The sequence below is a fragment of the Meleagris gallopavo genome, chromosome Z (genome assembly GCF_905368555.1).
Source record: "Meleagris gallopavo chromosome Z, MGAL_WU_HG_1.1, whole genome shotgun sequence".
NCBI classification, from domain to species: Eukaryota; Metazoa; Chordata; class Aves; order Galliformes; family Phasianidae; genus Meleagris; species Meleagris gallopavo.
The window spans coordinates 72,512,860-72,737,280 of NC_139435.1; the positions used below are offsets into that span (position 1 = coordinate 72,512,860).

The window sequence follows — 224,421 nt, forward strand, 5'->3', positions numbered from 1 at the left end:
TCTTTCAAAAAGAATCTGAGGGTACTAGTGGATGGGAAGCCAGACATGAGCCCTCACAGCCCAGAAAGCCAGCCATATCTTGGGCTGCATCAAAAGAAGCGTGGACAGCAGGGTGCCCCTCTGCTTGTGCTGGTGAGAGCTCACCTGGAGCACTGTATCCAGATATGGAGGCCTCAGTACAGGAGAGACATGGAGCTGTTGGTGTCCATCCAGAGGAGGGCCACAGAAATGATCCCAGGAATGGAACACCTCTCCTACAAGGACAGGCTGAGAGCTGGGGATGTGCAGCATGGAGAAGGTTCTGGGGACACCCGAGAGCAGCTCGTCAGTATCTAGAGGGGGGTTATAAGTAAGAAGGGAACAGACTCTTTAGCAGGATGTGTGGTGATGGATGAGAGCAGGATGAGTGGAAATGGTTTCAAAGAGGGGAGATTTAGGTTGGATATAAGGAAATAGTCTTTTAGAGCGATGGTGGTGAGGCATTGGTGCAGGTTGCTCAGAGATGTGGTAGTGGATGCCCCATCTGTAGAGACTTTTGAGGCCAAGCTGGATGGGGCACTGAGCATATGACTGAGCTGTGGCTGTCACTGTTCATTGCAGGGGAGTTGGACTAGATGACCTTTAAAGGTCTCTCCCAATTCTATGGATTTTATGGTTCTATGATTCTCTTTTCAACTTCCTTTACCAAAACAGAAAGCACAGCTGCGTACCCTTCGCTGCTCGGAGAGCTGTGTTCAGGCAGAGTATCAAGATGCAGGCAGTGATGTGCCATCGCTTGAGTCAGCACTGCACAGCACTGCCCTCCCCGTGCCCTGCGTTCAGTCGACGCAGCGTTAATGGCGCCCCGACTGCGGTTATTGCTGAGCGATGGGTGCGTGCCCAGGGCCGCTCTTCCATTGCCTTTAAATCATGGGGAGGGGGTGGGCTGCATTGCGAGCTGTGGTGGGCTGCATGCAGACAGTAGGCCGCGGGTTGAACATGGTGGAATCAGTAGTTGAAAGGATGTGAATAAGAACTTGAAGAAAATGTGTCATCTCAGCCTTTGATCCTCAGATTAACTATCTGCAGGGAAGTGTGTGTATTTGCACATAATTGCATGTTCAGAGCATCACTGCAAAGCATCTTTGTTCCCTGATGACTCACCAGTGATTTGATCTCATTCTTACAAGCCCTTTCAAAGGAAAAAAATTGACAAAATAATAAAAATAATAATTAACTCCCCCAAATAATCTGTTGTTTTCAGTAAATTTTTCTGCAAAGGACCTTTACTTGTCTTTACTACTGTCACCATTTTGGCACCATTAGCACATGAAGAAGAAAATTATTACTTGTTTTTGAGTAAGGCTAGAAAGATTAAGGCTCTGTAGTGGAGATGAGAAGAAATAAAGCTGTAGGAGATAGAAGCAGAAAGGCTACCAATGTTTATTAACAGTATGCTGTATTCTATCATGAAATTTTATTTTCTGTGACCATGCTCAGACATTCTAGTTAATTTCCAACACTCTGGGTTGAGCACAGTCTCTTTGAGACTAGGTAAAATTTGGAAACTTTCTGGGATGACACCTTAACTGAGCAGGGAAGAAAGTGTGCATGCATGTTGCCCTCCTACTCCTCATGCTCCTAATAAAGGAGCATCATCCCTTTCTTTTGCTGGCAATTGGCCATAATCTGAAAGTAAGGACTGAAGCTTGTTCCTTTCCCCCAGGGAAGAACTAGGCATCCCAGGCACCAGAAGTCTCAGAGTGTAGAGAGTCGCATATTGAATGAGGCATTTAAGCCCAAAAGAAAAGCAAGACTTTAGGCGCTTTTTCCCCACTAGTTAAACCTAGGGATCTCTTAACTTATGGGTGTGATGCTGCATCTCTCAACATTTGAGAGTAGATTGCCTCTTGAAGTGCCTACCCCATCATGCAAGGTCTTAGCCAACTACCTAGGTCAAGCACAGAATCTTTTGAGACCAAAACACAAGATCTGTTCCTCTTTGGTCCTGGCTTCAGGTTATGATGAGCACCCAAGAAAAACCCATGGAGAAGCAAGAAGCCTTAGGAACAAAGCAGGGTTTTGGCACTGTGAACAGCAGGCATGACTTGAGGCCAGCCCAACAGCAAAGAGCAGTATATGGAATAGCAGCTCATCATATGAGTGATTCATGCATGAGACAGTCACCAAGTAGGAAGCACAGGAAGACCATACAATTAACAAATTTATCATGCTAGCTTCACAGGAGAGAGGCTGGCAGCTGGTTTTGTTTGTTGACTCTCCACCAATGAGTTTTCTCTTACTGTAGTTTTGTTAAGTTTTTCCATACCCAGATGTTGCATAAGCAGACGCTACTCACCTTTGAAATGATATGGGAGAAAAGTAGTATTTAGTGAAACAGAGAAACTGAAGCGTGTACAGGCCATGTTTCCCTCACCCTAGGGCATTCAGCGTATTACAGGCTGTAAATACTGCAGTGGTAGCAGGTTCATAAAGACACATGCAGGCACCAACTTTTTTCTTCACGGACCTCTGTAGCCTCTGGTTACATTTCTGACCCAAATCTTTTAATATACATTTGTACTCTAGACTTAATCTAAGGCATCTGAAGGCATTACTATTTCACATGTTGCTTCAATAATCTGCAGTCAGACTGTAGCTGATTTCTGGAAGGGAGATTTGGAAAACAACCTACTTTCGTGCTGCGTTTGTTTCTTTCTATTAATATCGTGGCCCAGTTTGGCTATATTTCTAAATAAGAATAAAATATTAATCTGCAGATTAAATACTAAGACCTACTTTTAGCTCAGTTGTGCTACAATAAATCAGGTAAGCCGAAGAATTGCTCTGTATCTCTGCCATGTACTGTAGATCCAAATCTGTCCAGCTCTGATACTCTTCTGTCAGAACTAAAGCTACTGTGTGTTCTATGATAGGATAACAATGGTATTCATGATAAGCTGTCATGTGCAATACCAAAAACATTTTTAAAGCATTTGTTCTTCTCACAAATGAAATGAGAATAAAGACCAGACTTTGCTGTTCTTACAACATGTCTTTTAAAAAAATAGCAAAAAAGCTCTCTAAGGAAAAACAAAATTCTCAGTATGAGAGGGCCCAGGGACTGATTTAATTCATATTCTTTTTTTTTTTTTTGTCTGTCAGATAGACATGCTATGGGAGTGCATGAAACTCTTCCCTTGCTGACTCACACATGGCTGCATGGCACAGTATCTTGGCTGCAATAGTGTGGCTGCAGGAGACTGCAAATATGAAGCAATTGTTTCTGTGCAGAGTTAAAGCACACAGCAGAAACTCAGTGGTTCCCCCTTATTTAATTATTAATTACTGTTTAACTATTAGATACAGCACAGATGTAAGGAACAGATCTCAACGTAAATGGAAACAGAAGTGAACTATTGAACCCTTTGCACCTGTTAAGTTCTTGAGGTCAGGAGCTGCTTTTATATCTCACACATATGCAGTGTTTGGTGCAAAAGTCACTGACTGGAGCCTCCAGGCATAACAGCAACATGAATAATAAATTGTAGCAACAATCAAGAAGCGCAAGAGTTAATTCCCAGCTCCAACTACTGGGGCCAAGTTGCAAAGTAAAATCAGGAAGTTCCATAGCTGTTAGTGAAGGAAGATTATTTTCTGTCGTAATTGTTGTGTTAATCTCTATTTTTTCTGCTCCTTCAGCTTTTTAATGGGAAATCCTAAAAGCCAATTATTTGAAGCTGGAGAGTTGGCAGAAAGACAGCAGAAAATGTTGCCCCATTTCCATCCAAGTGGTTTCTCAGGAAACAGCCATAGGAGTCCTTTGTGCTCCAGAAATGGCTGGTCTTAGCAAATTAAATTAGAAAATAAAAATCTTGGAAGGAAATAAATACAAGTCCCTTGTCATTGGAGTGCTGGGAACACACCTGTGTGCTAATGATCACGAATGTATGCTGCCCTCCTAAAGAGGAGGGGTGAAAACATGGTCGACAGAGAAGTGATATGAGAACCACCTTTCCACTGCCAGGAAGACATCTTTGGTTAATTCTGAGAGAGAAACCATAAGAAATGTTTAGAAACTACTCTCTCTTCTTTGTCCTGAAGGGAGACTTGCTGTAATCAAACAGCAACATATATCTGCTCAGTGGAAAGCTGGCAGTGGTGCAGCTGAAGAAGCGCTTGAAGGTATTTGCTGATAGGTGTGCTCAGGTTTCCGGATCTCAGTTCTTACTCCAACATTAATTACCACAATGTTCTCTTTAATAAGCCCAATAAAGAATGAGAAGCATATGGCAGATAAAACACACTGTGTTTGCATTTGGAAAACGATTATCATCATCATTAGGAAAAAAAATAATAATAATAAAAAAAGAAAGAAACTAGTCGGGTAAGTTAGAAATATATATATATATATCAAATAAAGCAAAAAAAAAAAACTTACTAACAAGCCTAAGAATGTAGCTGACAAGGTCTGCAAAATGAATGTTTTACACTGAAGTCATATGGTCAGTGTGGTTTGTCTCTTTTGCCCAGAGCAAGTGCAAATCACTGATGCAGAATCGTAAGTACGTTTGAAGCCAGCATAATGTGCCATGTGTGGGTGAGTAAAACACTACACCTACCACTGCATCTGTGATCTGGCTCAGCTCCTGACTGTCCCCAGATCAGTTCAACTCTTCTGGTCACCATCTTGTTTCTCCTTTCCCTTTATATCAAAGAGACAGCACCTGTTCTTCCCACCAGAAAACATTTCCCAATGCCTAAGTCAGGGTTGTGAGCCACAGGAACAGTCCCACCTTCACCTGTGTTCCCATACCTGCTCTTCAATACTGCTAGAAGATTTCCAAAGACTTAGAGGGACCTGATCAGCCTGAACATGATTCGTGTTTTGTTCCTTACTCCGATGGTCCAAACTGATAGTGAGCTAAAGATCTGATAAGCTCATCAGGATTTTGAAAAGGAAGAATGTAATCAGGCATTAGTGTTTCCAAGTGAAGAAGTTAAATGACTGATGATTGATGTCCAGACCTCCCACCACAGACATATATGTATGTAGCACACCTACTTGTATTTGATTATGAAATTGCATTTGTTTAGACTCAGCTTCAGAGATTTTATATAGAACCGGGGAGTGCAAATTTACTTTAAAAAGTAATTTTTGGATATTTATTGAAGGCTTTGTGCAACATTTTCTGAAGATTTAATAGGCTGTAAGAAAATAAAGTTGACATTTATATACACATTAAAAAAATATTTCCCATTATGCCATAGCACTTCCCCTAAGATTATAATGCTGTCTTGCCTATTAACATCAGTTATGGAAACTCTGACCTGAGATATTTTAAGGGCCAACTAAAATTGATGTACGCTTGTAGAACAAAACCCAAGTTTATTTTCCTTTCATTTATTTAAAAAAAAAAAAAAAAAACTTTTTCTTTTTTGCACTGGCATGTCATTTAACAAGTACTTGTTATGAGCCAAAATCTTTGCTCCCATTAAAACATTTTGGACATGAGAAGGGGGACCAGAGAAACCATTGGCCTAGAATACAATTTACGTATTTAACAGCCTCAATATAGATTCAAAAATCCAGAACTCTTCTCATTTGCAGAGAGTCCTAGTGAGAAGACCTGAATGATGCTGCGAGATTATGTGAAGACTCACTGACTGTCTTCTTTGTTTTTGTAGATGCCTCACACAACCTTACATCACAAATGAAGATATGCCACTGAAAGGAAACACTGAATATGGTACCACAGGTGAATACTCTAATTGGAGAGAAAAGACAGAACCCAAATTCATGGATGCTGTTACTGAAACATACCCTTTGTGACCTTTTCCAACTGTAAGGATTCTATGATTCTGTGAAAATGAGGCATCTCTGTGATAGCATCTTAAATAATGAGCTAGGAAAAAGATAAATAACAACTCCAATGGGCAGCTTAGTCTTTTTTACACGTTTCCTTCCCTATGAACTTCATCTATTCCAGTATCTGAGTTGTGGTACCATGATCTCCTCACAAAGCAACTGACTTTGAAAGCCCAAGCAGCCAGCTCACTGTGCTCCTTGCTGCCTCTCCTGCATCAAAGCCCAAAGAGCGGGATCATTGGAGACAATACCCTCACAGCCACTTGCACGGCTCCACAAAGGCTGACAGAGTTAACAGAAAAAGTAGAAACCACATGAGCAAGCAGCTCTGTGTTGCTTAGTTCCAGAAACTGTAAATAAGGAGAGAGACAGAGAGGAAGAAAGTAAGTCAGTCAGTGAATCGTAGAATCCTTAGAGCTGAAAGAGACCTTTAAAGGTCATCTACTCTGCCTCTTCTGCAATGAATACGGATATCCACAGCTTGAACAGGTGCTCAGACCCCCATCCAGCCTGGCCTTGAATGTCTTCCAGAAACTGGGTGGAAAGCTTCCACCTAGTCCACCTTTCAAATCTACATCTTTCCAACTAGGAAAGGCGAACGTTGTTGGGTACCATGTCAAAGGCCTTACTGAAATTCATAGAGATTACATCATTTGCACTTCTCTTGTCCATTGATGCAGTGACAGGAAAATAGAAGGCTACTAGGTTGGTTAGACATCATTTGCACTCAGTGAAGTCATGCTGGTTCTTCCATATCACCTCCCTGCCTTCGTGCCTTAGTGTTGCTTCCAGAAGGATCTGATCCATGATCTTTCCCTGAACAGAGATGAGACTGAAAGTTTGGTAGTTCCAGGGATCATCCTTTTCCCCCTTCTTAAAAATGGGTATAATGTTACCTTTTCCAATCAGCAGTGTCTTCACCTGACTGCCATGGCTTTTCAAGTATCATTGAGAGTGACTTGGCAACTACATCAGCCAATTCCCTCAAGACTCTGGGATTCATCTCACTGGGACCCATTGACTTGTGGATGTTCAGGTCATCACTAACCTGATCTTTGTTTATAGCAGGAGGTCTCTGTAACAAGAAGTTATCTGAGAAGATTGAGGCAAAAATGTTGTTGAGTATCTCAGCCTTCTCATTGTGTGTTGCTACCAGCCTGCCTGTGTCACTCCTTAGGGGGTTACGCCCTCCTGAACTTTCATTTTCTGGTTGAGATACCCCATAGAAGCCTTTTTTGTTCTTCTTGGCACCTGTTGCCAAGTTTAGTTCAAGGGTTTTGACTTTCCTCATTTCATCCTTATACAGCCTAGACACATCATTTTACTCTTCCCACAGTACCTGTCCCTCTTTCCACTGCCTGTGCATTTTCTTCTTGCTCTTCAGTTTGACCAGTAGGTCCCAGTTCAGACTCTCCAGTCTCTTACTTTCCTTTCTTGGCTTGCTGCACCTGGGGATGGAGGATTCTGTACAATAAGGAATACTTCCTTAAAGACCTGCCAGCTTTGCTCAGCAGTTTCACAGGGTGTTTTGTTGACTAACACCCTAAAGAGACGGAAGTTAGCTTTTCTGAAATTTAGCATCCTGATTTTACTCCAGGACTATCTCATATCTATCCGGAGCATGAACTTACCCATAGCATGATCACTACAGCCCAGGCAGCCTCCAGTCCTGATGTCACCAATCAGTTCATTTGCACTGGTGAGCAGCACATGCAATATTGCAATCCTCTTGGTGGGACCATCTATTACTTGACTCAGGACATTCTCCTCAATGCATTCCTGGTTTACCTACAGCTCGCTGTGCTACTTTTCCAGATGTCTGGATGGTTGGAGTCCTCCACCAGCAATCATAATGCCTCCTGTAGCTGGAGGAAGAAGGCCTCATCAACAGACTCCACTTGATCGTGTGGCCTATAGTAAGTAGACAGCAATCACAAGGCTCCCTTTGCTGCTTTAGATTTTAACTGTGACATATAGGTTTTCAATTTGTTCATGACTGTTGTTTAGGACAGCTCTTCACATTCTATTCGGTTCCTGATGTAGATGGCAATGCCCCCACCCCTTCCTTCCTCACCTATCCCTTCTGAACAGCTTGTAGCCATTGATAGCCATATTCCAGTCATGGGAATCATCCGGCCAGGTTTCAGTGATAACAACTATGTTGTGGTCTTGTAACACAGTAGCTTCCAGCTCCTCCTGTTTCCCAAGCTATGTGCACTGGTGTAGAGGCACTTCAGCTGGATGGATGGTCTTGTCACTCTCTTAGAGGATAACTCCTTCATTCCTTTCAAGTATTTCCCTTGGGTTTCCCCATTGCCTTCTGCTATTGCCCTGGAAGTCACTTCCTCATCATCATAGGGTTTTGTATGTGCTGCAGTGTTGACAGCACCTCTCAGGGCAGCAGGCTGAGGGCCCCTGCTAGCACACTGTCTCTCTAGCATAGTTATCCCATCCCACACTTTATGATGGAAAGGCTCACTATCCCCCCCCACTCCCTTTCAGATCTAATTTATGGGCCCCTTATCTTCAGGCTCCATAGAAGTTTAAAGCAATTTTGAAAATGTAGTTCTAAACCATTTTTGATCCACATTTGACATAGTAGAAATGTTTTTTAAATCTTCCAAAAGCATGCATTTAGTAATCAATGATCACGGAATCACAGAATTATAGGGGTTGGAAGGGACCTCTAGAGATCATTGAGTCCAACCCCCAACGATGAATAATTTAAGACTTTAATTATTTAGTTATCTTGTATTGCTTATTTCCTTTACATGTGTCATCTGGAAGGAATAATTTTCTAGAAAGAGGGGAAAGGTAGTTGTTGATGCGTTCCATTAACCATCCTTTAATCTACCATCCATTCAGCAATTGTCCACTGCAAGTGTTTAGAAACAGATATGTGCCAGTACATGATGCTAATTTCTGGGCTGAGTGGGTGACTTGGATTACTAACCAGCAACAGCAAGATCTTCAAATCGCAAACAGAGAATAAGATAGGTAATTAAGAATTACAAATGCAATTAGAAATTCACAATGATGGGCCTGCGTGTGCACACATGCGTGCCTTCAGAACCAGATCTTTGGCTGCTGTAAATCAGAGTATTTCTGTTGAGAGATGAGCATCTGGCCCACGTGTTTAAACCCACGTTTCAGACTAGTGCAAATCCACTCAGAATGTGATTGCATCTTCCTCAAAGTGCACTGAAGAGTGTATTGCTGTTTCTATGGCTGGTGGGCAGAATGAAGCATAGAAAGCAGCTGCGTTTACATAATCTTTCCAATTAAGAATTAAACTGAAAATTGAAGCTACTCCAAGATATCTTAGATCTAGGTCTTAGCCCTAGCTTTTGTAGAAAGGAGGCTGTGTGGGCACCCACACCAAGAGCACCTCGCTGCTTCTTGACTAGCCTAGAGGAGACTGGTGCAGCTGCAGTCTCCACACATTATTATGAACTTGCTTGTGCTAAAGCAGAGGTGGCTTAAGAATGTATACGACTTTCAGAAATTAAAAGGAGGTGTAAATTAAGATCACAATCTCATGTTTGGAAAGTTAATAGAGTTAGCATGTGCTCTGCCAAGGTGAAAATGATGAAAATGTAGCTATATTCAGCAGCACTTCTTCCAGTAGTTTGTGGGTAGGCAGTGTGATATCATAGGTCATACAAGATAGTGTAAACTGAACCACTGGTTATCTTTCCATAGTTTTCAGACAACTATTATGCTATCTAGGGATGTCACCTCATGTTTTAGTGTTTATTTATCAGTAAAATGTATACATTAATATTTATCTCCTTTAAATTTCCCATATGACTTAGTCTTCTCAAACTCTCACAGATCCATAAAAACTTGCAAAAAAAAAAAAAAAAATCCAATATCACTGCTGTTGTTTCAATATGTTTAAGTTTATATATAGGAAAAAAGTTGCCAGACTGGCAGGCTGATGAAAAGGGCACAGCAATTCAACTGCCTGAATAGATGGCAAAACAGCGCATGTTTATGTTACCTGTAAAGTAGGTTTAAAAAAAAAAAAAAACAAATGTAATTACAATCCTGAATTAGGAAGCTGAGAACACACATCTTAAAAACACCTCTTGGTAGGAGAAACTTTGAAACAGTGATGTGTGGTGGTGAATATTTAGACAAAAGCTCCCATGCATTTCCATGCTTAGCTGGCTTCGTGTGCTGTGTGCTGAGCTGTATCACTGGGAGACTTACTGGAAACAAAAATGCTTTCAACCAAAGAACAAACACAACAGCTTGTCTTAAATTTCCAGAGATGGAAGCTTTTTGATTGTGAGAGTAAAACCTGCATATCAAGTAATCTAGGCAGGTCTAATCCAAGCCGTAGATCACTTCCAAAATTCAGCAATAGAAAAAATTTTCACCTGCAAATTAAATAGAAGAATAAATCAGAAGAATTGCTCTTCTGCTTTTAATTGCAGGGACAATTAAAATAATTAGAGGTGCTCAGGGAGCTGTTCACAACTCAGTTTTCATCCCTCAAAGCCTTTTGAAAAATCTAGACCCCAACAGGACTTCCTAAAAAATGAAATATTGCTCCTTAAGATAAAATGAGCTGTACCACCCAGCATTCAGCATGTAAGGAAAAGGCAGATTTGAGCGCAGATCTTTTAAGACAGTAGCTGTGAAATACGTGGTAATGTGTGTGTGTCATTTGATGACAGCCAGTTTTGTGCATCAGAAGAAAACAACCCCCTGGGAAAAGTCCACTCTGGCAGGAACCATTTAGTTGTAACCACAGGAGGCAAAGCCTGAGAGAGTGGGGGAAGGACCACAGGGAAAGTCCAGACTTCTTTGATGGTAAATTTCTAACAAAGGTCTCCAAGTCCTGAGAGATTTCTTCCCAGCACATCTTCATTTGAGAGCTGTGGGGTTAGTCACGGGATTGAATGTCTCTGAAAGAAGCTGCAAATAATTAACAATGGAAATCTTGATATGGAGGCTTGATCAGCTGTCTCTGGGGACGATGACTTTTAGAAATGATAAGAGGATAAATTCCTTTCTGAAGGTCTATTGCTAGGCTCATTTGCTCTGTTAGCTTTGTTTACTTCTTCAGTTCTTTAGTTTATGCTTCTGTCGGCGAGGTTACACCAACATAAAACTTCAGTTAGGTGTGAATTGCCCCTCATGATTCCACAGTGCTTTCAACACCGCTGTGGATGCTAAATCTTGCTGTGGATGACTTAGCATTGATTTTGCAGAAGCATTTATTTTTAATTGATTCAATATACATATCTGTGCGTTTAAAACAATTAGAGAAATAAGAATTGAGTATCCACCAGTACCACACAGTCTTTGGATCTTCAATAATTAGGATGACAGCTTATGTGGTGCATTTCTTTTTCTTTATTTTACTAGCATATGTAAATTAATAGCCCCTGCAGATCTGCTTTTACTCTGATGGATATAAGAAACCATAATGATCTAATAATTCTCCTGCTCCAGAGCAGCCAGGTATGACTGCTGTGGATTCAACTGAAATTATACAAACAAGACCTGAAAGTTAGTGATGCTGAGCACCCATGGCTCCTGCTAAAATCCATAGAAGCTCAGGATGCTTATAATTTCTGAAAGTAGGCTAGAAATGTATTTGTGACAGGTTTTGTATATACAAGCCACTCTGTAAGCCGCAGCACTAATTAGGCCCTGGTCTCCAGAGGACTGTGTTCCTACTAGCCTGCACTGCAATAGCTTCCAGTCCTTCCACTGTGGTCCTCTCTCACCCCCACAGTCTCGGTTTACCAGCTCACAATGTTCCTAGAGTCCCTTCAGCCCATGCTTCCTCCTCCTCCTCCATGTATCCTCAGACTTATTTCCCCCTTAATTATTGCTGCTTCTTCCACACCTCCCCTCAGGCACCATGCACCTACTTCTTCACTCCTTTCCACCAAGTGAAAATTCCCCCCTCTTCTACATCAAGTGAAAATAAGACTGATTCATTATTCCCCGATGGGCTTGAAGTTGTTTGGCCATGTTGGCTGGCCAGCTGGCAGGCAAAACAGAGCAGGTAATTGTTTAATTCACACCGGAACCCTCCCCTCGTTGGGAAGACTAATTTAGCTGTGTTTTCCCTGTGTAGCTGCCAGTTTTCATGAAACCTGGAGGAAAATAATATATCCGAGGCTGATACTTCTGTTAGATTCAGATGAAGTAAGCCAACAGTATCAAAAGTTATTTGAGGGCAGGACAGTAGTGCTGTTATGCAAGACTTATTTCCTTAGGAAGTCAGGCTAATAAAACCTGCAGGCAGATATTCGCTTTATTTTTCTTCTCATGACCTTTCTAGTCTGCTTGTATCCCAGTTCCACAACCTCACGGATATTAGAGGACCAGTGTGTACTCATTCAGCATCCCGTTTACATCAGAACAGCTGCATACAGGCTTGCCCTTATAGGGCATAGATAGCTTCAATTTCAAGCTCTTCAGACTGGTTCTTTTCCATGACAATGGCCATATACCTGATCCAGCTCAGCACTGTTAACAACTGAGAGACCAAATACTCACGTAGTAAAAATGTCCATGATCTTCTTCCTCAACACTGTGAAAATTGCTGTGGATCTAACTCGTTAACAATAACATTACCATTTGTTCAGTCTTCTGGGGTCATTCCCTGATGGTATATTTGTAGTTCCAAAGGGTGTATGGAGCTTGCTGTTTTTCTTCTTAGAAAGTTGTTTCTTTCTTCTATTATAAATAGTTGATCTTTGTTTTCTCCTTGGCTCCTTCCATGGCCTTTTGGAGGTATCCATAGGGATATGACATACAGATGTAAACTGAGCTGTGACTTTTCCTCCTCTTATGGGAACAGTGGATGTGATATGCTGATACTTAGAATTGCCAAAGCAATACATAAGCCTGTGGGAGAAGGCTGGCCAGTTGTAAACATGGATGTGCTTATTTGCCTAGGGCAGCTGTACTACTATGGTTGGCACAGCAGTGCTAGATTTTTTGATGAGTGGTAAAATAGAGTTCATTGGTGGTCCTGTAGCTTTTTCCACAAAAGGAAAGGCTTTTGTCCTACTACTGTAGAACTGTATTCCTTATTAAGCAATTTGTGGAAAATTAATGCAATATGGTGTTCTTCACTTCTTGCCTACAGAGATTGGAAGTTTCTTTCAGGCTGATCCAAAACCACTGGAGTTAACTGGGTTTAAACCAGACCTTCCATGGAAAAAGCATGTTGTTTGTGGGACCAGCTATAATTCAGTACAAAAGTCACAGTGATTCCATCAGCATAGTACAAACATGGCACAAGTGTATAACAAGAGGTTTTTAATTACCACAAGTAGTTGTAATCACAATTTTATGTCAAACTTGAAAATGATCCCAGTTATCCCAACTCTAAGCAGTCACTGTTCAGCACAAATGTACTGACCATAAGCATAAGAGCACTAGGATATCACTACATCCACCATATATTGTCCTTTGTGGTAAAAAGTGTACAACACAGAAGAGGTTGTGGGACATAACAAAGTGTGGGAAATTTTGCTGCTGGAGCACCACAGCTTTCCAGCATCCTCTGCCTGACCTTCCAGCACTGAGCCTGTTGCCCAGAAGGCAAATGAGGAAAGAGCAGAAGCAATTATGGCTACTGGTTCAAGGAGCAGCCATGATCACTTCTATGACTTCTGCCCTCCAGATGAGTCTCAAATTCAAGATGAATGGCTGGGATTTAGTCCGCAGTCTGCATTTCTCTTGACCCACATGCAATCAACAGTATTTGGCTAATTAAGTTTTGCCAGCACATGGATGAGAAGAAAATCACATACCTGGGCAGATCTTCAGCTTGCTTAGATGTAAGGGATCTCATACTCCTCCAAAGGAACTCAGCAAAGCTTTCTATCAGACTGGATGGATGGACTTTGCCTTCACTTGAGCTGTGAACTTTTGAAGGGTTCAGGTGGAGATGCCATGGGCCCTCTTTGTAAAGAGTGAGCTGCTGCTTGGCTCCACTCAGCTCTAACAGTATATTCCCTCTATTGTGAAGACCACTTCCCCTGGTGGCCCTGGGAGGGAAGAAAAGAATGTTCAGAGGTAGTGAGCATTTGTCACACAGGTTTCTGGTCCATTGTTAGTAATCAGAGTGGCAGTCAATGTCCAGAGATATCTCCAGGGGTCTGTCACCTCTGCCACACTTGCATGGTTTGCCCAGGGCCATGGTCAGCCTCAGGGCAGACCATTTAACTGGAGCCAGGCTCAGATACCTTCAAGGCAGAGCTGGGGCAGTGAGTAAAAAGTGCTAATATGGAAGGATACCTCTTTCCAACATAAGTCTGCCTTTTCTTAGTTGCTGAGTTAATGCAACTGCTTCTGTTCTGAGCGGGCAAACATCCCCACTGTTTCTGACCATCCTGTTCAGCCACATTCCACCCAGGTGTGAACAGAAGCCTCTGGCAGACACAGATGAGTGTTTGTGGAGCATGGATGGACCTGAACAGCCTTGCTCCTTACATTTCTGCTCGTGACATTTTCCCGTGTCAAGTCAAACATCCCCTCTTGTCAGACTGCAAAGGCTGAATCTCTTGGTACTGTTGTTACTTTGCACATTCAGCAAAGGAGTCTGAAGTTTTTTATCCGAAATGTGTATTGTCTCAGTGCCCAAAACCTCTGGTTGTGTTAGATATGAAAAAGAAACCCAAGAACAAAGGCTAAGCAAGTTGCAGCAAACTCAGCCAGCCAAAAATCTCAAAGGTAAGGGGTACCAGCAGGCAGTTTAAAGCCACGCCAAGAGGTTTTCTTTATTTAATTGTCTAAACTACTGTGGATCTCACAAGTTGATACAGAACTTGCAAAAGGCTTATGACAATCTATGTCCATAAAATCTGGCCCCACATATTTTTTTTCATGTTTTTATTTTCATTTATTTATTTTCAGTTAAAAGAGATTTATATGCTTCAGTTACTATTTCTCTTGAAAACCTGATAGTGAGGAGCTCATCCACACAACTCTCCTGAAGGGCAAGAATGGTGCAGAAAGCAGTGTGGGCATTGGGCATCATGTCTTCTGAACAGCAGTGGGTATTAAAAGTATCAGATAAAGGAACCACAAAACATGCAGTAGTTAAGGTAGGTTAATGACCTACAGTTGATTCTGTTACCTCCTAGTTATTACTTCAGCAGTTTTACAGATTAAAACAAAATAGTATCGTTTTCTTACATGTTTTTACGTCGTGTTATCACTGAATTGTAGAGAAGCTTTCTGCAATTTTGTGAATGTTGCTACAGCTCTTTTGATTTCTCATAGCTGAGAGGGTTAATTGAAGAGAAAGGTATAGGGATTTGCTTCCCAGAGCTTCATGTGCCAACCAGCACTATGTGGCATTGGTGACTGAGCACAAGGAGGAACTCTGGGAGAGATGATAGCTCCATAGTTGGGACAGGTCCCCAATGCAGGGCAGCTTTTGAAGTCCTCTATCAAGTATGCAAGAAAATACAAGGCAGTTTCGCTCTCTGCCTATATTTCTATGAATGATTGTCAGAGTTTCACTTGGGATAGAATTGTTTTGTTAGAATGTCTGACATGATGTTATGCTTTGGTTCTAGCAGAAAAACAATGATGTTTACAGTTGCTGCTGAGCAGTGCTGTACAGAGCCAAGGCTGTTCGCAGCCAAGGGCCTAAGGAGCTGGGAGGGAACAGAGTAGGGACAACTGACTTATACTACTCAAAGGGATATTCCATACCATATGACAGCATGCAGACAATGATTTGAAGGGGGCAGAGAGCACCTTGCACTGTTCCACTGCTCAGGGGCAAGCTGGGCATCAGTCGAGGGGTGGTGAGCAGTTCCCTGTGCATCACTTGTTACATAAATTCATACATACATTTATATATTTATATATAATTACAGTCTTATCATTTTTCTTTCCTCTGCCTTAGTAAATAGTTTTATCTCAACCCATGATTTCTGTTTTCTTTTTCCAGTTCTCTCCCCCTCCCACTGGGAAGGGGGATAGTGAGCAATTGACTGTGTGATGCTCAGCACCTGTTCAGTTAAACCACAACAATAATGCAGATGGTGGTTTGTCATATTTCTATTTTCTTTTGCCCACCTACTACCTCAGCATGCCTACAATTAGCTGGAGTGTCCTGCACTAAAGAGATTATCTGGGGGCCTTTGAAGTAGCAAAAATAGATTTCTTCTCCTCTGCCCCTGAGAGAGAAGGACTGATAATGTTTTTTGTGCAATGGGACAGAGACTCTCCAAACATGGACTTCTGCATTGCTGCATGCTGACCACAGTCCAAAATCTTTTTATCTCAGATTTTTCATGCTGCAACTGCTTTGATAATGATTCCTGACTAAATGCTGTGGGGTTAGGCCTTCGGGCTTGGAAAATTTGAAAAAATCTTATAGTCCCCTTGCCTTGAGATCATATACTTATTCTTTAATGTGCACCATAATAGGACAAAAGCATCCCTCCAATTAGCACAAACACAGTCCAAGTATACCAATGCTATAAAGATCGAATGGGGAGGATGCTGGCTTTGCAAAAGTCTTTAGAGGAGATTTAATCACCAAACGCACTGAAACACCAGCTGAGTAAAAATAATAACACAGTGGATACAGACAAGGAAAAGAAAAAAATTAGCAGCCCATTTAACTAATAGTAACACAAACAATAAATTCTGTGTGGGACTGGAAAGCTTTCATTGTATGACACAAAAATGTATCTTATTCTTTCTGCTTGTACTGGGTGCTTGCTAAAACAAGTTGTCTGTCCCTTCTCCTCTCCTTTGCACAGAATGGGCCATTTTTATCTCACTTCTAATAATTCACTTTGTTTCTGGAAGAAGAGACAGCTCTGTCAGTTGTAGTGTCTCTTCAATACCCAAGAACAGGCAGAGAGCCTGGAAAATATACATTATGCAATGAGTTAACCATTTATAATATTTAGAAAGTTACTTCCTTTCCCAGTTCTATAAACAAATATGAAAAGCTGCTAAGCCAGAAAGAAATCAGACCCTACCACTGAAAACAGCAATGAAAAAATGCTTGTAGTAAACTTCAACTCTCAGCTGCTATAAACACCAGTGTGTAGAGATGAGTCTTTTGTATGGCAAAAAAGAAAGGATTTTTTTTTAACCTTTCAGCACAAGCATACAAAGAATGCTGCTCTTTGTAGCAACCCTGAAAATTTATCCTTCGATGTGACTTTTAAATACAGCTATGTGAAATGCTAGGCTTCTAGTTTGTGGAAGTTCATATGCATTTGTCTTTACGCTTAAGAGTTTAAAATAAATCCCCAAATCTCATGGATAAGAACTGGTAAAGCATCTACTCTCCAACTAGTTCTAGCATTAGATTTATGTAGCAATACAAGTCAAGTATGGCATCAAAGTGAAAATAAAACTGGTGTCAGATACACCCCAAACCTGCTTTGCTTCAAGGAACAGCCAGAGCAGACTGAAGCCTTCTGTCAGCCCTGGAGAGCACTTGGCTGGTGGACAGCAGAGCCTAGCCTCCTCCTCCTCCTCTCTCCCAGCCAAAGCATCAGGATTGGATGCAGATGCACCACAGCACGTTCCAAGTGCCTGCACTAGTTTAAGAGTCAGCAAGAGAAAATCAAAAGTCAGCACAACGCAGACCTGAAGTAGGGTTGCTCTTTCCTGGGGCTGTTGGGATGGCTGCGATGCAGAGGGAAAAGAGGGGATGAAGCCAAATTGTGCTTGTTGAGCTGCACCATGCAATGGCAGGGAGGCTCATTGACGAGTTTTTCAGCGAATTCCAGTTTTGTAATACTAGGAAATTTACATATAATCAAACACTGGACCAAATTCTGATCTCAGCACATCTCTGGAGTAAATTTTTAAGCCAGTTGGGCTACTGTTGCTTAATGTCAGGTTCAGTCTGATCTGATATAATTTAGCTAAATTTTCTGAAATGATAGCAAAATATGTAAATGAGGTACGTCTTCAGTCTCCTAACACTCCTTTTCTGGAGTTTGCAATTTCCCTTTTGGCTCCCACTCCCCATTTAATTATGCCAGGCTCCAAAATGCATTCTCAATTTGCAAGCCAAGATTTTGAGTAATTGCAACAAATGGAGGATTTCTAGTTTCGACACACGCATTCGCTAATTTCCTTGGGTTCTGATGCTAACTATCAAATTCCACCATCCCCCTGTCTCTAGGCTGCTTTTCTGGGTTTTTGTTTTTGTTTTTGTTTTTTTTCCCTCCATTTTGTTTTCTTTTTTAACTTGTTTTCCAATTGCAAAGCAGACATCTGGCAGCTCTCTGGTGGCAATAGCTGATACACACACTGCTCATTGCGCTTTACCCATTTCTCTGTGGGAGGTAGGAAAAGAGGCAAAAGAATCCATGGTTTCAGATTCAAGCCTTTATTCTTATCCTGCGCAATTCCATAAGGGGATGATTTCCTCCTCCTCCCAGCCTCAGGCTTGTGCTTTCTATTATTGCCAAAAGACTCGACTAGCAGGAAAGGCTTCCCTTGCCTTTAAAATCAGGGAAATTATTTCTGGCTTCTCCTCTTGCATGTACCATTGTTGATTTCTCCTCCCATGTCTTGAGCTCCTCCTTCCCTCACATCCCCAGAAGCAAGGGGCATCCATGCTGGTGTGGGGACACCTGGTTCAGTTCTGCCACCTGGCTTGCCTGATGCTTGCTGCTGCAGGGATCACAGCAGGTGCTCTGTGGGGAGCACCTGACAGGCTGTTTTTCTGTGGGAAGAGTCCTCAAGGAGAACACTGGGATGCAGGAAGGCGAGGAGAGAAGGGAGTCCATGTGCGACTTTATCTGCCATGATTTGTCCTGTTTGTCCCTTGACTTCTAGAAGTAGAACACAACAGAGCTGTCTGTGACCTCAAGCTCTCAGCTTAATATTTAATTATGATTTGGATCACTGTGATGTTGATTAAGACTAAGTAAATATATACTACACATAAATGATTTCATTCTAAATCAACAAATTTTCCCTAGTAATGATCATCATTAGCCCAGAATGTTTCTCATGCCGACAGTGTCTTAATAGATAGAAATTATTTTTGTTTTAAAATAACCCCCACACGCCCCAGTGTAATTTTGAATATTAATTCATTCTTATTCCCATATCCATGACAATCTTGCTTGAAGTTGTTTAGGCTTATATGAGAATGATCACATTTTGTTCTTACGCAAACTACAGAGTCTTCTTTTGGTAGTGATGCATTTCAGCTTTCACATCAATGCTGACACAAATTAATTGTCAAGATATTTCACATAGTCAGTAGAGGGGCCTAACCTCATATGACACTTGCTTTGTTCTCTATCACAGAATACACGCCTGGTAGCCTCAAAATGATTTTGATAGCTGGCTCCAACTGTGCAGGCTTGTACATAGCATCAGTAGATATCTCTATCATTTTTTTCTTCCTACCACATTTACCCTACTGTCTTTGCTCCAACTCACTTACATTGCAAGAAATTGACCTTTAAAAAAAAATCAAAGCACTGAATTATGATATTAAGCAGACTTATATCTGTGTAAGAGTAACAACTCTGCAGTGCCAGCCTCAGATAACATCTTCAAGTAATTTTCTGAATAACACTGATCATTCAGTCTTAAAACTGCATTTCTCAAATTCTAAACTAGCCATCACCATGTTTGGAGTTATCACATGAATATGTATTATAATGCTTTAGAATGTCTGAATGTATAAATATAAAAAAAGAGCATTGAAGAAAAGTTAAAGCATTTAACAATAGGCTCGACTGAAAACTCAGGCTAGAAATTTCTGCACTGAATGCTGAGAATGCACAATAGCAGCAAGCCCAGCATGGTAAAGATGCGCCATTACTTTTTACTTCATATCAGTTTGAGGCTGTCAGCAGCTCTTAATGTGCCTTATTAAAGGATTCTGCTAGAATATGTAGAACAGCTTTGTTGAGTAGGAAAAAAGAAAAAAAAAAAAAAAGAGTAAAATAAAACCTCAAAACCTGCAGTCCACAATTTTGGTTTCACTGCAGTGATAGTAATAATCTGCAATTTTTCTTTCAAGCTTGATCACAGGGTGGGAGAGTAAGAGCTAGAGAAGACTTTAAGCAGAAAATTGAACGTGAATCAGAAGGAAACAGAATTGGAATGATTTTGTGGCTCTGTCTGTTTTTTTGCTGAGAACATTTATGGTTCAGTTTGCAAGTGGCTAACACAGTATTTGTGCTAACCAGAGGGACACCCATGTTCTGCAGCAGAAGAATTGGTTTGGTACCAGTGTTAGGGATACCACCACCACAGTGATTTATTTATCCAAACTACTAAGACACTAGGGCCATTCTAACTATTAGAGACAATTAATGTTTCAACTGCTGCTATATTTTCCTGCTCTGAATCACTATATGTGGGGTCTTCTTTAATGTGTTGCATGTGTGCAGACTATCCCTTCTGTCTGCAGAATGTAGATGTCTGTGTGATAGGTTACTCCCAGGACACAGATACAGTTTAACCAAAGCCATCATCACAGACTGATGGCAATGATCTGATCACATATTCATTATCCGTAAGGTCTGTATTGCTTTACCTTTTGGTTTCACATTATGCTGCCTAGACTCTGACCTGTGTAAAGTGCTACCACCAGAGTCTTAAATCAGCATAAGGAGTTTCATCATGTCACACTAATCTTGAAGGAATAGCTGTGGCTCATTTACACAATTAGAATTGAGCTGTTGGGGTTGGTCCAAACGTGGGCCATGAAGATGTTAAGTGCTGGAGCACCCCTCTTACGAAGAAAGAGAGGGAGCTGGGTTTGTTCAGCTTTACTCATTCTTTACTCACTCTTTACTCAAAGAGCGGTGATGTGCTGGCACAGGCTGCACAGAAAAGCTGTGGGTGATGACACATCCCTGGAGGTGTTTAAGGCCAGACTGGTTATCAGCACTTTGTGGCAAAGCGGTTGAAACTGGGTGGGCTTTAAGGTCCCCTTCTACCCGAGGCACTCTGTGACAGTCAGAGGGAAAAACTCAGTAAACTCACTTTAAAAGCAATTTTGATACTAGCTGCTTTCCTCCATCACTTTTCAAGTGGATCAGCTGGGTGCCATGTCTGTACTGTCTCTGAGCTTTCTGAAAAGTGAAAAGTGACCAAGTTTATGCTATACAGTCTGTCTGTCCAATTTCTTTCTTGTTTATAAGTAAGTCATAGTTTCAGTACCAGTTAAATAAGAGAAAAAGAGCAATTAAAATGTGGGATTTAAGCTCTTATATTTTACCTCACACCTGTGACTGACAAAATCTTTGTGCATGACTGGGTACTGTGGCTCTGATGATATGCTGCAACTTGTTGAGCTGTAGTAACTTCAGTGTCTGTCTGAGCCCTCAGGGACTGTCTACACACAAAAGTTTTAGTGTTTAACTCCACCTTATTGGTACAATAATACATTTAACCATATTAAAGTGCAGCGTTGCCCTCAAAGACAGATGCAGTGTAAAAGTAAGTAAAACCATATAATTTAGTCTTGTAAGGAAATTGGAGTAAATTATGCCACTATGAAGTACTTTTATACCTAATTATAATCTTAGCTGTAGGACGAAATGCCAACAAATCACCTCTCTCTGTCTATACCAATGCAAATATTGTGTGGAAACCTTAGGTGAAATAACACAGTACTTTCACATTGTCAAAATTATAACAGAACACATACTTTAAATCCTTATGGCTCTGATATGTGCACCATTCACCAGGGGAAGAATTATTACATTCAGATTTTGTAAAGGAAAATATTTGGGGTGGGAGGAAAATACACAAATTGTAGAATGTGGGGACAGTCTTGGATGAGAGAGGTTAAAGTTTTTTGTTCAAGCAAGAAATAGGGTATTAAAAATTCAGGGGCTGGACCAAGGGTCACATTGAATTGTTAAGATTCCTACATTACATATTCATTTGGTCATTCATGACAACTAGGTGACTTCAGAAAAGTGGAATTTAGGATAGTAACAGGACAGTCAGCAAACAAGTTTTGCTGTATTTCTTGGAAGAGACAGATTTGAAACTTGGGATCTGTCTGTAATGTACTCACTTCTTACAGAGGAGAAAGAAAGCATGAATCTCACAGATATATTAGATAGACTGAACTAAAAGCTACCACAAATATGCTGCACATATGCAGAAAATTCTATGTATCAGGAAATTTTGATGGAGGTTCAGCATGTCTCCTGGAATGGATAATAGATTACAGCCCATTTCTTGTCACTTGATTTGGAAGTATTGCAATAGCTGCCATAACATCCTCTGCTTGGCAAAATGAATTGATGAAATGAGTAGGGCACACTCTTTTTGTCTTCTGAGGAAAGCGAGGTGAGGTGAGGGCTGATCTTCAGTCCAGAAATGGTTCCTGATGGGAAGGAGTCATTACTGTCCAGAGTAAAAGGACAGCTATTGCCATCCCTCATTTGTAGTGCATGACTGTATCTTCCACTTTTGATAGTAACGTACCAGAAACAGTGGAGGGTGGCCCAACACAATTAGCTCTGAGAAGAAGCATCTTCTTCCACCATCTTATGGTATCTTTTTTTTTTTTTTTTTTTTAAGCACTTGCTTTTTTTAATGCAGCTGAATTAAGGCATGGCATTGTCAAGACACATTTTAGGAAAGCATCCCTTGATGCAGTGTGTGCACAATTGCTCTGTGCTAATTGTGGGGCTGCACACATTAATTGGATAATTTGAGCACAGAGTATCCAGAAAAAGGTAGAAACCCTAGAAACAGTTTATTTGCTGGATGTGTCACAAAGATGAAAACAGCTGCAGCAGAAACCAAAATCTGACTGTTTCACCACTTCAGGCTTTTCATTACTTTAATTAAGAAATACTGGGAAGCGTGTTAAGTTACTAGGCTTTACATCATACACTAATATACATCACAACTCATCAATTAAGAAGAATCTAATATTTAAAAATTTTTATCTGCAGAGTTTTAGATTTCTCCAATTCCAGTGCACTTTATGTGTATCAAAGGCTATTTATTAACTAGATATAGCTTCTAAATCTCTGCTTAGCCCAAGGAAGGTAGCCTAGCATTTGCTCTTCCCTGTATCATGGGACAGTGTCTAGAGTCACAGCTATTCAGGATACAGAGCTAAGCTCAGCTAGTGAGGATGGCTTTCAAGCCACCTTTAGTTACCTTTCCCTGACTTTACTATGCCCCTATATAGCTTTCAGTATTTCCCCTGCAAGAAGAGCTGCAGAGAAGGATGTGCAGGTAATGGCTATGTTGGACATCATTCTTGCACCACCTAAGTGCAAAGAAGAGAAGGTGCTCTGAGGTTTCGTAAAACTGAGAACAACTTCCCTCCAAGCTGTCCCAGCACATGATGAATACGAGTTCCCAGGCAGCCCAAGTGTTACCCTCACTTACAAATGGAACTTAAGGATCATGAACTCCATCATTTCATGGTGCATGCCTGTTCATTGACACTGACATCTTCATCTCCCTTGCCTGCCCTTCTGTTACAACTCTCTAGTCATGGGAGCCATCCCACAGTTTTTCAATGATGTTCTGCAGAAGTGTGCACAGCTCTTAACTCATCTCTTAACTCCTCTTGATTGAGGAGTCATTTAAGTCAGGTCTCTGATGAGACAGTTTTACTGGCTAGAGTGGCTGGGTCCCCTTTGTGCTTCTTCTAAGATGCTCTCCTGCTGACCTCTGATCTTTTATCTTACTCTGGGTATCTATTGCTGCTGCTGGCATGTAAACAGTAAGAGTCCAGTGGATCCCCTGTCCCAGCAGCATTACTTTAAAATTTACTTTAAAGCTTTCTTCTTCAATGTTAGTTGTGCCAGCAGTGTTAGTTGAGCTAACAATGTTAATTCTAGCTAACTTAAACAAATAAGAGTCAACTCCAGAGATATGAATAGCCTACAGACTCTAAAGGTGCAGCTTAATCTTACACACTTGGCATAAAGAATTCCTTTGGAGGAATAGACACACACTTGATGTATGTAGGTCACTCTGAAAGTAATTCCTCCTGTTTCTTTCCATGGAAACTACAACAGGAACAATGAGCACAACACTGTTTAACAGAGCACATTCTCTCTACAAAATACTATTTTTCAATATAATCATCACCACTAGCTGTGCATTTTAGATGGTGATAAACAAAAGCCTTCATGCCATGTTCTAACTTCTGCACCAGCGGAGGTGATCCACTGTTACTGTCATCATTGCTGAAACGCAGCACCCACCACCTAACATTCACTGTTTGGTCTCCATAAATGTACAGCAAGTGTCAATGGATGTCAATGGGTGCCAATTTTTTTCCATATGGAGGAATTCAATTCCACACCTTTGCTTCATATTCACTTCCATGTCAGATGTCATTCTGTCAGGCTGCCCCTCTGCTGCCATTTGTCACACAGCAACAACATGGAACAGAATATTGTCTGGAAGGTTTAGTCTCTGCTGCCATTCCTCCAATATCTGCATGTGACATTCTGGGCATTACTTTCAGAGCAGTATATATATACAGTATTATACAAGGATATCTAATACCTACTAGTAGTCTATCATTTTTAAATTTTTATTTATTTTTAGTTCAAATTACAAGGACTACTCGGAAGCAGATGTGAGTTACTGAATTCCTTGGTATAGAAAACATAGCACCACTGATATTTATCAATGTTTGCTGAATGTTTGCAGAGGTCAAACAGTGGATGTGAGCACAGTGAGGTGGTGCGTTTCAGCAGCACCAACAGTGACTGTGGTCACCTCTGCTGGTGCAGATTTTCATGAGCAAGGTATGCAGGTTCCTGTTTATCCTTGGTGAAAATGCAACATTGGTGATGGTGACAGTGGGTCACCTTTGTTGGTGCCGATTTGGAGGAGCACAGCACACATGGTCTTGTTCATTGCCGGAGAAAATGCAAAACTAATGGTAATGACTATGCTGAAAAATAGTATTTTGTCGCTAAAAATGTGTTCTATCAAACAGTGTTATTGTGCTCTTTGTATCTGTTGTAGTTTCCATGGAATTAAATTGGAGGCATTACTTCCAGAGCAACCTACATAGAAAGGATAACAGAAGCTACAAAAATAATTAGTAGTAGTAGACAAAAAATAACTTCTCCATGAATTTACAGTTAAAAAAAAAAAAAAAAAATGGAGCAAGCAATCACTGAAGTTGTATTTGTTAGTACTTCCTGGCCAGGCATCAAAGAACACTTGGCAACAAATAGAAAGAAAACCAAAGCAGCTAACGTGCACAAGCCTAAGACAACGAAATTAACGCAGCCTTGAGTTCATTTTAAGTGTGCATATTTAATAAGTAAGTGTTCCTTTCATATGTATTCTTTCTTCATCTCATACATTTTTTTCCTCAAGCAAAACAAGCATCTGACAAATCCTTGTTGATTCAATCTTACAAAAATCTTAATATATTTGAAGAGAAAATTTTAGATTCCATAGAATATCCACAGTACTACATTAGAACTGCAGTATTTGGTCTGTTGGAGATGGTTTTTCACATGCTTAGAAGCCTTTAGGTATTTACCTTGCAGAACCTTGCTCAGTTTTATTTTGAACCTGTATGAAGTGTATGAAATGTTAATTTCCACCACTGAATTATCTACTGTGTATTTGAGATCCACCTTCTCTGATTGTCCTCTTTTGCCCTTCTCTAAAAATTTTCTAGATCTAAAACAACCTCGGGACATACAGGAGCCATCACGAATTTATATAGTGATAAGATGCTAATAAGACACTGATTTTTTTCACTATTTCTTTCCTAAAAAATTTCAAAATTTTTTTTTGACGACTAAGCTGACAATGTCAAAAAACCACCTGTTATAAATTCGGGAATCTTATTCCTGAATCATTAGCGTCAGCTTACAGAGCATCATTTATAAAAGAAATCACGAGGAAATAGCAAGGTCTTGTGTGCATCACTTCATATTTATGTCATTAAATTTCATCTGCCACTTTAACACTTGAGTATAAAGTCTCATGCAGTTCTACAGTTCTGCACAGGTAGCTTCATCATTATTACCCTCAGTATCTTGGGTTTGTCATCAAACCCTGTCACCTCTCTATTCACACCATCAACTATGGTGGAAAATAAAGCTTTCTTGGCCCACGCTATTCAGTTGTCAGGCACGTATGCACACTCATGCAGTAAAGGGAAAGAAGCTACAGAGATATCAGAACTATGGAGGAGAACAGCAAAGCAGCCACAGGTTTGAATTCTTTGCTCATGCCTTGATTTGAATCTTGATTGCAGGCTGTTGATGAGCAAAAAAAAATGAGGCAGAATCAATCTTCTGGAAAAATTCATCTCTAATGCATAATCCTATAGTTAAAGCAAAACTCCTGCAAAGCAAGTCAGTTGATTACGTTTTAAGGCAGTGTAGAATTTTATCCAGTTTAATGGAGTCACATTCAATTCAGAACTTCTCCAGCAGGCTAAGGGCAAAGGGGAAGAGATAGATCACAAGGTAACCTTTTCGTTATTGCTCCATAGCACAACTACTACAGAATATTACAGGTGTTGCTGCCATGCACACCTGTTCAGAGAGCACTAGAAATGTGAGAACTTGACACACTGCATTGTTACCAGGAACTAAAAATTGACCTACAGCAGTCTTCCAGCAGGCTTTGCTGTGAGAAACGTCAGGAATGTTCTCCCAGTTCCCAGTCCATTTATTTGCATGTTAATTTATTAAGAGAGAGGTACTTTTCAAAAATGATGTTGTATTTATCACAGTCAAGCCCAACCTCTTGCAAACTTGAAGTAGTTCATGATCCTTGTGTCATGGGTCAATACATTCTGACTCCCGTGGACAGATGGAAACCAGAAGAATCGATATCAGACACAACTGCCACTTCCTGCTAACTCACAGCTCCTTGACCTTCCCAAGACCAGAACACGTGGACAGAAATAGATAAATGGCATAGAGCTAAGCAATTCCCAAGCTAAACAGGAGGAAATTTAACTCAGAAATAGCACTTTGGAATCAGTAAGGTAGTAGACAACCTGGAGTGAACAGAGCATGTAGATAGCTCTGGAGGGACATGAGCAGGAGTAGCTGTGGTCCCGATCAATCCCTATGCACTACAGCTGCACCACACTGAAGGGTGGGAGTCCAAGGAATAACACAGGGTTGGGGCCTCCAGGGCAGCCTGAACTCTTGAGAAACTGATCTTGGACAGTGCTGGTTTCTGCACAGTGACACAACCGTTTGCTAGCTCCCTGCTGTCCTTATACACTCTGCACTGCCTCTGCATGCCTGCTGATTCTGTTCTCATGCTTTTGGATCATACCTGAGATTTGGCCTGCCAAAGGCATTTGAAAGATTAATCTGGCCGTCAGCCATGGAAATATCCGCATATTAATTACTTCTCCCCCTTTCTCCATCCTCACCTTGGTTTTTGCACGGAAATAACAATATAATTGATGAGGAAAACTAATAAGGAAGAGATTAGTGAAATACTTGTCTTCTTTTAATTCTTTGAATTTCCATGTTAACGCAGAGGCACTCTGTAATTCAGAGAATAGCCAGTGACTTTGGGACAATGTGTGCAATGATAATGTGTGTCCAGTGAGAAACACAAAGCCATTTCCTGAGGCTACCACACTCTGCTGCTGTCTAGCTGTTTCTGAGTCAACAGCACACTTGTGCACGCTGCATCAAGTGCAGTCTATATCAGCCAAGCTATGTTGGTAGACAAAAGTGTTAACTGAGATATATATGCTCATCAAAACCTATTCCTAAAATGCCAGAGCTTTTGTTAACCCGTTCTGAATTTTCTGCCGGAAAGCTGCAGGTTGTCAGGAGATGCTCAGTGGTGTAAAATCTGAGGGAGCTCAGGGATGGCAAACAGTGGGAGGTGATTTTATGAAATGCCTGAGAGGAATGCTGCCCTGTCTGTTCCCTCCTATAGTACGCCCTTTGTTGATGAAGGCTGTCTTCCTTTTGTTGGTGTTCATTGTGGAGAGAAATGCACTAGTTATTTAGTGGTGAAAATGAGATGGCAGTAACAAGCAATGGAAGACAGTGTTGTTTTTCATTTTGCACTGATGCCCCTCTACAGAGGCATCCATTTCTCACATTAATCTTCTGAAAGCCTTTATTGTCCTGGCTTCCTGTTACAAATCGAGCTGGTGATGGCAGCCCCATGAAATCCCATTAGCATACTGAGAGCAGTGTATTACAGTACCAGGCAATAGAGTAAATGCAGAACAATGAGTACAATAGGGAATGTATTACCCCAAAATTAAACAGCAGCTCTGTTACTGCATAGCAGTTCTACAAAGGTGTCTCCTCCTCTTCTTGGAGACAAGCAAACTGCATTTTAGGGGCTTGGCTTCACTGCCAAGTGAAATCTGCCTCCTACGATCTAAGGAAAACAGAGACACCAAAGCATTTCCAAGCACCGTTGTCGTCTGTCTCCTTGTTTGTGGACCCAAATCTTTTTGAAAGTCTGACTTCGGGTATAAAAATACATCTATTTTTGATCTATGTATGTAACAGTACCTTGCAAACTCCTGAACTTGTTTTAGAGACTTACTCTTTCTTTCACTGGCATCAGTGGCAGCACATGACCATAGCATCCAGAAGAGGGTTGATTTTGACATTGTTTCCTGCGAAGAGAAGTTGGCAATTTGTAGCCGTGCAAGCAACACCCTACTATGAATGAGCTGGATCATCAAAGTATGCTAATACATCCCTAAAAATGGACAGTTCTCAGGGCAGACCCTGCGTGCTCTCTCTCTAGGAGGTCTTAATGGACTGGAAGTAAAGGCGCATACAATAGGCAAATGCAAGCCAGCTTGAGCAACTCAGATAAGGAGTAATCCTTAAAAGGAATTAGCACTTACCTTTGCTTTAGTAACGGGTTGTAAATGCCTCTTCAAAAATGTGGATTCCCATCGTCTGTCAAATATGGGTGTGTTCAGAGGTGGGAAAGCAGCTGTGCTTTCTCAAAATGAAAAGGATAGTAAATTTGAAAGGCTTTTCCTTTTGAAGTAAAGCTGTCAATCATTTTAAAAGCAAATCAGACTAGATATTGGCATGTTGCTTTTGATGAGAGATCACTTTCTGACTTTAATTCTAAAAATGGAAACAGTAAGTCTGTAATTTCTTTTCACATGCCAGATGTCAGGTTTCTGTGTTAGTAACTTAAGATGATTTAATGACATATATCTGCCTGTAGTAGTTCATTTCTCCATGAGGCATGCTGGTCTGAGGGGTCTCATAGACCAAAGGGTCTTCAGGGAACATTGACTTCTGTCTTTGCAGATAAGCTTGCAAATTGGAATGAAGTCTGAAATGAGAACATCTCTCCAAATACTTGTATTAGGACAAGCATTTACAAGTTCTTCAGCTGAATGTAGTTGAAATGAACTATTAACTTACTAATGGGAATTAACATTAGATAATGTTCTTTGGTATAATAATCTGTCATATTATCTGGAAAATTAAAATAATAAATAGAAAAAAATAGCTGAACATATGAAAAACACAACACAGTGTGAATCCCATGCATCCCATCTTTCCTGCTTTAAGATAAGAAAATCAAGAAAGTATTCATGAGTTAGTCTAACGCTGGGGATGGGCAAGGGGCACAAAATCTGGCCATATTACGATGTTAAAAGAAATGTTCCACTGAGGTGTTCAGACTGAGGTTGGTTTGCATGTGAGAACTGACACACACAAAGACAGGCATCTAGTTTGTGCTAGTTTCATACAAGTTTTCAGGAGTTTCATCAAGTTTTCATCTTGTCCCAGAGGAATCATGGTTGTGCATATAATAAGCATCTCAAATGGTGCATATGGACCTTGCTGTAAGAGTAGGAAGGGACTTGCTAGGATTTTCTATCTTAACATATCAAAGAAAATGACCAAATGGATTTTAGATAGGAACACAGAACCTGTTTTGGACATCAAGAACAGAAAATCATGCAAGAGATGTTTACATTCACATGATCTGAACCTCATCTGCCCCCATATCACACGCCAAAGAAAAAATTCCAACACTTTAAAACAAATGAAATACCTTTAGCACAACAGATAACAAATGTTTACTAAAGGAATTATGCTAACCATATCATTGCTCAAGGGCAATCACCAGCACAGCTATAGGTAGATTTTTAGATTACCATTAGCAACTACTTCTTTTTCTCCCATGCATGCCTTACCTCTTGTGAAGAGCTATGGAACAGAACTATAGCACTTCCTGTTTACCTACCTTCTTCAAACCAACCCTCTTAGAAGATTCCCCTTAGATAACCTTTAAGTAGCTTCTGAATCATCGCAGGAAGCGGTTATTCATTGCTAGCTGCTGTGTGAAATTATTCAGCTGTCAACAGTTTGGAAGTTCCCCTTTGTCACAGTGTGCTCATGCTTTCTAGGAGGTTAGCTATAGTCACTGTGAGATGTGTTCTCCAAACATCACAAGTGAGTCTGGGGAGATAAGAAATATTCACACAAATCTCAGAGTACTCAGTTGCAGGGAGCAGCACACAGAGCTCCTGAGAGTTCCATTTCAGTTTAACCCGACCTGTGAGGCTGAGCATTCCTCAATGTCCACATTAGTCCTTATAACATTTTAAAAATATGAATGCAATGTAAAAGCAAAATTACCAATATGAAACACAGCTTCCAGTGTGGGAAAACAATTAACTAATATTTTAATAATGCACATGTATTTCTAAACCTCTTCAAGAAGACCTTTTTACAGTGGTAATCCACTCTGTAATACATGATCATGTAGTAATAATGAAGTAATAGTCAATGGAGTTAAATCCAGTTGGCAGCCATCACAAGCAGTGTCCCCCAGGGCTTGGTACTGAGATTGCTTCTATTTGACATCTTTATTAATGATGAGTGCACCCTCAGCAAGTTTGCAGATGACACCAGGTTGGGAGGGAGTGTTGATCTGCCTGAGGGGAGAAGAACATTACAGAGGAACCTGGCTAGACTGGATTGATGGGCCACGGTTAACTGTATGAGTTTCAATAGGACCAAGTGTCAGGTCCTGCATTTTGGTCACAACAACCATCCCTACAGGCATCCCTACAGGCTTGGGGAGGAGTGGCTGGAAAGCTGCCTGATGGAAAGAGACCTTGGTGTTCTGATGGACAGTCAGCTGAATATGAGCCAGCAGTGAGCCCAGGTGGCCAAGAACGCCAATGGCACCCTGGCTTGTCTCAGGAATGGTGTGGTGACAGGACTGGGGAACTCATCCTGCCCCTCTAGTTGGCACTGGTGAGGTCTCATCTCGTGTACTGCGTTCAGTTTTGGGCACCTCAGTACAGAAGGGACATGGAGGTGCTGGAGCAGGTCCAAAGAAGGGCAACAAGGCTTGTGAAGGGCTTGGAGAATGTGCTCTATGAAGAGAGCCTGAAGGAACTGGGGCTGTTTAGTCTGGGGAAAAGGAGGCTGAGGGGAGACCTTATTGCTCTCTTCCACTACCTGAAAGGTCCTTACAGCAGAGCAGGGTTGGTCTCTTCTCTGGTGACAAGTGACAAGACGAGGGGAAATGGCCTCAAGTTGTGAGTATGTTTAGGTTGGATATCAGGAAACACTTTTTTACAGAAAGGGTTGTTAAGCCCTGGAATAGGCTCCCCAGGGAGGGAGTTGAGTCACCATCCTTGGATGTGTTTAAGAACTGTTTGGATGTGGTGCTCAGGGACATGATTTAGTGGAGGATTGTTAGGGTAGTATAATTAGGTTGTTGTTGAATTTGATGATCTTTAAGGTCTTATCCAATGTTAGCAATTCTATGATTCTATGATTCTATACCTTCCTCTGGTGCCAACAGCAAACCAGATGAAAATTATCCCAGCAGCGTGTTTGGGAGCAACTTGCTTTGAGCATGAGCATAATACATTTTATGACAGGTTTGTCTTCCTTTATAGCTAGGCTAGAGAAGATCTCCAACAGTTAAGGTATTACTGCTCAGAAAACAGATGTGATGCACCGAAGCGTCACTTGTTAAATGTTCCCAGTAGTCTTCTTTCTGCTTCAGTTCTAATAACAGTATGATATTATCTATTCTTCTTTAAAAAAAATTAAAAAAATAGTCTGCAAGCAGCACTACTAGCTGCAGTCACTGAGGAAATTCTGTGTATTTGCCTCAGTGCCTTCTACTATCCAGGCTGGATTAGGATTCTGCTGTGTAAAGCCATATTGTAGGAAATGATTCCTATTCCACATACCATAAGCCAAAATCTAGAAAACCATTTAGGGATCTAAGACAGGCTTTAGCTGCATAAATACAAATTGCAGTCATCAGAAATGTCATTCAGGTGTTGCCTAAATCTGAAAGTACTCAGGAGTTGAGCACTGCACTGACACAAACTTTAATTTATTGTCTTTTCCAAATTGTCTGGGAAGTCCAGACAGTATCAGCAGTTTCTTCCATGTCCAAGCCCTTCTGAGTTCAGCAGCCCAGATTTGTGATCTGCTTAGTGGCTCAACACAATGTAATGTGAGGGCCCGTTGTCCAGACAGAGTCTTGCAGGAGGCTTAACCATTGTATTTGCCCTGAAATGGTGAGGGACAGAGCACACCACAGCTGTTGCTACACCTGGAAGATCCATTTTGGTTTCCTTTTCTGCCTGAGAAGATCACAAACTATCTATCTGCTCAGGTCCTCCACTCCTCTCCTAATATCTACCATATGAGAAAGTAGTCTTTAACATCAGTTTTCCATGTTGCTATTCCACTTATGCTTAAATATGTCAAAGTAAAGTAGGGATAGCAAGAATGTCCATCTATCATACTAAGACTCTAATCTCTGCTTCACTGACATCAGATATTTTATCAGATAAGTATTAGATGACCATTTAATATAAAATACAGCTAAGTAGAGTATGGCCCATTCAGTAAGTTGGCTGACAAGAGTCCCTAGGGTGGCAAAGGAGTCCAGGAAAGATAGACAGTCTTCAGAAATTAAATTTGGATGGAAGGCACAGGAACAGGCCAAAATACATGTCAGCAGGAAGAAGAGCCAGGAAGTAAGAAAGAAGAAAATATTTACGAGCTTTGGAAGAAGTAACAGGTAACTCTGTAGGATTACAAAGAGATTTTGAGGTTATTCAGGGAGAAAATTAGAAGGGCCAAAGCTCAGCTGTAAGTTAACTTGGCTACTGAAAGAAAAGGTAATAAAAATGTTTTTATCATTGAATAATCTACAAAAGGAAGACCAAGGAGAATCTCCATCCTTTATTGAATGCTGGGGAAGAAGTTATGATAAGAGATGAGAAAAAGACTGATGTACCTAATGTTTTTTTGTTGTTGTTGTTTTGTTTTGTTTTTTTTACTCAGTCTTTGTTAGTAAAATTAATGGTTCTCAGAGCACCCAGCCTATGGAGTTCAAAGACAGCCAGGGAGCAGAACAAAACCCTTTATAATCCAACAGGAAATTGTTAGCAAACTACTACACTACTTTGCCCCACAAATATGTGGAATTGGACAGGATCCACACTGAAGGATCTGGTCTAAGTTCTTGTCAAGCCACTTTCAATACTTTACCACAAGTCCTGGCAAACCAGGGAGGTCTCGTTGACTGGACACCATCTACAAATAGGGGAGAAAGGAGGATCCAGGGAATTACAAGCCTACATATGTGACGTTGGTGCCAGAGAAGGTCATGTGCAGACTATCCTGAGTGCCATCAGATGATATGTACAGGACAACCAGTATGTATGGGTTTATGAAATACAGGTCCTGCCTGACTAACTTGATCTCCTTCTGCAAAACATGACCCACTTAGAGGATGATTGAAAGGCCGTGGATGTTGTTTACTTGGACTTCAGAAAGGCATTTGATATTGTTTCTCATAGCCTTCTCTGAGAGAGACTGGCTGCTCATGGCATGGTGTTAAAAAACTGCTTGAATTGCCAGGCTCACACAGTTATTCTGAATGGAGTTAAATCAGGTTGGTGGCTGGTCACAAGTGATGTTCTCCAGGGCTCAGTACTGGGGCCAATTTTCTTTAACATTTTTGTCAATGATCTTGATCAAGAGATTGTGTGCACCCTCAGTTAATTTGCAGATGACACCAAATTGAGCAGGAATGCTGATCTGCCTGAGGGTAGGGATCTGGATTAGCTGCATTGATGGGTTGAGTCCAAGCACATGACGTCAACAAGGTTAAATGACAGATGCTGCATTTAAGTCATAACAACTCGTTGTAGCAGTACAGGTTTGGAAAAAAGTATCAGGAAAGTTATCCAGCAGCAAATGACCTGGGGATACTGGTCAACAGCCAGCAGTATGCCCAGCTGGCCAAGAAAGCCAGAAGTATCTAGGCAAGGGACATAAAAAGTGTGGCCACAGGACTGAGGAAGTGGTAGTCCTCTTGGATGAGGTGATGATGAGTCTGCATTCAAAATACTGTGTTCATATGGGGGCACTTCAGAAAAGAAATTGAATTGCAGGAATGCATTTGGAGGAGAGCAATGAAGCTGCTGAAGGAACTGGAAAACAAGAGGGAACTAGACTATTTAGTCTGGAGAAGAGGAGGCTGAGGGAAGACCTCGTCACTCTCTGTAACCACCTGAGTGAAGCTGTAGCAAGAAGGGTGTCTTCTTTTCTCAGGTGAGATTTTGATTAGATGTCAGGAAGTTTCATCACAGCAAGTTTGATTAGGTTTTGGAACAGTCTGTCCAAGGAAGTGGTGGAGTCATTATTCCTGGAGATATTTTAGGAGACTTGTGGATGTAGTGCTTGGGAACATGGTTTAGTGATGGACTTGGTAGCGTTAAGTAATAGCTGGACTTAAAGATTTTAAGGGTCTTCTCCAATCTAAATGATTCTAAAATTCTATGATAAGTAGGAAAATCTTGTAAAGACATGAAAAAATCATCTTAAAAGACCTCTAAAGTAAAGTACAACCAGTAAGAAAGAATTTGCTTAAATGCATGATGAGTGAGGCAGACCGTAGTGCCTAAATTCTTGCTGGTACATTTGCAAAGTATGAATAACTTTAAGGAATTTAATTACAATGACCTATATTCAGAAAGTTCATTCAGTTACATTGTCACAAGACTACAGGACTTAACTGGTATCGTGTTGCCTTCTCTGCAACAGTCTGCATACTTTTCTAAGTTGTTCCTTCTTGGGATTTTCTTAGTTCAAAAGTGAAACACAAAACACAAACAAATAAATACATATATAATTTCCTCTTGTTTTTTAATAGTGCTCATCACCACAGAGTTCTGCCTCTGAAAATATCACTTAGATCTCAATTACACTCTCAGAGCATTGCTATGATATTAGAAAGTCTACCAGACTTACTGCTGTATTTGTAGCATAGGTATTTCGTATCCATGCACTGGCTTCCCTGAGGATTTTCACATTTTAATGGCTCTGAATGCACATTTAGAAACTGATTCTCATTTAGAAACTAGCTTTCATGGCTGATAATTCCTATCTTTCATTAGCAGACCACTCATTGAGAAGGGTAAAGTGTGCTTGGTTTTGCTGCACTCAGTTCACTCTCCCTACCTATACAAAAGTGTGGGGGTTTTTTTGTTTGTTTTTTTGGGTTTTTTTTTTTTTGCTTTTTTTTTTTTTTTTGAGGTTTCCCTGTTTTGGTTAAATTTTCTTTTCCTTTGCTTAAATGCCCTTTTGTTTCTAGTTTCAACCAAAGCAAACAGAAAAACACTGCAGACAATAAAAATCTTAAGTGGTGTTTCTGGTCCAGAAATATACGAGCCTGTCTCTCATCCAAAAACATTTAGGCAAGTTTGATTATGCTTTGAACCAAAATGTAAACCTGTACCCAAATCAGTGCCAAGACATTACTACTTTCAGCATTATAACTATTGCACCAATGTGCTGGAGAAATTCCCTGATTGTACTCAAGCTCACTGTTGGCCTGCCTTCAACAAGGCTTCCATAGAACATAATTTCCCTAAATCTGCCTGGATATCTCTCTGTCAATTATTGCTCCTGTTTACTGATTTCTGATGTGATAGGCCCTTTATCACAAAGAAGGTATGTATCCCCAGGAATATATCAAGTCTACATGATCATTTGTGAGGAACGTCCCCAATCCAAAAGCACTCTAGAAGAAACATTGCCATTCTTATTTATTGCCTTGTCCTGTCTCCTAATTATATTCTCTCTCTCCAGCTGATTTGAAGAGAGATTTAGAACAGAGAAAAGGGGAAGATGGCTACAGATCCGTTTCCCTAACGTAAAAAAAAAAAAAAAGAAATAATGCAATATGAAACGTCAATCAATTTCAAGTTTCTTGGGGTAACAATTCAGACCCTCATTTGTAAATGAATTATGGTTTCTAAAATACTTCACTGTTTTTGATGGTGATTCCAAGTAATTAAAAGGAATACACAGGATGTAACTAAAGCTAATAATTATATCAGATGCTTGGTCAATAATTGTATCAGGTCCTAAAGCTTTAGTAAAAGGAAAAGCACATGAAAAATTATTGCATTTTTTCTTTGTTTTATTTTAATTTTTATTTTACTTGAGTCCCATTCAAGTTTCTTCTGAATGAACAAAGAAAGCCACAGAGATCCAAGCAAATCTAATCTTATCAAGATATTTTGCTTTAGAGTGCAAGGTGATGATGCTAAAATGTTTTTTAAAGATAGAAAGTCTCATTTACCAATCGGTTCTTAGCATTTTTAGTTAAGACTGCATTTACTGAAATTTGTTACCTTCCTCATTCAGTTATCAGCAGTCTTCATTGTGATTTAACCTCTCCACAAATTTCTGCTATGGTTTGTAGGAAATCAAAAGTCAAAGCATTGTAAGAAAACAAAACATATTCATATTTTTCTTTATGGAGAGGTAGATATATCATGTCCCTTTATTTCTAGAACTGTTCTTAGTTTTCCTACATCTTTTCAGTTGAGAAAGGCATTATCAATAAGCCCCAGAGACAGCATAGCTATGAAGTTTAATTTTTTATAAATTCACATCTTCTGCCAATGTGAAATCAAGTGATCTGTCTTACTTTCAACTCAGCAGATTAAAATAATCTTGTAGGGTTCTACTGAGAAAGCATTTTACGAATATTTCATTAAGCATATTTATATAAAGCTTCACAACCAGAACCTCTGCAACTATAAAGCAGCACCTCACTGCAGCTTACTTTAGGGATTTTTCTTTCCCTTTATCCAGAAATGGCATCCACAATAATAATGAATGCTTCAGTCAGAACTCCCACAGTTCCTTAAGAATACCACAAGGGCTTTACTGCTAATTGAAGAAATAGATAATATGTGTCTTCAGTTCAGCACCCTTTATATATTTCATGGGATTTTTTCATCAACATTCAGACATTTTCTGTTTGAAATTCTAAATAATTTAATGTTCCCCATATGGATCAACTTGTCTCAGCTTAAATAAAAGGAATCAAAAAGGAGGGGGGGGGGGGGGGGCAAAAAGTAAAACTTCTTTGACTCCTGTGTCAGTAGTACCGATCAGCTACATGCATTTTCCATCTGCTTCCACTAAAGAAGAGGTGAACAGCTGCATCCTGCAGGAAGACAACCCAAATCAGCCAAAAAAAACATTGAGCACCTGGTCATTTCCTGTTCCTAGCTCCACCGCTGCTGCAAGCAGCAGATCAGGTTGTACAGGCTATGTCTGCTAACTTTGAATGAATACTTCTAAAGAAAAATGCTTTTGTGCTCTTATTCTGCTTTCTCTTAGTAAAATCTCTTTGCCTATTGATTTGAGCGTTTAGGGGTTATATTTTCCTTTGTGTGCACTGGATTGAACTGCATAATGCCAGATCTGTGAAAATTTATGGGCTCATAGCCTCCTAAACAATAAGCACACCAGACTAGTGCTGCAAATTAAAGAGAAACCAATTATTTTCTTTGGCACGGTCTAACTCTGCAGATAATTGGTAATATATATTGTCTTGGGTGGTTGCATCTCATCTATTTATTTGCTTAAAGCATTATCTACCACTTTGCCCTTATTCTTCAGATTATACCATACAAACCTTCCCATTCCTCGTATTTGGAAGAACATTTTGTTGTTGTTGTTTTTGTGGTTTTTTTTTTTTTTTAAGTTAATAATACATAGAAATTTAAAATACCTGGTTAGCTGACTCGTGCACCTGAGGATACTGATGTTTTCAGATACTTTGCATGAAGCACAAAGTTTCTTGAAAGATATCTGGCCCTTTTGCTGATGTCTCCTCCTGAAAATGTTGGCAGAATACTTTTCCTCTTGCACACTGTTGAAGCAATTTGCTTACTCACATGGTACTGTTTGGCTTTCTGACTGAACTGTGGAAGGCTTACAAATAGATAATAGACCACCTGTAGCGTTAGGCAGAGTGAGAATGTTTTCTGGAATTGACAGAAGAATTAAGAAATTTCTAATCTTTTTAAATCTAGGAACCCTAAATGTTGGCCTTTTTTGGGAAATGAATGATTTTAAATGCAGTAGATCATTTTGAAAGTAACAGTAGGTGTCAGAATTTAAACTCATGTTCAACATCTTCAGAAACAGCAACATGAATATCTTAAATTCCTATATAGTTTGGGGCATTATACATGTCTAGTTAAGTAATTTCAGTGCTGCATTTCATCAAGAGTTTGTGCCTGAGTGAAAAATTGGCCTTCTAGACTATTAAATTTGTTGATAACATGGCTGTGGTCTTGCAGATTTGTGAGTGCAAGACTGTCTTCTTCATACTATTCTATTTTTCAAGATCTACATTTCTTTTGGTTCCAAATGGTCCCAAACATTGGGTTTGTTTTTTTTTTTTTTCCCCCCAGTTTCCACAGTAATCATCATTAAAAACATCTGCTGCAGCACATGGCTCATATTGTGCATCCTGTGTGCACTGCGAGAATGCAATCTGAGTTTTGTGGTGGGTCCATGCCTAGAAATAGGGAGAATGTTTGAGTAAGCCTTCTTTTGCATTCTGTGAAGGTCTCTGATGCAAAGGCTTGTTCTGTGTTGTCTTGCCTGGCACTTATGGGATGAAACTCATGAAGAGAGCACCTAGCAGAGAAGCTGGCTTCTGCATGAGACTGCAGGGAACAGCCTTACAGAAGCAGTGCTTGTGCAGCCATATCTTTGTGACCTGGTATTTCTGCTCATGCTGGGATGCATAGAACAGCAACAGCCACTTCATGTTGTTTCACCAAGATAGACAAGTTTTGTGCCAGGACTGCACTGTTGTACCTTCTTTCTACACAAAAGTCTATGAATCACTCACACTGTTAGCAGGGTTAATAGAAATGCAGGGGTCAGGACTAAAAGTGCTGACTGCTTTGGCTAATTGCTGATGTTTATCCTGTGAAACCCACTCTTTGTATGCAATGTTTCATGGTATCATGTAAGTTTGAGGTGAACAGCTTAATCTCACTCTAGTTTCTATACCTGTCCCCAAGTCTACTTCTCACTTTTTCCTTTCACAGTTGAATGCCAAACCATTTTTTAGCCTCAGCTTAAGGAGGAAAAAAAAAACAATCATCACTGCAACCCTCTGATTTATGAGGTTGTAAGTAAAACTGAATAAGGATATTGGGATGGGAGAAGTACATAATAGTGGCATTATTCAGCAAACTTAAATTCTGATGATGATTAAAACTCACAGCTCACAAAACTTCTTCAAGATTAATAAAAAAAAGAAGAAAAAAAAAGAGAATTATGTTATGAGTTCCTGGATGGTAAGTTTTTCCAGCCTTCAGAATTCCCATACATTTATATGTACGAAAAAGCTATGCCTTTTTAACATAAAGATTTCCCTTTAAAGGGGAAAGATCATATTAAACTCTGAGACTGGTTCTCTTCATATTTATCTAGGTCCCCTAGATAATGATTATCTGTAAATAAGATATGCAAGTGCTGCTTTTTAGATCCTGAATCATGAGATGAATTCTATTACAAGATTTTTTTGAAGCACAATGTAGAAATACATGGTCTACAAGTACCTTCCTTCCTTGTAATCCATTCTATTTTGCACGTATCTCCTTTCTGTTTTTCTCTTCTAGGCAATTACCCCTGAGAATAAGTATATCCTGACAAAGTTACTCTTTCAATATGAGAACTGAAGAACAGAATAGGAGACTCTATAATTAATATTCAGAGAGAATATAAAATATCCATAAATGAAGGGCTAAGATGCAACATATATTCTTCTCCATTATTAGAGCTATTTGTGCAAGGTTTATTCTTGACTCTCATTCAATATCTTCCAAGCTAGCTTTAGCTATATATAGGTTCCTGTTTCAAAAGATTTATAATAGGTTTGCCATCTTCTATAAAATAGGATCCAGAGACTCTACTTTTGAAAATCTGCACATATTCAACAAGCTCCCAGGTCTCTCATACCTGCCTTAAACACTTCCCAAACATTATTAGTCTCCTATAATAGTGTAACTCTTTCAATAAGAATATTTTATGACAAAACCTCTAATAAGACCTACCAGTACTTCAAGCTTTGTCACTATCACCATTGCTATAACTGTACCTCTCTACAACACACAAACAAATTGGCTTTTGAAAACTGTTTTACACTCCTCATACTTGGACATTATGTCATATATCTACATTGGATAACAAAAAAGGATAACAAAAAAAAAAAAATCCTTTTTTTTTTTTGTCTGAAGGTCTGTTTTACAGAATCATTTGTGTTTTACTGACTGACAAAGATCAAAACAAATGTCATACAAAATTGATGAATAATAATTCATGTTAAAAAACTGAAATAAAAGGAGGAATACTTTCCTATGTTGCTTTTTAATAAAGCAGAAGGATTGAGACCCTGTTGAGGTACACTTAATTTTGTTTCTTTCAATTCACAAATCCAAACATTTTGCAGTATTTAAACCTTGAATATTTAATCAGGTAGCAAAGGTTCATAATCTGAATCATCAAACAATGTGTGTATACATTGTACACAGTGTTGCCTTGATACTTCTTATAGTTTTGTAATAGCCACTAAATAAACAAACACACAGATATACAGCCACCGATTATTTTGACATTTCTGATTAAGTGTAAAGCTTTGCCAAGCTAGATGCTGTACTAATAGAGCAATATTTAATGCCTTTCCTATCAACTAGAATTCCTTTCATGTAATCCCCATGGTTATTGCCAGGTTTAATGTTGGAAGCAGCAGTAACAGCCCATCAGAGAAAGGTGGGTAGGCGATGCCACAATGGAAGACTGAGAAGCCAAGGATGTACCATACACTGTCTGCTGCTACAGCCATGCAACCTTTGTCCCCTAGGTAGTGGGGAGCGCTGGAGAGAAAAGGTGAGCATGAAGAAGAGACAGTAAAGGAGTAATAAGTAATAAGAACAAGAAGAGGGAGAAAAGAAGGAGATAATGGTTGTTCAAAGAGCAGCAGTGAGGGAGAGAAAAGCAGCTATTAGCAGCAGTCAGCTATGAAGAGCCATGTAGGGAAGGCAGAAAGAGCAGCTTGAAGGCATTGGTTTAAGAACCATAGGCTCTGGTGTCGGTTTTGAAGTGGTTTTGCCTCTTGCTGCCACTGTGGCTGCTCTTGCTACTCACATCTATCACTCCCAAAACCCTGAAGGAGAAGGCAGGTTTTACAGTACCACTGGGAAAGCATTAAAAAAAATAGTCAGACAGCCAGTTCTTGCCTGTGAGGATGTGCTGAGCCTGGCCCACTAGCAACCCTGTCACTGAAATCACCAGAGCAACAGCCAGAGCTCCTCCAATCATCCCAGCAGCAGCATGCTGCGAAGTGCTGTGCAGGGAGCTGTGGTCTCTTGGACAGGAGGGTCTGTGCCAGATATCATTCAGTGTCAGTGGGAGTGAGTGATGGTGGATGGAGGACTGTGGTAGCTCTGTGAGTAATGCTTTGTACTGGAGAGTTCACAGCTTTGTCATAAAGGTTTCTTAAGGGTGAAGCTGACAAGATGGTGCTCAGTGACTGGTTTCAGGCCTTGCAAAAGCAGGAGATGCAGGACGTATTTGTGTGAGTCAACCAGCAATATCTTGTTTGTTCTGCATGAATTATTTTCCTTGTTTCTTAAGTCTTCCTAGATTTGTTTTCCTGTTCTAGCGATACTATATAGGCAGAATCACTGCTATAAAAGAATTCCTGGTTCTAATTATCAAAGCAGTGGAACCCAAGCTATATCTTACCAGCAGTGTGTAAGTGACAAAGAAAAATAAGTCAAATTAATTAAAAAAAGATGAGAATGTGAATCGATTGTTTCCCATGTTTCCCTTTATGCACTTGCTTGGTGCACTCATGTGAGAAATAATGTATCTCCTTGAATTGGTTTTCCAAATTCTTTTCAAGCCTACTGTGCACTCCAACCTTTAACGACAAGCACTTAAACAAAATGCACTGTTCCACTGGATTTACTGTGAGCTCTTAAGAGATTCTTTTGGTCAGCAAACTCACTGGAGAGCTTGACAATCTGGCCTTTTTTTAAGTTGAAGAGGAGCTAATTTAAAATCACCGGAGAAATAAAATGTAGGAAATTAAAGCCACAAATCAACAGAGCACAGGTGAACAGAATGAAATGGCCACAGATTTAGCTCATATTGCCTCCTCTCATTATGGGTCTGTCACTTTCCTTCTTGCCTGTACATCTTTAAGATTACAGGGGGGATGCAACAGATAGTTAGTATGCATAGTTTACATAAAAATAATCTTAAAATATTTTTCCATAAATGCCTGCACCTTACTTCATATCACCATAGGGAAAATAAATCAGCACAAGCTGTATGCCTACACTAGCTTCCATGCAGCATGATTTCTGATGAGGTCACCCAACAGGAATTAGATAGTAATAGAACTATGTCTGGATATATTTTTTCTTTTGAAACTTGTTACGGGCCCATCTTTTTAGGCCATAACCCTCCTATAGTGGTCCTGAAACTAGTTATATACTTGCTAAATCACTTTAGATTATTTTTTTTTTAAAGCAATCTTCAAAGTAGGTTCAGCAAACTGAGGAAGAGATATGGATGCTATCTATGCCTGTTTCATCTTATAACTCAGTGCTACGTGGACTCGACTGATATCAGCTCCTTCTTTCCCCTAGTGAAGACTTGCAGCCTACATCTCTCACAGCACCCACTCTACCAACACACCAGAGCTTATTGCTGTTCCAAGGTGATACATCTCCCTGCTTCTGTCTTGTCAGCCTTGTGCTTGCCTCGTTGGATCAACTATGTGAAGGGCAGCAGTGGCATAGGAGAGCAGTGGAGATGCAGGGACAGCTATGCTCTCCTGGGGCCTGTAAGCTCAGGGCCTTCTGTTGTGTACACATCAGCTGAACCCACATCCCAAAGCAGGGGACCAAGTTGCCTGTAACTACCAACATGTTGATTCTGAAAGCTTTCCAAAGGAAAGGAGAGAGCGTTACTCTAGCTTGTACCAAGCACAACTCTTCATTTGTGAAATCTTCCTCTCCTTCCTCCTCAGTTTCCTGGACCTGTTTATCCAGGCTTTAACCCAAACCATGTTAACCTCCAGATGCATAGTCTCTTCTGACTGTTCTTAATTGGTTGTTTACAAACTCCACCACCCACTGCCCACCCCAGCTTTCTTGGGCCAGCCTTCCTCAGCTTGCCTGCATTATCACCCTTTTTGATCTGCAAGGGGACCTGTTGATGCCATTCTCTCTCAAACACATTTTGATGTAGATGTGTCAGGCTAGCAAAACCTTGCCACACCAATTGTTTAACTCAGATAAAACACTGTTTAAAGAAGTGCACAAGGACTTTTCACACCTATTTTCCCTGAAAATATTCCAGACTTCGCAATAAGCAAGAGAAATGTGGAACTGTTGTGACTTTGTGACTAAAAATAGCACACAATGGGAGTTGTTCTTTTCCTCATGTCTAGTAAAATGAGAGGAAAGAGATCATAAATTTGTTGTCCTGTTTTACAACTGATACAGATGGATGATATCCAGCCCTGAGACCCAGTTCACAGCCTGTCAAAACCACACACAAAGGCTTTCATAAAATACAGAACAAAAACTCTAAGCCATGTTTTAGGCCTTTTGGTTTCTCTATGCTTTCTTTTGTGGTTGTTTTTTTTTTTCTGTATTGCATATCAACTCCTCTGTGAAGAGTAACCTTGTATTTTATCTTCTTTACACAGAAGATTGAATTTTCAAATCATTTTACAGGGAAAGAGATTCCAAACGGTAATCGTTCCTGGCTATTGAAGCTCCTCAGCCCTGAGAGATGCACATGCAAAGCCCTAGTGGTGCTACCTTGAACCGTTCTGTGAGACCTTGTCCCTCTGAACTCAAAGGCACTGTAAGGTAGACTGCTGCAGCACTGAGCTCCCTCCCTATTTCCAGGAGAAACCTAGAGAAATCCTGCTGAAACATATGCTTCCCTTTGAATATAATGGATGAGAAGGGGTCGAGGGCAGACTTGCTTGCATGTCTAGCGTGCCTGGCTGCTGCTGCAGTTCTATTTATTAATTCTGGGTTCAGTATTTTATAGGCACCATACAATGCCAGCTGAAGGTTACCACAGTAAAGTAGTAAAAAAGGATGAGGACTACAAAGCCATTGACAGTTTATTTTAATTCAGCTAGAAAGAGCAACTTGTGCTTTTATCATCCTTTGTATTTGGCAAAGGTTAGAGTTTATCTTAGTTTCACAAGCTGCCAAAATGCTGAGTAGATCCTGCCATTGTCTCAGTGAGCCCTGAATTGCATATTAATTGAAGATCTAAGGTTCTACATCAAACAGCAGAAGTATAACCAAACACTGCAGACCTGAGACATGAATGTCTCTGGAGCTAGGTGGGAATGTTTAACAACAGTACGGTTCTGCCCCTTTAAATGTTTCCTACAGTAATGTTACTAAACCCTTTGAAAGTTTGACCATGTTTTGCTACTAGCTGCATGTAGAGATGTTTTTCTGGAGGTCAGTCCAGCTTGCTGACCTTCTGGTCACATCCAAATGACCTGTGCCAGACACAGCTCCAGCATCCCAACTTCCAGGGCTGTTGGACATCACATACGTCATGGAAATTAAACACACCTCCTCCTGCAGGGCCTATTGATCACACACACAGCCATGCTCTTACTCTTTCCCAATAAAAGGAGAAATAAGATGAGAGCCTACAGAGGAACTGACTATCTCATCTTTTCAGGATGTCTATGTATGCTGTAAGAGCAGAAAAAAGCTCAGAGAGGAGGAGGAGGCTTAAACCAGCAAAGCAACAGTGACCTTGAATAAACAGGTGAATTCAAAACACCTGTTGTGAACACATTAAGACAACATAATGCACGAAGAATTTATAGCTACAGATGAGAACACATCTCACAGGCGTTACTTTATGTGTGTTCATAAAATGGAGGAAGAGAGAAGTGAGCATTTATCCCATCTGAGATACTAATGGTATATTACAGAGTTGGAAATCAAGAATCATGCCAAGGAATGTAAGGGATTCAAATCCACGTAATAAACAGATATGGTAAAGATTACAATATATCTGAGTTGCAGAAATTGTTCTAAGCTGTTTGTCTGGGTAGGGTTACTCTTTGATAAAAACTCACATTGGATCTGGGTCCAGCTTTATTGCTCAGTTTGGCTCTGAAACACAAAATTCCAGCATTTATAAGTTTAGATCTCGATCTAGATCTATAAGTTCAGGTCTAGACTTCGTGCATGGTTTCTTTGTACGGGAAACTGTACTGTACATTAAATCCCATCTGCAGCAATAAAGAGGTAACCAGCATCATTCAGCATCACACTGGCTGTTATGTTATTAGCCTTGGATACAGAGTCACAAACAAAGTCATAGCACCTCAATTGCATACTAGATATAAACATCTTTCTCTGGATCTAACTCCACCTGGCTGCCATACATATTTTATGCATCATTTTCATACAATATTTTGCTGAATTAATCTCTGTACAGCATTTTTCTCTTTATATCTGCGGTGCAGAACTTAGTGCACAAAAGTAGATTTGCAAGTGTAACTAATTAATGTAAAGTAAGTAAGATGTAGTTTCACCAGGCATTCTTTTAACAGAGAATGCCATTTAATTTTTAGCAGGCAATGGTGCCATCTTAGATGTGGCCCAAAATGAGAGGAGTCATTTCAAGCCATTTGCCTTGAAAGGAGCTTACAGTATGACCTTAATGTACTAAGTAGCAGCCATCATTTTAGACTCTGAATCGTGCAAACTGCAGCTAGAAAAAAAAAAAAAAAAAATGCATCCCAAGGTTGGATATCATCCAGAGAAGATCTTAAGGCTCTTAAACTTCCTACAGACTCACCATAGCAACTTCTGTCTCTGATTCACCCACAGAGCTGCCTTCTCATACTTTGGGGGTGTACTCATTGATACCTTTGAGCAAACACATAGGGCAACTGACTCTTAGGACTGCAAAGAAAGGATTAGTGAACAAAAAGAGACATAAAGGCTCTATTTCCCTATTCCATACACATACTTTAAGTAACAGAGGTTTCTTGAGTTTCTTTCACTTTTTTTCTTGTGGGCATATTACTGATTCACTGTAAAAATTTTGTCCTCCAGCTACCAGAGTTTGAACAAAGAGGTCATGGTTTTGAATAGTCATTTATTACCTGTGAGAGGTGAAAGAAAAGAAGCAAAACAAAAGCAGATAAGACAGAAAAGTTCTACCTTCACATAGAAATCTATCTGTTTCTCTTATCAGTTTTGATTGTTTTCGCATTTCACTTAATTCTTCCAAATGTTGATTTATTTGATATTCACTATTTATACACACTAGCATTTGACATTCTATATGCCATAAACAAATCATATTTAGCACTGTTGTTGGAATGTAAGCTCCAGAAACAAGAAAATATGTGTGAAAGCATCGTCTCTCAAGGAGAAAGTTATAATGTGAAATTGAGTCCTTGAGGTAAAAGATACTCTTTGTGATTTATCTCCATGCACAGAGGTGACCCACGCTCCACTCTCTTTCTAGGGCTAACACGAAAAGAGAGCTTCCTAGGTAGGTTTCCAAGACAAATTACAACTCCAAAGGAAAGAGCAGCTTTATTCACAAAATGGGTCACCAACAATAGCTGTCAGGTGGAAGGAAGTGTATCAAACTGGAAATATGGAATAAAGGCAAGTAAATTTACTGAGATCTCCTTCACGATACACAAAGGAGAATCTCTACATTCACTCATTATCTTTGAAGTAATGTGTAGCCTTGCTTTTCTAACATCAGCTATTGGTGTTCCTCAGTGTACAAAATCAACTCAAAGAAATCATGAAATCTTTCAGAAAACTTCACCAGCATGTCACCAAACATACTAGAAACAAGAACAGAATACTTAACCTCTATTTTTTTTTTTTAACTTCCTCATTTGCCATTGAATTAATTCAGTCCTGATCGTCCAGTCATATAACTTGAAGATCATTAAGTGTGTGCTGGAACCCTCCATTCAACTTGTTAAAAAACAGTGAAATGCTTAGCCTGTTTGCAGAGAACAGTTAGGTGGGAGCTCCACTTGCACAAAAATATGCATCAAGCGTAGACCTGTTCTACAAAAGTGCTCTCTTCTATCAGCCATTAAGTTTGCAAGTGTGTCAAATGCCTGGGAGCAGCCTAACAGCATCGGTGGGGTTTTTCAAGGAGAAGGCCAGTTTTACTTAATTACCTGTGCAGCTATACAGGCCAAGCTACTAAGACTAATGGAGTTTCCTGTGTCACACCGTAAACCCATCCATAGGAGGCATCAGTCTGCTGATCCAAACAGCTGGTGCATTTTGCCTATCATCCAACAACTGGCGGACAGAGAAAATGCGACAGTGGCAGACAGTCCTCATTCACTGCCCACTGCCACACAGCTCTGTTTCTAATGCTTCCCCACCAAACCTAGAGGGAAGCAGGGCATTTGGCTGTAATGTGGCAGTGGCTGTGGTGTTTCAGCTTTTTAACACTAGCTGTTTGTCTGGCAGAACAGCACACGCTGTTTTCTCATCCCAGATCTGGAAGTTCAGCCTAACAGTTCAAAGTTAAATGTGGATCTGTAGGACTCCCCTGGTTGTTTTTTTGCTTTTTTTTTTTTGTTGTGTTTTTTTTGTTGTTGTTGTTGTTGTTTTTGCAGCCACATATGCAGCACTGGAATATCCAGCTTGCTTCTTCTAATGCATTTCTTTCCAAAGAAGATCTCTACAGGGATGTTTATCTGGCTGCCAAATGCCCTGTATTTTCTGTCCTTACTAATCATGCATACTGTGCAATGTAGAATTTGAGCTACTAAGAACACTGCGATTCACTTTCTTATGTAAAAAAAAAAAAAAAAAAAAAAAAAAAAAAAAAAAAAAAAGGAAGGACTGTTGCACTTCACATAAAAATCAGTTAGTTTGTGACTGCTGGGACTTCTAATGATTGATGAGAGCTTTGGCATGGTTTCTGTTTGGAAAAGAGGACTTTGAACTGGTGGATGAAATACTGAGAGGAGAGACTTACATAATGGGCCTATCTCCCCTAATCTCCTCACCAAAGAATACACCAGGAAGAAAAACAAGAAGTCCCTTGTAACCCTTGCAGCGACAAGCACTCTGTTTAATGTATTCAGTTAATTATTAGACCCGAGCAGACCAATATAAATCTAGCACAACAGTGTGCAAAGTCAGCAGGGGGTCTGAATCCTGATGTTATTTTTCCCACTGCTAAATAAATGATTCTAACCACCAGCTTCAGAAGCCTACCCTCATTAGCATGTATGAAATGAGTGGAAGAAGCACTGGGAGATTTAGATTCAATTTAATTAATAAGAAATGGCACCAATTTCTGGAAGAGAAAGGCAGTATCTATAGATTCCTGTGCATCTTTCATTGTTATTAGTGATATAAATCTATCACAGTATAGAGACCTTAAAAAGTGCCTTCATCATTTTCTAATCCTACAGACATTAATTAACTAGACATTTTAGCAACCTGGATATTATCATTTGCCACTATCATTAAGGTCACTGTAGAGTTTTCATTATAAGCCCCCTACTTACAGAGGTCTATAACTCTGCTGGAGAATTTAAGGATAACCACGAACTGCCAAGAAATGCTCTTTGCAGTAATGCAACTATATATTAAATTCTGAGTAGCACCATAAATAAATAAATAATCCACCTATTGGCGTCTGACACCATACAAACAATCCAGCTAGAGCCACTGTGAGAACACTTCCCCACAAAGGCAGGAATGGGATATTCATTTCATTAGTGGGAAAAGGTTAAGTAGTATGTGTCTTCTTGTCTAGTCCGTGGTACATGACACCACACGGAGCAAGGTCAGCTGCAGTTCTGCCACTGATACTGATAAGGCTGAGAGCTGAACCGGTTAGGAGGCACGGTCGTAAACTGGTTAGTGCGAAGGATTCTGCATCCTGGCTGATAGACTAGTCCTATTAAAGTACCAAAGTGACAAAACGCCCGAACATTTCTGTAGGGTTCTTTACCCCACGTGCGTTAGACCTCATCATATACAGCTTATTTATAAATCAACTTTGATTTTAACTCAGCTGAACATCCAAATTACAGATTTCAGTAAAATAAAGGCCTGGGCAAAAGCTTAATACTCTGAAACCAACAACTATGTGTGTGCTATTTATGTCTTCGACATAGGATATAAGTAGATACTAAAATATACATATGTCTTTTGCTGATTTTCTATGAACACAGCTGCATACTCCACACAGGGTCAAACGTAAAATCCAAGAAAAACACACAGGAAGTCCCTTCCAAGCATGAGGAATAATGCTGTCTTCAGGACATCCTGAACAAAGAGTTAGTTACCAAGAATAAATTATGCCCTTGGCAATAAGTCCTGAATTATTTTTCAGCTAATGGGAGTTTCATCACTGATAGTGCATGAATTAAAATAGCTGTGGTTTATGTCATGCAAGTAGACGTTTTCCTCCACATTTCTTCTTCAATATATATGATCTTATCACTTCTGCAACTATGAGGTATCCCTTTTTATCTACTAAACTGCCAAACATGCAATGATAAGTACAACCCAATACACTACGTTTGGTGCTAAGGCTTAGAGGAAGGATGCTTTAATTCAGAAATCGAATATGTGTCTCCTGGCAATGGAAACCCCCTACATGGTGAGTCAGGCAGGCTTCTCCAAGCAGTTTCTGCACGGTCTCTTGCCCTTCATTTTGGACTAGCTACAAATCTTCCAAATGGCTTTTACTCACTTCCTCTCCATTCTGCTGCATTAGTATCAGGCACAGGGGAGTGACTGAAACTTACTTGAGCAGAGCTGGAATTTCTAGGCTGTGATTTACCTGGGACTGTCACACCCAGGAGAGGCTGAGCAGCTAATGATTGCCAAGAACAAGCAAACACAGGAAGTCTCCACTCTCCTTTCTTCATTCCCTGGTAATACTGCAGGCTTCATTAGGCAATGCTTTTTAGCTCCAATAATCACAAGGAAACTCCAGACTGCAATCAGCCCAGAGGGAGGGAGGGGTTGCTGCCATTACATAGCAGTAATGTTGTTGTCACTGTCATCCTAAAATGAGCCAGGAGCTATCACCTTTGCATACAGCAGGAAGCATCTAACTCTGCAGCTATCCATACCATCTGCAGAGCAACTTTTTGTGGAAGAAAGCCCTGCCAGACACAAGTACCATTATCAGATACAAGTAGTTATCTGGAAAAATCCAGACCACTGAATTTGAGACCCTAGCACTCTTATTATTTCCTTTCCTAGCACAATGCAATACAAAGAAAAGAGAAAGAGAGCCCTCTCTGTGCCATTTAGGTGAACTATTGCTAGAACTATCATCATCTCAGCTTTAGTCTTATAAAAAGGACTACGGAGAAGCAGATAAAGGAAAATGGCTCTGGGTCTCCCCACTACCTTTTCAGGCCAATCCACTCCCCAACCTGCGTCCTGGAGACTTCTATTTTTTGACTACCCCACTTTTTCCAGTAAAAATTAGGACCAAATAGCACACTGGGCTGTGTGAACAGGTGACCAACACTGGTGAAAATTGCTGTTGAAAAGGCTCAGCATGCTCTTTTCTTCCCAAATGCTTTGTCTGTCTTTCAACAGATTCTTCAGATACTTTTCTGTGTCTTAGCAGGTCATAATGTTATTAAATTTTCCTTTAAAATGTAATAATATTCATATACTTTGATTTAAAAGCAAGTGTAAACAGAGTAATTCAACCCCTCATTTATTGCTGGTTTGGTTCATTGATCTCACAAAGCGTAAAGCCTGACTAAAGGATCATTTTCCATCAGTTGCTCATCGTCAATGTTTAACCAACCCCATTTTTTATGAATTCCTTTAAGGCATCTCGCTAACCTTATATTTTCCTTCTTCTTCATTCCCTTTTTTTCCTTTCTCCTTCCCTTCACTACTCCTCTCTGATTTCCCTCCCTCTCCCCTGACTCACCAATGTTCTCAGCCAGAGCCTTTTCCTCATCTCTTCCATTTTGTCTTGGCTGCTACATTCCTCCTTGTCCTCTTCCTTCCTCCATCAGCTGCAGACCCTTTCTTCTTCCCACTGCCATCAATCTTAATAAAGGGTTAAAAAAAAAAAAAAAGAATAAAAAAAAGTAAGAACACAGGCAAAGCTGAAGTAAATCTCTTTTCTCACCATTTTCCTTAAGTTCTTGAACAAAAGCCTGATTCTATGGAGTCCTGATGAGAACAGATGATTTACCCCAGGAAAACGGTATGAATTTGGCTTAACTTTCCAATCAATACTCATTTTGCATGTTTTCAGGGAGTCCCTCTACACCTCTTTCCTTGCCCTGAAGACAGCTCAAGAGTTAGATTCCAACCTTAATCTTAATGAAGAGAAACAGCAGCTGAGAAATGTAGTTTACTCTGTTTGGTTCCTCACTGTACTAAGAACGGATGCAATGTACAAAGGTGGAAAAGCTGGAGTATTAGAAAGCATTTATGGAAAAGGGAATTAAATAAAGAGAGCACCAAACTTTGAACTAAACCACCATGAAGAAAGTGAGGATCATGCTACTTTCTCCTATAACAAAACTCATGGGAAAGGTACTCTGGAAAGTCTTTTAATATGCTCCCTTGACAGTTTGTGATTAATTAACTTTCCTCTCAGAAATTCTATCTAGAAGAGACTGATGTGAGATAATAGAATCATAGAATGAATGGCTTGGGTTAGAATGGGCCTTAAAGCCCATTCTCTAATTCCCTGAGCAGAGTTGCCACCCACCAGACGAGGCTGTCTGGGGCCCCATCCAACCTCACCTTGAGCACCTCCAGGGATGGAACACTCACAACTTCTCTGGGCAATGTATGCAAGAAAAGAATTTTGTCCTAACATCTAACTCAAAATTTACCCTCTTTTAGTTTAAAGCCATTCCCCTCCATCCTATCACTGTTAGACTGGGGGCCCCAGGCCTGGAAGCAGTACTCCAGATGGGGCCTCAGAAGGGCAGAGAAGAGGGGAACAATCCCCTCCCACCCTTCTGTTGATGCAGCCCAGGGCACTGGTGACCTTATGAGCTGCTAGAGCACACTGCTGGCTCACGTCCAGCTTTCCATCTATCAAGTCCCCCAATCATCCACCAGGACTCCCAGATCATCCACAGATCACCCACATCCATTGCATGAAGAAAGTAAGCTTCCCATTATGGAAAAGTCTGACAAAGTTCAATAGCAAATAATTTTCCTACCTATGGAATTCAACTTATCAGTTATATTCCATTATGAAGCACTATAGGGTAGTTAAAAATCATCCTACAATCCTTTTCCAGTGAGATTTGACAAAACAGATTGTAAGCAGGTGGAATGGATACGGATGCACTGTCATTAATAGGATTATGTTAATTTACACCACAGGAGGATCTGACCTATATGTGTTAGAAGTAATTTGATAACAAATCTATGTAAGTTTCCGTTAGTTTTAACAGTGTTAAATTCTTCACCACTTTCCCATACTGATCTTCCAGGCAGTTGTTTTGGTTTTTAGTAAGGAATCGCTCCATTATATAGGCCACTACCCATGGTGTTCTATTCTTATTTCATGGTCATCTAACAGTCTCTTCTGGGAACTAGATGACACAGCAAAATGTGAAAGTTGCTTAAGGTAAAAAATGAATTTCTGCTGACTTTTCTGGCACAATGCAGCAGAGACTGACCAGTGCAGCCACAACCTGGTTCACTTCCCAAAATTCTCCATAGTTGTAAGCATCACCCTGCACAGAACTGGCACAGAAAGACTCTTTTCAGTAGACTTCTGGTGAATATTCCAGATTACTTTTATGAATTTCACATAGTTTGTGTGCCTCTACTGAGTATTTCCTCAGTCAGCTGATGGTCATCTGGTATGTACGTTTTATTGGGAAAATGTGTGAACAGGTTAAGAAAAGTAAATCCGTGCATCCTATTCTACAGTACAAAATCAGTTATTTTTATAAGGAGCTTGGATACAGAAAAATTTTTGCAGAAATTCACAAGCCTTTAAAAATCATATCCACAGAATAAACTCATGGCCTACCTGGTCTTAATCTAATCTTGTTTTATTTGTCAACAGTGGTCTGGAAAACATTATAATCCTGAACTATGTCCCTGACCCTGCAGGAGCTGCTTGGGAAAAAGAGCCATTGTTCTCTTATGCTAAGAGACCAAGGAATGGGCCCATGCTGTTTTTCTTTAACTGCATGCCCAAGAACAGCTATGTGCAGACTAAAATACTGCCCACTTCCAACCACATTTTCAGAGTACAGCTGAGCTTGGTGAATTCCTCTGAAGCGATTAAAATAAAGATCTTTTCTCTGCGTAGGAGAAATTACTTTGCCAGGCTTTCTATAATGTTGCCTCTACAAAAATCATATTTACAGTTTGATGAGCCTTCGTTGTCGCTGTGAGACTAAAGAAGTCTGCGCTTCTGTATATTAAGATATATCTGCCCTTAGCATTTTTATTTTTATTTCTGGTAAAATATAACCCCTCCTGTAAAGGCATTTCCTGCATTGATGGGAGAGGGAAAAAGGAGTTCTTCCTAGCATTACATGCTTTCGGTGCTTCCTGGACATCAGAGCCATCTCCTACCTTCTTTGGGGCCTCTCATGTTACACAGACTATGTCAAAATCCTCTGCTTCACCACTCTTGTGGGTTGTTTCTTGTCAATGCAAAACTGCTGTACTTCGAACCTCTGAAATAGGGGCAAGAAGGAAATAAATTGAATCTAATCACAACAACTAATGCAGAAAGTGAAGAATGTGACATGGGAAGTCAATGAATGTGGATGTGTTCAACAACTGCGACGCATCACTGCATCACTGTGACACACCAGCTCCTCAGAACTTACACAGAATTGGTAGAGCAGAAAATGAGTGCATATTCAGTATGGGGCTCACACACTGCTTGGAATCAAACTTCACACAAGCCAGCTAGATGAGATAGCTACCTGCAGCCAAAGAGACACAAGTGCCCTTCCCCAGCACGGTACAGGCATCCCACCATCAAGTCAACAAATTCATAGAATATGGGTTGAAAAGGACAACAATGCTCACTTAGTTCCAACCCCCTGCTATGTGCAGGGTTGCCAGCCACCAGACCAGGCTGCCCAGAGCCACATCCAGCCTGGCCTTGAATGCCTCCAGGGATGGGGCATCCACAGCCTCCTTGGGCAACCTGTTCCAATGCCTCACCACTCTCTGAGTGAAAAACTTCCTCCTAATATCTACCGTAAATCTCCCCTGTCTCAGTTTAAAACCATTCCCCCTTGTCCTATCACTATCCATCCTCGTAAACAGCCATTCCCCCTCCTGTTTATCCGCTCCCTTCAAGTACTGGAAGGCCACAATGAGGTCTCCCCTCAGCCTTCTCTTCTCCAAGCTAAAGAAGCCCAGTTCCCTCAGCCTTTCCTTACAGGAGAGGTGCTCCAGCCCTCTGATCATCTCAGTGCCCTCCTCTGGACCCGCTCCAAGAGCTCCACGTCCTTCCTGTGAGGCTGCAGATGGGGCCTCACAAGAGTAGAGGGGGACAATAACCTTTCTCAGCCCTTTTTTAATGCAGCCCAGAACTTTGTATTGTATGTGATTAGGTTGGAGCTTGATGATCCTTGAGGTCCCTTCCAACCCAAGCCATTCTATAATTCTACGATTAGAAGCAAAAGCAGAGGTAATATTTTCATGTCAACTCAAGTTAACGCTTTGGTAGAGATCCTGTCCAAAGAGGAGCTGAAGTGGATGGAAGAACTCTGTAGCTTGCACAAATTTTTCAGATAATGCACAGCTCCACGGAGACCTCACCAAGAATCCCTTACCAGACGGAGACTGGAAAATCCACCGATGCAGCTGCCAAAGAGCAGCCACTGAAAAAATATGCTCCCATCAATAAGAGTAATAATTCCCTTCCTCCGGTTAGTGTGAGTAGCCCACAGTTGTTAAGTAGTCTAGGCAAAATCAGATAAGGCTGTGTTCTGTTTTCAGAAAATCTGACAGCATGGAGAATTGAGATTGTTCCATAAAAACAGCCCAATATAATTTGGTGGGGGAAAAAACATGAGAAGAATAGTTTACCAGACTGGGTACAGAGAGAGAAAGAGGACGAAGAGTCAGGTAAAAGATAAGAGGGTTGTTTCTTTAAACCATAATACTTGTCTGATTTTACAGAGTTATTTGAATAAGTTAAGAGCAGAAGGAGCAGGAATAAAGGACAGGAGAGCTGACTAAAGTTCTGGCAGAAGGATAAGTGAAAACGGTTGCAGCGTGTGTTTTAAATGATGAAATAAATCAGTGCAGGCTTGGAAATTAAATACGGGGAAAGAAAGTAGATGAATGAAAGGAACTTTTGTAAAGGAACCTCATCAGAAACTTCTCACAACTGGTGCCACAGCTCATACCGATGCATGGAACACGGGATTTTTCAGTGATTTCTGCTTGTTCCATAAACTAAAAATCTGATATGTATTTTTCAAAACCATAAATATAGGGAAAAAATGTTCTCTGTTGGAGAGCCTTTCTGATTAATGAGGAAATCCAAGTGTAAAACAAACTGCTCTCTACTGCAGAAATGCTGCAGTACGTACATGAAGCACACAGCTAGGGCTCAACTGAGATTTGCTTGCAATTCAAACCACAACAAAGTCAGTGGAAGTCCTGAGCACCTCAGAATGTATGTAGCAATTGAGTCTAACATAACGATGGAAACTTCCCACAAATCCAGACCATATTATCACTGTTCTCAATTCCTGACACAGGGAGATGCAGTATGAGATGATCCAGAGCCTTCTTTGGGAAGATAAAGGGCTGGGTTCTTGGCAAATCAAGGTCCATTCAGTCTGGTTTATCCTCCTGACACATGGTTGGGTACCCAGAAATTATTTATACTAGTCCAATTTCTCTAATTGCTTTCAGATCTAGCGTAAGTTTGCTAAACTAAAATTTATCTGTTCCCAGCAATTATTCTCTTCAGTGCAGAACCTTCTTCTGTTTCAGATTTTCAGGGCAAGGAAGAAAATATACATGAAATCTTAGTTCCTTTGGTTAGAAAATCATCCTAAGTATACACTCAGTATAAACTGTCTGAAAGAAGAAACTTTTCCTCAACACAGATGGATGTTTTCCCTTGTAATCTAACAACTAGAAATTGAATGAACATGCGTAATTTTAGACCCCAAATCAAATACTGAACCGAAACCAAATTCTCAGAGTCCTTTCATTATCTGAAAATAAAAGGCGAGGGAAACAGCTGCCACAAACAAAGAATTATTTTAATTTTAATGACACACTTTGTGGCCTGACAGTAAATCCCTTTGCTCTATCCATCGTTTCACTTATCTGGTTTGGAAAAAAAAATAGATAGATAGATAGATAGATAGATAGATAGATAGATAGATAATCACGTACAAGCAATTGCACTTGTAAGCGACTCGTGTGGGGAGCAGATACCTCCACGCCGAACACCGGAGGCTCTCCTTTCAGCCTCACTCCAGAGAGACCTACAGGATACAAAACGCTGTTAATCCCATGCCACGGCCAAGGAACGGTTCTGTCCCCACGCCCCGAGCCCGCAGAGGTCAGCGATAGGGGACGGAGGGTCGGATTCACACCCGAGCGTGGCAGCCAGGTGCGTCCCGGCCGGAGCGCTGGGATGACCACAGCCGGCTGCGGATGCACGGCCGCGGGGCCAGGGTGGGGGATTAACATACTACAGCCGCTCGCTCCTGCCTCTCGCTGGATCGGCTCCGAGACGGGGATTAACTCAGCGAGCGGCCGCTGGGGCGGGATTTGGGTGGAAAGGAAGAGATGAAGACGGCCGAGATCGGTGCCAGCGGCAGCTGCAGCCGCGGTCCCCGCGGGGACCAGGGGGGATGTGCCGCCGGCCGCCGCCACCGGGCGCTGCCGAGCTTTCTGCCGGACAGCACCGGACGGCGCCGGACAGCACCGGACGGCTCCGAACCGCTCCTGCCGCCGCTCGCGGAGCCCGCCGCGGAGCCACAAAGTCCCCGGCCGGGCCGCCCGGAACGGAGCCCACGCCGCCAGGCCGAGATGTTCCGGTCGCTCGCGGGCATCCCTCGGCGGCGGGCAGCGTTGGCGTGGACGCCAAGCGAGCGAGCGAGCGAGCGAGCGATCGGCGGCGGCGGCGGCGGCTGCGACCGACGGTGCCGGCGGGGACATCGCTCCCGCGATCCGCAGCACCGCAGCCGCCCCTTCGGCGGCACCGCCCGCGGCACGGCGGGGCGGGAGGGCTGGGCACGTGCCAGCGGGGCGGGGCGGGGCGGGGCGCGGCCGCCCGGTGCGATCCAGTCCGGGCTTTGTCTCCGCCTCCGGAGCCGCGTCCCAGGGGCTGGGAGTGGGAGCCGGGCGGAGGCAGGGTAGCGGCGGCGGGGGGCGAGCGGCTTCCAGTCCAATGCCCGGCAGCCTGGGGGCGAGCAGCGACTGCGCCTTCTTGCCGCGGCACGGCGAGCGCCGCCAGCCTCGGAGTTTTCCTGGAGCAGCTTTCGCACCGGGAGCACTTTTGGTAGAAGGGGAGCAGGACGAGACCCCGAAATGACTTACCTCCCGAGGCACGGCTGAAGGGGACTTACTGGAGTGGAGTCGTAGTGGAATTTGGGTTTGGAGAGGAGTTGTGAACGCTTTTTTTCTTTTTCTTTTTTTTCTTTTTCTTTTTCTTTTTTTTCACTCCTGTTCCCTCTTTTCGCCCGTCATTGGAAATGAACAAACTGCACTTGCAATTCAGAAAGTAGAAATATTAAATATTCCATCCCCTGGGAAGCACATATGTAGTAATGACAAAGGATTGCAAAGGAGAGAGTGGTTCCAGTTTCCCAGAGAGATCCCCTTAAATGGATTACTAAATGGGACACACCATCAGCTAGTTCTGTCCTCTAGCTGCCCAGATAGATGCACCGAAAAGGTACAGTACTCCCCGTCCGTATCCGATGTTTTGGGTTGCGTGGAAGGAAGGCTCCCGCCTCGGCCGGTCGGTCGAGTGCGGCGGGGAAGGCGGGCGGCGGCTGCGACTGCCTCGGCAGCGCCGATGGCATTAGGCGAGGAGCCGCCCGCAAGTGCAGTTTTCAGGCATCTCGTGGTTTCGTCTTTCTTTTCCTTTTTTCCTCTTTTTCTTTCCCCCACCCCTAGGCTGCTGGACGCGCCGGTGCTCCCCGGCCCACGGGCACCGTTTGCATGCACTGTGTTCGGGCTCCTGTTCGCTTTCTCCGGCTCCCAGCCCCGCTCCCTGCCCTCAGCTGCGGGAGGTTTCGTGCGGGGCCGGATCAGCGCTGCCTGCGGTCACCGCGCGGGGCTGTGAGCTGCCGGGGTCTTTGTTACAGGCACAGTGCGGGAGCTTCGTGCAGAGGCGTAACCCACGGTTTCCGCTCTCCAGTGCGGGATTGTGGTGGTGCCTTCTGGTTTTGTGGGCTTGGCGGTGTGTTTCGGGGTTGGGATTTTTGTTAGTTGACATTGCTATTATTATTTTAAATTTTCAAGGCTGAAAGAAGAGGTCGGCAACCGAGAAAACTTCGGTTTCCCCGGGTGCTACAGCGGCTTTGTTCGCGAGGGTGGGCTGAGGCCGCGAGCTCCCTTCCCCGCCGCACCGACCTCCGTCCCCTCAGAGGGGCTGCGGGCTGCCCGGATGCCGCGGCGGGGAGAAGAGAGGGTCCCAGGCAGGGCCCTTCCCCGCCCACTTCTCGGCAGGGCGAGGGCTCTGTCCGCCGCTCCTTCGTTCGCTCTCCTCCTCGGGGAGCCGAGAAACGGCGGATAAAGTTTTTCCAAGGGGAAGAGCAGGGCAAGCCGGCTCTAAGCAGCTGCCGCAGCCTCCCTCGGAGCTGGCCCGGCGTGAGTCCGGGGAGCCCCGGGCAGGCGGCTCCGAGCGGCCGGTAGCGGGCAGCTTCGTACCGCTGTTGAAGAGAAGACGGTTTAGCTCCCCCCACTCCAGCCCGTGTAGGAGCTGCGGGCGAAGCGTGCTAGGAACCCGCCGCTCCCCTGTCCGGGGCGAGGCAGGGGGTCAGGACTGCCCCGGACCCTGCCGCTGTTCCCGAGGAGGGTGGCAGAAAGTTTGGCTTTGCTTCGAGCCGGAGAAAGTACCTGCGAGAGCTCGGTCGTCCCTCCGCCCCTCCTGCCCGAGGGAGGCGCTTCCTGGGGTGGCTGCAGGCGGGGGAGCGTTGCGAGCGCGGACCGCCGAGGCGGCGATGTCGTTCTGTCCGCTGGCACTGCGATGTCCTGACAGCCCCGAGCCGGGTGAGTGCCGGGCTGAGCTCCGCGGACAGCCGGCTGTGTCTTTGCTAACCGTGACCGCTTGATCGGAGGGAAATTTGCTTTCTTCACCCACTCCTGAGCAAATTGCTGCTTTGGAAGTTTGTAAACCTGCGCTCGTGTACCGAGGTCTGTGCAGCACGCATCTTTGGTTGTTGTGGAGGGGAAATTGTTTGGCTAAAGCAAAGGCTTTAAGTGGTCCGTGGTAAAGCATGCGAATTCCAGGATTCGCAAGATGAGCACTTGGTCCTCCGAAGGGGTGGACACATGGGCTATAGGTGTAGTAAATAGTAAAGAGCTGAATCTCCACGACCATTTTCTGCCACAGGGCTCCGTGCAGAGGTTTACTAATTGTCGTAGATTGAGCTAACTTTTGTTCAGTATAATCTGGCACTCGTATTAATTATTAAGCTAACCTCGAAGACAGTGGGGAAATCATGCCTCTTGCTACTCTATTTTTGCAAACATTGTCTATGTGCAGTTCAGTGTTCTCATGTCAGCAAGCTTTACTGGCCAGGTAAATCTACGTGAGGAGGTCCAGCAGAGTGAGAATCTATCACAGAACTTGTAGAGATTTTGACAAGTCTGTGGCAGCTCTCTGACAATAGGATTTATGCAGCTGCTGTAATGTTTAGGGCTTCCTTTGCCATTTGTTATCAGACTGCAAAATGATCGTGTCTGGTTAACTTCTGTGGGTTTTCTGTTTGTTTGTTTGTTTTTAATGAGACTGATTGAGTGTGTTGTAAGGAAAATTGGGTTTCCTACAGCAAACCTTTTTCTTCGCGGAGTTGCTTCATATGTGTTTGAAAGGAAATGCTATGGAGTCAGTAAGATTGAGAGGTTTGCCACTTAAAAAAAAAAAAAAAAGTGCAGTTGCTTGAACGTTTCAATGTCTAGGGCATAATTTTGTCTGAAAGGATCCTGTTTTTCATGTGGTGTCTTATCTGAAGATATAATGCAAAGAGAAAACACACTAACTCTCTTTAAAGCCCAACAATTTCCTATGCATAAAAATGTTGATCTTGGTTCCCTTCCACTCTTCACTGAATAAAATCTCTGGCTTTCGAGTAAGTTTATCTCAGGAGCGGAATGCCCAGATGAAGCTTCCATCTGAATGCAAAATGAATTTTAAAATAGCAATTAATATCATAAAGTATAATTGCAGTGTTTGCTTTTCCTGTAGTGGGAATCAAGTGCTTGAAGCATCGATGAATACTTAAAAGGAAAACGAATCATATGGTCACAGATGTTCTGTGTATTCTGAATTAGCCTACATCAAAACTGTTACTCTGACTTCCAGTGGCAAAACCAACCTTATAAGATAAACTTGTCGTTCTTGAACAAAAAAAATACTTGGATGCCAGTGTCTGCAAGAAATATGTTATCTAACATCTCCAGCTGCATGAAGATGGAAGTACCAACCATAGTCCTTTTGTAATGTTTGCAAATTAAGGCATTTAGTTATTGCCACTCAAAGTGAGGAGGGAGGTAGGTCGGATTTGGGAGAAGGAGTTGTCCTTGCTCATTTTTTTTAAGGGGAGAAAAAAAAAAAGAGAGAAAAAGAAAAGCAGAAAGATCAGATTAATGACCTGTGTTAAATCCAGAATAGAACTGTTTGCATTAAAAAGGAAGTAGGTTATTGTGAACTTGCTTGTGAGTGTTTTGTGAAGGGAAGGGGAAGCTTGTCATCTTGTTTTGAAGAGCCATACATAAATACGCATGAAAAGAGTTCACATGGTTTGCAGCAGGAGAGACATAAAATGTTTTTGGATTAAATTGACCTGAGCTAATATACGTCTTGCATCTAGCTTGTTTGCAAGGACGCATTGTTGCACTTCCCAGTCAAATGCTTTGTATCTGATTCGCATGCACTATACCAGAGTGCTAAAAAGAAACAACGGGGTAAATTCTGCTAAAGCAAATTCTATTCTGTTAGGCACAGCATACGCTAAGTGAAGTTGAACTGTACTAGATCAGAAGTTTTCACTATCTTCATTTGATACAGATGCTACAGTATTTTACTTACTTTTAATTTATTAAGGAGGTGAATCTTTAGCCCTTGTCTTTTCCAGTCTTGCTTGCCCAGCTCTGCTCTGCTTGTTGGAATAATTGGATGAAATTAAAGGCAGTTGCTGAAATATTATTCAAATAGGGCACTCTTACCTCATGTGCTTCCCCCTGCTTTCTGAAGGGATCTATGGTTGGTGAGGACCTGAATCCCTTTGTTGTGGATCAACCTTCAGCATTCAGGCAGACTTTGGTCCACATCTTCTGGAGCAAGCAGCATCCAACACAGACCCACAGCATACTGTGGCAAGCCTTGCCTGGGCAGGGAAACAGGGGAAAAAAAATGAGAGGAGTAAGCAATGCTTTCTTCTGCACCATTAATTGTGTGCATCAGACCACCCTGAGGTGGGTGAGGAGTAGGGTGGTAGGTAATAAGAGACAGCCAGCAGCTGTGTCAGTTCCTGCAACACGAAGCAACCAGAATCAGGGTTTAGTGGCAAAAATAAGCAGCTGGAAGAAAACTCAAGCCTGAATATAAAATCTCTACATATGAATGTGTTCATTTTGAACCTGATGCATCTGTCTGTTGAACAAGGAACAGCTTGGACAGGGTCTGCATAGGCAGAAGTGCACATCCCGGTTTAAGTGCAAACCGAGCAGCCCAGGGTATTTATTTCCTCTGTGTGCCGTCTTCTGAGAGAATGAAGCCATGGAAATAGCTGAATGTTGATGTTTATACAGCGTTAAGGGTTATTTAACTGGTCTCAGGAAATGAGTCTTTGAGTTTGGGTCATGACAAGTATGGCAGCACGGCTCAGTCACTGCTTTAGGATTTAAAGGGAAGAGTGCCACCTACTGTGTTGTAATTATATATATTGCATGTCCTGCATGTCCTCAGGAGTTCCCAAGGTGTCCACCTGCCACTCTTATTTTAGCAACTGGATAGGAAAAGATTCAAAATTCATACTGATAAGGGAACTGGAAAAAAGAAATAAATAGAATATCCTAAAACATCGAGATATTCAGAAAGTCTTGGAAGTGGTTTATTAAAAGACATACATAGCTGCATTTGCTATTTTTGTCACTTCAGACTCATTAAAGCTACGAGTTTAATGGTGGGGGCACAGGAAATAAAAAAGGGGATTGGAGTTCTATGCCACACTTCATAAATTTATCATATTCTCAGCTTTCATGAGCCAGAAGAACATAAATGAAGCTGCACGATTTATGTCCTGGAGAATCTAAAGTTTAGGTCCACTGTAGTTAAAAAAGAAAAAAAGCAGATGTCGCCTTTTACAAAATAGCTTCTAAAAATAAAGAAGAAAATCAGTAAAAAAAAGCACCATGAATTATCTCATAATTCACTGCCAAAATACTCCTGATAGTTAACTGTTAGGCAGTATGGAACTGTAGTTATTTACCAGGAAGAAGATGGGGTGTGTTATACTCTGCAAATACAGAGCCATTTCTGTCTGGAAAGATTCTTCCCCCAGTCCCCAAAGTGTTTCTGCATTGGCTGAAATGGAGATGTAAGATGAAGAAGATAAACCAGCTATTAGCAGAACTGCCAGTTGCTGTGTCTCTGGAGTGAAGACATATGGTAATCTGCTGCATTCCGCAATGACCTTTTCTTTAAAAGTATTGTTAATAATAGGCATTTCTGTATTACAGTATTTATAACAGATACTTGAAATTCGTATATTGTGGACTATCCTGGCTTTTTTTTTTTTTTTTTTTTTTTTTTTTTTTTCTTAAAACCACTGCGAACTGCTAATGAGGAACTTCACACAGAAGCACACTTTTACACCATTCCTGGTATACTGAAGGGAAGCACCTCCAGGGCAGGTGCCCAGCATTCTGTGTGTGCACTGTCTTCCCATTAGGAAGCCTTTTGCTCCTTGTCTCCCTCACTCCCCGGGTGAAGCCATGCCTTGGCTGCATGGTTGTACATGTTGTACCCTTAGTGATAAGGGCAAAAAACATATTCCTCTACTTCTCTGTAGCCTTTTGTGGAAACTTAATGTTGATGCAATTGGAAATGAGGAATGTTCTTATTACATCATTTCGCCTCAATCTGAGACCATCTAGTAGATGGGGAGTGTAATAGTGATATTTTTTTTCTGGAGATAATAGTGGGAGTTTGATTATCTGCTTCTAAAAAAGGTATTCCTAACCTCTCATCAATTTTGCCGTGACCCTGACAGACTCATGGGGCCTTCTAGTAATGAAAATGCGTAGATAACATAATAGATGTATTAGGGGGTTCTGGTTCAGCAGATGGAAAAAGTATGCTCTTATGTGAATCCTCAACACAATGAGAAAAACTGCGTCCAAATATATTCCCGACTGCAGCAAACGTTATTTCTACTTGATCTCCTTCTGCTCACCTTCACTCAAGTGTTCTGTATGTTCTATATGTTGAGCATTTTTATGTACAGCTTCGATAGACTGACTGGAAATGTGCTGCGTTGGTTCCTTCACTGTTGCTGGTGGACATTTATCCATTGCTTGCACTTGGGGCAGCATTTCATTGAGATGTTAATGAGAATTTGAACAGTTTGTAGTTCCATCGAATATTTTCTCTTAGAAGAAAAATAATGTGGTTTTGTTGATGCCTTTTGAAATCTACTTTTTATTGGTAGAATGTGATGGATTTTATGCTAATTCCTTTTGCATTCCTGAAATATGGCCTAGCGAGGCACTGTCGCTGGGATCTTCATCTATTAATCATGGAAGCTGCTTTCTTATTCGGTTGCCATAGTTTCAGTGCCTCAGATAGTGTTGGGGTGCCTTGGGAAAGGCTTGAGATATACTTGGACTTGCAAGCTTTGCAGTTATTTTGGCTGTGGTAGAGCTCTGAAGGAACAGAGAACAGCATCCAGCATTATTCAGAGTTGGATTAAAAGAGGAAACTTCTGGATATGTCTCCCTGGACCTTGTTATGTGAACATCCAGCTGATACTTACTCCCAAGATTTGCTTTCTGTTTTGTCTTGCTGGTAAAATCGTGCACTTCAGAGACTTAATGGCTACCTTTATGCCCTGTGAGAGCAAGAAAGGCTTTTGATTAGTTGTGCTGATAAATGGTTGGGTAAATTAAGGGATTTAGGGTTTCCTAAGCAATCAAGGTAATTTGTTCTACATTTTCTTTTAACCTATCTTCATAAAACATGACATCATGTTTGAGACTGAGTTAATGTGTATTGTTCCCATTGTTAACCTTAAATTTAATAAAATGACAATGAGCCCGCTTTTGTTAGCGGGAGAAAAGCTTAAATTACAAAGTAGCAAAGGGGAAATAATCTGTCAGAGCTGGTGTTCTTTCAGCTCCGTGTTGACATTGGCTGTATTTTTTTTAATTACATTTCGGTATCTGTCTACAAATGTTTCAGCACTGAAACATTTTGAGAAATGCAGGGCTGTTAGTAGTTGAGAATCGCTTTTTTGACAAATGAGAAAAGTGGTAAAGTAGTAAATAGTAAGAATTAATCTAGCAAGAAAGTAGCTGGAAGACCCTGACTTTTCATCCTGTGCTAATCGTTAGCAGTTGTGGTTGGCTGCAGATAGTATGAAAACGCAAACATTGTTCACAAGGAAATCAGAGACTTTTTTTTCTTTCCCACTGAGGAAAGAAAAAAAAAAAAAAAGAAAAGAAAAAAGAAAATCATCACCTCCACAAGGCACATGTGTGAGTAGATATCTCAAATCCATTTCTATTGCATTTTACATAATAATGTCTCCAGCACTAAGTGACTTCCTTCTAGTTTTAATGAAACTATTTGGTTCTTGCACAGATAAGCTTGATAGATATTTTCTGTTCACAAGAAAAGCCTTAAAATTTCTCATCAAAGAATCATCTTAAAATTAGCTCTGCAGTCTAACTTAAAGAATACAGTATAATTTGAACTAATCTTGAAAATTAGCCGCTTTTAAAACTTTCCAATGGTTAGTTTGCCTTCAAAGACAAGTTTTAAAGCTTCATTCTGGGACTTTACTACCCAGTCTTGTCAATTTTTCAAGTGAGATCGACAAGCAGATTGGGAACATGTGCCTATTATTTGTAATCCACCCTCAGGACTCCTACCAGCTGAACAACTTTGAAGTCCAAAACTTGTGCATGAATTTTAATGATGATAAAGTTTGTGTGGTGGTGGATGTACAGAAAATCTGTATTTCCAGCTTTGAACTCTCACGTAGTTTCTCTTTTGCAGTCTGACTTTTGCATACTGTGTTGCGTATGCATATTTTACACAAAATGAATCCCACATTTTTTCCTGTTAAACCCGAAATGGATATGTATCTAGCAGACTGACAGTCTGATAGGGCGAAATAATATGCCCTGGGCGTTTTGTAGTTGCATTTAGAAGGGAGCTTGCGATTGCCTAGAAAATTCTGAGTACTGGAAAACATTGAGGTCAAAAGCTGTAGAGGTACAAATGCAGTTGTTGGGATTTTTTAATTTATTTATTTATTTGTCCTTTTTTCCTCAGAGTTTATTACACATCAGCTAGTTTCAGATTAGGCATAGGATCAATCTGTATGGAAATGAATTTAAGCGGATCCGTAATGTACCACTGTATGCTTATTAACATTAAAGATTTTTCATAGAATCAAAGAGTAGCCTGGATTGAAAAGGACCACAATGCTCATCCAATTCCAACCCCCTGCTATGTGCAGGGTCACCAACCAGCAGACCAGGCTGCCCAGAGCCACATCCAGCCTGGTCTTGAATGCCTCCAGGGATGGGGCATCCACAACCTCCTTGAGCGACCTGTTCCAGTGCCTCACCACCCTCTGAGTATATTGATTGTTTATTTTTTTGCCCCTGAAATATTGAGATGTGAATGGTAAGTAATTGTGTTCTCAATGTAGAGGCTCAGTCTTATGCCTGTAAGAGAGTAAGGAAGAAATTCTATTGAATGCCTTACTCTACTCACAGTCCAGCTTAGCCCTGTCAGTTTTATTTATGGTTAGCCTTAAATATTTAACATCTTCAAGCATCAGTATACTGACCCCATCAAAGAAATAAGATGATTATTATTGGACAAGTGTTACATTTGTGTCCTTTTTTAGCAATTTTTTTTGGAGTCTGTTTTGGAAATCTTGCATGTATTGAGTCGTATCTCAGTGCTTGAGTATTTCTGGAAGGGTAAGGCTTGATTTGGGTGGGATAGTAGTGCAGGGAGGGAAGGTCCTCCCCAGCACAGCCACTGAGCTGCCCAGTGCCCATCGTCTGAAGGCAGCACACAGGTTGAGTCCCACACAGTCATGTGTCTTTAGCAGTACTTAATTCCAGGAGCATGGCTAAATGCCTGGTGTTTGATTCAAAATGCCTTTTTTTTATTATACAGAGAGAAACAAGGGCTGTGTAACTGCTATCTTGGACGTTGGGTCATCGTCTTTATAGTAATGGCTTTTCATCATAGCTCTCTAATAAAAGAAGGTCATAATGTGTCAAAATCAACTTTTGAGTTTTTTTTTATACGAACAGGATTTGATGCTATGTGTACAAACTTCCAGTAGGGTTCAACTCATTCTACTTCTGAATAATTTGTGCTTGTTAATTACAAGCACTCAGCTTTTGCAGTTGCAACTTATTGATATGGGCACCTGGTCTGGAGGCTGGTGACCCTGCACATGGCAGGGGGGTTGAAACTAAATGATCATTGTGTCCTTTTCAACTCAGGCCATTCTGTGATTTTTATGATCTCAGCAAACAGTGAGAAATGCCCCAAGTTAAAACACGATTTTTAAAATTCACTGTCATCTGTTATAGGGAGGTTATTATATAATATGATTTTAAGAACTGTGTCCAAGCAGTGAAGTATTCTTTTATAGAAACACTTCAGGCATAAAATTTTCTACTTGAAGGAGAGTAGTTTCCAAAGACGGAAGAGGACAAACATTTTTCTAATGCTTCTTTGGGGTGCTTTTTGTCTCATCTGGTAAAATTACTGTTGAATTTAAATAGTAATATGTCTTTCTTTACAAAGAACTCAAGAACTGACTTCTTAAAGAGCAGTCGTGGGAAGAGGAAAGATTTTTGCATGCACCACTACACTTTTTTCATTTTTATCTGCAAGGTGTTTCCTTTTAATTTTGTTGTAGGGAAGTTCAGCATGTTCAGATAGGCTGATTAATTCCGTCACGAGACGTGTGTATTGTAGGGTGGTGTCGTCTTTTTTGCTTTATCCTGTTCTAAGCCTAAAACCTAGAGATACTGCCAGAACGCTTCCTTTCCCAAGATTAAAAATAAATAAAATAAATCCTGTTCCTGTTCAACAGTATGAGTAGTCCAAAAGGCATATATAGCCAACCTGGAGCTAATAGCCTGAAGGTGTGAGGTGAAGGCTGGTGACTGTTAGAATAATGCAGTTTTGATTTGTCAGGATGTTTTTCTGAGTGTGTTATACGACAGTATTAAAGCATCTATAGAGGAAAAATAAAAACTCTACAATTAAAAAGTATTGTCTAATGGAGTCAGTTCCCTAACACACAAGTTTATTTCCTTTTCATAGAATCATAGAATGAATCATAGAATGGCCTGGGTTGAAAAGGACCTCGATGACCATCGAGTTCCAACCCCCCTGCTGTATCCAGGGTTGCCAACCACCAGACCAGGCTGCCCAGAGCCACATCCAGCCTGGCCTTGAATGCCTGCAGGGATGGGGCATCCACAGCCTCCCAGGGCAACCTGTTCCAGTGCCTCACCACCCTCTGGGTGAAAAACGTCCTCCTAATATCTAATCTAAACCTCCCCTTGTCTTAATTTAAAACCACTCCCCCTTGCCCTATCACTATCCACCCTTGTAAACAGCCATCCCCCCTCCTGTTTATACGCTCCCTTCAAGTACTGGAAGGCCACAATGAGGTCTCCTTGGAGCCTTCTCTTCTCCAAGCTAAACAAGCCCAGTTCCCTCAACCTTTCCTCACAGGAGAGGTGCTCCAGCCCTCTGATCATCTCAGTGGCTCTCCTCTGGACCTGCTCCAAAAGTTCCATGTCTGTCTTGTACAGAGAGCCCCACTTTTTGTGTGGGTTATTTTTTTTTTTGGATGTTGAAACTGACTGTTTTCATTAGTTGCATATCTGTGTTGATATCTTAAGTTCTCTCCTGTAGCCAATATCCTGGAGGTGACATCATCTGCCAAAATCACCATTCACTCCCACCTCCAGTGCTCCGTGTGAGAGAAGCAGCTCAGCCTGGCCCTTCTGGTAACACATTGCTGCAATAAGTGCTGGTGGAGCGCAGAAGGATGGAAGATGTGGGCTGTTTAATGTCAGAGTGAGAGGTAATGAGGTCTGTAAGAATGCTTGCATTCATTTACCTTCAATAGCAAATCAGTTCTTTAGATCCTTTTCTCCCATAGAAGTTCAGCAATCAAGCTTCATTTAAAACAGATGAATGTATCCACTGTTGTCACAGTGAAAGATCTTGAAAAACTTTTTTAGAATCTACGTTCTAAAAAAACACCTCTGTGGTTTTGTTGGGAGGACTAATCCTGATTTCCTCCTTTGTGCCATGCTCCTAAAGCCTGAATATTTAGATTCCTGCTGTAAGCTTTACGTTTGTCATCAGAACCAATTGCACTACTTATGTAAGAAAGCGTAGAGAGGTTGGGCCGAGGCACAAAAATATGTTTTAGCAGGACAAAACTTTTGACCTGTCTGCATCACACAGGAGAACGAGGGTACAGTTTTGCTTCAGACACTGTCTGTATTTATTTCACTAGGCACGGAGCTTGTCTAGAAAGGCTGTGCTCTAACTCATCCTAATAGTGGCACAACTCCTGCTGACTTCAGCAGCTGCTGTTAATTTCTGAAGTTTAAAATCTTGGGTGGGGGAGAAGTGGACTCATGTTCATGTTAATATCAAAATATCAATAAGGTGTTGTTCTGCTGTGTAATGGCACCTATGTTGTAGCTTTATAGAATCTGCTGCTGGAGTTTTTTTCAGAAGCAGAGAGCCTCGCGGTCGCCAGGCTGTCCTGCTGCTCCACAGCTGTGCTTCCCAGACAACTGCTTGTGTTAGCCTGCTGTAACAACTGTCTGCATGTAAAATAATATGGTCTTGTGTAAGATCGAACAAAAATCCATTTACGCAAAGAGGGATGGGTCTTAAGGATTGCAGCATGTGGCATTTACTTAGCCGTGTTTTCCTTAGATTATATGCTTGAAATATTGAAAAACTGTCCTTGCTGTTGCGCAGCGGCCTTAGAAATTGCTCCAGTTTTCGAGAGAAAAAGGCCTTTCAACTTTTAACACTGTTTCTAAATCCAGGGGCAAAGACTAATTGCATGCAGTCTGAAGAAACAGAACCTGGGGCTTGGTCGCATGCTTTTATGCTGAAAGAGGGCAATGCTTGTCTTTTAAAGCTTTCTTGCAGCTTGTTCAGCTGGGCTGTTTCATTGTGAAAACGAATAGGAGGCTACACTGTGCTTTTTCCTTTGCATGTACCCTGCAAAGACACTTGTCTTGTGTTTTAAAAGCTCTCTTGTGTTTTAAAATCTCAGTGCAGACACTTCAGGCATCCAGATGATGAGTGGCGTAGTGAAAAACATTGAGCAATAACAGGAAATGATGGACACAAGCCACACTCTTCAAAGGCACTGTTTTTTTTGTGCGTATGCTGTCTTGCTGTTTACATAAGAAGCTGTATAGCTTTCAGCTTTCTTATGCAGACACAGAGGTGTTTGAAAGTGGGTTACTCAAACTGGTGCAGAGGAAAGCCCTAGGAGTCATTTCACATCAGTGGGTAAGAGCCACGATGCATTTGATTAAAGAAAGGCACGCTGCCTACACAAAGAGTTGCTAACAAGGTTCTGTCATGTTTTTCATGCCTTAGCCCTGCTTTTACAGAACATAAATTCATATTTAGTTTCAGTGGTTGCACAGTTCTGGTCAGATCTACAGGACTGCTAAGAGAATCAAACTCTACAAGTGCAACCAGTTGAATGTAAAATAATACAATTTGTGCTGAGCAGAAACCGTGACTGAGAATATTAGCAAAACATTGTCCCAGCTTAACATTCACCTGGTCTACCTTGTCCTCCTCCTGCTTGGCTTTTTAACAGCCACAGATCGTGCTAAGACAGACTAGCTATATTTTTTAGAGAAAGAAAGATAGAAAGATATTTCCTCTCCTTCAAGCTGTATTTTTTCTTTCTCCTGCTCAAACAAGAGGATAGAATTTGCTCCAAGCTGTTAAATAGTTTCTGGCAGTAGTCCTTGCACTTCCCCTTACTCGTGTGAAGTATATTTTATGCTGTTTAAAAGTGTCTTTATAAACTCTCATGTTTAAAGAGCCTCCAGAACTTAGAAATATATAAAAAGTCTTTGCAAGATGAAGAGCAAACTGCAGCAACTTCATGCTGTGCCAGTGTTCAGAAGAAGCAGTAATTCATGTAATTCTTTATTTTTAGGAATCAGATAGAAATATGTGGACCAAACTTACCTAAGGCTATTTAAACTTTCCAATCAATTTTTTTACTTCTTGAGAGAAGATGTACATTTGGAATTTAGCTCAGGTGAGTCCAATGTGAGTGCAGTGCCTGCTTCAAGCCCTTTCATTTATGTATTGCTGAGATGCTGCATCTTTCAGCCTTCATCTTCTTAAAAAACTGTCATATTGTGGATCCAGAGCAGGTAGAATGCACACTGCAGAAGGGATTTCTAGCCATCTTGCACTGACTTCTGTCATTTTGGACTCAATCCCAAGCGCTCAAGTCTTAACAATCAGAACTTGGAGGGAATGAGATTTTTTTTGTTTTGCTTTGCTTTGTTTTGTTCGACTTCGAAGCAGAACATCCACAGAGGGAGTCCTGCGTGTTTTGAAGTAATTCTGCTCCCACTCCTGCTGGTCTCTGGAGATCTACACGTACATAGAAATCAGCAGAAGGGTGCAGCTGACTGTCGAGTTGCCTACGCTCATGCCGATTTGGGGGCTGTTGACTTGCCTTCTGTCTTTATCCTCGTGCCTCTACTGAATCTGCTTTGCCTGATACAGTCTCCTGGGCACTGCTCCAGCAATTGCAGAATTGGGTTGCCCATGGTGGAAGATCAGCTAGGAAAGGTGTTGTATTAGCATCTACATGTTACAATTGCTCCATGGACAGATGATTTAGAGAAAACTTCTTGCTTCTGAGCCATGTTCACACCTCTTCTTGTCTTCAATCTGTGTTTCAGTAATAGATCTGGAAACCTGCAATCATTTCAGACAAAACTTTGGGTCGAAAGCTGTTGTCAAGCAACTGGCGTTGTGTATAGGAAAAAAAGGGAATGTGTGCATAAAGAAGGCTCCCGGCTATTTGGTCTCATCTGACTAGGTCTCACTTCTTTAAGAAGACTGAAAGCAACAAGTTTTTTTTCCCCACTATGCACCATGGACTTTGTTGGCATCTGTCCTAAGCTCATCTCAATAGACACTGGATAGCTTGGGAAATAGGGAGAATGGAAGGGACACTGGGTTTTCCATGGGACCAGGACAAGGTGAGAAGGGCGCACAAATTCAGAGAATAAGAAAAGGTGGTTTCTGTAACTGTGGTGTTCAGAAGAAACAGAGGAGCCACTGAGTGACAAGGGGATTAATTCTAACTAGGCATTACTTTTTAAGAAAGAGATGGGACACTCCACAAAATGTAGCACACTTGTGCTAGAACCTGTGATTTCCTGGGAGCATATGCAGTACTTCCACTGATATCAGTGGATGTGAAACACAGACACTGAGTTTGGCTGTGGCTTAAAAAGCAATAGGGCATCTTAAAGGCACTACTATCATTCTCTACTTTGACCTCTTCATACCTTTGTATTATAGTTTAAGATACAAAAATATTAAACATTTTTTTGATCAAGTAAGACTAAATGGAAAACTAAGGACAAGATGTTTCCCTGACCTGTAGGAAAATCCTTACATTTTATCACTTTAAATTAAATCTGCTAGAACTCACTGCTATTCTCTGCATTAACTCAGCAGGTTAAAGGATGGGAAGCTGTGTTATCCTGCTGAAGGATATGTTGGAGGAGAATAAATAATACAGAATTTATCCGCATCAATATTTGTGGTGTCTTTGAAGTGTTAATAATGCTTGGAAAAGTTTGTATGTCAGGTTAATGCCTGCTCTGAAAGCTTGTGGGAAAAAAAACTGCAAGAAAGCTATGAATAATTTCCAGAAAATGGATTTCTTTCTTTCTTCCATAGCAAAACAGCAAAGGTGGTCGAGGTATTGCTATCTTGACCATATTTTTTGGGCTCAAGCTTCACTCAAAATATTTTAATGAAGGAAGAGGTTTCTGGAAACTGAGAGTCCAAGGGAACAGTTGCAGGATAGGGGTGGCGAAGTAAAGGAGAAGGGTGGAAATGCTTTCCTTCATGACAGACCAGCAGTTTGCAGTGGAGTGATTCCTTTGTGATAAGAGTACATACAAAGCTAAGACTGAAGAAAAGTGGATGGCACAGCAGAGATGAAAGGGACATTGTTTGTCTCTCTGCCCAATTTCTTGTTCTTTCATGTAAAGTTTGGTAGGCAATGGGGATAAAGCCAAGAGGGGACTCTCCTGTGTCCCCATGCTCATTCCTTGCACTGGAAAATCTTTTGATTCCTTTGACTTCTCTCTCAGACTGGTGGTAGAGAAAAGAAAAAGGGTTTGCATCATTGCCAAGCCTCTCTAGTGATGGGCACCTCTGTGAGGCACAGACTGGTACACAGCAATTATAATTAGTAAAGAGGTAGAAGGAGGCTTTGTAATATGTATGTTTTGAGGAGAGTATCTGAAGGGCTGTGTGGTTTTCTTGCTGCTGGGCCAGTGTTGAGGTTAGGCAGCAGCAGCCTTGTGGGAAGGGCATTGGCATCACCCTGTGCAGCTGGCTGGTCAGCTGTGTGAAACAAGTTTATGGCTTCCATCCAGTTTCCACTGAACTAATAAAACTTCTTTAAAAAAAAAGTGCTGCACCTGGCACTGTTAGGGAAAACAGTCAGCAGCCTCAGTGGGGAGGCAGAAGCCTAGGTCAGCACAAAGGTTAAACTCCGTAAAAGTGACGTTTTGATGTGTTATGCCTTTTTTAAAAACATATCCTATGTTTTGAAGCTGCAGGCAGCAGGTTCCAAGCACTGTTTGCTATCTCTGGTGGACCTGAGCCTCTTGCTGCAGTGAGCAGGGCTTGTCTTATGGCAGATGACAAGCATGGGGTTGTGCTTGGTGGTGAGGTAAGGGCATCGTGGCCAGCATCATGACTTCAAGGCACAACACTGCAATCCCTGACATGCCCAGATGAGTGTAGAGCCCAAAGCCTGTTCTCCAGCCCAGGTCCTGGAAGACTGCAGCAGTAACGCCTCTGGAGCCAGCCAGGAGTGCTGTGTGCCAGCAGTAGCAGGGCAGTCTGTATGGCTGCCTGCCTACCTTGTGGTGGACGTGAGCGATCTGGTATTTGTCACAGGTCTTAAAACTAAAACCGAGCATAAATAATGCACCCTGGTGCAAGTGAGCAGAATTTTTTTATAGCTGTTTCTAGGAATGAAACCAAACCTCAACCATGAGGGAGAATACTCTCTGCCATATCCAGAGTTTGTGTACAGAACTTCTTCAAATAAATGCTTTGTAAAAATGATTTAATTCTGCTGTGATTGTGAACTTTCACAAACATGCTGTTTCAGATTATCTTTAAAATAAATTTGATTTGCAACAGCTGTGCCTCCTCAAGACCCTCCCCCCTAAAGTTTGTTTTGTTGTTTTTTTTTTTCCTAGAAGAGCTGAAAGAGTCCTCAAATTATTTTAACTAAGATTTTGTTCTTTTTTTAAGCTAAAAGTTGCCCAAGTGTCCTGTTATTAATCAGATAGATGTGCTTGTACTTGGATAGGATGCAAAAAGCTGTCTTTAGTTCACATAGTTTCTATGCTTCAGGGAACATTGGGAGAGCATTGCTTGCTGCGTGTTGCAAACATGCTATGATCTAGCTTACTTGTTAATGATGTTGCTGGGTGTCAGACTGCTTGAACCAAATTGCCTTTGCTGCATTGTAAGTTAAACCACATCTCATGCTTCACATGTATTTTCTGTTGGTGGTGGGGTTTGGCTCACAGCTCAGCTGGCTTACTCACAGCACGGTGCCCTGTGCAAGAAGGCAACTTTTGGGTACTGAGGCTTGCCGGAGGCAGCCCTAGTTCAAGGAGTGGGGATGTCCTCTGTGCTGTGGTTTCTGCAGCTTGGTTTTCCCCCAGAGGTGCCAAATCTCACTTGCTGGGGCAGCGCACTGCAGCGTTCCAGCTGGGTTAGGAGGACAGGTCTCCCCACTCCCAGTTCCCCCACGCAGCTTTTGGCACGTGTGACTGTGGCCTAATTCAGTGCAATTCCTGACATGAGCAAGGGCTGCAGGCATGGTATGCTGCCCTGCAGCTCTGCTAATGAGCTTGACTTCTAATTAAATAAAATACAAAGTTGGCAGTGCCTTTGATATTTGGTTTTCAGTGTGGCCCATTTGACTTGTTTAGATTTTCAGGGTGGTCCTGAGGGAAGAGGTTTGGTAAGCAATTGCTGAGTTTGTGTTATACATTATCAACACTGAAATAAAGTTTTTAAAATGCTCTTTTGTTCCATCAAAGCCAAATAATGCAATATAAGTTTAAAAAGTAAAGCTGAGTGAAGACCAAATTTACTATTTAGAAAGGAAAAAAAAAAAAAATGTGAGGAAGTCCTTCTGTGGCATTTGTTAATGCTTTTGTGTATGCCACATGTGTTTGGAGACATCCATGATGACTGGCAATCACAAGTTAAATAGCCACCTTACTTACACTTTGTTTCTGAATTCTCCCTTGAGGTTACTTTAACCATTTCGGTCTTCCTCAACAGCTGCAAGCAGCTGCCATTTTCTCATAGGGGGGAGAAAAAAAAAAAAAAGAAAAAAAAAGAAAAAAAAAAGCAACAGAACTCAAAATCTAAGCAGCTAAGCTAGGGAGGTGGCCTTTTTGACCAGCAAATTAAGAACTTCCTATTCAGATGCACGTTTACCAGGGGAAAACTTCTTTGTTTGTTGTTTGTTTTTCCTAAGGTAGGGAACAAGTTTAAAAGAGATTCTGTCACCTGGTAGAGTTAAGGGCTGATGGCCAGGTGATTTGTGTGTGCGTGCTGCTCTTTTATCAAGCATCTGTACTTTGCAGTGATTTTAATGCCTCTGAATGGAAGCAGACTGCTTCTCTCCTTGTTATATGACTCAGAGGTATCAGAATGGACAGCATTAACACACCTACAAAATCTAGGCTGAGCCATGTTGAGACTCAGAATTTTTAGGTAATTACTGTTTTTTCCTTTCTTCCCCTTTCTATCCATCTCTGTCGACAGATGCTATCTTGCTCAAGTATTGTAGATATTCACGAAAGCATGTAAAAATTTGTACAAATTAAACCTGAAATGCCACCAGCATTCAGCAGTGCTTCTGTTCATGACTCTTGTCTGGATGGTTGTTGATGTGGATAGCCCAGCAGGTGGACTTCTGTTCTCAATGGCTGGAATGGTCATGCCAATACTGTGGTGGTCTGAACAGTTTAGGATGCGGGCCTTGATCTGCTGGTGGGCGAAAGTGTTTTATGCAGAGTGAATGAAAAAAAAAAAAAAAATCACTGTTGCTACTCTGGCTCTTCAACAGGATCAAGTCAACAAAATAGCAAAGGAAAAGTCGAGGTAACTATGTGGCACTTTGGCAACACAGCAGTTCCCAGGGACTTTTCGTGATGTCACCTTTAGTGGCTTCACCCAGTTAGTTCACAGTGCTAATTTCAGGCCCAGAAACTAAAGGACTGCTTAATTTTTGGTATCATTTAACACTTGAGAGAGTAGATCCCTGTATAATCTTTAGACAATCCTTGCAAGTGTTGAATGTGGGATGGCTATCAGGCTGGAGGTTCATTTCAGTTGCGTGTTTATGTCCAGGTCTTCTAAATGAGAAAATTATGGGTTTAGAAATTGGCATTAGGAGCAGATTGTATTAGAGATAATGAAAATCTACAAATGTGAAAACTTGTGTTGGGGAAAGGTGTTGAGGGATAGATTCATTGTGCAGGATGAGCTTTCTGGTTGTTTCTTGGTAGTTCATTACCAGTCAGCATGTATGAGAATTAATAAATAAAATGGAGATAGAACAAAATAATTTTTCTTTGTAGGTTTGTGTAGAAGAGGAATCTGAGTTAATTATCAGAGACCTGTTTACATGTTGTATGTGGGAGATTTGGACTGGCAGGTAAAGCACTGTAGGTTGTTTTCATTCTGCTTTCTTCAGTTACAGACTTGGCTTGGGGTTAGTGACTAAATATACTGTCTTAGTCCCATGAAGTTGTCTCTCCCTCCGCAGTCAACCCCCCCCCAAAAAAATACCTTTTCTTGTAGGAATTTGAAGAGGTATAATATTAGTTGCCCATTCTCTATCTGTAGTAGAAATGGTTCAAATGTATCAGTTTTGTGATTTTGTTTAATAATCAAGTTTAAGAATGTTTTGTTAGAGATGCATGATAACTTTTGTGCTATTACAAATGGAGGCATTTTTATGTTTTGCTTTCACCAGGGGTTTGCTCCTACAGTTTAGCTTTGTCTGTGTATGTGAAGGTTTAAAGGAAGTATCATCAGAACTATTGAATTTTCAAGACTTCTTGGTGAAATCTGGCAACTGTGCAGAAAGTTTCTGAAAGGTAGAGCACTGATCTCTGCTTTTGTTTGCAAGGGTAGGCAGCACAAGCCTGCCCTTTAACAAGATCTTGCAGCTCTTGTTTATCCAGAATCCCTGTAGACCTCTGGAACTGGGGAGAAAGGCTGTGGGATTGTCTGTCTTTGGATTGGGAGGAATATTAAAATAATAAAGGAGTAATCTGAGCCATAATCCTCTTTCTGATGTTCCATAAAGACTCTGTCAAGTACGATCTTTCCTAACATCTGGACATGAAAGCAGGCAAGTGCTGTTTTCTTAGTGTCCCTAGTATTATAAGATCAACGCTGCCAAATTCCACTGTCCAGATTGAAACCAGGAAACCTATAAGGTGTTCAGAGGAACCACCAAGTTCCCCTACTGCTGGAAGTTCACTTAATAACACAATTACAGGAGCCAGAGCATCAAGGAAAGCATCGTCATCAGCCTTGAGATAAAAATTGCAGGAGCTACCAGTACTGGCACGTATGAAAACATTACTGTAAAAACATATATGTGTCTTATAGGAACTGGCAAGTGATCTTCTGGAGATTCTGAAGTTACCTTGGAAAAGATGTCAGTTTTTGTCAGCTGACAACACAAAGGATGATGCAATGAGCAGAGAAATAAAGACTTTTGAAACTTTGGTTTAACTGTTCACTCATTGTCAGCTATCTCAGAATAAACAAGGAGATATTCCCTGTGAGCAAACAGAGCACGGAGCTAACTATATGACTTTGGAGCCAGGCTTGTTTTGTGAGGGTTTTCTTGCAAATCAGCTACAGGATCTAAGTTATGTTTTAAACAGCTTTATTCATAGGCTGAGGAGCTTGAAAACAAGGTCACTGCAGAATCTGTCCTGTGGCTTTCCAAGCAGAAGTTGGAAAACGCAAACAAACATTTGGTACTTTATTTAAAAGCAAAATGTAAGAAGAAAGAAAGCATCTGCATTTCTGTGTTTTACCTTGAGTGTGTCCATGTGAGAGGGGTCAGAGAACAACTTTAAAAATTTGGGAGTGTTAGGGCAGTGTGAGAGGGAATTTGGGAAGAGCTCAACTGTTGGGAAATATATTTTTTACAACTTGTGGAGCATTTGAAGGGCAGTAATTTAGGCTGTCATCAGCAATCAGACTCTCTCTGGGAAGTATCATCTGCAGTGAACTCTTTTCTTTCTTTTAAAAGACAGCTCAATCTTGAGAACTAATGTCTAAACATCAGTCCAGTTATGTTTGAAAGTAGGAACCAAAGCTGCTAAATCAGAGCTGACCAAGACCAAAAAATAGGAGAAGGGAAGGTCATTCCGAGTAGGCTGTGCAGTCACCACTACATCTAGCAGTGGCCCTATTAAAAAGAATCTGCTGAAGAACCAGGGATTTCTCCAGCAGATTCACTGCCAATACATTCACTGTCTGTTAAATGGATTTGCAGCAGCTCTGTGCCCACAGCAAATAGGTACTCTTGTAGAGCAAACTGACAAGGCACAGCGCCTTTAGCTCTGTGTGTGCAGGCTCTGGAGTGCAGGCAGGAGGAGTTGTCATGGCTCAGCATGCCGAAGTTCATCAATTTGCTCCCAGTGATTTGTACAAGAGCCCTACTGCTCTGTTAGCACAGAGCTCTGCCGGAGTTCGTAAACACTCCTTTGTTTGGTGTAGACTCGCTGATTTTTTACCTTATCAATCAACGTATATAAAGTTTTCACGTATTTCACTACCAGGAATAGTCAGTAGTAGTAATGCTCCTATGGAACACTGTAGGAAATTATCTCGTTTATATTATCATTTACGTGAGCTCTTCTGGATCAGCCTGAAAAGGAGTGTAAAAACTGCAAACAGAAATATTATTCTGGCGATGATCACAAATGAATCAGACAGGATTGTGGATGTTAGGGATAATTAACATTTTGTTCCCACTTTCAAAAACAGTATATAGCCTTTGGATAAAGTAGATATATTAAATCAGTGCTAAGTGGAATCTCTCTTCTTTATAGAACACAGTATGTGATAATTACTTGTTATTTTAAAGTCCTACTTCTTCACATTATATAGAAACCACTGGCAGCCTGCCATTCTTGTGTATGGACACTTCTGAAATAAAGTCAGTTAGCTGGAATGAATTTCTTAGCAGAAATCACAATGGTTAGTAGCTATTATTGATATATTCTCACACAGCTAATTTGCAGCTCTTTAAGGCTCTTTGTTTTAGCAAAGTAACGATATTGTAATTTTCATGATCTGAAAGGAAAGGGGGGAAAAAAGCAACAGGCTGACTGTAGACTCCATACAAGATAGTTTCAGTTGCCTTCAGTAGTTTGTAGTGTCTCCAGTACTGACAGAATCCTGTGGGAGTCTTGCATGTGGCATTCAGAGCAACCCCAGAAGCCTAGCTTGGGATGTGCTAGGAAGAAGTGTGTGAGATCCATGTTGCAGCCAAGGGCTGGTTGTGCTATGCCTGGATATCAGTAGGGTTCAGAGATGTGCTGCTCACTGCTTCTTCCCTTTCTTTATTTCCCATACCGTGGTGGTTTGGGAAGCAATAGTCAAGGACAAAGCCTGGCAGTCCTGCACACAGATCAGAAGATTCCTCTTCAGAGAATGTCCTTTTGCAGCTCAGCTGTACAGGTCTGTGTCTGGTATGCCATTGAAAGGTGGATAAGAGCACTGAAAGGATCTGAACCAAAAAACTATGTGCTGTGAACTGGTTGAGAACATGCTAGCTGTGCTTATAGTTTAAATGCAGGAATAGTTTTCTAGTGTGAAACAAGAAAGGGTAAGGTATTTTTTTGTGTGCCTTTTTTTTCAACTTCTTTTAATTTTAGAATACAGTTTTTATTTTTGTTACTCATTGCACTCAAAATGCAAAACTGCTAGACTTCATCTGAAAACCAATTGCTGTAGACCTCAGCGTTTTTAAATGCCTGCACTCCCAAGGACTGGGTTCTTCATTGATGTGACCAGAGGCATAACATGGTAAACAGAGGCTCCAAACTTTGCTGAGTGGAAGCAGTGGGAAGAGTTACTCCAGATCAGGCTGCTGTTTGTACTAGATTTACCCGTACCAGTGTCATCAACAGCAGTTATTTGAGAGAAATTAGTTCTGTTTTATTTGTTCAGGGACCGCTTGTGATTATAGGGCTGAAAAAGATCTCGGGAAGCTTTTGAGATTTCCCTTGATCTGGAGGGAGCAAGGGGAGCAAACAGCTTGTGTGTGGGGATGTCAAATGGTAGCTGGAGAGGAAACAGCGGAACTCGCAAATGGCTGCTGCCAGGATTGGGGTGGGAGGTAGGTTTGTAAGTGAAGGAACAGCCCAGTGTGTGTCCTGCAATCTTACCACCTCAGCTAAACTGTTAAATAACAGGAACAAGGAAGGTGGAATATCCTGTGCCCTTCCTTGAAATACTTTTGTTGCTTTCGTTGTTTCCTGTAGTAGCACACAGGATATTGAGCTGATTAGACATGGCAGACCTCATCATCTCTTCACAGGAACCTTGTAGGACGCGATCTCTTGCTGAAACTGCAGCGGAAACTTTTTACTATTTGCCAGCAGTGCCAAATGTTATTCCTACCAGTGAATATTTTGGAGAAACTAAGTACAGATGAGGATGTCAAAGATCTGGATTTTGTTCTTCCCAAACCACACTATCTCAGGTCTCTACTTTTCACTGTATCTTTCATCTTCTCGTATCTTCGTTTCTCTGTACCTGCTTGTTCTTCAGGACATAGACAGGACTCAACAATCACAGTTTAATTAGAATCCATTGAACCCTATATGTATGATCTTAGTCTGAAGTGGCCTTACCTCAGTTTATCTCTGCATGCTTTGGAGGATTAGTATATTTGAAGAATAAACTTCATATTCACATCTTTCTTCAAGTATCTTTGCTTTCTCATGGATCCTAGTGTTGACAAGCTTCTAATCTTTATTGCATTTCAACAAAATCTCTTCTTCCTCTGAAGAATTCTCACTGAAAGCCTTTATTCTTTCTTCTCTGTAATAGCAGCTGTCTTCCTTTCTACATCTTGACTGCAGTGGTGCCTGCTCCTTTGTATTGCTCCTTCTTTTGCTTAGTTTCTGTCTCTTTACCTCTTGTTATGTTGTCTGCATGCCTTTGTCTTCCACTTGGAGGTCTGATATACAGGCTCCTTGATGTGTTGCACAATCAGTCTTTGAGTTAATAAAGATACTTTCTTCATAAACAATGAACCTGGCATAGAGGTGAGGCATTATTTTTGCAAATGGTAGAAAAACATGGATGAGGTCCAGGATGTGATCTGGAATCCCAATTCCAGCTGTTTCTCATTTTTTTCCAAGACAAATGCAACTACCACTAATCCAACCAAAAAGTTTTTGCACTGAAGGAAGAGACTTGAGCTCATTTTTCTGTATCTTTGAAAATACTTTGGCCAGAATGTGCTAATATCAAAACCAGAGCAGAGTCATTTTGGCAGTTTCATCCTATGTGGTTCCTGCCTTTGCAGCTACATCTAGTGTTAGTTATGATGTATGTCTGAGAAGAAGCACACTAAGGAACCAGTTACTTACAGGTCTTAGCCAGAAGACATGTACCTTTCCTTTCTTTCAGGTTGTTAAGTGTTGGCCTGTGTATAAAATAGGCAGAAATACCACCAAGAGCACTTTTATCTTAAAAGAAGGCATGCTTTCCTGTTCTTTACCTTTAAAATTGGATGCTTTCCTGTTGGTGTCAGAGTAAGCATCAGTCTTAAATCAACAGAGAAATAATTGCACATGTGAGGTCAGTGACAAAACTCTCCCTGACTGTTACTTTGTCCCAGGATCTTGCTCACACACTCAGCAGTATTGATTGTCAGAGGATGAAACATTTTGGGTCTCCATCATTGCTCCCTGTCAAGCAGCGTTTGTGCTCACGGCCCTCTGAACTGGTAGCAGACAGAGCTGCCTCTGATGCAGACCCACTGCTGCTTACTGATCTACATCAAGGCTACTTTCTCTCCTCTTCTGTAACCTGGAAGTCAGAAAAAGTGCTGGTGCAGAGATGGGGTGTGTGTCTAAGAGCAGCACGCACTGCTTCTCCATCTGGAAAGCTGTAGTGGTTTAAGCATTTTTCTATTAACTCCGATGCTTCAATAACTCCCAGTTTCTTTTGTTGATTTTAACGATGAACAAAGGGGAAAGTGAATATGGAGTTAATCCTTTGACTGAAGATAAATTCTCAAAAGGGAAAATGAAATGCAGAATGAGAAAAACTGGAAGAGTTGGATCACCTTTCATGCTCTGGATTCAGTTGGCAAGTGGTTCTCCAAGGCAGTCTGGTTGGAATCCCTGGTGACAGGGCTGTTTCAGTACTCTAACAGGGAGTGTATCCAAGATACAGTTGCTCAGGTCTGGCCAGAAAAAAAAATAATAATAATAACGAGCACACTCTCTTGCATTCTTTAAAGTTGTGCCAGTTGCAGCTGGCACTTAGTCAAACCTGTCATCACCTTCACTGCCTTTGAAAGAACATTTTGCTAAAAGGTGATGGCGTATGCCTTTCCTCTTGTTTATTTTGCACAGCTTTTTATAAGCTTCAAGCAAATAAAAGGCTTCTTAGGCTCAAAGAGGTCTGTAGTCACAATACTGTGATTTCTCAGATACTATAGAATGGCTTATGTTGGAAGGGACCTTAGCGGTCATCCAGTTCAAAGCCCACTTGCCATAGGCAGGGCTGCCCTCACCAGCTCAGGCTGCCCAGGGCACAATCCAATCTTGCCTTGAACGCCTGCAGGGATGGGGCATCCACAGCTCCTCTTGCCTCACTGCCCTCTAAGTAAAGAATTTCTTCTTAACATCTAAACCTACCCTCTTTTAGTTTAAAGCCATTCCTCTTTGTCCTGTCACTATCAGAGCGTGTAAAAGTCGCTCCCATTCCTGCTTATAAGCTCCTTTCAAGTACTGGAAGGCCATGGTTCCATCCCACAGGCTTCTCTTTTCCAAGCCACACAAGCCCAACTTCCTCAGCCTTTCCTCATAGGAGAGGTGCTCCAGCCCTCTGATCATCTCAGTGCCCTCCTCTGGACCCGCTCCAAGAGCTCCACGTCCTTCTTATGCTGGGGGCCCCAGGCCTGGATGCAGCACTGCAGAAGGGTCCTCACAAGAGCACAGCAGAGGGGGACAATCCCTTCCCAGTCCCTGCTGGGCATCCCTATTTTGACGCAGCCTTTTGTTGGCCTTCCAGGCTGCAATAGCATACTGCTGGCCCATCAACATTCCTCAGTCTGAGAAGGATCATAACTTCTGTGTGTGTGCTTCTGGAAAAGAAAAAAAATTCTTTCCACTTGATTTTTGCACTTTAGTCATTTGTAAACTATGCTGCCCCAGTCATTAGACCAAGAAAAAAATAGCAAATAAAATAAAAACATAAAGGGCTACAGATATCTACATTGTATTCATTATTTATTATTTCTGGAGAAAAGGCCTCCAAAACACTTCAGAGGCTAAAAACTTGTGCTCTGTAATGAGAACCTTAGAGGTTAGCTGTCCATTGACTTCCAGTAAGAAGAAGGCTGTATCTTGTTTTGTTCTCACAGTGGAGGAGATAGGGAATTGCACTGCTGAAACCAACACTGTTGTTCAGTATGAATTGAGCTGCTGGCAGGTGGGTAAGTATCCTTTGTTTCAGTGGGAGCTAAGGATAGAATTGTCCTGCAGAGCAAAATTTAAACAGCAGGAGCTCACATCATATCTTTGCTAACTACTGCATAGTGTTCTTCACTGCAACTCCCAGGATGTACATTTGTCAGAAACTAGAAGCTTGAAGCTTCACCAAAAGTCACTCCGTGGTGGTGAGCAGATGTCAGCCAGGATCACTTTCTGCAGCACACCAGTCTCAGGTCTGCTGTGCATCTTTGGATGCTGCAGTTCTTTAGGTTAAAGAGGTTTTATGAAATCCGGCAGAGTAAAGCAGCTCACTGAAATAAGAAAATGCTAATTTAGTAATGGAGGTTATGCAAAACAAAAAGCATGCTAACAAGGGCATACAGTTACACTTGAGAATTCCTGCATGGATAAATCAATCTTCTTTAAGGCTTACAGAACTTAGAGATTGTCATGTCACAGATATACAGCCATGTGTAAGATACCATTAGTGTGCTATATCTGCTGTGTTTGAACCTGTAATGACAACACCACGTTAAGTACTTTCAGACAAAAGCGATGTGGATGGACTATCACCTCAACACATAATTATTTACCCTTTGCTGCATCCACAGTAATCTCTTTTTTAGCAGTTATTTTAACTGTGCTTTTATTACCCCATCTATTCATCCAAAGCATCACCGCTTTCAGATGAAATCTCTGCAGTTGTTCTTTTCCTTATCTGTTTTTACAGGAGTGATAGATGGAAGGGCTGCACTGTTTGATTTTGCTTCCAACACGTGTGGAATTTTTAGTCTAAGCTAATTCTTATTAATTAACAGTTTGCTCTAGCAAGGCCAGCATGTAATTCAAGCTTTCCTCAACTTCTGGACCTTCTCTCACTAGATCCTGCACCTGCCCCTCCCCCTGCTAATCTGTGCAAGTGTTCATAGGGATATTCAGCTTTAAGTACATATGGCACAAAACCAATTGCTGACCTTCAAACACTTAGTCTTCTTTTAGAGAGCTCTATAAAAAGCTTTTGCAACAGGGATGAGAGAACTGGATTTTTATATTACTTGCAGGATAACTTGTTTTAATTCCCATAATTTACACTAAAAACTCAAACACTGACTCAACTGTGCTAGTGGAGATTTATTTGCAAAGAGGTTTTGCCTAAGTTTAGAAACAGAGCAATAAACTGTATCTCAAGGGCTAAAAGAGATTAAAATTAAGCAGGAAGAGGGATAATTGTGCCAACTAGGAAAAGGAGGAATTTCCAGGGAACAATAACAATAACATAGGTTTGCCTGGTGTCCTTCATTTGATTATCTTGAAGTGCATTACGAGAACCAGTGGAGCCTCCCTTGTAACTTCTTTGCGAGCAGGTACTGTACACCAATGCTGATTTGCAGGTGAATTAGTAAAAGCCTTATGCAGTCCTGGGATTCTCAGCAAACTCATCAATATTCTCGAGGGAAGATGAAGACAAACACAAGGTAGCATGCTCTGGAGTGGGATCTAGCAGCATAGCATCCATGCGGTATCTTAATTCAGTATGGTGGTTGACATCCACCTCCTGGAGAAAACTTGAGCACAAAGAAGATGACATTAGAGCTCCTAAGAAGAATAAACTTGGTTATCAGGTCTTTCCATTGGCTTCTGGCTTGCCACTCCAGCCCTGCTCTACCATGGTGCCATAGTCTCCTGAAACTTTTGTTTTTCCACCTTACTGTTACTACAGCATGAATGAAACCAGCAGAAGTAGCCTGCCTTTGCTCACATAAGGTTTGACTCATTGTCCTAGTTGGGATTTCCCACTCTCATTTATATGACTATTATTTGTTCTATGGAGAAAAAAGATTGGGACCTGAAGAAGAAAACAAGCGTTTTCCAACCTCTAGACAGTAAGCTGTAAGATTGCCATTTGGTGACTGTATTTCCCATGTTTCCTCCTCCTGGGGAGCACACCTAGTGAGGGGACAATGTTCTGCTTCTGTCTCATCATGTAGATGAGGGTTGAGATATACTGTGACTAAAGATTTGATCACTGTGCCAAAATACTTATGTTCCAGTTGACATGAAAACTGCTTCTGGCTTGGTATTGAAGCTGTAACACAGCTCCTAGTGCAGGCTTGGCTTCCAGTATATTCTTTTTTCCCCTGCATGTTAATGCATCGTCCTTCTTCCTTCTCCTAATAGCCCCTGAGATTTAAACTCCAAGTCAGCAAAGTAGAGGCTTTATGAAACACAAAAGAACACCAGCTTTTTATCACACCATGCCTTTATAAAGAGCTGTTCAACCATTCAGTTGCTGCTTGTATTGTGCAGCTGTTACTCAGATGCTGAGAACATCTTGCTGTCTACACTGTCGTAGTACCTGAAGGAAGCACTGGCACACTAAGCTTTTCAGGAGGAGCTCGCCAAGTCTGGGATTTTGCCAGATTCCTCTGTGTAGAGTTGAGGTATTTTCTCCCACTGCGCCTTTCCCATTTTAAAATCCCTGTAAATAAGTAACAAATTTTTGTCCACCCGCCAGCATCTGTTGCAGGATTTTTCTACGATAATATCTTCCTGACATTGACAGCCAGCTCTTGCTGTGTGCTCAGCCCACCTCCCTGCACCAAGCAGGGCTGCAGTGGCAATGGGTGTTGCGCTGCTGGGCTCCTGGGCTGTGCTCTGGCACAACGGCCCTTTCTTTGCCAAGTGGCAGCCACTATCTGGTCAGCTCCATCTATTTAAAGGCAGACAAGCAGGGACCCCAGAGCTCATGGAGAGGGCTCTTTGCTTACAAGTTAACAGGAAACTCAACTGTTTCTCATTAAATGCAAACAACTGTGTGAGGACAGCATGAAGAAAGTGTCTAAAGCCCACAGAACTGAGGCGATTCAGAGAGAAGCTGAGCCTCATTCAGTCTCCAGGGCTAAATTTGGCTCTGAGCAGCGAGGGGTACAATTCCCACTGTAGTTCAGGGCTGAAATTCTTCTGTGCAATTAATGCAAATAGCTGTATTTTTAGCATCCTAAGGAAAAAGGCTTCTGTGATCACTTTGTCTGCGCACGTGTGGCTATCAGCTCTCCCACAGCAACTTTTGAGGGCTTGGGTTGACTTAGCCCACAGTGCCAGCAAGATGGTGGTTTTCCAACGTGCTGTGAGTTTCATGGGGTCAGGAAGACAGGTAGAGGAGTGCGGCTTCCCCGGTGCCTCCAGAGAGGAGAAGGGAACATGGGGAGCTCTGCCCTTTTAAAGACATCAGTGTCAAGACACAAATTCCTAGCACACCAGCCTTCACTGGTTCCAGTGCTTGTTTAGTAGTAACGTTTCCATATAAATAAACAGAGCATTCCTGCTGTAGGGTTGTACGAGGCTGAATTTGGTACGTTGCGTTTTGCAGTGCCCTACACATCCTATAATATAAACTAGCAGACTAGCTAGTGCAGAAATTAATTTCCTAAGGTCTGACTTGCTGGCTACACTCCCACTGAGTTTATTAAATTAAATGGCAGTTACGTCTGCCTACATTTTTCAGGATCCAGACCCAGGGTTTGTGTATTTGTAACAGTTTGAGTGCATAGCTCCTGATCTTTGCTGTATGAAATATCAACCCTGTGAAGGAGATGTTGCCCCGTTAAACTGAAGCAGTATTAGGAAAAAAAAAAAAAAAAAAAAAAGCATGTAAAAATGTGTGGAAATCAATGAATGACTGCATGCAAGCTACAGCAGTGTGGTGTGTAACTGTGTGCCAGGTTGGTAAGCAATATACCAATGTCTAATATCCATTGTACGTGTTTTGGAGTTAGATACCCAAATCATAAATATTTGTGCATCATTTTTATTCACTTGATTGCTTTTTAAAAGAGCAATTTCTAACGCAATTTCTAATGCCTGTATTTTTGATTGAGTCTTTTAAATCTGGTGGAAATCTTTCCATTGGCTGTACTGAGAACTGAAATGATCGCTAGCTTTAAAAGTTATCCTACTCTTTCTTTCACTGTGGAGTAGTGTAGAAAGCATCTAAAACCCTTGAAAGTGCAATTTCAGGCTATAAAATGGAGTATTGTTGGTCCCCTTCTCATGTGGAATTGATTTAATGTCTGGGACTGCCAAATTCCAGTCTGATACAAATTGCAACAGCTGAGTTACAATTTTTAAATCAACCCTGAGGATTAGGGATTTATAATGGTTTCATGGGAAGGATGTTTATCTTTGCAGCTGCATGAATATGGAGGTCTATTATCTTTAGATTTATCTTCCTACCTCTCGAGAGACGAGTTAGGTACATGATGTGTTGGGCTTTCTATTCTCATCCCCCTGATTTGTCCCAGGTTCCCTTCCCATTGTCTGTGCTTTTCCCCCATCTCTGTCTTTCCATTCCACCTGGAGGCTTAGCAGTCTGTTCCCCTCCTCATGGGCTGTTTGTCAATCCTCTCCTATGCAACCTTGGTTGTGGGTGGATAATAGTACTCTTTGGGAAGACATTTTCCCGTGCTTTTATAACAAGACCATGTGTTGCAGGCAGCAGACACAATTACTGTATGAACAAGCCACACATGGATACACACAAGGATGTAGGCCCAGACTCCAAATTCTTCATCTCTAAAACATGAGGGCAATTCTCATCACAGGTGAAATTAAGTCAGCTCAGTAAGCCTCCAGCTTTTTTAAGTCTCACAAAGGTGATAGACTTATTAGGTGGACGACCTGCCTTCCCAGTCATTACCTGAAAGCTGCTGTTCCTTTTGTGTACTATCAAAATACAACTGCAGTGATTGCTGATACAGAGAAGCACATCTAAGGAACTGTTTAATGTGCTTTCATGTATTTCTGTAGTTCAGAAGCTGATAAAAAGGAGTGGCACTGACATGTGACTAGAGAGAAGCTGACAGAAACAATAAGAAAGTGCTTTTTGGTCCAGGCTGTGAACCTGTGTTTGTATGCAGCAGTGGTGCTGGGACCTGCAGTCTGCCTGTGAACCAGTTGCAGGACTGCAGTGTCTGCCTAGTTAATTGATGGCATCAGTCAACATGCAGAAGAATGCACTGTGTCCGTCCTTCTCCTTTAATTATTTCTGTAAGATTAAAAAGTTGATGAGTTAGTAAGAGAACAAAACAGCTCATGTCCATGACATCCAATTTCAAAGCCAAGATTCCAAATGAAAATGAGTACAACATACAACAGTAGCGCTAATGATTTTCTTTAATTTCTGCCCACCCAGCTGATGTCCTTCTCTTACTCCTCTTTTCTCATTAATTTCCTCCAAATCCTTTCCCTTTCTTCTCCCTTTGCCTGTAATTGCCTTCCTTCACTTCTAAAGATTCCTTTATACATATCTAAAGATTCCTTTATACATATCTGCATCCATCCATCTGCCTCTCAGCCTTTTGGCAGCTATGTTCATTTAAAAATGTCCTTCTCATTTTTATATTTTTCTTCCCATCTCCCATTCGTACCACCAGTCATTTTTCTCCCTCCACTCTCAGGTGACATGTAAACCTCCCTCTAAAGCCTGCTCAGCTATTTGAACCTGCAGCTTAGCTTTGTTTTTCTCTTCATGTACCCAGGCCTACACACTTTGTTTCACTTCAGCTTTACTCTTCTCCATTTCTTTTCCATATTCTTCTGTTCACTGTGTGCAAGTAGAACTATACCTTCAGACACTTCTGTTCTTCACTGTAGGAATCTGAGGGTAGGATTTCATCTCAAGTATAAAATGCATCTTGGAAGTCATGGTGGTGATTCGTGTCACCATCCCACATTAGACCAGCTCCTAGTGTTTACCTAAGAGTCTTAATAACTCCCTGGCTCTGGAGAGCATTGGACATCAGTTCTTCTGTTGACGTACATTGCTGGATCAGTACTGCCTTGAAAACATTACAGTATGAGGACAGATTAAGGCAGCACAAGCGGTGAGATGTGGAGAGAAGCAGCTGTCACCAGCACAAAGGAGTGCTGGAACTTGTAGTACTGCATCTACTTTCTGCATCTTCACACGTGCTCAGGTATATTCATAGCTCTTCTCTGTTAATCTTCACAGTAGTTTCCACAAAGCCTGATAGCCCACAGACCCATGCAGGAGCAGTCCATCTCTCACTTCACCTACCACTAGGTACTGTACTGGCTTACATGAATTCCTTACTGCCAGGTTCTGCAACTGCGCCCCATCGTGAAGTTAATAGGTTGCCTGCATGCAGAACGACTGCCAAATTCCACTACTTTAGAGTGTAAAAGCTTCCCAGATGTAGAGAGTGCATCCCTCTGTGTATGTACAGTGCTGAGCACACAGCTGGTGCTCAATAAATAATGTACGTATAGGCCTGGTACGATGTAGCTGTTAATCTAATACTGCTGAGGTGAGCCATCTTTTTGTAGTAAGAGGCAGCACTGGTCTGTTTTATAGTTGAGGCTTTAAATAATGAAAGTATATTAGCTAGGAAGTTCAGGGGGTGCTCATTTGTACCGCCTTCACACAACATGTCCCATGTTTCACATGACAGGGAGGATAGCTAGTTCTCTACAACTGAATGCATAGTGATTAAATTGTCTGGGCATGAGCAGTAGGCAACCATCTAACAGATCATTATTAAGATAGCTACAATTACAGAGTCAGAGCAGCCTCTTGCAGTGCACTGGTGTGCTGCCTTCAAAACTGGAAGCACAAAAGCCTATCTCCTTTGTACGTTGAGGTCCAAACTGTGTAAAGTAGCAGCAAATTTTTGTGTTGCTTCAGTCATGACTTAAGCAGTTAACTGCCTCTGTCTGCTGTTTGGAAGCCGGCCTGCTTTCCTGGCCAGGGGGATCTGAGATAGACCTAAGTGCTGAGTAGAGGGCTATTCAGAAAGACAAGTATAGCTGTGACTCTTCTACATGATCTCTCATGGTATTGCTTTAGTCATTACCTGAGTGGATACTTGAGCTTAATTGGTATCAAGGGTACATACACAAAGTCACCTATTTCATTAGGCTAATTTGCATGACTCAGCTTACCAAGAATCAAATTTTCATGTATTGTCCATCTTGCTGTCAGCAAAATAAGGGGAGGGGGAAGGGTAAATGGCAAGCAGCGTAAGACTGAGATCAGGTGTTGTTTATTCCTTGCCTCTGAGATATGTCTTTCAGAAGCTTTCACTGCCTTTGGATATCAAAAACACAGATTAATATGCTCCATAAAGTATATTTTTAGCATCATTTTGAATTTAGGAAAATACTTAGAGGTGGAAATTACAGTGCTGTATTAACTGCAAGTCAAAGCAGTGAGTAGCTGGGCTGTTAGCTGCTGCTATGGTTAAAGAAGAAGCTAAGTGCTGATTATGGAGAAAGTGACTGGAGGATTAGAATAGTTAGATAAAATAGACCTTCATCCTCCTTTGGTTCCTCAGAGACATCAATGAAGTGTTTTGTGTGTTACACTGCAATCTCAAGGGAACTCTTGCTGCTGTTTATATCATACAAGATCTGGCTGACTTTAACTGGAAGCTCTGATGTGCAGGATTGTATTTTTTCTTTTCTTTTGGGCTCTGGTGTTTTTTTAAAACAACAAAGTATTGTTTAATATTGTCTCATTGCTGCTAGAATTGAAACTGAAAAATTAATGGCTGCTGATTGAAACCTTATTCTTTTAGTTCTGTCACCAGGTAACTGCGTGTTCAACCTTAAATTTGTCCTAGAATTGTGACAGAGTTTTTCTTTTAAGTGTGAATTTGTTATGATGTTTGGAGTATTGAGCTGTTGGAATCTAATAATGAAATGCAATTTAACATGATTGCTTAGGCAGAACAAAGGAAAACTTCAATAGGACAACTGAAAAAATGTGGGGCATCATTTCTCTTGTTATTGAGCCCAGAGTGGTGAATTGTGCAATCCCAATCCCAGGCCCTGCCCAGGTTTTCTGAGCATCAATGATTCTGCAGTCTGCTTTGCAGGAAACAAAAAGGAGATTTAACAAGTCTTTTGCTACTTAGATAACTTCAGTAGCTACAGCTAGAAAAAAATGGCAGCTAACTGATCTGTTGATAATGATGGAAGCACTAGAACAAATATATGATTATGAGTTGAATATTGCCAGTGAGATGAATTGTGTTTGTGCTTTCTGAATTGGAAAACAGTGTTCCAAAGCCTTGTCCCTGCCGAAATAGAAACTGCAAACAGTAGCTCATCTATCTTGAGGAACTCATCCATGCGTGTGCGTGAGTGGGTGGTTGAATTTTGAAGGATTTCTTATTGGAGAGGAGGCCAGCAACTTACTGCATTTGTTCAGTCCTAAAACTATGTTGATCTGAGCAGCAGCTTAGGATACTGAAGTCAATTATTACGGAGGATGTTATGCTAAAGAAACTCTCATCAATATTTTTATATTTTTTTACAGTCTGGTAATTAGAATGTTTAGAAAAGGAATGATGTCAAAAAAGACTTATGTTTGCATGTAACCTTTTTCTTGTAAAAACTGAGGGGGGAAAAAAAAAACAAAAAACCTCTGTTCTTTGTCTATATGGATTGTAAACATTTTCAAGGCAAGGCCTTTTTTTTTTTTTTTTCCCCCTTAAATTTTGCACAGCATATGGCATTCCTGTGGTAAAACACACTGCCCAGAGAGGCTGTGGATGCCCCATCCGTGGAGGTGTTCAGTGTCAGGTTGGATGGGACCCTGGGCAGACTGGTCTAGTATTAAATGGGGAGGTTGGTGGCCCTGCCTGAGGTGGAAGGGTTGGAGATTCATGATCCTTGAGGTCCCTTGAGGACCCTGGCCATTCTGTGATTCTGTGATTCTGAGGAATCATCAATTCATCAATTGTATAGATTTGCAGAATCAAAGAGGAAAGGGTGTAAGAAGGAGAAAGGTGGAAGACTGCTTGCTCCTGAAGAGCTGAAAGGAGGGGTTTCTTATTCTAGCATTCAAAACTGTGTTACTTCTGAAGTCAAATCTGTTCTTGCTAATTAGAGTACCTTTGTTTCAGGCCTGCCATAAAACAGAGCATACTTTTATGTCTGCGTTTACATTAGAGATAAATTGAAAGCAGCATATTGGAAAAGAAAATTTTTAAGAGAAGTTGCGTCTGTTGGTTCATGCGGCACAATGAATCCTGTTTGAGAGAAATCTAGGCAGGAAAAGCCTATTGAGCATGTGTTGGCTTAGCGTTTTTGTTCTAAGATGTTTGACCTTGTGTATTTCTAAGCACGCACAGCAAGAGATGAGAGAGCAGTGGAAGTTGTTATGAAAAGATTTTTATGACTATTTGCATTTCTAGTCAGGCAGAGTTCTTCTGGATCACTGTGTCCTGCCCTCGGAGAGTACACAGCAGGGTCTATGTGCTTGGTTCCTGGCAGAGGGAAATGATTATGTTTGTTGGATGGGTCAAGGGAAAGCATGGTCCTAACAGGGTGTTTGAGAAAGAGCAAGACAGTTGGTCTGTCTCCCATGATGGAAAAACAGGGAGCTTGCTGGAAGGAAGCAGCTTCCTCTTCTTTACCCAACTGCATCTCTTCATCCCAATTCTTCCCTTTAACACCTTGCTTCAGAGCTGAACAACTTTTTTTCAGAAAAGAGAACGTCATAAGGCAGCTTTATCAAAATCTATGTTTAAAATTGTTTTCCAAGTTTAATCATCCTTTGATCATCAAGCGCTGGATAGTTGTGTTTTTTTTTTAATATTTATATTAATGATCTTCTTACACTTCTCCCAAAATAAGGAGGGAAGATACCATCTGGCCTCATGAGCTTGCAGCAGAAATAACGTTCTCAGTTTTTTGGGGAACGTAAGGGTGTGTGTGAGTAAGGGCAGTAATCTGTTTTGTGTAAGGAAAGCCAAATCTGTTCTTGTGTGAGGAAAGCCAATTTTTTTTTACAAGAGAAAGTCCCTGGAAATAACTGTGGTGAAGAAGGAGATTGTGGAGAGCTCCGTAAAAGTAAGAAAGGAAGTGTGCAGTCATTTCTTGCAGCTTCAACCAGTGAGGCATCAGAGCTTTCACTCTCACAAATAAATTTTGTTCTTTATGAAAACACTTTATTTAGCATTTTCAGTTGTAAAATTAGTCTTGTTAGCCATGTGCACCTGCTGCCTCTCACAAATGTATGATCTTCCAGGCAGATCCTGTGCAGGTTATTTCTTCAGGTTGAAGAGGGACAAAGAATCCTTTAAACACAAGCAGAGAAAAAAAAATGTACAGCTATTTGCTGAGGAAAAAGCAAACAAATTTCTGACTTCAAATTAAGGAGGGAAGTTTTGGTGAGCCCCAGTATTGAAGGAGATGGTTTAGTAATTGACAGCCTGCTTTTTTTTTAGCCTACTTTTGAAATAGTAAGAACACAGCCAAAATTCAAATTTTTCACTGTTGCTGTTCAAAATTATTGATCATCATGTTTAGAGAGTTCCACTGGTTCTGTATCTTGGATGTTTTTCTGAGTCCAAGAGTAAGAAGCTTACTGGTAAGTACACTAAATGCGGAGCTTCCTTTCTTGAAGTTTTTGAGAATGTGGGAAGTTCTCCCTCTGTTGTGCTCCTGTGACAGTTATTTAGGAAAAGCTATTGCTGAGAACCCTGAGGTGACAAAGATGTCAGGTAATAGAACATCTCTGAGCTGCCATAAAGATTTTGTAGGTTAAGTGCTTTCTTTAAAACCATTTTTTTTCCATCAGAAGAGGGCAAATGCCTGAAGGAGGTCCTTCATGTGGCTTGGATGCCAAGTCACTGAGAGATCTTCCAAAAAGCTGCTTCAGGAAACTCCTGCCCAGGTTGTCATTTTTTTTAATTTCACACTCATCTTTTTGTTGTTTTCCTGTGTCAGTGTTAAACTTTTCTGTAGATGTGTGGTATGTACTGTATTTGGATCAGAAAGCTTTTTTTCCTGAGCCATCACATACCATTTCATAGGTGGTCTTGTTGCTCAGAATACCAGAAATTGTCAGAAGACAACATCTGTCAACAGCCATATATGCTGTGAAATTGAGTTTCTCACAACCACAGGTTTAACTATAGGTGCATGCATGTGCAAATAGTCCTTTACTTGAAACTGATGTGATGGTGTTTACACAGAAAAATAATCCCATGACATTCTATTTTGAATTGCTCAAAGGCAAATTTTAATGAGATACAGTGTGCAATAGAACCAAAAGCATCTTATTTGGTTACTCCAAGAAAGCAATTACTCTTCTGACAGATTAAGGATAACCTCAAATTCCACGGGAAACTTGGATGTAGTATTTCCATTTCCTCATTTTAGAGGAAAGGCATAGCCCAAAATCCATGATGTTAGCAGTATGTAACTGAGTCTTTATGTAAGGCTGTGTACTTTCATAAGATTGCAAGTGTCAGTAAATTCCGTTCTTTGTAGATGTAAGGCTTATAAATGGTAAAGTAACATCACTCATGAGCTGATGTGAATGGCATGGGCTGAGCAGCAGCCACAGTTTTCTCTGAAATCCAGTGGGAATCCAATTGCAATTTCCAATTGCTGCCCTCAATCCAGCAGACATCAAGGTCAGCATTACTAGTAGTATAAATAAAAACAAATCAAAGCCCTTTAATTGTAACTGCTAACTGTGTGTTTCTGCTGCAAGCTGGAGAATTGCTGCTCTGTGGTACGAGGAAGCATAATCTCAGATGTAGGCAAGTCTTGATGTAGGGTTTACAGATTGGAGTCTACACCTCAACGGCAAACTTGATCTCTGCAGGCACAGTGTGTGCATTCAGTCTTCAGTCTCATTAGAAAATAATTTGATTTTCTGGTCTAATGTCTTTCTGTACTTTTTTTCTCTTCTCTCTACTGGCAGGAATTTGTGTCTTGGCTCCAGATCAGCTCCTGGCAGCTAATCAGCGGAATGTCCATGTTATTGAGGCCAACTCAAAGTTAGAGGAAACTCTCACTGCAGCATTTGATATAAATCACACAAGCAGCAGAACTGCAGAGTAAGAAATAACAACAGCAGCTTGCCAGCTATGCTGTCTTCTTCCCCACGCTACACAGGAATTTTTGTTCTGTCAGGCAAAATATGAAGTATTCATCTGGGTTCAAAAACACCTGGCAGACTTGCAGAAAACCCGTAACTGTGTTGTGCCTCCTCATCAAGCAGTCTTGCTGAATTCACATCTGTGCACTCAGCTAATGAACCATTGCTTTTCCTGTGTTCCCCTTCTTTTAAGAGGGAGGTTTGGGGGTGAGGGAGAAAAGAGCAGGAAGTTTGGGAATAGGTCTTGAGTTGGCCAAGCAAGCAGTGATACTGTAGGTAGAGACAGACTTTCTTCAGTGAATCCCAGGACAAGACACCTGTCCTGGGGACACGGTTGTGGCTTTATCATGAGGATGATGCCTACATTCTGTTTGTTGCACATGGTGGGTTTCTTCTTCAGCTCTCCAAAATTGGCTGGAGTATCAATAATGATGTTTCCAGCAACAATTATCAACTGAATGCTGGTGCTGTGAAAGTGGCTTATCTTCCCATGTATCTCTTTATTTGCTGTTGGAATCTGAATGCAGCCAATCATTCCTAAAATAGCTGTAGGAATCACAAGCAGTATAGAAATGTCTTTGTCTCAGTGCTGTGTCACTGAGCCTGCCCTAGCACAGGCTCTGGAAACAGGCTGCTGCCTCATGCGAGTGACAGTCTGGATTGTTCTTTGCAAAAAACTCTGCACGTGGTTTTGAAAAGACAGAGAATATTTCCTGGAGAAGAAGAGAATGGCTTCGCCATGCTCCACCAATGAGCCAGGGAACAGATTAGAGGCTTTTCCTATCTGTGAGGAAGCTCATCCATCACACCCTATTCAGGCACTCATACTCGGTGGGCTTGTTCTCTCTTGCTACACTGAACCTCTTTCTCCACAGCTTTTCCAGAGAAGCAAAGCACATAATAACAGAGCTATTGCTCTTGTAACATGTAGTACAGGCATTTGTCAATGCTGCTTTGAACTCTCTTTTCTGTGCTGCTCTAATTCCCTCACGATGTGCCAAGAAGCAGGTGTGACTGAACATGTAAGGATGCTTGTATTCTTCAGTATGTGAGTGAATGTGTGCTGGAAGAAGAGAGCAGTGTATTTGTGTGTGCAGGGCCTCATCTGTGTCTAACTGTAATCTTTTTTTTACTTTTTCTGACCCACAAGCCTCAATTCTAAGTTTGCCCTTGAAATCACATCATATAATTCTCCACTTCCGCTCAGTAACAGACTCCCAGTAATTAAAGTGATCTCATGCTGCTCTATTAATCACAGGAATTGTGATTTTTATGTTCAGAGGTTAATTGATGATATCTGCATATAGCATTTTCCCTTAAAATAAATTGAATTACAGTAATTAACCTTATGTCCAGGTCAACTGACTATATAGTTTGTCTCAGCATTATCCTGAAAATAGGATATTCTTTAACATATCTGTTGGCTTCTTGTTTTATCTTCTGTTTTCTTTTTCATAACCCTGATATAATGCAGTGAAGAGATGACCAAAGAATGTGTCATATTGCCCCACTGAGGAGAACTCTTTACTCAAGAGGCATTCTTGAGGATAGGGTTCTTTCTTGTTCTAACTTGTCCTTAAAGCTATTAGGATTATTTATGATATAAAATTTGGGAGTTGTTTGGGCATGAATCTAGGCAGAATAAAGCCCAGGGACTTCCACTTGCAGCCAGCAATTACTAGCAAACTGCAGGAACTGGATTAGTGCAGGCATCGTGCTCATCTCAGAGGGAAAACCAAACTAAATAGATTTTTTTGTCTCAAAGTCAGATTTATTTTTATCTCTACAAGGTTCCCAAAAACATTAGCAAAAAAAAAAAAAAAAAAAAAAAGTGGACAATGAAGAATAATCACAAAAGACAGAGATCTGTGAAATTTCTGTAACATTTTAATGAAGACCTTTTCCCATGAAGGATGAGTCTTTTAAATTCTTGTGACTGCCTGAGCACACGGAGATGTGTATAGGTGTGTGGATGTCCAAGGGAGCGAGCCATTGCACATCATCTTGAATTACAGTATTCCCACTCAGTTTGCTTATTTCCTTCACTAGGCTGTTTTGGGTTTTGTTCCACGTGCACGTGTGCTTCTCCAACAGCTCTTTTAAATCTTTCCTCAAAGATAACACTTCATTTCATGGACATTATTCATGTTTCCAGTAATCTCATGTTTTACTGAAAGGTGCAGAGAAACCTGAGAAAGCTGATTTCATAAACAAGTTGGGGGCTAAAGTTAAAAATATACACTGCAAGCTCTTTGCTTGCCTACACTTCTTATCTGCCAGGGACAAACATTACTTGCCGAGATGAATTTGCCTGAGTTCCAAGGGGAAAAGCCTGACTCTTCTCTTTCCCTGTAAGAGTTGGCTTGCTGGCCACTGTGTTTGTGTTTCTTTGTGCTGAGTAGCCTTCACGGCGGGGGATGCTGAGGTCTGGCCTAGACTGTGCTGTTGCCATGACTATAATGCTGCAATGCAGAGCAGTGTTGAGCTGACCAGAGGCTCCTCTTGAGCAAAGCACTGTTGGGTAGCGTAGCACTGGATGCCGGAGCAATTAATCCATGGATGTCAATGTCCATTCTTAGCATTTGTAGTGTTACAGTAGAATTCATTCACGTTTTGAGGGCAGGGGAACAATTTGTTGTTGTATCAAACTGCTTCGTACCCAGGTGGACTGGTGCCTGTTGGAAAACAGCCTGGCAGAATTTGCTATTTCACTCAGCGTAAATGAAGGCGTGTTATTGAGTCAATTTCTGCAGAAATGTACTTACAGCTGAAGCTATTCCAATTGCAACAAAGCTAAGCAGTGTGGTCTGATTATTTAACAGCTGACTTACATGTGACGATCTGCGTTTCTCTGCTGTTTTGTCACTTTAAAATGGTGCCCATCACTTTCATTCCAAATAAGTTTCTTGAAGAACACAGCTGGAGATCATGCTTGAAGAGTTAGCATCACATTTCTTGCTCTAAAAACAAACTAAAAAAAAAAAAAAACAATAACAAAAGCAGTACAGAGGGTTTTGTTGTTATGATAAGCAGCAATTAGGTGCTTTAAGCCCAGCAATATGTTCTACGGGATCCAAACTTATTCTTCAGTGTTAAGCTCTGCTCTTATATATCAATTTGATCTGTTACACAGACATAAGAGGATTTGTAATTTGAGGCTTCTTTCTGGTTAGAGGATGAAGAAGGGCTGGAATCCATTTAAGTACATACCAACAGTGAAAGGAGGCAAATGCTGAGGAACTGAGGAAACCTGTCCTGAAGAGCTGGCTGAGCTGGAGAGACTGATTTAGGAGAACTGCATGACCCTGATGTTACATTTACAACAGGCACATGGCAGCTGGGACAACGTCTGCAGGGCTGTGTCAAAGTTTTAATCATTGACAATTGTCGGTATTGCTGTAAAAATACAGAAGGCCCCATGTTTTGTCTTTGTTATCTAAAAGGAAAGGAAAACAAAAGTTTTTGTGTCACCTATAGTTGTTCTATCTATTAGCTGAGAGAATGGAAGAGCAGCTGATTGGCACTGATATTTCCCAGGCAAAGTGAGGGCTGGGGAAAGTAATGGTGTTGCTGGTAGTGTATCTGCTTTCTGTTAAGCACGCTGAGATGAAACAGCAAATTATATATTAGAGATGGCATTCTCTCCTTTCAAAAGGCAGTGATTGCTACATTTAACCCTTAAATCTATTCAAAACCTTGACAGAAGTTTGCTGAAGTCCCACAAATAATCGATAGAGCAATTTTTTGTCTCTTAAATGTGAAGCTTTTAAAAATAATAAAGACATCTTTGAAAAGACAAGCTAGGCTGTTTCAGGGTTAGGTCTGTTGCTGTATGTAGTTGGGGGTGGTGAGTGAGAAGGATTATTTAGGCACTGTCTTTGTTCCATTCTGCAGGTTTATAACCCCAAAATAAAATTGCAAATGTTTTTGGCAGTCATCTTCCAAGCACAGATGGCTTTCCTCCCAGTTTTGGCAAGCGTGATTTCAGTATAAAATTGAGCAATTATTAGAAAGTGAAATATTGCATGATATAATACTGCTACCACCAGCATCAACATCGTAACAAATGGTGTTCATTGTTTCTGGTGCTGCCTGAGAGAGCTTGTGCCACTGTTGTTACCCTTTCCTCTAAAACATGTACCTTTGCTATTCCTGGTGATGCACAGAAAGAGGGATGGAAAAGAGCAGATGCTTCAGCAAGGAACCGTGGCTATTTTCTCATTTGCTTTGGCTCTATATTTCAATGCAAATATCACTGAACAGGTGGCTGATGAGGCCCCCGTGGACTGTTTACAGTGAAGGTTACAACCAAAATCGATAGGCCTGAGATGCTTCTAATTCCATCTGGGAGATGTTCATCTTCCATCTGACTGTTCCCTCTCTGAACAACAGCATCCTATTAAGGCTGCATTCATCAGGGATGTCCTGCCCAGGTCAGCAGAAGATTTCTCCTATTTAGGCCTCCATTTGTTCTCTGTGTTTTCTTTTCATACTGCACTGGATCAAACAGTAATGTTGATCTTGACAGGTTGATAGCATTAGGCATGCTGAGTTTTGCCTATTGACTTGACACCTGCTACTACCATTCTGCAGGCCGAGGCTCATCAGTTCTGCATGAGGGTTGTCCAAATCTTTTCAGCTTATCACTTACTGAGGCAGGAAGTAATGATGTTACATATCATAGTTGACATTACGGTGCTTGATATATGGCCTTGCAAAAAGGGAGAGGAAAGCTGGTGAGAACTCATGATTGCATAGACCTGAACAAAATAAGCAGATACCTGAAACTCACTGAAAAAGTATTTTATTTTGCATAAATTCGGCAGATTATAATGGGAAGTTCTGCATGGCCCCTGTGTCTGTTCCATCCAACTGGTAATAAAGTTTGTATTATTCTTTTTAATAAAGGTAAATGCTGTTGATTGCTATATGAGGCAAAATCACTCTCGTTGGAGTCTTTCCCTTGGGCCTAATTGTCACATCTGGCGTGCAGCCCACAGCAGCTGGGCAATGAGTAAGCAGTGCTGAATCCAATTAAAACGGCAGTAAAGCATGTATAGCAGAGGGCACCCATTCATTCCTCTTACAGCTGGGGAAAGCTCTCTGATATGCAGAGAAAGTTAGGGAGGATGTGCTTCAACATGTAAGTAAGGGTCAAAAAGAATGTTGGAGGGGTGGGAGCCTCCCTTGGGCACTGGCAGCATTCAGGGAAGGCCCTGAGTTACCATGTGCTGATTGCCCAATACGTTCACACACCAGTCTCCTCGGTATAAGGGCCAGATACCTGGAGTGCTAGAGTGCTTTTTTGGCCACATAAAATGAACAGCCAGCTGTAGAGACAACAGGAGTGGGACAGGAGAGGAAAGATGAATGACGGTGGCACTGCTGGTCACAAAAAGATGTTGGTAGTGGTGATGGGCAAAGAGCTGGCATTAAGTCTCTGTGGCCATCTGTACCAGCATTCAGGTGGCTGAGCAGCAGTGACTAGTTAGGGCAACGACAGTAGAAACTGAGTTGGCCAACCTGGCCAATGCCTTGCCATGTGCCAATTCAGTTATCATGTCTGGCACTGTGGTGCATCTTGCTGTCAGCCACTTGTCTCTCCTGTCTTCAGAGCTCCCCCAAGCACTTGCTGAGCTTTTGTTCACTCACATCTGCCTGATCCCATGGTGCTGTTAAGCCTGGGCTTCTTGCACAATCCCTTCTGCTGCCGGGTGCAGCCACATGAGGTGCTTGTGGGGTGATCAGCCCACCACCCAAATAAGCACAGACAACAAATGCACTCCAGAACAGCTCCACAGCACTTGCTGCCCTCATTGTATGAAAGCTGCAGCCTGCAGGTTGTATTCCTGTCTTGTTATTGCTGCTGTTGTTGTTGTTGTTGTGTTGTTACTAATTCCTTTCCCCAACTTGCAAAAAACTCGTCTATCACTTTCTAGGAACTGTGAACATATAAAGGTAAATAGCAGTAAGAATGTCCTCCACTCAGATATTCAAAGGCTTTGTAAGCCAGAAAAGGCAAAGGTTTCTTGTCAGTGTCAGATGGCTGATCTGTACTGTAGTAGGGAACAGAATTCAGGTTGGGTGGCTGGTTTCTGCACCGTGCCTTCGGCATGGCAAAGCATGTGTGTGCATGTGTGTGGATCAGTGCGTGCTTTTTATTATGAATAGGTAAATCTCTAAGTCTCTTACAGTGAGACAGTGTCTGAGTTACTTGCGTGCTTTTAAAGCTCTTATTGCCAGAAAATCTCATTTATTTTTTACCTCTTACACAATTCATTTTCTCTCTTTTTTTTTTTTTTTTTTGCTGTCATTTTGCTTTTCCTAGTGTAAGAGATGATGAATCTAATAAGATGGGCTATTTGTTGAGTATTTTGTGGGTCAGTTCACAGGTGATGCTACTTTTTCTGGTCATATGTTTTTTCTTATGCAGTTGTTCAAATTCATCAAGCTTCAATTTTTTATTTCCTTGTTATTTGGTTAAATACTATCCCTTTTTACGATGCTTCCAGGCTATTGAAGGAGGGTAAGTTACTACCACATGTTTGTGGAAAGAAAAGATTTTAAGACTGTCATGGTTTTTCATGGCCATTAAGTTTTCTGGTCTTGGTTCATGCCTAACACAGACCATTCTATTTTAACTGGTAATTCTCACATTAAGTCTAATAATTTGTGGATTGAAGTGCAGCTGTTCTGCGTGAACACATCCCATCATATTATAAAGAAAGTCTGTAAGAAATGAATATAACAAGATCTGTCCATTACTGATCAGGCTTAGTGTGTCATGGGAAAGTTTTGACACGGTTACATACTCTGATTTTACTTGGGGTTTTACAGGAGAAGCAGAACATAGCGTGAGGTCAAGGCAGAAAGATGGGAGTTTTTCTAACATGGAAGACTGTCTCTTCTGATAGTGATTTATAGATGTGTCATTGCTGTTGCTGCTGAATTTGTGCTTGAGATCAAATATGGCTGTATGCTTTTATAGAATATACCAGGGAGTTAGCACTTTCTTGTAAGGCTTTTTGAGTGATGGATCTAACCTTGCTGGAGTTTACTAGCTGCAAATACGATAGTCCTGTTATGAGAGTAGCCTTGCAGTAGCCATCCGTTCATTCCCTCAGCCAAGCAGTTATTCTACACATACGTGTGTCGATTCATTTTCTGAGGAAGTTTTCAGTAAGCTTACGTAAATGTAAAGCAATTGCACTGTACTGGTATCCTACTCAGATCTGATTGATTCCCTTTTGGGCTGCACAATACAAGCAGGAAAATATTATAGCTAAGAAGGCAAAATTTTGATTTCCATGTGTATTAAGAGTTTTTATAGGTTATTAACACTTAATCGCATTATGGCAAAAAGGAAGGAACATAGAATAACAAGAAAAAGTCATATTATATAAATATCTCAAGTCACCAAATTCAGTAAGAAGAATCTGAGCACCGAAGTACATTGCATGAAGTTCTGTTTATATTGTTCTTAGGAATGAAAAAAGAGGAGTAGTTGGCTTTTTGGAAGAAATCTGGTCTATGCCATCAGCTTAAATGCTACAAGTCATGCATTAGGCATAAACCATCTACTGCTTAGGCTGTGTTCCAGGGGTCTGCTAAAGAAAGAACAGTGCCACAACTCACTCTTTTTTTGACTACTGGCTTCCCTTAAAGCAGCAATAACCATATTTTGAACAGGGAGAATGGGGTTTCTGAGAGCCAGTTCTTAATCTATGTGGCATAGTGCAGGCATGTCCAACCCACAGAACACGGGGCATGAACAGACCATCACAGCTCACAGTGCAGCTGCCCCCAGCCCTGTGCTGTCATTGCTATGCAGTGATTGCTCAACAACAACCAAATAGTGGTGTGCAATTGGCACTGTCTGGGCTGAAACCAGAACACAGAAAGGATGCAGTGCGGTGCCAGCTCAAGGTACGGCAAAAAATTGCATGCATTTAGATACACTGGCTGAACACATTCCTGTGAACAAAGAATAGGCAGCCTTGCTTTTGGTTTTGATACAGGAATTTGAGAATAGGTTTCAAGATTGCTGAATAAATCATCAATTTATATGGGTAACTCCATTTTCAGTTGACTAAATACATGATCAGCAAATTTTCAAATGGAATGTGTAGAGTTGCAATCTGCTCAAAAATCTCTCTGTTCTTGTCTCCCTCCTAGACTTGTACAAGACCTGTCTTACCAGAGAAAGATATCCCTCACTTCACAATCACACCTTATTCATGTCATCACTTTTTAGCAGTGTGCACATTTTGAATAATTACTTTCAAGGACAAAGTAGTTCAGGAAGAGTAAAATTTCATCAAAAATCTCTGATGAACATTGTGAGAACACACCAAGAACTGGAACCACTGCCATTGGAACAGACTGATGTCATAGTTACACCAAAACATAGTCAAATGTCCCAATAGTTCTATGTTTCTACTGCTCTCATTTCTTAATGTTAAAATATTAACAGTTAAAATAAATTTTGTCACTCATATGAATTAACTGTATAATATATTTTACAAAGGCTGCTCCAAAAGCAATGCCTCCTATTTTATCATGTTGACCCGCAAAATCAGAGGTGGATGTTGGTGGTATGATTGGTGGTATTGAACCTTCCCACCAATATTCCATTACATTCTGTTGCTCTGTGAGATGGACTTCTGGCATGAAAATGCGTATGAAGTAAAGGAGTGGAACTGAATTCTTCCATGCAGAAAAAGTGGCATCCAATGACATTCATTGACACTTACTGAGTTTTTATAGAGACCAACAGTGCTGTCACCTCCCGTGGAGCAGATTTTGATGAGTATTCCATGCAGGCTCTTGTTTATCAGTGGCAAAAAGCACGTAGCTAATGGTGGTGACTATACTGAAAAATAGTGTTTTGTAGCTGAGAACGTGCTCCATCAAATAGTTACTGTGTTGACTGTAACTGCAGTTTCCATGGAAATGAATACGAGGCATTACATAAATGCAGCCCAAGACAATTTCTCTTCACCCAGGCAAGCACAAAGGTTGGGCAGCCATGGCTTACTGAAAGCCAAAATGAACTACAGTGATTTTCACTGACTGAAGTTTTCTCTACGGACATTTACAAAATGTTTATTTTGAGATGGTACCTGCACTCACCCAGTATCACCACATATCTACTCTTGCTTCCTCCACCTCTGTGCTTAGAAGCATTTTTTATTAGAAGTAGCTTAAGCACAGTTGCACTTGAGAACATTTGCATCAGTCCCAAGAGCCCAACCAAGGTTCAGGACTTGCTGAAAAGGATATTTGTCCTAAAAATAAGTGTAGCCTTCTTTAATCAGCACTTTTCTGAAATTCCACTCTGACCGTGCAGATCTTTCCACCATTGTAAGAGCAACAAAAATAACACTATGCTTGAATTTTCTTGCAAAAACTTACCTTAGGTGTAGCTTGTGTCCTATTCAATTTTTTTTTTTTAATGGCATAGACACTGGTAGAGATTTACAGTCTACTCCAAATGCAGGCAGATAGAAGCAGGCATTTTGCATTGGTTTGTGTGAATTCCAACAAGGATGTTAACACTACAGCAACAGAGAACTGCTCTTCTTTTTCTCTCTCCTCCTCTCTTTTCCTCCACAGGAGATACCCCTAAGAATGACAGGGAATTCCATTCTCAGAACCTATTGATCTAATCTCTATTAGGAGGCAATATAACAGCTCATTTGTTAGCTAACAGTTTTCAGGTAAAAGAAAAAAGATTTGGTCCAATAACTTGTACATAAAATGACAGCATAAGTTTGTTAGATGCTGTTCATTTGCCTGTCAGCAGTCTCTGGTATATATTTATGTGAAACAGTACGCATGTTTTAATGAGAAGAGTGTGATGGTGTAAAATCACCCACAAGAAAAGTTTTTCAGGCTCTAAGGTGAAGTGGCAGCAGTATGCATACAGCACCTTAATGCCTTCCTGGTAGGAACACATAGATAACGGAGGATGTGCTGACAGGGAGTAGCAGTAAGCAGCTGTTCTGCTCCAGAGTCAGGCTCACTGTGAGCCGGGTGGTCTGGATTGCTGTTCTGCAGGCTGATGCTGTGAGTGAATAAGGCTCAAGAGGAAGAACTGAATCGTTTAATAAGTTTGTTCCTGTTAAGTAAGCGTAAGGTCATGTGCTTTTCAGAATACAGTTTTCCACTGGACTGCAACAATTTCAAGAAAATAATTCAAATTTATTTTTGTGTTAACACTGGATACCTTGTTTAGTCACTTTCCAGTGACAGAATTTTAAAGGTGGCAAAATTACATTTCAAAGAATTACGTGAAGAGAAAGAAATTAATCCACCTAATGCAAGCCTTAGCTCTAATTCAAACCTTTGGAAAGGAACTATTTCAAAGTACTGTGTTTATTTCTCCTAGTTTCTACTATGGGCATCCCCAAGGAGCCCAAATGAGGTTTCACTGGGCACGGAAACGGAAAGAAACTTCGTGCACTGGAGCACTAGCAGTAAAGGCAAAATGTAAAAGGTGATTAAAGAGACAAATGGAGAAAAAAGGCAAAGAAAGCATCTGAAGGCAGGTGTAACTGTGTCAGTAATCACATACAGCTATCACCCAGCCAGTGCTAGATAGGAAGGCTTCTCTTGGGGCTTGTATGTGCTATCTCCCACCTTGCATTCTCAAACAAGGTATAACAGACAGACATTTCTGTATTGTGTTGTATTTACTGTTGCTGTTTTAATTCTTTGCCATCACTCTGACACTTCGCTCATGTCAGTCATTGGCTCACGTTAGATTTTCTTTTTCTTTAGTCTCAGCTTAACTCAGGCTCAGTTATTTTTTAATAGACGTAGAGAATCAGCCAAGTTTCCAGTTTGTGTTTGAGTCATAGTCACAGAATACAATAAATCATTTGTCCTCATGAGCTATATTGCACTGCAACAGATTCTCTATTCCAGTGCAGTTAGAGGAGCAGAAAATTTACTTAAAAGCAAATATATAATAAGGGAAATTAATTATTGTGACATTTTGAATTGGATATGAGATGAGAAATCAGCTATGTCTAAGAAATTGCAAATGAAAATGTAACACTGAAGACATGTAAAGCCCTTTTTGTTGCTTTTTTTGTTCTGTTTTGTTTTGGTTTTTTGGTATAGAGAAAGGAGACGTTGTTATCTAATATTAAATGATGCTTCAGAAGAGCAAGTTAGCACATTGTTTTCCAAATTAAGTTTCAAAGTCTGTATAGGTTATGAAGTTTGACTTTCTGCCCGTAAATGTGGAGTGACTGACAGACTACTGTAAAAATGCCTTTATTCAAAAGGAATCTTTGGCAAATAGCATCAAAGGTTTAAAACTCTGGAAGGGATGAAAAGAAAACCCCACTTTTACCCCGATTTTCCCTGCAGATCAATGCCTGTGTGAAATTTGCCTGGGAATTATGAGCTATTTACTGTATTATGCACTGTTTTCTTTCACTGTTTCTAAAGGCTCCTGTGGTTCCTTTCACATTCAAGATTTAGGGATATTTTTATACATGAAATGTGAATGAATGAATGCATTGGTGGAACACAAGGGAAAAATGCTGGTTTTAGACAGTTCTGCTCTCCCTTATTTTATCACAAGTTGGAGTATTGGTTTTCTGGCATCTAAATTTATGGGTACATATTTTTCTGCCAAAGCCAACTGACATGTTCTGCATGCTCCATCAAGCTCTTTCTGTATTTCGTCACTTGATTCACAGCTCCACAGGATATGAATCAGTCCTGAAGCATAACCCTCTATCTCTTCTTAACCAGAATAATGTAGTGTGTTTTTTATTTACTTACTGTGTATGTCATCATCTAATTACGCAAACCAAAGAGTGTACAGTCTCAGTATTTGCAGTAAAACTCGTGTCAGCTATTGATCAGCGCAGGGCATGAAGTTTCTCTGTTGCATATGAACAGCTTACACAGATGCTAAAGCCTGTGTTCAACCAAGAACCCGCTGCAGCATGGAGCTGAGGCATGGGCTAGAGGGGAAATGGCCTGCTTGGACAGTTTCTTTTTAGAAAATCATCACAGCTCCTCAGTTACAGAAAGAGGCTTGAGGAGAGGTAAAGCTCTCTCTATATTGTTTTCAGTTTTGGGCCCCTAACTGCAAGAAAGATAGTGAGTTGCTCAATCACGTGCAGAAAGGAGACTAGAAAGCAAGACATGTATGTGATAGCCAAGAGATGCTGTTTAGTCTGGAAAAAATGGAAGCTGAGGAGAGTACTTATTTCTGTCTCCATCTATTCAAAAGGAGCAAAGAGGGTTTTGGTCTATTTTTGACCAGTGACAGGACATGGGGAAACAGTCTTAAGTTGTATCGGAGGAGGTATAGACTGGACATTAGGAAGAGTTTCTCACGGAGATAGTAGGTTTTGGAACAGGCTGCTGAGGGAAAGGGTGGAATCCCAATCCCTAAAGGTATTTGAGAAATAGAGTTGGAGGTTGGACCTGATGATCTTGAACGTCTTTTCCAAACAAAACGATTCCTTCTGTTGATGCTTTTTGCATTTCTTTGTGCACTGGTTGAAACTGAATCCCTTAAAGCCTTTGTTTATTTTCCACAGTGTGAAGTGAAGAAGTAAAGTCTCCCAGCTGAACTACTATGAGGTCAGAAGCCTTGCTGCTATATTTCACACTGCTACACTTTGCTGGGGCTGGTTTCCCAGAAGATTCTGAGCCGATCAGTATTTCGCATGGCAACTGTAAGTACAAGAGGCCTTCATTTGCTTGGAAATAATCAGTAGACTTCAAATTGACAGTATTTTGTTATGCTGTGAATAAATAACGTTGTTTTTCCTCATCCCTCCCAGATCAACCAATTTACATTCTCAGATAATAAGAACAAGAACTTCTTATCTTGACTTATGACAGGTGGATGGTGGGCTGTTTGATTCTCCAAAGCCATAGCCTTTTTCCTCCTCAAACAGATCCTTTTATAGCATAATTAGACCGCATATTTGTTTTATCCAGAAGCAGATGAGGGAAATTTTTTCCTCCTCCATTATCAAGTAGTTATTCACCTGCCCTGTGAAACTGTAGGTCTGGATAACCAGTGGCTCGTCTTAGTAGCACACTAAAATAACAGAGCTTTAAAAAAATAATTGGTTGAGCTAGTACAAATAACCAATCTTAGTTCTTTGAACTCTGCTGTATTCCACTTTAGCATTTGGCCTTTTTGGCTAGAAATGTAGATTTATTTTTTTTAAATAAGACGAAGAATCTTTTGTAACAGAAACCCTCTTCTTTCTTACCAACACTTGCTGGCAAACTCTCCAAAATCAAGGGTCACACAGACAGCTGCAAGACAGTATTGAGATTTGCTGACAAAACAGGTGGAGAGCTTTCTATGGATTTTACCATGCAAGTCAGATTTAACATAAGTGATTCTTCACATTTGCCACAGCTCAATTGCAATTATTCCAGAGAAAAGTATTCTGAAGTCCCAAAGTTTGAGATGTTTAATAGGAAGTATTTAGCATGTGAGTCTGTAAAAGTGTGCTAAGAAACAGCAAGTTAGCAATTGTAACTCATATTTAAATCTACTTTGGACCCGGAATTTGATTTTGACATCTGTGGTACTGGAACAAGGCAGAATTACACTATAGAAAACCCTACTGAAACTTATTTAAGGTGACCACCGGGCTTTCAGCAGCAACATTTTTACCTTCCAAATGGTTATGCTGATTGTTTGTGTGAAACATGGGATAAATTCTCTCCAGCACGGCATGCTGAAATGCATGTGAATGTGCAAGCCCCAGCTTTTTCTATTAGATCACTGACTTCCTACAGAGGAAACAGAACTGAATAGAGAACCTAAAAGTTAGAAGTTGTCATTTTGCACGTCTTGGTCAGAAGCATTAGGCTTCTGAACGTAAATCCTGGCTGTACTCTATTAATTTGTTTCCCAAAGAGTTCTCAGCATCTGATTTACAGACTTTCTCACACATGATGTTCTCAAGTGTTTTGCCAAAGTCAGTGCTTCAACCAAACTTGACAGAGAGAATACTTTTAGAGGACAGCAGCTGAAAAACACCAATGCAGTAACTGAGTTTCTGAAGAATCAGGCTAACTCAAATAGCTGCAGTTTTCTAGGAAAACATACTGATGGGGAAAAGGCTCGTGTATGGCTTGATGCTAGTCAGATCTGTGTAATGACTAAGCTACCCAGACAATCTGGATCTCCCTTCTTGCACATGTTCAAAAGCTGCCTGGACGTGGTCCTAGGCAACCAGTTCTGGTGACTCTGTTAGAACAGGGAATTAGACCAAATGGCCTTCAGGGATCCCTCAGCCAGTCTTTGCTGCTGTGAATATAAAGAGGTGGCACTTCTGTATTATGATGATTTTCATCAGAGATTTATTCTCCTCTTGTCTTTGCATTTACCTGTACAGCTCCCTAGTTGGCACATCTAGACATCATGATCATGCATTCATTTGCAACCTAACTGCAAAGTGGCTTTTGGTCAAAAATATTCACTATTATTGTAGAGAGAGACTAAATGCTTGTGCTGGTTGGTAGACAGGGGGAAGTAGCTGGCTTGATGACAGCATAAGATCAATAGAAGACTTCCAGTCAGTACTGTTGTTCAGTTTCCAGAAGAATTGCAGTATCAGACTGGTTGCCAAAATAATATGTAGTGACTTTCATTTTTAAAAAGTTTGAGTAGTGGTTACCCACAGTTTCTCAGAAATCCCCGCAGCTGCTGTACAGTATCAGTCCAGTCCTGTAGGAAACCCACTGAGCTGACAATTCGAACCACTCAGAGCTAAGTCTTTTGCTTTAACCACTACTAATCCAGTCACTGTGATGATTGATGGGGCACTGTAAAACTGCTTTGTCCTGCTAGAAACACTTTGGCAGCCAGGAGCCAGCATTTAAAGTCTGCAAGCCGTGAAAGAAAAACTGTGAGAAAGTGCCATCTACCTCTGTGCCAAGAGCTCTAGAGCAGCTTTACATTCTAAAGAAATTCACAGTTCTTGTCTTCTAAAAATATGACTTTCTCCTTTGCAGCCTTAGCCCTCTGTGCTAGTACCTTCCTGCCCTAGGCTGTGATGCTGGGGGAGAAGAGAAACCACAGATTTCAGCCGTTGCCATGCTAGCATGTGATTTTACTTTGTCTTTTGCTTTTTCTCTGGAACCTTGTTCTTCTTCACTTCCCACAGATACAAGACAGTATCCGGTGTTTGTGGGTCACAAGCCGGGACGGAACACCACGCAGAGGCACCGGCTGGACATCCAGCTGGTCACGGTCATGAACAGAACCCTCTACATTGCTGCTAGGTCAGTAGTCCTCTGCTTCACCACTCCTCACTTGCTTTTCACAGAGAGGGAGGGAGAAGAGGAAGGATATTCTGAGTTTTTCTCTGCCGGGCATGTTATTTTTGAGATTTTCTCACACTCAGACAGAGGTTTGCAGGCTCTTAGTAAGATGTATTGGACACCTTGTTAGTCAGTTAGTTCTGCTAGAAACTGAGCCATCCCTTTCAGGACTTCTCTCCCATTGCTCCATCTCCATTTGAGCCTGGGAAGAGAGAATTTGCAAGACTGTTTGGTGCCATGGAGGAGAGAATCCGTCTTCATTCTGTGATTTCATTCGTGCACATAATTAATTATATGTTTTAGAGAGTGATTCTGTTAGTGCACAAATGCATGTTTGAATAAGAGTCATTAAACTTTAATGTTGCTACTTTAGGCTTATTTTCAGTACCACAAAGCAACAACAAAAAGGTGGGGGTGAGGGAGAAACACATTTTTGCTGCCGTTCTGTTGATGTACTCAGAAAGGTTAATTGAATTTGGTGTTTTGGATTTTTTTGGACTGCTATTCTGTGCAGATACAAATACCTCTTTATAAAAATTGCATGTCAAGCCACTCATTTAGCTAGTGTAGCTCAGCATAGCACTACTAGCTTCGGTGGCACTACACTGATTATACAGCTGCCTGCCTGGCACAGACCCAGCAGTAACTTCCTCTCCACTCCTGTTGGTAGCAAAGGAGGCTGATAATCTCCGAGTGGGAACTACCTGATGGAAACAGGGTGAATTCAGGAAGGGCCAAGATTAACAAGGGTCGGAAGCCCGGCTCAGGTGCTCTTGGACCCAGATCCTGTTTGGGAAAACTGCCCCTCCAGGAGAAGCTTATTTCCTCTCATTTTTCTGGTCCTTCTGCTCCTCAGAAATATGCAGCCTTCTGCGAGCTACAGAAGGCCAGGCTGTTTCTGCAGATGGGAGAGGTGGTGGGTGGGATGGCCAGGGGTGAGGGAACAGCTGCTAAACAGGCACCACTAGCCTGTCCTCAGAGCCCCGATTAAGGCTCCAGGAGCTGTCTGTCGTTCATATCAAGCAGTTCCTTCCCATTTTCTGGGCAATCAGATGTGGCCTGTGGTAGAGAGTAATTCCTGCTTTACAGCAGCCAAGTCACTGGTGCTGTTTTTACATGGTAGTTTCTTTGGCTGCTTGAAAACTGCACTTTCAGCTGCTCGCCTGTAGGCTAAGCACAGCCACCTCAGGCTTCTCACAAACTTCACTTTACATTTCATCCATGTGCCAGAGTTTGGGGCTCTAGCTTAATACCATGCCCTGCTGGCTTCCTTGCACTTTCCCCTACCGTATCATTTATTCCACAAAGCAACAGCAAGAGGTTGGATTTGAAACCAAAGTGTTGAGAGTTTGAGGTTTTTAAGCAGAGAACACTTTTTTTTTTTTCCCCCCCTTCTTTTTTTCTGATTACTGCCAGTTTGTTTTCTGCCATTTTCAATATTGCTGCTTTCCTGGTGTCCCCGGACAGGCCATCACATTGCTCCCTTCTCCCAGAGGCAACCAGGACCAGCCCCTCGTTTTCTCCTTGCATTCAATCCTGGCAAAGTGTGTAGGTCGAATACCACAGCTGGCTGTAGGACACAGGACTGTGGTTCCTGTCCTCCTAGAGGATTCAGGTTCATTTTGCAGTGAGGTGCTGACCCCACTGTGAGGCCCCAGCTCAGGGCATGGCGTTTCTGCCGCTTGCAGTGTGATAACAAGCACACAAGGGCAGAGAGTGGGCTGAAAGTGTTTGGAAGGTGGAGGCAGGATTTCCTCCTTTTCAAGGCTGATTTCCCTTTGCTTTCCTTGTTTGTTTTCCTTTAAATGAGGAAATAATTTGCAGGGAGAAGGTGGTAAACCTCCTTTAGTGGATTTTGCCCTGCTGTACTCATAGTTTGTTCCCAGAATGATTGACACAATTAGAGTTGTACTGCCCAAGCAACCAGCTTTACAGCAAGGAAACCTACATAAGCATTTTGGTATACGAAACTGCTCCACAGGTTATATAAAAAATGAAAATACGAGGGGCGGGGGGAAGAATATGTGTATTGGTGTACATTTATGCACTCTTACGTATTCTGTAGCTATGCAAAAATGCTCTTATACTCCTGGGGCCTACTGACCTACAAAAAAATCATGAAGATGTAGTCTCTTTTGTACTTAAACACGCACAAAAAGTCTTACATTTTTTTCCTTTGATACTCAGGCACCCTTTGGTATGTCATTTTCCCCCTCCACATGCTACTGAATAAAATCTCTGCTGGGCTGAGAAACTTTTGTGATATAAGTTAAAATTCTAAGGTAATTTTTATCTGAAGTTATAAACTTCAGAAAATTAGGCATCTTTTGATAGTGTGAATGAGGGTTTACAACTGCAATATTGCATCTCTTTCAGAGGCAGTAATACAACTAGAGATTGCATACATATAAAGGTTGAAGCAAGCATGTACACAATCAAAGGTGTTTCTCAAAGAGTTTGATAGCAAGATAATTGCAGCTAACATAAATCTCTTAGATATCATACCAGGTGTTGCTTTCATACCATTTTTTCACTCATCAAAATATAGTCATACTAAATTTACATTTGTACCATTATCTGAAAAGCAATCAAAACAAACAATTACACATTGACAGTTTTTGTTTTCGTGTTTCTGTTGTGGACTCTTTTTTTTTTTTTTTTTCCCCTTGTTTATTTGCTTGTTTTAGAAAGCATAGCTTTGCTTTACAGGCAGCCTCCTCCAGGAGGAGAGGACAGACTCAGGTGGAACTTTATTTCTGACTGACTGAGACAGAGAGTAATTTCTGTCTGTTTGTCACTTTTGTCATATGGGCGTGCGACTTTTGTGCTGACTACTCTGAAGTGTAATTCTGTGTCACTTTGGAAAGGCTTTATTTCATATTATCAGACAGAGATAAATTAACATGAGTCAACCACAGTTCCTGAAACCGTGTTGGTTTGCAGCTAGGATGCCTGAGGTACAGTCTGTATACGAGCAGCTGTTTTCTTTTTTCTCATGGGAAGGCTAACATCTTGCCATCTCTCACACATTCACAAATACAAGCTTTTTTGCCATGCCACCTCCTCCTGCTGTCCTGTGTGGTGGCCGCTTTTGTCCACTTTATCTGTCATCCTTCATGTGTATGTACGAAAGAGTTTACTGAGCCCGTGGAGCATCGGGACGGCTCCCTCCTCATTTGCTGTTACACATTTTCTGAGTGGCCAAGGGTCATGCACAGTCGGTGGCATTATTTAAATTCCCTTCCTCTGCAAGTCCATGCCATGGCAACAAAACTCAGTTCTGCTGACTGGAGGTGGGAAAAACGGAAGCTCTAGGATTAGGTCAATTTGTGTTAGAATAACTTAATTAGCAACAAGCTGTACACATACCACAGCTAGTAGATAGGAGGATTTGGGCAGCAGTGGGAAAAAGAGAGCAAAGACAATCCTGTATTGTCTGTGGCTGGAGAACCTTCCCAACCATCTGACAGTACTTTGCTTCTCTGCTGGCACTGTCAGCAGCTTTATTTCAAATGCAGCATGAGAAAGTGATATGTAATTTGCCTGATACTGACCCTCCCTTCGATGATCCCATAACTTAGCATATGATTTTCCTTTCAGCTGTTTCTTAAACCAGAAAGTAAGCCCCCTGGGAGATGTTTTATGGAGCGTGGAGCTAAACAACTCGAGCCTCTTTTTGAATACCCCAACTGTATTTTTAATTGTCCCGTTTCAAAAGAAAAAATCATACCCATGTAAACTAAGACTGATCATTACAATCAAGAGCTGTGCTGGAAGAATGTTTTTAGAAATCCAGCAGCACCTAATTTGCAATTCAAGAGACTCTGTTCCCACTTTTATGTAGTAGGAGTAACAGCATCAGAGATGTACATTAAAAGGGAACTGCGTGCTAGTCTGTGAAGCTGATACCACACTAATAGGTAATTTTAGTCCAGCCCTGACCACTGCTATGCCAGTGAAATCAGGCCAGTAATAATCCGAGGCATTAAACTCATCTTGAAAGAAAATGACAGTTCTGTTTTTTCAGAGTCTGGAGGAGCAGAAAACCCACAGCTCCTCACTTTGGCATCTTATGCAGCAAATAACTTCAAGTGTCATAGCAGGCAGGAGGTTTTTAAAAGCAGGTTCCCTCCAACTATGCTGCCTCTTTTCTCCATGCGAGGGAAGTGTTGCTAATTCTTGTTATGGCACAGTTTTGTGTTTGCTTTGCTTGAGAGATAGCGCTATTTACACAAAACCCAAAAAAGTGAAGCTAGGCTTAACAGCAGAAATTTCCAAAATGGAAGCATTCTGTATCCTGCTCTCTGCAGACTCCTATGTAGACCTCTCATGTGCCACACATCATTCTCCGTCTGCACAACTTCCTGCATTGTGAAAAAAGTCAATGCTGTTTCACACACACACACACACAAAAAAAAAAAAAAAAAAAAAAAGTGATGCTCAGTATTCTTCTCTCTTCATTTCCAATTTCATGTGGCTGTTAGAATGGTGCTGTGGGTTGTGCTTTTTCTTAGTCTCCATACAGAAACGTCCGTGTTCTCAGCTTAGCAGGAGAGGATGTTTAAAAATATCTCTCTACCTGAGTGACGAGTCTATTTACTCTTTCTTAAGAGAAATTGGCAGCTAATTTTAAGGAGAAGCAAGCTCTGAGAAAAACAGGGAAGTAAATGCAAGCAAGAAATGTGGATTTTGTTGAGAGGAGTATTTTACAGTTTGGTTTGGCTATTGGTATGTGAAGAGAGGATTCCTGGGAAGAGCTGTGTGGCTGTCAGCCTTTTGGCTAGCATATTGTCAGCCAAATCATCACATCTGAAATTAGAAGAAAAAAAAAAAAAAATTAACCTTTTTTTTAACCCTGAATGGCTAAATATTGCACAGATTTAATAGCCCGGAATGGTGACAAAGGCTGTCACAGATTGCTTCTGATTTCAGATAGAGAAAAAACATCCGCATTCTGGCATTAGTTCTAAGTCCCATTGAGCAGAAATTATAGAATTATATAAGGCTCATCTTCCATCCAAAATTTTAATTGTTCATATAATCAATTTCGGGAAATAATCTTGTTTTGAAGTATTGTAAAATTTCCTTTTTTTTTTTTTCTTCTTTTTTCTTAAAGAAAGGAAATATGATTTATATATGGAAGTGCTTTTCTGGGAGAAACAGGTAATGCTGTCAGTAATGTTCCCTGGTAAGACCTGTGATCCTTTTTTGAAAGGATTATGGATTATCTTGTCATAGATAGGTCTCCTCAAGGAAAATGAATGGTGTTACCACACCTTTTGACTTTGCATTCATTTGCTTTTGTTTACAGGGACCATATTTATACTGTTGATATGGACACATCACATACAGAAGAAATTTATTTTAGCAAAGTAAGTAGTTTTTATCATCTTCCAGAAACAGAAGGTAATGCTCTGAAAGTAACTCCTATTTTATCATACTTTCCCACAATGTCAAAGACAGTTGTTGGTGATATAGCAGTAGACCTCCCCACCAATATTCCATTCCGTGTTGTTGCCATTCGATGAATGGCAGCAGAGGGGAACTCTAACAGAATGGCATCTGATATGGAATTATGTACAGAGCAAAGGTGTGGAATTGAATTCTTCCATGCAGAAAAAATAGCACTCGGCGTTCATCAACACTTGCTGAACATTAATGGAGACCAAACAGTGGATATCAGCACAGTGAAGTGGTGGATGGTGTATTTTAGCAATGGCAAACAGGGACATGAAAGATAAGCCATGTTCTAGATAGCCACGTGCAGCTGTCAAGCCACAAAATGAAGAGCGTCTTCATCATCTAATTGATGTGAATCACTTACTGCCGATGACTGTGCTAATAAAAAGCGTTTTGTAGCAGAGAATTTGCTCTATCAAACAGTTTTATTGTGCTTTTTGTATCTGTTGTTTCCATGGAAAAAAATAGGAGGCATTACTTTAGGAGCAAGCTATGTATAATGGCTATGCTATTCCAATTCCGTATACTGAAGCTTTCATCATAAAAAGCAAATACTATTAACATATTTGCACAGAAATTTGTAAATAAATCTGTAAATAAAATCTTACCATAGCAGCACTTTGTAGATGTATCCACATTATTTCCATGGCAAGATGCATTTCAAATTAAGAAGAGCTTTATCTGCATTACTGCATTGCATATGAGCATAAATTTTCTAGAAATAATTCTCCCTTCAGCTCCTCCACATTACACTCACACTGTGTAATAAGTGACAGACATAGCCTTTGGTCCAGCAGAAGACCATATCAGTTTGGCCAATGCATAGATTCCACTGTAGGAGAGGAGAATTTGTAGATACATCCATGAAAGGTGCTGAAGATTAGCTTATGTCTTGTTGCTTTTCAAAAAAGGGAGGTCACAGGCTTGTTGTGGAAATAAAAGCAATGCTCATTTATTCAGCTTAGGGCCCTTAGTGAATGAAGGGTGACTCAGGGTACTACAAGGAAATATTGTCAGAAGAAGTATAGTGTCTGAGGTGTTACTACTATTTTAAGCAACATTTTAAATAAATATTTAAGGTAGTTAATCAACATACTACATTAAACCATTTCTTGAATTCATTGAGGAAAAAAAAAAAAAAAAAAACGGAGGTTGGCATTTTCATTTTTGGAATTTACCTGAAAGTGTTCCAGAGAAAGAATGTTGGTAAATGAAATCAGCAGTATGTTGATAAACACAACACTCTCTCAGACTGCTAGCTAACTTGAAATGATGAGAACTACCTTCACTGTAATTTCTTTGCTAATGTAAAATGTCCTAGAATAGATACTCAGATTCCAATCAGGATATACAGTCCATAAATGTTTATTTGGATTTGTGTAATAGTATTAAATTAAAAGAAAAGAGCATCTAGTGCTTTTGGAAAAGTACTTGTAAGTTTCAGCCTGTTGCAAAATTCAGTTGCCTTAGGATTTAAAAGGAAAAAAAAAAAAAAAAAAAGGAGAGGTTTCTGGTCTAATGAATAGATAGCAACACAAAATTAAGTGAATGCTTCACATCACTGATCTTTCATTGTTACGGCGAATTAATCATGGAGAAAGGGTGCAGAATGCTTTTAATGAATATATGTTCAACAGCTAGTCTCCCCCAGGGGACTTCTACTTCTGAAATCAAATGCAACAACCTCTGGGCTCTAATTGATTTCTTTCTTGATCCTTGCAGAAATTGACGTGGAAATCTAGACAAGCTGATGTAGACACATGCAGAATGAAGGGAAAACATAAGGTAGGCAATTTTCATTTCTTTTGCATCTGCCACTTTAGTTTAGTTGCTTCACTACTATCTGAGGCTGCTGTCTGTGATGTGGAATGGATCGTGCCATTTACTTCTTTGCCAGTAATTGCTTTTTCCATCAGCCCACTGAAGGCTTTAATTTGCAAAAAACAGTTTACTTTTAATGTGATAAAGCATTATGACAGGAGGCACAGCAACATCCTGAAAAGCTTAAAGCGCTGGAGGTTTTGAACATCATGCCCAGTGTACTGTTTCAGGTTAACATCACCTCAAAAGCTAAGTGCTGTGGTCCATCCTCCTGTAGGGGCTTACAGAAAAGTTTACATGACGAGTCAGTGTGTATAGGGAGAGGACTGTTTCTCACACTAGTCTTCCCTCAGTGTAACACACAACTAACATGCGTGAGGTCAGAGTTAGATGTTGATTCTGATTCTTTATACAGCTTCCCCTGCTTGTTACAGCTGCTTCATGCAAATGCACTGAGACTGTCTTACAGCAGAGAAGATGATCAGATTTTTCACTCCCGAGGAAAGCAACAGCGTTCAAACAAAATTCTAAGTGAACAGCAAAATCTGAACTGCAACAAGGAAATCACAGCCTCAGTTCTTTGTAGCCATTTTTAACCACCAGAATAGAAATAAATTGCATCTCGCTCATTGTCAGTAAAACACAGTTGAAATAAAGCCTAGAATGTCACAGTAACTTTTAGACTTGACAGTGAAAGATCACACTGAGAAAATAAAACCAGACACCCAAGTAGAGTAGCTTAAATACTTTCTGTTGTCTTTCTTCAGGATGAATGTCATAATTTCATTAAGGTTCTCCTAAAAAGAAACGAAGATACATTGTTTATCTGTGGAACAAATGCATTCAACCCTTCTTGCAGGAACTACAAGGTATGTGATCTGCTAGTGAGATTTCATTTATGACCTTTCCTTCTGTCGGATTTATTGTGACAGTGCTGGCACACCATGAAGCGTGTTGTTGTTCAGCAGTACATCTTTCAACTCTGTAGCCCACCTATTCAATTATTTCCCGTTTTTTTAGGCTTGCAGCAATGCTATGTCATACAGCCTTCATCAGTGGATGTCTTCGGAATAACTGTGAAATTAGTTCAGTTAGGCCTTGGTATCTGGGCTCTGCTTTTTAAGGCACTGCTATGTCCACAGGTTATTTCTTATCCTTCAGGAAAAAGAAAATTCAGCTTCACTAGTGCTGCTTCTGGCAAAACCACAGCAGAGAATTCTTATTCTCTTCACTGCTGTCAAAGTGAAAAACAGTCTAAAGACATTGACACTGAGGAAAACAGCTTCCATAGTGGTATTCACTCTGACTGCTGCACTTCCTTGCTTTTTCTGCAGTGCTGATTTACTTTGTTTAGCCACTGTATTGTTTATAGTCTAGGAAATGCATTAGAGAAGTTCAGCATAGTCTTTTATTTATATTTTTATATTATCTAGAGGAAGAATCAGATTTATTCATGTATGAGCTTGCATCATGCATCTGGTACAGGTAGCTGGTGTTCTTGTAACCTCTGTCTCTCTTCTTCTTTCTGTCCTTGCATCTTGCTCCTAGTGTGCAACTAGGTTTCCTGGTTTCAGTACTCCAGCACCATTTTATTGCTTCATGGCCCATGCTCAAGCTGCTTGTGCTAGAAAGCTGCCTTTTAACACAAATGCAGATTTCGTTGGCATAAATGGCTCTCCTGACCCCTGCTGCAGGTGTTTCATTCCCCATGGCCCCTTCAGGCTTCCTCACCTGTCACTGAGCTGCCTTGTACCCAGGCAGTCAGAGGAAGTCACCTTGACACCTCCTCAGGCTTTTCCTCTTTTACTGGTTTACAGAGAGAGATCACTAAAGTTGTGCCTAATGGAGAACAGGGTTATTCTTCCACGCACAAGGTGAAAGTGTAGACCAGCCTGCGGTACAAGGCTCAGTACAGGGAAGGCTGCACAGAACTGCATTTCCCCTCCCTATCATCTGTAGTGTTTTCCATCCTCAAGGAAGCATAATTAATTCCCTTCACAGTGGATTTGAACAGAAAAGGCACATGACAGAAAACGAATGCTGACAGATCATCCACCAGAGGACTTAGGTGCTGTAACATTCAACCTAGAAGCTGGTGGGAGTAGCTGATGCTGCCAGATGGGTTATTTTTCATGCTCTGTGAATCTGTACTGTGTGTGGTTCGCATAGCGTGAGCTCATCATGTTCCTTGAGAATGATAGGGAGATGCTTATTCCCAAAATACTGCTGTATAAGAATCTTAAGCAGGTAAGAGCTGTACCTTTCCCACAGAGCTTGCTAAACCCCTCTTGAACTTACTGTAAAGTTGATCTGTGTATTTGTATAATTACCAGTGCTTGGAGTGAATTTGTCTCTCAGGAGTTACACTTAAGCCTTAGATTTTACAATTTCTGCACAGATTAATTCTTGCCTGGTGGTAAGAGGATTTCTCCATAACATAGCCTCAACTGATGCTTGGAGGGCATCCTTCTGAGTATGAAGAGGCACCGCTTTTGTGACTAGACCAGAAGGATCTCCGGACTTTGAGGGGGAGAAATGCACACACACATAATTGTCCTAGTGTTGTTTCTTCTGACTGCTATGGCTTGCAGTCTTCTGCTGTGTATAAAAGCGCTTCTGTTGGATCACTGTTGAGGATATATTTTGAATCCATGCCAGAACCACGTAGCCTGCTGCAGTTCAACGGGAAGCTTGTGTGCAGATAAAATATTGACTGAAGACTTTTGTAAAATGTGTGTAAAAAGCGAGAGTAATTAGGCCTGAAAGAGTGTCTGACTTACTGGATGCACATTTTTCAGCCTGATTTTATTTAATGCTGTGTTTTTTGTCATGTTCTTCGTTCATAGCCAGGAGGGCAGTTGCAGAAAGGGCTTTGCTCCCTGCCCAGAAATGAAGCTACCTTTAACCTGGTCCTGGGTAAGAAGTCTTGCTCCCATATCTGAGGAGCTCCCTTTTGTTTTTCAGGTGGATACACTGGAGTTCCTGGGTGATGAGTTCAGTGGAATGGCTAGGTGCCCCTACGATGCAAAGCATGCCAACGTTGCGTTGTTTGCAGGTAAAGAAGAATGACTGAAATAATCTCTTTTGCTTTCCTTCCTGCAGCCCAGGCTTGCCTTTGAGTCCAAATGCCAAGGTAGCAGAGGGAGTGGATAATAACTAAAAATAAGGGCCATAAGGAACTCACACGCACAGGAAGCCTTGCCTTGTCTGGGACTGGCTTCACTACCACAAACAGCATTGCGTGAAGCCTCAGTTTCTTGGTTCGGTATTTCAGTGTTTCCTGGAGACATAAAAATACAATGCCAGACCAGAGTGAGGCACCATTTCTGGCTGCATCCTGCTCTTGTGAAGGGCAAGGGCAGGGCGTATGTGAACTTTGATGAGGAAAAGACAGGATATGCTGTTTAACAACTCTCAAGTTACTTCTATTAGTGCAAACCATTCTGATCTTCCCTTACATTTGGCTGTAAAATTGGATTATAAAGAGAATACAGACGCCACGTGTGATAATGTCATTCCTTTTCAGTAGGTGTACTGCAAGCAGGGCCTGGGTATTTACCTGGAAGTACTTTAGCAATTCCTTCCAAGATGTTGAGGTGTAGGAGTTTGAACATACTGCTGCCACTAGAGATCATGTTCATGGCATAAGTGCTGCACTAGCTGCTACTGCATTTGAGCTGGCATGGTTTGCTTTACAAAGGAGAGATTCTATAGCTGGTTGTAAAAAAATTATTTGCTTCCTCTACGGTATACCAGTGGGTCCTTTTGTTTTAAAACAATGGTGGTCATGATGATGGTGATACTGTGTAATTTCTTAATTGCAGTCAAAAGATCATAAAACTAGAAATCCTTTGATTGTAGCAGGTGATTCGTAACCCACAGAGAAAGAAGCATACCTTCAAAACAAGATGCATCCCAAGTGTCTCAGATGCTGTCGTTGGGGCAGTCTGAGTCAGCTGTCAGGCATGCCTTATTCACTACACTGGCCAGAAAAGGCATTTATAACCAATGTAATGCAAACATTTATCTACATGCAGCTGAACTGGTTGAGATGAGTCCCATCCTGTGGCTGTACAAGTCCTCACATTATTTGAAAATAGTTTTTTTTTTTTTTAATAGAAATAAATGCACTAGCTCTTGGGATGATTCAGTCTGAAAATGGTAGTGTCACAATAAATTCTTATTGAATATACCCTGTAAGACTCCTAGCTTCATAAAATTAGTTTGATACAGCAACATACTGATCTCTGTGATAACTTTTCAGAGTGCAGTGAAACGCAGTTTCAGAGCAGTTTAGGGCACAAATCCAGCTCATCTTAGTCTGCTGGGAACGCTTACAAGAATATGGCTCTTCTTGCAGCTTGTAGTTATTTTAGCTGATATGTGTGAATTGTAATTAGTCACATGGTCTCCTGCAACTTGTCAGGAAGAAGAATAAATGTGTGATTGTATTAACATGAGTTCAGACATCCACAGCTAAACAATTCAGCTTTTTATACTATTTTAAATTGTTTTTAGTATCTGCCTTTATTTCCTTTTCTAAGTTCTGCTTAAAAAAAAAAAAAAAAAAAAAAAAAAGGCTGTTATTAAATGATGATTGGAATTGCAGGGTGAGAACAAGGAGAAAAGTCCCGCTAGCAAAAACAGTCATGATTTTTAAATCCCAAGCTGAAATTAAACATTGACTGTAGGTGCAGTGAGAAGAACTTCTTATCAAAAGGGGCTCTCTGCACATGCAGTAAGCACTGTAAATGCCCCAGGAAACCTGTTATCTTAGATGCATGCTGTTCTGATATTTTGTAGACACAACAGAGATTCAAGGTGCCGGCCTCATGCCATGACACTTGTTCTCCTACCAGCCACCATGGTTCCAAGGTCTGCCTTGTAAGGGAAATCAGTACCAAGTCATCGTGACCTGTGAACAGTTCTGACCATCAGTATCAGTTTAAATTACAGACAAAGGTCATGCATTTATCTTTAGATAGTTTTGCATCTTTTGGTTGTCCTTGGGGTTCCAGTCTACAGTCCCTTTCTTACCACTAGTCCTCCAGCATTCTTTAAGAGAGAGAAATTGATAAATCATGTTGCAATGACCTAAACCACCATTTTAGAAGAAAAACATGGATAGGCAGTCCTCCTTCATTTCATCGCATCTCTGCTTTGCCTTAGCTCCCTGCACAATTCTGAATTTTTAACTAGTGATCTTTGGCCCAGAAGTACTCACAGCGTGAAAAACTCGAATAAGTGCCAGTTAGCTGGCAGTCCCCAAGACCTGTCTGCTTTTCTCTCCTGGTTAAAACTAATTTCTGTTGAGGCTTCTCCATATTTATTTTGCTCACATGCACACGCGGAATTTATGAGCATTGAGCTAGAGACATTTGCTGATAAATTGGGTAGGGCAGATTAAGTATGATTTAGCTTAACTGGTGAAGAACTGCTTTGTGAGGTTTCTTCTCCCACAACATACCTCGGTTTAAAAATTTATGTTCAATCCCATTTACCTATTTGGATTCTTTCACATCAGTTTTCTTAAAGAAGATTCTCGTTTGATTAGTGAGCAAAAGTAATTACAGTATTCCTGTCACTCCCCACCCTGTTTCTTCTTTTCTTCCTCCCCAGAGGGAAAGCTGTATTCTGCCACAGTGACTGACTTCCTAGCAATAGATGCAGTCATATACCGGAGCCTTGGAGAAAGCCCAACTCTGCGGACAGTGAAACATGACTCAAAGTGGTTGAAAGGTAGATAAATAAACAAAACATGGGAAAGCCGCATCTCTGATGACAGTCCTGGGTTCCTGAAAGAGGAGCTAAATAGCATCTCTTACACTGATCTACTTATCTGTTTTTCCTCTTCTCACCACCCCAAGCTATCGGACTTGACATAAAATGAGAGCATAGTAGACATGAATATAGTCCAAAGAGCTTTCCAAGCTGAAGTCGTCAATTTACAGCTGTTGGATGCAAAGGCTGGAATTTTCAGGGCTCAGTGTACTTTGTGTGTTCAGTCTGTGTCTGAAGCTCTCCCTTCCCTGGCAGCATATTGGGTACCAGCTTTGTGAAGGATAGGGAACTTGTCCTGCAACATTAAGATTCGTCAGTGAAAAATAAAATTATAGGAATATTGCACAAAGCCTTCCTATTGTATTCCCTAGGTACTGTGCAGCTGCCATTGAATTAGGCAATGTGTGTTCTAAATGCCCTCATTGTTAAGAATGGTGCTGTTTAGCTTCACGTAGGCGTTATGAACAGTTAACATTTAGGGTGATTTTAACAGTGAGTAAAGCCATAGTTTGAAGGCTTTTTCTGCATGCAGAAATGTTTTGCCAGGTGTTGACATTAGCAGTCCCACTTTGCTTGTTGCTGCAGACATGTATGAGCAGAAACACTAACATGGCTTGTTATTCCCTCCACATACAGCCTGCAGGCCATAAAGAGCTGTGTTTGAAGCCCCAGGCATGCACTACACACTGCCTCTTTGCCTTTCTTTGCCCACCATGCTGTGCAAACGTGCAGTGGCAAACACTCCACAGCCTTGCAGAAGTTTTCTGCAGGCTGGCCCCCAGTGGTGCTGCGTCCCAAGCAGGAGCTCCTCTCAGTTCTGCAAACTAGAAAGGCTTGCCTCAAGTGGGGTTTAAATTTTCAGCATTAATGTGAATGCTTCTTTCTGCACACATAGTGCTTGCATGCTATATGCTGCACATGGAATGTCTTGTCTTTTTCCTAGAACCATACTTTGTCCAGGCAGTGGACTACGGCAATTATATTTACTTCTTCTTCCGGGAAATAGCAGTGGAATACAACAGCATGGGAAAGGTAAGGGTGAAAACATTGCCTCAGATGACTTAGTGACATTCAGGAGGAGAAAAACATATGCTATTCTTGGACTGGTGCTATTAGGAATGACCTTGAAATGAAAACCATAAATCATGATGACAGGGTCATCATTTTGAGAAGTTTCCTATCGCTCAAGCCAAAAGGTGGGCAGGAGTGAAACACTGCACTGTCTTGAAAGGAGATGGGGTTTCTGACAGTGGTGACTTAACGCTGGAATCTCTTTTCCCAATCATACAAAGCACAAGGCAAATGTACTACATTCAGTGTGCTTTAAGATGGCTTCTAAAGCAAGGCGGTATTTGTCTTTAAGAAATCTGAATTTGAGTAATCGAGGGGAGAAATTTTGTGTTCTGCCATTCTTCAAAAAATAATTAAACATTTACTGCATTTTTGTGAATTTCATAATAGGTTTCTGAATAAGCAGTCAGAGAAACTGACCAAGGTCAGAAAGGTGAAGGGGAGGAATAAAAGCCCAGCAAGATTTGCATAGCTTTTAAGTGCTGAAAATACAAGAGTCAGAGCAGGCAGTGTGGGTTGCAGAGACTGTGAATATAAAATGTGCTATTGTTTGGGGAAATAGAAAGCTAAGCAGTCTGTATGGAAATGAGTTTTATTTGGGTTGAGAACAGATCTCTTGAAGGATTTATGGCTGTGTATTAAATGCCACAGCCTTATCATCTATAACATGCTGTTCCAGAACTGAATTTTTCTCTGTTTCTTATTGCCACAGATTATGGAAACATGGGATTAAATTAAGCACCTTGCTGTGTCGTTTCAAATGTTTCAAATGCAGAATTCCTATAGTCTTCGAGTTAAACATTTCTTTTTCTCTAATATTCTTGCTATACTCCTTCCAGGTAGTCTTCCCGAGGGTGGCTCAGGTTTGCAAAAATGATATGGGAGGATCTCAGAGAGTGCTGGAAAAACAGTGGACTTCCTTCCTCAAGGCTCGTTTGAACTGCTCAGTTCCGGGTGATTCACACTTCTACTTCAACATACTGCAGGCAGTTACAGATGTTATCCATTTCAATGGCCGGGATGTTGTTTTAGCAACCTTCTCCACTCCATATAACAGGTAATAGGCGTAATAATCTTTTGTTTCCTTTACGTTTTGCTTTTCATTGCAGTTACTTCTTACTCTATAAAGATCCAAGAAGTGATTGCTCATACAATGTAATTATTATGTACCATGCACTTACCGATAGTTTGTGTTTCATTTTAAGATACCCTGGCATTGCTTACTACTTTTTATATCTGATAATTTAGAACAGCTTTCAAACATTTATAATCTGGACGTGTTCCTTGCACATTTTCTTTACGTGAGAATAATTCAGACCAGCCACCAAGTTTTGCAGAGTATAACCCTCAGAATGTTACTACAAAGAGAAAATACAGTTTTCCTTTCTTGTGAAGAAAGGACGAGTCTGTCCCATTTGCATCCTATTTCTCTGTGTTTCTTGGATCTCTGTTGGCTCTTGTATTCTCCCCTGGGAAAGCCACGGACCTCAGCCTTGTTGCAGGGTGCAGAGGAAGTTCTCCGGATCAGAACAAGGGAAGCAGAGAGGCTGGATAGAGCTTCAAAGTCTGTCAATTCCTTCTCCCACCATTTATTTTCATAGAGGGATGTCTTGAACTCCTCACACTTAGCCAGCCAGTCTTATGAATTTTTACCTCCCTGGAGCCATGATGGTTTTTTTTTTTTTGGAGAGCAAGAGGGAAAGGAGGAGCTCTGCTAAACAAAAAGACTCTTCATTTTCCTCACCACATCAGCATGTCTTCATGCTGCGGAATCGACACTCAGGAGTCCCAATCTTGCTTAAGCAGAGCTGTAACACAGCAAAGAGGTACCAGTAAGGGGAGTAATTCCTCAAGCACCTGTGTTTCATTGTACATGTGGTTTCCAAATGCTTCGGTTCACATGTTAAGAATTTATTGCTGTTATACATGATATGTGTTTCTCCAGAAGTTATTATAACAGTAACTATCTTAATTATCAAGGTCTCGTGGAGAAGTTAGAAAAGCATTCATAGTATAATTAAAAGATATATTGCTGATTCACAGGGTAATGCTTGAGCTGAAAGGGGAATTTTATTGCTGAAATTCATCTCGTTTTACTGCACACGTGCCACCTTTTGTCGAAGCCTGGCCATAGTAAGATCATGCAGAAAGCTGAATTCAAATGAGAGTAAGCCCAGCCCTCTATTTTTTAATCACTTCTTTTGACATCAAAATAATAGGAACTTCAAGAGAAAAATTAGGTCACCAGGGAATAAAATTTTAAATTAAGATGATCTCTTCTTATGCAAAATGTCCTAATAAAAACAAGCAAATGGAGAATCATCATCAGCAAATATACAGTATCCTGGGATTACCTATAAATTGAGATGTCTTTCTACTCTGCTAGTATTTTCTGTGGTGTGTCATGAAAAATCATTTACTTTAAACCCTGCGTTTTAAAATCTGAGTACTCGGTTCTAAAATCAAGATCCTATTTATGGGCACCATTTTTTGCCTGGCATTGGAGATGACAGGAAGGCACATAGCCTAGGGGACATCTCAAAAACAGACTTACCACTGACACGGACACCTCTCTCTGATTCCTTCTTCCCTGAGGAAAAGCTTCAGCACATGCCTTTCATCTCTGGAACGAGAACATCCCCCTAGAGTGATCTGGAAAAGATCCCACAGTTCAATCTGATATCAGCCAGGGTGGGAGCTGGTGATGGCTTGTAGTTAGTGCGTGAGAGATTGCTTGGCTGTGACCCACAGTCCTCTATCCACATTGTTTTATGGCACCGTGGACCTGCTAATTGCCATCCCTCATAGAAAAGGATTTTGCAGCCTTCTCAGCAGTGATCCCTCCATCACTTCGGAAACGTGTATTGAGGACAGCTCTCTGCACATCTACATAGTAAGCCTGGAGATATTAGGATTGTTTTTGATTTACGGCTTAATTCAGCAATATGCAAGACCTATCTGAAGTGGGAATTGCTGTGCCTTAGGATGTGGTCTTGTTTGCAGCCAAGTACGCCCCCGACTGACCCTTACATCAAAATACAGGTGGCTGCCTCTCCTTATAACAATCGCTGTGTAGTATCACGTTAGTGAAAAGCTTTGAAGTAAGTTTCCTTCCATATAAACACCCAGCCTGTGGAGATCAAAGTTGGACTATTATTATCTCCCTACGTGTTGTTTTGCTCAGTAATAAGCATTTCAGAATCTCTTAATATTCAAACAATTATTTTCTTATCAATTTATGCACCCTTATAAGTTTAACTTTATTCTCTGAAACAGTATTACAGTTCCTACATTTTCTCTTTGGTGTGTAATAGCCTACTAGCTAAAAGCAGGATTGAAAGACTTCAGCCAGTTAGATTCATGCTATTTATCTGATAAAATCAAGCAGAGAAATCAGACATGAATACAGTAGTTAATGTGTAAAAAGTGAGAGGTGGATAAATGAATAATTCATGCTTCCAAGTGAGTGACCATGGGAAAATCCTAAGCTTTTCAGAAAGTAAGTAGGTAAGGTTGTAATTATGTTTAGACAATGCTACCATGCACTTGCTTGCAAATTTACAACTTTATCATCTAAAAGTACAACAGTGTTTGCTTCTACAAGCTCTTTACACCTCACTGAGTGATTGAGTTAAGCAAATTGCTGAGCACAGTTAACTTCTTTCCACTGGGAAAACCTGATGGAGATGAGGCTGTAAGAGGATGGAGTAATAATGTGCAAATGCAAATGGCACAGTGCAGTACACTTCCAGTTTGATCAGCTCCAACTTCTGATCTGTCTACAAGGTATTTCTGAGGCCTGACAGGGACTGTGAGAATTCGTACTGAGAAAATATTGTGACTTACAAGAACTTAAATTTCCAAATAATGGAAGTAAGTGAGAGTAGCTGCTACTCCTCATGCATTACCAGTCATACACAGAGTTTTTCCAGATTCTGTTCCCTTTTCAAGATTATTGCAATTAATTTTCTCTATAGAGGCTTTGAAACAAATTGTGCTGGCAGGAGCTGTCTGCTGATTGGTACATTTCAGTCTTTTCCATGGAGCTGGCTTTTCCTGTCAATACTCAGAGGTTACAGAGTTCAGAATTGAGTAGCCTGTGACAGGAAGACTTCTATACAGCATGTTTTTCACTCAAGATTTTATGCATAACTGCAGAGTGAGTAACAATTTCTGGGAAATATCACTTTGCAGCATCCCTGGCTCTGCAGTCTGTGCCTATGACATGCTTGACATTGCCAATGTATTCACTGGGAGATTCAAAGAACAAAAGTCTCCAGACTCCACATGGACACCGGTTCCTGATGAAAGAGTGCCCAAACCCAGGTATGCCTTGTGCGTAGTAATATTGTTCTGCTGCTGCGTCCAGAGTCTTTGACAATCTGAATAGCCTTTTGAAGTACAGATATGAATGAAGATATATATTGTGGAAGTGAAATAGATGAGTAAAATTGCATTTGTGCAGTAGTGAGAATTTTCCCACTAAAGCCAGATTTGTGTAATGTGAAACAAGCCAGATTTGGATGCACTTGGTCAGAATAAAAGCCAGTTGAAAAGTTACCTGTTGCACACTGGTTCAGTAAAGAGTGTATTTCATAGAAAAGACTGCACTAATTCTGGGCTAACAAACAATTTACTTGACACAGAAAATGTATCTGGGTTGGGAGGACAGGAGTAGGAGAAGCAGCATTCCATTAGAATGGAGACAAGTTTTATCTCATTCCTTCTGAGCTGTTTTTCCAATTTCACTTCTCTCCTGTTTGCATGTAGGTCTATTTTTATACTCCCTTCATATTTCCTACGTGCATCCATTTTGTTATTGACAGCCCCTTGTTAACCCATTTTCACCAGTGGCATTTTGCTCTGAGAATACGATGTAAACAAACAGATGAAATTCACTTATTTTAGAGCCATGCTATCACTTTAATATATGTTTTATATCATCTGTGATATCCTTTATAAATTAAAAAAATAATAAATCTAAAACTTTGTGGTGGCAACTAGGCTTCTACATAAGTCCAGATTTGGCCCATCATCTTCAAGATTTGTCAAGTATACTGTCCCCATGCCGTGTTTATTCTGAGGCTGTCAGTCAGGAGAAGAACTTGGAAGTGCCTGAAAAAATCTCATCAGTTCTGTTTCTATTTTCAGTCTGAACCCTAGAAAGGCACCTGCCTGCATAGGTTTTCTTCTCCTTTTTGCAGTGCTTCAACAACTCACTGACTTGATGATCTGCTTTGTTAGAGTAAGATGGCTTGAGAATTCTAAGGTCGTTTATCTGAAAATGGTAGTCCTGCATAGAATATTGGCAAGGAAGAAGGACAAGGACAAAGAATAATGTTCCTTCTTGTTAGTGGAAAGGGAGAAGAGAAAGTTACATAAGTTTGTGAGACAGTCCAATGGCAGGCTAATAGCTGAAGATGGGACAGTATTGCTTCTTCTGAGTCAGTAGGAGATAATACTGAATGAGTGAAATGTTTAATACAATACTTGGCCATCAGTCTGCTACATAAAATAATAATTACTTGTAACTCGTGTTGAAATTCAGAAGAGAGGCAAAAGATGACTTTGAAATAGGGTCATTTCTGTTTGGATATCTTAAGATGGTGCAGAAACATTAATGCTCTTGTTGATCGTAACATTTCTCAGAGACATGCTGGAAAATTTCAGGGGCCCTGCTTCCCTTTTTTGCTGAGATGAAGAGGAGGGTTTACTCAGTTTTATGTTTACTCAACTGAGCCACTCAAGATTAAAATAGGGTTAATCCAATCATGTGATTAGGATTTAGGAAGAAATAAGCCTCTAGATTAGATATGGAGAAAGCCTAGGCACTGTGGTGCCAGAAAGCGTAGGTGCTCCCTAGAGAATTTCACCTATTGAATCAGTGCTTTTGCAAGGATCTAGTGATGGCCTTGATTTGTCCTCTATTGTAAATTCCATATGTAGTTACAAAACAATCAGAATATTTTGGACCTGGCAAGCACACAGAACAGTGCAGGACTAAAGGCACTGACGAAGTTATTCCCTTCCTACCCACATTACATTTAATTACCTAAGGTTTGAACATTTATCTAAATCTGAGTGGCAGATATGTTCAAGGTAGCACTATTCCATTGATGTCAGTGGCCCTACCCACTTCAGATCAGATGAAGATTGAACTCTGCAGAGTGTTTATACGTGGATGATCCATCTTTTGTCTTCTCATCTCACAGCGATTCAAAGGCTGAGGAATCATAATGATCCAGGAAATTAGATCAAATGAAATTCTGGAGAAAATAATCCACAAAATCTTAATAATAGGCAAATAATATGAGGCTTCCAGTTTTGTGATTACCTGTTGAGGCAGGAAGGTTAAGTTAGATCGAAGAGGAAGGCAGATTTTAGGAATGCAATAAGTAGATTTGCATTTAAATTGTCCAAAATGATTCAGCAGTGTCTTAGTGGATGTCCTTCATGTCCTATAACACTTAAGTTCTCTTGTCCAGACCTACTTAAAGGATAAAACCAATGCTCACATGGCTATTTGCTGGGTCTTGGTCTTCAAGTCTTCTTTCTACCAGACAGTTTTGAAGGCAGCATCCTTCCACCCATTTTATAAAAGCAATTTCCCTCTCTATGCTAAAGACTAATTTTATTTTATGGAAGAACAGTCAAGTAGGCAAGATACAGATCAGAACATCTATGCCAGTGAACAGCATCAAATCAAATACAAACATACAGTAGCTAGGCTCCATGTGAGTGAATAGACTAAAATCCATGTCAAACTCCTGCTAAAGAAATGTGTTTGTGTTTTTAGGTGCATCATGGAAGTACCTTTGACTGGCAGTTAGAGCAGGGTTTGGGGTTTCCCTGAGGGTTTGAACAAGCCGAACATACTTCTCAATCCTTCTTTTAAACTCTTGCAGTGCACACCAGATTTCACTGAGGGTGTCGTGACAGTTGTTATAGAAAGGAGATTTACACACGTATCAAGTAAGTGTTCTCACTTTACGTTTTTGTTTTATTTAGACCAGGTTGTTGTGCTGGCTCTACATCATTAGAAAAATACGCAACCTCTAGTGAGTTCCCAGATGATACTCTGAACTTCATCAAAACACACCCACTGATGGATGAGGCTGTACCTTCTATTGTCAATCGACCCTGGTTCCTGAGAACGATGGTCAGGTAAGTACCACCGAATGGACTCTTCCTCATTGTGGCTGTCAGGTTGTGCTAATGGTCTTGTTTACAATACTCTCAAATTCTGTAGACACCCATGGTATGCTGGGCATGACTCCAGGTAGGAAAAATGGTAGTGCTGACCAGATGCTGTAGAACTTCCTGAGCAGCTTCCAAGAGGAAAAATCTTAATCCTTTCCAACTACTCTGTGCTAAAACTGGATTGTGGAGCAAATGCAGTGCAGGGAAGGCTGACCTGCCTCTTGGCTTATGGGTCAGTGTTTGAGACAGCTCTGTAGAAAACTTCAGGCAAGGATCAACAGATAGTCCAAGGATACATATACAGGATACAAACACGCCTGCCAGGATATGTTCACAGGATATGAAGATGTCTGTTCTGCTGTATGCTAGTATGTATTACTGCTCAGAGAACTGTAGAGTGAAAACTAACCACATAATCTGTATCCTTTCTATTACAAGAGAAAAATAATGAAGAGGAGATTTGAACAAAGACTCATAAATCAGCAAGCCTCAAATACTCCATACTCTCCCTCTGTAAATATGTTCCCACTCTCATGTCATGCTGTGAACACTAAACTACTTATCTACCCTTCAGCTGTAAATGGAGTAATTTGAAAAAATTTGGCCTATTTTCCTCTCTTCCTTTGTACAAGAGTGGAATTTTGTATCAAGACTTCAGTACTTCAGAACAGAAGTTGGGTTCACAAAGTCCTGATGCAATATTACCCAGCTGCATTGCCATGCAATATTGCCATGTTGCATTTTAGTAATGTGTGTCTGGCCAAAGATGAGAGCAACATGCTCTGCACATTGGTTTTTTTTGACCTCCAGTACCAGGTAACCCATGGTATCAAATCCCAGCACTCACTCTCAGTAAATTCTGTGATCCCACAGTTAGATATCATTTTGGCAGTACAATCAGTTAGTGGTTGCTACATGATTATTTTTAGTCAAAAAAAAAAAAGAAATTTAGCTTCTCAGCACTAACACAACTTTTCCTGACAAAAAATTGAATGCAGATCCATTATAATTATTCTCCTTCTTAATGTGGTGGAGCTTGAAATTAAAAAATCCAAAGCACAAATAACAATGCTGATTTTCTTTCCCTGCCTGTAGAAGACATCAAGCTAGTACTTTGCTTTTGTTTGGAAGGATAATTCCTAAATTGCCTCAGCCTCTCAATAGTTCTCCAGCCTTCTGCTTGAGGTTTGCTGCTGCAGATATGTTTGCTAACTGACATCTGGACATGCACACAAGCACATGGAAATTCCCTACCATTTGGGCAGCCAAACTGGTGCAGTCTGTGTTGACTTACAGGGTTATTCAGCTAGAAAAAGTGCTTAAATATGTTATATGATCTCCCAAAGGCTGTCTCACAGATATTTTAAGTGGAAAAAGTGATAAAATAAGCAGCAGTTCTAATCCCTATGATGCAAGATGCTGTATTGTTATTCCAGATACCGCCTGACCAAAATTGCTGTCGACTCTGCTGCTGGACCATTTAAGAACTACACTGTGGTTTTCTTGGGATCAGAGAAAGGAATCATCCTGAAGTTCTTGGCACGGACAGGAAACAGCGGTTTCCTAAACGACAGCCTTTTCCTGGAGGAGATGAACATCTACAATCCTGAAAAGTGTGTATCTGATTCTTTTTACTCGTGTATGGGTAACTTTTGACACTTCTGATTTCCCGGAGAGCAAGTTGTCCCATGGAAAGGGAAGTAGGTAGAGAAGCCAAGTTTTTTTGAGTAGTTTTAAATTGTGTGGAGGGATGTCTGGTTATCAGCCTCTACACTGAAATAAAATATTTTTCACCCAGTATGTATAGACAATAGCCCATCCTATGCAGCAGTTGACAGATAATTAAAAGAAATTCTGCAAAGGAAGATTATTTTTCTAATCCTATGAAAAGCATGATTCCTCTCCAAATAACTCATCAACCAGCAAGATAATCTCCAAGGGAAATTTCTGGCATTTTAGCCTTCCTTAAATATGCCTTAAGGGACACTGAAGTGGGCCATAAGCATGCAGAAATTTCAATTACTTTGAGTGCTGGAGAAGAATAAACGTAAAAACTGAAGGGCTCTTAGAATGCATGTCTGGTTTGCAGTCTCTCTCCACCTCTCCTTCCCTTGAACCATGCACTTGAATACTTAGTTGTACACCTTTTTATTGGTGTTTTTAGTGGCTACTTTTATTCTTTCACCTTGTCTTGTTCAGGTTTTGTTTCTGGTGGTCACTGTTTCCTGTTCAGATTGAGGAACCGTTAGTTTTTCATCTGGTTTCCCAGCTGAACTCCTTTGTGACTGTTTCTCACTTTGTCAAATCAGGTGCAGTTACGATGGCATGGAAGACAAGCGTATTGTGGCTATGCAGCTTGACAAACCCAGCAGCGCCCTTTACGTTGCCTTCTCCACCTGTGTCATCAAGGTTCCCTTAGGGCGGTGTGAGCGTCATGGCAAATGCAAAAAGTATGTACTTTGGCCAGCACTTAACCTCTTGTCAGAAGCCTGCGTGCCAGGCATGAGAGCATTCCAAAATGCTTCCTCTGCTTTTTTCTCAAGGGCCTGCATAGCATCCAGAGACCCCTACTGCGGCTGGGTGAAGGAGAGTGGGGCGTGCACACAGCTGGTCCTTGGTGCTAAGTGAGTAATGACTCCTGCTGGAAAAATACGAGGCGGTGGCAGTGGCGCCAGGGGGACTTGGACTGAGCTTTTTGAAATGTGGGGCTCTCAGGGAAGAAAAATGTGTGAAGTGTTTGTTCCTGCCCGGTTTGCATTCTCTGAAATTTCTCACAATTATTTTTTTTTTTGGTGTGAACTCTCAGCTGACTGGTAACTGCTGAAAGAAGAGGAAGAAGAAAATGAAAGAGCTGTACTAAAGCCCACGTGTGGTTGAAAAGAGGGAACTGGATGGCTATGTCTGGACCAGCCCACACTGGAGCCATCACAGCTGATTAAAGAGGCAGTAGAATCCAAATTAGATTACTGTAGCAATTTGTCCACTGGAAACAAAATCTGTTCTTCTAATTTACTATGCATTACTAAGAGGAATCACAGAGCACAGAAAAAGCTTGAAGTAGATTCAGAGAAGGGCTGGATTTCCCCTTCCTTAACAGTAGAATTTAATTACTTCATAATAATAGAAACTCTGTGAAGTTTTGTATAAATACGATTACCTAAGTCTCCTTATAGTGAGCAGATCTGTTTCAAACATCATATTCCTGGGCTACATCTGACACTCTGAGGGTACAGCTTTACGTCCAGTGTAGCACAAACATCACACAACCACAGTAGCCTCACAGCCTATCCAGCCTAAACCTACTTCTGTACTGATGAGTTATTATTCCTTTGTTTATTCCATGGTCTTAATTAGCTGTTTAAATTCCAGTTGTTTTGTCCATTATGGATATTGTTGCTTTATCTGTCTGAATATACTTTATCACAGAAGTGGGAGCTGGTCATTTTATAGAATATCATTAAAGTGCACTTCTGTACATTTAAGGGTTTCTCAGCATTCTTGAAGTACTTGAGACTTTTGCACTTGGCCATGACAAGTTTTAGGGGACTTACACATCTTACCGTCAAAAGTGGCTCTTCTTCTTCTGCTTTATGAGAAGTTTCATTTGACCATGAGAAAAAAAACTTCTCTGAGGGTAAAAGAGCACTAGAACAGGCTGCCCAGAGAAGTTATGGAATCTCCTTCTCTGGAGGTATTTAAAAACTCATCAGGACACTTTTGCAAGCTATTCTAGGGATCCTGTTCTAGCATGGGGTTGGACTAAATGATCTTCTGAGGTCTCTTCCAGTCCCTTCCAACTCTGTGATTCTATGAGACACAGGCAGTGTAACTTGTAGTTCTGCAGTCCGCAGGTGAGCAAGGCAGGTCACTCTCTACCATTGCATAGCACTTAGGAAGAAGGTGCAGATCAACTTTCAGATGTCTGATGAACTTCTAAATTATCCAACAAGATAACAGGTGCCATCCTGGAGTAGGTGACAGTTGAGCAGGAGTTTTAAGAACACAGTTCTGGGAATTATGTATATGCAAGGATAATTATACCTCAACAGCAGGATCCTAACTGATGTAGACAAAAGCTTGTACTGGAGGTTTTCCAAGGTTCTTGCACTCCTCTTTTACCATATTTGGAACTTGGAAAAGCAGCTTCACAAAATGTCTGGCACAGGTTAAAAAGCCTAAGTTGGGCATGCCAGCTAGGAAAGCCTGTACATATTTATCATTCGAGGTTCTTAGATTCATTGTAATTCACTTTGTGATCTCTGGATGTTATGACCTGAGATCTTTTCTGATGCAATACTTAAATAATTTTGAAAATGCAGGTTGTTGCCCCAGCACAGTACCTAACCCATAGGTTAGCTTCCTTCTTAGGTCAAAGTATTGATGCTGTATGGACAAGTCAAGGTAGGATCATAATTGCTCCTGACAATGTCATTTTTTTTTTATAGTTAACAATTTAGAAAGATATGAATGCTTGCCTCCCTTGACAAAAAGATACACAGTGGGTTTTCAAAGAAGAAGCCAAGGAATCACTTTCTGATGACAAATAATTTGAAGGCCTGTGTTTTCTTTTTTTCTTTTTCTTTTTCTTTTTTTTTTTGACACTTCAGGAAAGTTTCAAAGGAATATCCAGTTTCATGATGTGCCTTTATTTCAGTTGCAGATGCAATAATTTTTTATCTGGTAGTGCCTGTGACAGTTGTTACTCATGCTGTTATGTTTCTTTCTGTTATTTAGGCTGGTGTTTGAGCAGGACATAGAACATGGCAATACAGATGGCTTGGGGGACTGCCAAAGTAAGCAAAGCTTTTGCCTTCTTTTTACCATGTGTAACAGCATCTTTCTAAATGCCATAAAATCACCGTTACCTGTTAGGCATTGGAAGCTCTCGTACAGCAGTGTGTAAGCCACAACAGGGATTGCAACTGAAGTTAAAGATGCAGATGCAGATGAAGTTAAAGATAACAGAAATGAAACTGTTGTTTAGATGTATTTAAATAGCCCAGTTGGTGTGATTTATTCAAACACTGGACTTTATATAATGAAAAGACTTCCGTTCTAGAGGATATTGATCACAGCAATGAAGTAATGAATTGGTTGTTCACTGTCTTTATCAGTCATGGTGCCTGGGTTGCTTATGTAGATGTGAAGAAGGAGCTTGGTTTCTTGGTGTAGACTGTGACTTGAATTGCACTCCTATGCAGATCAGGGAGACAATGAAATATACCTTTAGCTTTTGTTCTGAATCAGTAAGCGGGAGTTGCTGTGTTTGTGAATATTAGTGAATTTTACACACAGGCTGGAAAATGTGACAATGTTAAGAGTCAATCACCATGTTTCTGCCTAAGAAATTTTAATGGTAAGCCTTACATACTGACAGCAAGAGCTGGAAGCATAAACATTTAGGTTTAGCACTGAAATGCTTACAAGTACTGAACAAAGAACCTGTCCTTGTTCAAGCCTCAGTTACTATTGTGATAATTGTGCTTGTGGGTCTACAAGGATTTCTGCCTCTCCGTGCTTTTGTCTCAGCTACACCTCCCTCTGCCTGTCCCCTAACATAGGGTCACTTACACTGTCTCTAAGTTTTTTGAAGGAGGCATACACACAATTCCTCTTCTCCTCCCTGTGAGACAGTACAGCACCAAAACTAGGTCATTTCCCAGCTGGTACAACTTAGCCCTTTTCAACTATCAACTTATTTCTGCTCTTCTTGGGCAAATAGGTTAGACAGGAGTGGAATCCATCGGCTATCAGCTGCACATAAAAGGAGAAGAAGTGATTTAGAAAGGGCACATTGTGCTCATGGAGAAAGATCCCTGTGCAGCTAGCAAGGAACAAATATGCTGCTTAAATAGCTCTTTAGCTCTAAATGGTACAATGAACCTTGACATTGCACAGGGGTGGATGTTAATCTGGCTGATCTTACTACTTCATGTGGTCTTCGATCATGTGAGTTTTGTCTTCATCAACTCATGATACTGGTTGCATATTTATTGTGCCTTACACTGGAATGGGACTCAACCTTGCAAAAAAAAAAAAAAAAAAAGCATGCCAGGGAGAAAGCTGGCCTTCCTATTTGGTGTTACTTGTGTGGGTCCAGCCAGCCATGAATGCGTTTAAAGTCAGGTGTTGTTTTCAGGTATTTCTGAATACTCATTTTGCATAGGTTCTTGGCATAATAACCACATACATACAGATATCAGCTGAAGCATAAAAGATTGCTAGCAGTAAAGTACTAAAAAGGAAAAAAATGGGAGAGAAATAATGATTTTTCCCTGTTATTTGTCTTTCAGATTCCTTCGTAGCCCTGAATGGTAAGAAAGTTCATAGTTTTGTTATTTACTGACAGCAAATCCATTCTGGAGGAATCACTTTTTACTTAACTTTTAAGTATTTTCATATTTTTTGTCTTACTTATTTTTTTTTTCTTCCCAATTTATTTTGTTCATAGACATTTCAACTGCTTCACCTGATTATGAAATGTCTTACAACACAGTGTATGGTCAGTTTATGGGTGTTTTTTAAAAAGTCTCTCTGGAACCTTGTATTAACTAGTAGTTCCTCTAGTCAAAGAGCCATTAACCTTTTCTTATTTGTTTTGTCTTGCCTCTGAGGGCCTAATTCACTAATCACAAGTGAAAATAAGTAACGCCTCTTGATTTGCATTCCCTCTTTTCTAGTCCTCTCTCAAAACTGCTTAAAATGGTTTATTTTACTGGCACTCCAGCAGACATGATTAAGAGCTTGCTTCATCTGAATACACAAACACAGAAAGACTTGGATAGAGTGATGCATATTATCTGTTCCCTGGGAAAAACAAGATGGCTCACATCCCACTCATGGGGTATTCAGGCTGGTATCATGACTGCTCCAGCAGCTAGTCAACGATAGCTTTGGGAAAGGATCAGAACTGTCCCTGGGTGATAGAAAGACCTCTCTTCAGAAAAATTAATCATTAACCATATCAGTTGAGATTGGGTTACACCCTGAGTTACGAAAGTTTCGGTCACTTCTGCAGTGAATCATTTATGTTATCCGTTCGTGCAGTATCACAATACTCACATGGTGCCTGGTCTGTAAAAAACTGAATTCGCACAACAAATTAGGTGATCAAAGCTGAAAATAAGCATTTCTGTCAGCCTAGGGTAATAGTTTCCCTCCAGGCAGCTGTTAATCTGCAGTTGCAGTACTTTGCACCACTTTGTTCTTTGTTTGGAAGTGGGTTACATTGGCACTGGGAGTACAAAGTGTCTTCTGGAGGAATTACTGAAGAATAAGTGATGAATTCAAATTCAAACCTAGATTCATCTTGCAATAGCTTCTCCTTATCAGCAACCTGAACAATGATAAGTGCTCACAAGGATGTGTGATATTGTTTGCAGTGAAGTCAATGGTGAATTTCCATGTGGGATGAGAACTTACTTGTGAAATTACTTCCCGGCTATTCAAGAATAAATGTTCATTAGAGCTGGGGCAAAATAACTATATTTTATTTTTTATTACGTTTAGCTGAACATAAATGGAGGTAGACTAGTTTGAAATAGTGATGAAGCACATTAGATTGATCCCTTCACCTCGTGCATGCAAAATATGTAGGTACAAACAGAACCAATGATAACACAGTGCAGCAGAATGTAAATAACACCAGTACTGTTCAGCATTTAAAATAAAGAAATAAATAAAATTTACCATGTTGTTTTTAATCAGGAAATGGAAAATGTGCAAGTGAAACTTGTTTGCAAGTATGATAATGAAAACCAATGAGGGAAATATACAAAATCAAAGGCAAGCTGAGACTTCATAATGCATGAAAGACTGATTGGTTCGTTTGCACATACAGCTTGCAGTTGAAATTGCTATATAACCAGGGCACAGAGCAGTAATTAAAGAATAAGTAGTAATAATAAAATCCATACTGCTGAATCTAAAGACAAAGAAAATGGCCTTGAGCCCATTGTTAACATGCCAGAAGCGTCTTAGCATTTTTGCTACTATGTTTGAAGGCTGCACAGTTATAGCTGTAGGCAGCAAACCTGTATCCCATCAGCTATCATATCAGTACAGACTGCATCCAAAGTCGATATTTTAGTCTGACTGAGAAAGCAGGGAAAAAAAATGGTTCAAATGAGTGGCAAAGTGAAGAAAAGCTGCAGTCCTAGGCAACATAGGTTACAAAAGAAATCCAGTCTACTGTCCTTGCATGAATGAATGCAGCTCATAAAGTAGGATCCCACTGCCAAATGTGAGTTGAAAATCATGACCCAACATGAACGCTGAATCCCATTCGTGGCATCGTTTGCAGATTTTTTCATTGACTCTACACAGGTAGATCCTGGTACATGGTCTCTAGGCAAGACAGCTCTTCCTTTTACAGGTTTAGTAGAAATACTGCTATATCTGCAGTCAGTCTTTCTTTTCACCTATCAGGACAAAATACAAAAAGAGCTGGTTACTTCTATTGATCTCCCACATGAGGAGCATAAAGAATTCCAGCACGAGACAGTCAACCAGTCTTGGTAAACATGCTCACGTTTGCTAAGTATTACATCTGCTCTGAGTGATATTTTTTTTTTCTTGAGGAAACTAAAATTTTATAAATGGTGCCTTTTACTGTTAAATATGTAACTAAATGGTATTTCAGATTAAACCTCAGAACTACAATATATCAGGATGCCAATCAAGTGAATGCTTAGAGTGCTTTTGCTGGGTTAAATATATCCAAAGGCATCTGAAGCTTCAGGTGCAAAAAAAAAAAAAAAAAAAAAAAAGTCTTACAGCTTGATTACCTCTTTCAGCTGATTTACACCACCACAAATCATCACGCTTTGGTGGACTTACTGCCTATCTGTAGCAGTGTAACTGAAAGGAGAATCAAGCCCTTTACTGCTGTGTTCCTACATTAGCATCCTCCTGAATTTGGCAGGTGGGATCCTTTTTCTAGGGCAGTCTCCCATGGTCGGTTGTAAACTAGTAACAAACTGCAAAGCCCGCTCAGGTGGCTGTTCAATTATATCTCTTTTGGCACTCAAGAAGAAAACAGCAGGCTGAAGATCTGCTGCAGAAGGTCAGAGAAGAATGGTGAAAGAGACGCATGTTTAAACAAAGAGATTAGCCTAGATTCTTCCATAAAATTGTAAGCAGCTTCAATTATCGTTGGAAACATTCAGTTCTTAGTGAATTGGGCCCTTATCTTACCCCCTAGCCATATCCCTTTCTCTCTTTGTAGTATTGATTTAGCCTTTCCTACTAATTGTCTAATTAGGTTGCTATAGCTGTTAATAGAATTGTGTGCGGACGTCTTAACCTCTGAGATCCTAATGACTTGTGCATATTAGAGCAACCATCAAATACGTATTGAATCCCTGTCTTTGTTTTAAAGCTGAAAAAATCTCTTTCTGTTTTACAAGTGCACTTCCAAACGAGCTGTAGTTACAGAAGCACAGCCCTGTTGAATCATTACCCATGCCTGTAGACCCTAGGAGCTTTTATGCTGGTTCTATTACTTGGTTACAGCACTCCAAATGAAGAGTTTTTGCAAACAGTAGAAGCAACCTAAAACAGATCTTTTTTGAAGTGTGTCTATTTTGAGTTTTGCATATTTCCTCTGAACAAAGCAGTTTGAAAAGGACTGTCTCTGCAGTTTTCAGATGGATTGTTTTAAAACAAAGGCGGGATTGTGGTTTTTAGATATATGAAACTCTAGCTAATACTAACATAGAGGTACCAGCCATAGAGATGCTGGCCATAGAAGGAAAGACTCTTAAAACTGTAGCAAAACCAGTTTACACAGTCAGAGTGGTAAAAATGGTGCGATGGGAAAAAGAAAAAAAAGATCCACTCAATGTTGCAAACTATACAGTACACCGCAAAGGCTTAACAGTGACTGAATGAGAAAGGGCTAGGAGTACTTTGCCTGCCACTTCAGTCTTTTCTCTGTTTATGAGAGAAGCTTAACTACCTAATACATCTGTAGTGCCGCTCAGTTCAAAGGTGAAATTCACCCAGTGGGACTGACTGTTCAGCTGCTTACGAGACTCACTGATACTGCTTATGGTATCTGGCATGGTAGCACTGCCCAGTAGTAAATGCTTCCAGAATGCAGATCTTGCACCAGTAAGGAAAGTTGTTAAGCTTAATCTGCTCCTTCCCTGCTTCTACCAAATGGAAGAAAATTGATCTTGATTTCACATGGAGGATTGTTTCTCAGTGTGTACTATACTTGCACATTAGTAACAGAGCAAAGAGACTGATTTCTCCGCTTGTGTGAAACCCTTCACTACCTAACTACCATCTGGCACACATTAGTATCTTCACAAAGCTTTAGCTTTCCATTACTAAGAAATTCTCCGTGTATTTGCAGCATATGGTTGAGGATTTTTTTTTATTTTATTTTTTTGGAAAATGTGTCCCTTGGGCATGTATTTCCTCTAGATTGCTGTATTAAGAAATGTTTTCCTTTAAACATACTTACAGCTTTTTCTTAAAATTGTCCCTCAAACACATCTAAAATAGGCATAAAAATGCATATCAAAGACAGGTATAAAATATGATTGCTACTTGGCAAGATTTTCTTCTACCTCTATATCCAGCTCTGATTAATTGCTTTCTTATGTTGAGTACAGCATTACTGTAGGCTGATCAAATATTGTATACATTACTGTGGTCATTTAATAGGGTATTAATTTGGAGATGTGACTTAGTCCTTAGGAAAAAGAAGACAAGGAAATCTCATAACTGTTCTCTGGCCTGTTCTCTGTCCCATTGTTCCTCTTCTTTCTTGGGAATGAGCACAGGAACTGACAAGCGTGAAATGGTGTAGAAGTGAAAGCTTTCACGCTCCAGCGTTTCCTTGCTTCAGAAGGGCACGTGTTTTCAGCCCATGGGGCCTCTACCTGTCTTCTTGGAAACAGGCAGCCCTGCAGACCTTCGGTGATGCAAGCATAAAGTTTGGATCACGGTCTGTCATCCATCTAGCTGTGTTATCAGTGTTTCCAGCTATGCTGTAGGTTATAGGAACCTTTTAAAAATGGATAATATTTGGGTTCTCTTTCCTATTTAAGCAACATTAAAAGCTCTGTTTTCAGCAAAATGCAGCCTCTGATTTGCTGTTAAAGAAAGAGCTAGAGAGACCACACTTCCTACCACAAAAGATAAAAAGTAGTACAGTTCCCTTGTCAACATAAGCCTTCAGACTGAGGTCCAATGCCCAATTAATCATGTTTATGATTTGCTGTGGTATCTGAAGGTAGACTCCGTGGTGAGAATACTGAATCTGACCAACTTTCGCTGCAAAGCATAATAGTTACAGGAGTTTGTTCTGTCCCTGTCCTGTTTGAAGTGTGTAGCAATTCAAAAGTGCTCCTCTAAATTATGCAGAGGAGCTACAAGTGTTTTCTTGCCTTCCAAAATCATTAATTTTTCCAGGACTTCTTTTAAATCACAGCAGCATCCTAGCAGAAGCCACAGGATTTTTTTGCTGATTTCATCAGCATTTTAACCTCACAAAGCTGTTAAAAGGTCTAGATAAAATGAAGTGCATGCTTCATCAAAACTTGGACACACTGATGGCCAAGATTTAGATTTCTGATGGCTAGAGGAGAATGGGGAACTTTAGATTCATTACCTCTCTGTGCACATGCCTCTGAGAGCATGAGCTAAAGCACTGATGGAAAATCCACCTAAAGCAACCTTTTCAAGGTACAGCATCATGAAGCTTTATGTGTGTCCAGTGATGACTTAAAAATGACAATGAAGCACAATCTCCTCACTTCCAGCTCTGTAAATTCAGCTGAAATTTACAGGCTCCTTGTGTACTTCTGCCCCAGTGAACCTCAGATGCTTTCTCTGAGAAGTGTAGTATTTGGGGAAGGAGAGGGGAAGAGTCCTTGCTAGAACAGTTAGTACTCTGGTGACTGGCCTCCTCCCCATTGGGAGGACTGAAATCTAATTTAGGTTACTAGGCTGTTATAAAGGAGGCAGGAGAATGGAGGACTACTCTTAGTCTGTCCAGTGTTATCTAAAAAGACACTATCTGCCTTTTTGTCTGAATGATCTGATTCTACTCTTTCAGGAAAGCAGGTAGGGGAATATTGAGTTATTCCACATCAAGGACAGAAGCAGTTTGAGTCCTGCTGAAGATAAGACATTTTGGTGCACGTAGTGAAAGGGAACTCTCAGAAGCAAGTGATTTTAAAGTCAAAATGTGGTGTGGAGGGAGTTTCAATGCCCTCTTTCCCAGGAGCCAAGGAGCAGACAACCCACTGAGACACCCTGGTTAAAGCCAGCATTCAGAGACCATAAACTTCAAGCACACTGCATTTTGGGTGCTGAGCTACTTCTTGGGATCAAGTTTACAAAGATGCTAATATATTTATGCCCCAGCCAAACTAGCGTTAACATTGTTTGGTGCTTCCAGCAGCATATGTCCTATTTGTGTGCTGTTTGTTAGGGTGTATTCAACCAGTGAGGAATTCCTCCGCCATTTTCAGCCATAACAATGTCTAGAGCAGCTGTAAAACTCATCATCACTGGACTGTAATCCTCTCTTCTGGTCTAGAGGTGTGTGCTGATCTCCAGCAGCCTATGTGACAAATGCAAAGCAGATCACATCCTAAATTTTCTTCAAAGTGAGCATGCAGGCATTCGAAGGGGCCTACAGCAAGCGAGAAATGACACACCTCTGTCCTAACAAGTCTACCAGCCAAGTGAGATGTGGAGACCAGGGTATTTATGGGTTCTTTGCCAGTTTTACATAGTAAGGCCTTTTCTTCATTGTTAATTTGAGCAGAAATAATGTGCAGCTTCATGCAAGCAGTCCTTACCTCAGCGCTGTTTTACAACACCAGCTCAGACAATACCAGTGGCGATGGTGCGAGTGGGCATTAACCCAGCACATCTTCCAGCCCCACGCTGAGTCTGATGCCCCAGCACCAGTCTGCTGGTTCTGGGCAGCCTCTTGTTCCCTTAGCAAACATTTATATTGTATATGTATATGTATATGTAGCTCTTCTGGCATACCTCTCTAGTTTGGGCCATGCTAGAAGTTGTTCCATTTTAATGCTTATGTTGTCTTTGAAATTGCTTTTCAACCTAAGCCACTACCATCCTGTGTGGACTGGCACTTTGGCATTGTTTAAGCTCATGTGCAGAATCCAGACAAAGGATGTTTGACTAAAACAAAGCATCCTCATGATGCTCTGCATACCTTTAACACTGCTGGGCGAAAACAGAACCATGAACTAAGCTGCAGCCAACTGAATATGCACAGTCATTGACATTATCAGACTGGCCACTGGGGAATATCCAAATTCTGTGCTTCCTTGGGCAGTGCTCTGCAAGGCCTTTGAAGCCTTGCTCAGCCTAAGAGATTCACACATGAGGAAGATCAAAGTTTGTGCTCCTGAGCATAAGGTGGCATGGTAAGTGACTAATTGAGACTTGTCTTCCCTACCTGTATTTATAATGTAACAGGACATTCCAGTTCACTAGTTCCAAGCACCACCTCTTCCGACTCTTGGGCTCGACAGGGTTATGATGCTAGGGGACGCATGCTGGATTGGAAGGATCCGCTTGGTTCATCCGAAAATACAGATCCATATGTGGCAGTTTCATCCCATAATCATCAAGACAAGAAGGGTAAGGCCTTGGAAACGACTTCCTGTGGTGAGGAGGGAGGGGGGGAGGACTGAAGTGTAAGTGCTTCCAGCTGGCTCTGAGCAACATGTAATAAAACTCCTGTGCTATAATTAAAAGCTTATCGTAAAGTCTGAAACTAAACAGCCAATCTCAAACTCAGTCCGAGATAATTCACTGCCTGAGGAAACCACACAAAACAAATAGAAATGTGTGCCTTTGCTGTATGTATTGTGCCAGTGCATGGGAAACAATGGGGACTTAGCTCTCTTTAAACTTGATCTTCCTCACTGTCTGTCAAAGGGAGATGAATAGCTTGCCGTTGTTCCTAAGGGTGTATTTTCATACTGTCTTTTTTCCTGAATTCCTGGGGAAGCACGGCAGGTCTTAGCTAATTTCACATTATTTCCATCTCTCTCTGGCCATCAGAGGTACTGAAGCTCTGAGGTCTATGCCAGTTTAACTGGTGGAATTATGCTGACACTGGTCCTAGCCACTGGACCCATAGTCCCACTGTCTTCAGTGGGACCTGAGCATGAAACACCTTTGAGATCATCATTAGTGATTTTCGAAAGATACTTCGGTGATTGCTGGCAGAGAGCATTTCTCTGTTGTGTTTTTAAAGCCCAAAAAGGTGCTTTGCTTTAGGTTCGTTATGCCATATTCAGCCCTTGTGCTGAGCACCATTGTGCCTGACACAAGGGGCAGCCCTGTCGTTTGGCCTCTAGTTCCACTTTGCTGTGCATACAAAGTATTAAGCAGAGAGTTGCCTCAGCTTGCCACTTGAACCTGCTTAGTGAAGGAGAAGCTTTTCTTCTGAGCAAGCATGGTGGTGCCTCGTAATTCCATCATGGCCCTCCAAAAGTCTTCCCACTGCTTCCCATTCTTATCTGAATGAGGTTAAAATAGTGCCTTTGTAAATAGGGGGCGTAGGTTCAAATATCTACTCTACCTAGAGAGATTTGAGTCTTTGTTATTCTTCTCCAGGGTGTTCTTAGATCTCTTCTTTCAATTTCTTCTCTGCTGAAGATGTTTCACTCTGTATGCACTAATTAAGTACTCAGTGGACCAGGAGGAGGATGGGTATAAGCAAAACTCACTTGCTGTGTGGTTAGGGCACTCACCGGGAGCAGGAGCACACATGAGCTTCAGGCCTTTCTACTATGAATACTTTATAAAAAACACTTAAAATATTAATTGAAATGTGGATTCCAGTCTCTATTGTTCATGCATTTTACATGAAAAACTCATTAGATGAAAGCATCAGCTGTTCCTGGAGAAGCTACTGGCATGCCAGGCCTACTGCTTTGAATTGTCAGCCCAAACTAGCAGGTTACTAAATCATATTCCTTCCCTCTCTCTGACCCACTGAGTCTTGAGTCAGAAACTTTCAACAGGGGGTAATGAGCATGTTAACATTGGAAAACAGTTCAGTTTTCAGCAGAGCTGCAGGAACAGCTGGCGGTGGTCTGGACTGTGATCACAACAGCCCCAGACACACAGCATCTCCAGCAGTCCTGGGATGTCCTGGATTTCTCATGAAACTCCTCATGGAGCCTTTGCAGCGCCTGGCCACAGGGGTATTGTTCATCACCTGGCTGACCCAGCAGAGACAAAGCCTGTAGAAGTTTTCCAGCTGAGGAGACTGGAAATTAGGCAGAAGATGCAGTAAATTTTCCTGGGATGCCATGGTGATCGTTAATTTAGTAGCCATTGTATTTAGGCTTGATGGCAGGAAATGGAACACAAGGAATTGAATTCCCTCAAGCAGAAGATATGAACTTGTCTCCCACCTTCCAGCAATTCACTTATCCTGCAAAAAAGAGACAAACTGCCATTTACTTTTTTTCTTTCATCTCAGTTTTAGAAAATCTATTCCCAGATTTTTTTTTCTAAGCTTGATCCTATAGACATTCTGGGAGATTAACTGCAAATCTAAAGAAAAAAATTTTGAATTTTTGAACCCAGTCAGGCTTACCTGATTGGTAAGGTAAGCACAGAGCTCCTCTGCACCCTGCAGAGACTGCAGAGCCTCTGCGAAATTAATGCAGCTGCCTTTGCTACAACTCAAAACCATAATATAAGTCTGTGGGTGTTGAAGATAAAAGGTCAGATTCCAAATTCTCACTTAAGTTCAGTCTGAGTCCTCATTTCTTTGAATCTGAACCCTATTCCTCTGCCCTGGCTCTTCATCTGCAGAAAGGCAATTTAGAAAAAGTTATTTCTGGGTGTCAGGTATGTAGAAGAGAGAAAGCAGATAAACTTTCTTTAGAGATGGCAACGTGATTTACCTCCCTCTCCATTCTGTTCGAGCAGTAAATCAGTGATAATGCTGACAACCAAAGAAATAAAGTTCTTTTTTTTTTTTCCTTTTTCTTCCAATCTCAGTAACACCTGGTATTCAAACTGCTTGAAGTGGGAGGATATTTCTTAGAAAATAGTTTTCTCTCTTTGAAAGTAAGTGGTGGTTTTCTTCTCCTCCCTGTCATTAGGCAGACCTAGGGAGGAAGGGAGGAAAGGATCCTTGCACCCAGCCCTTCTGGTGGTGTCAGTCAGGGGTTGTAGGTCAGAATCCAGCAATAGTGGAAGGCACGGCCCCTTACATACCCAGAAGAACACAGAAAATTGTATGCATTTTAATGCCACTATTTGTTATGTGTGGATTTTTACTTTTCAAATCTTATTCAAAACACTGCTTAGTAGCTGGAAAGCTGACTCTTAAAAGCATCTTATATGCCAGCAGCAGCTTTCAGAGGAGCATGCATTGAAAATATTAATAAAAGTACATCTGTTGAATTTGAGTAACATTTGCTTCAATTCACTGACTGGTGAGACGGCCAAAATTCAGTAGCTCCCTCCTCAGGGATTGATGGTTACCAAAGTGCTCTATTAGCATGGGACAGGGTCATTTAAATATCATGCATTCTTTAGTGCGTAATTATTAATATTGACAAAGCTGGAAGCAGTCTGCACGCAATCAAAACAATGGTGGCAGAGGTGGCCGCATGGTTGTTTGCCATTACCATCTACTTGTGTGTTGTCACTCCTTGCCTTGCCTAGCCAAAGCTGGACGGCTCTAAAATTACTATTGATTAGTTGTTTTAAAAGGGCAAAGGAACTGCACAAAATTAAATCAGAAAATGTTAAGCTTGCTATTCTTTTATCAAGGTTTTGTTTTCGCTTTTTCTGTTTTCTTTTATTTTTGCACATTCACAGAAAAAAAATATTTCTTTTTAACATTTTCTCTTTGTTTTGCAAAGTGCTTTGTGGTGTTCTTCATTGGTTCTGTCTAATCCTTCAGACACTGTTTGCTTTCTTTTCCTGTACATATAATTGTTACCAATTGTACTAATAGTACAAAATACACTTGCTGCTCTTTCTGTCTGTAACACGGGTGCTTTGATGATGTCACATCCATCCATATGCTTCACTTTTAATTCAGTGCAGGCATCTTGGGGAATATCTATGGGGGCGTGAAGAGGGGGGTTCTTTAAAAGGGTTGACTCATGGGAATGTGACATTTGTGTGCCACAGTTTTAGTAGCTAAATATACTCTGGGATTGTTGTTTCTGAGCTACCTCGCATTTCTTGCTAAGATGGAAATGTGTAGTGCAGCCCGTAGTGTGGGAATTATGCATTGCTATCCCACTGGCATTTTCATTGTGGCCATTAAGAAATCTCTTTTCTTTGCAATCTTTTTCTCACTGCAAACAAACGGAAAAAAAAAAAAAAAAAAAAAAAAAAAAAAAAAAAAAAGAGCTCTGATTGGGCAGACCGCACCCTCTTTCCTTTTCTCCATCTCCTCCACAGGAAAAAAAAAACAAAAAAACCAACAAAACAAAACAACCTATGTTCTAGAGGATGTTTATGTTTTGTTTCCTTTCCTGCTATGTTTTACCCTTGATTTAATTGCTTTGGTCTTGATTTAATTGTGTGTTTCTCACCTTTGTCGATAGAGTTTTCCTAACCTCGCAGTCTAACCTTCCCTTCTGCTGCCATTGTACTGAGCCTCCCTCCCACCCTTGGCAGTCATGAAGCTCCTCCTGCGAAGAGCTCCAAGGCTTTACCTGTACACCCAGTAGTGCCCCAGTAGCTATGTCTGTAGTCATTCTACTAACCCCAGGGGAGCTAGGTACATCATACCTACCGCTGGTGGAAAGGCCTGTGTGAAGAAAACAAAGTGATTTTCTCATCACCCTGCCGGCCCTTCTCTGCTGTCTCCTATCCCTTTTGCCTCCCTTTAGGAATGCTTCATGCTTTTCCAGTCCCAGATTTGCTAGCACAAATATAGCCAACTGCTCAGTTTTCTCGTTCATTCCTCAAATGTACAGAGCCTGCATTTATTGACAGTGTTCGTAACTTGGTTTTAGATTATGATTTCTTTATACTGTTTCTTTTCTGCAGCATTCAGGTGGACATGATTTGCTTGGGCACTGACTGATAGAAGCATTGCATTATTTTTAGCAGTCTTAATGTTTGTATTCTCATTTGTGTCAGTGCTCATTAAGTGAAGATTATGAGGTGGTATCTCCTTTTCATAACAAAACAAAACATAACAAAACCAAACCTTTTTTCAGTAACAGCATGCCAACGGTAAAAAACTGATTAGAAGCAGGATGTGATGCACATAGCTTATACTGCTAATAGCTGCTGGTTGGATGTCCAGAATGCTCCTGTAGATATGGTATCTGTTAGTGTCTATTATTTCACATCAAACAGTTAATAATTGCAGCCCTCAGGTGGTACAGAATTCAATATCATTAGCACTAGTCAATAATTTGGAGAGGGATGTATTATGGAGAAGCCCAGGGGCTGATCCTTCCAAAAACTGCCTCCAGATGATGTTTTTTATTGTACACAATTGGCAGCGTTACTAATTTTTACTGAGGTTATCACTACTTGAAAGATTTACTAGGTGCTGACAGTGCTATCTGGAGAGTCTGCAAATGTTAGGACAGACTCCGCTCCAGGGAGACAGAATTGTATGAAATTTCAGGTACGGTTACAACAATAAGTGTAAAGTGCTGATTTAACAAGATCCTTTCATCATGAAATGAGAGGGAAAATTCTATAGCAGAGCAAAGCTTTGGACTCTTTTGGCATAAATTAATCTGTGTCAATCGTGGAAAGGCCAAGTTTTGCACCAGGAACTTCATTTGCAGAGGTTTTCTTTTGCACAGAATGTTACTGTGTGCTGATGTGCACAAGAATCTAAAAGGTTCAAAACATGTCTTATCAGAGGAGGGAGGCAGAGCTCATTGTTACCTTGCCAGCAGTTCGTATTACTTCAGAAGATGGTTTAAAGCAGCACAGAATTTGTCATGAGTATATTCTGAGTCGGTGTTTGCAGGTCTGAGGGGAAGGGTTTGGATTTTCAAGGTGAAGCAAATGCTGTGTCCGTGGTTTGTCTGTGTTGCAGTTACACCAAAGTCAGAAGGAAATGGTTGCTTTTGAAATAGGGTTAGGCTGATCCGAGAAGGAATTGCACCATAGTCAGCTCTGCCCAGGTGAGGCTCAGGAAGCCCTGTCTACAAAAAGCATATGGAGGAAGCTATAGAACTGCTGCTATTCTTTCTCCTGTCTCAAACCATTGACCCCACGAACATAAAACAGATTGCAAGTACTCTGCCATTCACTAACGCTTTCAAGTACTGAGGAAACAATGAAGATAAAATCAGATCTGATTCTTCACTTTCTGTACATTCAGGTTTCCTCTCTGCTGTCTAATGAGTGTTATAAGAAAGGGAGTAGCAAATTTGCCCTGTCTGATTCATTAGCATTTGGCTGAGATTTGAAGTGAGGGCTTTGCTTACTTGAAGCTGCCATACTGTGCAAAGGGATTGCATGTACAGAAGACTTAAATGGACTTAGTCCATTTTTACACATTCACATCTAGATTAAAACCTAATTATTTTGCCCTTATTTTGCCCTTAAAAAACGGCAGATTGGATGAGCACATGCTAAACAAAGCCATATAGATTTGATTTTTAAAATCTTTTTGGGTGAATAAGCATCAGCTTACTGTAAACATACCTCTTTCTACAGGACGCCTGATTCATGTTTGTCACATATTCTAGCTGCCTAGGTGAGATGCTAAAATATATATTAAAAGAAAAAAAAACATACTTTTCTAGAATGGCTATAGTAAGCAACTTGTCCAGAATCTCTTTGTCACAGAGACTAATCACAGTATGCCAGGCCCCTCTGCTGTAGGATGCCACTTTAGCTCCTTACCGGATCATTACCAGATAAGTACTGTTAACAGTTAAATGAAACCAGATTTCTCAGCAGAGTTTTTAGTGGCCAGATATCTGTATCACAAGACCAGGCTAATATTACTTGTAAATATGCCAGAAGGTTGATAACCTCACCATGCTGGAGTTGCAGGTACCCTGGGACATAGACAAGAGGGCTGTGCAGTCTGGATTGAGGGAATGCACCAGACCTGTCCAGAGCACTGACACTGATCCTTCGTCTGTTCCATTGTGCATGCATGCATGTCTCTGTCAGTTCCAGAGCCAGAGGCAGCTAATCATCTCAGATTGCGTCCCCAAGTTCAAACACGGGCAGGAGAAAAAACAGGACTAATTAATAAAATGGGAACTGTATATATAATCATTGAAAAATAATGCTGGAAGAAACATTTCTGAGAACAGAAACATAAACTTTCTTCAAACCTTTTTCCTTCATAGTTAAGTTTTAAGGAGAACAAGAGCAGGGAAACGGGGAGTAGACTAAGCATGAGGGAAAAAAAGGACAGTAACTAAGTCCATTAGCATAGCCATATCCTTAAGGCCTATTTAACTTAAAAAGGGGGGTTGTAATAGGATGCAGTGCAGTGGTTTAGTGGGCCTTGTCAATTGCTAGTCTTCATTTCAAATCTTACATAAAATAAACCTTCAGCTCTTTTAGCCACAGGTTTTCTGTAGGACAGAAAGTGTAAGGAGAGAAGCACTTTACATCATGTATTCCAGCACGCATGTGTGTCTAAGGAAATGATGACACCTCATCACTGTGCCTAAGTTTTTCAGAAATCAAAATGTTTCAATGTTTCATTGAGAGTTGGGGTTTCAGATTTAACTTGCAGAAGTGTAAACACAGGCAGCAGGATTTAAACTGAGAGACGAGATATGTAATTTATTTAGTAGCAAAAAGAATGCCAACGACAAGAAGACATTATCGATAATAGGAGAGAAATGCAAATGTGAAACTCCATTATGAAAACTATCAACAGATCTTTTCTTTGTAAATGCATCTCCATACTACTGAATCTGAATAAAGGAAGGGCAAAGTTTAAAATAGAGCTCATCAAATGTCAAATGTGGCTGTAGGAAACAGCAGGTATCCTTGACCTGCAATTGTCCACCTGCATAGATTTCAAGTCAGGCTATCCATTTACAGGCTGCAATGAACAGTGGAAGCCTGTCTTGCTAAAACAGGGAAAAGCTGCCCCAGAACCTCGATCTACTTTTTCAATAAAAGAGGCCATGTCTAATTTGTCAAGACAGCTGCTCAGAGTTCAGGGCAGTGGAGCTATTGTGTGATAGACAACATTCCCAGCTGCGTTCATCCACAGCCACCCGGTGAGGACAGCTTGGAGGAGGAACACAGACTGCCTGATGCTTTTGTTTGACTCTTGTAGTGCTGACATATTTATCAAGGGCTAGGAATTCATTCCAGGCTATGCTCGCCCTACAGGGCCTCCACTCTGTCTGGAAGCAGCAAGGAATAATTGATGGACAGGATGCTAAATAACACCACATTCCATTTTGGGGACATAAATGTTGAGTACAGGGAGGTGCTGGGCAATGCAAACATGCTGAACGGGCAGGAAAGAACTTAGCCTTAAAGTAGATTTCTGGAGGAGCTTTGAAATGTTGAAGGGATTTAACAGCAGAAAATCTTGCAGTCAAAAGGAGCCTTAAAGTGCCTTTTGGTGTTAAATTAATGCCAGTGTATAATTAAAATGTCAATATGCTCTTAAAGGTATTTGAATAATTCATCTTTTCTTACATAGGATGTACATAACTTCAATAATTGTATTAATTTATAGTAAGATGTCCTGTAGTAATTTTTCAACAACCTGAGCACTGACAGTCCTGGTTCAGAGCACTTCCAAGATCATCTGTGGACTATAAGCTGTTTATTAATTAGATGCTTCTGTAACAGAGCACCACATAATTTCTTCTCATGTAGATAACCTCTCAGTGAACAGGCTTGGTATCCCTTTCTGTCTGTAGGATCCTGACTGGCTCTTTTCTTTTTTCACTTACTGTTCTTTAAGAGTGTAAAAAAAGCACGCTTATTAGCTTATATATATTTTTTTTCCATCGGAACAGGCTGGTTCTTACTGATTAATAGCATGCTGTTAATTAAAAAAGCCTAGAGGGCATAATTTAGACTTTGCTGTGTTAATTTTACTTAACATTCAATGCAGATAACAAATGTCATATTTGGAAAGCTGTCTTTTCTATGAATATCTGTAGTTCAGCCAGGTGTCCAGACAAGTGCTACTTTGAGCTATCTAACAGTGAGACAACATAGTCTTTGGTCTCCAGTTACTTTGCTGTGACTTTTGCTTGATTTCATTCATGTTCCAAGATTTTCTGTGCTGGTATCTCAGAAAGAGAGGGAAAATGTGTTCTTATTCACCTGTTATGAAGTAAGAAAGAGTCTTACAGGCATTTTACTGGGAAGTTTTGAAGCAGGTAGAGTAAATTTACTACTGTATCAAAAACGTGTGTTCTGACAGCCCTGTGAGAAAAAAAATAGCTTCACCAGCCAAGTTGTAAGCTATTGAAAAATCTCGGTTTGCTCATACCCAAGTCACAGTTTGGCTGCTAAATACGCAGATAACTCCATGTACACTGAATATCGGTGCTGCAGTTGATAAGCAGTTTAGCCATCTAGCAGATAGTCTGACAGCTCTCCCTGCCCCAGCAGATCAGAATAAGTCAAAGTCTGTGCAGAAGTAGATTTTAACAGCTCCATTGACATTAGAAGAGCTTAGAGCAGTTCTTAGAGTAATTGCTCGGGGAGCGTTAGGGGCCATATTTGGCACAGCTGAACAACACAGCAAACATTTGAAATGGCCAACAGCACATTTATCATCAGGTTTGTGTCGGCCAGGAAAAATACCTGCAGTGCTCTGAAACTCTGCATCCCAATGGATAGCCTCCAGATCAGTCCCAGCTTCCCATGCCTACCAAAATGCTCAGCCCTGAGTATTAAACTGTAGCTATTCCAACAACAACCAAAGACTGCTGTTTTCTGTGAAATAAAATCTCAGATGGAAGTGTAACTTGGTAACGTTGTCATAACTGGCATAAACTAGGCAGTTCTTTCATATGCCCAGCAAGGATTATTTTAATTGGAAAGTAACACCAGCTGCATGCTGACAATAATATTGCATGTTGTTTGTGCTCCATCCCATCTTACCCACAATTGTGGTAGAAAATAATAGAGGAGCTTTTTCAAAAAAAAAAAAAAAAACAGACATTTTTAAAACCCTCCAAAGCTAGTGCTATTCACTATCATGTTCTTAGAGGATTATTTTAGAGAGGCTGGAAGATTGCTCACACAGCCAATAACAGCTCAGGCGGTCTATTTAAGAGTGCACAGAAACACCTCTTGAAAGGCCATACACCAGAGCCCTCAGCAAGATAAAGTATTCCAAGAAGCATGTATTTTCCAATTGTTTCTTTATTCCTAAAACCATAAAACTTTACTGAGTTCCTATCTGAAATCTAGCATGGCTGTAATCCTGAAAAAGCAATTCCAGTCTAAAACACAGTCATTCATGTTAGTTAATGTAATTGATTTATTTCACAAAGAGCTACAGAAAAAAATAGAGCACCTGCCTCCCTCCCCTTATACATTTAGAGTCATTGGTCTGGCTAGCTGATCAGGGTAACCACAGATCATAAAGCTGGGTAAAGACTGAGTTCCACTTGTTTTCCTTTACAGAAGCTAACAGAAGTGGTCTTGTCATTTGGTGCAGAAAGGGCTGTTGGCATTTGCTTTGAGCCTGTGGTTGGCACTGGAGAAGTTCTATTTCTGCTATTAGCATACAGCTCCCGTCAAGCAGTTCAATAATTCCCCGTGTGTGTTCACTGCTGAATGACTCCCAGTCAGATGGTGGTAGAAGGAGGACACAGAGCAGGAGTGCCCTCTGTCCCTTCTGCTGCGTGTCTCCCCATTGAACCTCTCACACTCGCCACAGAGCCTGCCCAGAGATTTGGGCAATCTCAGCTCATAATATAGAACATAAAGAGCCCTGCTCTTTTTTGCAGATAGCATTCAGCTTTATCTCTACAAAACAGTAGTCTCTATTCAGTGTCTTAAAGAGGTCTTACAGTCCTGCTGCGCTTTGTATGCTTTTTGTCTAAATATGACCAAGCTAGAGGCAATGCCCTGAGGCACTCATCCAGTAAGACCCAGTGATTTCCCACATCCAGTGGTCCCCAGGGGTATTTGTGCAGTTTGGTGTGCGATTGAACTAAACTACTGATATCAAAATCAGCAGGCACTTGCACGTACCCAGCATCCAGACCTGGATGGACAGTATAGTTTCTCTCTGCTTACTCATGGCAAGACAGCTTGATGGCATCAGCTGCGCTTCCCTTGAAGGCTTGCTCTCAGCTACACTGTTTTTAGAAAGAAAAGAAAACATATATCACAAAGGTTGTGATAATTTTTTTTACACTCCCAAGTGCCAGGGGAAAAAAATGAAGCGCTAACTTCTCACATGGAAATTTGTTTATCTATAGATCAGTAAACACATCTAGAGAACTGCTCTGCAGATAGGAGAAAAGCCAGTCAGCTCCTTGTTCTAGCACCTACCTTCATGATGATTAACTAGCTGTGCAAGCTGTCTGGTTTGCCTGCAGCAGTGGGAAATACTGTCTTATAAAAAGAGTGCAAGCAGAAAATGAACAAACATTGCAGTAAATTCAGGAAAAAAGAAGGGAATTTGGAACAGTACCAGAGTCAAGTGGAATGCTGGGGAAGTATTTGTAGTGCAGGAACACAGATGCCTGTGAGATGTTCCATAAAGCAGATATGCAATGTATCTACCTGCCTCTGCTGACAATCAGAGGGCATCTGGGGTGCTGGAGAGGAGTGGGTTTAGGCACACCACTGTGGCAAGACTGCTGCTGGCCCCAGGGCAGCTTTTGGAACCAGGTCAGTACCTACTTGCCAGACTGTACACTCTGAGATGGAGTTTGCTTCATCCAGCAGATTTGGCCAGAGTCGTCACTGCAGGCATTAAAACAATGCACAGATGGGAAGCATCAGTGAAGTTATGGCATTGTAGTATAAATGTACACTCAGTGTCTGTGAGATGGAGAGATAGTATAAAAATTGGGTTAAAAAAATGCAGAGAACTATAAATTTGACAGACAAGGGGAAGAATGCATGAAAGAAGCCAAGACTGGAGATACAAAATTAAATAAGAGATGACAGTATCTGGACAAGATGTTCAGTAAGAAATGCTACCTGCTACCCTAGGATGTAGCTGGAGTAACCATGCTTGCTTTACTGAAGGTACTGCAGATTTCAAGTAACGTAACTGAGAGAAAATAAGGCTTCTGATATTTATATTGGAAGAGTTGTGATGTACAGAAAAAGAGGTAAAATCAGTCTTGCTGACTGTGATAACCAGTGTTTCTAACTCATTGCAATTTTGCAGTCACTTAACTTATTCAAAGTCACATGAGGCTATGGGGATTAAAACTCAAAGGAAAAAGATAAGCCTAACATCAGACACTCATAAACTATTTTCTGCCTACAGCCTCAGCCCTGTAAATATTTCTAGAAAAAGCAGTCTTGTCTTGAACTGACCACTGGGAGCATGTTTTAATTCCTAACATTGCTAGCTTGGTCACCTAATTGTATAACTTGACCATTCTTTATCAAGAACCTCAGAAGATAGGACATATATATATATACAGGGCATAGTCTTAGCTAAATCTTGGATTTTTAATAGATGATTCCTTCAGTACTTCAGCTGTGATGTGCTTAGTAGCTTAAAACTAGCATTTCCATTTTAGTGTCTTGAAAGAAGATCAGAGATGAAGCAGAAACAATTTTTGGTTTTGTGTCGTATGTAGTGTTTGGAGTTTAGCCCCAGTAAGGGTCTGCTTCGTGCTTCAGCCTGCTGATCAGAGCTGCTCTTGTTGACATTCAGCAAACTTCACTTCTCCCTGTGCAGAAAGGTCATAGTTCAAAACAGGCTGTAAGAAAGGAAAAGCAAAACCACAGAATGTCTCAGTGACAGCTTCTCTTTCCTTGACTCGGCATATAACAAAACTTCTTCCAGAAGGGCGCTAGGCTGCCCAGAATGCATAATGCCCAGAAATGCATAATGACCAGAAAAAAAGAAAACAAAATTGTTCTGTGCCCTCAAAGAAACTGCATGCAGTGAAACGGGAGCTGCGAAGGAGAGAGATTCACTTTGCAGCCTACAACAACTTCTCTGGAGCCTTGAATTCATACATAATCAGTCAAACATATGTAAATCTAGTTTAATCCAGCTGTGAAAAATCCCTGAAGTAAACTAATAAAGAGCAGCTGGGTATGTTTAAGCTCATCCCAGGCATAGGCGAAAGGTCCCAGAATGTGCACTTGAGCTTCTTTTACGTCATTAGAGGAAATATAGCAGACTTTAAAAGAAACTTGTGTTTTTAAGATGCAAAGCAGTATAAAGCTTGCCTCTGCTGAGACAAGCTACAAAAGAATTAATTTTCCTTGACATTTGGATTTTATACATCTTGTTTCATCTGCTGCAAATGCCTGTTTTACTGTTCTATGGGACATGCTATATCTGCTTATTCTCCATCACAAGCATCTAAAATTATCTGTGCTCACTGGGAAAGGATGAAAGGTGAAGGAAAGTACTGAAATCAGGAAAGTTCAAAATGATCAGCCATTGCATGATGTCTGCTGGTGGGACTAAGGTTCTCAAGCTCTTCCTAGTGCAAGAGCTGCCCTTCGTATTGAGTGGGAAAAATTACATTGGGCTGCCTTCAAGAGTATGATGGCTCTCATCACTGCATCATAGATTTAGGAGGTTGTGTAACTCAAACCTGCTCTCATGCATGAAAACTTAATAAATCAGTTTATTTACAGTTACTACTTATAAGGTAGTTCAATTTTATAAGTTCTAAGAGCTTGCTGCTCCAATCATTTTCAGTTCTCCCACCCCTTTATTTCAGTGGGGAAGGGAAGATGTGTGGGCATGAATTTGCTGGTTCAGTGCCTGTGATTTCCATCTATATTAATTGTTTTCAGTGAAGAACTTCTCCCTTTTAATTGCTGAAAATTCACACGTATGACAAGGTATAGGTTTTGTCTGGCAGCTATGATACATAGAAAAATTGTGTTGCAGGCTCATAAGAACACAAAGTCTCATAAAGTCTTTTGAAAATATTTCAAGACTTGTGTTTTCTCATATGGACATGCTGGAGTAATTTCACAGAATTGTATGGGTTGGAAGGGACCTCTGGAAATCATTTAGTACAACCCACCTAAAGCAGGTTCACTAGAGCAGGTTGTAGAGAAAAGTGTTCAAAAGAGTGTTCAATATTTCCAGAGAAGGAGACTCCACAGCCTCTGGGCAGCCTGTTCCAGTGCACTGCCACTCTCAAGTAAAGATGTTTTTTTTCATGTTCAGGTGGAACTTCCTATGTTCCAATTTGTGCCCCGTGCTCTTTGTCCTGTCACGGGGCACCAATGAAAAGGGCTTGACCTCATCCACTTTACTCCCACCCTTTAGATATTTATAAGCATTAGTAAGATTCCCTTCCATCCTTCTCTTCTCTAGGCTGAGCAGTTCCAGGTCTCGTAGACTTTCCTCAAAAGTGAATGCTCCAGGCTCTTCTCATCTTTGTAGCTCTCCAGTGGACCCTCTCTAGAAGTTCCCTGTCTTTCTTGAACTGGGAATCCCAGAACTGGGCACAGTACAACAGATGTGGCTTCACCAGGACAAAGCAGAGGGGGAGGATCACTTCCCTCGACCTTGCGCCTTGGCCTTCTTGGCCACGAGGGCACACTGCTGGCTCATGACGAGCTTGTTGTCCACCAGGACACCCAAGTTCCTCTCTGCAGAGCTCCTCTCCAGGAGGTCAGCCAGCCCCTAGCCTCTACTGAAGCATGTGGTTATTTCTTTAACCTTTCTTTAGTTGCTTATATACCTTAAAAAATGCAGGAATTAAAATTCCCCATCTTCCCATTGAGAAGTGAGGCATGTATTAATCTCCCCTTTTTTACTAAGTTGCAACTGTTTTGGTGTTTGTTTTTTTTTCTGTAGGGAGTCATGTTGACAGTTGTTTATCAGGTATGAGAAGTACCATAATTTGAAGCAGTTGAACAAAGAAATAAAACCACTCTTAGAGATCAATAGATGAACCTGTCCTGGAGGGACTGCTTCTGAAATAAGTCTGCTTAAGGGCCAAAGCATACTGACAAAAGGCACGATGGCTGACTTGACTGCATAGATCCTTTTCAGGCTTGCTGTGTGTTATCTACTGATCTTTTCAAAGTTCTAAAGTATACTTTCTCTTCATACTTACAGCGATCATTGGGCTAGTTGCTTCTGTTTTTGTTTTGTTTTGTTTTTGCTTAATATCTCAACCAGCTTCAGGTAGCTGTCTTTGAGAGCCATAAGAAGGAGTCGTGAGGAGATGGATAGTCTTCTCAGCAGTCATGCAAAATTTAACAGTTACAGACCTTTACAAATCAACAGTACAGATTTACTATGAGGGAGACAAACAAACAAACGAAAAATTTGCCAGCAGCTTTAATGATGAGTATTTCAGTTAATACTTTTTCTATCGGCTAACAGTGACAGTCCAGAAAAAGGTAGGTAGGAAAAATGGATACTGGGTAGACCTGCACTGAGTCTTCAGAACAAGGCCTTGCAGCCAGAAGGTACATAAAGAAAAGAATTTACTTGCCTTTTCCAGCAAAGTACTTCCAGTAATGTGGCTAACATCAAATCATTGGCCTTATGGTGTGGTTGGTTTATTTCAAGCTTTGAAGTTACCTCTTCAAGAAAAATAATAGCATCTCAGAATGCTAAACTTTCAGCATGCTAAACTCTAGTCGTTCATGCTAGTCGTTGCTGTCACTTTAATTCTGAGTGTCCAGTTTAACTTCATCTGTTGTTTTGTTTTTTTTTTAAACCTGTTTCTGGTTAAATAGGAAGAAGAAGGCTTGTTAATACCTGCAGGGATTTTCCAGGCTGAAATAGTCTTTTAGCAGCATGAAACTGCCTGTAAACACAGTTCTAACACCTGGAGACACATGTTGAAAACCTTTTCAGTGGCATTTAAAAAAGACATTCAGAAGCCCATAAAAACCTCCATCCACTAGGAGCCTATTCCAGCATTCCTGCAAGTCTAAGCAGAGGGAGTCACACATCAGACAGAAAAGCTTACACAGAAGAAAGAAATTAACTGCAAGGTTTTCTCCTTAAATAACAACAATAAAGAAACCATTGTGCCTTTGTGGAACAATGACTTGCTCTGTGGAAACTCTCAAGTGATTTTGTAGGTGTTGGAGATGGAAGTGGGCTGATTCCTATTTAGGCAGAGAGGTGAAGTTTAAGTCACAAAGACACCCACTCCCAGACTTCTGTAAATGTGTGGTCTAGACTTAAATGCTACCTTATTCCCTGGTAGTTATTCTCCCATTTCCCTGCCAAAACATCATTCTTCATTTCCCACCTCCATGTTTCAATTTCATGCGTGCCACCATTTTGGGTTATTACTTTACCATCTGTCAGTGGCAACGCTGGAAAACTACACAATGACAGCTCCCTGCAGGGATGATCACAGAGCATTCTTGATGCACGTGGCATGTGGTCGCCTCATTGTCCAGTGTACACCTCTCAAGGCCATAAATCATTTCTGGAACAGAGGGTCTTTGTATCCGTATCACAGTTAACTGTAGGACTCAAACAGAAATTCATTATATTTAGTGTCAGGTAATGAGGTTATTCACGTACAGGAACCTGTGGTTATGGAACCAGATATTGCTCTCTGCCCTGCTCCTGTTATTCTTGCTGATTTTAACTTGGTTGTAAAAGAAGGCAGTATCTGGCTTGTTGTACCACTAAACCAGACTCAAGCTATTCAAACTAGGAAGTAGTTACTTGTTTTCATTCATGAAAAAGTTGTGAGGGTTATGAAATTACTGTTTGTGCTCACTGGAAAGCATAGACCATTATGCAGATTTGGAGGAAAATGGAGGAGCTCTTGAGGGTTTGCCATCTCTATTCCTCATCAGCTATGAGAAATAATGCGGTACATTCAAAGCCCTTTACCACAGCTTAGCAAGGTTTATTTAGATTTTCCTCTGTCTAAACAGAGAGTCCTTTGGAGGACTTCTTACTTCATATCTCTTTCCAGGTAAACATTTCACCAATACTTTTCAACAGCTTTTCTGCAGATTTTAGCTTACTTTCAAATTTGCTTTTGCTAAAATGGGCCAGAATGTATCACACTTAAAGTTTCCCCATAAAAAGTAAACCATTTATGCCATCAAGGAAGAAAATTTGGCTAGGCTAATGTAATTTATTTTTGACAAATTTATATTCACTTCTTTATACTTGATTATGAAATTGGTAGCTTAATCATTTGTTATACTGTCATTCTCATTCTGAAAATTGGAGTGTCAGATCTCTCATTTGATAGGATCTCCTTGTCTCTCTCGTCTCTGTTTTGGATAGCACTGCATTACCAGAATTTGCTACAGTTCATCAAATCACAGTTTTTGCTGAAGTAGGAAGCAAGGAAAGGAGTAAATGCTTTAATATGCATATGTTTCATTATTTGTCCTCCATTATTGAAATTTGCAGTATTGGCATTCATTACTCCCATTCGCTTATGCTCATGTCATGTATTCTTTAGGACGATTAATATATTCTAATGTGATTACTTCATCCTAATTACATTTCTGCCTTCAGAATATTTTTTCCTGGTAGAATTAGAACAACCAGAACATGCACAGAATAGTTACATCAGCATTTTGATGCAATGACATTTTCAGCACCGTGCACATCCTGTACTGTTATTTAGCAGGTGTCCAGGTGAAGACCTAACCCTTGAATACTTTTGTTAGTTAATGAAAAGAAAAAACCTCGTTTCCTTCATGCTTACGATTATCTAGCATACAGTAGATCCATATTATTTTATCAACTCCAGTCTTTTCTCTCTTATTTTCACCCACAGACATTCAAAAAGTCATTTCAGACTGAAACTTGAAAACATTTTTCTTAGCATTCTGGAGTACTGTGTCCAGATCTGGAGCCCCTAATAAAAGAAAGACAGGGAGCTGTTGGAGGGGGTCCAGAGGAAAGCCACAAAGATGATCAGGGGACTGGAGCACCTCCCCTATGAAGACAGGCTGAGGGAGCTGGGCTTGTTCAGCCTGGAGAAAAGAAGGCTGCAGGGTGACCTCATTGCAGCCTTCCAGTACCTAAAGGGAGCCTTCAGACAGGAGGGGAATCAACTCTTTGAAAGGGTTGATAACTGCAGGACAATGGGAAATGATTTTAAGTTGAGGGAGGGAAGATTTAAGTTGGATGTCAGGGGGAAGTTCTTTACAGAGAGAGTGGTGAGGTGCTGGAACAGCTGCCCAGAGAGGTTGTGGATGCCCTGTCCATCCCTAGAGGTGTTCAAGGCCAGGTTGGATAGGGCCCTGGGCAGCCTGGTCTGGTATTAAATGTGGAGATTGGTAGCCTTGCATGTGGCAGGGGGGTTGGAGCTTCACCTCCTTGAGGTCCCTTGCAACCTTGGCCGTTCTGTGATTCTGTGATTAACCAACCAGCCAGCCAATCCTCTGTATCTTACCTATAAGCTCTGCTTGAAGTAGTGAATTATATATATCAGGTGACTAGTCTGGCCCTCTCAGTAGCCAGAACTAAGTATATCCCACATGGGAAGACCTGCAGTGCTAAACCCAGCTATGATATGCAATGGACAGATTTTAACCTTGTGGGAAATTTCAGGGAGCCAGACAAGTGTTAGTGTATTTGTAGTGTTTACCTACAGGTAAAGTCTGATCTTTGAACATGCAAATATTTAACCTCATGTATATCTTTGAAGCTTTTTGAGTTTTACTGCTATTCTACCCCCAAGACCTTTTCCAAAATAACATTAATACAGGTAATTCTAGTAAATAGGTAAAAAGAAAATAGCTGGATGTTACTTGTGGTTATTTGCCTCCATGGTACTGCCAAAAACAAGCAGTTTTGGGATAGTATGGCAGTATGGATGAGCACTTCAAATAGGGTAAAATTAAATAAACAATGTATTTTCCCAATTTGGAAGAATGTACTGCAAACAACAAAATGCTAGGCAGAATATTTTAGAAGTAAAAAGTAATAGCATTTCACATAGAATAACTTCTATTATTAAATACTTATGAAAATAATATGATTTATATCAATCATATTTTACCTTCTGGTTCCGCAGCATTTAATAGAGCCAGCCCAGGCAGATTTCCAGTACACAGTGTCTTAGAAGGATGTAAGATAATACGTAGCTATCAGATTTTTCAATCACAGGTATTTCCTCAAATCTAGTAGTTGAAATACTTTATCTGACTCCCGAAAGTGTAAGCCTTTCATTATTATTTTTTTTCCAGTTATATTTTCTCAGTTTAATTCTTGCAATAACGAGTGCTAATGAATGAAGCTGAACTGTGCTTTGCAAACTGTGTAGTTCTTTATAGCTGAAGGATGTGTAAAAGCAATCACACTGCTAAAATACTGTTCTGTCTGCTTTCAAACTGGCACTGTCTGGGTGCGTAATTGGGTTCATACTCCTGCCTATTCATCCCATACTATGAGAGAAGTTACTACTGGTGGAAGGGGCTTGAGATGTTGTTTGACTGCAATAGTCAGCCTATTAAATACTAGGTTTCACTCCCTGTGATCTTGATAGTAATAGGATGCTGAACATTCCTCATACTTTTTAATAATTGTTTCAGTTTCATAATCATTAATGCAGGTCGGATCTTGCCCATCCTAATAATTTCATCTAAAGTTGTTAGGAATACTTTCATAAAAAAACTTGGATGTGATCTATCATAAAAAGTAAATTACCTCATTAACCTAAGTTTGTGTCCAGAGAACTACCTGCCTAGAGCAAAGCCAGTGAAGTTAAATATCTTTTCTATCTTGTATAGAAAACATATAGAATCATAGCATCATAGAATCACTCAGGTTGGAAAAGACCTTAAAGATCACCGAGTCCAACCACGACCTACCCATACTACCCTAACTCTAACAGCCCTTCACTAAATCACATCCCTGAGCACCACATCCAAACAGTTTTTAAACACATCCAGGGATGGTAACTCAACCATCTCCCTGGGAAGCCTATTCCAGGGCTTAGCAACCCTTTCTATAAAGAAGTGTCTCCTGATATCCAACCTAAACTTGGATAAACTCTGGGAGGGCTTGAGCTCCAGAGGAAGTAGCAGGAATCAGGCTGACCTAAAGCCTTTCTTAATCTGTGCTTGTAACACACCTGCAGCATGAGCTGCAGCATTTCAACCACCCTTTTCTTGAACAGCCACAGCCACTCTTACTGAACTGTGTGATAATTTTGACACATTCGTTGTAATGATTTCATATCCATCACTTATACAAAACTGATGGCAAGAGTTCATGCTGCTTTTATATGCAGGGATTGTGATTTATAGTTGTCAGCTGTAGAACAGCCCTCAGCCTGAAGGCTGCAGGTAGTGCCAGGCATGGAGCACCCATCCACCCATGGTTACATGGGGCTCTGAGGAGAGCATTATAACCATTTGAAGGAACCATATAACCTATAACCATTTGAAGGAAACCTCCATCCCAGTGGCTAGGCATTTTTCCTCTGTTGTAGGGAGCAGAGCAACATTCTGATAGCATGTATCACATGAGTTCAAATCCTTCTATGGAACCATCCAGAGAGGCTTGAATGCACAGCTCCCATCTTCTGCCTCCGTGTCACTTCTGCAAACGATGGGTAAAGAGGCAGAAATCCTTAAGCTAGAAAAAGTCTTGTCCATCCTCTAGGGACACGGATGGTTTCTGCTTCCAGCCAGGTTTAATGGCTGTCGTTACTTCTCTATTTAGGTAGGTGCTGATCAGGTATTTTGAGCCGTGTTACTGTAAAAACGTTAAGACTTCAGAGCAGTGAAGTGCTGCTCCTACTGACAGTACTCTAACCGCTGCACTGTGCCTCTGGGTTTTATACAGGAGCTCTGCGTGTGGATTTAAATCACAGGGTTAGGTTCTACCAACTTTTGCTTAGCGCTCATGACAAAGAGTAGAAACATCTGACTATGGAGAAGCAGCTGTGCTTTAAAAACATGTTCTCAGGAGCATTTGATCTGAAGATTTCTACTTATACGTTGTTTCTGTAGGTCTGTTTTACTTCCCTTACTCCTTGACTATGAAGATGTTTGTATGATTGCAGAATCTAAGCTTCATGAGCCATCATCTGCTCCTGCTCTTTATTCTCATGAAATCACAGTCCTCTGTGACAGCATAATAACTTCCATGGCAACTGCCTGTGATGTCACAAACAGGAATTTAGGATTTCAAGAGCTGTATTAAATATAAAGTCCCTACCTTGTAATGAATATCTCATGTCCAACTAAACTCAGTAACTACGTAGGGGCAGAAAATACATACCATAGTAATGGTACTCTACTTAGCCAAAATGCTTATCAAAGGTTTCTATGAGATGATGACAGCCTTTCAATGTTTTTTTTTAGCATAGTTTGCTGAGGAGTATTTTGCATTTGAATCTAATTCTGGGCCACTGATATCTTGTCTGCCAAGTATGTAAAAAGATGCTACTGTAGGAGGAGGTGATTTGTGACATGGAAGTTTTGTATCTTTGCAAGGACTCGGGAGTGCCTTGGAGGTAATTTTGCTGTCTTGCTGTCTCTCCTGTAATAGGACATGGCTGGCATTTCCTTAGAGCATGTGGAGCTTTTAACGCTCTGGTGTTTGGACACTCTCCGGATAAAGAGTTGGGAGAGATGTTCCTTCAGCTCCTTGTAAGGCAATGGTTGCACCTTGTTAAGCACAAAGAACAAAACCAGAAATTAGAAAGCAAACTAGAGGTGCTGTGCTTGTCTTTCATTAGTGCTGCTGGCTTGGTGCCCAACTATGTCAGAAAAAAAAAGGAAGTTTCTTTCTTTAGAAACTCAGGGCATTGATTAATGCTGTGTTAGCGTCTTCAGACTGAGGAGAAACTTCTCTGGCAGCAAGGGCTTGGAGGGCCAAGTAAGATTTGACCACAATCTCTAACCACAGCACAGGGCCATAAAAAAGAGACCCTCAAAGTCAGAGCTTTCAGCAGAAAAGCATAAGCTTCAGCACAGAGGTAAGCCTATTCATGTGTTCAGAACAAGGGAGAGCTTTAAAAATGAAAATAGCAAGGATAGTCCTCTAGAAGGCTCAATACATTCCCGCAGTGCTCTGTCTTTCATAGTTATTTAAGCATCCTCCTGAAGCTCAGGCATGTGACACTGACTTTTAAAACATATGACAAAGATAAAAGAATGACACTCAAAGAAAGAAGCCTTAAACAATGTGGGATGCGCTTCTCTGATATTTGCAGAGCTTCTCTCCTCTCTCTTTCTTTCACAGGATTTTCAATGTGAACAATTTAGTAAAAATAAGTAGTAAAAATAAGATGGTATTAACAGAACAGAGATTGAATGGAGGGAAGGGAGGAATAAGCAGTATGTCAGAGGAGGAGCAGTAATAGCTCTGACCTCTCAAAGTGAGTGTGTATTTGCCCAGGGCATAGATTTCAAACTGACTCCACATGCCCTGCAAGTGAATTCTCCCTCCCCTTCTGGATTTCATATTCAGCTCCAGAACTGAAATCCCAAAGCCACTCATGGAAGAAGTAGCTGGCAGGTACAGTATATCTCTAAATTTTGGCAAGCTGGTCAAAAATCGATTGCAGAACATGAACAAACCTCCTTCAAAAAAAGCAGTTAAAGATAAGTGAGTTTTCCCTCTCCTTGGTTTGCCTAACCACTGTAATGCTGTTTATTGCAGGAGTGATTCGTGAGAGTTACCTGAAGGGTCATGATCAGCTGGTGCCGGTCACCCTGTTGGCCATTGCAGTAATTCTAGCTTTTGTAATGGGGGCCGTCTTTTCGGGCATCATAGTGTACTGTATCTGTGACCATCGCCGCAGGGATGTGGCTGTTGTGCAGAGAAAGGAGAAGGAACTGACCCACTCCCGCCGCGGCTCCATGAGCAGTGTTACCAAGCTCAGTGGCCTCTTTGGAGATGCTCAGTCCAAAGAACCAAAGCCTGAAGCTATCCTCACACCTTTGATGCACAATGGCAAGCTGGCTACGCCAGGCAGCACTACCAAGATGCTAATCAAGGCTGACCAGCACCATCTGGACCTGGCTGCCCTGCCAACCCCGGAGTCCACCCCAACCCTGCAGCAGAAAAGGAAGCCCAGCCGTGGCAGTAGAGAGTGGGAAAGAAACCAGAACCTCATCAATGCCTGCACAAAAGATATCCCCCCAATGGCCTCACCCGTGATCCCAACTGACCTGCCACTCAGGGCTTCTCCTAGCCACATTCCCAGTGTTATGGTTCTGCCCATTGCCCAGCAAGGCTACCAACACGAGTATGTTGACCAGCCAAAAATAAGTGATGGGGCTCAGATGTCTGTGGAGGACCAGAATGCCACCCTTGAGTACAAAACCATCAAGGACCACCTCAGTAGCAAAAGCCCCAGCCGTGGGATTAACCTGGTGGAAAATCTTGACAGCATGCCGCCAAAGGTACCTCAGCGGGAAGCCTCACTCGGGCCCCCGAGCACCTCCCTGTCTCAGAGTGGCCTGAGCAAGCGGCTAGACATGCATTCTTCTGCTTACAACGTGGACTACAAGAGAAACTACCCTACAAACTCACTGACAAGAAGTCACCAGGCGTCGACCCTCAAAAGAAACAACACCAACTCCTCTAACTCATCACACCTCTCTCGAAATCAGAGCTTCGGCAGGGGTGACAACCCACCGCCAGCTCCGCAGCGGGTGGACTCCATACAAGTCCATGCTGCACAGGCACAGGCCATGATTGTATCACGACAGCCGAGTCTCTCCACGTACAATTCTCTGACCAGGTCAGGGTTGAAACGCACGCCCTCGCTAAAGCCAGACGTACCTCCCAAACCTTCCTTTGCTCCGCTCTCCACGTCCATGAAGCCCAATGACGCGTGTACATAATCACAGTGGGGTGGGTGGGGGGGAGAACAGCAGTTAAGCAGAAGTTGCCCTTGAAAGCCAGTGTTCTGCAACTGCTCCTCTGAGAAGATGGTTGTTGCAAGCTGAGGACGTATTGTTTCTGCTCTCTGGGAAAAGTGGAATATTTTTTTAACCCGAGCCATATGACCTATGGTTGAAGGTTTGCAATCGCAGGACTCGCCCCCACAGCTCTTCAGTTCTTTGCTCAAAGGACTAGCTCTCCATCACAAACATTGAGCCAAAAGCACACAGGTGAAAGATGACTGTGACATTTCACCCCCCCTCTCCCCCAAACTGCACAGTGCATTCCTGAACTGGGAAAGAGTGCTCTGGAAAGCAAAACCAGTAATTAAAAACATAATAAAAATAGGAAAAAAAAAAAAAAAAAGGAAAAGGAAAAAAAAAAGAAAGAAAAAAGAATCCATTGATAAAGCTAACTCTGACTTAACAATGGCAGAAGTTTACTAAATGCAGGTACTGTGAAATGCCCATCAGTGTTACAGTCATTTGGTTACAGCAGTTACAATGCCATGCTGGGCAAACTATGTCATAGATTTCTGCTACCTTTCTCTTTTAATGAGTAACGTGACTGTTAACGCAAGTAACTCCTCTTATTTATTGTTCAACTTTTGTTTTTCCTAAGGAAATGACTTCCACATATCATCCTGTGAGCAGTTCTTCAGAGAAGTACCTTGAAAGTTATACCTATTTAACGTGAAACCCGTTAACTGGAGTAATTAAAACTTTTATTTTTCCAATAAATTCACTGAGTTGATTAAGTTGGAGCTGGAATTCTGAACTTTGTGCCTGGACTGTCTGATTAGCTGAAAAAAACGGGGATATCTATTTAAATCTCTCAGCTAATTAGCTGGCTTGGCCTCTGACCTAAGACAGCGACAAACAAATACCACAGGTTCATAACTTGTAATGCAACTGCAAGAGAAACTCTTTAAAAGCTGCACATTTGTGCGCCATTGCTATCAACATAGCTTTGTCAGTAGCTAATACTTTCCGTGACGGCACCAGCTTGTGAATTGCCATCTCATTTCACCTTGCATGTGAGACGGCAAACGAAATCCTCAAACAGTGTGAACTAATTAATATGCCGGCTGTTACCATGCATAAATTATGGTCTTATCACACGGGTTTTTCGTGGGAATATATCTGTGAATAGCCTGTTTTCTTCCACATGTAAATTTGTGCCTTACACCCTCAGTTGTGTATAATTGTGAGCTGTAGTATGTAAAAAACCTTTTTCTTTTTCCCCTTGGAGTAATGCAAATATTTATTGGTCCTCCCTCCTCCGCGCCCGCTCGAGAACTGGAGCAAAGGCATTCGAAGAAGAATGCGGCGGCTATCAGCATCACCCCACAACCCTTGCTAGACCAGGCCAGTGCCATCCCCTCTGGGTCGGTTCCACTTTCCAGCCGTGCCAAGCCCTCTCCCCAGAACACTCTCCCTCCGCACTGCCTTGCAGCTCTATGCCTCCCCCCACCCAGCGACCGCTCTTGTGGCAGCAGAGGACCCACCAACACCTTGTCCTTGGGGGCAGCGTGTCATCCATCTGCAGATAGGCACCGGGGGCAAGAGGGGCTGTGCCCTGCAACCAGCCCAGCATCACACCGGGCATGCGGAGCTAAGCCGGGCGGGTGGACTCCTGCTGCAGCGACCTGCTGCTTCGGGAGGAGGATGCTGCATGTACTCCCCTGGGGAAAAAAAAAGAAAAAAAAAAAAAAAAAAAAAGAAAAAAAGAAAAAAAAAACCAACAAAAAAAGAAACACGTTTTTGTTTTTTTTTTTCCTTTGTTTCTTTGGTGCGACTGTGCATGTAGCTACGTGGGAGTGTGCGCGCACACAGGTGTGTGCGTGTGTGTGCGCGCAGGCGTGTAAGTCCCTTTTCCACTCTTTCAGTTTATGCAAAAAAAAAAAAAAAAAAAAAATTAGATGTGTTTTTAATTTGTTACGATAACTGTGTCAACATACTGTAGACAAACGATGGGGATCGCTTCTAAGCTTTTTATATATATATATATATATATATATCTACTGAACAGTATGTTTGAGTAAGGTGGTTGTTTTTGTTTCAATTTGTTTTTTAAAATTTTATACTTCCATTTGCTTTCCAGGATTTTGGTTTTGCTTCTGAATGACTGAAAAGACAGATTTCAAGTCCGTTAGCTTATAGATGGTATATATAAAGTCTGAATGGTTTAGACCAAAGTGTGTAACAAGGGTGCTTGCATGTGATTTCATTTCATCATGGTTTCTTTTACGACACAGTTTTGTTCTCCTTTTGTGAACTATGCAGACTGGATTAGATAGATCTGTATCCAAAGCAATGTTGTTGATTTAATAAAAGCAAACAGAAAAGAACAACTTTGAAAACCATAGGTAGCAAGGTCATTTTTGGAAAGAACCGACTCACAGCCTTTTCACCAGGCTCCAAACCCCCCGAGTACCAAATGCACGGGTCCATTGCTATGACTTGGCAGAGTGTTCTGTCAAAACACAGAAATGAATAATCACAGCAACAGCTCTTATGGCAATCTGCCTTTGTAACATACATTGCATCCGCTACTCATTTGACCTTGAAATGCCCATTTTGTACTCAATGGATCTTCTGTTCTCATTCTCCCGCTCCACCCTTTCTATTGAGGGGTTCATAAGCCTATGTGTGCCTTTGCTTTCCACCCTTGCTATACACTGGTAGATGCAACAGATTCAGACTCTCATTTGCTGTAAAGTTGTAGAGTATTGTGATGTCACCAGTTTCCCTTCATTTCCACGTCCCCATAACATCAGATTCACACCTCAATGTACGTTGTAAAAAAGAAAAAGGAAAAAAAAAAAAAAGAAGAAAATTAAAAGAAAAAGAAAAAAAGAGAAAGGAAGGAAAGAAGACGAAGAAAAGGGGAAACAAAAGCTCTTGATTACATATGGTAATAAAACCACACTGTTCTACCTTATTTCTTGTGCCCTAGTTCCTTTGTTTCTGTGAGGATCCATCGTTTTTGTTAAGAAAGAAAACTGTTGCTTTCAGTCTCTAACAGAAAATAACTTGTCTTTAGAGTAAAGTGGTGGTAATTAAAAATTGAATCACACATTTGCTCTCCCTCTATTGATATCCCACATTTTATTACCTTGTTCACCATCAAATATTTATGGCAGACTTGGTGTTTTAACAGATCAAGGCAGGAATTTAAGCACACGTGACTCACCAAAATAGATCATCCTATAGATGTGACTTCATCTCCAGATTTTGCACATCAATAATGGGAGAGCCTGTGTTTTCTTCTAGCAGGCATAGATCTATGGCACTTTGTAGGCCTAATTTAGAGGATGTTGCCTGAGACTTTAAGTCTGCAAGATGTTAGTAAACAGATAAATTACAAAAGTGCATACTATCTCTCTAGTCCTGGCAGCGATTAAAACATACCTCTATTCTCTGAGCTGATTTTGTGCATGTGTGGACTGCTTACACACAGCAGCTGAACACTCAGCTCTGTCAGTGGCTGGCCTTGGTGATTTTGTTTTGTGACACAAGCTTTCTGTGATCACCTAGAAACAAGGGATTGGATTGAAAAATTTCCTGCCTGTACTCTGAGGTTGCCCATGGGCTTTGCTGCATGGCCAGGGCACTCCTTGCTCATAAATGCCTTCACTCATCTCACACCGCAGATGGTGTGACTCAGGCTCAGCAGAAGGTGGTGAAGTACTAGCATTGCTTGTGGAGCAGGAGACCATGAATTTAAAAAGTGATCTCACAAAGCCTTGGCACACTCTGTCATCAATGGAAATCAGGAGGCCCTTGAAAGTTCCATCTCCCATTCTCTCCCCTGATACTCACCAGTCACTGAAGGCAGTACCAGCTGCTGGCCTTGGGGCAGCAGAGGAGCGAGAGCCGAGCCTCACCAAAATTTTTCAGTGCTTCACCACAGACATCTCTAATTTCACCTCAGGTTTAGGTTTCCTTCCAGCAGAGGTGTCCAGGCATGCTAGCATGCAGAGGCACGTGGGGTTAATGTTCTCCCAGCAATGGACCCTAATCTGGAGACCAAGGACACTGCATCTGGTTCACAGCGTTCCACAGGCATGCATGAGGCTTGTGTGCTCCAGACAGGAAAGGGAAAGCTCTCCAGGTGCTCTTCAGCCCACAGCTGGCCCCTTCGATATTACTTTGTCCAGCTAGTTCTGAAACACATCACCCAAGCAGCATCTAGGGAAACTATACATATATTGTCTACAGAGGTGACAATACCTCTGTACTACTATTAATGTTGTTCTATAAGCAACTGTAGATTGATGCTTTGTTGTTCCCAGTTCCTTTTTTGTTTGTTTTTCTAAGCTCAATACTCCCTGGTCCTGCTGAAGGTGCTTACCAGCTGTCTGCTTCATTGCCAGATGGTCTCAGTTATTCCCATAGATCATGCCAGGCTTAATGGGAGTGACCAAGTCAGCCTCCGGCAGTGGCACTGGCTGGCTCTCTTACAAGGCTCATCCCCCTGCATCTGGTGAGAGAGAAGTCATGTCTAAGCATGGACATGAAGGAAGGAGTGCAGGACAGGGCGTCAGATCTCACTGCCCTATTGGGGCCATGGCCTGCAAAGCAGCAGGATGCTGGCAAGGATGGATCCCTCTGCTGAGCACCAACAACTCTTCCAGGGAAGAAGTGTCATCAGCACTACAGATGATCCAGTGCTGTGGCTTTCTGCAGGGGAGAAAAGCCCCTGCATTAAATGGATGCTGAGTTCCACCCCCTGAAGGAGCCACTTGGACTACCCCCACAGAAATTCACTGTATTTGGCTTGGTCAAAGAGGAAAATAGCCAGGAGGAGCAGGTGTGCTTTGAGCAATTCAAACAGGCTAAATATGTCACCATATTCATCACAGTAATGGCACTCATCTTGATCTCATTTAGCATCTAATTAGGGTGCACAGAAATTCCCTTACAATCAGCTTTAATTTGAAAAAATCTTTTTACACAAAATGTAGCCTGGCTGAATTACTCAAAAGCAATAGGTCTACGTAAAGAAATCCTGTTTCTCCTCCCCAGTCTCCCACACTTTTTTACACTGCTCCATAGAGTAACTTCAAAGACAACTCTGCAAGTCCAGGAGCTCCATCGTAGCTTCAATAGCAGGGAATATTCTGCAACTGAAAGATCCTCAGGTGAAAAGGAGTAGGCAGAGCCCTGCTTCTAACCCACAAAAAGCACGGACAGTTCAGGAGCAGAATTCACCAGCAGAATGAATGATTTTACATGCAAAGTGGTGCCTTAGCACTGATGCACCAACACTGGGGAAAATACAGCAGTTTGGCCAATAGGTCCAATCTGGGATGTGACTCCAGTTCATTCGTCTTGTCACAAAGTCAGCCAGGGCAGGATTGCTCTGCGCTCTCTCCCAGGGCTGGGTATGGATTCCTACTTCACAGTTTGCTTGCAAATCTCATTTAGAGCAATGCAGAGGAGCCCAACCAGCAGTCGTGTCTATCCCACCTGCATTACAGCAGGACCAAACAAAGCTCACCCATTCTTGGCAGCTGTGCATCCAGCCCCACCCTGTGAATGCAGTCTGCTCTGGGAAGAAGCAAAAACCACCCAAGGGAGCATCATCAGACTTTTCGGAATATCTAAAGAAAATAATAAGCTAAGACAGTGTATTGGACCAGCTTAGCGAAGGCCAGTTTTCTACTGTTTATCCAATTAAAGTTAATTTCCCAGAAGTACGGCACCTGCTCTAACCAACAAGTGTTAGAGGAACACATTGTGCGAGTAATATGCATATGCTTCCTGCTAATGTGTGTGCCTGCTAACGAGTCTCCAAGTGGTCTTTTTATTACTTTTTTTTTCCCCTTTTTTTTTTAAGGAATGGAGATGCTTTTGTTTTCAGAATAAGCACTGAAACTATCAGCATATGCATTGTGCAGGAAAATGATGTGTTAGACCTCCTTGCATGAGCAGAAACAGGTAAATAGTCGTCTGTCCCCTGACTTTGTAATTTAAACAGCGTAAGCTGGTAGAGAAAGGCTATAATTAGAGTCAGAGTAACTGAGGTGAAAATTGCTCAGTGGCAGTTCCATCTGCGTCTTGTTTTAATTAGTTTATTATCAGAATATAAAACTTTCTGGTGCTCAAGGCCTTGGTTTATTTCAGCCATCAGTCCAAAGTGTCCACATGTCCAGGTAAGCACAGATCAGCAAAGGAGAATTACCCTCCCCACTGATCTGGCTAACAGTTACCATGTCTGGGAGCAGGGACAAAAATATGACTAACCAAGATCGTTGTCACATCTGTTTAGCGTTTCATGACAAACTCTATTAAGGCTAAACAGCACCACTGTTAATTCAATTAGATCACTGTTTTCTTTTGCTGGCCGTGATGCTTTTGGAAGGGCAGCAACTGTAGGCAGAATGTGGCTGGCAGTCCGCTGCAAGGAATAATAGCATCATAAATAATATATTAAGACGAAGAAAAATCTAGCAGGCTGGAGTAAAAGCACATCAGCCATAGAGCTGAACCCTGCAGTATCGCAAGGGGGGAGAGGAAAAGAGCAGCTATGACAGGAAATTATGACAACTACAAATGACAAGCACTGTGTGAGGGAACCGAGCTCACTGGTGAAGCAAGGTGCAAGGGAGCACAGGGAGCCAGCAGCTCTGTGCCCCAGTGCACACCCTGCACAGAAGGAAGAGAGGAGGCTGTGTGCTGGGTTTGGGGGTGGGGATCTGAGCTCCCAGCTTGCTCTCTGCAATCTCTGCCTCATGCTGGCCAGGGCACAGGGCATGCTTGTGGGGACACTGCTCCGGCCTCTTCTTCAGTCAAGGTGGAAAAAATGAGGCATGCTTCACCTCTGCCAACGTGCAGTGTAAAGGCCCTCTCTGATCTTTTCTTAACGTTGCCTTGCTGTGTAGAGAAAGATACTCAGCACTGCAGGGGAAAAAAATGAGAGAAGGGGAAAAAAAAAAAAAAAAAAAAAAGATAAAACAAGATTTTATTTCTTTGGTTTTAGGAATGATGACATAATCTTATCAATTCTCAACAAATGCAAGCTGAAGTATTCAGGCTGCTGATAAAAGTACTTCCTCTGTTGGTGCAGAAAACTGCAGATTGAGCTTTTTGTAATGCTGCTTCTATGGCGAGCGAAGCAGCCCTTTGTGAGATACGGTGGTTCAAACAATTTTGCAAAGGGGAGACAAAGAGTTCATTTTACACTAAACTAGTTTCCTAGGAAACACTGCAAAATGTAACACTCCATCCCTTTGTGGAAGTTCAAAGATGTGTGTGTTCGTGTGTGCACTTCTCTTCTGGTGTTTGGCATTGCTGGCCAACTTTACCTTTTGATGGCATCGACAAGAATAGCACAGCTCCATACTACAGCAACCTACAATCTCAAGGACGTTTTTCTCTCTGATAATCAAATATTTTCTCTAAACAGAAAAGAAAAATGTTGATCCAAACCAAGACCCTAAGGAGGAGAAAAGTAACAATTCTGAGTCCGCAAAGCCAAATTTCAGTCTTCAGACAGTCCCTGTGCCTACCCCAACATTTTTTTCTCATCTGCACATACACAATACAGAGGGAAGGAGCACCCAGCAATGCTGATCAGGGTCCTGGATGGTTGTGCTTCTGGAAGGCCAGGCTATAAAGACCCAGAAGAATGTCAGCCACAGCAGTTATCCTGGGTCTCAGCTGTCTCCAGCTAACTGGAAGTTGACTCTAAGGAGCATGCTGAACTGCAGCACTGAGCAGCCAGGCTGCTCTCATTGCTGCCTTCCCTCCTCTTTTGTCCTGATAGCAGGGCTGGGAACAGTGGTAAAATGGAGCACAGGCAGTTACATGCCCAGGTCCTGGAAAAGGTCTCTGACACATCTGCCACAGGCCAACAGGAGAAAAAGTCTTACATCCTTAGATGTCAGCTTGCCTTAATAAGGCCAGCAGAGCCCAAGCAGCTGGCAAATTAAGGGTCAACATTTGCTGCCACTGCAGAAATTTGGACTTCAGGAAACTAGACGTGGCAGAGCAGCTGGGCAGAGAACAGAGCACCTTGGCATGCATTCCTGTCAGCAGCATAACTGGGCACTGATCTCAGAGAGCAATGACCTTTTAGGCACGGTTTCATCTACTGAACTCCTGGCCGTAAAACTGGGCCCAAACAGCTGCTGTTCTGTGCAGGGTTCCTCCTAAATAAAGCCTCCTAACTACATGGAAACCATGCTGAGCTTTCCTCAAACCAACCTATGGCAAACAGCCACAGATCCTGCAAGAGAACAGCCCCCATTCCAGGATGGAATCTACCAGGAGCTGCCCAGTAGAGCTGCAGGACTCATTTCCATCACCCTTGAATACTCATCACACTTGAAACACATCACACTTGCCCTGCATGGCTGCACTGGCTTTCCAGTGACATTCATTGACCGTCCTCACCAGCGTTGTGGAAGCACTGAGGATGGAGGAACGGGATCTGCTGCATCCTGTGGCAGGATGCAGCCTGTGCACTGGTTCTGATCTTCTAGCAGGATTAAAATGCTAATACTTGAAATGTGAAGTGCATTAGGCTGACTGGTAAGAAGACCAAAGAGTGTCCAGATTATTTGATTTTAAACGAACATGACATTCTGCATAACAAATGCAATTCAAAATTCTTTGTTGTAGTTTTTCAACAAAAGTAAGCAAAATAACTCTATGTGGAGATCAAACTACTAGTGCCAAGAAGCACACTAATAATTGGCCTAAGACCAATAACGTATGTGTCTTTGGATTCTGTGACTTCATCCTGTTGAAGTTAAAGCAGGAGATATCAGAAAAAGGACAACCCCACCATAAAGGTCTACGTGGCCATTTCTGATTCCTACAAAACAGGTGAAAGGCTCTGGGCATCACCAGTCACCCAGGCAGCACTCAGATATGATGTCTTCACAGCCTTTAGCACCCCACAACATTAGAGTCATCACTGACAGGATTTGGCACTTGGGACCTTCACTTGCAACCCCATGGAGTGGGGAAGCTGCCTGTTGGGCCAGCTCTGCAAAACAAGAGTTTAGCTCTTGTTGTAGTACCCGCCCTGTCTAAGTCTGTGTTCCTCAGTGCTGGTGGTAGTGGTACAGGAGAATTGGCTGGATGGCCCATTTTATGAGCAGGCAAAATGAGGGCTGAAGCCAGCTTGTTGCCAGCCACCTGCAGATCATGGGGACAAGGGCAGCCACAGGAGTCTAGTCTGCCCGCCACTGATGTCCATCAGGAGCTGTCCTTTCCTCCTCAGTGCCTGGTTTAATCAACAGCTTTGAGGGAAGGTGCTGTCCCAGAACCTGCAGTATCAGAGGGCAGAGGAAAAAAGGGTTTTCAAAGGAAAATAATGGTCTTTTGTGAAGAATTTCCAAGTAGGGCAGGCTTGCAGGTAAGTCTGGTCTCAAGCAAAAGGAACAAAAGATGTCCCTGAGGGTGGAAGCAGAACAAAAGAAAAGCCCATCCAAGTCTGAGAGCAAGAGAGGGAGACCATGTGCCCAAGGGAGAGGTCTCAGCCCTTCACCTTTGCATTTCCACCCATACAGCAAGAGCAAACAAAAATGCTCAGCTTGAGACTGGGCTGCAAATTAACTGCATACATTCAGTTCTTGGTACAGTAAGTGGTTCTCAGTAGTATTTTTTCTTGAAGTTCGTCGCTCAAGAGTTGACCATCACTGGTCCTTCCCCCTCCTCTCCTAGGCCCTTCAAAAACAAAGTTTTCCAGCGGTGGAGGAATCTGGTGCGAAGCAGCCCTTTGGTCCTATCATAGCTCCACGTGACTCTGTCAGGAGAGCCAAGGGCTTCTTGAGTGCCCCTCAGGGACCACCATTGGCTTGGATACAGGTGGCAATGCCACCTATCCCTGAGATGTGAAGCATGCAGGTCTCCAGCAGCACCGATCACAAAGGAAGCGATGCTGTAGGGGAGCAGGAGGGTAGGCGTAGATGGGGCTAAAAATGTCTCTCTTTCTACAAAAAAAACAAAAAAACAAAAAAAAAAAAACAACTTTATGAGGCTGGAATTCAAGTCATTTAAGACACAGAATGGTCTTACTCATGGAGCTAATTAGAGGTTGCCTCACATAAAGGGGAAAAAAAAAACCCATAACATTTACAACAGTAAAAACGATGAGTGATTTGTTTCCAATTTGTGCCAAAGAGAAAAACCCACAGAGCCAGCAAAGTTTTTCCCTTCTCCTTAGAGGCTGGAGAACTGCAGGCAGCCAGCTGCCTCCTGCCTGGGGGGCTAGCACTAGCCAGGAGCAATTAGATGCCAGATTATAATCGGGCTTCGGTGAGCCACCTCTTTAATCAGCCATCAGCTGCACTGCTGCTGTAAAAGCAGCTATGACAGTCCTCCCCTAGCCTTTCTATCCACTTATTTTTTACAGAGGGTTTTGTAGTTCTTGGCTGGCAGAGATCAGGAAATGTCCTGCAGGTTGCCCATTTCAGCTACCAGCTGGACACTGGTGGGACAGCCTCCCTTCAACTGCCCATTGGGCTACCTCACTGCTGGGGCAGCTGCTGAGGGGGCACGGAAGGTCTCCTGTCCCAGCAGCTTGGATCTCGACCACATCCATCTTCCTCCTTCCTCTCATCTCAGTATGGTTTTGGTCCCTGCTGTGACTTTGACTGAGCCTGAACTGAAGCTGGACTTGCCAGGCAGTGAATAGGCTTGCAGAGAGGAGCAGAGGTCCCTGGACTTCTTTTGGCATCATTGCTTTTCGCTGTATTTTTACACGCATTACAGAACCCAGATGTGTTGACAGAACAGCTGAGGCATCTCCAGAGACCACGCAGTCCAGCTGCCCACTCCAGCAGCATCACCCACAGCAGGATGTCCAGGACCATGCCCAGGTGGGTTCTGAGTATTTGCATGGGTGACACTGTCCTCTCCATGGGTGATTGGTTCCAGCAGACTTCCTGGATGAAGAATACAGAATGAAATCTTATGTTAAAGCAGAATTTTCTGTGTCCCTGTGCATGCCCATTGCCTCTTGTCCTGTCACAGCAGAAAACTGAGAAGAGCCTGCCTCTCTCCCATCGGGTATTTGCATATTTATGTGTATTTCTAGTACTCTATATTTAATAGAAAAATAAAAGAGGATTTCTGTAACTAAAACAAGAAGAGATCTGAATAACACATTAAGGAAGAGAGGCAAACTACCAGGAAAGCAAAAAAAGCAATGCAAAGCTGCATGGTAAAGTACAAGGCTAGCCTGACTGCATATGAGAGCATCAAAATTGTTCTGTCAAATGCTAAAAAGTTTCCTTCTATTCACATATCTCCTGAATTGTGTGGTTAAGTCAGAGTCAAAAGTATTTTCACCATTTTAATCCCCCAGTACACTACTGCAAAGCAACTTTGAAACTTCAAACTGGGATGTGCAAAGGGTTTTTAGATGGGACGAGGAGAAAATGTCTCACTGTGGCTGCCCAGACCACTGCTCCCTGTCCCACCAGGCCAAGGTCCTTGGGCTTCCAATGAACAGTGCTTGGTAATACTGCAAACAAGCAGCTTGTTGCAGTGGAAAATATTGGACAGCCTTAAGTATAAGCACATATTCACCCACTTCCTGCCACATCCATTAATACAGGTAATGTTGCTGCAATTAAAAACCATGCATTTCCCAAGAAGGTCCAAGAAACCACACTTAACCCATCAACTTAGAATAGTTCATCAGTATAACATTTCAGGTGCCACTATGTGGTAAGGACTGGCAAATAACTCTGCTTTAAGTACTTCATCTACCATTCTTACTTGAAGACCTTCGTGCATTAAGGTATTTTCCTTCTGTGTAGTTTTCCATTTAATTTCTGCATTTCAATCACTTTGATGCAGAGTAGAAATACTCACAAGGCAGATTCAGATGCATTTATTTAGGGCATAGGATTACAGCAAAACTTTCTCAGAATAGTCCTGAAGGTCATACAGATTTTTCAGACCTTTTCTGAATCCACCTCCACAGCAGGGCAGTAGCCACATTACCACGTGATAACTGTTGTTACCATCTGCCATAGGCCATGTCTATAAGGCTCCCCATGAATGAGCCCAGTTGCTCTGGGTAGCTTTCCTCCCTCTGCATTGCTTTATGCCTTACTAAAGCATGAATTCCTGTCATTAATCTGGAAAACCTATTGGAAATTCTGGCTTTGATTAAAGACCTCAAACACTTGCCCTATCTGTATAGTCTGCAGATAGTAGAGGGTAACAATGCTGTATTTAAAAGAAAACAAAAACTCTGGGCAGAATGAGGATACAGTGGCTCTAGTATTCGTGGCCAGCTATTACCTATTCTGCATTTGCAGGAGGAAGACTTTATAGTCAGTATCTCACTTACTGGTAACGTAGAGAAGAAAATATCTGCAGGTGAGTCCAATCACAGAGATGGAGGCAGTTATTGGAGAGACGAAGCCTTTCTGTTGGCAGGCTACCAAGCAGGAGGGTAAACATCATTACGTTTAGGAGGCCTTACAAGCTCTGCAAATAATAAATGCCAGTCAGACAGGTATTTTTGGTAATAATTCTTTGGCCTAAAGCTATGAATTTCCTCAAAAATCTCATGACGACAAGCTGGAAACAAAGATTTCCCTGTTTATGTCCCATTTTATTACAGGCTTCCTTTTTGGTTATAGATGCACAATTCATCTTTCCAGGAATGCATTTTTCTCATGCTTATGGACGAGCAACATATCTTTATTATAACACAAAGCTATTATGTTTGTATCATTTATTGATGTGTCTGAAGTATTCTAAGGACCATGGATTAAAGGTGCTATATGAGTGCCAAGCACACAATAAGTTATTAAGCTTATCCTCAAAATCTGTTTGTTTGGTCTTCATTTGGTCTTCATTTCTTCTGCTGGCACAGACTTCGAAGTAAGACACAAGGAAGGCTTTTCCATAACCCTTCTCCCCTCACCGTGCAGACTGTATGCCATCTTCTGCACGGTGTGGTGACAGCACTTCCCAGGCAATCTGAAATCACCCGGTACCCAAGAAAGAAAGAGAAAAGAGAAAAATGCATAAGCTGATTATTTGCATTAGTTTCTTTCAGCTCATCCCCATAAGGAAGTGATGGTGAGGGCAGCACTGTTCAAAGCAGGCAGCTTTGAGCCCTGCCTTGTCGCTGCAAACAGCCAAGCCCGAGTAAAGCAAATTATGCGGCTGCTGCTGGGCATTTAAAATGTATATGAACAAGCTGTCACTCCTCGATCTGAAACTTATTCAGTTATTCCAACTAATTCAATTCCATCACCCAGCCCTGACACCCCGGTGCCTCCCACAGACTGTTTTAATGGGAAGTGATATGTAAGTGCAGACACCTCAGAGGCGGGTGGCAGGGGGACATTTCTGATTCAACAGTCAGTTGCTGTGGCTGTTAACAGCACCGGCATTTATGCGATCTAATTATGCTGTGAGCGCGAGACGCACCAGGAAGGCCCGTGCCTTTCCCCCTGCCCCTCTGGCACTGCCTGTGGCCATCCCTACGTGTCCCATGCTGCCTCCACCTACCCTTGCACCATACTCCACCTGCTCTGCCTGCTGACATGAGCAGCATGTGGGCTTTCAGTGTCCCCAGCAGGGCTTACACCAGCCTTCAGGCCTTCAGCATCTCCTCAACTGGGCTGACTTGAAAGAAAATGGTTAGCTGTAAAAAAAAAAACACGACTGCTAGCAGTAGTGAATGCTCCTCCCTGTGAGTCCATCTTCATCTAAACACAATTCAGACTGCTGTGACTGTGAGCAGCCCTGATAGAGGCACTCCCTATATCGACACTCGTGTATCTGTAAAAGCAATAAGAGAATAAAGAAAGGGTTTGCCTCGAGACTGTGTTCTCATTTATGCTAAAGTTCCTATCAACAGACACTGTTGTACAGAATTTTCAAACACCAGCAATGCCTAATCACGGATGTTTTGGTTTCAAAACAGTTTATCTGTGCAGGAAAACAAACCATGAAGAGCCTCTCTGCTGAACCCATCACAAAGGAGGTCCAGTCCAGCAGCCTTCTTTCACAGGACAAGGACTTGGTCTGTCATTATTTGGTTTTTAATTAATATTCCAAAGAGAGTACGAAGTCTTTGACATCAGCACTTGCAGAAGCTGTAAGGTCACCCAGCACCAGCTGGTGAGCAGATCATGATGGGTCCCACTGAATGCCACATTTCAACCATTACTGGGGACTCAAGATCCTGCTATCCCAGAAGGATATCCCAGGGAGGATGCAGGGTTAGCTCATCCCTACTAAACCTGCTGCCAAGGGGTGAGCCAACAATTGTTTAGTATTCACATCCAGCTTAAAACTGTGTGGCTATGGCTCTGGTGAGAAGCTACTGCTGCCATCAAAGCTGCTTCAGGTCAGAAATCTCAGGTGGTGAAATGCAGAACAGAGATTAAGAGTCTTAGCTCAGGTTTTGTTAATGGCTGGCCAAGAGGAGAGTCTGCTTCCTCAGCCTGGCACCCAGGCAAAAGCCTTCCACAGACACAAGGGCTGAAGCTCCAAACCACATCTGTGGTCACAGCATTCCTCTCATCCCCCCAGGCACAGACAGGCTCCACTGGTCCTGCACAGCCTCACTGCTCCTTGCTGAGGCCAGGCACGATCCCATACCCCTGAGAGCACTCACTGGAGAGACCAGGAGTGCAGCTGGGCAGTTCAGACCCAAAGGAGCCATGTTATGTATACCTCTCCTACCCTAAACTTGCACAGGCAAAAAGAAGGCATCTTTTAAGAGGACTGATACATAGGTTAAGTCTTGATTTGGTTTCATTACACAATCACAAGGCAATAAATTGCACAGTGATGCAAATACCAGTCTCTGCTTTTGCTGTGTAGGTTTCCTCCGCTGGCAGCAATGCCAAGGGAATACTATGGTGGGATGGCTGCATCTTTCTGACACACCAATACGCTGTCACACAGTTCTGGTATCAGGGGATGAAGAGAGCTCAGGAGAGAGCAGAATGCCATTTGAAACCAGCAGGCTGCAGTGCTTTTGACTTTATTTCGTGTTGTGCACAAATACAGTGACTGTATTTGTACAGCATGGCTGAAAGATCAGATACTAAAGACCCCTGATCAGGAGTTTTGCTGATAATAAATTATTTTCCTTTGGAGTTTGCTGTGCAGCACAGATGAACCAATTATCAGGACAAACAAAAAGTGTGTTTTCAAAACAGTAGTGCCTTCTCTTACTATTAATGTCTTGTAGATATGCCAAATGAGTAATAAGCATGACTCTAGGAACCTGTATGCTGGGTTTTCTGATTGTACCTTTCAGAGGAAAAGTATTTACATACCTAAAATATATTCATATTAATTTGTCAGTCACTGAAAAGAGCAGGATTTACTGCAAACGTTGATGTAATTGCAGTTTTCTCATCATAAAAGCTTTGCTTCCTTAGATTTTGTAAATGATTGTGTTGCATGTAATAAGAAGTGTACACATCATTAATTTTATATTATTAATATTTAAAATGCATACCGCAGTACGACATGAAAACTCCTATATAATGTCAACATGAGCACTTTGGCAGTGCAAAGCACACAACAAGCTCATGATTCCCTGTACAGGCACGTGTAGGAGCAGCCAAGCAGAGGCAATGAGGCCAGCTGTTTTCTTCTTCCCCATCCTTTGCATACTGGGAGTGAAAGCCCATAGTCTGCATGTCCCAGGGACACATATGGGAGGGCGATGTCCCCATACATTTTTTCCCTTAGCCAGTCTGCACAGAAAGCCTTGAATCTAGATCTGGTGCTCAACAAGAGCATTGTGCACCAGTGCAAGGCAAACCAAGCCTTGTACGTAGGCCTCTCCTCCTATTTATTTCCATGGAAACTACAACAGATGCAAAAAGCACAATAACACTGTTTGATAGAGCAGATCCTCAGCAACAAAACACTGTTTTTCAACACAACATTAGCTATGCACTTTCACCAGTGAGGAACAACAGCACACACCCACCACCTCACTGCACTCACATCCACTGGTTGGTCTCCATAAACACTCAGCAAGCATCAGTGGATGTCAGTGGGTGCCATTTTTTCTTCACGGAGAAATTCAGTTCTACACCTGTACTTCAGCTGCACTTCCAGGCCAGATGCCATCATGTCATACTGCCCCTTTGCTGTCATCTGTCTCATGGCAACAACATGGAATGGAATATTGGTGGGAAGGTTCAAACTCTACTGTTATACGACCAACATCTGCCTCTAACATCCCTCAACATCCATTCTCAGGGGGAAGTTCTTTACAGAGAGAGTGGTGAGGCTCTCCAGGCTGCTGGAGAGGCTGTGGATGCCCCGTCCATTCCTGGAGGTGTTCAAGGCCAGGTTGGATGGGGCCCCGGGCAGCCTGGGCTGGTATTAAACATGGAGGTTGGTGGTTCTGCCTGTGGCAGGGGGGTTGGAGCTTCATGATCCTTGAGGTCCCTTCCAACCCTGCCCGTTCTGTGATTCTGTGATTCTAACATCATGAGCCAATATGATAAAATAGGAGGTGTTACTTTCAGAGCACAACACTTTCCCAGTATGCACACAGCCAAGGAGTTAAATCCCAGGTTTTGGCTTCAGGCTACTTCAGAGAAAGGAGGGAAAATGCAGGTTGTGGTCACAAATGTCATTGAATAGCTGGTAACAGCAGAGTTTCACTTAAAATAGCAGTAGGTCACACTCACAAGTTGCTTTTTTAAGAGGGCAAGGTCTAGTGCTAGCTGTAAATGGGGAAAGCAGCATGTGGGAAGCAGCTCAATTGACAGGCAAGGACCCGAGAGGTCACATAATAGGGTTCAATCTCTGTTTAACCATACAAAGCCGAGCTGGGAAAGTGCATGTTAAAGCAGTGGCTTGGAGAGGCAAGTCTCTCTGCCGGGGCTGCATCCCTCCCAGAGCCAGTCCCACAGAGAGGCCAAGCCTGGGGTCCTGCCCTTCTGCTGGGAAGCACTCTGTGCCCCTCATAGAGTGGTGGGGAGGGGGCACAGCAGTGGAGCATCACTTGCCCTAGGGAAGTAGCTTGGAGGGAGCATTCCCCGGGCATTCCCTTGGAGGGCAGAATGTATGAGCTGGCTGCAGGCAAAATTTCCAGGGCAGCCAGGCGTAAACACAGACAGCTTTTAGCCTGAAACAGCACATTGGCAAACCAGGCAACAGGAGCAGTTCAAAGACACCTCGTTTACTTAGAAGCACGAGCCTCATTCATTCAGGGAAGAAACGACATGGAAAACCTAGAGGATGGAGAGTTTTGAAGCGGAAATTTCAAGCAACGTTTCACCTAGTCGTGAAATACTTCAGCCAAAGTGCACATAAATTTGAACAGAAGGAAGGAAAAATATTGGTGCCTTCAGAACTTCCGTAGAACAGCCTGACTACAGTTCTCGGTGCCTTACATCCCACAGCTGTTCTGAACTAGCTCTGAACCTGAGTTGTGTCTGTTAGGTCAGAATTATGGGTCACACAGCAATTACCAGACTGCTAGGGAAGGGAAGGGAAGGGAAGGGAAGGGAAGGGAAGGGAAGGAAGGAAGGGAAGGGAAGGGAAGGGAAGGGAAGGGAAGGGAAGGAAGGGAAGGGAAGGGAAGGGAAGGGAAGGGAAGGGAAGGAAGGGAAGGGAAGGGAAGGGAAGGGAAGGGAAGGGAAGGGAAGGAGGGGAAAGGGAAGGGAAGGGAAGGGAAGGGAAGGGAAGGGAAGGGAAGGGAAGGGAAGGGAAGGGAAGGGAAGGGAAGGGAAGGGAATGCTCATTTCAGAATTGTAGATGTTTGTTCTTCAGTCTTCTGCAATTCAGTATATGTTTCAGGGCTCATATGCATGCATGTGTGTGTACACGCACCCAGCACCAACTTGAGTCCTTCCTAATTTTTTTAACTTGAGCTGCTGCATACACATTGCGCACTGTGCTGTTACAGCCCAGAACAAAGGGAACAGAGTGAGAGATGCTCTTCTGGGAACTACTGCCAGTGCTAAGACTGCACCCTAGGGAAAGGAGAGACTCCTCAGAAGGAGGTTTTCTACCCTACATTGCGAGTCTTTCTCAATATATCTCTTTTATACACCACTCTGCTCTGAAATCTCTTAAGATGGTGCTGGTCCTGTGAAACCCCAGGATGTAGGTACTGTAGGACATCTGCACACAGCCTTGCACAAGGTGACAGATGGTTTTGATCCTCTGCAGCCCACAGAAGCAGTTCTAGTAGCTGGCGAAATCCTTACGGAGCACAAATTCTTTTAAGAAGAGTAAAGAATACATTTACATGCTCCATTGACTCCCCATCTCTTATCAAATGTCATCTGAAAACAAGTATTTTATTCTTCACTTGTACTTATTAATATCTCACTCCCTTGGATATTAATTATTCTTCTGCTTTGCAGATGTACTATTTAAAGATAACAGAAATTTCTAATTGTAGTTTGCGTAGGTGATTATATGCAAAATAAAGCCATTATCATGGAAGTTACTCTAGGCTGTGATATTAAAGATGAGCACATGAAATACAGCTCCACATCTGCTGAAAGCCAACTCAGTCATGCCATTCTTCACCCTCGTGAGGAGCAATGTCCCATAGCACATCTGGATTGGTGAGCATCTGGGGCAAGAGAGAGGGCAGCTGGACCCAGGCTGCAATGTTGTCCCTGGCCTCAGGATGCAGCTATGTTCTCTCTGCAGGTGAAAGGACCATCTTCTGATTTTCTACCCAGTCACTTCCAGGACCAACTTCTGCATCCTTCTTTATACTGATCTAATTACAGCCAAACATAAACAGGGTGTGATGTAGTTCAAGAAAAGCTGAATTAGGCCTTCAGCAGACAGCAGACAAAACGCTAATGGGGGGGGGAGGGGGGAAGGCATTTTTTAATTAAAGAAAAAGGTGGAGTGGCTAATTATCCAGATGCTCTGTTTTCCTTGGGGTTATACTTCACGAATATTTGTTTCCCATGTTAATTTGGGAGCTATGTATGTGACTCTCTTATAAATATTAATTACATACTATGAGCCATAATATCCTCACACCTCACCATGCAGAAACCAAGTCGTAGTTCACTCTCTGACACTCAGCAATGACCTCCAACAGATTAATGTCAGAAAATTAAGTAGTTCCTCCCTTGTGATGCCCGGTCACTTCATGGTCCTTCTAATGGAGTGACCTCAGCAATAGCCTCTGGAGCAGGAAAACACTGTCCCACCTCAGAGCCTGGGAGAAAGAAGGAGCAGCAGCGCTGAGTGGGCTGCAGGCAGGATTCTGGGTTTTGCTACTGCCAATGAAACCTGCTGAGTTCACAGAGAAACAGGGATGGAGCAGGATCTGACCCGTGTATGCATTAGGTAATGCAGCCGGCGGCACTTGGCACACCTCTGCTGGCTGCAGCAGTGCTCCGTCAGCTTGCATCCACTGTAGCTACATCTGAACAGTATATATTTCATCTACCTTTGATAGTCCTTGTAACACAATACTTTAAAGTGCATTGCTGGAATTGAATCTGCCATAGCAGGACACCAGAGTGGAAAGCTTAAGATTTCTTTCTGTCTCTCTGATAATTACACTCGCTCACAAACACGGTAACACACACCACTAAATGTTTTTTGCATACCTATGCATTTCTCTGAAAGACAGGAATATTTTTCAGTTCATTTGTATTACTACTATTCATTATGCTATTCAATTACACTAAGAGCCCTAATTACTTATTTACAAGGGGTTCATAACTCTCTACTTTTTACCCAGTGTGCGCACAGCACCCTGTGGCTATAAACTCCTCTGCCCACAGGGTCATGGAGAACTGCAGACTGCAGGGTACCACACCATTCCTCCCCACCTGCTCCCCCAAGGCTTAGCCCTGTGGCATCATGCCCTTCCCAGAACATTTAGAGCACACTGTCCCTCCATAGCAAGCCTCGTTTTGCATATCAAGGCCATCCTATCTCCAGTTGGGCTTTTCTTCTCTGGCTGAAGAAGCATAGTTTGTACAAGTTTACAAGTTTTCTTGTCTACTCTACTATCCACACTGAGTATAATTATGTCAGCAACCCTGTTTCTGAGGTGCAGCCTCCAGAACTGAGTGCCCTGGCTCAAGGACCTGCTTGCTGAGCAAAGCAGAAAGAGTGCTTCCCCTGCCTTGCCGCTTCATGGTCCTGTGTACATCCTGTAGGCAGGTGGGTTGCAGTTTGCACCGTGTCTGCATGCAGCTGTTTATTGCTATTCAAAGTCATATTGAGCCAAATTTTCCCCTGCCCTTGCTTGTGCAGCTGGTATGTTTTTTACGTGTTATACCTCACATTCATCCCTAATGAGTTGCACCTTCTTTTCTCAGTCCATAACTCTAATTTGTCAATGTTACATGGAATGCTAATCCAGGCTTGCAACCTTCTTGCAACATCAATAAGCATGATCACTACCCTTGCATTCAGGTAATTAGCAACTTGCTGAAATAGTCCCAGTGTTAAGAGCTGCTAAACTGGTTGCTTGATGGATGCCAGTCTGCTGCCACCTGTGTCCTCGGGTTCACTCCAGAGCAAGGCTAATCACATACTCCCAATAGGCACACAGCACTTGCCTAAAAGGGAAATGCACGGATGCCCCGGTTCTGGTTCTCTCCTTCCAGTAACTGGCCTCAGGCATGCAGTTTCTGCAAACAGCTGCTCCTGGATCCCCACTCTCCCTAGTAATCCTACATGCCCTGAGTGCAGCTTTAGCCCAGCTCTCAGCTTCTCCCGCAGCTGGACCTAGCTTACAGCCTGTAACCATGCTGGGAGTCCTGCAGCCACCACTCACCCCACACAAGGGGTGCATGCAGAGCCACATCCCTTGAGTGACGATTGCACTGACCAACACTTTTACCCATCTAGAACAAAACCCACCCCACAGTTCACACCAGCGTAAGGTTCCCTAAAACAATAGCCTGTGAGAGGATGAAGAGAGATTATGGAAAATAAGGGGACAAACTGCAACACTTACACACAGCAGAAATATACAGACATTCTAGAAGTGCTAATGCTAAATTCAACATAGGTCTCCTGAAACTCCTGTTATTTCATTATCTTGTTTTATATTGTGAGGAGGATTTGGTGAGAGAATTACTTTAAGATGTATTTAAACCCTGGAAACAGAGCGAAGCCCTGGTGAGTTACAACCTGTCTAATTTAAATGAAAAGACTTCTTTCCCAGTAGTGTCCACATATGCAAAAATACATACCACTAGCTAGAAAAATCCTCCAAACCGTCTGTATTTTAGTTGCTGATAATAAATCCATGCAAATGGACAGAGTGGTGTACAGCCAAATGCATGATGCAACCATCTTAGTTATAAATATTAACGAAATTTTAATTCATACACAGTGCTACAGAAAATGCTAATTTGAGAAATGTCTGCTACCAGATTACAACATGCTTAAAAGGCCTTTGCTTCAACATGCACTGGAGAGGTGTGGAAAATTCAGAGCAAACTGACAACATGTTTGATTTATTTTTCAGAAATCTCTGGAGCTCTGTCAACTTATCACAATTAATTCCAAATGCAAAAATAGCTTAATATTGCGCGTGAAGCAGGAATTGGATGCTATCTCTGACTGCCTTCTGACAGGAGACAAAGACTACTTCATGCAACTGTGTGAGGCATTTCAGTTTCATTCCTCTGTTGTGACAGGGTAGCACAGAAAAAGCATCCTAGGGTGGTGGGTTGGCTTGTTTTATACCACCACCAGAGTGAAAAAGAAATTACAAATATTTCTGCCTTCTCACCGTCAACAGTGACAGCTTAAGGGAAATAAGAGCAACTCCTCCTGAAGCTCTGTGCACCATTACTCCATCATGCTGGCAGGCTCACGCACGTACAGGCTCAGAGCTCACTCATGCTGCACAACACACTAGTGCATTCTTGAATAATTTAGATAAAATACGTAGAGGCACTGGGCTTCTCACTGTAATTATTCAATGCTGATGTTATCCTTTCCAGAAATCTCAGAAATGTTGGGGAGGAATACTTAGGGTTTGAGTGAAGCAAAAACCTAAATAAAGGAATTGGCCCAAAGAAGTTGATCATACTTGCATTAAACAAATTGCCTGCATCCTTTGTGGGCAGAGAACATCCCGGATATATAAAATAAAGTGGTCAATATATTTAGCTTGCCTGACTGGCACTCAGATAGTGGATCACTGCAGACCTTGACAGTACAACAGAGGTCATTAAAAAAAAAAATAGAAAGGAAGACGAAATGCATCACCAGTGTATTCAATATAAGCAAGCACTTTGTTTTTCCAGAGCAGGCACGTAGGTCAGCCTCCTGCTCTTGTTTTGCATCAGCAGAGCTACGTTATGTGCACAGTGGGGAGAGTTACTGGGTTTGTCAGTATGCTGGGATTTATCCCAGGGTGAGCAGGGCAGCAAGGGAGCTCAGGGTGATGCTCCTGTCCCTTTCAAGTCTGCAGTTCCCCGCTGTTACATACCATGCCACTCATAGTGCAGTGCAGCCATGGGAAGGATCACTATTGATTATCTCCATCTTCATGCAGGAAACCATATTATTATTTTGTTGAGTGTCCTCTGGGGAGGGAAGTGGCACCAGAAGCAGATGGTAAGGCAGTAGCAGCTTTCTGAAAATCAAAGGTGGCAGTTTTGCATGACTAAAATTCTTAAGAGAGATTTTTAGCCGGCGCTTCTCCCAGAAATGTAAATCATCCCCATTGCTGGGCTTGTATCTCCACCGCAAAGCACACCCAGGGGAAGAGGTCCTGCCCTGAGATACTGCACTGACAGCATGCTCCCCACAACACAGCATCTTGCCCTCCGCATGTGCCTGTTCATACACAACTGCGGCGTGTGGCATCAGGGATGTCTGTCAGGATTATGAGATTAAGCTAACCACCTGAATATGTATTTCTTTACATAACAGCTAAACAGACTCTTCACACCTGCCTAAGCAGTCAGCAGAGATGTAGATCTCAACATTAATGCAGATTAATCTTGGAGCACCACAGAAAATGTCTCATAATTGGTACAAATCAACCGGTTTCGATAGCAATCATCTACAGCCCACCAAGTACAAAGAAGCTGTGAAATGGATTAGCTGAGACAAGAGAGGAGGGAGAGAAAGAGATAGGAACAAACACCAGGGGAGACCAAAGGGAAGAAAAGCTGAGGGAGTACAGATGTGTTCTCAAGGGCGCCGAGTCCACTCTGGCAACAGATCTTGCCTTCTCCTATAATGATCTGTTATCTAGGAGAGCAAGCAAAGCAGCAGAAAAGCGCAGCTCGCTTGCTGCTAGCATGGTCATCAGCAGCGAGGCCCAGTGTCCCACCAAATGCTTGCACTCTGCTTCTGGCTGTGCCCAGCGAGGAGACTGGTGCATGGCAAAGCTATCTTGCCAAGGGTGCTCTGGAAGCTTTGTAGGACTGACTACAAAATAAAACAAACTGAAAACAAAATAAAGGGCCTGCAACAACAACAAACAAATAACCCCTTACGTTAGTAAGAGATACTGCTTTGAATTTATGCATAATTACTTATGCAGAGGAGAAATACTGTGTGATCATGCTGACTTATGTAATGTATCCAAAAGCCTGTATGTTATGGGGGTCTCAAAACATCACGGTTCCCAAAGGAGAAAAGCATCTGCTGCTGCTGTGTGAATGCACCATTATGGCTCTTATTCAAATATAATGCAATGGGTAAGAGAGCTTCTGAGCTGTCACGGTTGAAGCAGAGGGATGGGGCTGGGGGTGGGAGGTGGGGCCTCATGTGATACAGAAGATGCACGGGAGATGGAGAGAGGGTCAGTGGCAATCAGGGAAGGAAACAGAGCCATGCCTGGGGAAGGCAGAGAGGCAGAGCCGAATACAGCATGTGTCAGGCAAATTCAGACCTTCAGAAGACCCTCTGCCTTCCTGCCCTGCTGTGGCACTGGCATGGGGGAATTCACAGAAGAAATCATATGTAGCACAAGCACTATCATCACCTCCAAATGGAAAATTGAGTTTGCTTAGAATCAGAGAATTTGCATACAATTTAGCAGTAGAGAGGATAAAACACTAAAATGCATTCTTCCAACAAGCACTCCTCAGGCTATTGATAGCTGCCAGAAAATTAAAACACCCACAAGGGCTTTTTCTTCAAAGACTATTAATTTGAATTAAACACATAGAATGCATCTTAGTAAAATACACATATTAAAATACATTGAAGAGCATCTCATGCAGTGGACATCTGCATATGGTGTGATCTCACTGTCCTGCTCAGCAGAAACACAAAATTCCAAGGAGATTTTTGAGGAGAGAGAGAAAGAGACGAAGAAAAAAGAGAGAAAAAGGGGAAAAGAGAAAGAAAAAAAGACGAATGCGACTGGTTGGAAATATCCAAATTATTTTCTAGGACAGTATCTCTGATAAAGCAGATTTTATTCACAATTGCAATGGCAGGCCTCCTGCAAGCAGGAGGGCACACAGAAAACAAGTTACATCTTTTATTCCTATTCCCCAACACTTATCTCTTTCTCCCCTAGTTCCTCAATGGCTGAGTACTTTAGGTTCACAATCTTCTCGACGCTTCACTAAACATGGAAACACTGGACAAACATAAATTTTTGCTGCACAAGTGTAAATCTGTAGTTAATTAATTAACTTATTCCATAGCTGATCATTATTTTGCGGATATCTGCTTGTCCTTCTTCCCACAAAGATAAGCTCGGAAGAAAGACAGGGGAGTATCTTGGTGCCTGCCTGTCACATCCCAACCTTCTCACCGAGTGAGACACTTTGGCCTTGTGTAGAGGCCCTAATTTCTTTGATGTTTGCTAAATCTGTTCTTCTTTTGCTGGGAGTTTCTTATCCTAACAGAACAACTCTACAGTAACACTCTGTACTCGCATTGTTTGGAACATTTAACAACTATTACAGTTTTGCAACAAAGAATTAATCCCATAATTCAGTAATAATGTTTCTAAAACATGCCGCTAACATATATAGTATTTTACTTCTTAGATCAACTATTTCTAAGGATAAGTTACAGAATACAAATGTATTATGTTCTACTTCTTCAAACCAATTGCTCTTTTTAATATCAAATGCAGAAACAACATTCCATTCCCACAAACTGAAAAAGGAAAGTCAGAAGAAGTCTACCATGAGTTAGAAAGCAAGCTGTCTTTATTGTCTAGATTTGCTTTTTACTTCATAGAACTACTCTCAGAACTACAAAGCTGTGCTACAGGAGTGACAGATCCCGAAAACACCCTCCTGAAAAGCATCTGGACACCAGAATATAACAGTATAAGGAAAAGAGAGGAGAAAAGGCAATTTTCCTGTTGATATAAAGTTACTGATCTGCCATGAGGGGCTACAGCATCACAGGAGCCCGAAGTCATGCATAGTGTGTGACACAGGACCTCTACCATTGGATGAATCTGGTTACTTAATCAATTGGAAAAATGTTATCCACTAGACACGGGAACTGAATGCAACATATCCATAGAGTGTCCCAGGCTGTATATAAAATATAGCTACAGAACAAAATGAAAATGCCTACCAGAGGGAACTGAAAAAGCAGGTGAAGTGGAAGGACAACTGCAGAACACCAATGTGATGTACAAGGATGGTGGAAAGACAGATGCGCGAGATCCTTCCGCTTAATGGAGCTTGTGAAGGAAGGGTTCTTTTGGCAACAGAGCAAGGAGGGACAGAGTCTCAGAAGACACTGGTCCAACCCACAGCTCCGGCACAAGTTTCAGGGAGACCTGCACGCCTGGCCCTGCCAAGCCCTCCAGTCACCAGAATGAACACCTCCTACTCTCCACCAGTAAAATGTGGTGCAGCCACCGCTTTGGTTAGCATCTCTACAGACACAAAGAACTGTCTGTCCTGCTGGTCTAATGAAAGGTTTACAACCCATGGACAGACTTCCCTGCTCTAAGGAAGGCAAACACTGTGCACAAAGGTTGGCTGTTAAAAAAAATAATTGGTGGCACAATCTGTGATAAACACAGGCAAGTGCAGTTTAACCACTCTGACTGGAGCAACCACAATTCTACTTTGTTCTTCAGATTCCCAAGGAAGGACACTGACACCAGGCAAGGTAGTCCACAGAGAAGAGCTGCTCAGCAGAGACAGAGCCAGTGCAACTCCAGAGGGACTGCTTGCCAGCTTGTTTGCAATTTGATCCCACTTAGCACAACCAAATATCAAAATATGTTGTTTCTAAACAGAAGACTGAAGACTATTATGCAAATCATTCTTATCCTAATGCACAGGCAAATGATTGAATTAGAGCAATAGGATTAAATGTTAATTTGTCAATATGATAGTTCAATTTAGAATTTATTTATTTATTTATTTATTTTTAAAGCTGACACTACAGTTTCTGTTCCATCAGTCAAATGTTTCAAGGGATGACGTCTTTTCTTTCTCGAGAAAATTATCCCTAGAGGAAGGTAATGGACTAATTAAGGCAATTAATGGTGAAGGCATCAGGTGCTTCCCTCCAAATCACTGTGCAAAAGTTGCATCCCTGAGCCCATGCTGCCTGTGATGTGAGCTGGGCTCCGTCCCTGCAAGCATCCAGCCCTGATGGGTGGATGAATTGTTGCTTCCCATTTCAGGAGGGAATGTGCACCCACATGTGCTGGAGCTGGTGCAGGGCACATATATAGACGTGATATTTCTGCCAAGGTAACACTACTTTAAGACCATACTCTGTATTTCTAGCCAGGATCCACAGCTGGCTTTTCCAAATCTACTTTCTTATGGTGGTGCTGCACCATGAAACCTGTTCTCCTCCCCAGCTCCAAGGTACAGCCGTTCACCATGCAGTCCTGTCCTGTTTTACTGTCTCTGGCTGGAGAGAAAGCCCAGTCTGCTGCTTCACTCCAGCAAAGAACGATCAGTGGAAGTGCATGACTGCGTAAAGTACGGTACAAGTAGCACTAGGCTCTGATACAGCAATTCCTGCCTGAGACAATTTAGCTTTTGCTAACTATGCAGATGTTTGTGGAGGAGAAAACAGTCACAAGCAATTTTAGAAGTGAGATGCTTGATGCTTAATCGTGCACCTGTCCTAAGAAACTGAAATGGGCTCTTCTTAGCCTGGATCATGCTGCACAGAGCTGCGGATCAACCAGAGGCAGAACATTTCAAATGTCAAACAGATGCAAATCCTCTGCTTGCTCTCATGATAAAAAGGGAAAGTCACCAGGATAAAAACAATAAGCTACTGTAACCAAAACACTCTTATTAACGGCATCATTCTTAATGTTTTGGATAATAAGGCAATAAATAATATACATAGTAATAGGAAAAAGTAGCTACACTAATTATTAATCTTCCTCTTTTTCTGGTTTTTGTTTTGTTTTGGTGTGTAGTTTTATTTTTCATGTAGATAATACAAGGAAAGTACAAGTCTCTTCTTCAGGGAGAAGGGAAGAAGCTCAGATAGAGCACCCTGCAGGGCAACTGATTCAGGTTCAAGTCCCAACATGTAAAACAAGCGCAGGCAGACAAAAAACAAACATCTAGAAGCTGTCTGGGTACATCTCCTGCTCCTTCAGCCACAGAAACGAGCCATGGCAGGCATCCCAGTGCCCGCCACCAGCTTGCTTGTATTCTCCTTGGTGTAGAAATGACCAATCTCAGTCCCTTGAAATCTATGATAGTTGGGACTGCCTTCAGAAGTGTGAGACCGAAGCTCTGCTGAGCCCATGAGCCAGCAGTGCTGGCATAACAGGGGCACGTGGAAGAGGGCAGAAGTCCCCTGCATCTACACCGCCCAGTTGGGCCTAGCCCCTGCGCTGTCCTCCCTCAGTGCTCCCTGCACACATTAGTACTCCGCTTGGCTTCAAATGTGATCACTGCTGACACCCCTAACGCTGGGGGATGTTTTTTTAGCAAGCTCTCTGCACTGATTCAAGCTGTTCTGCATTCTTCCTGAGCTAAGAGTTCATAAGTATACGTAGTCACTTCTCCCATGGCAGCCCCAACAGAGAGTTTCACTTTGGTGTGCTCAGTTATTTCAGCATCATTTTACAGCCAGTGCCAGCTCTGCTTATCCCCAGTAGCACGTCTGTAAATACTGTCACTGTTCGCTTGTACCACCTTCTCCTGGCCACCAAGGAAGATGGTGAACACCAGGCCCAGAACTGATGCCTGTGGAACCTCCTCCTGAGGTAGAAGATGACTTTTCCTCCCAACCCTGGTGTGGCTCTGGGCAGCCTGGTCTGGTGGTTGGCGACCCTGCACACAGCAGGAGGGTTGAAACTAAATGGTCATTGTCGTCCCTTTCAACCCAGGCTAATCTATGATCCCTATGAACCCTCTCTCTCTCAGGGTTATCTCTGTGTCATAATAGAGGTGGCTCTTCCTTTCTCACTTCTTGTGCGTTGTCTTGAAAGCGAGGTAGCACAAACAAATGCAACCACTAAATCCTTCAGAGAGTTCTTCTGGCTGTCAGGACTGATCTTTCTCTCAGCATTCACGTCTGTTTTCAAACGTGCAGCCATGTCTTCCCAGACCATGATCTCCCAGGTTCTCTGCTAGAGCCCTGTTCAAAGCATTTCCACCTCAATCCCTCTTAAACCTGAGCCAAATGTAGTGCCAGATGACACACAGTTTTTGCAACGCAGAAATTTCTTATTTGTGGTGCGTGCTGTTTTTTTTTTTCAGGACTCCTGGATAAACACCATCTGGTGTTAAGAATTTGTTAATGTTTGGTTTTATCAATTATTATTTAAAACATGCCTTCTTGGAGTGCCTCTGTTAGAGGTGGCTCGGTGGTCTCACTCCCTGCCCACAGTGTCTCCATGAAGAGCACCAAGGCAAAGCCTCTCTCATCTCTTTGGCAACATGTCCTTGCTCTCTGCCAGTGGATCTTCGCACACAGGGTTCACTGACTGGCCCCACCAACTCCTGTACAGCTCTGTAAACTCTGGGCTCATACGACACAGCAACACTAATCCTGTTAATGTTTACATATCAAGATAGATCTTAAACACATTTTAACTTTAAATACATGATGCTAAGTTTACTATGAAAATTTCAGATGGAAAACACCAAATGTGTTCTTGGTACACATCCAAACACAAATGTGAATTCTTTTGAATATTTCCCAAATGGGAGCGATTTTTATCGTAAGGATCTACCCAAACAAAATGGTAATCAGCCCACGAGCACATCATATACGTTCCAGTCACATCCAACTTCTGCACTGGCTGAGATGAATGAAATCTAGGATAGCACCTTTTTTTATTCTTAAACATTCCATTCAATCCGTGAAAGTAGTCAACAGGAAAAAGAGAAACAAAACATGAGATGACCTGTGTGCCATGCCAGGCACAGTGTTTTTACAACCCTGGTTTCTCTAAGAGTCATTAAGAAGATTTATGTGAAGTCACTCATGAAAATGCATAACTAGTGTTTCAGTACAGCGAAGTAAAATGTTTATTAAAACAGTGGGTTGAACGGAAAAGCTCATCCCTGTGATCAACTCATCACATACAAAATAAGCAGAAATTGTGAGTGCCCAGTGCTCACTTACGACCCCAACATAAGCCCTCAGAAAAGGAGAACTGGAAACAAAGACAGTAGTTTCCACACCACTGTGGAAACTCACTGAAAGAGAAAAGGTAGCTCCAGTACAAATGAGATGAGGAATGTGATTAATAAGTATGATGATTAATCTTTCACTTTATGTGAGAGCAGGCCTGGGCATTTGATTAAATATCCAAGATAGGAGAGCAACATCTAATAATATAAAATCCTCTTTTTCAACTGCTTCCAAGCTCTCATTCCTCCTTCCCTGAAAGAAATTGGAATTTCAGAATACTGAGGGTTTGACTTTGTTTGTAGTTTTGTTTTGTGTTTTTTTTTTTTGGTTTTTTTTTTTCCCTAAATTAATGCTGATGTCTTTGGAATAAATGTAATTGTAAAGGTGTGGACGGGACAGAGTTTCATTTACTAACTAGCATAGCTTCTCTGTCTTCTTGTCTTCTGGTTCAGGGGGCAAGGAAAGCTATCACAACATTGGAGAACATGCTCTTGGTCCTGGGGCAAAAGACTGTAAGAGACAAATTAATTGGGATGCTCTTTGGAGCTGAAATATATCACTGTGTATTCATCAGCATCGGGCATGACAACACATAAGGAACATTACTCACAGACGTGGCTAGTATAATAAACTGGCATGCCATGTCTGGGAACATAAAGCAGCCCTGGAAGGTTCACCTGTTGTGCTTCTCTGGCACTTGGAGAGAGGAGGAAGAGGGAGAGAAGGCACAGCACAGCCCTGAGATCCTGCCTGTCCCCTGGGGCTGCTGGGCTTTGCAGGGAAGTGTGGGTTTCATGGCCAGAAGAGATCACTCGTATCATCTGCTGTGAAATTCCACATACTCCTGGGAATTGCAATTCACCCAGTAATTCCTGCATGAGATTTGCTTGTACGTTTGCAAACAATGTTGACCTTGATACTATAATGCAATTTGCATAAGACAAGCAAAACACAGCTTCTTATTTATGAAAGCTTACTCTGTAGTACAAATCAATTTATTTTTTACTAATAAATTCACACTTCCTTCTCACATATCTCAAGTTCACATAAAGGGCAACCAAAGGTTTAATGTAAAGTGTGATTTCCTGTGTTCTGCAATTATAGCTAGAAATAAATAATAAAAGAAGAAGACCCAGACCAGATCTCCTTTTCCTGAGCTCTCTCATGGCCCTGTTGCTTTTCCGTGCCCTATAAAGGCTGGTTTGCTGCTGGTCACCCTTTTTTCCCCTGTCTCCCTCCTCATTCCCCCACCAAGTCCCACTGTGCAGGAGCTTTCAGGCCCTAACTGCCCTAGTTTAGTGTGGATAGCAATTAATTTTAGTAGGAAAAACACAGAACCAACATTCAGCGATGCAGACAGAGGGATTTCCAGTGTGGAAACAACAAATTCATCTTGTTCTCTTTGAAGTCCAAGTCCTGGCATGTTTAATTTAAAATGAATATATCTCCTGCTGAGTGGATATTCAGCTTGAAATTTGGGCTGAAGTGGTGTCAAGCTGCTGTGTGGTTGTAAGCAGCACGTTGGCCTCAGCTTCATTTCAAAAGGTGTTTCTTTTTGTTCTGAGAACTCCACAGTTAATTTGAAGAGGGCTGCTGCACCAATGAGCTCTCAATAACGTAAAATAACAGTAAGTAACATATATTTGTTAATGAATCAGCAATGGAGCGTACTCAGTGTGGACTTCTGCTTTTCTTCCAAGCTGGAGGTTTTGCTGGTTGTCCTCTCAAACGCACCCATCATTTGATCTCTTCCTTGAGACACAACACATTAAGGTGAGCTGGCACTGCCTTTGAGAAGTGCACCAGTTATTCTACAGGATAAAGGAATAATTTACAGCATTTTTAGCACAGAAAGAAAAGCTGAATGAGCCACTTCTCAGCTCCAGTCTTGTCCATCCATATATGAGAAGTTTATCTCGTATTCACCAGGCTTTGCCCTTAGGCTCATTATTGAGGTGTAGCAACACCCATGAAGAATAATAAGAACAAACGTGTAGTGTAGTGGTCAATGCAGATGCAATATGTAGCCCTATAGACATATCTCAAGATAATCTGCTAGGAAAATTACAATTAGGCTTTGACAGAAGCAATTGCATGGACTAGTTAATTAAAAAAATTACTTACTAAACTTTAATATCTTTACCAATGACAGACTGACAGCTGAAAGTGACCTAATGTTATGAATATTTAATTGGGATTAATAAAATGCATAGTCAAGACCAATTTCAATAAATAATTCCAGGAACTGGTCTTTTCTTCTTTTTTTTTTTCTTTTCTTTTTTTTTTTCTTTTTCCATGCTTTAAAATCACTTTGCTTGTTCACCAGTGAAGATGATTGCCTCTTTTCAGGAAAGCCACACTGCCACATTAACATGCAAAACATATTTTTTAAGCAGTTTTAATATTTTTTCCTAAAGGGACAGTAAAATCCCCAGGATAAATATAATTCCTTTCTAAAAGGCAGTGCTTTGAGCTATGCCTATGAGAAACTTTATTTTTTTTTTATTTTATTTTTTTTCCTCCAGTTGCCATTACCACCGGCCCTGCCTGATGCTGCTTTGCAGCCTAATTTGGAAAATTTACACAAGGCACAAGTCCATGATTTCTTTTTAACTCGAGCATCCCGTGGCCTTATGGAAATAACATGTGCTGTCCCTCCTGTAAATGAAGGCAGATGTTTCAGGATAGATTTTAGTGGGGAAAACAAGGCCTGAGCTGTGGGCAGAGAGCCTGGTCCCCATGGAAGGAGCCAGGTGCTGTGGCCAAAGCTGGTGAGACAGGGGAGCCTGGAGGTGCCACAGCTAATCTGCTGCCAGCTTCCCATCTCCACGATAGCAATAAAAAGTCCACCCTGTGCATTTTGTAAGTCACGGCAATACTTCTGACCTGTGCTCTCCAGAGGACACACCATCGAGGCAGGATGTGCCAGTGAGGTTGTACAGTCTGAACCAGGGGAATGAGCACATCTGTGTTTTAACTTGTGGTCCAGGCTGACTGCAGCTCCTCACCCCCAAGACAGGTGCTTCAGTGTTACCAAGACAGTCACAGAGATTCTCTCTTTAAACAGCTGAGATCCAGACAAACAAATGCACATTTGAGACCAAGCATCAGGGAATGCTTTTACCAGAGACAATGTCTGCCCAGTACAGACTTGACCAGTCGTGCCTGCAGACTGACTGCCAGTCTGAGAGGGTTAGCAAGTGGTGAATGATTCTTACCTAAAAACACCAGGGATTAGCAGTCAGGTCCTTAGCAGATCCCTTCCTGTGTCTGGACAGCTACTACTTCTGGGGGAGAAAACACATGCCTTTCCTCAAAACAGTCATCTCTTCCTGGGAGTGAGAAATTCCAGCAAAGTTCTGCACTGAAAATTGACTGTGAATGCAGCACCTTCTCACACACTCTGCTCACTCAGTGAATTGTCACTTCTTCTGACTTCAGGTGACTGAAATAGATTCTTACTACCTTTCACTTGTTAGTTTCAAAAAAAAATGGCATCACTGGGAGAGAGAACAAAATGGCAGACTGCTCTCCTCATTCCATCATAACATCCCATTCCCATCCCAGTCCTTCATAACATTTTCTTTACTGGCGAAAATGCAAATACAATGAGAAATCACAGCTTCACATACAGATCCCAACTAATTATGAAACATAGTAACTATGGCCTCATACATTTTTATGTGTGGTTATTTTTCAGAGCTGAGCTGTACTCTAATCTTTTTATAAAATTACTTTCTGGAGATTGCATTCTTGCAGCAGCATAGATATTTTTAGCATCAAAAGCAAATTTTGGAACCACTGGCTTAAGAAAGTGTTGTGAAGCACATCAATTCCAGAGCATCAGATACTCCAGATGTTGACTCTGCAGTCAGGAATGCTTTCACTTTTCTTATCTGCCAGGAAATATCTCAAATAATTTCCAGTAGCATGGTTCCTCCAGCACCATTGAAAAGGCTTGGACCAGATCTGTATGGAAGGAAGAAAGCTGTTTATGGGATAACAGGCACCATAGCATCATCCAGTGTTCACCTCAAGGCTTTCACACAGCATAAGAAAGTAATTCCTGGGAAACTGAAGTACCACAACATCATTGTCTTTACACAGCACTGTCGTATCTTCTGTTCAGTCCCTCCAGGGGCTCTTGGCTGAGTGCGTGCCCTGGCTGCAGAGCTGTAAGTTGTAAATGTACAATTTTGTTTGCTGTTTGACAGTGCAAGGCATTTGCATGGTATAATAAGAGGGAAAAAAAAAAAAAAGTAGAAACCAGAGAATAATTTTGTTCTGTGCAAAGGAATGTGGTCAGTTACTAAGTTACCTCTATCTATCACTGGTACCCAAAGGAGGGACATCCAACTAGCTGGCAATTTTGCGCCAGCACCAGCAGCAATGCATGCCAATAGTTCTAATTACAGAAAATCTTGTTACAATGATGAAATCCATGCTTTTTCTTCACCCTCAGAGACCGCCAAAAATGCTGATTTAAAGCCAGAATCTTTATCCTCATGGAGGTATGCACCACTGCAGAAAACCAGATTGCTCAATTAGCCCCCTGATTTATGTAGGTCTAAGATCAGGTCCTCTCCAACTCCTCAAATGCCCAGAACTCAAAGTTCAGATACTCGTCACCTAAAGGCCTTAAAAGCTGTCAGAAAAGCCATTACAGCTTTTTGCCAGATACATCACCCAGGGGAAATTACTTCTGAATCCCCAAACTAGGAATGAATATAGCTGCAGTTTGCATCAGGGCTGAAGCAGCACAGCAGATTAAGCCAAGCTGGCCCCTGCTCCCAGCTCTGTGTCAAGCCCTGCAGCTGCCCTATCTTGCTGGGACCAGCTGCAGTCCATCACCAGCTAACTTCCCCACAATGTCCTGATGGAAAGGTGGGAGAGCAAAAGAGAAGTAAATCATCTTCTTGCTGCTGCTTTGCCCTTCCTTGACTGCACACCTTGACAGCAAAGAGAAAGGAGGCAGATAGTCAAATGAGCCATGCTCAACCTGAGAAGATGCTCCCCCTGCTCTGTGGGATCTGTGCTCCACACAGACCTCAGTGAGGGCTGCTGCTGCCCCCTGACCAGTGGGAAAGCACCCAGTAACTCCCACAGGTTTTTGCACTTAGAAAAACGGCTGTTCCACAGAGTTGCCAGCAGTGTAATGTGTCCCCCAGCCCACACTTAAGGTCAGAGCATCCAAGAGGTGGTCCTCCATCTTCCAAGGTCACTTACTTGCCCAGATTTACCAGCTGAGCTCCTACAAAACAAGCCACTGTTTCAAGTGTTGCAGGATGAACAACATAGCCGTGGTCACTGCTGCTGACACCTAGTTTTAGAGATGTGGAAATGACTGTTACAAAAGCGTTCCTTTTCCTCAGCACATTGTGGGCTCCTCAAGGGCATTTGAAATAAAACTCTGCATGGACCGAATTTTCACTGAGGATCTGACTGCTTTACAAAGAGTCAGATTCTCTGTGATGTTTTTCAATTCATTTTCTTTTTTCTTCTTTTTTTTTCTTTTTTTTTTAGTATAATGAAGGTCATATCCCCAGGAGAGCATTCGTTCTGCTCTCTGTTCATTTTCACGCAGAGACAGGAGGGAGAGGTTAGGTGCAGAACTGAGGCTGGGTAAAGGTAGCACTGAAGCAGCACTGGGGAAATTGCATGATGAATGATGCGAGGGCTCATTTGTTTGTTTGTGCAAGTCAGTGCGAACTGCATTATCTGGAGAACTGACCCTTCTGTTGCACAGCTCTCCTGACTCGTGACTGCCACCAAACAAACGAGCAGACTGGTTATAATACCCTTTTGTGTGTCTGTTTCTAAATATTTCCAAACAATTTTAATGTTCCTTTCTAGCTTGCCATGGTTATATATCCTTAGATAGGGTTTCTGTAATAGGTTTCTAACATCCTTTCACATATCCTCAGAATGGCCCATCATGTAACAGATAGCTCTAATTTTGCGTAGATTAAAACAGTCATAAGTACAGAGCTGTTATATCCTGCTCATCTTGCCTTAAGGCACAACGTAAATGAAAGTGGAGCTAAGAATAGGGTCTCGTGTCTCAGCTGAGGGGAGAAGCGTGTGCCTGCCTACATAAAGAGAAGTAGGTTATGTTTGGAATAGCAAGAGACTTTTTCTTTTTTTTTTTTTGTCTTTAGAGGAAAAAAAATGAAGTGTCAAAAGTATGAACTTCAGCAGAGCTGATCTATTCTCCTTGCCTCATTTCTGAACAGGTAAACTATATATGTATATGTATAAATATATGCATATACTGGAGGAAAAAAAAAAAAAAAGAGAGAGACAGACACAAAATTCCCAAAGGAAAATCCTGTCTTGTTTAAGACGTAATGAATTCAGTCTTCAGATGCTGCCGAGTCTCAGTGTTTTTCAGCCCTGTAATGTTAGTCGAATAATTATCTCACAAAATGTGTTTGTGTAGGTGAAGTCTCTCTGCTTTGGTTGCTTTCCTGCTAAATAGGAAGCTGCTAACACCTTAGAAAAATACAGAAAAGCTAGACAACATTAGGTTTGTATACACACTGCTTTCCACTTGTTTTCTTCAAAGAAGTATTAGTGATAAAACAACTTAGAAATAATTCCTCTGTGTGACACAGACTTCTCTTCCAGTTGTGTTTTCAGACGAGGGGAGTGAGGCATTAAAAGAAAGGAAATTAAAAGAAAGGAAGTGAAATACACATTTTCAAAAAAACAGCCTCATCAAACACATTTATTTAAGTCAATTAAAAATAGGGTATTAATTCAATTGCAAGATGACTATGTCATTAACTTGATAAGATATTTTGAGATGTAGAATATTTTACATTTAGGAGATAAAATCTGGCAGCGTTGCCCAGTGGATATGGAACTGGATTAAGAATTAATCCGTTAATTGGCTGGGCAATTGGGCAAAGCACATAATCCCTCAACATGCCTCATTTTTCTTCGTCTTTAATACAGAGTTTTTATGCTTTTGACTTTCACAAAGTGCTTTGATACGCACAGATAAAAGGCTTATATTAGTTATTATAGATGAATACTGAAATGCCATAAAAGCATTGCTTAATGAAATATTGATTTAAAAAATATCAAGTGGGACTGGCTCCCTGCCTTAGATATTGAGGCATTTTGAGGAAACGCCTATGAACCAGGGATCTCACATCGGTTTCCTTGGAAAAGATTTACCACTTTGAAAGATGGGGAGGACGGGAACCTAAAGACAGTGGCTTTGCTCAGCGGAGGGGCCGTGCCATGGGCTTCCAAATGGCCAACAAGGACCACTTCTGAAGGGCCTACCCTGAGAGCTTGAGCTCATGGGAAGATCCCCAAAACCCTGCAAGTGATTTCAGCGTCTTTGAGCTTTTTAAGTGAAAACGAAACCCACAGGAGGTAAAGATGCAATTTCATCTCTTGAGAAATGCTTCCAATTTTGTCCTCCGCCTCTTTCAGCAGAAAGCTGAGGGGTGACGTTTTAAAGGTGAGCGTGGAACTGGGGGGACCAGAGACAAGAGTAAGGCAGCAGGGGTTCCTGTTAAATAAATCAGAGAATCAACAAAGACCTGCTGGAGATTATATTTGCAGAGACATTTACAGGATCCCACAAACACCTACAGCTTGATGCACTGTTGGTATTTTAGGTGACAGTGGTATGCTGAAGCGTTTGGATAAAATGGTATGAAAGCTTCTTCACTGTAAGGGCAAAAAGCTTTGTAATTGGTGAAGTATTATTAGAAGTTCTTAAAAATAAGTTGGAAAGCTATCTAAGGGATCTGCAAGGTGACAAACCATGAGTGTGTGATACAATGGGTTAAGCTAAGTAATGCAATCTTTGTACCTTCAGTTGAGACCTTTCTTTTTATGCTTTTTTTTTTTTTTTTGCATGTGTGTTGCCACATTTTTCTCCTGCTGTTACGTATTTTTCCAAGTGCATTTTTTCCTCCTTCTTTATGCCTTTTTGTGTACCAGATGGCACCGACATAAAACTGACCACAACCATGTTTCCCAATTGCTGCCATGCAGACTGCTGCAGTTTACTGTCCTAACTCAGCTTTGCTTCACTGCCAGCAAATTGCCAGGAAGAGTGGCAAGGGGCAAGCAAAGCTGACTCAGATCTCTAGCCCTGAGGCTTCACCTGCCAGCACATCACAGGTCACAAAGCTAGAGAGCCCTCACCGTGTTGCTTATCCATCAGAAGAGAGACATGCAAAAACTATGCTCCCACATTTCCCTGTTTTCTAAGCTGCCTCTGAAACTCCCTGGATCTGCACTTTCTGATGCGAAATCTTGCTTCACAACAGCTGGCAACTGCACCAGGTCGGAGCTGCAGGCCAGCCCCTGGGACTGCCAAAAGCCAGGCAAAGCTCTGATAGTCCCCTGACTAGACTCCTGTGCAGCCAGGTATTTTGCCACAGGTGTGATTTTAACCACATCAATAAACCCACTGAAATCTGCTGGGCTATTCAAATCTCTCTGCTCAGGCATTTGCTGTAAGTGGTTTGCTGAATCTGTCCCCGAGAGCTTATTGTCTTCTTTTTTAGCCATGTTTAGACTGCTTACCCCACACAGCAATTTGCCAAAGTCTAATTAACGGCCCCACCACCATTTATGTGACCCAGAAGCACAGTTTTAAAGCGCAGCTGGAAAGAAAGACAAGTGGAGAAAGAGAAAAGCTCCCAGAGTAAGAAATTCAGATAACCTTGTATCAAATGCTTATGCTATGAGCAACCAGTTGGCTTCTATGAGACCTTGGGAGGAATAAGGTGATATTGAATGGGAATTTGGGTATTGTAGTTTGGCACTTAGTAGCAAAGAGAGCACAGTGAGATGTGAAAACAGAAAATGAAGAAAACAGTAAGCAGCTATAGGCTGGCACAACCCAACCTACTGAGCCCACTTGTGACATATCCGAAGTGAGCCTGCAGAAGAGCAGCATGACTGAGCTCATAACCTCCTGAACCTGGGAACACGTGCTTCTGCTCAGCCTTCCACATCCTCTGTGCATGGTACATTAAGAGGAGCAATTCAATATAGCAGAAATAATAGAAGCCAACAGAAATAAACACTTAATGGTTTACGGCCTGGGGGTTGGGGAAATCTGTCATCCATCCGATCTGCAGCAATGCATTTCTGGCTTTCCATTGATGTCAGTGAGAGAACTGCAGGCTCAGAACAGCTCAAGGTGCACTAACTCGTGTTCCTCTGTCTTTTGGGACACCCTGCACTAAGAACAAGAGCTGTTGTTAGAAGGAAATCAAGCCCAGCAAAGAAGACTATAGGGTTCAGTTCTGCCTTTTCTCCTGTGAGCAGGAGTAAAGTTCTCTGTGTCCAGGACTGCTTTGTGCTGGTGATTTTTCTGGGATAGGTAGGCCTGTGATCCTACAACAGAGGACAATACAGAGCCATAAATCAAAAACAACTCCACAGAAACCATTTAAAGGGATGATATGAAATATACTGAATTCTCACCCAGGACATTGGTTTTGCCAGTGATGGTGGCTTTGATGAGCCTTCTTCAGGCGCTGTGCTGAATTCCTGCAGTTATCTCATTTTAGAGAGTGGGAAATTAATCCTTATTTTAGCACCGTCACTTCAGAGAAGGTAGAACAGGAAACAATCAGCCCATTAAAATAGATCTGAACTCAAGTCAGAGAGGTGAAAGTCTAATGCTTTATGAGTACCCATTAAGCACCTAGTAAAAATGCAAAGTATTCCAGATTTTATCCATCTGATTTTATAGTTACCCGAGTAATGGAGACAGATATGAAAGCCGGATCTTCCTATAAAAACAAAAGCTGGGAATCAGCAAAAAGCTGGAAAGTGTGAAAAGTTTCACTTCAGTTCCTTTTTTTTTTTTTTTCTCCACTGTATCTTCTCTCCCACTATCACTTCACTGATTCAAATTCTACTCCACCATCTGTTCAGAAAAGAAACAAATGGAGTGCGTCTAATTTCTGGATATTCTGAAATAACCTGGGTAATCTGATTCCAGCAAAGAATCTGAGTACGTGTCAACTTCCAGATCTTCACATTGTACCGAAAAATGCTCAGTCTAAGTCAAAACAATGCTCACAGAGCAGCATGCAAACGTAGCAACAAAGTAAATATAGACGCACAGATATATTAATTCCTTCACTATAATGTTGCTCCTGATGTGCCTGTTACCAAAGTGAAAGAGTGGTGTCTTGTTTAAGCTGCCAATCTGCGTAACAAAGCCAAAAGACAGTCACTGCAAAGTTACTCATGAAAGTTCCCCTAAAGCTCCGGATCAAAAGCTAATAAATGATTACTGAGTCTGTAATCTAACTAGCAGACATGAAACCATGTTTTTAACTTTGTCAGCTGCCCGTGAGTTGCACAGCATGAAAAACATTTCTTCCTCTTGATGGCCAAGGCAACTGTACATCATCTTTTCACTGCAATGTGTGAAGGAGATGACAGATGAGCCTCCTCCGTGTTCCCGTTCAGAGCTAAGAGATGCAGCATTAATAACAATGCATATCAGCATCTTTCCAGGAAAAGATGTGGGTTTCTTTGTTTGTTTGTTTGATTGATTGTTTTTTGCTATTTTGTCTGTGTGTGTGTTTGTGTGTGTGTGTTTTCTTTGTTGTTTTTGTTTGTTTGTTTGTTGTTTTTTAAATAGATTGATGATAAAATGCATTTAAGAACAACTCATGCACTTCTTCATCTGATTCCTAACTTAGCTTCTGTCCTTGTAACAGCCTGGGGTTTAGACACAGCTAACACTGAGATATGAGTGAGAATAAACTGAGCTGTTGTTTCTCCCATTAAGGACAAACAAGCACTGTATTAAGATTGCTGATTAGATGTACAGAGGCTAACTAGACATCACAGCATGGAGTCTTTCCAAAACATCCTATCTGCTGAACTGATAGCAGTCTTAGAATCCTACAATCATACAATTATAGACTCCTTTGAGCTGGAAAGGACCTTTGAGGACCATCTAGTCCACCTCCCCTGCAATGCACAGGGACATCACAGCTAGATCAGACTGCCCAGGGTCTTATCAAGCCTGGCCTTGAATATCTCCAGGGATGGGGCATAAACCACATCACTGAACAGGGCAACCTGTTTCAGTGCCTCACCACCCCCACGTAAAAGATTTTTCCTTACATCCAGTGTCTTACTTTATAATGATTTATTTTTAAAAAGTCAGGCAGTTAAAACAGGTTTTCCTGTTTGCAGGGGAACCTTTCAATTTCAGTTTCCCTCTGTACTGGCAAATCAGAGGAGGCAGAAAACAAACTTCTGATGGGGTCTCTGACTACTGCTGCTGGACTTTTAGGCTTCAGATATACAGTCACTATATAGCATGGGTCATCTAAGGGGCAGAAATAGAAGCACAGCCAGTGTAAATCTGAAATCTCTAGCTTTTTTCTTGAAGTACAACTGTAGATAAACTTCTGCAGATGGCCAACATACACCTTAGTTTTTCTTTGTTTTTGTAGGATCTGGACAAAAATGGTGACAGTGCTAGCTCTAGAGATTAATGGATATAGGACTCACCTTAAGAGTGATCGTGTTGGCAGCTTCTAGTACAGCACTGTCCTGATGAATGGCACCCAGGTGAGATTTACTAGTCAGAGCCCTTACTTCTGCCTCTTTCCTTTGGGAAATCTGTCATGTGAGAAAGCAATCTCAGTGCCAAACAGTATTAATTCAGCATTGCTCACAAGGTAATAGCACCCACAGACCCCCTTCAGAACCAGGACTACTTTGCTCTCTTGCTGTACATGCATATCCCAGAAGTTAAGAAATTCCCATACATAGACTCAGAGGAGAAAAATAACATCAAGTGCAAATAAAAACTGTTCCACCCTGAATGCTTTATGAATGAGCTTTTTAAGAAAAGAAAATTGAAATAATTTTAAAATTCTTTTAAAAGATCTGGCTGGTGCTTAAGAGATAAGCCTCTTAGACATCAAAGCCAGTAGTGGGAGGGAGAAGAAGATAAGCAATTTTTGTAAAGATCTAAATGGTGAACTATTTGTCACCAATGGCTACCAAAAATGGTGATCACAAACCACTGTTTTAGACAAAAGAGTATTTTGGTTTTAGTGAAAAGACATTCCAGCCTGCCAAAACTGCACAGACCTTCCATCAGCACAGCACAAGAGATGGTTTCACAAAAGGCTTTTCTTATGTGTAGTTCACAAACCATATCTTCATGGCCCACCCCATCTCTAGATATAATTGCACTGACCTAACTGAGTTACCATATTTCCATTTGACTTGTCATGGAACTTTCCTTTGGTGTCCTTTCCTTAAAGCATCCTCGCTGACACCAACCCAGGTCCCCTAATAAGAATGGATACAAACTGCATAATCTCTGTTAGAAAAATAGATTCTTACGAACTCAGTGAAACAAATCTGAACCACAACTGAATGTAACAATATAAATTCTCAGGTTTTATTATTTTTTTTTAAATTCCACTAGCAGGTATTCCAGAAGAGGAATGATTGAAAGAGAAGTCTCCGGAGTTACTCCCCCCTCAGACTGGAGATTAGGAGCAGTTTCTTTCTCATGAGAGTAGTCAAGCACGGGAGGAGGCTTCCTAGAGAGGTAGTTGATGCCCTGCTCCTGTCAAGAAAAATGTGAATAATGTCCTTAAAAACATACTTAAACTTTTGGTTAGCCCTGAAATGGTCAGACAGCTGAACTCAGTGACATCTGTGGGTCTCTTCCAGCTGAATTATTTCTTTCTACTCTCCCAGACGTCAAGCCCAATCTTCAGAAGCCAACCCGTTCAATCAGTTTCCCTTGAAAAGAATCTGCATGAAAAATGTGAAAAAAATGAAAAATGAAAAAATGCACCGAAGTAACAAACACTTTGTTTCCCTTCCACTTTGGGCTCCATTTTCTCTAATGAGGCAGAAACTGAAGCTGTAGTTTGCATAATCTGGCTTTTATGGATCAAAGAACAAATACTGCCTTGCTCGTGGATTTTATTACTGTCAGGGAGCAGTTCCTCATGTTCTTTTTTTTGCTCATATTACTAGACATCACTGTCACTTACTACCTTTAAAGGTTTTTACTGTGTTAAGGCCCACAGATGAAGCTTGGTGGATTCAAAGTAGGAAATAATTTTTCATCTGCTTCTTTCCTCTGCTGACCATTTGAGTTTCTTGATCCAAGAGGGAATGCGAGTATTACCTCTATTTAAACTGATATCACGCCTTTACAATTCATCTTAAAAGAGTAAGTAAAATCCTTTAACAGCTTAATTCTCTGCTCCATTTATTAGCTTTCTGTCAACATTTTGGAGACTGCCAGATTCCTGCAGCACTAAATTTTTTTATCTATCTCCACTTTATACACACAACAGTTAATAAATAATTTGGTAGCACCTCTGTGATGGTGAGATCCTCTCAAATAAAAGTTCTCTGTCCTCCAATCTCTAACCCTACTCCCAACTCAAAATCAGCAGCAGACCCTGAGTATTAGTGTTTTGAATTGCTATTACTTAGAAAATAAGTAAAAAACTATTCAACAGAGCAGCTGAAGAAAATATCTGTTCTTGAGCAACAGAAGCTTAGATCTGCTCCAAAGCACTTTCAAGCCCTCTTCATGTATAAAAGTTATCTCTCTTGGACATTCCCCCAGATGGAGTCTTGCTTATCTTCAAACTTCAGTAACAGGGCTAATTTCTGCAAATCTGTGAGCTTTGAGTAACTACGCTTTGGTTGAATTCAACTTCACCATCTGATTTTGGTTTAAACGTTAGCAAGGAGTTGCAAAAAATCTTTGGGACTGAAATTTGATGCAGTTTAACCTTAGTTCAAGCAGCCTTTGGTGTCTCTTTTATGAGAAGCTTCCTGTAGTTTATAGCTTCTATAATTTGGAAATGTCTCTCTGGGAGAAATTGAATTATGAGGTATCTTTAGCAGACACCATATTTAAAGGCCTTCATTGTAACAGAGAGCTTCTACAGGAATGATGATGGTCTAACATCTGATAGCTGCAGTCTTGCAAAACAAGAACAACCTTCTTAGCAATCAGATTAAAGGTTACAAATAAAAGTTGTGCAAATACTAATGCTGCAAAAACTCCTTCTGTGCCAACTAGATAGCTGAATACAGCAGATTGGAGAATTTTGTTTTGCAAAAAGAACACATGCTTCCCATCTCCCATGCAACTCTCCAGACAAGGCAAGAACTCCCTGTCCAAGAGCTGAGATTAACAAAGACCTCAAAAAAATCACTGCATCATGATTAGCATGTTGGTGATTATTTATAATATAGAAGTGGATAACTGGGAAAAAATGGAGCAGGACTGCCTAGAATTTTTATACCCAGAAACCTGTCACAATATGCTTTCCCGAAAAATAATTCTGATAGAAAATAAGAACTATGTAAATGAGTAACGTGAGAACAAGACAAGGTCACAACACAATAAAATCAGGACTGGCATACAAAATGTACTAGATGATATGCCTCGAATGAGAGAAATGAAGTGTCAGCAGCTCTCTGTGGGAACGAATACCTAGCAGGTATCACAGATGGAGAAACAGCTCACTGCACAGAATGGGGTACATATTATCCATCCTTTGAAGCCTTCCTGTTAAAGGTACCTATGCAGTGGGTACAGAAACTTGTATCCATAGGGTGAAGATGAGAAAAAGAAAATGGAAGATGGACTGTAAAGAGTGGAATAGGCTGAGAGGGAAAAAAACGATGAAGTCTGAGCTGGCCAAGTGGGGAACAAGCTACTGAAGTGCTCTCAAAAGTTTGTGATTAAATGAGTCATCCATTTCCAAACGCCAAAATGACTGTGTCCAAAAAAGCAGTTCATTAAGTGTCAGGTAAACACTGAGATCACTGAGCTTTTCTGATATTCTCTTAGGAATAATCTGACCATGAATTGCCAGCAATTAATTCAATACAGATGCATCTCTCTGAAGAAAAACTAAGTACCAGGGTGGATCCGTGTGCTTGGATGCCCTCAGCCAACAGTTCATCTAGCTCTGGCACTGCTGAAATGGAGGGAGATAGGCTCTGTCTGAATGATATTCAGTGTCCTGAGGAAAATATATGTTTTAAGCTTGGAGTAGTGGGTCTGTACAATGTGACTTTAGGGGGAATATAGCTATGCTTAATGCATCACAAATGAGATTGGTATGACCAGTCTTTGACACTGTGATTACAGGTGAAGCCAAGGTTTGAGGTAGCTCTTGCAAAATACTTCCATCCATTGTACCCACAAAACAAACTCTTAGTTTTTGGAGGGAGGAACAATGAGAATAATCTCTGGGCTCAGCTGACATCCTAATGAGGTTACATTAACCAATGATTTGCTAATGCCCAGGAAGGCAATAAAAGAGCTGAGTTAACCTACCACACACAAAACTGGAATCAGAAGTCTGGACTGTTTTTAGGACTGAAGTACTGGGGACTAGGTAGCTAGCTGGAAATGACAGCAAAGCACCCCTTTGTGGAAGCAAAGACATGCTTCCCTTTAGAAGCTGGAGATGTGGAAACACAGTCTTGAGTTCTTAGATTGGCAACTAAAATGATATGCATCAAGTGAAACTACTGAGCCACAAAATATAACTTTATCCCTTGCACAGCTACACCAGTAAGTAGGCAAACACTCAGCCACACCAGGGTTCAGTATTGTTTAAAAACATGGTGTTGAAATGTACTATTCAAGTGTGCTATTAATGCTTTACAGTTTTCTTTGGCAGCTTTACAAAGAACCTCTACATTTTTCAACACATCCTTTGTTGTCACCTACATTACTGAGATTGTCATGATCCTGAAGAGTGAAGCACCTCTTTCTCTTCAATAGTATATACTACACAGTGTGCTATTGTATGCAGAGCATTTTGCATAGTACTTGAAGAAGTACTCATCCTGCAAGGACCAGAACTCAGACACAACATGCAGGGGAAGATACTGAAATCCATCAGTCACTGGATACAAAAGGGTACTCCCCTAGAGTTGTCTATGGCAAACTCTTCAGCAGAGCAAGGGTTTTCATTGCCTCCTAAGGCAAACAAACATGGATGCAACAAACAAGCATGGAAACACCAAAATTAAAAGGTACATTTTCCTGAAAAAGTTAAAGCTCCCCTGAATACGCAGCCAAAATGGAGTATTGTTCAGGTAAGGTGTTAGAAGGGTTAGATGTCAGAAGCATCAGAATTTGGGGATACTTCAGCAACTGTCCTTAAACTTATTAGAATTTCTCAAATAACTGTCCTGGCAGTGATTAGGTTGATTTGCACTACCTACAAAAAAATGAGGTACATGAACACCTAAATAGATTCATGTTGCAGGATACCAGACATCAAAAGACTTAACACCTCAATCAGACAATGTGTCACAAATTCACTCCAGACAATTACGCCGTTCAGACTTCTGAGTGCCACTCTTTGTTTCACTAAAAGCACCAAGTAAACATTTTCAGGTTCTAAATTTGGAATATACAGAGACTGCCTGGAATATGTGCAGAGGCAACTTGTTAACATAATATCTTGCTATCAGATTCTTCATAGCATATTCCATGAGAATATTTCAATTCAGTTCTTCACGTTTTTCATAATATGGAATTATTCGTATCATAAAACTGAAGATGTTCTGTATCTTTATCATTTGCTGATAAAAATTGTATCAGTCCTGCAAGCTCAGCAGCTAGAATTTATGTTTATCTCAGTTATGATCATGAACTATAGCTGTTAGCAGGAAATTAAAATCTCTTGTGGAATTGTATCAAATCTATGCTTACAAAACACATCAGTGAATAGTGCTGCTGATGTCTTTTCAGAGAATTTAATGTGACTGTGTCACATTAATCACCTCTGAGGTAAAGGAATTACTCATAATTGTTTTTCATTACCTTGTGTTTGCTTTTTCAGTATTGCAAAAATGCCCAGACTAGGATTATGGATCATAAATCTCATAGGAGTTGCAGACAAGACTCTTGGTTGTTTTTTTGCCATCCAGTGTTACGTGCTGGCCATTTTCTTCTGAGAACAAAAATCTGGTTCAAATATATGCAACTTCTTAAGCACCGTGCTTTAACTTCAGTTCTAGATTCTGTTCAACATCTTTATTGGTTGTGCAATCAGAAAGAACTGGTTTTTGGCTATTGTCTACCAAGTTCTCAGGGCAGGGTGTGTTGACTTGTGGAGGGCACCTGGCTGGGGATGACTGCCGTGGAGTCAGTACACATATCTGACAGCCTGCCACGTGGCAGTCGCATGACTTGCTGCTGCTGCTGACAATCAAAACAACACATAAGCATGTGAAGAGCATAAAAACCTGAAGAGTTCAGACGTAGAACTAGCACCTCCTCCACCAAACTGGAGCCATGCAGATCAGTGAGACATCGCTGACCGACCTGCAGCCCTGGAAGAACAGGATGCTACTAGATCCGTGGTGGTGACTAGGATTCCTCTCTTCACTGTTGCTAACTTTCCCATCTTCCCTGCATTCCTTAACTGTTTAGAATTTGCCATAAACTGGTAGGACAATATTTGACCCCACTTGTGCCTTGATGTCACTCCAGGTATTTATATCAAACCATCTCCTCCAACAACTGGAGTGAGACAGGGCTGCAGTAAATGCAGCATCACTATAATCAGCAAAAGGAGGTGACTCTCTCACTGTATCTAGCATTGGTGTGGCCTCACCTTGAATACTGAGTGCACTTCTGGGCTCCACAATCTGATGAATGATGTTAAGTTACTTGGAAGTGTCCAGAGGAGTGCAACAAAGCTGGTAACAGCGCTGGGAGGAGTGCTGAGTGAAGAGAGGCTGAGGACTCTTGTGTAGTCCAGTTTAGAGAATAGAAGGCCAAGAGGTGAGCTCATTGCTCTGTGCAACTTCCAGAGTGGGGGAAATGGAGAGAGAGGCACCAGTTTATCCTCCCAAGAAACCAATAACAGAACAAGGAGAAACAGCACAAAGCTGGACATCAGACATTTCTTTAGCATGAGGGTGATGAAACACTGGGAAGGTGGCTGATGCCCCATGCCTGTCGGTGTTCACTTAAACAATGTCATCTATATTATGCTTTAACTTTTGGTTAGGTCTGAAGAGGTAAAGTAGTCGACTTTGTGATCTTTGCAGGTCCTTTCCAACCGAACTGTTGAGTTCTATTTCTGTTTCTTTGGACATGATGATCATGTTAGTCTTCATAGGTTTTAAAAATAATCTAGATTAATTCCTCTAGAATAAGCTTATACATATATTTGCTTTTCTGTTGAGTGACTGAAAACTACTGTGTACAAGTACTTAAATAAACAGACTGCATTTAAGGTTAATGGAAAGATTATATTTTTTGCAAGTACAGCAAAATCTCAGCAAGATCCTTCCTGAGTCCTTCAAAAGTACACACCAACACAGATGCTAGTTCTCACCTTTCAGGATCCTTGCCCGAAAAATGGCATTTCCCAGTCATCTTGAAAAGTAGTCAGGGTACTTGTTACAAATAGAAAAAAGAATAAAAGAAAAATGGTTATGATGGATGGACAACTGACTGGATAAGGAATTGGCTGGATGGTCACACTCAGAGAGTTGCAGTCAATGGCTCAGCATCCAAGTAGAGATCGGTGGTGAGTGGTGTTCCCCAGGGGTCAGTGTAGGGATCAGTGCTATTTAATACCTTTTTAGGCAACATGGACAGTGGAATCGAGTGATCCCTCAGCAAGTTTGCAGACAACACCAAACTGAGTGATGCATTTGACACGCACAGGGTAAGGGATGCCATCCAACAGGATGCAGACAGGCTTCAGAGGGGAGCCTGGGCTAACCTCATAAAGTTCAGCAAGTCCAAGGACAATCCCAAGTACAGATACAGGTTGGGTGAAGAATGACTTGAGAGTAGCCCTGAGGAGAAAGGTTTGGAAATGTCGACTGATGACAGATTCAACATGAGCCAGCCGTGTGTGCTTGCAGTCCAGAAGGCCAACCATGTCCTGGGTTGCATCAAGAGAAGTGTGATCAGCAGGTTGAGGGAGGTGATTCTGCCTCTCTGCTCTGCTCTTGTGAAGCCCCACCTGCAGTACTGCATCCAGTTGTGGGGCCTCAACACAAGAATGGAGCTGCTGGAGCAGGTCCAGAGAAGGGCCATGAAGATGATCAGAGGGCTGGAACAACTCCCCTGTGGAGACAGGCTGAGAGAGCTCAGGCCTACAAGAAAGCCAGGGAGGAACTTTTTATAAGAGCGTGTAGTGACAGGACAAGGGGAATTGGTTTTAAATTGGAAGAAGGTAGGTTTAGACTAGATATAAGGAAGAAATTCTTTCCTGTGAGGGTGATGAGACATTGGAACAGGAGGCCCAGAGACGCTGTGGATGCCCCCTCCCTGGAAGCTCTCAAGGCCAGGCTGGATGGGGCTGTGAGCAACCTGGTCTAGAGGGAGATGTTCCTGCCTATAGCAGGGGTTGGAATTAGATGATCTTAAAGGTCCCTTCCAACCCAAATTATTCTATGATTCTACGATTCCATAACAAAATGTTAATTACAGTTTAACAGCATAGTGCATGTGGGCAAAAACAATAGTTAGCTCAAGGCGTACAGTGAGCCAGCAACAGCAATAAAAGGTAGAATCTATCAACAAAAATCAAAGGAGAAAGTAGCAAGCTTGGAGAAAGGCTTTCAAATAAAAGCACAGGAGCACCACAATCCTAGTTCATGACTTAGCATGGCACGTTATTCTTATGCAGGCTTCAGAAATGTTCTCAGAGATGTTTCTAAAGCGAGATGGCTGGAAGATTAGAGGCTAGGGAAATGCAGGCGATTATATGCTGTTGATAAGATCCATATCAGCAGGATTTTGGTCAACCTGGGAGAGCCACAGTCCTGTCAGTCACTGGGACTGAAGGCATATCAGTGCTCTGAAGTTTGGCCCAGTTGTTTTCCTGAAAGCGACTGTCTCCAATCTATTTCCTTATATTAAAGTGATAATCTTTGACAAAGATTGGATGACAAAGCTCTGAAGTGTTGGGTTTTTCAAGGAAGGAATTAGTTGTTAAAATTTATTTTATTTTACTATTTTTTTTGCTAACGCAGAAGAAGAATAACAATGTAATTGAAGCACTAACTGATCTGAAACCACTGAACTCACTTGACTGAAGATAGCTACGATGAAGGGACCAATCTGAGAAATAACAGGCAGAGTCATAACTTCAGCCACGGTTTGATTTAGGAACAGCTATGAAATACAGAATGAGGTTCCCAGTTCATGCTTTCTGACCTTGTACACTGGAAAAAGATTGATTAATAGGAAAGTTCCTTTCTCTCAACATGTTGAAATCATTATACCACAGGGATATGACCTTTTTGCTCAGATACCAGTACCCAATCATATCCAGGCCCTCCAGGAAGCTTCTCAAGGGTAGATTTTATTCATCTAACATACAGAAACCTCCACCTTTGACTTCTCTTTTATATTAACCATTTTCACTAAATCAGGCATGTTCAACCCGCGGCCTGCAGGCTGCATGCAGCCCAACACAGCTTGCCGTGTTACCCAACCCCTCCCCGTGATTTAGAGGCAGAGGCTGTTACCTGCAGAGCAGCCCTGGGCACGCACCCAGGTAAAGGTACCAACTTCCTTGGTAAAGGAAGTTGAAAAGAGAATCATAGAATCCTTACATTTGGAAGAGGACTTTAAAAGTCATCTAGTCCAACTCCCCTGCAATGAACAGTGATAGCCACAGCTCAGTCAGATGCTCAGAGCCCCATCCAGCCTGGCTTCAGAGGTCTCCAGAGATGGGGCATCCACCACATCTTTGGGCAACCTGTACTATTGCCTCACCACCTTTATTGTAAAATTTTTTTCTTATACCCCATCTAAATCACCCCTTTGAGTTTGAAACTTTCCCCCTGTCCTATCACAGCAGACTCTGCTATAGAATCTGTCCCCATCTTTCCTATTGCCCCCTTTAGATTCTGACAGGCCACTCTCAGGTGTCCTGCAGCCTTCTCTTCTCCATGCTGCACAGCCCCAGCTCTCAGCCTGTCTTCATAGGAGAGATGTTCCACCCCTGGGCCCTTTTGTGGCCTTCCTCTGGACATGCTCCAACAGATACTGTCTTTCCTGTACTGAGGACTCCACATCTGGACGCAGTGCTCCAGGTGAGATCTCACCAGCACACAGCAGAGGGACAGGATCACCTTCTTTGCCCTGCTGGCCACGCTTCTTTTGATGCAGCCCAGGATATGGTCAGCTTTGGGCTGCGAGTCACAGAATCACAGAATCACCATAGAATCATAGGGCACATTGCTGGCTCACATCTGGCTTCCCATCCACCAGTACCCCCAGGTCTTTTTCTGCAGGGCTGTGCTCATTCCATTCAGTTTATATTGGGAATAGGGTTTGCCTCAATCCAGATGCAAGACCTTGCACTTGGCTTTTGAACCTCTTGAGGTTCTCCTGGGCCCACTGCTCAGCCTGTCTAGGTCCCTATGGATGGCATCCTATCCCTTGTGCTTGTTGGCCACACCCCACAGCTTGGGGTTTCCAGACCGCCAAAAAAACCCCATCAATTTACATCTGCAAGTCCATTTCCAGTTGATATAAATACATGACCAGCAAATTTGCAAATACAATTTATAGAGTTGCAGTCAGATATTCAACTCAAAATTCTGATCACATCTCTGTATCAGACTTTCATAATCCCCATCTAAGCAGAGAGAAATATCATTTGCTTCACAATCACACCTTATTCATGTCATCACTTTTTGGCCATACACACATTTTTAACAATCGCTGTCAAGGATGAAGAACAGGAAGAGTAAAATTTCATCAAAGATCTCTGATGAACGCCTTGAGAGCTCACTAAGAACTGCAGACACTGCCAGCTGAATCCCACTAGTGTGTTAGTTTCACAAAAGCAAGCTCACGTATCCCACAGCCAATGGTGGTGAATATGCTGAAAAATAGTGAGAAATTGCTCTATCAAACAGTGTTACTGTGTTCTTTGTATCTGTTGTTTTTTCCATGGAAATAAGTATGAGGTATCGCTTTTGGAGCAAGTGTGGCCCAAGACAACTTCTATTCAATAACTACAGCACAGGCAAGCCAAAAGCTTGGATGCCCATGAATCACAAAATCATAGGATCATAGAAAGGCCTGGGTTGAAAAGGACCACAATACTCACCTAGTTTCAACCCCCTGCTATGTGCAGGGTCGCCAACCAGCAGACCAGGCTGCCCAGAGCCACATCCAGCCTAGTCCAGGGATGGGGCATCCACAACCTCCTTGGGCAACCTGTTCCTGAACTAAATTTTCATTTAAAAATGAAAATTTGGCAGTGGCCAAAACTTACGCATTTCAGTGATGAGAAAGATATTCTGTCTAAAACCGTGTTCATCCGGCCTTTTTAAATACTTACCTAAGATGCTCTGCATTCCCAGTTTGGTGCTGTTCATGGCAATAGGTAAGAGATCCACTGCCCAGCTGAGCATAAGTTCACAGAGAACAATGTATTCTCAGTCCTGACATAAAGGTCTTCAAAGTACTTCTGTTGCTCACTGCAGAGATAAAGAAATCAGTCAGCTACCAAGAAAACTTCTGACATGTAGATATAGGGGTGACAGCCAAAAGGGTATAGGAACTTGCAGTCCAGTTGTAGAAAGAAATCAAAAGGAAACCATGTTCTTATTGGGTGTTGCAGTGAAGAGTGCACGCAGTGTATGCTGCCCAGATCAGAACTGAGAATGTTTCATTGCAAGTACCCTCACAGATATACTCAATTCTTTCGCATAAAAAATTGTCTGCTCTGATTAGTTTTCCTTTTTCACCCCTTACTTATTTTGTACATTATCCTGATTTTCTATGAAACTTGGATGACTGCTGTGCATCTTGTAAGAGAAAGGCAGTGCACACAGCACCATAGGGATAAGCTCATGCTTATGGTCTTTTTTCTGCATTGATCTGATGAATTTCACTCCTGCTGTCTTAACTTGGATTCTAAAGATTATTTAGTTTGTTGCAAGCTACAGTGATCATGGCAAACAGGGATGATTTTATTCAGGCAGAAGAGGAGATGACAGAGATCCACTAGGTGCACCTCCTGAGACATCAGGGATTCACCAGGCTGCAAAGCACTATTCAATTTCATTCCTCATGCAGAGATAGGGGTAAACGCACTGCCTGTCATGAAGAATTTTGAATCCTTTCTGGGCTGAAGAGCTAAGCTAGTAACTTTCATTCTGGAATACATTCTTAGACTGCCTCAGCACAGTCAGCTTCTCTAATCCTTTCCTCATTCACTGTTATTGAGGAAAAAAGCAATACTGGCAGTCTGAGGACAAAACTAAGACTTCCTGCTAAGCTGTACTCCAGTGCTCAGCAGTGAGTGTTGGGGAACAGCTAACACGGTCCTTTCCCTACTTTGCTCAGATCCATTCTCTGCTGACTGAAAGGACACTTAAAACACTTCTGATATAGAAACAAATCCGAGAGAGCAAGCCTCTTTAAAATGCTTACTGAATATATTAATTGTGCAGCTGTAAGTCAAACTGCTTCCCCCACCTTTCCCCATATCTGCACTGCTTACTTTGGAGGCAGAAAAACAAAAAAGTGGGTGATGGAAAAAACAGGGCATTCTAACACAGCAACTACTCACACACACTGCTCTGCCGATGAAATGCAATTTTAAGTTGCTATACTACTGCACTTGTGGATGGGAAAGAGAAATTACAAACCAAGCTCTTCGTAGTAGCATTCACTGATAAACCTTCTGATACAGCATAGATGAGAGGAGTCTTGTTAGCAACGACCAGGGAGTGCTGCTTCTCCTCCCTTCATTTGTTCTGAATGACTAGAAGGAATTTCAAATGGCAGGGTCTGGTGCTCCAGCACGTCCAACCCCATCCGCAGTTCTCTGTGACAGGGGCCAGCTGCTTGGAAGTATAAATCTTTGAAGTCCATTCTAGAGACAGATATTAATTCTTTCAGATTTCCATGAGTCGGTGCTGTGAATCACCATACAGGGACAGTCTAGGCAACAGTGATGACAGACAAGGAGGTAAATGAAAAGATGACCCACTTGAAGAGAAAGGGGAGATCATCCTGTGAACAGCACTCAGGACAGTTACACATCCAATATACACATCCAATGTATGCAGAGCTCCATATAGGCTTCCTAAGTCTACAATAAATATACAAAACCTAGGAAAAACATCACGGAAGGTATTTAACTTAACACTGTCCTTGACAGTGTCAAGGACAAAAGTTTTCCTGAATGCATGGCTCAATACACATGGACACGTCTGACTTGTAACAGACTGATAAAGTCTCTAACTGCATGAGAAAAAAAACTGAAGGAACAAAGAGATCTAAATGCTTAAATTCACTTCAAAGACAGCATATAACGTCTCATCAAAACCGGTAGGAAGGCCACATGAAATTCCAAGAGAACTGATTATACTATGGAAATGAGAAATCACTTTGTACGAGAGTTGCAGCTAAAGGCACCTTAATAGTTTATTTTTATGAGACACCATCAACAGCATATCAGACAGAAGCACCTTAGTTCATCCACCTAAATGAAGTCATTGTTACTCAGAAGATCAATGTGACTGATCCATAGAAAAGGAACTTTCTCACAATGCCTTCAAACACTGTTCATTTTTGTTAGTCAAACAAGGGCTGCAGTACGGTTACCAAGTGATGTGATATTTATTCAGTGGGCAAAAGGCATCTGTCATTTCTTCAATAAAATACAAGTGAATTCATAATTGAAAAATTATGATATGTCAATACAGACAAACTATGAAATGTCACGGCTGCAGTTGGAAATTAGTGAATGTGAAATGGAACAAGTGCTCCAGGACAGAGTAACAGAGTCTACTTTTTGATCACAACAGACATTTCTTCTCCCTTGACCAACTTAAGATGTAATGGTTTAGTAAATTACTTATGCTTTGAACGAACATGACTTCAGAGCCTTTAAAAATCTCATGCTGTAAGGCAAGGGAAATGAGGCTGCAAGCCAGAACTCGAAGCTGATGTGTTAATAAACCCAGGAATTAAAGTGGAATTTAAAAGCCTGCTCTACTGAACCAAAGCAGGTTTGGAGCTTAGTCAAAATTTGAGATAGTAAAGTTATATTCTTCTGTCTTCCTATAGAACTTATTTGAACCATCACAATGCAGAAGTTTCCAGACAATTCCTATTTTGTTGAGAAAAAAGAAATTTATGCCTGAAGCAGAACTGGGCAAAGATAATATAACAAATTTGTACTCTATAACCCTTAGTACATTATTAGTATTGTTTCTGCTAAGCAGTGTACAAATGGTTGCTCTGTCCCAGTATGGTGATATTTTCTATGCAGATCTCACACTGTTTTGCATTTATGACCTGGAATTCCCAGCCTTAATGTCAAAGCAATACTGATGATTATTTATCCCCAAACCAAAAAAACAAATATTTCTTTCTTCTGCCAATGGTTCAGTTAAAGCACATTTTGATATTACAGCTTTGAGACAAGTACAGTCAGGGAAATGTTGTAATGTCTGAGCAAAGATGGGCCAAATGTTTTTTAAAATGCACCTGAATATACCAAAGCAGATTTAGTAATTTTTAACTATTCAGATTTCCAATTCAGAGCTCAATAAATCTGCACAACTTTCCCTTCTCAGCATTACCTTGATAATGTAAATTCTCCAAGAGACACTACAGACCAGTGCTTTGCGACGACACTGAATTCAACAAGGTCT

At 41.6% G+C, this 224,421-nt stretch overlaps 2 protein-coding genes across 14 annotated transcripts; one reads left to right on the top strand and one right to left on the bottom strand.

Annotated features, from left to right (window-relative positions):
• Positions 1 to 9,427: 9,427 nt before the first annotated feature.
• On the bottom strand, positions 9,428 to 57,541 carry LOC109364114 (uncharacterized). Of its 6 annotated transcripts, XM_085214403.1 has the most exons (6): positions 56,897 to 57,541; positions 56,595 to 56,686; positions 51,154 to 51,275; positions 28,668 to 28,768; positions 28,358 to 28,430; positions 14,729 to 18,654 (listed from the first exon to the last, which is right to left on the bottom strand). In XM_085214403.1, the coding sequence occupies exons 1-3, from the start codon at positions 57,363 to 57,365 to the stop codon at positions 51,180 to 51,182; spliced, it is 657 nt and encodes a 218-aa protein (XP_085070529.1). In that variant the 5' UTR covers positions 57,366 to 57,541; the 3' UTR covers positions 14,729 to 18,654; positions 28,358 to 28,430; positions 28,668 to 28,768; positions 51,154 to 51,179. The 6 variants fall into 6 exon arrangements, with proteins under 6 accessions (XP_085070527.1, XP_085070526.1, XP_085070529.1 ...); XM_085214401.1 differs by lacking the exon at positions 14,729 to 18,654 and adding an exon at positions 9,428 to 13,875 and having other exon boundaries at positions 56,595 to 57,541; XM_085214397.1 differs by having other exon boundaries at positions 56,595 to 57,541.
• Positions 57,542 to 57,584: 43 nt separating this feature from the next.
• SEMA6A (semaphorin 6A) lies at positions 57,585 to 172,183 on the top strand. Of its 8 annotated transcripts, XM_085214393.1 has the most exons (22): positions 57,585 to 58,104; positions 68,566 to 68,737; positions 70,868 to 70,972; positions 108,213 to 108,350; positions 110,811 to 110,928; positions 116,279 to 116,339; positions 118,150 to 118,212; positions 119,016 to 119,117; positions 121,213 to 121,303; positions 123,868 to 123,987; positions 124,973 to 125,061; positions 125,940 to 126,157; positions 129,295 to 129,426; positions 132,109 to 132,264; positions 133,737 to 133,913; positions 134,610 to 134,750; positions 134,844 to 134,924; positions 137,035 to 137,093; positions 138,594 to 138,614; positions 138,752 to 138,802; positions 145,771 to 145,935; positions 168,011 to 172,183. In XM_085214393.1, exons 4-22 carry the CDS (start codon positions 108,251 to 108,253, stop codon positions 169,198 to 169,200), a joined length of 3,135 nt encoding a protein of 1,044 aa, XP_085070519.1. In that variant the 5' UTR covers positions 57,585 to 58,104; positions 68,566 to 68,737; positions 70,868 to 70,972; positions 108,213 to 108,250; the 3' UTR covers positions 169,201 to 172,183. The 8 variants fall into 8 exon arrangements, with proteins under 8 accessions (XP_085070519.1, XP_085070518.1, XP_085070516.1 ...); XM_085214392.1 differs by lacking the exon at positions 70,868 to 70,972; XM_085214390.1 differs by lacking the exons at positions 68,566 to 68,737; positions 70,868 to 70,972.
• The last annotated feature ends 52,238 nt before the right edge of the window (positions 172,184 to 224,421 follow it).

Bases quoted from the DNA above. Each gene is read 5' to 3' on its own strand.
- LOC109364114 (XM_085214400.1), bottom strand. From the start codon at position 57,365: ATGTCCCCGCCGGCACCGTCGGTCGCAGCCGCCGCCGCCGCCGCCGAT. The intron at 51,276-56,594 runs GTACGTGATTAT...CCCTTTATTAAG, and splicing joins GCTTACAAGTGCAATTGCTT to ATTGATGGCAGTGGGAAGAA.
- SEMA6A (XM_085214393.1), top strand. From the start codon at position 108,251: ATGAGGTCAGAAGCCTTGCTGCTATATTTCACACTGCTACACTTTGCT. The intron at 116,340-118,149 runs GTAAGTAGTTTT...TGATCCTTGCAG, and splicing joins AAGAAATTTATTTTAGCAAA to AAATTGACGTGGAAATCTAG. The intron at 126,158-129,294 runs GTAATAGGCGTA...ATCACTTTGCAG, and splicing joins TTCTCCACTCCATATAACAG to CATCCCTGGCTCTGCAGTCT.